Source organism: Syngnathus scovelli, chromosome 11, assembly GCF_024217435.2.
Source record: "Syngnathus scovelli strain Florida chromosome 11, RoL_Ssco_1.2, whole genome shotgun sequence".
Classification (NCBI taxonomy): domain Eukaryota; kingdom Metazoa; phylum Chordata; class Actinopteri; order Syngnathiformes; family Syngnathidae; genus Syngnathus; species Syngnathus scovelli.
Window position 1 is genome coordinate 3800787 of NC_090857.1, and position 211714 is coordinate 4012500.

Below are 211714 nucleotides of genomic sequence, written 5' to 3' on the forward strand. Positions count from 1 at the left end.
ATAGACTTCTAAACCACGTGCTAGATATTTGGCTCAACCTGTCTGATGCTCTATTTAACTGTACGTGGTAATTTTTAATAATTTTAATTTTTAAGTACATTACAAATGATAGGCACCCCAATTAGACAGCTGGGTCAATGTGACCCGTCTTTTGCGGTTTGTTCTGCCCAAAGCAACCAAACAAATACACATAAGTACTGCCACCAACTCGACAATGTGCACGTCTCTCAAAAGTACAAAGCAAACAAGTTCATTTGTACAATACACTTCTAAACCACACGCTAAAATAATTCATGTGATGCAGAAAGTCGTCTTCTGTAGCTTGCTATGATTTGCCAATTTGAGCGATGACGTATCCGGACCCGAGGCTGGGGGTTGCCCGTCCATGTGCCTAATCGCTCGGGCATTGATACATCAGGGGCGGGGGGTCTTCTTTCTAGGTCTCCTCATGTCCTCAGCACTGCAAACCTTTGTGCCGGTACACCATATGAAGTAAATGATGGAATATGTTTTTTTTTTTTTTTTTTTTACACCTCCTCTAATGTGTATCAAGCATATCAGATGGTGTTTTAGAACAGCCTAGAATAGTAAATTACAAAAAGTAAAAAAAAAAAAACTTGTAAAGTTCGAAAAAGTTATTAATTCACTTATTAATCACTGCAAGTGAGAAGTACAGGCAAATGTCTGCCTCATCATAGTCAATGCAATGGAGCGAACATCGCGGCGCGGCGTATGCAGTAGGTGGCGCAGGCGGCATAGAGAGCAGGTGGCGCAGGCGGCATGGAGCGCAGGCGGCATGAGGCGCAGGCGGCGCAGGCGGCGCAGGCAGCATGGGGCGCAAGCAGCAAGGGTGGGGAATCGAACCCTGGATCTCAGGTGTTCAAGCGCAGCGACGGAGCCACTCGCCAAGCGTGGCGAGCTCGGCAGTCACCCCGCTTTCACTTCGAGTCATTCTTATACGTTCAGTATTGCGCTCCGCGCGCGCTGGGTAAGTACAAAAGGGAACAGAGCGCCGCCGGCTGTCAGGTCACACTGGCCGACCGGTTAGTGACACGGCCTCTTGTCCCGTACAGTCCTGGTTCGATCCCAGGGGTGAGAACATTCACCGGGCCACTTTTGTAGATGTCTGGATACATGCATATAGACTGCATATCCAAGTATTTATTTATGTGTAAACACCCAGTGTGGCCCCGCCCGGAAGTGGGCGGGGCCATGCAGCTGGCCCCGCCCCCGTCGAAATGGCCCCGCCCCCTGCCCTACAAAATGACAGTAGGGTAGGGGGCGGGGCGAAGCCCCGCCCCCTGCCCTACTAAATGACAGTAGGGTAGGGGGCGGGGCGAAGCCCCGCCCCCTGCCCTACTAAATGATAGTAGGGTAGGGGGCGGGGCGAAGCCCCGCCCCCTGCCCTACTAAATGACAGTAGGGTAGGGGGCGGGGCGAAGCCCCGCCCCCTGGCCTACAAAATGACAGTAGGGTAGGGGGCGGGGCGAAGCCCCGCCCCCTGCCCTACAAAAGACAATTAAAAGTGTATTGAAAGACAGTAGGGTAGGGGGCGGGGCGAAGCCCCGCCCCCTACCCTACTGTCTTTCAATACACTATTAAAAGACAGTAGGGTAGGGGGCGGGGCGAAGCCCCGCCCCCTACCCTACTGTCTTTTAATAGTGTATTGAAATTGAATTAAAGACTATTAAAAGACAGTAGGGTAGGGGGCGGGGCGAAGCCCCGCCCCCTACCCTACTGTCTTTTAATAGTGTATTGAAAGACAGTAGGGTAGGGGGCGGGGCGAAGCCCCGCCCCCTACCCTACTGTCTTTCAATACACTTTTAATTGTCTTTTGTAGGGCAGGGGGCGGGGCTTCGCCCCGCCCCCTACCCTACTGTCATTTAGTAGGGCAGGGGGCGGGGCTTCGCCCCGCCCCCTACCCTACTATCATTTTGTAGGGCAGGGGGCGGGGCTTCGCCCCGCCCCCTACCCTACTGTCATTTAGTAGGGCAGGGGGCGGGGCTTCGCCCCGCCCCCTACCCTACTGTCATTTTGTAGGGCAGGGGGCGGGGCCATTTCGACGGGGGCGGGGCCAGCTGCATGGCCCCGCCCACTTCCGGGCGGGGCCACACTGGGTGTTTACACATAAATAAATACTTGGATATGCAGTCTATATGCATGTATCCAGACATCTACAAAAGTGGCCCGGTGAATGTTCTCACCCCTGGGATCGAACCAGGACTGTACGGGACAAGAGGCCGTGTCACTAACCGGTCGGCCAGTGTGACCTGACAGCCGGCGGCGCTCTGTTCCCTTTTGTACTTACCCAGCGCGCGCGGAGCGCAATACTGAACGTATAAGAATGACTCGAAGTGAAAGCGGGGTGACTGCCGAGCTCGCCACGCTTGGCGAGTGGCTCCGTCGCTGCGCTTGAACACCTGAGATCCAGGGTTCGATTCCCCACCCTTGCTGCTTGCGCCGCCTGCGCCGCCTGCGCCTCATGCCGCCTGCGCCTCATGCCGCCTGCGCCTCATGCCGCCTGCGCCTCATGCCGCCTGCGCTCCATGCCGCCTGCGCCACCTGCTCTCTATGCCGCCTGCGCCACCTACTGCATACGCCGCGCTGCGATGTTCGCTCCATTGCATTGACTATGATGAGGCAGACATTTGCCTGTACTTCTCACTTGCAGTGATTAATAAGTGAATTAATAACTTTTTCGAACTTTACAAGTTTTTTTTTTTTACTTTTTGTAATTTACTATTCTAGGCTGTTCTAAAACACCATCTGATATGCTTGATACACATTAGAGGAGGTGTAAAAAAAAAAAAAAAAAAAACATATTCCATCATTTACTTCATATGGTGTACCGGCACAAAGGTTTGCAGTGCTGAGGACATGAGGAGACCTAGAAAGAAGACCCCCCGCCCCTGATGTATCAATGCCCGAGCGATTAGGCACATGGACGGGCAACCCCCAGCCTCGGGTCCGGATACGTCATCGCTCAAATTGGCAAATCATAGCAAGCTACAGAAGACGACTTTCTGCATCACATGAATTATTTTAGCGTGTGGTTTAGAAGTGTATTGTACAAATGAACTTGTTTGCTTTGTACTTTTGAGAGACGTGCACATTGTCGAGTTGGTGGCAGTACTTATGTGTATTTGTTTGGTTGCTTTGGGCAGAACAAACCGCAAAAGACGGGTCACATTGACCCAGCTGTCTAATTGGGGTGCCTATCATTTGTAATGTACTTAAAAATTAAAATTATTAAAAATTACCACGTACAGTTAAATAGAGCATCAGACAGGTTGAGCCAAATATCTAGCACGTGGTTTAGAAGTCTATCATGCAAATGAATTTGTTTTGTACTTTTAACACACATGTACATTGGCGAGATAACGGCAGTACTTCTGTATTTCTTAGGTTGTTTTGGGCAAAACAACGAAAGGTGCATCGCATTGACCCGGCATCAGACAGGTTGAGTCAAATATGCTGCCACTCGGTGGCCGCACTTGCAATTCATCGAGCCTGTCTGATATGGTCAATTTCATAAGGATGCCGGTATGAATCAAAGTCAAAGTCCAAGTCAGCTTTATTGTCAATTTCCTCACATGCCAAAGACACACAAAGAAACCGAAATTTCGTTCCCCGCTATCCCACGGTGACAAGACATGGCACACAATAGACAATCAAGTAAACAGCGTGCTGAATAATGAATAAATAACACAACAAATACATAAGAGGAGCAAGTGAGCGTACAGCAGACAATCCAGAAAATAGCGCAAAAGTGCAGCACTCTACGCAGAAGGGGGTAGCGAGTTCAGGGTCCTTACAGCCTAGAGAATGAAGCTGTTGGCGAGTCTGGTGGTGCGGGAGCCTAGGCTCCCGTATCTCTTCCCAGAGGGCAGAAGGTCAAACAAGACCACTCTGGCCTTTACTTTGAACTGGGTGATACCACCCAGTACATGTAGAGGATGGCCGTGTAATTACGAAACTCTGCTTTGAATCGAAAGCTAAGGTCCTGGAAGTTACACGCTATGTTTATAAATTCAATTGACTTGCGCAGCAACCTGGACCGTACAGAACCAGCCTTCTTTGTAGACAGCCAATGAAGACATCAAGCCCTGTAACAAAACATGCAACAAGTTTCACATTCAAGAGCTGCACCATCGATTGAGGCACATCGCGAATGATGACTGACACCAAAGTTGACTTTATTTACAAGACCGCCAACAGGAAGAAAACACACCACTGTTGATTTTATTCACAAGAATGCCCACATGATGCATGACGATTCAAAACAAACCAAAAAAATGGCTCTGACTGGATTAAAACAACAGCTTTTACTCGTTCAGAAAAAGGTACCAACATTCTGCAAGATTCTGAGTTCGGTGGCCATTTTAAAGCAGGGTTGCCAAAGATGACTTATTGATCGCAACAGAGACCGTTTGTACGCTTGTCGTTTGCATGTATGGGTGTCTGGCTACTTGGCTTTTGTCAACCATTTAGAATAAATCCCGCTTTTCTTTGTGTAATTAAAAAAAAAAAAAAGCCTGACACTGCATATTCATCAAGTCAATTTTGTTTCAGCCTAACTTTACAATTGTCTTGTCATTGAGAATGTCTCAAATGATTTCTGTTTGTATTTACGATAGACTGCCAATGCTTAAAATGGACCACTTGAATTCAGTTCACAGTTTAATTGCAGTTCAGTGGTACACGTACACACACAAAATTACAGTACAAACAGTTCATTTCATGATTAAAAAAACAGTAAAAACAATATTGCAAAATGACGCTGCGCTGAGAAAGAAAGGCATCATGCAGACAACCAGTGTGCACACCCAGTGAAAAAGTGGAGGGAGGGAAAGAAAGCACAAAAGGAAAAACAGTCATACTCTCCTTAAACGCTGGCTGGGCGCTTTGCCCCTCGCCGCATCTGCACTCATTCGTCCTGCGTAGGCCGCTCGTCACGGGCGTCAAGGTCGGCCGACGGTTGGGTTATCCTCCCGGCCGGTATTCGACGTTTGGACTCATCCTCCGCCTCGTGCCACCGCAAAAAGAAAAACAGCACTCGGTTGCATGCGGTTTACTTCTGTGGACGTACTCATTAGCTGTCTATTAAAGCTTGCTCCTATTTTAAGCTCCTTTTATTAATTGCGTATGCATACATTAATATTTGTTTTCTTTTTATGTCTGTTCCTATATGAAGAATTCAATGCTTATAATTTCTCTCTTTGTTGTAAAGTGCTTTGAGTTGCATTTCTTGTATGAAAGGTGCTCTACAAATAAAGTTTACCATTACCCTCTGGTCTCGCGGTCCTGTCCAGTCCCTCTCTGTGCAGGCACTCGTCCGATCCACTGCCCCAGCAATCCTGAAAGGCAGACATATTGTGGTGGTTTTGGCAAGGGGAAAAATTCCACTAGCACCCGCCTCCCCCCCAACCTTGACTAAGGTAAGTTTGAGTCAGGTAACTAGCGGCACGCACGGGCTGGCGCATGTCTCATACGGCCCTCCCGCATTGGAGCGATCCGGGTTATGAAATGTTTAACCCCTTACAAAAAAGGGAGGGAGGGAGGGAGGGAGAGAGAGAGCGAGGGGAGATAAGAAGAGGCTTTGGTGCGCACTTAAGCGCAACCGGCCAGTTTCCCCTGAGTAGAGCTGGCTTGGCCCCGAGAGGAAAAAAAGAGGAAAACGTGACGTCACGGAGAACGTCACGGAGAATCTCCTCGTCCTCGACACCGTCGACGACACTGGGACCCAGGCAGGCAGACATTATACCCTGGTATTCCACAAAGGGCAAGGTATAGCCACGTTCCACCCTGAGTGCACCAGGCCATGCAGGTACTGCCGGGCGCATTGGAGAAAGAGAGCGAGAGAGAGAGGGAGGGAGGTAGGCAGGGACGGAGAGAGGCAGGGGGTGTCTACTTTGCCAATTCGTATCTTGAGGGTCACAGTAACACAAATGCCCGTGCGTGCTACTGGTTACCCTATTCAAACAGACAGGGGTAGGGAAAACAAAAGAAAAAACAAAGTCATACTCCCCCAAAACGCTGGCTGCATCTGCACCCATCAGTCTCGTGTGGGCCGCTCGTCACGGGCCATGGTCCGGGTCTACTCCGGCCGGTGTTGGACTCGTCTTCCGCCTCGCACGAGTGCAAAAAGACAAACGGTACTCAGCTGCATGCGGTTCACTTGTGTCAACGTACTCATTACCTGCCACCTCCCTGGTCTTGTGGGTGCAGCCCAGTCCCTCTCGGTGCAGGCTGGCGCTTGTCCCATCCGCCGCCCCGGCAACCCTGAACGGCAGACAAATAAGGAAATCTAATTAAAACCAACAAGTGTGTACACTACCCTTGCAGATTGGATTGCCATGTCACCGCCTCTGGCCAGCCTTGGCCAGTCATGCATCAGGCTCCTCTTCAACACTTGGCGACTGCTTTCTTTGGGTGATTCCTTCCTTTGCACCCCGCTCACCAATCGCGGGTCTGGTGGCCTCCGTCCACCGGCTCTTCGTTTCATACATCAGCTCTTCCACCTTGCAAGACAAGCACAAAAGTCTCGCTGCGCCGTCGCTTGCGCTTGCCGTTGCTTGCGCTTGCCGTCGCTTGCGCTTACCGTCGCTGCGCGGCCGCTTGCGCGGGCGCTTGCGCTTGCGCTTGCCGTCGCTTGCGCGGGCGCTTGCGCGGGCGCTTGCGCGGGCGCTTGCGCTTGCCGTCGCTGCGCGGTCGCTTGCGCTTGCAGTCGTTTGCGCTTGCCGTCGCTTGCGCGGTTGCATGCGCTTGCCGTCGCTGCGCGTTTGGCACTCAATGAGGGCTGCACAACATTTTGGAAAATCAATGATATGGCAGTATTGGGGCAGACCACTGCATTGAGGCAAGTTGTGCAAAATTCTTGGATGGAGGTTAACAATTTGATCGCAATGAGATCAGTTAGATTAGTTAACTTTAACTTACAATGACTAATCGTCTTAACTCATTACAAATAGGCAAGAAAACATGTTTCATTTGAGACATGAAAAAAAAATCTTTGCGGTCTTAAAGTGCATGTCAATAACCTAGACCACCATATGGCAGTTTTCCAATACACATGCAGCCCTACACACGTCACCATTGGTGTCCAAATGGCAGCCTCGGGGCAACTTGATCAACACACCACACGAATGAACACAACACTGCTTTGTAGCACTAAATATCAATGGCAACATTTCGTGATTGATTTAATGAATTTGCGTCAAAGAATTCTGAATTTGTTTCAGTATGCAGCCCTCAAGCAGACATTGGGACACCGCTGGTGTAATTTAAAAAAAAAAAAAAAAAAAATCCATTTCACACGTTGAAGCTGCGCAGGTCGACGTCTCCAGGGAAGCGGGTCTCCCTCAAAACTCGGCGACTTCAGAGCGATGCCACAGCGGTCCGTACACCTCTGGTCAGATCGTGTCACATCCCGGTCGCCATCTGCAGAAACAAACAAATCTCAGAAACTCAAAGAGCACCCCAAGTTGTCGGTCACTTGCTTACTTGATCACAGCGGCTAGCTACTATTGGTGACCGTCGCCGGGTCGGATCGGGCTGTGCGCCCCCCTCCCTTTTGCGTCCGGCCTGCAAATGGCAGAACATGCAATGAGTTGGGCGCTGCTCGCATCATTACGTTTTCCTCGTGGACCAGCTCGCCCAAACACCGCCCCCTACACCTAGAGAACAAAGGACACACAGCTTAGATCAATCACGACAGTGGTAGGTTAGAAAAAGACAAAATGTCTCGCTCCAATGCTGTCCTACGCCTAGGGGAGAACAAAGAACGCAAGTACCACAGTGGTGGTAGGTTAGGGTTAGATGAAGTGCAACAGCGGCAGGTTAGAAAAAGACAAAATGGTAGAAGTCAAATTGCAAAATTGGACATTCAGGATCGGCTCGCTCCAATGCTGCCCTACACCGATGGGGGAGAACAAAGAACGCAGCAAGCACGACAGTGGCAGGTTAGAAAAAAAAGACAAAATGGTGCAAGTCATATGGCAAGCTTGGACATCAAAGCTCAGTTTTGTCTCCATCCAAGTCACCACGTCCTCCCCCAAGTGAGCCGTCAATGGCAACCAAGCACAAGACACCGCTGGATCCAGATAAGCCACAACCTCTTAAGCAAGACCAACTGTCAGACCCCCAAACACTGTCCACACCTGCAACCTTTCCGTCGTGCACCCATAACCAAAGGCAACCACACTGCCCCCTCCTGGGCACATGATCCGCACATGTTGCAGCGTGCTTGATTCTTGACTTGATATAGGCCATGGCTCGTTTGGATAGGCCATTGCTCCTTTGGATTGGCCATTGCTCCTTTGGATTGGCCATTGCTCCTTTGGATTGGCCATTGCTCCTTTGGATTGGCCATTGCTCCCTTGGATAGGCCATTGCTCCCTTGGATAGGCCATTGCTCCTTTGGATTGGCCATTGCTCCTTTGGATTGGCCATTGCTCCTTTGGATTGGCCATTGCTCCTTTGGATTGGCCATTGTGCCTTTTCATATGGAATTATACTTTTCCCATTCAGCTCCTCTTGCAACCTACAATAACACACAGACAGTCATTAATTGTGTGCAGGGAAGCTAAAACTCGACAACCATTGTGTGTTGGGAAGCTGAAACTTGACAAAAACAGGTTTTCACCTGGTTTAGGACTACTCTTCCTCAGTGTCCTCAGCATCACTGAAATAGCTCCTCAAGAGCCTCCGGCTTGCTTTGTATGGAAGGATGCTGGCTGGGCAGCCTTTTCTCGTGCTACAAAAGACAAACAGAAGTTATTGCAACAAAAATAGATATTTTAATTTTATACATACTAAGAGTTTTGCAGTTGAAAAAATACATCATCATATTGTAGTAAATTATAATAATTCAGGATTATAATTCATATTTTAATTTCATCATTCATCAACTCACCTCACAGTGGACAGATGATCCAGGTTGGCGGCGTCCAAAACGGGAGAAAATAACCCGCGCAAATGTTTGTTGCGTAACGGAACGAGAGCGGGCGGGCGCCATCTTTGAATGGATTTGCTCTGATTTGGACGCGACGTAACAAATTCGGTACATTTATCAGTTTGCATAACACGGAAATGGCACACGCATAATATAAAATAATATAAAAATGGTTTAGTTTACTAGAGTCAAACTAACATTTCCTATAGTCAGACAAACACGCGCTTATCGGCGGCATCATTTACGAACCTTTTACAAACAAACGAATGAAAAAATGCTGGCCAGTATTAAAAAAAAAAAAAAAAAAAAAAAAAAAAACCACGGAAGACATTTAAAATGCCACCAAAACGCGCAACGACGCGACGCAAAGTCGATTGTGGCGTGCCGTGCCGTGCCCAAACCTCAAGCACTCCCTAGGCAGCGAAAATCCTGCAAGAAATAATAAATGGCATCATAAGAAACTGCAAACATTTGCTCACGGGCTAAATTGCCTGCGGTCTACAATTTACCTCCAGGCCCACCGTCGCGGTGGACGTGACGTTGCCGAGTCACGAGAGTACGACAATCCTGCAACAAACAAACAAAAAAAAGGCTTGTGAGAAAAGGCAACAAACCACACATTTTGGGGCCTATTAGAAAACTCTCCTTGCGGTCTCCAGTTAACTTCGACGCCTACAGTCGCCGCGTGAAAACATGGCGTCCGTCGTGAGAGACGGCAAGAAACGACAAACATTTGCTCCCTTACCTGAGAAAATAACACGCGCTCGGTGGCCCTTGCATTTGAGAACTCCTCTTGAGCGCGAAAATCGTGCAACAAACACGGCGTCCGTCGTGAAAAACGGCAGGAGACGACAAACATTTGCTAGCATGCTCGCTTACCTGAGAAACCGTCCGCCGCCACGCGCTCGGTGGTACTTGCATATGATAACTCCCCTTGAGTGAGCACACCTGTCTTCAATTTACCTAAAGCCCTGACGTCACAGCCGTCAATTCAAATCTTCTTCTCCTGATCGTCCAACGGCGCTCGGCACACTGTCGCCACCAGTTGGTCGCCTGTCATGGTGACTACTATGGAAAGGGTTGCTTCGGACGTTAAAACTTTGAACACCGAACATGTTTGGATGGATACCCGGCCTGCAGTAGTGATGTGCATTCCAGTTCTTTTAGGTGAACGAATCTTTAGAATGAGTTCACTCAAAAGAGTCGTTCAAACGAATCGTTCAACGAATCCCCCCACCCACACACACAATGATACGGCTTTTTTTTTTTTTTTTTTTAATAACATCCAGTGGAAATAACCCATACACATCAAACAATACAACTACCCCAAAATTATTATACACGATAATAATTGGCTCGGGTAATTAACACATTTCTTTCTATAATACAACACTTACACACTGATTCGTTGGCAACACTCTCACCCGGTCGTGAACGGGAAGTCGCGTCACTGACTCGTTCCCTCACTGAAAGAATCCGTTCTTTTTGAACGAATCGTTCACTCACCAGCCAACACTAACAGCAACACACACATAAACTGACTATGTGCCGATGCCACATCATGAAATCTCAAGATTCTCCGATTTGCCGCGCATGCACGATTAGCAAGTGGCTGACCACGCCTTGCGCTAACTGACCTGTGGTTTGGCGATTCTATTTACAATGCGCTCGGTACTTAATGTTGGGCAATTTCCCACGGCACACCAGTGTGACACTGGTTGGGAAACACTGGTCTATAGTATGTTCAATAATTCACTTGACAGGAGTTTGTTGTGCCATCCTCCCCCACGGCTTTTGCAATGTTCTAATTATTATGCAAATTGCCCCTGCAGGGTTTGAAGAGCATCAGGTTTTCATTAGATTTTAAGATGAGTGCTAATTTATTTAGTCGTGTGTGTGGATGCATCACCGCTGGCTGGCGTGGGAGGCAAATGCTGCCACGAAAAGAAACGAACGCTCGCATGCATGTTAGCTTAGATTTTAAAAACTCCATTTGCCTACTGAGCCCCGATACGAAGGCGATAAAAAATTACGGGAACAGGAATCGTGTTGAGATTAACTTGTTTACCTCGGTTTATCATATTTATATTCAGTTCCAGTCTCCATCCAGCACTGCATTTGTCTGCCATGTACTTGAATTTTTCATGATCGTGTAGAGTTGCCTATTTGTCCTCTCCAAGTCGGATTTGGTGGCAAACTTTCAAAAGAAGTCAGCTCTTGAGTAATGCCTTTGATACATGTGACAACGTGGAAAGAATAGTTTAGACTCTAAACTTTAGAGCATGCTGTATTTATCGTGCCAACTTCAGAGCATGTACACTTAGAGGTCAGTTTAACAAGTCCACAATATAGTATTGGTGATATTGGACGGTGATAAATTAATATTACCACCGGATCTGTAATCAAAATCAGAAATCAAAATGCCACCAAAGATTTCTCAAAATATAGGAACGAGGGGGCTTGTTGTGAACATCTTATGTAATTGTCACATCGCTCTGCCACTCCACAGATGGTCCAGCAGAGGTGGGCAGTAATAACAGCACATCTATTTCGACATAGCAGCAGTGAGAGCTCTTATCCCTCTCAGCATGCCTACACTCTGACAGGAGCCTGAGCTCGTACTTGATGAGCGGCACCAAGGCCACATACTCTAACATCATTAAAAATGGATGCCGATGGCTAGGAGAACGTCGCTACGAAGGTCCCGCAACACACACGTGGCCCGAAAGTCAGATAGTTGTCATTGAATAAAGCGCTCATCGATTTTGATGAGCAAGCAAGAGTGCTGGTCCCTGGAGATATTTAAGATTGATGCTTTCCTCATGACGTGCGTGCCGTCTCGCTTGAAAAAGGCCGTGATGAAGGGGAGCAAAAAAGCCACAGATTATTGGTATGGAGACGTACAGTAGCTGAGCAAATGCATGAGTAGAAAATATATCCTCATTAATTTCTTCCACGTGTCAGAGTAAAAAAATAGCTGTCGTTTGCATGTTTGAAATATAGTAAGTTGAAGCTGTTGGTATCTGCAGTCCGCCCACCAATGCATAACGAGCAAATCATTTGATGACTCAGCATTACATACTGTTTTGTATATTAGTAGACAGCTAGGAAACAACTCAAATATGAAAACGAGTTGTTTTGTAACTGGAAATGCTGCTGATGTTCTGCTCAAAAGGCCACCGTGCACTACCGGCACTAAACAACAATGAGCACATTTAACTCCTGGTGGCTCTGTAATGGTTTTACATCCACTAGGTGGCCAGATATTCCAAACAGATTTAATGACACCGGGCTTCATTACTTTTACTATGGGCCGTTCGGTCCCCGTACAATTAAAGCGAGTTCTTAGATCGAGTGGCCAGCAGTAAGTCGAATACTCAGCTCAGGCTCAACCGGTTCAACATGTTCAACATGGAATTGGAATTAGCAAAGCCAATTCAGGCCAGAATCGCGGCAGGACTGCTTCACCATGGCAACATGCTTGCGTACAATACTCTGAGCGTCTGACCTCATGTGCCATGGGATGCCATGTTTTTCCGTCACCACGGAAATCAGTTCATTACCTTCGTTCAGATTTGGAGGCTCCCCACAGTGCACCACTTTTAAGCACTCTGGTTCATGCTCCTTAATTCTTTCTAAACTCGATAGTCTGCTCACACTGGTTGATGACAGCAGAACGGTTCTCGAATGATGTTGACATTAAAAACACACACAGCAGAGAAGAGGAAACATTTATGTGGATAAGTAAGATATCAAAGGGCATACTGCATACGACCTCTCGGTGAACCCTGCTCAGGAGAAACGTTTTAAGATGCTCCGAGAGTTATAGCCTGGTTTATCTGCGGGCTCTGAAGGATTTTGACATCTACATTGGGTTCAGTTCTCGATATCAAAAAGCCCCACTATGCTTTGGCAAGATGAAAAAAAAAAGCATCATGTTTATTTCCCTCTGGTTTTCTTTGTTTGTGTCAGATGTGTGAGAGTAACGCGAGGAGTGTGTGCCGGTGCAGGGGGAGGATGTTTGTTTGGTTTATTTGCGAGGGTGATAGAGTGGTTGTCAACTCTGACTGTCTCATCTGATCTTTTAATTGAAAATGTATTAGCTTGCTTCTACTTAATCTTCAGGGCAAAATAAATAGATGACAAGAAAAAATGAAATGGTGCCTAATTGGGGTGTTTTCTTTCTAATAACTCAGGCTGCTGCTACATAGTTTGTATACTAATTTAAAAAGATGATGGGTAACAGATCGGGGTCAATTGTGTTGCTAGACTACTGAAAATAGAGAAGCGTCACTATGAAACATTTTTATCCATCTATATTTCCGAGCCGACAAAGTATGTAACGCAACGCTGCCCTCTAGCGGTCACTATAATATTACACGCTTGAAATGTTTACAAGGGGCACCCAAATCATTATGACACAATTATAAACAAATAAATATTTATAATTTATGACACTTTGTCAGACATGAGCTCAATACGAACATCAAATTTAGATTTTGATACATTTTGAACATAGATATTTGGAACAACCACATTGCTTCCCTTTATCCGAGTTTACAAAACAAACACTGGACTGCAGGGCAATTAAAAGCGTATATTTGAATGTCATACTAAGGCAAATCGAAAGCCGTTTGAGCATTTATTCAATATTTTTTGAGCGCCACTTTAACGTCCATGTAGGCAACTAGTACACTCTGTCCTCACTTTGAAGAGAAGTCAGTATATAAATAGTCCAATCTACATCAGCGATTGTCCTTTTTTTTTTTCCACTGCTATATACTTTCACACACTAGTCGTACAAGATAAAATTAGTGCTACTAGTGCGTGGCACTTGTGTGCAAACACACACACGGCAGACCAATGGACAGCTGCTTAAGGGTAAAACATACTTGAATGAGTTTTTGTCCTCTTGTGTTTCAAACTGATGCCAGGTCAGTTTGAAGGGGATACGATCAGGAGGAGACGGAACCCGAGTGACTATCAGCGTCCGTGGAGTCGTATTCGTCAGCAGACTCCGTGAGTGCTGGGTAGGGCCTCGGCTGGTCCAGGTTGACATACGTGACATTCAGACTGATGTAATGTTCTCCTTCGAGGCTTGAGAGGATGCTGGTGATAGCAGATACCAACGTGGCAAAGTTAGGCCTCAATTCTGGATCGGGGTCCCAGCACTCAAGCATAATGCTGTACCTGTAACAACAAAAACAATTTGAGTACATTTAACAAAAGATCATTATTTACGTACATACACTATTTGTGGCATTTTTGTTTTGGTGCCGATTGATTCTGATGAAAAAAGTAGGCACCTTGGCTCACTGAAGGTTGAGAAACACTTAACTGAAGTTAGATGTGAAGCAAGAATGAATGGCTTATCTATTCTAATCTACCACACGCAAAGGGATTTGTCATTATCGTATTTTCGAAAGAAAACATGTTTCGTGGTAACGGGATGTGTGTGTGCTGTTTCTGTTGGGCATATTAACTCCAAAACACAAACAAAGTATTGCTTAACACAGTGTTTCCCAACCTTTTTTCATCAACGACACACTTCGGAAAAAATCTCGAGGCACACCACCAACAAAAATTTGTTTGCAACAGCAGTGATTTAAAAAAAAAAAAAAAAAAAAACATCCCACATTTGCATTTACAAAACAATGCATTTAGAATCCTAAACTTTTTTAATCTTTTGGTTCTAAACCGTGGGGCAGTGAACCGGCGCCCCGATACAAGTGATTATAGTAAGACTTACAGAGGGCCAGGGCAGTACTGAGGCTGAGGAAGGCGCCTGCCTTTCAGTAAGTAGTGCGTGATGTCATAAGGGTCCACTTCAGGGTAAGGGCTTGCTCCTCTAGTCAGCATCTCCCACATCAGCACGCCAAAGGACCACTGCTCCCGCGACACCAAATATGAGAAAATAGCAAAACATCAAATATCATTTTCCCTTGATGGAGACTTGACATTTTGTTTTGCTTACCACATCGGACTTGGAAGTGAATTTCTGTGTCTGTAGACTCTCGATGGCCATCCATTTGACGGGCAGTTTGGCCTTTCTGTGGTCTTGAATACTGTAATACTCCTTGTCAAAAACATCTCTGGCCATGCCAAAGTCTGCCACCTTGACTGTGTAAGATTCATCCAGCCTAAGACGGAAAACCAAAATAAGATGTCGGTCGGTCGATGGAAGAACTGATTTTTCTGCGACCCACATGCAGTTGCGTGCTGCGAGATCTCTGTGAACAAACTTCTTCTGAGCCAAATACTCCATCCCCTTGGCAACCTGCAGTCCGAAGCCAATGAGATCTTTCACAGTGGGGTTCTGGAAAAAAAAAAAATGTTTTTTTTGATTTGAAAATGTTTGATTCTGCACACGAGTCGGACAAACAATACCCACCCTCTTCTCGCAGCGTATGAAGTGGCGCAGGTCTCCGTGTTTCATGTAAGGCAGAACAACCAGAGGAAGACCTTCCTGTGGCAGGAGGATGCCCAGCAGAGACAGCACGTTGATGTGATGGAAACTCTTCATTATGATACCTTCCTTCAAAAACTGCTCCACCTCTTCGACATCCGTTATCCCTAAAGACACGGCATGTTTGGAAAAGGTCCATAGGATCTCTTTTGGAGCAAACAATCATGACTCACTATTCAAAGACTTGACAGCGCAGTGTTTTTCTCGATTGCTATGATCCGTGAAATATCCATGATAGACTGTTCCAAAATGACCTGGACAAGGAAGAGAAAAAGGTCAGAGATTGATCGCCCCTAAACACACCACTTCAGTTATATCTTACCCTTGCCAATGATGCGATGGTGTTGCACGAGGAGCATTTCAGCTGGAATAAGAACATCCTTTACCTCCTCCAATAACTCTGGTCTAAAACTGGAAATGGAAATTTTCTCTGCAGCCATGAGAGGCGTGAGAGTAATGTCTATACTGCCTGCAGCGTAGGACAGGCTGGGGAAGGCCAAAGGCCCGGCGACGGGAGACGGAGGATTTAGGGGTGCTACTGAGAAAAGGATATGAAAAAAAAAGTCATCGGTCAGACAGACAGCTAGCTAGACTTGTGTTCTGAGTCGGAAGGTCACCTCTCCTGTAGTCGCCAACCGGTGACAACTCAACAGAATTTGTCCCGGAACGGCTTGCGCAGTGAGTCAAACGGCTCTCCACCATGGAAGCTGAAAAATATTTCACGTTGTTTTAATGATCAACCACTCATGAAGTGCGCAGACAATGAAACACTGAGGATGTTCTGCTTGAGAAACTTCCAACAAGTCAAGGTCCACGCAGCTACTCCTACCTTTCTTTTTCTTCCTCAGGTGCTTCATGACAGCAAAGGCCAGCGCTGCCCCGGCCACCAGAGCTGCGAGGATCCCGAGCACGATCCCCACCATGTAGTGGCTGCTGACCCTTATTACTCGACCCACATTGTGGACCTGTCCGTTTATGGAGATCTAGAAAGCCATTACGCAGTCCGTCATACATTGTGAAGGAATTCTGTTCTCATTGCACCATTTGTATACTATGTATATGTAAGTATAAGCATAAGCATATATGTATAGTACGTATATGTACTGTATAAGCATAAGCAAATGTATATGTATAAGTACAAATATGTATATGCAAGTATAAGTACGTATATGTATAAGTGTGAGCATAAGCATAAGTATATGTATGTATATACATAAGAATATGTATGAGCATAAATATAAGTATAATGCTAATCTGCACCTCGCTGATTGCCAGGTTGTGTGTGTGCTAATTTCATTTTGGTTTCTACAGAAAACTCGATGATATTATGTCCGTCCAAAGTAAATGAAAGCCCTGTCAACGAGAAACGGGGATACAGCTTCCCGTCTCTGTCCAAACAGTTCCTCAGTTAACGTGTTTTGTTTTAGTTGTTCATTCCACAAAATGGATAATCGTATTATTGCAGCTTGAGGCTGTTGTTGAATTTCAGAGACTATGTGAGTTTAATGTGACAACATTTTTTATTCTCTCTGAAAATATTGCCTAATGTCTTTATATTTGATTTGGAATTACTTCGACTTAATGGTGTTGGGAATTATAATCAATTTATTGTAAATGATTAGGATTAATGACGAAGGTCTTTTGTTGTTCATTTGGAAAGATTCCTGCGGGACTCACCTTCACAGGCAGTCCTTCACTTGGGATGGTTAAGTTTTTGGGAATCCTGCAGGTGATTTCATTATCCAGGACTTTAGCATCACAATCAACACCAGCCACCGTCATGATGATGGTCATGCAGGAGCTAACCAGATTTAGTTTCTGATGCTATAAACAGTGAGGAAAATCAATTAAAAAAAATATGGTCATGGAAAATGCCACAACTGACAATCCATGATCAGCTCTTACGTGGAGTGAAACTTCATCAAAGCCAGGATATAAATGCAACTCGTGTCCTTCTGTTTCAAAGGGTATTGGCTCGCCGTAGGGGTGGTAGGAAAACTCTTTGTTCCAAAGTCCCATTGCTCCATCCATGTCGAAGGAAAGCTCTCCTTCCTCTGTCTCGTCCCGTGGGAATACCGGAGTGACACATTGCATCCTTGTGGACAAGGCCTTGCCGATGCATTCCTGGAAACAAATGACACAATTATATTTGAAAAGGCCTGTATATTATGAAGACTTTTTTTTTTTTTCAAGGTACAGGAGTCATTTGGGGCTTGATACCCTTGTGACAGGCTTCAAGTGGCTCTCATTAGGTCTGAAGTGGATGATAGTACGATAAACAGAATCCAGGTTCTCTCCTTCAATCAAAATATTTGATCCCCTGAAGTTCAAGCACAGACAAGTTATTTCAAAAGAGAAAAAAAAAATCGATTAAACTTTATGAAGTCCTAGACTTTAATATTGACAGTTATTTTGCTGTTTTACTAGCCTACCTGTCAAAGCTACAATCAGGCAGGACGGCTGTAATCTTGGGGTTTTCTTTGTAGTAAAAAACCTTTGTTGTGATGACAGGAGACTTGTCGATGAAAACACTGAGAGGTACGTCCCTCACTTCTGAGATGGGCTGGGACAGACAGACGATGGAAGACATATTGCCTTTGGGCTTTGTGACTCTGCAAAGAGGCAAACAGATGACAGTTGAAATATATTGACACATTTTCAATCAATATTCATAAAGGGTGAGGCATTCTTAAAATTATAGTTAACAAACCTGATGGGGCACGTCTGTGGAAGAACTTACTTCAGGAAGTCTCTCAAGGTAGTGCGATTTAAAAAAAAAAAAAAACATTTCAGACCTTTTTATAGGACAGGGCACACCATCAAGCGTGACTCTCCTTGTCCTTCCGGCATCCAAGTGAGCTCCAGTCACTGTAATCAATGTTCCCCCGATGAGAGGCCCATAGTTGGGCTGGATCTCTGTGATGTTGGGTATCTGCATGATTCCATCAGTTAGGACACAAAAGATCTAAAAAAAAATGTTACTCCAGCTCAAATTCAAATTTACCAGAAATGTAAAACCGGGCATTTGTGCCTTGCCGTCAATGGCATATCGTCCCTCCACCTTCATGCCTCCCTCGCCCTCGTGCACTTCGACTGTAACGTTGACTGGTTTTGACAGATCAGTAGCCCCGGAGCGAATCTTACATACCAGGCTAAAAATAAAAGGACATAAAAGATTTGGATCAGCATGTCGTGGAGCTTTGTGAAATATTAGAGATGATTGAAATCGTTCAATAGAAGGCAAAAGTGCACCCAGCAGGAATTTGTGAATTCCGAGAGGTTTTTTTTTCCACATAATAAATGATACCGATATAAAGTAATTACTTCCAATAGAACAGATGCAAATTGAAGCTCACATAGTTCACTCACTGTGTGTTGTTACTCTTGACAGGAAGCACAATGCATGATGTCTGTCCCAGTCTAACCTGGTGGCTTCTGGAGGTAATAGCGGGTCTTAGGGGTGACTGGAACTCCCATCCGCACACTGTTAACTCTGTTTGACCGTCAGGGGGAGCAGTCCGCGGGAAGAACTGCATCGATGAAGCAGAACTTACAGCACGACTTGGAAATGCAACCGCTATTGGGTAAAAAAATGATTTACATCTTGTCCAGGAGTCAAGAAGAAGACTAACCCCGGTGATCCGTGGCGGGCAGGACTCATTCCGCCAATGACTCGAGCACTCGCTCTCCCATGAACACACCCCCGAGCACCAGCCACAGCTCATAAACTTCGGGGCTCTCAGACACATGGCACAAGTCAGAAAGTGTTGACATCCCGGTCCTCTCTGTGGGACTCGAATCATCTGGAAGTGACATGAACAAGTCGAGATGAATACGCATTAAATGTGTATTTGTTTTTTACCTTGTCTCCGACCACAAACAGGAGATACTCTGATGAGTAAACTGCAGCAATGGAGGAGATCCTTTGGTTCTCCGCCAAAGAGTAATTGGCAAAGATAATCGGGCTGGATCTTGTCAGCACCAGCTGCAAGCACAAACACGATTCAGGATGACAACACATGAATATCAATACAATCACCTCAGGGGCATATTCAAAAGAGAATGAAGCGGACCTGCAGCAGCCGACCGTTGGAGGTACCGATATGGGCAACAGTCTTGTTGTCAATGGTGGTCACCAACAGAGAGGTGAGGAGGACGTTTGTCATCTGCCGGTTGAAGAGGTCCACTCTGTAGTAGGGCTGGGAAACCATGGTTGGATGATCTCTGCATGTGGTATTGTTCTCCATGCTCTAGCCAAAAGGCCACAAGCAGCAAACGCAGATGATTTAGGATTGATTGAACGCGACGAAAACTCATAGGCGTTGTCTTCTTCTTATATCAATGCCTTGAAAAGTCATTGCGATTGGCTCACCTCATGAGGACAGCTTTCACAAGGCTGGAAGTGGCAAAGTCCCCTGGACAGTTGCTCGGGTCCAGATTCACAGCAGTCATCCACCCCGTCGGCGATGGCCTCGTTGACGTTGTCCACAGGGAAGGCACACAGGGCTGAATCATGCTCGGTGACTCCATTGTCATCCGTGACGGCGAAGACTCCATAGAGGATGTCATCCTCCTCCTCCGCGCCCAATTCTTCAGCCAGCTCCCTGCCGGCTTTGCCAAAATGTGCTGCCTGAACCACATTGTACACCACATCCCTGTAAGGTTCACCAACCACGTTCCTCCGCCGCCGTTTAGGTTCAAAACGACATTCGAGGATGACCTCGCGGTATCGTTTCATCTCCCATTCATTCCGCGGAAGACGGCCTAGTCGAGTTTGAAATGGAGATGAATCCTGGTCCGGACTCTCTCTTTGAACGGAGAGGAAATACACAAACTCTTGAGTGAAAAAACTGTAGACATATTCAATGTGGTAAGTCCTCCTCAGCCCGGGAAGGACAGTCAGGCCACGGACGTCGCGGTAGAAGCCGTCTTCGGTCGCCAGAGGTCGACGCACAGATATGGACTTCCTTCCGTAACGCTGAGTCACACTTTCATTGATGGTAGCGGCGACAAAGAAGTAGACCGTCTGACCTTCCTCCACCATGGTGACTTTGGTACCAAGAGGGCTGGCGACACAGTCGGGACAGTAAGCGGCAGAGTTTGAACCGGCTCGAAACAAGCACTTGGAAATAGATGGTGGCTCTCCGTCGTTGGTGAGTTGGTGGAAATAGCAAACGCCATACTGGGAACTTCCACATGAATACAAATACATGAAGAGGGTGTCCAGCAACAACACCTGATTGTTTGTGTCCTCCAAGAAGTTGGGGTCTCTGTCTATTTGACACAAATCACAAACCTGACATTCCGGACTCCCTACCGGCCCGGTCCGAAGTCCCCATGTCTTCTCCAAGCTTCTGTTGACGGCTTCGATGACATTTTGCGAGGCTACATACACCTCCTGATATAAGGAGTTGTTGACAATGTTCTGGATCGGGCCACGGGCTTGGAAAAAGGGCATGGTGTAAACCACCGAGAAATTCACTGTGTTTGGGGCCAGGGAGGGACAGCTGGCCAAGGCAAAGGCTAGCAGAGTCTGAAGATAGACACACGTCCCCCACTGGGGGGTCCGGCCGGCCATCCCCGCCTGGGATGCAGAGTCGGCCACCAGCACTCAGGGTCACCTCCAGGTATGACGTCCAGACAAAAGCATCTTTAACACGAGGCCGAGGTATCTGGATGAAAGGAATAGTCGAGATTGAGTAAATGAACAATTGTTTACAGTCTAAGTGTTGGAAATTACTGCTAGCAGATCTGCTTGGATGCAGCTCAGCTCACACTAAAAATAACTTCATTCACAGTGACGTTGGTCATTATCAAACATTTGTCTCCAACAACCGGTGGTTTCTATGCTTTTGGTCCATTTCTAGTTTTCCAGAATATAATCTATTTATTTCCAGACACTAGGTAGCACTTGAAAGGTCTCCATCCTGTGCAGACATTACTAGTCAATGATTAACTCAGTACATCACACTAAGACTGCGCTGGCAAACCCTGGCCTCTCTAGTTGACATTCATGTCACAACTGTTACGTGCTTCACGAGAGGAATGATGTCCATGCATGGATGCGCTGAGAAAAGTCACCATCAAATTGCCCGTCTTTTCATGGCTTAGCATTTCATGTCTACTTATAGCGACAAGCAAAGTCACCCAAATATTTCTGAACAAATATTTCATGTTGATATTTCAGGCCCAAAGTTATTATTTAATCTCGAATAGTGTTTTAAATTAATAATTCATGGAACGTCACGTGTTTTGTTACAATTCAACAAGTCAAGTGACTGAAAGGTGATGGTCTTATTGTGGTGCCACTGATTACGTTGGTAATCTAGTTGTGATTTATCAAGCAAATAGCTCCAACTGAATTTTCTTTTTTGTTATTTGTTATTTAATGTTATTTAGAGGTAAGCTTGAAGGTTTTACTTGGGGCTAAATCAGTGCTATCAGTAGTCAGGAAATTGTCTGAGCAACTTGGTCCTTTGCTTGACCGCAAATTAGACAAAAGAGGATAACCATTTTCCATCTATCAATAGCAAAGTATCCGCTGGGATTTGAAGAGGCGAGCTGCAAAAAGTCATTATGTTAAACGTATTGTGAGCCAAGACAAATATTGATTAAGCGGAAGGGCAGGCAGGCAAATGATGCACCTTGGGGGCTGCTATCTCTGAGAACTGACTTATTTATTTCCCCTGTATTATTCATGGTAAAACTACACAGAAAAGTGATAATTCAAAAGTTCTGTGACTGACAGTGGCCCTTGAATATACTTCCATTATATATCCTTAAATTAAATCTGACTTTCTCTCGTGTGTCACGTGAATCATTATACAGGAAAATTAGTTTCAAGTCGTGTTTATCATTCTAAAATGGGATTAAAAGATAACAATCAGTACATAACGTCAAAAAGTGCGCTCATTATTTAACATCTTAATTTATTTGAAGAGTTATTTTGCTCACGTTGATAAGGCGACATGACGTCATACCTGAACGGGACGTCAGCAGCATCGTAGCCTGGTTCTTGGCGTTCTGTCCCACTTGTCAGTTCTCTGGCTTACCTAATGTGAAGATAGCTTGTAGTCCAAGAATTGGCGTGGTTCATTATTTGGATTTCTCTACTCGCGACTCACGGCACGCTTTCGTGCTGCTTGCTCCTCCTCGTCCCCACGCCTCTCGCCTGACAGATGCCCGAGACGCCAGAGGCGGGTTCAAGTGGAACCCAATCAGCTGACTCGCTTATGTTTACACTTGCAAGATTCTGGTACAATGCAAAACTTTAAAATTGAACAGTAGAAATGTATTGTCAAACAATTACCTCCCTGTCAATGTGGGAGGTGAATGCAGTTGTGCAAAAAAAACTACAATATTGATTATGTTGGCTCTTAGATCAGCTCTTATGATTGTTCTCATCAGGTTGTGCTTGACTTAACCGTACTGCAAAATGTTCCTTCACAGTTAACTTGTTTAGGAAACAGTAGCGCATGTTTAATGCAGGTACACATAACTCAACAATGATGGTACTAAAGCACTAAAAAAAATTACAGAGATACCAGTGTTGGTAACCAAAGTTTCAGTATTATATTTTCTTGTGATATAAAACATAGACAGAGAGATGCACTGTTTAATACTTTTATTTATACACAGTATCTTTATTTTATTTTTTACGGTCCTAAATCATTTAATTGCCTTTGAACTTTGCCATCAGTTAAGGCATAAAAATGTGGACCAAAAGAGATGACGTTTACTCAAATGCAAACTGATTAAAGCATTTTCATCAATACGTAAGTGCAGTGGTATTCTAATTAAAACACAAGAAGCTGACGACCTTACAGTTCATACAACCCACAATTGTGATCCATGACATTTCTGTGAAGTGTCATTTCATGCCTGAACATACCATAATGTAAGTATGATCATGGTCGTCCCAATTAACGGTCATCATATGCAAAACAAAAACAGGAATGCAGTTATTCATCGTTGCAATAGAAGAATTCCAGTTATCACTGATGTGGAGTTCAAGTTAAAAAACTTTTGTAAGTCATGTGAGGTGTGTTGTGGATGCTACAAACAGTTCTCAACCATACTAAAAGTAATAAAAATAAGATATGGCTTTAAAAAAAAATCTCAGCCATATACCTGCTTTTACCGTTAATTTAATGGCAACTAGGCGTGCATAGCTTTGATACTGAATTTAGGCATAAACCCGAATCAACATGTTCAGGCTTTACACGGAGAAACGTCAGTACGTTAAATGACTCAGGATGAAGAGTCGATCCTCCTCCTTCCTAATCCATTTCAGTAGTTTGTTGACAGCAGAAACGGCCAACGCCTTTGTGCCCAGGGGACTGAAGCACAGGTAAAGCTCAAAGCCACTAGTCACCTGCGGGGGGGGGGGGAACAAACTGTATGAGTAAACTTCACCTTTGAAAACAAATTCTATTTAATCCAGTGATCGAAAACACCAACACTCACCCATGCCATCATGTTTTCAGTTTCACCACAGCGGTAGAAGGAGCGTACGGGTCGTGTCGGATGGTGCACGTAACTGTGAAGGTCCTGGTACGAAGCCATGAGCCTCTCCTGCTCTTCCTCTGACTGGTACAACAGAGGAAACTCTGGACTGGAGGCAGAAAATCAGATTAACTTTGATTGATTTGAAATCCAGAGTGAAATATGTAACTTCCCACCTGGTATACAGCCCAGAGCTCTTTGATTTGTACATGAAGTGCCTGAGTTCAGGAATGCCCACTTGATCCACCGAATAGCTGCGAGACTTGAGCGCCTCCTTCAGGGCTTGATAAGCACTGCGCTTATTCAGCCTGTCGAGAAACTTTTGCTTGCAGTCAGACATGTTGAAAAAGTCCTCTCGGTCAGTTGAGACCAGGATAAGGCACAGCTCGGAAGCAGGTTCCAAATAGGAAATGTGAGCATGGAAAAATCCCGCGGTGTTGAACTTTGGCAGACAGATAGGCGTCCAGCCTTCTCCCTCTCGAAACGATGAAGAGGAACCAACCAGGTTAAAGACCAAGTGCAAGTCTATGTGGTGTAGGAACTGGTCCTTTTTCCGAACCAGAGTAACCAGGCGGTCTCCGGCCAGAAGAATGGAGAAGACGAGATTTTTGGATTTGGCGGCCTGCAGACTGGACGAGATGACGTCCCGGGACGAGCTGGGCAGCGGCAGGCAGGTGACGGCGCTGAGCAGCAGGCCCGGGTCGCGGTCCAGCCGATACAGAAGGTTATCGGTGAGGTACTCGGAGCCGGCCAGCAGGCGACGCAAGTCATAGTTCTGCTTGTGTTGGAAGATGTGGTTGAGCTGGGTGAGGGTGAGCAGGCTGACAATCTGATAGTAGACATACTGCAGCTCTCTCAGCAGCTCTTTGTCTGACAGACACGTGCGGGACACGCCCACCAGGACCAGTGGACTCTTGGTGAGGAAAACCACTTTGCAACCATCTGTGAAAAGAGATGTTCATTTAACCCTGTCCTTTCTTTGGCATGCACTTTCTTTCCTACGATACGCCGACATCTTGTGTGAGGTCTCAAAAAATTCAAAATGACTTTTTCGAGGTGAAGTGTGTTCTAACCTGCATGGATGGAGCGGATGACGTTGTTCTCGGCCTCAACAAAAGATACGAGGGCCATCATGACTCCCATGGTGCTGGACAGGGCCTCTTCTGTGCCATAGCGGCTGTAAATTGGCTTTCCTGCCTCGCTCAGCACAAACATGTGCTTCTTGTGGCTCCTCCATGCCTCGCTGAACACATCTTCCTCTTTGGTCCTGCAGTCTGAAGGACTTTTGTGTTGCTCTTTCACAAGCGCTCTGATACCCTCACCACATTCTTGGGATTTGAGCATCTCGGCCTCCCTGCGAGCTTCTTCGGCCTCTGCGGTCAGATCCTCAAAGGACTGCGCGTGGACAAACATGGCACTTTTCTGACCAGCACCTGTGTGAACCGGTCATGTTTATTCACAATGTGTTAAGTGTATGATGCTGAATGAGCAAGACAGAAAGTTTAAAAGAAAACAACAAACTCTATAAAGATATCAAAGAGGATAAAAGACACAACAAGGGTAAAAGTTGGAGTAGTTGAAGAATTAGTGGCAAAATTCATGCAATCACTTTCACACCAAAGTGAGGTTAATAAGTGACAATGTTATTCTGTATGCATGTTTCGTCACACAGGAGAGCACACTGGCTACTTTTTCCCAGAAGACAAAGTCAGAAAAGTGCTGGTGGAAACTTGAATGCTAACATTAACCAATGATGACTTTGTTGTTCCATTAGTCGCTCCCATAAAGTCCGTTTGAAACTGAGCATGCATAATATTGGGAACCTGGACAAACAACTGAATATCACCAACGTTACAACAGGCATCTTCCGAACTCCTGAGATGATGAAATGCAGTGAATGGATTGTAGATTGATTTGTGGTTGAATTTGGAGAGTCCTCACCTGGTTCTGTTCCCTCCACCAAACCTGGTGTAGGACTGTCAGCTCTCTCAATACAAAGATGGTGCCCAGGTGTGAGGGTACCATTCTCCCATGGCACAGATGGTCTTTGGCGTTCTCCATCCATCACTATTACAGCGAGCACATACACACACCTAGGAGAAAGTACACACACGAAATACATTATGGCCAAATTCACATTTATTTGCATATCATTAGGCACTTGTGATTTTGTATTGGGATAATAAATACATTTACCTGTTGGGATAATTGTTGGCTACTTTACATTATAGGAAAAATATTACAGAACGACATAACACATGAAATGTGACATCAAATGAAATCTAGTTGTCATCGTGGATTTGTAATATTTTGTGAACTTTCAAATGTCGAGTTTCAAAGAGTAGAATTGAACGTACTATCAAAACCAGAGTACTTGGAAATTCCTTTAAAAAATATGTCATTTTTGTGTTTACGCTGTCTTGAACGGTTTACATAATTCACGTTGTACACGCGAAAGACGTCAGACATGCTCGAGCAGAAACTCGACCGACTTTCGATCAGATGGGCGAATTAAGCCTTGACTCATGTCTAACTCGTAGTTGTGTCGCGGTTTTATGCAAGAAACAAATAACCACCTTTCATTTCCAGAACTGTCAGCATTTATGGACACTGGTCTCCGAGGTATCGTCTCTTCTCCTTCTTCTTCCTGGTTGTCAACCGTAGATACATTTTTGGCCAGTACGAATGCGGAAGTGAAATTGTGGGATATGAAGTTCTTCCCACTTTGAGACCTAAGAAGAATTGCTTCCCAACCACTGATTAAAATAAAAACAGATTCATTAAAACAGAAATAGTTAAATCACGAAAAATAAAACTGTCGTGTGTTATAGGGATAATTCAGTAAGTAAAAACAAGAACAAGTAAAAAAGAGCTTTCCGAAAGCTAACAGCGTAAAAACCGAGCCTGAACTCGGACAGTTAACGCAACATATGGGCGGGGCTAGCTTCGTATTTGAACGTATGGCGGCGAGAGAACGTAAAGTAAAATAATCAAAAATCTTCATAGCTAACTGCAATTTAACTGAGTCCTGATTATAAATTCACACGACACATTTAAAATAAACCACGGTATGTATTTATTACAACAGACTATACAGTGATTTTGATGGTATGTCTACTCTGTTGAGGCTACTTGTTATTGTTAGCTAACCATTGTGGGTCACGTTTAACCATTTTATGCCATACCGGAAATATTTGTGTAATACACTTTTATCTTACTGCGTCCATAACAGGAATTAAGATGCCTATTCGTGCATTTTGCACAATTTGCTGCGAATTATTGGATAACTCCAAAAATGTTGCTGCTATCAACTGCGGACACACGTTCCACAGTACCTGGTAAAGTCATCCAATTGAATGAAAACTGCGTATTTTAATTTGTTTTGGTTGTATCATTTGTTTTATTTCCCTCACCTACTAGCCTCCTTCAATGGTTTCAATCAGCCCCGACGAAAACATGCCCAACGTGTCGGAAACAGGTCATTTATACATAACTGCACTACTACTTTTCTCACCAATGCTGATCTCAACTCAAAACATTTAATCTTCTGTGTCTAGGCCAGCACCCGGCAAATTATCTACAAGCTCTATTTTGACAGTGGTTCCGAGGAAGCACGTTCAGCAAATCCAGAGAGCTTGGCGGTACCTCAAAATTACATTTCAAGATTTGCACTAAAGCATTGAGTCGTATAGTCACTGTGCACTTCATCTTCTCAGGATGAGCTTCATAGGCTGAAGGCTGCTTTAAGCTTGAAAGGTAAACTTTTTTTTATTATTGATTCTGTTAAACAATGACTCCCAGTCGATAAAATAAATGTTTTTGATGTTTTTTTTAGAGAGAGACTGTCGGGACAAACAGAAAACACTGGTTGATTTGAAGAACACTGTGGAAATACAGAGGAGAGACTTGGACAGCGTGCGGAAAGAACTTTTAGAAAAGGGCACGTTGTGTTCTGCTCTCAAAGTACGCAATCTGTTCATTATTTGAATTGGTCTCAGTTTCAGAAGTCTATCCCACATTGTCCATATTTTGACTTTATTATTACTGCACAGAAACAAATGACTTACCTGGAGACTCAACATGTGGATGCTCAGGCTGCCAAGGACGAGACCCGTAGACTGAGGACCAAAATAAAAACCTATGAAAAGTAACTGCACTCAAATTCGGTTGCCTTGAGTAATTGTTCTGCGTTCTTCTTTGGACCACCAAAGTCTTTGCTTACACTGCTGCTGTGTGTCCAGCATGGCTGTTTTGTTACAGGGCCAAAGAAGTGAGGTGGAGTCCATGATTACAGACATGGGTGTGAGTCAGGCTGCTGTGGAGCAGCTCTCAATCTTCTGCATTTCTCTCAAAAAGTATGTATGACTCCAAGACTGTGATCTTTCTGAGGATGCAGGTCCAAGTGCTATAAATCGGAATTGTCACTTAAACCACACAGCGTACGAATTTGATTACCGTCGTGATCCGATGCATTCATTGCATTGCCTGCTTTCTTTTTAGAGAGTTTGACAGGTTAAAGGGAAACTTGAAGTCTTCTAATGACATGTGCGAGAAGCTGAGGAAAGACGTGGTCACCTCCAACAGCAAGGTGACATCCATTTAGCAAGTCGCTAATCATGCACATTTTCGTTTGTTGTTGTGCTGTTTCAGCAATATTTTTTGTGCCATTTAGTTCCAAAAGGCCTCTGTCGAAGTGACCCGAACAAAAGAGGACATGAAGTCTCTGCAAAACGATCTAGTCAATGCTGACAAAGAGATATCTGTAAGGCGCAGCAACACGGTAATTTGGGCACTCGGGGTCAGAGGAACCCACCCGCATATGTGTCTTTCCATAGAGTTTGAAGAAGAAGGTGGAGTTTCTTCAGAAATCTCTGAGCACCCCAACGAGGACAAATGAGATGCTCAGTCGGCTCGTCTTTGAGAGGTAAATTCCCATACAATACACCATACAGTTCAATTGGACCAATTCTGCTCACCAGGCTTTTCCTTTTTCCGCATTCCAGCCCCGCGCCGATAGATCTCAAACAGCCGCACCTCCATCAGCCTGTAGATGGCGACGATATTGATCTCAATTTAACTTACGATTTAATGACACCCGATTACGCAGCCAAGAGACCAGCAAAGACTCCAACCAAGAAACCAGCAAAGACTCCAACAAAGAAGATGCATTTAGAACATCAGCCGTAAGTATTTTCTGCAGAGTTGTGGACTCAAAGTGTGTTATTTTGTCTTCAACTCAAGATTAAATATGTATTAAGTACTAATTGTTTACATTTATCAGGCCGTTGGTTTCCAAACACAATGAGAGGATATCAAGCAAGGTATCTTGAAGAAACGCTTCGCAAGGTCTGCTTCCAAATCGCAAGTATTTTTCACTCAGGACTTTTGTCTCTTAGGCCCGAGAGGAGGATGGAGCCGTGGATCCTCTTTTTAGGAATTCTCTGCTTTTCCGAAGAAAGGCTTTTGGTAACATGCATGAACCTCAGAGGACGTTTGGAACGGTATGTGAACCTGCCTTTCATTTTGAATGTCTTTACATTCAATTGGATTTAGTTTAAGGTTGTTAAGTCAATGAAAGTGCTTCTCATTTCAGGTGAAAAGTGGTTATGATGGATTAGGAGGGCGAACTACATTCATCCAACCTGTATCCATTTGCTCTGTATCGTCCGACACGTTTAATCTCTAAAGTGAACGGCAACGTTCCTTAACTCGAACCTCTTCCACAGTCTCCGTTGGCAGTGATTCGCCCACTCATGAAAGCTCGAAGAAAAAAGGTGATTAGGCCGACAGGAAAGACAGCACCGTGCCTGACAATGGACAACTACCTTGAGTGACAAATCACAAATCGATGCAATGTGAAATGTTTGACAGGGTTTTTCCCATTCATCCCAAAATGGGATGAATGACAAAAAATGTAAAAGCAGTTAGGTGGCTGACTGTAATGTAATTTTTTTTTTTTTTTTGTGAAAGCAAATTTCCGTGTGTGTGTGTGTGTGTAAATACTTAAAAATTTTGTTGCCGTGACTATTCCATATTTCAAATATCAGTGAATGCATCGTGGTCATCAAAACTATTTCAGTTAATATTAAAATATGGTCTTTTTGCACTTATTTCATATCTTCTGTGTTGTAATGAATCATGGTTTTCCAAAATTAGATGTCAACAGGAACTGTAGACCAACTTCAATAATAAAGACTATTTTTATTAATGTGTTTACCCTTGGTCGTGCTTCAGTGGTGTTTTTTCCAGCAGAGGGCGCTATAAACAGTTTTTACCGTAGAGGACGCTGCAAGTGCTGCATTGCACAGCAAACTCGGATGTTTTACAAAACGCCATTTCACAACAATGTGAACGCTTACAGGCTGTGTTAAAAATATCGTTGCAATTATAACGGAACATTGAATGCGTTTCCAATTTTCAAAGATGACAACTTTCAGTGCAATCAATCCTCACCCCAGCCCTTTTTGAACAAACAGAGGCCTAAAGCTTAATAACACTGAGATCCATGCAGTGCAACTAGAAAATAATACGCCTCGTCAACCCCAAGAGACTTCCACTGTAGGCTTCATTTTTCTGTGGAAGAAAGGTCACCAGACAGCTTATTTCTTTTCCTAGACAGCGTTTTGCAGGGCAGCTTTACGAGCAACAATACCTTCTTGATGGCGGTAAATGACAATTCTTTCTTGTGCTGAAAATGAGTTGAGTGCATGCCTTTAGAAATCTCAAAATGAGCACCCCTTGTATATTAAATTGGAAATATTAGCCACAAAATATTGGGGATTTGGGGTGAATTTTCTAATTGAATGTAAACTGCCCGAGGCTTTTTTTAGTTTATCATTTCCATTATGGTGAGTTTGATGTCCATTTATGCGTTGGTCGAGAGTCAAATAGCGACAGAAGAAAGAAATCCAGGAACATTGCTGGTGATAACAAGAAGAGGGAAGTAACTTACCAGATAAATGCTTTTTTTGTTTCATTTTGCTGATAGTGTCAATAAGGGCGCTTGTGATGTCACGTGATGAATCAATTGTCTCACTTGAGTCTCCTTTACTGTGATCTGTCTGGCTCAATCTTGGACTCGCCGTTCTGTTTGTCGTTGGATTTCTGCGACAGGTGCGTCGACACGGTGGCCGCCTGCGCCACGGCTTTGAAACTACGCTTCCGCTTCTGTACGTTCTGCTCCGGGTGGAAGATGATCACGTAGACTTTGGGGATGTAGAGCATACCCAGCGACACGGTGGCACTCAGGCTCATGGACACTGTCAGAGTGGTGGTCTGGATGAACATCTTGGAAAGGAAACAGGAGCAGATAAAAAATCTGGCCATGCATAATTTAGGTACACCCAAGAACGTATAAGGGATTACTAATTTATGCAAATGCTGGGAGTAATAATTACAGTAATTTAGGCGGAAACAGCAATACGGAACCGACGAATTTATGACCAGTGTATGTACAATAAGGAGTCTTTATACAGCCCTTGACTGACATCAATTCTCAGTTGCCCTCGCCAAGCCAACACCAATAATGAAAGTTGACTTCCCCTGAGATTGACACAGATGAATTATAAACTCATTATTCAAGTGAACTGTACTGCTTATAAATAAAACAACACACATGTTCCATAAATAAGATATATTTGTGGCATGAATAAGTCATAAATGCTACACTACTGGGCACACATCTTCAGCAGTATCCCTTCGGAATGTTTTTTTTTTTTTTATCAGCTCATGCTTTTTATCAGTCACTCAATGACCCACCCCCACACCTGATTTCTGAAAGGAGCTGTAGTGATGTATGGATTGGATTTATGTGCTTATGGCCCAAGGCAAGCTTGATGCATTGCTTTAGAAATCGTCAACGGAATGGTGCCTCCAGATGTGAATAGACAGCAAGTAGAGGCCAGCCTCCACGTGATCCTGCACATGTAGAGAGGATAAATAATATTTTCATGGGATGCTCAAAAGTCTATATTTAGAACCCTTATTTGAGTGATGATTTATTGAATGGGTTGTGATTCAAAAGGGTTTGTGTCCATCCCTCACTTCATCTGACCTATTTCCTTTCTGTCCTCTCTTTCGTATGTCTCTTTATTCCCATTTCAAAGAGGTGAAAAGATTTTGAAAGCACCACAGGCTTGAATTGTTCAGGCCTCACTGGTTGATAATAATTTTCCCCAAATTGTGTTCTTTGTGACAATAGAAATAGCCCGTGAGGTAAATGCTGCCTCTCAGTAAAAGGATGCCAGGATGTCCAGTAAGTGGAATGGGAAGAAAATAGTACGAGGCGACCAACTTGGGTTTCATGCGGATCGTTTGAAGGATTTCATTACACAGTGTGTGCGTGTCATCATTTTCAATTGATGGCAGTTTTCTGCCATCAAGCGACATTACGTTTTTTTCTGTGGCGAAGGAAACACTTTGCGTCCATAAATGTGATCACGGTTTCTGGACATTAAGCCACATTAAGCTTTTTACTTTAAGCATTTTAGACTTGCCCTACCCCCATCGCCTTTGCTTCTGATCTGTTTTCACTCTATTTGTTGTATTATTTTCAATAAGGCGAGGCACACATGCTCTTAAAAAAAAAGAATTTAAAGAAAACAAAAATCAAACAAAGTATTGGGATTGATGATTAAATTAAACTCTTAATGCCCAAAATGAGAAACAAAGTAACTGGTAGTAGGAATTGTTTCCATAAACAAGACACCCAAGGAACACGTGACCAAAATGACCAAAACCAAGAATTGAAAACCCCAAAAATGACTTGAAAGTACCTTCTCAGTAGATTGCGCAGTGCCAAAGAAGATGGGCACAAAGGCCAGCCAGATGATGCAGGTGGTGTACATGGTGAAGCCGATGGGCTTGGCCTCATTGAACGTCTCGGGAACTCCTCTGCTCTTGATGGCGTACACCGTGCAGGTGATCATCAGAACGATACTGTAGCTCAGACACAGGATGAGAGACAGATCGGACATGTCGCACTTGAGAACCCCTCGGGCAAACTCAGGATTTGGAGGCTTCTGCTCTTCGTAGTCGATGATGGTGTGCGGGGGCACCACGCCGAACCAAACGAACACACCGAGTACCTGGGGAGAAAGCGCTGTCGTTAGTTTGAATCCAAGCTAAATGTGAGTCGAATCGGCTCGCGTCTACCTGCACTGAGATAAGAATGAAGGTGATAATGAGCTGAGAAGTAGGACTGATGAACTTTGGTGGTGTGACCGACTTCTTGCCCTGTTCAAAGATGCGGTAGATCCGGTTGGTTTTGGTCAGCATGGCGGCATAGCTGATGCACATGCCAAGCCCCAGAAGCAGCCTGCGGAAGGCGCAAACCGCGACGCTGGGCTCGGCGATCATCAGAAAGGTAATCAGGTAAATGAGGAAGATGCCCGTCAGCAGCACGTAGCTGAGCTCTCTGCCGGAGGCTCGGACGATAGGTGTGTCGTTGAAGCGGATGAACGTGCCGATAACCCCCGTGGTGGCCAGGATGCCCAGAATTGCCAGGAAGACGGGGATGATGGCCCAGGGGGAGCTCCACTCCAGCTTGATGATAGGCGTGGGCCGGCACCCCGTACGGTTTTTCAGGGGTCGCATGTCGAACGGGCACATGTCACAGCTGAACTCGTCCAGGAGATACTGGTAGCCGTCACAGAGCTCACAGTGCCAGCAGCAGGGAACGCCCTTCACCATCTTCATCCTCTCACCGGATTCGCACGGGAAGCTGCAGACGGAATCGGGGATCTTGCGGGCACCGCCTGACCATTGCATCTCCTCCAGCTAGGAGAGGAGCACACGTAGTATTGTCATTGTCATGCGCTCAAATTGAGCTCTTCGCAATTTGTTGTTGTTTAGACTGCTTTCATCGTTGTCAGCGAATGAGTTTGCGTCCCTCCCTAAAACACATCTTACGTTGAGTCGCAGGTGGTTTGTCCATTGTCCAATATCCTTATAGCCAGGGTTGGAGACATTGGAAAGCTGATACTGGAAGATGTCATATCGTCCAGGTGCGTCTCCATTCTCATTGAACATCACACCGGTTCCCGCACTTCCTGTTGGACGGAAAGCAGTTTTTGAATGGCTTTTAAAATACAAAGGTAAACAAACTCAGCACAGGCGATCTTTTGAATGCCGCTAATGCCATACTGCCAAAGCTAAGTGCATGATGTGCTTTAGTGAAGGCTCTCAATGGTCTTTCACTACACTTTCCTCCGGTGCCGTAACATGATTGGACGTTCCTTTCAGTTGCCCGTAGGCCAACAATCAGAAAAAAAAAACCGCCATACAAGCCAAGGTCATCTTGCAAGAAGCCAGCTGTGAATATGCTTTCACAGAACATTTTTTCCCTTTTTGCAAAAGGTGACTTTTTAATGAACGATGATGAAAAGTGTTGAACGTGGAGGCAGCCGCAGGGATGTTCTAGTTTTAGTCGAGTGCCATACATTAGCGGACACAACCCAAGCGCAGTTTAACCTCACAGAAACCCAAAGTCAAATCTTTTTTTCATGAGCACCACCACGCATTACGCAAGAGGGGTCAGAGAAAAGCCAACTTTCAGATCGTACCATTGAAATTGACAGAGCGAATGTATTGGAGGAGCATGCGTCCCTCCACGGGGTCCATCTTTTCACAAACGCCCATGGAACCGGGACACAAGTCCATGTGCATACTGTGTAAGGCGTGAGCCATGGCGTAAACGGCGTCGATCACAAACTGCACCTTCCCCTCCTGTTCATACACAGAGTCTCGACTTATTCTCTCTTCACCTAGGAGAACACAGACGTGTCACATCAGGTAAACAACATTTGGAATTCTTCACCTCGATGACTTCTGTAACGTGGAATTTACCTGTACATTTTCTTCTGTCGGCTTCGTATTTGATGCCAGGCCGCGTTAGTTTACACTTGAAGTCGTCCTCCCAAAATTCAGCAAACCAAATGTTCCTTCTGTTGTTTTCCAAAGATCTTGTCGTGAAGTATTGGTCAAATCCTGAATCGTTTTTGCAAAATTGATAACATTATATTTCCGTAATTGTGGTAGAGATTCAATTTCTCCGTTTGGCGTACCGTCAATAGAGGCTCTTTTTGGCAGGATAGTGACGGCGCCCTCCGCCACGTCCTCCTGGTCTTGGATGGGGGAGTTCTTGGCCCCCCAGCTGTCGGAGCCAACAAATAGAAAGTGGCCGGTCAAATTGGCCGCTTTAGCAGCTTGCAACACTCGCCTGCAAGGAAAAAGAAAGTCAGATTTAAGACAAAAGTCATTTCTTAGTTTGAGAGTGAGTAGACAGGATGCATGGAAACTATTGAAATATGTTGAATATTTTGCATTCACTTTATCTTCTCACCCCGATGATGCAATCTGGACTAATCAAACAGACATTGCTCCGGACAAAAAAAAAAAAAAGAAAGATTTAATTAAGATAAATTCCGAGTCATAGCTTCAAAGCTAATTAAAAGCATCACTTGATAATGGAGTTCAAAATGCAAATCTCTCCATCTCTCTTGCATTGTGCTTTGTTTTTGACATCGTTTTTCCTGACATAATTATTTTACCGAGCATATAAATTGTCTACAATCATTTGGCTCTTTTGAACCGAGTTGCATCTTTCACATAAGTTCTTGAGAATGCAACTCGTCACCATCAAGATGCCCGTTTCCTGCTGCACTCACTTGATGTCGTCCTCATTGGCAAAAATGATGACCCCTCGAGCGTTGGATGTCTCCATCAGCCTTTTGATGATCTTCTCAAACTCCCCAGGTCTGGGCTCTCGAGGAATTTTTATGGACTGTGCAATACACAGCCCCCCTGTGTTGCACATATACAATATGTTATTTTTGTTTGCGCCCATCTCTGCATCACATGACACCTATTTATCTACAAAAACACAAAAAATATATCATCAAGAAATATACGGGCTTCATATGACAAGTAATTGTTCTTCTGCTGATTAGATTTAATATATTTTTATCTTAGTATGAGCAGTGTGATTAATGGCTGCAAGGGACATGTTAAGGTTTCATATTAGCATAACATAATTCAGTGCACGTGTGTGTGCGTGAGTGAGTGATATCAGGTATCGTAAACCCTGGTAACATCTGAGGAGCCGGGGGCTTCACTCTGTGTGCTGGATATTAAATTAATATTAATGTGACTGCAGTGTAGACTCAGAAAAACAACCTGCTTCTCTGGATATCTGAAGGAAAGCGTCAACTCCACTCTCTCCGTAGTTGCCCTCGGATGCTAATGTTGAGACGTAGTTCCAACCCATAGCTTTCACGATGTCCACCATGGCTTGGGCCTGGTAAGAATCGGGAGGTACCACACGGGAGAAGAACTCGTATCGACTATTATCGCTCAGCTCCGGGGCGGTGGAGGCGTAACTGATTTGGGGAATCTGAAACACACAGATGGATCCATTTCTTGTATGTCTTGTTGTTCAAGTCCATCTTGTAAACCTTTTTGAGATCTCAAATAAAGAATGGATTCAAATTGTACAGTCCATAAATTGATGGATGTGTCTGAACGCTGACGCACTGCAGGGGATTAACATCCCAAAAGTGGACGTTCATCGAGAGAACTCATTGTTAATTCATTCTCAGAAAGGAGTGAAATAAAGACACAGCTGTAAAAGCATTTGTTTGAGAGGGAACACAAATGAGAAGATTAATTCAGAGGTGTACTCCGTCTTTACACCGTTTAAACTCTGACCCAGCTAATGCCGCTCGTTCCCTGCGCCTGGCTTAACGGCGGACGCTCCGAAGCCACGTAGAGGAAGGTAGACACAAGGGGTAGAGAAGGGAGAAGAAGAGAGGAGAGCGAGAACCATTTCACAGATTATCTGGAAGGATTAGAGGGTTTTTAGTCAAATTACGTTAAGCACAGAGGGAGAGACAGAGATCAGGGACTAGGAAAAAGGTTAGCATTTCTCAGTTGTAAGCCATACAATATATTTAATTCTGGAGTGCGCTTTGCTGCTTTGCGTTTAACCCCATCGAGCTTGCTCGTATGTCCTTCTGAAAGGGATGAGTAGACTTCTGAATGAAAATTCCTCAAGTACAGCGGCCGAGTGTCACTGGCTTCACAACAGTATGGATTCCAAATTCCTTGTTGTTGTATGAGTATTGTCAAGGTAACACAAACTTGTTATATTCCTATTGGTACAACTTGTAGTCGAGGAGAGGTGAGAAGTGTCAGACTCAAACAGAATAAATCCAACAAGAATTTCAAAAGGGGTTGAGTTTGCTGTAATGCTCGATCCTTGGAGTATTTTGCCTGGAACATTTTATCGAAGGATAATTCAACTTTCCCAACTTTAAACAGTTTTCATGAAAAAATTCTCATTTGTCTTGATTATTTTGAAAATTACTTTTGTCAAAAAATCCCAAGTAGCAAAAATTATAGCATATTTTTTTACTCCCAAGCTTCAAGAGTATTCAAAGCTAATTTCGCTAACACATTGAACAAATGCTAATGTGTAGTAATGCTGCAGACTCCGTCCGGCATTAGCTAATTTGCGTCAAGAGATGAAAAATTAATTATTTAAATTAGCCACACTGTAATGTCACAGTGAGGCAAATTGAAAACTTGCAGAGGCAGCTAACAAAAATGTACTTCTTTGATTAAACATTATTGAATGTGAGCCAATAAAATATCAATTGTACAATATATAACCCCTTTACAATTCCCAGAAGCGGTTTATAATTTGCAAAAGAACATAAAATCCTCATATGTCTCATTTCAAAGACGCATTGTAGGCTATTTAGAGTTCAGTCACTTTGCCGTACGACATTAATGATAATAGAAGTCTTTTTTTTTATTTCCCCAATGCGGTGTGTATTGGTTGAGACGCCTCCTCCTCTGTTTCAGAGCAGATGTTCAGTGCACATCACAGTGTGTGTGAGCGGAGAAGCATGTGCAGCAGAGAGTGCAGCACATATGGACAGTTGGCTGAAACACACCATTTAGCTAAATCTACTCCTCCGCAAGTTGCTGTTATCCTGGAACCAATGTCATCCTCTGGCCTGATGCTCTATTTTCAGCCCAGGGTCCTGAGCTGCTGAGAGGGGCTTAGTGGAGGTTGGGGATCTATAATTCTGTAGTTAACATCTGCCCTGTATGCAAGCTGCCGCTCCTTGGCTCCCAGGGAGCATCCTCATCATAAAGAATGCAAGTTGCCCCCGGGAAGGAGAAGAAATATACTTTACCCTTTGATGCCTCTAAAACTTTGCTCGTTTGAAACCGTCTGTTTTCATCTTGCAGCCATAGCGTGGCGGTAATTCGATGACAACATGACATCACGCATGTAGGATTTAGGCTCAGCTGTGACCGAACGTTACTATGAGCAGCGTAATCATCGCAGGTCGATTGTCTGGACAAAAGCTACAAAACAGATTAGCCGGTGGTGGTCAAGGTTAACTCAACATGCCAGCAAAGCTGGATTTGACTCCTTCTCCACAATAGGGTGCCCAAATAGCCTGATGTTAGGCTAATTGAAGACTATCATTGGGCCCCTGGGCTATATTCAGTCCCTTCATGTTATTCCATGCGGCTCATGATAGATTGAATAACAGCCATAAAAATGCTAATAAACAAATTCAGGAGCAATCATAATCCAAGAAGTGTAACCGTCTCACACTCGAGTCACACACACAGTCCATAAACAAACACAGCAAAGCTAGCAGACATCAAGTTTAATTTTTGACTGGTTAGAAAGGAATGGATTTCACATCAGCACACTTAAGGATAAGGAACCTTTCTCCAGAAGTGGAAGACATCTTACCGAAAAAAGCCTGAGCACGTTGGCCACCATGATGGATACGGAGCTGCCGGAGGCCCCGATGACTCCAACCACCCTCTCTGGTTTGGGAATGATCGGCGGCTCTCCGTTGGAGCAGCGCACGTCGGACGTGTCCTTTTGAATGAGGGCTTGGACAAAAGTCAGTGATTGCTCCAGCGCGTAGGTATCTCTGGAGCAGGTGTCCAGTATCCGGGCTCCCAGTGTGATGTTGGGCAGCAGATCTGGGTCACTGTTGATCTGGTCCAGGGCATACAGCATAGCTTCCAAGCGATGGATTCCCTTCTCTCGTTTAATGTCTCCGCAGGGCACTCCCACTGGCCCTCGGGAGTGCACTGGGAATAACCCCCCGAGGGTGATGTCACCCTCAATTTTGAGGGACTGGGGCTGGATGCCCTGCTGGGCCCGCAAACCGGGAAGCGTCCCCACTAACAGCATCCACAGCAGTGTGGGCAATTTTCCGAGCCAGCTGCAAGGATGGGATGAGAGGCCTTCTGATGTCATGATGCTGACCAGCCGAGGGACTTGGAGCACCACACCTCTCCTTCTACCTTTGACACCTGCAAGGTCATTCACAATGAAGGTCCTGTCATTGTCTGCTTTTTCCACTTTGACAATATCTGACATCATCACTTGATACGCTCTTTCTTACTTGCGCATGTTTATTTGTCCCATATGGCTTACAGACAGATTATTATTTCTTTACAGGGCTGTAAACGCCTGTGGATTTAAGATATAGTACTCTTTGTGTAAATACACTCACTGGACACTCCATTAGTTTCGCCGATGCAGTCTGCTGAGATCTAAAATTTGATATAGCTGCATCATAATTTTGTTTTTTATTTCCGTTGAGACTACCAGAAAGGTAATAATGTTGCAAGTTTATTTTTGTTGTATGCAATGGATTTCTTATATTGCAAACATCAGAGCTACTATATACAAACAACTATAATAAACATTTTGAATTATATCATATATTCATTGGGAATTAATGATTTTAAATTTGTGTACTATGATGCTTGATAGCTCAGCATGTTGGGGGCTAATTGTGCCGTAATTGAACGTATGCAGTGAATGCAGAACATGCTTTATGATGATCATAATGTTGGTTATTAAATCAAAATAAAAAAAAATTAAATGGCTGTAACATAGATAATGTGCATCTTGCATTTAGCAAGTAGATATCTTTTATCGTCAGCAAAGTACATAACAGTAAATGTGATAAATTTTGCAAAAACTGGAAACATGTACTGAAACATTTGTAAATTGCATTCACAGAAGTCCATAATACTCTGGGGAAAAATATCATTACGTCACATTTTGGAGAAAAAAAAAATCTGTGGCCCTAAAACTCTTAAAGGTTACATAAATGGTATCACATTGTGGAATTAAAAAAAAAAAAGACATCACTCACCTGCCCATTCTTCACCACCTTGTGGACCAGTCTTGATTTTACGGCTCACACGTATCCATATTTCTTTCAAAGCGCGATTCTATCTCAGAGGCAAGTCGTCTTCTGCACACCAAAGATAGATTCTTTATCATCTCACTCGCAAAAACAAAAACCCAAACTAAGAACGCACTAAAAACTTGGAATTGTGATGCACCAAACCCCCAAATGAATGCCTGATTTTTCCGCCTTTAGGAAATGATATCATGGCAGAGTCGAGGAAAAGTGCAGGGCAGGGTTAGGGAAAAAAAGTGCACTATCACAGCAGTGAGATTCTACAAATCACCGCCAAATCCCTTAAAAGCTCTTTCATACTCTCGCTCGTTCTTTTCCTTCTGTGCGCATCTCTGCGCTGGTGCTCCACCCTCCTCCTCCTCCTCTATTCATCTCACTCGCTCCGCTGAACCCACTCCTTCCTCACTCAGTCAGTCTCTGGGTGCACTAATGGCCACAGATTGGGATTATCATGCAGGCGTCTGTGAAGAAGCCACGGGGTGGACTAGCCCGCTACCCCCCCCCCCCCCCCCTATATGGCTGAACCAAATAGAGAACTCTCTCCACCCCCACTATGATGGACCTCAGTCACTTTGAGAGATTAGATGAGTGATTTGATTCATGCGCTCACACACACACAGAAACAAACATGGCACGCTCAAACACACACATACATTCACTCTCATTCTTTCACCCACCTGTCAATATTAACACCATGCAAGGAGAAGCAAGTAGTTGCATCTGGTTTAGTGGAATTTCTGAAGTTCATCACCCCCGAAATGGTAAATCGCAACAGGGAGTCAAGCAAACAGTTGAAGCAGTTGACCAGTCAGCACATTTATTAGCATCGTGCTTTATGACTCTTTTATTAGCCTGTGGTTAATTCATTAGTAACTCGCCAAGACGTCTGCTTTATGCCTCAAACACTTTTCATTTCTTTCAATTCAAATTACCGGATTTACATTCCATAACCTGTCAATCAAAATCTCAACTATATCAGCTACCAACTTTTTTGAACAGCTCCCAGCTTTTCTGTATACAAAAAACGACTCATATTTGTGTTCTATTTGAGTTGTATTTATTGTTAAGTGTCTACATTGGGAAATATATTGAATTTTAAAGTTAAATACAACTTGGGCGTACTTTTGTGTACCACTACCTCGAGAGGTACTTTGAGGGTCACTGGATTACAACATGAAGAATACACTTACTGATGTAATTCTTGTTTTCCATTTGATTGTTTCATCCATCCATCCATCCACTTTGCAAACTGTTTATCCTCATGAGGGGTCGCGGGTGTGCTGGAGCCGATCCCAGCTGACTTCTCGCAATAGGCGAGGGACTCCCTGAACTGCCAATCACAGGGCACACATAGACGAACAACCATTCGCACTCACACCTACGGGCAATTTGGAGTAGCCAATCTGCCTACCTTGCATGTGTTTTGGAATGTGAGAGGAAGCCAGGGTACCTGGAGGAACCCCATGTAGGCACGGGGAGAACATGCAAACTCCACACAGAAAGGCCGAAGTCGGAATCAAACCAACTGTGAGGCGTATGTGCTAACATTCGTCCAGCGTGCTGCCCATTTGATTCTTTCTTTTTTTTTTTTATGGCTTCCTATGACAGTGGTAGTTAACAGCATATACAAAATGGTGTTTTAAAAATTTGACAGAAACTACCCTAAGAAAATGGACTTCTCCAGGCCATCCTCTGCCTTTGTATACTCCAGATGAGATTTGAAGTACTGGCTTTTATACTGCGGGCTGTGCCGGACGTACTCCAGGTAGTCCGGCGTGCCAGGACAGATAACGTTATCGGCCAGCAGGATACTCCCTTTCCTCAAGAGGCCGCATTCCTGAGGGAACAGTGCCAAAGTTAGTGCTGTGCGGGGCGCTAATGTCAAAACGCCATCAGTAGAAAATAACCTGCCTCCATCAGTTTGGTGTCGAGAAGGTAACGATTCTTCCAGTGGTCCAAAAAAACCAAGTCAAATGTTTTGACTCCAAAATGCTCCTTCAGTTTAGGGATCCATTCACCAGAATCCCCTTCGACTAACTGCACCTGCAGAAACAAAAACAGGTGCATCTCAGTCTCAAACTGCTTGTTTATTGAAAACCAGCAGAAGCTTTTACCTTGTCACCAACACCCGCCCATGCAATAACTTGCCGAGCGATAGCGGCATAGTCGGGATTAAATTCAAGTGTAATGAACTTGGCGTGAGGTGGCAGCAAACTGGCGATACGAACTGTGGAGTAGCCGCAGTAGGTGCCCAGCTCAAGCACACAAGATGGATTGGCCTCGGACACCACAGAGTCAAGAATGCAACCTATGGCAAATGAAAATTACTACAATACAAGAGAGCATGTATAGTATTTTTTATTCCGCTATCAAAACGGGTCTAACAAAAGTAGTACATGGTCTGTACTTTTTTTTTCTCCCCCAAACAATATCTCAGTACCTTTCTCGTCGCCTACGTTCATGGCCCACTCATTGTGGTTGCAGAAGTCATCAATGGCTTTAACCACGCTTCGAGGGTCCCCTCTTGTGGCCGATTTTTGTACTGCAGCAAGCAGCCTCTGAGAGAAAATCAAAACAGTACAGACAGGCACAATGTAACTACGTCCATTTGTTTTGATATTGTTCAAATATAAATAAAGTCAAACCAAATTTTTGAATTGCTAATTTGCACTTTTCAAATGAGCATTTGAATGAAGCAGAAAAAAATGCAACAGTAAAGTATGGTTAGTTAAGGGCCTCCTACTTTTTATTTGCTATTCCAAAATATATGGGAAAAAAATATGAATTCTTTAATCACCCCCACTTTGATTAGGTTGTCTTATATTATAGCCCATAGGCTAAATTATTGTGACTTTTTCAGTAAGTCTACATTCACACCAGTTCCGAGTATGGCTGAGGTCCCACCTGAGGACGTGTGGACTGGGTCAGCTTGTCCAGTGCCCATTCCACAATGACATCATGCCAGAAGAGTGCCAGGCCTCCATGATACTGCACAGCGCTGGGGATCACCCATTTATACAGCGAAAACAGTAGAATTGCTCCGCCAATGCAGCTAGCAACGAGCCACCACATCCTGCAACCAACAAAAAAAATAAATAAATCAGTGCTGCTCAATCATACAATACTGTAATCACAAGCTGCATAGAGATGAATAAAAGCTCCCATGTCTCCTTTCACTCTAGGCTCTCCCTTTGTATTGGGCTAATGAGATGGGTGTTTACTATTCAGTGATGCTGTTATCTCTTTCAGTATCTTCCAGCCACACACAGTATGATGAATATCATTTAATATCAACTGGAATAAGAAGAGAGTGTCTACAGCATGTGCTGGTGTATTTTTACCACGCAGGGATAAAATATCAAATACATGAAATGGGGGACAGGAAAAACAAGCAACATCATACACCCATACCAAAGCTATTTTTTTAGTGTCGCTATGGCAGGCAACAGCTGTACCTTAGTTACGCAGAAAAAACGACTATGAAAGCCGAGCCAAGGTTGAGCTAATGCCTTTTGATTTGCGGTTTGAGTTGCATGGCAACTGGCTGCGGGTTAGGGGGCTGTGTCACAAAAGGCGGACTAACCGGACTTTAACCTTTCCTTGTACAATTCCCATGAGATGCAACTTGACGTAACCATTCAAGTGCATACATGCAGACAGAGAATAAGTCAAATATAGTCTGTGCATCAGAAAGGAGTCGAAAGTAAATGACAGAAATCTGCAAATTTACTGCTGTCATTTTTTTTTTCTTACATGCACATGAGTGGTCAGTTTAACGGGGTGTCACGAACCAGTTAATGTAGAGCCGCTGTTCAAGCAGGAGTTAAAACCTGCCACGATGAACACAACTCACACCTTTTAAGCCAACAGAAAATCACACTTACGTTTCAGAATGACGCCGTGTGTCGCCTCACTCCTGCACGCAAAACTTGCAAAAGTCAATAACAAGACATGTCGACGTGTATTTGGATTCACACTTAACTCCTCCCCTCCCCTCCCCTCCCCTCCCTTCTCCTCCAGCCTCCCGTCTCCCCTTCTCTGAGGGCAGCTCCAACGTGAGCATGCAAGGAATGCGCCATAGTTCAGCAACCCGCACACAAAATTACATTTAGCTCCTCCTCCTCAGCGCAAACTGATTTATTAGTGAGCGGCGTACTGTACAAAACGTCAGCCAGTTCAAATGTAATTTGTTCTTTAAAAAAACTGAAAGCTTTTGAATACATCATAGAAAACAAACTTAAGTTGGTCATTCTGTCTGAATCCAATGGAACTGCCGTGAATATGCAAATCGCCTGATGGGAAAAGGCACAAGGCTTTGCACATGATGCCAGCACCAGATTTGTACAATAAAGTCCTCCAAGTCCAATGAATGGGAGAGACAAAGTCCGCGGCCAAAACAAGGAGGTCAAGTTAGGTTGTTGTGATCCACGGGTGTTTAAGACATTGGGCCGCTGTGGCTCTTTTTTCCGGCTGAAGATGCAACATGGTCAAGAGGAACGAACTGAACCGGGCCGCTTCGTCCTGTGGCCACTCGTACTTGTCCAGCAGGATTTCCAACAAGCTCCACGGCTTCAGCTTTGAGATGCGCCTCAGTTGTCCTGGATGAAGTTGACAACCGAGTCATTAGTTCACGCAGAATCGCGATAAGATTCACCTGGAAAAATTCAAGGGGGGGGGGGGGTCTCGGTTTGCGTACATTCTGATGTTTTACCTTTTTGGTTGAAGAATCTTTTGGATTTTTTCCCCGAAAGGGCCAACTTGGATGGAAGAGGTCCCAGCAGCTCGATGATGTGTGCAATATGATCTAAAATAACATCCACAACATTATAATCTATTACTGCTTGATATATGGAATAATAAAATGTTGTGGTTTTATTATTCTAATAATTATTTCAAAGCCAACCTTCTTCACGGGAGAATGTGGTCCCTGACTGGGGGTCAAACAGATAGTCCCCCGTTGCGAGCTCGAAAGCCTAAACAAAACACACATCGGTGGGTGTCTATGATAATATTTATGCGCTGAAGTTGACTGTTGCCCTTCTCACCATGCAGGCAGTGCTCCAAATGTCAGCCGGGGTGCTGTAGTCAGCACCAATCAGGACCTCCACTGAGCGGTATTGACATGTCTGGATGTCTTCAGAAAAGTGTTTGTACTACGAGACCACATGGATTGCACCAGACCACAACATTTAGTCAGTCAAGAGTTCAGTCATCAATGCCTGGATTGTAATGGTGAGTGTTTTCTCTCCAGATGTTATCAATACCCTCTTACTCATGCTTTTATTTATGGCTTGTTACAATCGATTCTACCAAAAGACATACTATGGAAACCCTACTACTGCACTTGACCAAAAATGATGTATGATACCGCCAATATTAATAACTTCTCTGATTGTTCTGTCACTCACCACCCAGCAAGCATTGCCAAGGTCAGCAATTTTAACAAGCATCTTGTCCGCGTTATGTGGCAGTAGGAGGTCAAGAGGCCCCTCACAGTCATTGTTTCCTAAGAAGGAAAAAAAAGGTAAAGGATGTCACTGATTACACTCACTTGGAGTGTTCCGGTTTTGCTTATCTGGATTCCCATGATTGAACTTTGTCCTTGTGTGTTTGCATTTTCCCCAACTCTGATAAGGGTTGATAACAGACCAATGGTAAAAACAGATGCACCGTCTATGATACAGGTACAGTACACTGCAATGAAAATACGCCCCCTTGTGGTCTAAAACTGGTATAGCACTTGGTAAGGAACAATAGATTGTGCGTAATCATGCTCTAAATTTTTGTTCGCTCATTTTTTGTTTGTTTATTATTTTTTTATTTAAATTAAATCAAGTTTGTCAGTTATGTTGGTCATTCTTTATGATTATTCAAGAATTGCAAATACTGACCATGAGGAGAGAGTTGTTTGTCTGGCATCTGATGTAAAAATAAAGATCTGGACGCAGAAAAGGGGGCATCTTGGGTGATGTCTGGCAACGAAGAGGAGAAGTTTCTGTGACTGAGCTCAGGCGAGTCCAGCCTGTCGGACAAGAGCATGGTCTGTCTCCTTAATGTGATGTCAGAGTCCGGGAGCAATGTTTGACAGGTGCCAGACGGAGTTGTAACATCATATAGGCCATCGTGAGGTGGTTTTTGACTTTGGTCGGATGTATTCGCCTTGGCTCGCTGCTTCCTCTCTGTCCACCTCAGGCCTTTTAGATGTGACCTTGAAGCCTTGCTAGACTGCAAAGAGAAAAGTTGCACGCCAACCTTTTGCATGCAGCCCCCTCCACACACACAATTCAAACATAATACTTACCCAATTCCCAATGTTTTGGAAAACCCCCGTCAACCTTCCCATTAATTTGGACAAACTCTAACGGGGGTGAAAAAAAAAATTCAAATTGATGACTCATGCAATACATTTTCAGACATATGTAAATGTCAAATAAATGCTTCAATATACACACCTTTTTTTGTTTGGCAGTTGAGCTCTCTGGAGAGGAAAGAAAATAAAACTCATTATGTGAACAATTTTTAAGAAGGTCCACAGTTAACTGAAACATTTAAAACCTCATCACTAACTTGGTTCGCTGGTCAATACAGCGGAATCGGGCAGTTGCCACAGTTTGGTGTCGCCTGCCAGTTTCTGTATGTAAACATCGTCCACCCGCAAGAGGATGTTCTCCGGCTTGATGTCTGTGTGTATGATCTTGCACTTTGTGTGCAAGTATTCTAAACCTTGCAGAACCTACAGTAAGGATGATGAAAAGTTAGAGGAATAGAGTATTTTTTCAGAAAATCTCAAGAAAGTCACCTGTCTGATGATGCTTTTGACACAAGGAAGCGGAAGACCAGTGTAGTTGGATTTGACGATCCACCTCAGGAGCTGGTGGCCCAGCACCTCCAAGACCATGCAGACATCTTGCGAGCAATTAAGGACATCACTTGATATCATGGAGTAGTTTTGGGGTAGACACAGAGTAAGGATACGCTCTCCGTTCACTCCAGAGATCCTGAAATCATCGATGAGGTGCACAATTGTCTGACGTTTAGGATCTCTGGGGTCACTGTCCCTCACCTGATAGCCAAAAATATATTCAACTCGAGCAAATAGCAATTGAAGCATACTGGAACTGAGCTCACTGACACATTTGAGAAGTTTGATCTCATCCATGGCTGTCTCTGTAAACATCGGAGCACTTTTCACCACCTTGAGAGCGACAAAGTGCCTTCTCCTGCATAAAAATAAACAAAATGTTTGTGCCTTATTGTTAAACTACCTTTAATTCCCAGTTAATTTCCATAAATTCCCATAATCCCTATGGGAATGTCTACCTCCCATTCTAGAATTCTATATATTTACTAAAACATTTCCACAATCCATACTTACACCATATCCCAGCAGAGCCACACCGTGGAAAAGTGACCCCATCCCAACTTTTTGACCACCTGGTATCGGTCCTCAAAAATCTCTCCAACCTCTACAGGATAGTAACCACCTGCAACACAAAGTGTCTTGTAAATAAAAATTGAAGGTCTAACCAGGGTGGTCAAGGTTTGGTGCTGGCGTGTTGTCTACCGATCCCATAATCTGACGGGTTCTCCTGTTCGTCATACGATCCCGCAAGCTCCGGCGGGGCAGGATGAACTTCAACTGGATGACAACGTGGAGGAGCTGGACTGGCTGAGGGAATCGATTTCGGACTCCCGGGTGGGGTCGAGGGCTCAGGGGCAGGATGAGCGCTCTCGTTTAGTTGTATTTGTCGCTCAGGGGAGGTGGCGGTAACAAGGGCTGATAGAGTGGCAGCATAGGATGTGGACATTTTTAACAGGAGCCTGCTGAGTCCAGATGACAATGACACTTAGAGCGGTCCAATAAAATGAGGTGCATTCTGAAGATATTTATTCAACCCACTTTACAGTTACACTTTACTGCGTAACCTTATTCATAAATTCATTTACTTTGAAAAGGTGCTTTATGTCCTGTTTCTATCTGGTAGACAGAACTATGTCTTAAGGGATTCCACAGGGTTCAATTTTAAGGCCCCTGCTTTTCTCCTTATATTGTCTGCCCCTTGCGCTCCATATTGAGAAAGCAGTAGGTTCTTGAGATCTTTTTACAACAGTGCACATATGTGTTTATAAATCACGTGAGGTCGCTTGTTTGTGTCTTTGTAGTGACAATTCCAATGAGCCATGCAGTCAGTGAATGCTCAACGTGTATTTTTAGCCAGTCAAATAGCGTCCTAAGTGAAACCAAACTGTTCCAAATGTTGTTAGATTCAATTTTAGTGACTTGTTGTTGTAGGAAAAACAAGATTCAGAATAAATTTTTTCAACCATATAAAATGTATCCAATGGTGAGCTAAAAGTGTGAGCCATTTCCCATCCATATACAGACAGCACACCAATGAACAAGTAGCACCAAGGTCATTCATTCCTACTAAATAAACTCAGAAACGTACTTACTTGGTGTCTGATATATTCCGTTATAATCTTCCCGTAATAAGCACAGTGCACAAAGTTAGCCATACACAGTACCTCGGTCTCGTATGGTCTGGCCCTCTCTCTGGTGGGACTGCCAACACTCAGTCCAGGAATAGCCAAGCACTTGACGTGCATGCTGTGTTGCTGCATGGTTGCTGCTACAACAACAGACTGCCCTTGTAAATCTAGACTGGAAACAGTATTTTGCGAGGCAAGGCATGTACATGTGCAAATAGCATACACAGTAGTGCAATATGACAGCTGTGTGTGTGTGTGGGGGGGGGGGGGCATTTTAAAGTGCAGTCACAGACTTGTTAAGTTGAAGCAGATATATAATAGTCACAATAAAATATTTACATTTGTACATGAATAAAAGCCAAGAGTTGAACGAGGTAAATTCGCATTTGGATGTGCAAATATATTCAAAGGCACCCAATATTATTGAAATATTTACTTGAACAGTAAATATTGACTATTTTTTAATTTAATGATTGACAATAAATGTTATTCTATAATGTTTATCAGCCAAATACCTCCTGTCCACAAAGCCTATTGACAGCCGGTATGAAAGAAAAAGTATCATCCACAAGATGGCGCTCACGCTATCAAAACCACATTTTTGAGGCGTAAGCCTATCTACCAAAACCAAACTCGAGAGGCGCTAAAACGCTTTTGAAATTCATTGCCTTCATTGATTCTTGTTTTATTACAATTTCAGACTTGTTGAAGAGGAAATTATTGTAGATTCAAATATATTTACACATTACATTTAGCCCTGATGACTGTTAAGCTGCTATGCCACTTTAACAATAATACACAGACTTGAGAAAAGTCAGAATAGTTACTTTACCTTTGTAGAAAACTTGATATTTCGTGTTACGTGATTTATCCTGTGATGCAAAACTATTGATTGCAACATGAAACTTTATTGTAGTAGAATGAATGCACAATTTCATACATACGGGTACATACAGTATAGGGAAGGCCTATTGAGCCTGATTTCATAGACCTGCTAATAAAAGGGGGTGGAACAGTGGTATTTAAATATATATTTTTAAAAAGAGACTTGAACATTAGCAAGTCTGCGGAATATGATGCTTCTAACACATGAATTCCCACACTAACGGATGAGAACACGCTACAGTAGATTGCTACAAAGTGGTCAAGTTTATGAATATACTATCGGTCAATTTTGCTCTTGAGCTAAATTCATAGCATTTTTCTCAACTCTAAGAAAAATACATTTCAAGTCCCAGTGCACAGACATTTGGTCTTTTCAGAAAACTGTATAGCTGTGTACAGTAGAACATTAAATCAACATGGTGCTACATGTTTTTTTTTTTTTTTTTTAACCAGAGTAGGAAATATTATCAACATACAGTATCAAACAAAAAAAATTACATTCGAATGAGTCCATAGATCATAAATGGCAACTAAGTAATTACGCCCAAAAATATGCTTGGTTCTGTTTACATCAAATTAATTACAAGATTATCTGATACTCACATTTTCTGAGGTTTATGTGGCAGAATGATCAAAAGACTAAGAAATACATGTAATGGAATATAATCCTATTTTTTTTTTTGTTTTCAGACAACAACAAGAGGTGATGTAAAATAACAAGTCAAAATGCGAAATCATTGCATATACAAATCTGCAGAGATGAACTCTCAAAACATTTTCTGGACGTGAGACCTGCTCACTCAGTCACTCTGAACAGCAGCAGCCCTATTCTCTTCATGCCACCAGATTCATTTGTTTTTCTTCACAGAGAATCAAATTGATTAAACGTGGAAGCGGGGTTTGTTACATGTGGTTAGTTTAAAAAAAAAAAAATCTTATTGTTAGTAAGGGAGTAAAACATCTTGTAAGTTCTCACCGCAATCCATCCCACACTATTTACAGAGAGGCTGATGATGACAGCCAACACTACAGCCCGACATCTCTCATGGTAGCAAATCAAAGGGAATTTAAGGCTTAAGATGTTCATAAAGTGCGCTGTACGACAGCCAGATCCCCTTTAAACTGAAGAAAGCAACGCAAGTTCTTGTCATACAGTACAAGTGCTACTGTAGTACAGTAGATCTCCCAACAGCCCTCAGCTTTGTTTGAAAATAAATCTCTGACATTGTTCCAAATTCCCCCACATTTTAGTGACATCGTGAACGACTCGATTCGATTCAATTCATAGAGGCTAAATTACAAGCGGTACGGGTCAGTAGAAAGTTTTGCTCGATTAAAAACATGGAGGCACTCCCATCTGCTACGTTCTTCAACTTTTGGGTATCAACATTGACAAATTGGAATGGTTGTAGAATTAATTACAGATGAAGATTGAGTTTTTTTATATTATCCACAAACACATGTTCACTGGCATGTTCTAATACTTGTATATTGAGCAATATATTATCTCTTCAATATAATTTTTTTAGAACTCGGGAGGTATAAAATAGTGATTTCAACTTGTAAAAAAAAAATGAATATCTTGGGAGACTTCTCTGTGTTATTATTGAGGATATTGTGAAGGTACCATGAAGTAGTGCAGCTTGACCATATTAGTAAACGCTCACCTCCTTTGGGAGTTGTCGGTTCAGCGACATCAGGCTCGACAAAGCTTCTCACACCGTACTGCTGCTGTTGTTTGTTAGTCGTTTTTCTGCTGAGGTTGCCATGTTTTGTTTCCCTGTTGAACTCACATTGTAGCAAGTGGTCTGTACTTGGAGTCAATGCTTGGTATTTTGCGTGTGTGTGTGTGTGCGCGTGTGTTCTTCTGCCTTAGACAAGGGTGCCCGGGTCTGCGTTGGGTTCCTTCGGGGCCCCTTCTTGTGTCTGTGAGTGAGGAGTCTCCTGATAGAGGGACAGCTCCATTGACCTGTTGGGGAGGCAACACATATAAAAACTCCACACAAAGTAGGCGGGAATGTTCTGGATATGGATGCTGTTTTGTTTTGTGAAAAGATGTCTCCTCCGGCGAAGCGTAGGAGACATCAATCACTGCAGATGGATAATTTTTCGACCACGCGAGAATATGCAAGCCGCAAACTGATAGTGCAAAGACAGCAATACTGACCTGCCATGCAGCGGGTGCCCATGAAAGCTGGCTGACTGGGACATTTGAGGCCTGTGGGGGTTACTCGCTTCACCTTGAGCGGACTGGGTTGCTAGAGGGTGGGGGTGTGACAGTCGTGAAACGCCTGCTTCGTGGCTCTTAGGAGGATATCCAAGGGCGTTACGAAGGTACCAGTCTCTGAGGCCTTCCAGAGCCAAGGCTTTGTGGAGGCTTCTTGTTGAGTCCTCAGGGGTGGGGAGGGAGAATTGCGGGGCTCTTCGACTGAAAGCAGGCCCGGAGAGTTCCGTCTGGTAGGGGAGGAGGTTGGGGATGGAGGACGTGGTGGTACCGGCGGCGGGAAGGTGTGACAACAGGATGGCATCTTGAGTGTGTTGCTGCAAGGGGATAAAGGGTCCACAAGATTTGGTTCTGGTGACCTTGACCCTGCGCATGTCAGCTTGAGACCCTCGACCAACCATGGGGCTGTAAGGAGGCGCGGCGCTCGGGAGGTGCACCTGAGAATGGGAGAAACCATTTGCGTGGGGAGTAACTCCTCCAGTGGAGGAGCAGTGAGAGGGTAAGTCCTGCCAGATCCTGCCTGTGGACTGGAAGAGGTTGTGTTGCACTTGCATCCTTTGCTGCTTTCCCCAGATGTAGTCCATCAGCAGCTCATTGTAGCCCACCCCCCTGGCCCCCATGGACAGGCGCATTTTGGCCTGCTCCCCAGATCCGTCCACGTGTTTTTCGGGGCTGCTCAAGTGAATGTGCCGTAGTTTCCCATCCGTCAGCGTTTCCGAACTCTTGTAGGGCCCTCCTTTAGGGTGCATCCCATTTCTGGGCGCCGGGTCGTCCGGAAGGCTGGACCGATCCAGAAGGGCCTCCGAGCTGTTACTGCGTCTGGCTCTGGAGTTGTAAAGGCCGCTTCTACGGTCCGAGGAGGAGCCCTCCTGGGCGAGTGGGATCATATAGGGCACATCTGGACTGCCGGACCACTGCTTCGACCCGTTGCTCCCCGACACATCGGACCTAAAATAATGAAGTAAAGCTGAGAGCTTTTTAAAGCTTTTTTTTCACTCCAAATGACTTTAAGTCTTTGTATTTACGCATTCAATAGAAGTACGATTATCTTATTTACATTTCTACATCTACATCTACATGTGAATATGACTTGTAAATGTTGCCCCATTGTTTAACCCTGAGTTGTTAAATTTCTATAGACTTGGCGGCAGCCTTCCTAAAAGACAAAAAAAAAGGCTTTAACCCCCCGCTGGTGACGAAATGCTCGCTCCTCCTGAACCTGGAGGAAGAACATTACCTGACATGAACACTGATTGGTGCTGTTCGGGCCAAAAGCGGCGTCGCTGGAACACTTCTGCCTTCAACATTAGATGCACTTCTTGGTAAAGAGTGAGTTGGACTGCGGAAGACACAATCAAAAAGAAGCCATGAATGGTGGAGATAAGAAATAAACCGAAGTTAGGAGTTTACAAACACACATGAAGGTACCTGACAGAGCTTGTGACAGAATTGCGCCGTGTTCTCATTTCATAGTAAATCTCTACTGGAGAAAGTTTCCTGCTGATCCTGTGGTCGGGGCTGCCGACAGTTAGCCGAGGCTGGGACAAAGAGCGCTGGTCGGCAACCACGCCGGGAGACGACTCTTGGGAGAGAAAATACAAAGAAGGGCGGTTACGAGCGGATCAAATCAAGGTGGTGAATTTCAACCTGTGAATTCGATTTGAAAATGAGACCGTACCATTGTCATGTGACGTTGAATCTGACATGGAGCTTGCGCTCTCTGACATGACACCGTCCTCTGGAAGTCAAAGCATACCGCCGACCTTAGCGAAAACCTCATCTGAACGGAATTTGAATATAAATAAAGCTTTCAACGCATTACCTACCTGTGTGACATCCCCGATGGACCGTCCTCTTGCTATTTGGGATGTTTCTGTCCGACTCTGTGTGTCTGTACAGAGCACCGGTGAAGATGGCTTTCACCTGCCTTCTTTGGGCCGCTTCATCTTGCAGCTGGAGCATAATCACTTACGTTAGGAATCGAGTACAAACGAATACAATAACGGGAAAGCTGTTGACTTACATCTGTCCTGGGAGGCAGGCCAGTTCTGCGTTGCACCGTTGGGGGTTTCTCCCCTGTCTCCAGGGGGAACGCCTGTGGCAACTTCCCAGTCAGCTCCTGCGGAGGAAATCAATTAGCTGAAATCCCTCTCACTGGCCTACAAGGTCCGAAGATTTTCTAAAAGGACACCACTTAAGAGATTACTTGAAGTTGCTATAAAAAGGTCCTTTTAATGCTTCAGCGCTGCGAGCAGTTATGGCTTAACTGACGTTTTTGGCTATAAATTACACCTACGACGATAACAGTGAGCGATGTAGAAACTTCTAATTAGCGTGACACGAAAGGAAGAAAAAATGGAAGGCGGTGAGTCACTCTAAACACACGGATGTTTTAAAAGCCTGTGAAAAAACAGCTGAGCGCATTGTGTGGAGACAGCTTTCGATGACGGGATATGATATCTACGCTTAATAATTTGGAGGGAGATGTGCACAATGTGCAAATATTAACGACACACTGTTCCTCACAAAGGTCTCCAAAATGTTATATGCATGAATTTATTTCAGCGAGCATTGTTTGAGAAGAAATGGTTGCAACTTTATGAGTTGCTGTGTATAATAGTTCTCATGAAATCTCAAAGGCGTTGTGTGTTTTCAAGCTGGACTTTGCACTCACCGCTTCCTGGAAACAAACAAGTTTGAGCTCCTCCACGCGAGTGCTCAGCAGAGCCTCCAGGGCCTGCTTCCTCTCTTGCAGAACCGCAACCCGCTCAGCCTGCAGCTTGCCATCGTTGCACACTTGAACATCTACGCAACACATTGCGCATCATCCAGCTTGAGAAAGTCCCGATCATGAGTGCACACTTTAAAGTCATCATGTCAGGGTTAATTTACACTTTTACAATAGGTGGATGTATGTTGGGGTTGTCTGCTGCCGTCACACACAAAGAGTGTGAACGTGTTCTGATAAGCTTGACAGCTGCGTGAACAAAAGGCCTTCACACTTGCAGATGTTGTTCCAGTTGGTGGTTCCACTGAGACAAGCACTTTTGTTTTCACTCAGTTGGACTGTTAGAAAAAACACTGGCTGAAAAATTCCTCCAGGCCTTTGTGGACTTGCCTAGACATGAAGGTGTGCGCATTTTACGCCAAAGTCTGCGGGACTCTTTACTCACCCGGAGCGCCCACCAAACCCATGGATGTAATCAGATGGCCTTTGACCTCCATGTGATTTAATTGTGGGGTCTTGACAATTCACGCCACAGCCTCACCTGATGATGAGAAAAGCAGGTTGCAATTCGACAGTCCAGATGTGAGCCCATTTTGCCCACTGACCTTGTTGGGTCAGCCATGCGCTGCCCTGAGGTGTCGAGTCACTGGTCAGCGGGGGATGGTTCCCTCGTTCAAACGTAGCATCGGGAGACAGCGATTCTGATTCGGAGCTTACGACAGAACCCTTCAAAAGAAGAAAATTGGATTTGAAATCAAGCTAATGTGACCGTCTTGCTATGCTGCGATATTTGTCCCACTTAAACAAGCACACAGAATCTGAATCAGCAAATCAACTCATCTGACTCTTAACATAATGCCCCATTGCCTAAAAATGAATCACCAGCCTCGGTTTGAAGCTTAAGAATTTTTTAAAAAAGGCGTTTGCAAAGTTCTCGTGGCTCGAGGCACAGTATGAAAGTAGGAGTCTAAAATTACCAGTGAATTCATTAACAGGCCATTAATTTGCAAAGAGGATGTGAAATGGGAGAAGTATTGTTAATAATGTATTCAGACAAATCCCGTTGTGTGTGATGTGCAAAAATAGTCAATGCCACAAGTGTTCAGTGACAGATAAACAAAAACTCGCTTTAGTTCACTCGCAGTCGACTCCACCGAAATCACTTTTCATTCCAAATGTGCTTGATTTGGCACAAACTGATTACTAACATGTCCTCCCATAGCAGAGGTTTATTACCATCAAAGGCTAAAAGACCTCCAAAAATAGTCAGTTCTTTTTTTGCCAAAATCCACTCCCTCGACAGTCTTCACAAATCACAACCAGAAAGAAAGAGGCATCCCGCTGTCAGACGAATAAATCATGAAATGCTTTCGTCAGTTAGCGAATCGGGATGGCAAGCCTTGAGGGCTGAATCAAAATCAACCCCCCACCCCCACCCCCCTTTAACGTTGCTTCCATCAGCAAGGCATCTTTTAAGGAGAAACGTCTATCTGCTGAAAGAAGCGAGCTCGACCCGCTTTTTGGGTCAAGCAAGTTGTCGTGTTTTGTTTCCCTGCTTCAAACAACAGTGAGTGAAGTGCGCTTTGTGTGCGCACATAGTTGAAATACTTTGCACCGGCTCCTGTCCGGGGACCTGAGCTCGTAACTGTTGTGTGCTTTTGTCTCGTACATGTAAAAACCAACAAACTCCCTGAGAAGACAGAATTGACCATTTGGTAGAGATCATCTTCTTGGATGGTTGCCAAATGGTGTTGACAAGACTTTTTTATGTCTGCTTAGTCTGGAAATCAAAACACTGCACTCCATTTTTAGAAAAGTTCAGCTCAGCAGTATTAAACTTCAAGCTTTCACATGAATTAAACTGAAATTATTGAGCTGCTCGGCTTGTCTAAATGATTGTAAAACACCAAATGGATTGTAATGACCGTCCCGTAACACACCTGTTACAATAAATCTACTGAAGCACCAAAACGTCGAAGGCAAGAATCATTCCAAATCAAATATGCATTCTAAATTGCTGTCCCACAAAAAAAAAACAAAAAAAAAACAAGAACTGCCACGGGATCAGACAATCGCACCTGAGGATGTACAGCGCAAAATCTTGAAACATCTGGTGTGCAGATGCACGCGAAGATACAGGTAGAAAAAAAAAAAAAAAAAAGAAAAACACAGGACTGCATCGCATTCCTCGGAGCAGCCTGCGGGAGTGCCGGCAGGAGGGATCAGATAAACTGGGAGCTGCATCAAAGGGAAGATGGAGAGCCATATGAACAGCGTAGATATGAATGCGAGGCGATTATGGAACACGTGTTTTGTTTTGCATGGACTGGGCTGGGTGGGGAGGGGAGGGGGGGGGGGGGTTGGGCAGGGGCTACGTTGGTTAAAACATGAGCTGTGCGACGCCAGCGAGCTTCCTCTGTGCAGCTCGCATCACACGAATGCAAATCAACAAGGAGTTTAACATTCAAGTCTGCCGGGCCAAACGCCGAGGCCCACGACGTAGCTTCAAATCCGACAACGTTCAGATGTTCTCCTTTTTTCTCTGCTTCTCACTGCTGAGACCGCAACACTCTGTGGAAAGCTAAGTTACAACTGAGGAAAAAAAATCTCCCTAGCCATGATCACAATGCTTTTGAAAAATAAAATGTGTTTTTAATCTTTTGGTCAAAAATCAAGTGGTCAAGATGCATTTGAGGAAGCTACGCCACCTGGACAAAAGGCGGAGCCGCTTTCAAGCGACGCTCGGAGTGAAACATAATCAGGAAGAGGCGCTCTCCTTGTCATTATGGCCGGCAAGTTTCAAAATGGTTTACTGGAATTAGTGTGATGTGAAAGGGCCTTGACCTCAACTGCATCAAACCACAAAAGAGACGGTGAGTCAGTGACCTCGCCAGTGTTTTTCTGGATGACTGGACAAAATATAACAAACACACTTGTGCTTTGGTCAAAATAATCTTTATCATCTGTGCATCTGCTGTTGGGACTCACAACGTGCTTGTTAGCTGATTGTTAGCGCTGAGCGACAATAGCCACAGGTGAGGTCGGCCATGTTGACACAGCTGCTGCTGTTGTGAACGTACACACGGTAAGCAGACAAGGTTACAAACATACGTTCCCACTCAGACGAGGGAACTTCTCCTTCTTGTCCAACTGTCTCAGGCTACAGATGTGACCAGTCATGATAACGTGTCCCGACCGTGGCCCCGTCTCCTCTCCAACGGGCCTCATTTATTTGATAAGTAGAAGACATGTGACTTCTGTCTGCACGCACATACGACTCAGTTGCAAGTCCAACAAGCTGGAGCAAAAATTGTGTTCCGTCAAAGGTTTGAAAACCATCCATCAATGTATTTTTCTGTCCTGCTTCTCATGTTCAGGGTTGCTGGAGTCTCCCAGATGATGCCCAGTAGAAGGCAGAACACACTAAGAACTATTCACACTCGGATTCACACCATCACCGAGTGAGAATTGAACCTCCGCTGCCTGCACAGAAGTGGTGAAGCACTTCACCATCAGTGACAGAAACAAGACTAGCTTCAGCGTTCCATTTCCTTGAAATACTGATTCATTACATATTTATCAGCATAAAGCAGGGCAGCTTAGCTTCGACTGACCGACTCCAATAAAGGTGATTTCTCATCTCTGGCCTTGACACTCACCTTTGCACATTTGACACAATTGCTACGAGTGAAATGAATCGAGATGGCTATCCACCTGGATTCTGCTAAGCCAAGGTGGGGGGAGTAATAAGGAAAGGAATGTGGCTCAAACGTCGGAGGGGATTATTTCAATACATTTTCCCTTTGCTCTCAAACACCTCGACCCAAACCGGTGTGTAGTCCACATTTTTATGTTCTACTGTGCCTACTTTGTTGATGTAAGACTTCAAAACTGCACGCTGTAGTCTCAGCCATCTGCGTGCGCTAATCATATTAGCAAGAATTTTGATCTAATTCAGGAAGAAATGTGTCACCCACATTCACAAATATAGATGCGCCCTGAGACCTGATTCCTTGTACTCACAAGGCTTATCTTCTTAAATCCGAGCTTGGGGGGAAAAAAAAGGCCTAGAAGCTTCCACCCAAACCAGATTTTGGAATGTTTTCACTCAGTGTCTTAAGGGTAAAATAAAGACTAATGTCCTGAACTCAACTGCAAAATGTAGAGTGATCTGGGTCAGCATCCACTCCCCTGTGATGTTTGATAGAAACACACAAAGTGGTGTCAGAGGGAGTGGCTCATCGCGAAGCAGATGGGTGGACATGAGACCAGAGAAGAAAAACAAACAGCAGCATGTGTTAAGGAGATCAGGATGAAAGGCTGCAATAAATCAAATAAAGCAAGTCTCTTTGGGAAAGGTGTAACATCCCATTAGGTAAATACAACAACAGCCGACACAACAGTCATTACTTTCCAGAAGGGTTGTTTTCTGCAAGAGGGACACTCGCAGAGAATCCCCCTGCAGGCATCGACTGACCCTCACCGTCTTGTTTTTTTTTTCCAGACATCCTTGTTGAGGAATCTCTTAATGATAGGCCTTCACACTCATGCATGTGAGAAAGCAGCAATAGCATCCATAAAAACGCAGAAACATGCCCGTCTGTCTGTATTTCCCTCCATAACAACTCAGCAACAGGGGGGAAGCATGACACGCATTTCTCCTCCTGTGAGCCTGCACGCGTTAATTCATTTCGATGTGCTTGCAATCCACGACATGTGTTGCCGAAATTGACCCACTCACTCATGCAAACATTCACAGCGGCCATGTGTTCACAGCAAAGCTGAAAATAACATTTGGGTTCTTTTTTTTTTTTTTTTTTTTATCATTCACATTGCATTTAAAGTGGCGTCTCGGACGTGTGAGGCAGAATCCACGGACGTGCATCTGCATAGCCGCAGACGGCAGTATCACACACACACGATTAATAAAAAAAATAAAAAACACCTTCATATACTTCGACTCTCAATGATGGAGACCATATTTTTGCATTATTGATCTTATCTTAATGTGAAATCACTGTTACACTTTGAAGAAGAAACCCGTCTTACCGGAGAGCATGACCGATGCCTTGGGAGGACTCCGTGGTTCTCAAGCCGGGAACGAGAATCATTGCTGGCTGACACGACATCCTCTTCTTTCTCCCACAAGCGAAGAATCTTTAAAGGCACGCACCACGCGTCCGAACCGGCTCGTTCATGGTAGCTCCGCGTCCAAATTGGGATTCCCGCGAGCAGTCTAACGACCGACACCTCTCGGACCCGAACGTCAGTACAGAGCGGTCCGCATCCCAGCTGAGCTGAACCGACTGACTGGAGCAACCTCCGGAAATAAGAGCGCTAAACCCCGCCCACATGCAGCACGCCCCCGATGGAATCCAAACGAGTAGCCCTGGCTGCTTCTTTCTTCAAAATTAACCAAATCAAAAAAAATAATAATAATAAATAAACGATTAAATGAATACAAAATGTGTCAAAACTCCACGCCGGTGCTTGTTGCTGTCATTTCGCGATACACTCACAAGCCACAAGTAAATCAGGGAAAGCCAGTGGCAATTCCTATCGTGTCGACTAGATGGCGCTCTTTTTCTTCTTTCTTTACAAATCCAGTGTTTCCCAGCCAAGAACCAAGAAAATTCTAAATTTCAACATTCGTTCAACATTCAAAAAACATACAATGCAAGTGATGGTCGTTGTCAGCAAAAGGTGTTTCAATTTTTCAAAATCAAATGTAATTAATTTCCATTGGAGCGCATTGAGCCGTTCAACATCTTTCAGATATTAAATAGTTTCCTTGTCCAAAATTTAATACATTGTAGAATCTGGTACAAAACACAAAGACATCCAAGTGTAACTAATTTTATCCAAATTATATGAGTCAATCAATAATTATCATGCGTGACAGTTTGCCAAAAATGGTCTCAATAAAGCTAGAGTACAATTTCATGTGAAGAATATATTGCAGGCTATTGTTGGCATATTTAAAGGGCTGAGATTGGAAATTACAAAAACAGAGGGAAAAAAACATCCCATAGGAAATTGAAACAGAAATTGTTGAGCATTTATGATTGAGCTCCATAAAATCTGCCTAGCAACAACTGTGTGGCGTGACCTAAAAAAACGAACAATGCTTCCATCACTGGTGTTCAATGGATTATAGATACTGTCTTGTTTGCCATCACTATTGGAAGTAATCATGAAAACAAATTCGACACTACATTGTATTTTTGTAATAAAGCATTTTAATCTACTCAAATTTTCATTTGCATGTCTTGCCATTGGATCCTATGACTGTGAGACACCAGTAATGTTTTCATGGTCCTTGGGGTTGCAAGAGGAAAAAAATGGAGCCCGGTTTTATTCTAATTTAGCCACAGGAGGATTTTGCCATTCTGGATTTTGGATCACGGATCAAAAGGATTAACTGATATATCTGTCAGACAATTGTACAATACATCTACTCGAAGGGCCACACCATTAGGTACACCTGAAATAACACCCATAATGAAAATTGGTCTTAAAATATTTCCACAATATGGCTTTAAAGCAAACACTGCATAAAACTGAAAATATAATCATTTTATTGCGCGAATAGATTTTCACATTTTGCATAGCAACACTGATGACCCAGCTAACTTCTACAACGGATGTGGAGTAAACCCTTGGTGTCAGCTTTCATTTTTGGAATCATACAAACGACAATACCTAGGAGGTAAGGACCACTGCACGAAAGAAATCAATGAGTAGCTTAACAAAATTCATGTTCCATTAAGGTTTCTCATTAATTCTGAATAAAATCAATTTAAGTGATGATTGTGAAAAACATGACAAACATTTCCCTGTGCCATTACTCCCTAGATGACACTTTTGTTGAAATGAGAAATTTGTCACATTTGGTGGGGGTAACCTCTAGATTTCTTTATCATGCGATTACAATCTGTGACCCATCATCCTAAAAACCTAAGCGTGGATATGATCATGCAATTTTAATGGAAATACTATTGGAACAAAATCTACAAATTGATGTAACCAAAACTTATCGTGTTTAACTAATGCACAAAACCCACATAACCTTGTCAGAGGTGATTAGTCGGGAAAAAAAAAAAAATTACCAGGGGTACTTCATCAAATCCAGGTTATCTGAGATGACTGAACCAATCGATTATTAAACCAATATGCAGGCCGTTGGTTAAATAGAGCAGTTGCACGATAAACATGGATTAAAAGTGGGCGTGGCCATGGGACACAGCTTTCTTACTGAGGCTTCAACTTGGCCAAGGACAGCCAGTGTGAGGTAAAAGATGTGAAGAACAGAATGTCCTGCATGATTCCTCAAGTACATGTTGAACAACCACAAGACGAACTACACTATAAGCCTGAGCGCATTTGGCAAGATTTGTTATCCTTTAATGGGGCCAAAAAAAATTAATTGCGGGATTTTGGAATGCCTTTGGTGATCCTTACTAGTCACAGTTCAATCTGCAGAGTGTACTGAGAAGAAATACCTGGCGCAGCGGTGTCCTCTGCCTTGGACCCACTTTCATTCTCAGAGTCAAGTTCAACATCGTCAATCACAAAGCAACTTACAGTAAAAGCAGATGTTCATGTTTTTCTTCACCAAGAACTCGCACGTGGAGGCCCGTTCTAATGTGACGGGGGTGTGGCTGGATAAGGGCTCTTTGAGTGGCAAGCCTTGGCATAGGGTGTATTTCTCCAGGCCCAAAAGCAAACTGACCACTTTGGTCGAAGAGGTCAACTTCTGTGGGAATTTGCGGTACAGCGAGTGGGTAGGTAAAAGCGGCTGCTTTTGCACGGTGACCTGATAGAGGAAGCCCGGGTCGATCAGCACGATGGTGTCCGACATGTTGGACTGTTTGGAACACTGGACGATCTGAATCTGCGGGCCCTTGGCCATGATTGCATACCAGAGGATCGGCAGTGAGGTGGAGCGCAAAGAATTGAGCAGATTCAAAAGCTGGTTATCACTGTCCTCCGCTATTTCAGCAGGATTGTCGGCCAAACTGAAGATTTGTGTGATCTGTGAGATGAGAAAGGAACTCAGTATAAACCACAAACAGAATATTATATTTTCATTAAACACTTACCATAGGCAACTCATTATCCTCCTCTTCAGCGGGCCTCGGACAATCTGTCTCAAGGTGAGACTTGCCTTCATTCCTTGTGTTTTGCTGGTCCTGCAAAAAGACGAGAATAGAAAATAGATTTGATCAGGGTTCAACACTGAGTCATGCATCACAAGAACTCATCTCAGTAGATTTCACAATAGTGTTTAAAACTCTAGAATGTGGTTGCATGGCAATCAGGAGTATGGGAAATTTACTTAAACACAATTATTTTTTTAATTGTGTTTAAAGAAATGTATTCCCCCCCAAAAAAAATTAATTCATGGTGACACAATCTGTCCAATGACATAATAGCAGCCAACTTACTTGAGCGGCTTTATTGTTGCTTTGGGGCCCGTCTCTTTTAGCCAATTCTTGATCCTCCAAAATGGAACGATTTAACTAGGGAAGCAAAGGATTATGTCATTTGTCATGATGTTCCCTTGTGGTGTCATAAGCATATGAAATCTGCCAATTATCAAACCTGCTTAGTTTTGTCCATTAAGTTAATGTCGTGTGTGTGACTGCTTGAGGGTTCGGAGCTCCAGTTAATCTACAAAGAGAACACTTTTGAGCATTTCTGTCTCAAGTATTTAAAAAAAATCAATATTTAAATAACATGAAAAAAAATAACCACACAAAAATAAAAGAGTTAACTAACATCTTGGAAGTCGTCGTCCTCGTCACTGAAGTCCCAGCAGCCTGGTGGCAACTTACTCCTCTTTAGTTCCTGTAAATTTGTCTTTCGACTGTACGTGTAGTGAGGCCTTGGCCTGCCTGGTAGTGATGGATCATCCGACCTATAATCACCTTGAGACATCTGGTAGGGGAGCAGGTGCCTCTGCAGAAAGAAACCAATGCAACCTTGTCAAGTCAGTAGAGTGGAGCAAGTAGGCAGCATGAGGACTGGCAGCCTTGTACCATTGCCTGTCTCTGACACTGTCGGAGGCGACACTTCTGACGCTTTTTGTTGCTGCCGCCAAACTTGGGTTTGTCAACGCAAAAATCGCATGTGCCGCAGTCCTTCCTGCAGAGGCACGCGTTGCATTCTCCGCAGGCACGCCGTTTCCGCTTCCTATGCCACTGAGAATATGGACACGTACACGTATTTCAAATGGAGTGCACTACTTGGCTCCAACCAGAAAAGCTCCTCCAGGCTGCATTTTTCTGCTCAACATTGAGTTGAGGGTTCTGAACAAGCAGAGATTTTCCCAGAGGTTCTTTTTCAACTTTTTTTTAGATAACTATTTTCCTCATGATTGATCACAGAAATGCAGTCTACAATGCCCATCCCCGCCTGAAACTTTTCAGTAGCGTGAAATATTCGCCCAGAAAATTCGTCATTATTGTTTTTACTGGCAAAAGAAAGGAAACCAACACACACCACTCACATCATCATCATCATCTGTCGAGTAGTCGTCGTCGTCCTCATAGTCCATGTTGGACGAAAGGTTCTCGGTTTCACTGCTTTTTATCTCTGGCTGCTGCAGGAACAACAAAACGAATTAATAAATAGAACATGGATCACGCCTTCCCTCCAATGTAATTTATTTTACATAACTGTAATTAGTACCTGAGAGTCTGTAGGTTCCTCCTGCAAAACACATCAAATGTATCTCATTATTTGCTTCATTCAAAAACCCTCGGAACATCGTCCATTGCAGAGGTCTTACTCATCAAACATTGTCCAAATGCTTCTGCAAGCATTTTGTAAAAACAAAACAATCACCTGCAAACTCATGTTGTCATCCAGTAATTCGGAAATGTGGTTTTCTGGCATCTTCGGGCTGACACTTTCTGTTTCTGAAGTCTAAACGGAAGGGAAGATCATTTGGGAAATTGTGACATCTGCTACGAATTGCTGTGCTACCATTTACTTACTTTGCGAATTGGACAGAGACATTTGCGCATTCTGCAAATGCGCTTTCGGCTCTCTGGGCTCTTGCAGTTGGCACACTGGCCGCAGTCTACAGTCATGTAACATCCCACACACTGCCCACAAGGAATCCACTGCAGGAGGTGGAAACACGAGATTAGAATTGCAGTTATGACACTCTGTATCATCTCACCAATGTCACATTTTGCTGTGAGAAGATGCAACCATTACCTTCCGCAAACGAATCAACGGATGTTCTATTGTCTTTGAAGCTGAGGATTTGAAAAAGAAACGTCCAGAGTGAGTCAGTACTTAAGAAGGATTTTACTTCCCAGAGCAATTACTTCAAGATACACTCTTTTTCTCATTCTGAATGATACAAATTGACGGACATACCCCAACATGAAGGACAGGAGGGTCTCTTTCGTTGTCTGTCGTACCACGTGCCAATGAAGGACATCCCGCATTTGGAACACGATCTGTTGAAAAATAGAACATCCATAGTTCTGCTGTTCTTTCTTGAGTTTATTAGGGCAGTCATAGAAGTAGCAGTGGCGGTAAAAGTGCAAAAAGGTTCTTCGCTAGTGTTGCGTGGAAATAGTTGAGATTTGATTTCAAATAGTGAACTCACAATGTTTTATCGTCTGGCCCAGGTTGTCCTTTTATGGAGAGGTGCGATTTGGATGTGGACGGCAGACGGAATTTAATTTTAATACTGGGTACAATGGGTTCATTGCTCTGGGTTTCGTAGGTCTTCTCATTAGAGATGTAAGATTTGGCCCAAATTTTAGACGGGCGCTTGGGTTGGGAGTCCGGAGTATCCGCCCCGTCTCCTCTCTCCATCCAGCTGGACTCTGAGGAGGACCGCTCCCGTATTTTCTTCTGGTGGTTCAAAAAGCGAAATTTTAAACACGGCATTTTAAAGGGATATTGATATTTAATAAAAGAAAATGACAATACCTTCCGTCTGCCTCGGGTTTGCTTTACTATGCCGTTACAGAACTTCCCTGCCTTGTAATCAAAGTTTGACACGTCTTGGACTCCATCAAGCAAAGTCATCAGCTCAACTCTGCTTCTCACCCGATAACCTTGAGGACTGTGAATTGCAAAAAGTGATGACAGTTAACCCGATTTTGCCAATCACAGCATTATTTTCGAAGTGTCAAGAATTATTACCTGAGGTAATAGACATCCATTTGGCCAACACTAGAACCAGATTGTCGAATAACCTCTTTGCGTTTCCAACCATCTCCAAGTTCAGGGAAGTCAAACCACCCCTCATCGGGATGTGTACGCTTGCGTCGAGATTGAAAAATCCTAAAGTACAGAAAACAAGTTTTTACAGTTTGTAACATAAGGTTAAAGTTATTATTCAAAGAAATCACTTGTAATCACATCATAAAAAGTATATCTAGAGACTAACATGTACACATTCAGAACCTTTATTAAACAAAACTATATTTGCTATTGATGAAAATATAACTGAACTTACCTATTGAGAGTCTTTTTAACATTCTCACTGTCTTTTACACTCTTTTCACTTTCTCCTGCGAGGCTTTCGTCATCATTATCACCTTGTTCATCGTCTTCCAGCGGCTCTAACCAGTCAGTGGGAGGACAGTCAATCGTGGGCTTTTCTTCCTCCATCTGAATCTCCTCTCTTTGTTCTTCCCCTACATGATCTAGCATGGTGCTTTCTGATGTATGGTGCTCATGTGCATCCTCTACTTCACTTGTCTTCTTTGTGTTTTGTCCCACATCTTCTTTATTCCAGGAAAGCTGCAGGGGTTCCTCGTCCATTGGTGCAGCAGTTGAAAAGAGCAAGCCCAAAACAGACAAGGCTGTTTTGAGGGGATGCCTGAGTTTGTCCAAACTATTTATATACTTTCATTTTCTTTTATATGAACTTCTTTCATCACACCATCTTGCATCCTTCAAGGTCGTCTGTGGTCTCTAGAACTGGACGAGAGGTATCAAGACATGTAATTAAGCACAATAACGTTGTCTATTACGGATCAAATGTAATTTTAGATCATAACATCGGGTAGCGCGTGGATGAGGTGCTAGATGTAAGCATTTAAAGCATTACAAAAATATTTGTGAATATTTTAAGTAGGCTCTAATGACTTGCTGTTTACTTATATTGAGGCATGAGAAACGATGGGCGGCAAATTTGCCACAAATTTATTTAAATAACAGAAGACGATCCTTTAATCGAAGAGGTCTAAATTCTGTAGCATAATTGCTATTAATGGCTTCATTCGTAGATTCCCCAGGACACACCAAATAATACATTTTGTATGCCAGATGGCGCTGGGTAAACCGGATATAAGAAGCGCATTGTATGCTAACACGGAAGCTAAGGCTAACGTTATGGTCGCATTGAAGAAATACCACGATTCTCAACCACACTAGATTTTGAGTGCTACCGATCAATGCGCGTTAGTCGGTTTAATGGGTCAGTAAAATCACATACCTCTACGGTTATATTCTCTATCAAACTGACAAAACATCACCACGATGCCGTTGTACTCTTGCCAGGTGCTAACCTAGCTAGTGGCATGTAGCTGGCACCGACGGAAGCTACGATAGGACCAAATAGGCAACCAAAGATGATAATGGTCAGCAGAAAAGTTCATGAAACACACTCAGATTTTATAACTGGTGACAATGTTTGTGTTAATTATTATTATTTGTATTGCGTCAATAATTTGCTGGGGGATATAGGTGGTAAAAATGAGTTATAATGAAGCCAATAGGTTTGTGTCGTGAAACGAGGTCGTTAAACAAAGGGGAGTGGGGTGAATCTTCAATTCGCTGAAGTACTCTTTGTCAATGGACTCGGTCAGCAGCCTCTGATTGGTCAAACGTGAGTCGGTCAGCAGCCTCTGATTGGTCAAACGTGAGTTTCACTTGGCTGCCTGTTGTGCTAGTAGCATGCACCAAACATGCATCATCTTTCCATCCGATTTTCTTTTATACAACTGATATTTTTATTCAACCTCTATTCGTCCAAGTGACGTTTGATAAGTTTCTATTTTGCAATGGCGACCTGACATTAAAAACAATGAAAGGTAAAAGCAAATACAATTAATACATAATTGGACAATGTGATGTACATAAAGCAAAATATATGATGTGATCATAAATAACCAGAAAAAATGTTAAATCAAAATACAGCTCCACGACCACCATCCTCTTATCTTTTGGTGGCCATGCGCTAAAATTGTCAACGGGGTTCGAGAGATTTGTGCATCGCACTCATATTCATCTCTATTACGATATCTACAATTTGTCCAACACTAGGATGGGTACTGCAACAGAATTGATCCAAAACACTGAAGCAAATCAATAAGAGCTTTATTTAAGGTGTCAATTGCAAAAACAGCATTATCTTATTTAGTTGGGAAAATATATCTTTACCATTTTAACTTAACCATTATACAACAAAGTAAACATAATTATTCCGATAGTAGAAATTGCTTTGATTTAAAGCGAGACATTTTTCAGCAAACGTCATCAGAAGGAGATTGTTTCCACTATCTATCCTTGTTACTACGAAGATCTGTGGTCAGAGCATCGTGCTGGATGGTTTGGTGCAACATCAATGCGAGCAGACCAGCCCTGTTGGTCATAGCAGTCCTAACATTGCGCTCTTGTTCAAAGAGCTCGTCCAACTTGTACCACTGTGGGTGCAGAAATTTAAGTTACAAACTTGCGTTATCTGAAAAATGGAGGGTCCACTCCTTTAGACCACACAAAGTAATAAATACCCACCACTCTGACTCGCTCCAGGTCCACTTCAGCTCTTCTGAGCTTCTCCCAGTTGTAATGTTTGTTACATTTCCGTTTGGAGACCCTGCAATATTCGCCAGTCAACTCAAAGACATTTTTCACCAAAGGGCATCCGCACACCTCATCCACAGAAACCTGGACACATCGGGAATGAAATGGAGAGGGGGAAAGAAGAAAATACCAAGAAAAGCCGGAAATTTTGGGCCAACCTTAGGATCCCTTGAATGTTCTGGACACAAAACCTGAAGCCTCTTGCAGTATGTTTTGCTTTGAGGATTGTACACATCACAAAAGAGTCTGGTCGCTCTACGGAGAGAAAAACGACGACAGCAAAAATTGTGAATCAACTGAACGGACAATGTTGTTGTTTTTTTCATGTGCATTTGTTTTACCTACCCTTCAATTCTTGTCGGGTACATGGAACCAAAGGAGGTCTGACTCTCATACTGTCAAAAGAGCAAAATGAATTCTTAATCATGCATCTATTTTCTCTACCGCTTCTTTGGGAGTCTCATTTTTTAGCATGGCAGGCAAAAAACGAAGAATTGGGCCATTGTTGCAAAAACGATTCACGAGCAGCAACCGTCCACCTTTGTTTACCTTTTATCATTCAATTCTGAAACGGTGGCTGAAATGTTCAAAGTACGCACCTTTGCATAGCACCTCTCCATATGCCTCAGTGCGACTTTGGGATTGATGGGATGACTGCAGGACACGCAAAAAATCTGAAGGTCGGTGTCATCTCCCTCCCCTTCATTCACCTGGAAAAACAGGCGATGGAAAACGGAGGTGAAAAACAATCTCGGTGACAGCACATTTTGGGGGGAAGCAAGCTCACCTCCTCATCCTGCTGCACCGCCTGCTGCTTGGCCTTGGCAATGATGCCTTCCAGTTCGTGGAAGCGACGCTCCATTTCGGTGAGGCGCAAGCGAGCGTTCTGCTGCTCCTTGCGAATGCGCTCCAGCTGCTTTTTACCGTGCTCTTCAGCAATGCACGGGCTCTGCTGCCACTGCTGGATACGCTGAGGGAGTATCTCGTAGATTCGACTGCGGACAGACGTAAAAACGCATTCGACAAATGACCAGAATGGGAAATGAAAACGGAAGAAATAAGCAGCAACATTCAGCATAAGCGCTTACTTGGCGGCTAACTTCATGCCGCAATCCTCCGAGCAGTATTTGGAGTTTGCTCTTGAAGCCTCAACGCAGTTGGGCCCGAGACACTGATGACGCCCGGCGTGATCCCGCATGTCACCCCTGTCACTATGTCTGCTTCTGTCCTTGTGCTTTTGCTTCTGTTTGTGGCGCCGCGACTCTTTCTAAACAGATGAAGAACATGTTAACACGTTGCCGCCATGTCACAAGACAACTGCTGATTGCTTACTTTCTTGTCAAACTTCTTTTCTCGTCTCTTGACATGCTTCACTTTCACAGCTTTCTTTCGCAAGACGGGACTGAAAAGCAGTTCGTCGTCATCGTCATCAGTCGCCCACCCCTAGTAAAAAAACAAAAACAAAAAAACAGCGGAAGATGAGTTCAGCATGAAATTACAGCCAAAACATCTTTTAAAAGCTCACAGTTGGTGTGCCTACCATGCTGCCGTGAAGCCCTGCCGCTTTGTACTGCCGATAGAGATCGACCTCGCTGTCATAGTCGTCAGAGTACCGCCTTCGTCTGCGATGGTAGTTCTCTCTTCTTTCACGCAGATATTGTTCCTGTTCTTTTACACGAAGCATTTTCTGTATAAAACAAGAAGCAATTGCTTTATGCTTCATGCAAGAGAAGACCGGGTGCAATTAAAATGACAATTCGACAACTTAAACTTTGTTGAAAGAATAACATTATTTTTGCTTTGATTTTCACAATTCAACAGCACAGTTGTTTTTTTTGAGGAACATACCCTTGCTCGGACTTCACACTGTCGAAATCTGCACTTCTGCCTGATTTTATTGGGCCCACCGAACTTTTTCATGTCTTTGCAGAAGTCACACTGTGCACAGTCTTCAGTCCTTCTGCAGGGCTCACATTCGCCACACATTCGCACCGAACGCTTCACCTGAAACACGTAACAGAAGACAATTTGCGCTTGGTAAGCTTAATTTAGGAAGCTTTACAATGCCATTTCATTAATGCTTCTCTTGACGACCAATCTTAATATAACAATGTTATATTCAACACAATCAGTCTGACGGATGTTAATTATGATGGCACTGTAATCAAATATATATATTTTTTTAAATCTGGACAATTGGAAAACTCACTTTTGAGCCACGCCTCCTTTCACTCCTGTAGTCCGGCGTACTTGGGGTGCTGTACTGTCTTTCAGTTTGATCCGAGTCTGGTTCCCTCTCTCTGCTTTTCTTTTCTTTTCTGTATTTTATCTCCAGCAAGGGGTTTTCATCTTGTACAAAGAAGGAAAGAACAACAATGATTTCTACTTTACTTAGTCGCGTGATGAATGTGACTAAGAAAGGCTAACTATTTAGAGGGATCACCTCTGCATCTCATGCAATACCACTCTCTAATAGCCTTGGCCATCTTCTCTGTTATATTAATGCAGTTTCCATGGAACCACTCATTGCAGTTATCGCAGCCACTAAGGGGAGCAAACACAGCATTTAATTTAAGAGCATCACTCAGCAGAATCTAGGTGATGGGATGAAACAGCAGTGGTGTGCTTACATCATAAAACAGTTGATGTGTGGTTTCCTGCAAATACAATACAGTGGGGCATTTTCCACATCCATACTACCGCTTTCTGGTCCTGGTGCGGGATCAATATCAGACGTTTCACTTTCCTAGAAAAATGCAAACAATTTTACAATGCAATACGTTGAAGGGACAACGTTGCTGTTGACATTATTGTACACGAGACTTGCTTGACAGCCACTTAAAATGATTGTATAATCGTTTAAAAGTATATATTAGTTCAATCGTGGTTAACGCTCATGCCGGTCAATTATCATTTTCAACTAAAGAGACACCACAAGTTAACATTTTAGTCGGTTTCCAGATTTTCATCATCACGTCTGTCGCGAATGTACTCTTGGCGGCGTATTCTTAGGCCGTGTTTATATCTGTCTACGACACAATTAAACTGCTTGAGCCTATCCTATCTTTATACAAATAAATACATAAACGCCTGTAAGTCCTTACCATCGTATTTAAATTGCCTGGGGGTCGTCCAAGAAATACAGAAGACATGAACAGCAAATTACAGCGGAGCTCTTACCGAGCTAACCAACATTACCCTAGCTTCGAATTGAAGCTACGCTGATTACGTCACATCCGTGGCGTTTGGCAACCAGCAAATGTAATACCGCCACCTACAGGATTGACGTTGTGAGTGATTGAGTGAGTGAGTGAGTGAGTGAGTGAGTGAGTGAGTGAGTGAGTGAGTGAGTGAGTGAGTGAGTGAGTGAGTGAGTGAGTGAGTGAGTGAGTGAGTGAGTGAGTTATTTATTTATTTATTTATTTATTTATTTATTTATTTATTTATTTATTTAAAATGACCTATCCTTAGGAAGTTTCATTATACTGCACTAACAGTTGGAGTATTAATTTTTTTTTTTTTTTTTGAGAAAGCGAGGTGGACACAAATGGCGCGTGTGCACACGCACATATCGTGCACGCCAACCTAAAGGAGGGAGGAGATCATTCAGGGACAGAAGGAGATAGCTTCATCTTTACTGCTGAACTCTTTAATGGCATTGTGAAGGCAATATTACAAGAGATGGAAAACTATTGAAGCTGTGCCTGAGGCTCCACAATAATGACATAACAAGTAAGTACAATTGTTGTTTTTGGAGGGAATGTGAAATTGAGAGCTTAATTGTATATGTGGGCTTAAATAAATGTATGTATGTGGGCTTAAATAAATGTGTATGAATAAAATGCAGTCCCTTCAGTGATTAATTGCATTGAATATTTGAAGTTATTTTGGAAAGATTACATGCAAATATGTATTTTATCCCATCAGATGACCATATGCCTTTTGAGTACTTTGACAGTTTCATGAAATATTTCAGATGGCTGACGTGAGTGTATAGTTTTATCTAAAAATTAAAATATCAAGCTTTCAACGGCACCTGAGAAAATGTATAATGAATAGCGAAATGAAGTTCACTTACATGCTCATATAGTCGTCAGCATATTGAAGCACAGCCTTTCATAAAAATGTTTCCAAAATGGATTTTAATAATAGATTAACCTTGCTGCCTTTTACCATGATGTTCACTCAATAGTAACATTGATGACACCAATGCAGCGTATGCAGGGAATGTGCTTATGTTGATTTTTTTTTTTTTTAATGGTAATATGGTATGTCTGTGTAATACATTTTGTCCTGTACATCCGCTTCAGTCAATTTTCACCCCAAGAAAGTGAAGCGCAATACACATGACCATGGATGCAAAACCTAGTCCTGCAGACGATCTTGAGAAGTTGGATAATGGATGTGAAGACTCAAGTGCGGAAACAACTGATTCGGAGAGACCCGGTGTATTGAACAACTGCTATATTGCTGGTGAAACAGGTATTTTTACCGTGAGTGACAACTCAGAATTTGGGCTTGAGTCACAAAAGCTGGAGCAGGGACTCACTCCGAATGCATAAGTGTCAAACTCAAGGCCCGGGGGCCAGATACGGCCCGTCACATCTGTTTAGGTGGCCCGTGAAGACAAATTTTACATCAATTTTGTGTCATTACTAAAATAACAAATTGTCTTGACTTTTTAAAAAATAGAGATATTGCTAGCAATTTTAAAATGAGTTTCACACCCCTGTCCTTACGTGTTCCATTCAGAGACCCAAGAAGAGAACACGCAGAACTCTAATAACAAATCACTTCAAGCAGGATCTGCAACTGATTTGAGTTCTGTGGAGAAACAATCACAGCTACTGCCCGCGTTGCTGCTCTCCAGCACCGACGAGTTACTCACATCAGCCAGGAAGAGTCAAGAACTAAAAACCGTCATGCCACCCGATGACGATGGTAAGGCCAGTCTGCTTCTAAAACACTTTGAGCTTTCCTTCAAATGATTTTTTTCATCTCATTTCATGCACCTCCTGAGACCTGTGCGCTCCAATCCTGTTGGCCTGCCTGTTCTGCCATCCACTGGATTGTTTACTGGCCACATTCAGAGGGTGTTGCCGGTGCCTGTGCTCTTCAATTTTCTGCTGCGAGCCCACCCCTGCACAGAGTCTCCTGAATATCACTCAAAACTGTAATGTATGCCCGTGTCCAGAACCGTGCTGCTGCCAATGTGACTGCAGTCACTGTGACCTTTGCCTCCAGGCAACAGAGTGCCTGGATCTAGCCATGGAAATCTCTCAAATGCTCTACCACTAACCTTGGCAGCACGCAGATAATCACACTTCAACACCTGAAAGAATAGTTTATTTGTTAAAAGTTGCTGAAAGACACTCCATTGAGCATGACCCCCAAAAAAAAAAAAAAAAAAAAAAAAGCACATTTGACAAGTGACACACAATGTTGTTCGTATATTTGTGACAGGTTGGATGCGCTTCAAGTTTTGGAAAACAGGGTCTATTATTTGGTGCTTGATTTTAGAATTGCACAATCAGGAGCACTAAACTAGCTAATTTGAGCTAAAAGAAAAAACAAATGTGCCTTGGAGTGCTTGCGGATAGTAGGAGAGGACAACCAATCACATTAGTCAATGTGCCTGCAAAACTAATTGAGCTGCTAGTCCAAGCATACAACTTTTAAAAATATACTCTGAAACAAATTGTCAAATACAGTACATGGGTGTTAGAAAAACATGCATAGGCAAGTACACATTCATTAAAGTTGCATGATGCATCAGATGAAATAAATGCCTTTTTGAAGTTTATCGGTATTTCATAGTATAACTGCAAAATAGTGGTTTAAAAGAAAAATTTACTTGGAACACAACAAATTTATAAATCATTTGACATCTCCAAAAGAAATAACTGAAAAAAAAAAAATCAAACTATCTGGTAAAATCAGCCAGTGATCACCAAAGTTAATGGAGATGAACAATCACAAACACAAATTAGTCACAAAAAAAAAACCTACACCTCACTCAATTGTTCAGGTATCAAAAATATTGATGCACTACAGTACTACTGTAAAATAGATCTGATGGGGTTTTTTTTTTGTGATGCTGAAAATATTGAAAAATAGAACAGTGATTTGTATTTTCCACTGCAGCTACACTTTAAGAAGTCCTGCTTTGGCTAACTAGCAGCAGCAGCAGCAGCTCTTAAGCACTCTTAAAAATAACACGCACCAACGTGTGTTACAGTAGTAAAACTGATCACTGAGAGTGTACAGACTGCAAAAACATAAGGTGCAAAAATAGGTGGAGAATAAAATATTCTTATATACACCATGAGGAGGAAAAAGTATTTCATCATGTGCCAATTCACTTTACGCATATCCCTTTTGTTCGCCCCTCTCGACAGCCCAACAAGGACACGTGTGCAAACCCTGATTCCTGTCCAAAAAATAAAACCTATATTTCTGCATCTATTTGCTTTCGTCAATACTGTCACATTAATAAGGCCAATATATCTTCCCTGTGTATGTAAATTCAAGCAAAATTTATATTACTCTTAAACTTAAAAAAAAAAACGTTAACATACATGTAAGCATCCCTATAGCGTACAATATTCAGTTTTAATACTATATTATTGTACTTACTACTTACACCCAGATATAAGCACTCAACCAGCTCCAAATAGGATCAATAACATTTGTGTACCAGGACAAGGGAGGGGGGGGTGGAGTTTTAGTTAGTCTCACTAACATTTCGATTCATTTTTCAATCTGAGTATTTACATGAAAACGTTTCTGCTCAACAGTCCTACTGGCAAACTCACCAAACGTAATAGACATTGAATCTTTGCGGTCATCACAAGTCTTCGTCCATCTCAAGGCTGCTCCTGCGGCTGCTGCTTTTCGAGGCGCCCGGTGACAAAGGTGAGAAGAGGGGCTCGGCCGCCGCCTCCGGAGACAGGGTGCACCCGTCGTCCATAAGAATGTCCCCTAAGCCCACGTCTGGGTAAAGCGCCGAGGCGGAGGTGTCCTCCAACTCGGCAAAGCTCAAAGTGCCCAAGTCTAAAGGGCTGCTGATGGTCACGCCGGCCGGACTGTCTGAGGAAGGCGGGGAGAGGAAGGCGGTGGGCAGGGGCTGTCCGACGCCTGCCGCGCCCAGATTGAGAAGGGTGAGCCCGGACGTTGCGTCTGCGCCGGGATGGAGGGACTGGCCGTTGGCAAGCGTTTGCTGGTGCTGCTGCAGCAGGCCGGGACCGGAGCCCAGGCCAGGCGAGATGCTGGCGGTGTTGGAAGAGAGGCCGTGGACACGTGCTTGTAGTTCCAGCTCCTGAGAACATCACCAAAATAGATTCATTTAATCTACGCCTGTCATGTATGTTGAAATAAAAAAAATAAAACCAACATTCACCTGGGTTACCAATTCAACTTTTACTGACCAAGAAATACCTACCTGGATGCGCAACATTAAACTTTGGTTGGCTTGTTCCAATTTCTTCTGCCGTAGCTCGACATCCTTGGCACGCTGTTGCTCCTTCTGTAATTTACGGATGTAATCCACAGAGGCCTTCAGAATGGTGCCTTTGTTCCAGCGCATCTCACTGTGAACAGTGCAGGCAAGTTACACAGAAGCAGAAAATAACATTTGTTAACTCGATGGCTCCCAAAAGCAACAACACGACATTCATTCAAAGGTTGCAAAATCAAAGTAGCACTCACGGGTCACTCGATTTTGGTACGAGAGTACCAAGCTCCTTGATACGGTCGTTGATATTAAATCTCCGCCTCCTCTCAACTGTTAGAAGTGAAAGATGCATCATTCGTGTTATGTGTCACGCAGTAATAAAAGATATAACAAAGTGACTAGACAAGAAAACTCAACGTACTAAGGTTGTGGTTGTCTTTCTTTTGCCTCTCCTTCATAAAAGCTTTGGTATCAGCTTCTGAAAGACAAAAATTGTGTTCCAAGAAATTCCTCTGCAGATTTTATCACACAGTTTTAAGTTTCGTGACATATTGCACACGTTTGACCGTACCGGCAATTTCCCTTTTGATATTTGGAAGATCCGCAGGACAGGAGTTGCTGACAGTAAGGGTGGGCGCTGCCATTCCAGGGCTGTGGTACACATCCAGAAGATTTCCTGGGAGCTAAATAAAACAAACTTAGTATCAAGCGGCTGCAAAATGAGCTGACTGCCGAAGCGGCCTTTTTGAGAAGTCGCAATATGCAAAAAGCACAACTTCCCCGTTTTGCTTAAACTCTTAAAGCAACCGCCTCCCTGGGATCCCAATTCAATCTAGTGTGCTATCAAAGAAATAAAAATTGCCATCCTTAAATCCAACAAATGTTTTGCCTACCATCATTCAAGCACGCAAAAAGATGCACATACGTGTAAAAGCAATAAAAGATTACAAACTGGCTTTACCTCGCTGTGCTGCTTTTTTCTTTCTTCCAACATCACCATAATCCTCATTTTCTGTTAAGTGGCAAACGTTCCGCAATTCCTTTGTGCCGGTAAACCTTGTAGCTTTGCAAGGCACGTTTCGATGAGTACTAAAGCCTTTGTCTGACTTCTTGCTGTGTGTATTCTCACTCGTAACCCCGCCCAGGCAGCACGTTTGTGACAAATGCTAAGTGCGTGCTAAAAGCACTCCAACGGCTATTCCTGCTTCTCAATTCCATAGAATACAAGACGACCCATTCAAAGAAAAACAAAGCATGTATACTTAACAAAGACTGGTTTTATAATATCCTATCATTTCTAAGTGAAAGTGCAGGAACATTTGAAAGGTCAAAGCACACATTCCAGTAAAGGAAGCAAAGGAATTTTTCTTACCGTACTTGGTAACTGAAGACTCGAGTCAATCAACGTAATGATGTCGTCATTAAAACTGGATTCAAGACTAATTATATCGTCGATAACGTCTTCGATCTATAAAAAGAAGGGGGGTAGGAAACAAGTGGCACAATCTTAAGATGATCACTCTAAGCTCATATACAGGGCAGGTTTTACACTAAGGACTAAATATAAAGCACTAAAAAAAAATAATTAAAAAATCATCAAGCTGTAAAGCAGATTCATGCCACAGACGTGCAAGTGGAGAACCAGCATGGTCCATCTACTGGTGCAGTATTTAACATGGTACTGTGACATCAGGACGACGAGTATATGATAACAAAAGGTATGCAACGTTAAAGTGGGACCTGGGGCCACATCGCTGTCGAACAAACGAAAAGTAATTAAATACAAAGTGAGATAAAGGATTGACTTCAAACTTCTCCAAAAACATACTGGAAGTTAACAGAGACGCAACTCTCGGCAAGAATGTGTCATCTGCCGCGTCAGCAAAAAGCGCTGTTATAAAAATAAGTAATCGGGCATACTTCCTCCTTGTTGGAACTGATGTTAAGGAGCGCCATCGGGCTGTTGGGGGCGCTGCTGGCGGTGTGAGACACCTCAGGGGCCGAACTGCACTGTGGCACAGGCGATACACCGAGCGTCTGAGTAATGGCGTTGTTACTCAGAGTAGTGGAGAGGTACTGCTTCACCTGTTGCCTCTGAGCCTGCTGGATGTGATACTTGGTGGGGTTCTCGAGGTGGCTCTGCACCTGGATCAGTCGAGCGGTGAGGAGTTCAGAGCTTGCGTTTTCGACAATGTAACCGTACAGACGGGTAAATCTTACTTTCAGCACCGCCACGGGAACCTGTGCGGGAGGCGGGCGGGCAGCATTTGGAGGCAGTGAGACGGAGATGGCAGGAGTGGAGTCAGTGGGCCGAAGCTGAGAGGCAGAGACTTGTTGCTGGGCCTCTCGTCTCTCCTGCTCCTGAGCTTGCTCTCGCATCAGCTGCTGCCGCATCAACACACGTGACGACATGGCTGAAGATGACGATCACGATCTAAGGATAAAGCTGTAAACAGAACCAAAGAGTATTTTAGAACAGCAGGGCAAGAGGTGAGTCTCACACTGACCATGAGGAATCCGTCTGAACTGTCTACTGAAGTGGGTCGTGATTGAGCTACAACAGAAAAAGGCGGGTCCACGTGTGATAACAGTTGAGAACCAGTGTTGAGATAATACTTCATCAAACAGTCTGTTGACAGAAACTACTAAGATTGATCTAATCAGGGTTGCAGGGCCGTTAGGTGGGGGGATGTGATGACTATGAAAGACCATTGATTAAAAGGGGGGAAATATACCATAAAACTGCAGTTGTCAAAAAGGCGACTGATGGGAGATTTTTTTGTTCCTTGCATGTTTTAAAATCCCTGACCACAATAGTAGCTTTTCATGCAAATTGACTGGGTTCTACTGAGCTCTGTATGAGAAACTATCTTGTTAGTAAATAATATGATCGGGGCTTGAAATCATCAACGCAGTATCGAGTGAATCGCACATAAAATGTTCTGAATGGCAATAATTACTTAAATTTCCACTTTAAGGAAACTGGCGCAACTGCGTGACATAAGAATGAAACAGCCTTCAAATCCCCTGTGAACAATGATTTAATGTATTATATTAAATTGAAGTCGCATAGTCACAAATTAGGAGTGCAGGTAAGTATCGGAGGCCCCAATTAACTTTATAATAAAAGGTGTAGATTGTAAACAACAGGATAACACACTTGATCATTTGTTTAGTTGTGCGTGTTATCAATTAGTTGCCAATATGATACGAATTTAAATTCTGAGCTTTCGTGTTTAGGTATATTATAAAATGACTTTTTTTAAAGCGAAAGTTGTTGTTACTTTGCTAGCCAACTAGCTATGATCGTAGAAGTGGCTAGCGTTAGCAGGTTAACACGTTCAAAGTAGAAATATAACTTCAAAACATACTGCAAGAACACAAATGTTCGACAGGATCACTGCCATGAATCCAGTAGGTCTTGTGTTTTTCTGTCCATTCTATGTCGTTGATATAAAGTAGCAGCTGCTGCTAGCTATGGCCGTCCCATCCGGCGTTGTTTACCTCGAGCCGACGTGCTGAGGTCATCGCCCGACTTTTTACCCGGAAGTAGTTGACAGGGAAAGCGATCGCGTTATTTACTAAAATTGATAATCAAATTAATTTTGGTTGTGGGTCGCACTAAAGATAAAGGTTCCTTATGAGATGTGTTATATCTGTGAAAACAACATAATAAAAAAATTGCCTCATCATGTTATGACAAGCATGTTAATAGGACAATTTGCCATTATTTATTTATTACTTAATGCATTTAAACATGACACCGAAACTGGGAAAACAATAAAATAAAATAAAATTGAAAGAATAAAAAAAAAAAGACCAACACTATTTTATTATTCTTTTTTTAATCAACTGTCACAAAAGGAGAAATCCATTGCAGCTGTCAAGGTGTCGGACAGCTTGGTACCAAGTTTGTCTGTAGAGGAAAAATATAATAGATCACGTTTGATAGAAATACACGTTATAGGAATATGATTCTTGAAGTTACGACACAAACCAGCTCTTTTTTGTTGCTTCTTCCTCTTTTTGCGAGCAGCCAGAAGTGCCTGACCTTGTTGTAAAGGATCTACATTAACAATATCCTTCAAATCTGGAGCTTTGGATGCAGGATCATTTTTAGGCAATACGCTCTTGGACTTTTGAGATTTTATCTCCACTGTCATTGCTCCAAACTATTGGATGAGATAAAATAACCTTGATTTGGCAGGGTTTATTATGACAAGACAGACCATTAAAGACAAAGCCACATTCCACACACATTGTACTTGGCAAGTTTTTCCATACCTCTGGATCCTGATCATCCTCCATTGATTCAGTTTCATTTATAGAATTTGACTCTTGCACTAACTCTCCTTCCATTTCTTGGTGAACGTAAGCTTGAGCCTGGTTGCCATTCGTCATCCCCATGCTTTCGATGCAGAATCCCATTTGAACATCCGAACAAGATGAATCTGAAACACGACACATTAAATTCAGGTTTGTACTCCCACCTCGGTTCAGTTCATTCATAAAAACATCAACAAAAACATTTGTGAACGTGCCACTGCTTAGTCTACCAATTTACCAGAGCAAATTGTACAGTTCGATTCAGGTGAAAAGAGCATCTTACCAGCAAGAACTTCCTGATTTCCTTTTTCAAGTTCATCCCAGTCAAAGGCTTTACCCATTTCTGTCACGATTTCAGCGCTGACATGCGTAGGAAGCATGTGTGTCTCAGGGGGATGCGTGAAATAGCTGATCCTTCCCCTAAAGATGACTTGAATTAACACTTACGTACCCCAACATTTGTAGGGCTTTGAAAAAAAAAAAATCAAACATTTGACCCACCCTGTCCAGTCCATTAATACGCTTTTTGCAGCTTTGTCGGTGTCAGGTAGCCCGCCTTTTCTCAGTTTCCCCTTCCGCCGCGCTAGCAATGCCAAGAACTCCAAAGCTGTGTGAAAGTCAGGGACTCCATAGTGCTGGAGAATCTGCACAGCCATGAAAATGTATTACAGCGCTGCATCACGTTGTGCAATACATATAACTTTTCTTTTTTTTGTCAGCATACAAAGGATAAAGCAAACGACATACTTGTGCCTTGTTGCAACGTCGCAGGATGGCTTCAACAGGAGGAACTGGATCAACCAACTGTTCAATTTTTACACAATTCCGAAGAATCATTGCAGCGTCACTTGTTGACGTTGCCATGACGATGCCAGGACAATCAAGAAGCTTGATGTGTTTGTCCAAGTGCACTTCTTGAAGGCACCTACATAATCAAGCAAATTCAGCTTTAAAAAAACTTGTGAACACAATTACAATGATATTTTGGAAAAAACTTAATGTTAACTTTTTAACCGGATATAGCAGGTTAATTATTTTTCCTATTTGAGATTTTTTTTCCAGTTACCACTGCTTAGTAGAGGATGGATATGCAAAACATCTAATGAAAAGTGGTGACTATGATAATAAAGGTGTCACCAATCAAATATCCTTCACTGAATTACTTACTTGGTGACACCAGGAGTTGCTCCAACACTGCATGCTCTTGCACGTTTTAAACTGTTGATCAAACTGCTCTTTCCCACATTAGGAAAACCTGAAAAACAGAAGCCAAAGTTACAAAGATCATCATCGTCATGAACAAGAGCTTCCCTCTTTTTTAAGAAGGTTTATCATTGCTCATTGTTTTTGCGGGCAGCACAGACGCCTAGTGGGAAGCATTTGTGCCTCGCAGCAAGAGATTGAGCCATCGTGTTGTTTTTGTTCTCTCTTTTGTTTTGGTGTTTCCCCATATTCTCAAAAACATTGCATGTTAATTGACGACTCTCGTAGGTGTGAGTAAGTGTCGTCTTTGCTATGCTAATGTCACCGTACAAAATGTGAAGCTATCATGCTACTGTCGTGGGTGCTTACCTACGACACCAACGGTGATAGCCGTCTTTATATCGAGGTTGCGGCAGTAGTTGCCGAGTAGCTTCATCAAGCAATCTGCACCAACACAAGCGCTGCTGCTGAGGAGCTCTGTGGTGGCTTGAGTCACCTTTACGTTACTCCGTTTCTGATGAATACAGGCAAAACTGAACCTTTTGGTTGATTGTATACAGTAAAGAAAAAAAAAAAAAAAAAAGAGAGGAAAAACAAAATGTGTAGCCAGATGTGTGACATGTACCAAGTTTTTCGACTGCTGTTGAGTAGATGCCTTGAAAGCCACTGTTGGAAACTCATTTCGCAGATATTTAATCCACTTCTCCACAATTTCCTTTGACACTAAATCTAGAATCATAATAAAGCGTCAGACAGGATTATTTTTCCTTAGCATTTTAAACATCTTGAAAAAAAATCACATTTAAAAGAAAATTCTCTAAATGTGTTGAGTGGAGCCTACCAATTTTATTTAGCACTAACACGATCTTTTTGTTTGTTCCACTTTGAATGACTGCCTGCTCAACCTGAGGGCATCTGCACCCAAGTGGGTCACGTGCGTCCAAAACTTCTAAGATCACATCTGAAGCCTCCACTACCTTTAAGACAGAAATTAAAATATATTTAAAACATTACAAAGCTCGGCATTCAGCATAACAGCTGTGTACACAGCAAGGTGGAAGGGACATTGGAAAATGACCTTTTTAAATTCTCTATAATATGCTTTTCTTGAATTCTCATTTTCAAAGTGCACATGTTTTTCCAAACTCTGCATCTCTGTTTCCTGTGAAAACACAAAGAGGGAAATATAGATGATTTATAGACATCATCTGTGATGCCAAATTGTGGCCCTTGTCCTCCAAATGGCACTTTATTTACCCTCTGCTCAAACTCTCTCTGTCTCTGAAGGATGTCATTCTGAAAGCTTTGCAAATTCCTCTTCTTCATCAGTTGCTGTTCTCTGGAGATCTTCTGCTTTTCTTGGAGCTCTTGAAGCTTATGGGTTACAACAGAATTTTATTTAGGCGACAACAGTGTTCTGCATCTAACTGATAAATTACTTAAGACGTATCGGAGTGAAGGTGAAAGTTTACCCTTTGCTTTCTTATTTCTTCTGGATTTCTGTCCTTGCCATGTTGCAGATGTGACGCCTTAGAATTTGTGGCACCTGAAGCATCAGCATTCTTCCCATCGTTATTCTGTTTTTATAGCATTTGTTTGTTATAAACACACATACATTTTGGGCCAGAAAATATGGTAGCGCATAATTACATAAACACACTTAAATGTAATCTACCATCGACTTTAAACATACATTTTGGTCCATCAAATATGATTACAAAAACACACTTAAACCTAATCAGCCATCTACTTTATTTTTGACTGAGTAAGCGTCAACACTAAAAGTTAAAGGTATTAGTGTAAGGAATACACGTACCTTGCGCTTCCCCAAAAAACCAAGGCGTTTAGCTCGTCTTTGTTCTGTAAAATACAAATCAAATATATAACAATATGCAAATTAATTCGTTTAGAGTTGATTTTAGGGACAAAAGTCCATGACAAAATTCTACGCACTTGATTTAGACATAGCTCGAACCACACCGTTTTCACGTGTGCCACAATAATGTGAGCATGCGCAACATTCCTAGCGTCATTTCCGGAATTTCAAAATAAAACTCTTGTAACACCCACTTATCGTTGTTTGGAGACGCTGTTTAAAAGATAATACAAAATACTCGTGCATTTTTATTGGTACGAAATCACAAACGTCAACCTTATTTAGATTTATATTCAATTTAGATTCTCTCTCTCTCTCTCTCTCTCTCTCTCTCTCTCTCTCTCTCTCTCTCTCTCTCTCTCTCTCTCTCAAACAGATTATTTATTAATCTCGTCAATCACTATTGTAAATAGCTCAGCATCTATACGAGTGCAACACCCTGTGAATGATAACAGACAAAAAATAAGAGATTGAATGCCTGCTTTTTTTGTTTTATTTTTCATTTGCAAGAAATCTTATACTAGACAAACATTTGTAAGCAAAAATAAACAATAAATATGACGGTTCCCAAATCTTCGGTAGCTAAGTACTTTAAGCAGGAGCCACAGAGGAGACTTCTGTCTTTGACGTGGATACTTCAGAGCCATCATCAACTTCTTTGCCAAAGAGCTGCATGATGCACGTGCGAAACTGAAGAAAGAAAACCCCCAAAAATTATTTGTCGAATAAAGTATTGATTGTGACTACAATCATTAAGGTTGCCCATTACCTGTCGATTCATGAAAACGTAGATGATTGGGTTGTAGATCGTTGCGCTCTTGGCAAAGTATGCAGGCATCGCTGCGGCAAGAGGATGGAAAGCATAGCCAGGATTTGCCGCAGCAAAGCAGGCAAAAAAGGTGTAAGGTCCCCAGCAGACAATATAAGCCACGATCATGACGACCACCATCCTAGATACTTCTCTCTCTGCTTTCTGAGTGGACTCCGATTCCTTCTGTTGCAAGGCAACCTGCGAGAAACAAATGGAAACCGTTAGACCCAGGCTGGGAACTATCACGTGTAGTTGATTTGACAAACTTACAGTTCTGATAGCCCACCACACTGCAAGGTAGCAGAGAATAATGATAGCCAGTGGGATAAGGCAACAAGTAATCATCAGGACAATCATGTAGGACTGAACGCCGGGGTCTTCATTTCCGCTGAATACATCAGGTCCGCAGGACGTCTTTAATCCATGAGGCCAATACCTGATATGACACAATTCTTGGTTTCTGTGTCAACTGTCAGCACAGTGATGTGAATATCATACCTGCTCCATCCAAAGATTGGGGGAGCACACCATATGGCTGACCAGATCCAAGAGAACAGAATTCCACCTGTAGCCCACTTGGCATCAAACTTAACGTTTCCAAATGGTTTGCATACAACTACCCATCTCTCCCAAGAGATGATAGTCAGGGACCAGAGAGCGGCGATACCTACGGAAGAAGCAATCTTCTCAAATAAGGGAGACAGAGCAAGGAGTTTAACTTCTAAATCTTTTTTTTTTGTGGGGGGGGGACTCACCACAAACTGAGACAGTGTAGCCCTCAAATATGCACATTGGGTGTCCTAAGATAAAATAACCAAAAAACTGGTTACAAACACTGATAGTGCTGGCAAAAACCGTTTCTCCCAGATCAGCAATAGCAAGATTGACCAGAATCCAGTTGAGAGGGTGACGGAGTTTCTTGAATTTTGCTGTAGCCACCAAGACAAGTCCATTGGTGAATACTGACGCGATAACCACAAAAATCATCCAGCATGTTGAAACATTGTAAACCCATCGAGGTGCAATGTGGTAGTTTGGACCTTCGAAAGGATCTGAGGAGTAAAACAGATAAAAAATTGTAATTTGATACATTTGATTTGATCAGAAAGACAATTTGAGTAATTTGTGCAAAATCTATTCAAAAAACTCTGTTGCATTGTCAATATTCTAGCTTTATACACATTCACAAAAAAAATCATTTCAACTCATTTCAAAGAGTCTCTAAAACAGTCCTCTCCTCAAATGTTTTTTTTTTCTCTAAGGGACCCCAAAAAAATTCCCCACTCAAGACTTGCTGTCTCCATTCTTAAAAAACAATGGCATACGGATTTCATAAGAACTAAAACAAATTTGGCACCGTACCTCTGGTATTATTGCTGTTTGTATAAGAAAATGCAGATTCCCTTGTCGTCTCTTGGTATCGCCTGGCAGCAAAAACCGGTTTATCCCAAGCCGCTGCCATTTTGACAGCACAAGGAGCGCCACTGCAATTTTTCACCACCTGCACTTCTTTTTCGCTTTTATACGTTTGCTTCAGAGAACTGATAGGATTAACGCAAAATCAAATCATAGTCGTTGGGTGGTGCGTTGCAGCAATCCGCAAGCCAATGAGCTGCAACTGTAATTAAAACCCACTAGTAATTGGTTTAAGACACCAAAAGCCATAATAATCCCATTGCAAAGCAGATTTCCGTCCTCTTACCAAACAGGCGGATCATTTACTGAGCATAACACAAATGTGGGGCGGATGTAGCACGTTTGTACGGATTTGGGATTTGGAACTCAAAGTCCCACTCCGGACAAAAATGAATTGAAACCGGATATTACTACTCATCTGCATCAAGACTACTGTTTAGGTCACTCACTTTGGTGACTCCCTCCTTACATGCCGACATGTGTGTTACCTACTTTGCTGTACTATGCAAAAAAATGTGTCTTAACTGAATTTATATTTATGCTAATCAACTAAACTATTGAATGGTACTTCATAGAGGTGAAAAGTAAAAATTTGAACCAACTTTCAAAATCACTAAGCACATGCACCAAAATCATTGCAACAAGTTTTATTTTTTAAAAAAATCTCTGCAAAGGTATAAGAAAATGCCGATTCCCACTTTGGTATGCATTTGCGAAAAAAAAGTTACATTGCATTTTTACATTTTTAAATATGATATTGATAATCATATGAATTGATATGCAGGCAATGATTATGTTAATGTTTCTCACAATGATTAGAAAAGAGATAAATATAAATCGGCAAAACTTTATTGATACAAATCTTGGCAACTGTGGAAAAGATCACATACATATTCCAAGGAAATCCCAATATCCCATCACTGATGAGCTATCATTTGCCTAACAAGCCCCTGGACTACTCATGTGGGAGCTTTCTGGTGCTCATGGGTATCAACTTGACAACCACTGCTATCGGGGTTAACCAAGTAGTTGTTGACTCGTGATGGAAGCTTGACACATTTTAAATAATTTCTTAAAGAGAGGTTAACTCAAAGCAGGCTTGTTCAATGCCCTTTTGATCCACAACGTTGACGTCATTGTCCTCATGGAAAGGGCAAAGGTGATTAACGCAATGCATCTATTTACCGAACGGCTTAACCTCACGGGGGTCGCCGTTGTCCACGAGCTTATTCCACTTGGCTTCGGGCAGTAGGCGGCGGACACCTTGAGGTGGTTGCCATCCAATCGCAGGGCGTACATAAACAAACAATCACACTTACAATCACATGCAAACAATTTGTAGTGCTCATTCGGCATATTTTTGGAATGTGGGTGAAAACCAGAGTAGCCGGAGGAAAACCACGCAGGCACGCGGAGAACATGTAAACTACACACTGGATCCGCTTCCAACAGCATGACAAAATACCAAACTCACTATAAGTGAGTGACAGTTGCAGTTACTGACTTTTGAATAATCCCTCTGGAAAGCAGGATCATTCAACGCCCTTCTGACCCGTGATACTCACGTCATTGACCTTACGGAAAGGGCTAAGTATAAAGGTGATTAACACCATCCGCTGATTCTCACGAGGGTCTCTGTCGTGCTGGAGCCGATACCTATTGACTTTGGGGTTCACTCTGAGCTGGTTGTCAGCCAAATGAGCGTTCACACTCACAATCACACTCAAGGACAATTTGGAGTGGTCAATTGGTCTATGCGGGCTCTAGAGCTTCGGAATGCCCTACCAATGGATATTAGAACTGCTACCTCAGTAGAAACATTTCACATTTTTATGATATGGCCTTTAATTAACCTGTAGTGGCCGATTCGGCTGGAGTTTGTGTTTTAGATGGATGGATGGATGGATGGATGGATGGATGGATGGATGGATGGATGGATGGATGGATGGATGGATGGATGGATGGATGGATGGATGGATGGATGGATGGATGGATGGATGGATGGATGGATGGATGGATGGATGGATGGATGGATGGACGGATGGACGGATGGACGGATGGACGGATGGATTAACTTTCTTACCTTCTAAAAAATCTGGGTGACCAGGTGAACTCTAATGCCCAAACCGACTAAGGCAGATTATATGGTCAAGAAGTTCCGTCCACAGAACTGATTGGTAAAGTGTAATTAAGTCTGACAATTTAATCTCTCCGGAATGAGGATGACCAGACCGCCTGGCAAAGTTCATTGATCCGTTAATTATGTGCTTTTCAGATGTTCACTTCTTGAACAGGTTGCGTATTTGATGGTGCTAATGGACTGGTGAGGACTTCATGTGCAATGAGGATGATTTTAAGAGGGGTGGAAGATTTGAGTTCATTTATTTATTTATTTATTTATTTATTTATTTATTTATTTATTCCGGAGTTTATAGTTTGACTGTTTTGGTCCAGTCACGGAAATTAGAGCTGTAAGTATGTTTTAAATGAGACATGATAGATTAGTGTTAGAATGTAGAGAATTTGTTGAAAAGCACAACTATTTATAATTGTTTACATTGACGACTGCGCCGCCATTTATTTTTGTTAATTATTTTTTATTCTGTATTTGTTAGTTTTACACCTACCGTATTAAGAGAAGGTCCAAAGCCACCCTGGCGTTAGTGACTTGTTGTGTAGAGGTATTTAATTACCTGGTTAGCAGAAATGTTCTGAGGCAATTTTATCTGCATAGTTTTGTTTTCTTGCAAATTATTATTTGTTGACTGCCCAAACTGGAGTTGACGCTTGAACTCTGACGTTTCGAGGGTAAGTCTGGAATTCCGCTAGTTCTGAACTATTCCAGTTCAGTAAGAGTTCACTACCAGCAGAACTCAGATTTGCTCCCGATTACCACCAAGAGTTTTGAGACGCTTCAGAATCAGCAATTAACAAATAGATTTGAAACGAATGACACTTTTGTTATGTTTTTTTTGTTTTTACACTGATGTGAACTGAACTGTAAAAGAATTGACCTTTTCCAGAGGTCACATTTCATTTGATATCAGGTTATAATCTCTTGGAAAGATTTGGCTGTAAAGTGAAAAAATATACTCGTTTTAGAAGATACCGTGATAACCGTATTGTTTCTTTTCATCCTTTTGTTTTTGAAGGAGCCAAACTGGTAAGTAAACAAGCATGGACTGCCTTATTTTAGAACTCGTGGATTAAAATAATGACCATGATTCGGGGTTGCTTGTAACAGGTCAGAATTTATTCAAATTCAACTTAATTCTGCAAATTATTAAAGGCTTACTTGTTGTTGTCAGTTGTCTTTCTATCATATTCTAGGTTTTATGTACATGTACTTTGGATGGGAATTCCTTATGCATGTAATATGGCGCCACCAAGTGGTACACGTCTGCAAATACTTCAGTAAAAATTGAGATTTAAATGAATAAATAACAAAAAAAGACAGACAACTTTGAATGCCAACATTTTTATTTGGTTGCTGAAGGTCTTTTAGCTATTTCTAGCATTTATACACATCATTTTGAAACGTTTTTTTGTTCTTTGACAAAGCACCATACTATATTACAATTCATATTGTTTAGATTGTACAAGTCATTCCCGTTTATCATCGAACAATTTATTCAGGTCCAACTTTAGAGACTTGAGTGGTTGACTGACTTGTTGAAGATTCATCATCATCTCCGCTACTCATCCCCAACATCCCCTTCATGCAAGATCGAAACTGAAAGAAAGAAAGAAAGAAGCAACATTAGAACATTTCTAGGTGGATGTGCTTCATTTCTTTGCAACACTCATATACAATACAATACAATACAACTTTATTCATAAAGTGCTTTCACAACAGCCGTAGCTGCAATGCATCACAGTGTAAACTAAATTGTTTTTCAATCCCTAAATAGACTACAATTACACATTTTTTACTTTTGTACTGCGTGTGTTTGTAGATACTAAAAAGACATTGATGTTTGTGTGGTAAGCCAGGGGTTTGAATTAGAATAACCTGTTTGTTGAGAAAGATGTAGATAAAAGGGTTGTAGACGGTTGAAGCTTTGGAAAGGCAGGAGGGTATGGTGGCCAGCCTCAGGTCGAAAGGTTGCCCACGGTTGTTGATGACCCAAAGGGCAAATGAGGCATACGGCATCCAGCACACTAAGAAGCCCAGTACCATGATGACAACCATCCTGGTCACCTCCTTCTCTGCCTTCTGAGTGGAAGCCGACTCACTCTGGAGTTTTGCGGCCTGCTCAATAATAGACACTGATGGATCTTTTTTTTCTACAATGGTTGGCAGGAAATGAAGTCACATGTAACTTACAGATTTCAGCACAAAAAGTAGCTGTGAGTAGCAGAAAACAATTGTGACGAACGGGACTGCAAAGCAGAAGCAGAAGAGGAACATCACGTAGGACTCATTGTTAAACTTGTTGTTCGTGGTGTACCAATCCGGACCGCAAGAGCACTGCATTCCTTCTGGGATATACCTGAACACAGACAACCATTACTATGCATGATAACACAATCTTTTTATAAAGCCAGGTTTATTTTCAAGTACTTACCGGCTCCACCCGAACAGCGGAGGAAGTGCGGCAAGCAAAGCAAAAACCCAAGTTGCTGCACAGCAAGCAATAGCGTGAGTAGGTCTGAAGGCAATGTTTCCCATAGGTTTGCACACAACCATCCACCTTTCGAAAGCTACCACTGCCAGAGACCAAAGGCTTACCATACCTGTAAGAGGACAAAAGGGGGGGAAACGCAAAACTGTCCATGTCAATTTGAATGTACTCAAGATGTACTTGGCACAGCTGGCCCAGCCACTTTATTATTATTTTTTTAATTTCTTTATTTTTGTTATTATATTTTTTTATTTCTTTATTTATTTTGTTATTTTGTTATTTTTTTATTTACCATCAATGATACTGTACTTCCCAATTCCTTTCACCGTTGACCCTCCCAGTGTGGGGTTTGCATGTTCTCCCCGGGCCCGCGTGGGTTTTCTCCGGGTCCTCCGGTTTCCTCCCACGTCCCAAAAACATGCTTGGTAGGCTGATTGAGCACCCAAATTGCCCGTAGGTGTGTGTACGGATGGTTGTTTGTCTCTGTGTACCCTGCGATTGGCTGGCAACCGGTTCAGGGTGTCCCCCACCTTCTCCCCGATGATAGCTGGGATAGGCTCCCGCACGCCCGCAACCCCCGTGGGGACAAAGCGGTATAGAAAATAGATGGATGTGTTACTTACCCCCAAGAGTTGCAGTAAATCCTTCAATCTTGCAGGCAAGTGGTCCCAAAATCATATATCGGAAGGCAAAGCAGTAAAAGCAAGTGAAGGAGCCCACACAGGCGACAAGGAGGTTCGCCACAGCCAAATTTACCAGGATGTAGTTCAGGTGAGATCGTAGCGTCTTATATTTAGCGGTGCATGCAATAGTGGCGATATTGACGGCTGTGCCAATGACAAATATCAAGAACATAAATGCTGACATGAGATAAAAAATTGCTTTGCCCCCTAGGTGATCTTGAGGAACCAGGAATGGGCTGAACAAAGTAATGTTGTTGGTGTCCAAAGGAACAGGGATCCAGAAGTCCTCTGGGAGCTCCATTGGAGAATTCCTTCTCATTTCTCTGCCCGAGTAGGTTTATGTTATGGGCAAAATGAAATTAAAAGAAAAAGAATAACGATTTTTTCGAGTGAAGAGTCTCTCACGACTGGATAGCTCTGTAATTGTGACCAAAAGCTCTATTTGTAGGAACTTTTAATGTTACTTAGGCTTCACTTAATTGGATTAAAGGAGGGATTTAAAGCTTTGTTTTAAGACCAAAAAGGGAACGTACAGGCGTACATATGTGTGGCACTAGTCACGCCCACTAAGTGACTGATCGTCATCACTACCAAATCTCATTTCAGAAAAACATCACGAAGATAGTAAAAATTCTGTAGAGTTCAGAAAAGTTGCAAAAGCACATTACTTTAATTTTTTTTGTAGTTTTTTTTGACCTTGCGAAAACATGCATTTATAGTTATTTACAATTGAATGACTCTTTAGCGCCATAAATATCAACACCGTCTAGGCAGGTGCAACTTTGGAGACTTCGGTTACTGAAGATGTTGTCGATGATGATGAGTCGTCATCCCCACTACTCATTCCCATCATCTGCATCATGCATGACCGGAACTGTTATGGATAAAAAAAAAACCAAGATGAGTACAATAAGACCTGGCTCAAGCTTTTCGACTAACAATTAATATTATTGTTGTTACGTGACTAGAAGAGGTTGGATATTTAAAATCAAACAGACCTGCTTGTTAAAGACAACATAGATGATCGGGTTGTAGACTGCGGAGCTTTTTGAAAAGCAAGAAGGTATGGTGGCCATTCGCAGGTCAAAGGTTTGCCCGCGGTTAAAGACAACCCACAGAGAAAAGCTCGCATATGGTAGCCAGCACACCAGGAAGCCAAAAACCATGATGACCACCATCCTGGTCACTTCCTTCTCTGCTTTCTGAGTGGAGGCAGACTCAGCCTGGGCTTTAGCCGCCTGTGCGGAAAGAGACAAAACATTTGGTTAGCGCTACAAGCCAAATCCATCACGACTCAGGAACTAATGAGTGATTTTTCTTACCATTTTCATTGTAATGAGCAGCTGACCATAGCAGAAGATAATGGTAGTAAGGGGGACAGCAAAGCAGAAGCCAAAGAGGAACATCACATAGGATTCGTTGTTGTACTTATTATTTGCGGTGTACCAATCGGGCCCACAGGAGCATTGCAGGCCTTCTGGAATATATCTACGAAAATCAGACAATCTCAATCTGCTTTTGTTTGCACACTGACGACAAAGTGTGAAACTCCGTCGCTACTGACCTACTCCATCCGAAAAGCGGTGGGGCCGAGGCAATTATTGCAAACACCCAGGTGAACACACAGCAAGCTATGGCATGGTCCGGTTTAAAAACAAAGTTTCCCAGAGGCTTGCAAATGACCAGCCATCGTTCGAAGGCAATCACAGCAAGAGACCACAGGCTAACCATACCTAGTAGGACAAAAGAAGGCTCTTAAAGATTTGAAATTCATGCATATTTCAAAAGTAGGTTTCAGCTCACCCCCAAGTGTCACCATGAAACCTTCAATCTTGCACATCAATGGTCCAAGGATGAAATATCTTGCTGAAAAACTGCAGAACGCCGTGGAAGAGCCCACACATGACACAATAAGATTCGCTACTGCCAAGTTTACCAGAATGTAATTCAGATGGGACCTGAGCTTCTTGTACTGGATGGTGCAAGCAATGGTGAGGACATTGATGAACGTTCCCGTCACAAAAAGAAAGAACATGAAAGCAGCCATGCCGTAAAAAGTGAGGGAACTCCCCAGATGGTCCTGAGGAACCAGGAACGGACTAAGCGATGTGATGTTGTTGGTGTCCAGAGGGATAGGTATGTAGAAGTCTTCTGGCAGCTCGTTGTTCCGAAGTCCCCTCATTTTGCTCTTTTTGTTGTCAGAGGAGCCCAAAACACCGCTCCACTTCCTCGCTTATGATGTGCTTCAACCAATCAAGTGTGGTTAAGAAACTAAATAACAGATGTATGGATTTCTAAATAAAATGAAATAAATGAATGCTGCAACACCAGCAGCCTCCCTAATGTCTTACTCGGTCCCTCATGGAGGACCATTTATACAAAGTGCAAAGGAAATCACTTAGCCCCATTAAAGGATAAATTACTTCTATAATTGGCTAAAACATTTAAGTTTGCATTAACTGACGTAATTCATTTAGCGGTTCCTGTCGTGCGTGTTGACAAATAGGTTAAACTGCATTTTGGGAGTGGCTGAAGTCAAAGGCCATGTCACTGGATCACACCGCTGATAATTTGTAGGTCACATTGCGTCATATTACCTCAATATTAATTGATATTTGTTGTTTGTGTCAAGTATCCCAATCTTTTTCATCATTAAATTGTAGTACACTCCAATCAAGGAGCACGTACCCATGCATTTCTCTAAGAGTCAAAATGTTTGGAACCCGGTTCGACAAATAAATGCTGAACTCTAGTTCTCAAGTGCAAATTACTTTAACCAGGTTAATCCCACTTTCTTAGGGGAGCACAGAGCAGGTCTTTGCCCGCTAATCTGGTTTGCAACTGCATCAAATCTTCTAATCTGACTCGCTCCAGCCCGGTCTAATCCACTCTTCTGGTTTAACGTGAGATTTGTGTTGCCTCTTTGGCGCTTTGCCTCATTCGAGGGTTTAATGAGCGCTCAAGACAGTGAGAAGGCCAATTTGAAGAATTGTAATAACTTCACAAAACGTCATGTTGCTCCTATAAGAAGTGAAAGTCCCCACTGTGGGATTATAAAGATTTACTGGTATCTGATTTGGTCTCCTCTTTTTACAACTGATCATTCTGTGATCCCTTTCAACATTTGTGAAATGATTGCTCTTTGTTCTGCTAAGAAACATGAAAGCTTTTGTTTCCATTCTTCTCCACGTCATCTCACAGCAATCAAGATGCCCCCCTGTTGTCGTACCTGTCTGGGTGGAAGGATTTGACCAGTCTTCTTACACTCCCTGGCTTATAAGCTCTTTAGGGTTTCAAAGTTGCTTTCATGGTTGCTCCCTAATGCTCTTACTCCACATAAACCGTTACAGGAAGCTCAACGCAGTGCATAAGATCAAGGTTTTCCTCTGAGACCACTGACCTGTTTAACCTGCTGATCTCATGCTAGTATGAACACCTGAAACTACAGGAAGGAGCAAAAACTGCTGAGTTAACCCATGACTTTCCTAATAGTAATTTGTGCATGCTTGTCTGTTAGCTCAGTCACAAAGATACACTTTAGTTCAATAGCTGTGCTCTTATCTTTTATCAGAGGTAATGTACTATGTCCAGTATATTAAATATGTAGCAAATATTACATAAAAATGTATTTGTCAAATACTTACTTTCAAAAGAATAACTTAAAATTGCTATTATAAAATTTATAGTAGTATTTATTTTGTGTAAGTATAGTATATATTAGTATTTATTTTACCATTTCAAATCACACTGGAAGATTGATTGATGAAGATGGATAACATACTTTTTTTTTCTCTTAAAAGATTAGAGCAAATATTGAAATAAGGCCAAACTATGAACAATATGTTGCATAAAATAGATTTATTTAAAAAAAAAAACTCAATTTAATGTCCCGAATATGCCAGTTATATGGTACGGTAGTGCAAGAGGTAAGGGGAGCAAGCCTGACATTTAGCGGACAAACATCATATTGCAAGTATTGACTGAAAATCACTTGAGCTGCGCTATTTATACATACTTCTTTTAGTAGTAGATCGTAATTTTTCAAGTTGATCAGTCCTAGTGACGCTCTAAATTAAGTGCCCATAAATCATAGATTTATCAACTTTGAATAGGCAATTGAAGAATTTCATCTAAAATATGTAAATTTAAAATGATCAATATAAGATCATAGGGGTAAAGTCCAATGGAGTCTAATACAATAGAATGTTTCTGTCTTTATTTTGTTCCTTTTTTGTTCTTGTTTTGTTTTTAAAAGCTGTTAATGTAAGGATGCAGTTTTACTAATACTAATATGAACGGACAATAATATACACTGACGGAAGGCGTAACCATAACTACACTATATGTGGGCGTGGTATTTATTTATTTTGAAATAAACGAGTGATTGTTTTTATATTTAAGATGGAATAAGAGTATTGTGAATTGCTGCGCATGTGTGAATGAGTTTCGAGTGGTGTGAAAACAGAATCCACTGCAAGACCAGGAAAAAAAAACGGATGTCGCCATCTTTAGTAAGGGACAATAAACCTCGAACTATTATAGAAATACGCTGTAGTTATTTGTACGTAGTTAAGCGTTGGCATACTATTTATTTCGACTTCTTATAAAAAATACTCTTCGCACACGTCGTTGTACGCCGATTGAGTGTGTTAAATACAAAGTGTATTTTAATTTGTAGTCAACATAGTCAGCAAGTTGTTCTCCGTCGCCATGTTTGCTTTGGGTGACGCCAACTCTCTCCATTTTCCTCCGCCTCTGGTTGTCAAGAAGATGGCAGCTTCCAGGCAGGCATGAGAGGAAATATTTCTTCGCAAATCGAATGAATTTGGATTATTACCACAAGATAAGACCACCCATCAGTACTTTTGCAAATACTGCATCGGATTAGGTAGGTGAATATTGGAAGGATATCCCCGTTTTGAGTTTGTACTGTTTTGTTGTGACAAACCGCCCGGCCATTTTTCTTGTGGGAGCTGCACAAGTAGGCCGATTGTGAAAAGATGGCTGCTTCCACTGACGGCATGAAGCACAATAACACTCTATTTATGCAGTTCGATTAGCCTTGGCTACATTCCACGAGTTTTGTTGCAACTTTGTTTATGTCAGGTAAATTGTGCATATTAGAACATTGTGAAAATACTTTGCATTTAATTGTAAAAAATTGCGACGCTTTGACAGATGCTAGCCGCTCAAGCTAACACTTTTGGGTTTGAGCCGCAAGCCGCTATCGCAAGCGAGATTTTAACAGCAAATGTCTCAAGTTTGTGTTTTGATACACAGCACACAATGAATTATCAGACAAGGCATTTGGTTGTTGCAATCCTCTGTGTTGTTCCAACTTTAATCGTGTGTTCCTCTGTTAGCGAATGCGTCGGAAGCGCCCTAGATAATGCTAAGTTTGCTAGCTACAACATGGCGACTCCCAGAGAGGCATGAAAAAAAAGCCGACTGCTGGTCATAAGTTTCATATGTGATTTACATCTGAGTTGTAGCGGTACATGTCATTGTGCGTGGTTGTCTGCTATTTGTTGTGATTCACTGTAATTTGTAATGTCGCTCTGTTAATGCAGTTGGTGGTCGTGTATTTTCCCCTTTCATTCGCTTCCGCCATTTTTCAGACTGGCACTATCGTTAGCGGGGGCTTGTTTGGTTACAAGATGGCGGCTTCCATGGGTCGAATTCAATGGTTGGAAACAACTAAGGCCAACCGTGGATAATCGGGTGTTTATTTATTCATAATTGTACAGTATTTTTGTTTGACCTGGTCCACGAAGTATTCATCTGTAGAGGTGACCCGATACTGTCGTTTGGCTTGAGTTTTTGGGAAGCGTTTTCATCTAACAAAGCTAACAGTCAAGCTAGACTCGGGCGCACCGAATGAAGTTTGGCGCTGTGGAAAAGTTGGTATTCTTATCACGTTAACTCGCTCTAATTTTTCTGTATCCAGTCATCGCATCAGCGTACGAAATTCCCTGTTTCCTTGTTTTTCGACAGAAGTCATGTCTGTCCCTGGTTCCGTGGTGACTGGGACCTCGGTGTCGGTTCTGCAACCGCGGTGGAAACGGGTCCTCGGATGGTCGGGTCCTGTACCCCGGCCCAGACATGGACACAGAGCCGTGGCGATCAAGGAGCTGATGGTTGTTTTTGGCGGAGGAAACGAGGGGATAGTGGATGAATTACATGTCTACAATACCGGTAAGCTTAAATTTACACGTATAACTTTGCTCATTGAACGTGTGTGTTCGGAATATGAGCCTCGCTTTTGAACATTGTATCATTGATGAAACGTACGCGTAGGCACGACAAAAACTTTCGCAAAAGATTAACTTTAGCGGGCATAGGCCGCAGCAGGCCTAAACAAGATATTCAAATTTCTGTACATATTGCCCCCTGCTGGCCAAAGAGCCGTATGGCTTATTAAAAAAGGCGGGCTAAAGTAAAATGGAAGATTGTCGTTTCGCGTTTGTCCAAAAATGAGTTACAGTTGCTGAACCTGTATTTTCTGCATCCTCCTTTATTATGGCGATTGGTTTGTGAAAAATAAAACGTACCCAGTGAAAATGTTGATCAAAGAAAATAATTTAATTTGGATAATCATAATTTTACTGAGTGAGATGTAGTTAGTACAGTAGTGTAAACATTCTACTGTGTTTTGAATTCCTAGCTACCAACCAGTGGTTTATCCCTGCTGTCCGTGGTGACATTCCACCTGGCTGTGCCGCGTATGGTTTTGTCTGTGATGGCACAAGATTACTGGTGTTTGGTGGTATGGTGGAATATGGAAAGTACAGCAATGATCTCTACGAACTACAGGTAAGTTTTTGCTTTAATAAATAAAAGGAGAAAAAAAACAGTTTGCATTTTTTTTATTACATGCATATGATTGTTTTCCTCAGTTTTCACAAGTTCAAATGCACAGTGCTAACTGCCTGGTTACATTTTAACTCCTACTTTGCCCCAGTTACTTCACTGATGTTAGGATTTGATTATTCTCAACAAACAGGTTTCTTATGCCTACAGAAAGCGGAGCTTTATTTGATGAAAAGTTGCTCAATGTCAGGTGTTCTGATTGTGACTGAAGTCATGTCCTAATCACATACTATCGCCAAAATGTGTTTTTGGAAATGGAAATAAAAACCTTGCTGTGACTGTCTGATTTAGGCCAGCCGATGGGAGTGGAAAAAACTGAAAGCAAAAAACCCCAAAAATGGCCCTCCTCCCTGTCCACGTCTGGGTCACAGTTTTTCCCTGGTGGGAAACAAATGTTACTTATTTGGTGGACTTGCCAATGACAGTGAGGACCCCAAAAACAACATTCCCAGGTAGTGTCCTCAAAGTGTTTGGCATTGTATGTTAGTGTGCAAAATACCCATGACTGATGCAGGGGTCTCTTTTTTTCTTTCTTTCTAGATACCTGAATGATTTGTACATACTCGAGCTTCGTGCTGGGTCCAGCGTCGTTGCGTGGGATATTCCAATCACATATGGAGTCCTGCCTCCTCCTCGCGAGAGCCACACTGCAGTGGTTTACACAGAAAAGACAAGTAGAAAATCTCGACTGATCATCTACGGGGGAATGAGTGGATGTCGCCTTGGAGATCTGTGGACTCTTGATATTGGTAGGTTTAGAACTTTTTTTATTAAATTTAAAAATACTCAAAGAATGATATATTGCATTTTTTTTTGCCTGTGTTACACTTAACTACTTTGTTGTTAACGTTAGATACCCTAACATGGAACAAACCATCAGTGAGCGGCACAGCACCTCTTCCTAGGAGTCTGCACTCTGCCACAACCATCACAAATAAGTGAGACAATTGATGCTCCTTCCTACCACACACTCTTTGGTTTCCGTTAAGTTATTTTAACGTTGCCAGCCTTCCGTGACATGTTGCCAAACTGTGGTCGTGTTTACTCTACAGGATGTACGTTTTTGGCGGCTGGGTTCCTTTGGTAATGGATGATGTCAAAGTGGCCACACATGAGAAAGAGTGGAAATGCACAAACACCCTCGCCTGTTTGAATCTCGGTAGGTCTGACTGCAAGTATATTTTCTTGAAAAAAATCTTGATTGAATTAACTTGTTGATTGGATTACATTTTTTCTTTAGACTCTATGTGCTGGGAGACAGTATTGATGGACACCCTTGAAGACAACATTCCCAGGGCCCGTGCTGGCCACTGTGCTGTGGCTATCAATTCCAGACTCTATGTTTGGAGCGGCCGTGATGGATACCGTAAAGCATGGAACAACCAAGTTTGTTGTAAAGACCTCTGGTATCTAGAAACCGGTATGTGTGCGCTTTTGTTTAAAAAAAAATCATTGTCTTGCCTTATTCAAAACGTTTGTTGTTGTTGTTTCCCACCTCCTCTCATTTATTTATTTATAAATCCTCCATGCAACCAGAGCGGCCACATGCCCCTGCTCGGGTGCAGCTGGTTCGTGCCAATACCAACTCCCTCGAAGTGAGCTGGGGTGCAGTTTCCACTGCAGACACATACTTGTTGCAGCTGCAGAAATACGACATCCCCGCAACACCAGCTGCGGCCTCGCCAGTCATGAGCTCAATCCCCTCGCAACCCATCACCTCTCCTAAAGGTCCCTCTCCGGCTGCTGCCGCACCCTCTCCACAGACTCTGTCGCAAGCCGGTACTACTCATGCTTCCTCCTTTTTTGCTCCCAAGGGAAGCGCTATAAATGTGTAGTACATAAAGGCTCACTGCATCTTATCTTTTTTGTTTTACAGCTGTATTGAAGGTTGCTGCCCAGCAATCTGCGACAGGCGCATCTCTCGTTACAGTCCGCCCAAGCCAGCCTGGGAAATCTCCCGTCACTGTGACCTCCCTTCCTCCTGGTGTCAGAATGGTTGTGCCTGCCCAGGCCACCCAAGGCTCGGTATGACCAGATACGCACATCAGAAGAGTTTCCGACAACCAAATGATCAATTATTGCCAACATCTTCTGATTTCAGCCAATTGGAAGTAGCCCTCAGATGAGCGGCATGGCAGCATTAGCTGCTGCAGCCGCAGCAACACAGAAGATTCCGCCGGCATCTGGTGGAACAGTACTCAATGTTCCTGCAGGTGCCACAATTCTCAAAACAGTCGCTGTTTCCCCTGGCACCACCACAGTAAAAGTTGCTTCCCCAGTCATGGTACGTATTGAGAGACAAACAAAGAACCGTTTTTAAAAGTACGTCAAGCAGTCTTGACCAAAGGTTGTTCAAATAAATGTGTGCGTACAGGTCAGCAACCCTGCCACACGCATGCTGAAGACTGCTGCAGCTCAAGTGGGCACAGCCGGTACATCCTCCCCCACCACTACCACCAGGCCCATCATCACTGTGCACAAGTCTGGTGCAGTCACTCTGGCTCAGCAGGCCCAGGTGGTGACCACTGTGATGGGAGGAGTTACCAAGACCATCGCCTTGGTCAAGAGTCCTCTCACCATGGGCAGTGGTGGCACTCTGGTGAGAAAATGGGATTTTTCACAACCCGGAATGGCTAGAAGTCATAAAAGAGGCTAAGCGTTGCCTCATCACGTGAAAATCGTGTCCCATGAGCACTGCCGGATGGAGAAATGTTGGCCTACAGTGATGTTATTTATCGTCATGACAATCGCTCTCAGCAAAGAATTTAATTGTCTCGCTCCTATTTCGGCAGATCTCCAACCTTGGAAAGATGATGTCTGTGGTTCAAACCAAACCAGTGCAGACATCAGCAGTCACAGGCCAGGCTTCCACCAACCCTCTCACTCAAATAATTCAGGTAGACTCTATGTAGTGCTGAGAAACTCTTCATGTGGGCACAAAATGGCTCTCCTGATGTTTTGCAAATGTTCCCTGTCGCTGCCCAGACAAAGGGTGCTCTGCCAGCCGGCACCATTCTGAAGTTGGTGACCGCTGCGGATGGGAAGCCTGCCACGATCATCACCACCTCCCAGGCCGGAGGCGCTGGAAACAAGCCCACGATTCTTAACATCAGTGGCGTCTCTTCAAATGCCTCTAAACAGGGCCCTACTATTATTAAAAGCATCCCCATGTCAGCCATTATGACCCAACCAGGATCAACAGGTCTGAACTCCCAAAATTTGGACAGCAGAGAAATTACTGTATTGAAATGTTCAACAAATGCAAGCGACACAAGTCTTAGAGCTTGATGTAATGCATTGTTTTCGGTCCTGTAGGTGTAACAAGCAGTACTGGAATGAAGACGCCCTTTACAATCCTTACAACTAAGGTGATGACCACTGGAACACCTGGCAAAATTATCACTGCAGTACCCAAGCTCGGAACGGCAGCTGGCCAACAAGGATTGACACAGGTACACGCATCAACAACTTGATAGAAACATTAGTTAGTATGTATTTAGTTTGGCTGTGTAGCATGTGCTGCGTATGTGCAAAACGATTCACCCTGACTCTTCTGTTCGTAGGTGGTTTTGAAGGGCGCGCCAGGACAGCCAGGGACAATTTTGCGCACTGTACCCATGAGCACAGTTGGCGGCGTTCGACTTGTTACGCCAGTGACCGTGTCTGCTGTTAAACCCACTGTCACAACCCTGGTTGTCAAGGGAACAACTGGTATGACAATAACTAGTTGCTTCTACTTTTTTATTTTTTATTTGTTATAGCCTCTTCATCATACTTTTGTTGTCCTTTTATATTTTTAGGTGTGACCTCACTTGGCACAGTGACTGGTACAGTCTCCACAAGCTTGGCCGGCAACACTGTGGACACGACCAACGCATCTCTGGTTACGCCCATCACCACATTGGGCACCATTGCTACCCTGTCCAATCAGGTCATCAGTTCACCTGCGATAACCGTGTCTGCTGCCCAGACCACCTTGACGTCGGCAACCACACTGCCCGCGTCCACCATAACAGTGCAGGTGAAATATGGCTCCATGTTTTCAGTTATGCTAATGGAAGTTCAGTACAGTCTGACAATGTTGAATCAATTCTGAAAGTACAAATAAGCTGCTCTTACTAAGGTACCAAGAAGAGTGTTTTATTGAATTTTGTTTTGTTTTTGTAATACTTTACTTTGCTTTCCCCCATCCCAGAACCAGCCCACTCAGGTCACTCTGATCACAACTCCCAGTGGCGTTGAAGCCCAGCCAGTGCAGGATCTGCCAGTGTCGATCCTGGCTTCACCCACTTCTGAGCAGCCTAGCTCTTCTGAGGCTGGAGCTGCTGGCGATGGGTCTGGGACCGTAACATTGGTCTGCTCTAACCCACCATGTGAGACGCATGACACAGGCACGACTAACACGGCCACAACTTCGTCCGCTACCATGGGCGTAGAGCAAGTTTGCTCTAATCCCCCATGTGAAACGCATGAAACGGGAACCACCGCCACAGCCACCACCTCCTCCGCTCCAATGGGAACAGGGCAGGTCTGCTCAAACCCTCCTTGCGAGACCCACGAAACGGGAACCACCAACACGGCTACGACGGCCTCATCAAATATGCCTGCTCTCCTCATGTGCTCCAACCCGCCATGCGAGACCCATGAAACGGGCACAACCAACACAGCAACCACAGCATCAGCCAGCATGGGTGGCGGAATTCCGCAGGTGTGCTCCAATCCGCCCTGCGAGACTCACGTGACCGGCACCACCAACACATCCACCCAGGCGTCCTCCAACATGAGCGAAAGCCAGACCACCGGCACAACGCAGAGTGTTTGCTCTAATCCGCCTTGTGAAACCCACGAGACCGGGACAACCAACACGCCATCGACGGCCACTTCCAACATGGGAGGAGACCAAACCAGCTCAGCAACCAGTGCCGTTCAAAGAGTTTGCTCTAACCCACCTTGCGAAACACATGAGACTGGTACCACCAACACCGCCACCACTGCCACCAGCAATCTTGAGACAGGAGAAGGCACAGGTATACTAAAACCGGCAAACCATAGCAACAGCTTTCCCACTACACGAGATTCAATGTGGATGAATGTATTGGATTATTTTTCACCCGTCGGTTGGAGACGTGAAATTGCGTCATGTGATTTGCTTTTGGTTTGACTGCAAATAGGACAAGTGTCTTTGTGCATCTCTCAGCAGCCCAGCAGACAGATGAGGTAACTGAAGGCACCAGCAGCACTGAAGAAGCCTCTTCCACTGCAGCACCGGTTAGCACCACCCAGGGCAGGGCCATCACTACTGTCACTCAGTCCACGCCAGCACCTGGGCCATCCGTACCTGTAAGAATAACACGAAGATCTAGCAAACCATTGTAACCTGACTCTTGTTAGCGGGTTCAAAACGTTTGGGTTTTGTCGTTGATGATTTCTGCTCCTCCATTTTTGTCCAGTCGATCGCATCAATCACAGAGGGGGTGAGCGCCGAAGCCAGCTCCACAGAAGAACCCATGCAGACTGAAGCGACTCCATCAGCAGAAGATGCACCAGCAGAGGAGGGAGCCACTCCGATGGAAACTCAGGCAGAAGTAAGTCTACTGTCTCGCTACACTCGTGCTGTTCAAAGACGACATTTTTGTTAAAGAGCACAGCCAACTTATGTACTGTATGGTTACTCCATTTATCACGACATATGTTTCAGACCCAACCATGGTGGCTGAAAATATGGAGACCAGATAAAATGTTTTTGTTTATGAATGGAACTGTTTGTTCCTTTGATGGAAATCCACCCCACCCCCCTTGTGTTTGGGGTTACATGAATCCTATTAACCATAAAAGCAAACTAGAATTTGGCTGTCCTATTGACACTTTGATTGCTGTGATGTTTTTTTCAGGGAGACGCAGCAGCCGTAGCCACAGCCACAACCTTGAACCTGCCATCTGAGCTCATGTCTGAGGGCCAGGGGGCCACGCTGATGGTCACAGGGCTATCGGACGAGGAGTTAGCTGTCACAGCTGCGGCAGAGGCCGCTGCTCAGGCAGCGGCAACTGAAGAAGCTCAGGCCCTGGCCATACAAGCCGTCCTCCAGGCCGCACAGCAAGCTGTGATGAGTGAGTTTTGTTTACTGGGCCCAGCCGCGCCTTTGAATTTTTATCGTACATTTTTCAAAAGCCATAGATAAAGATACAGACACCAATTGGTTTTGTGCAGACGAAGGCGATGGCGCCGGAGAAGGCCAGCAAACCACCACCATTCCCATCATGCTGACACAGCAGGAGCTTGCGGCGCTGGTTCAGCAGCAGCAGCAACTTCAGGAGGCCCAGGCTGCCGCCCAGCAGGGTGCCGTAGACACAAGCATGCCCACCGAGGGTCTCGCTCCTGCTGACAGCCTCAACGACCCCTCGGTGGAGAGCAACGGACACAGCGAGATGGCTGCGGCAGTAACAAGTGCTGTGGCCGCCCTACTGCCACGCACCACCGCCGAGAGTAAGGCCCCGCCGATTACGAGTCGGGCATAAAACCTGGCTCGTACGCCTGCCAACTTGCTGAATCTGAAAAATGCCGCCCCCTAGTGTTCTTATCAAGAAGCATAAGTTGAAGTTGAAGCATAAGTCAATCTTTCTTTCTTTCTTTCTTTCTTTCTTTCTTTCTTTCTTTCTTTCTTTCTTTCTCTCTTTCTCTCTTTCTCTCTTTCTCTCTTTCTCTCTTTCTTTCTCTCTCTCTCTTTCTCTCTCTCTTTCTTTCCTTTAATCCTGCTTGATGTTTTATTAAAAAACTGTATTCACGGTTCCTCTCTTGCTACTACTTATCCACAGCACTTGCTCCTTCGAGTACATTTGCACCGGTTGTGTCGGTGAGCAGTCCAGCCAAGTTGCAAGCCGCGGCTGCGCTAGCTGAAGTAGCCAATGGCATTGAGGGAGAGGTGAGTGAAGTGTCTTGCTGACCTTTCTTGGCGAGAATGCAATCTGGAATCTGCATTGACTGAATGGTTATGGTTTTGTTTGTACATAGAAGCAAGCCCCTCAGCCCACTCCTGTGAAGCCTGCTGTGAAGAAAGAGAACCAATGGTTTGATGTTGGAATTGTCAAAGTGACAAATATGGTTGTCACTCACTTCTACGTGCCAGCAGATGATTCTCAAGGAGATGTAAGTCTCTTCTGAAGCCACCTTTTTATGCCTCAATGTCTTACAAAGTACTTTTCACATCTGTCTTGTGCCCATAAGGACGATTCTGGAGTCATTCCAGACTACGGTCAGATGAAGAAAATGGAGCTTCAGCCCGGGACAGCATACAAGTTCCGCGTTGCTGGCATCAATGCTTGTGGCCGCGGAGCCTTCTCGGAGATATCCGCTTTTAAGACTTGTTTGCCGGGATTCCCAGGCGCACCGTGTGCCATCAAAATCAGCAAGGTAAAGTCACAATCTATTTTACTTTAGTCGTTTGTTTATTTTAAATGCAATTCAACTTTGCTTTGTTCAGAGTCTTCCTAGAGTTGTTTGTTTCCAATTTTTTGGGCTGAGACGCAAATGGTCCTGAGCAAATCAAAGTGTTCCTGATGACAAAATATGTAGAATGCTCCACCGAGGTAGTATCTTTCTGGCATATCTGGGGAATAAGAGTGCAACTGTTGTGTGTCACACAGAGCCCTGATGGCGCTCACCTGACCTGGGAGCCGCCCTCTGTGACGTCAGGCAAGATCATTGAGTATTCGGTGTACTTGGCAATCCAGAGCAACCAGACAGCCGAGGCCAAGGCCTCCACCCCGGCCCAGTTGGCCTTTATGCGCGTGTACTGTGGACCCAACCCCTCTTGCCTGGTGCAGTCTTCCAGCCTGTCCAACGCCCACATCGACTACACCACCAAGCCGGCCATCATCTTCCGCATCGCCGCCCGAAACGAGAAGGGCTACGGTCCAGCCACTCAAGTTCGATGGCTGCAGGGTGAGGACCGCAATTTTCAAACCTATGCCTCCGTTGTAGAAGATAAGACACGATGCTTTAACCGGCATTCTGCTTTGTAGAATCTGGCAAAGACGGTGCCTCTGCAAAACCAGCGGCCAAAAGACCGGGCACCTCTCCTGATACGTAAGTACTTGCACCATGGAAGGTAAAAAAATCAAGACTTGACATCAAGACTTGCTCTGCTTTTGTGTGCTCTTCCAGTAAGACTACTGGTCCAAAGAAAGCAAGGACGGACCAGTGAGGTCGGCCAGAGACCTTTTCCCTTTTTTTTGTTTTTGTTTTTGTTTTTGTTCTTTGCCTACTTGCTGTCCTTTTTATCAGGAAGACCTCTTCACCCTCAATGTCATCCTAATCGCACCCCCCCCCCCCCCCCCTATCCTCAAGTCTCAGACCAGACCGCAATGGAGGCTGAACACCCGAACGAAGCCGAGATTAAAGTCAATCTGAGATGTTTCTGTAGATAAAACCCTCTTTTGTCCATGTTCTGTTGGCCGTGATATTTGTAGCGCGACATAACGTTAGAAGCACATTATCTTTTTCAGTCAAATCCCCGTTCCGCCATTTTAACTTTGCTTTTTTTGGGGGGGCTCGTTTCAGTAGTATAGCAGTATAGAGAAGCATTTACATCTTTCACAAACTGGGAGCCAAACTGAGCGCTATGTTCCTTTTTTTTTTTCTTCTTGTGAATCCTGGGGGGATGTAGAGAGAGACTACATAAAAAAATGTACAGTGATGGATCAAGGTTGTGGAGGCATTAGAGTAGATGAGAGGAAAAATCGGTATGGAGTCAAATAAAGCACTTGTCCTTAACGAGAGGACATTTTTTTTTTTCTCTAAATTGCTTCATCGGGACCCAAGTCCGTTGAGTTGTGATGCTACAGGACTCCTGGTAACATCGTCACTGTGCTTTTCACCCCAAGAGGCATCCGGATGTGGTCAGAAAAAAAAGAATGACAATTTGTCGACAGAATCAACCTTGAACTTTGCTTCGACTGAGACTTGCAGCACGCATTCACTCACACACACAAATAATTGCAAAGTCTTTCCCAAAAATAAGCAAGCTGTGGTGCAGATCTTTTTGTGTAGTTTATTTTTGTATTTTTAAGCTCCCCCCCCCCCCCCCCCCCAACTGTGTATGTTGTGTGCATTTTTTTTTAATCACTTCTTTCTTTTTTTTGTATCTATTGTTCATCCCTCCCCCCCAATAGATTGTGTTTGTGGGCAGATGGGTGGCCATGTTGAAGTTGCCACTATATTTTTAAAAGTTGTCATTCAGTTGGTTGCTTGTTGTTAACAGGTGGGAAGGAAAGAGCAAGACTTTTGTACGTATTTGTTCCAAGTAGAACTGCAGAAGTTATAGGACTGAAGGGAACTTTAAAGTGGACCCAGGGAGAGATTTTACTTTGTTTACTCCACCTTTCTCGATGCTTGTGTGTTGCTTTGTTTGCCAAACAGGAGTTTGACGGGATTCATAACCACCCCCTTAACATCCCACTCAGTTGTCCTATGCTTTTTTTTTTTTTTTTTAAGCTCATAAATGTGGTGTCTCACCTCTTCATTATTATTTTTATTTGGTAGAATGTCAAATTATGTTAGTAGGCATATTCCCCCCATCCTATCGATGTATGTGAATCCATGTAATAAATTTTAATTTTGTTTTTCCCCTTTCACGACTCTGTATTTCAAAATGCAGATGGCGTGCCCGTCATCTTTCAGGTGTGAACCGTGCTTGACTTTGAATGAGGTTGTCTTGAGCAGGCGAGCTTACATAGCCAGAGTGCACACTCACTTGTAAATTAGTTCATTCCTAGAGCAAGAATAAAACAAAACCATCAAACAATCACGTTGGCCTTTTATAGAATTACCTGTGACAAACCTTTTACATATTGGTCATCTCTTCATTGCCTTTTTGTGTATTTACTATGAAAGAAAAAGTTCTATATACAAAGATCTCTATAGTCTCGCTGATTCTTTTCCGATTTGCCCGTGTCCAGACGATTCTCCGACAGTACAGCGCCAACTTGTACTGAGACGTGTAGTCTCACTGCACGTGTTTGTTGTTTTAGCAAGGTCATCCATCTCTGTTGTGATGATACTGACCACATGTCACCTTTTGGCTCCGCTCGCATCGAAAATACCGTTTGTGCGTTCGCTCGGTTTCTTTCTCTGGCTGAACTTTGTCTTCATATGCATCCTTTTTTTTTTTTTTGTGCGTGTCAGTGTGTCCGTTGAACAAAACTAGACATGCATGCAAAAGCAGTGTATTTTGGTAGTGATGCCTTAAGTTAGATTCATAACGCTGAAGGTTCTACAAGGAAAAACAAAACAAAAACAAAAAAAACATTGAATAAGTTTGTTGCTCTCTTCACATGGTATTCAAGTGTGTCCTTTGGTTCCTCAGTACCTTTGCAGGGTCACTCTTTTTGCACCCTTGTTAGATAGGTCACCATCAGCAATGCCGAGACGTGTTTGAACTCTTCCCTCCACGAGTGGTGCTCTCAGCACCGGCAGTCGTTTTTTCTCGGCCGATCGCAAGTTACCTGGAAATGTCCTGTATTTTCAAATGTGTGTTTTTTTTGTACTGTAGGGAGTAATGTATCTTTTATCATCAAAAAATAAACATGGTAAACAGATGAGCTTGCGTTCTCATTTTTACCATTCCGGCCCATCGGTATATGGCGAGCTCATATTGAAAACTACAGCAAATAACTTAAAAATGGCATCAATACATTAGAAGGCTGCAAGTGTTCATTTACATAGTTGGCTCAAGATTTTGAAAAAGTAGGTTTACTTGCTTTTTGGATGTAAATAAAGCACAGGTGTCAAACTCAAGGCCCGGGGGCCAGATACGGCCCGCCACGTCATTTAATGTGGCCCGCGAAGACAAATTGTGCATCGAATTCGTGTGTCGTTACTAGAATTGCAAATTGTCTTCACCTTTAATAATGTCTTTTTCTTTTAAAAATGACCAGTTTATACTTGTCTGATTTGAAAACAAGTTGTCAGTTTGTTTTGTAGCTTTGACTGTATATAATATGAGGTGCTCATACATTTATTTGGGTTGACAGTCAGAATGGCCCTCCGAAAGAAGCTATGACTACAATGCGGCCCGGGAAAAAAATGAGTTTGACACCCCTGAAGTAAAGTCAAGACCTCAAGAGTAATGTGTCATAGTTGTGTGTGTGTGTGTGTGTAGGCCCTGTGTGGCAGAGATAAGAGCACTGCCTACACACAAGTTGATTTCCTAGGAATTGTCCTCTGCATTTTACCAGTGACCCATCACAGCAAACGCAAGTGCCATCCCCAACAAATGTATAGCGTCCAAATTATACGATACCGTGTTTACCCCAAACTTTAGTTTTTTTGTGTGGCAGTAAATGTATGTATTTGCACATGCTTTATGTAAAAGTTCGGGCGTTACTTACTGCCCTGTGTGTGTGACAGGGTTGGATTCCTGGCCTCCTCCTATGATCTTGATAAGGACTTATCTAAGCGAAGCAGCCCACTCGCACAGCGGCACAAGCCACATCCCTGCCCAGTTTGGTTCATCTCACTCATGCTCACCACTCCACTCTGGTACTCAAGCATATGGACACCATCGGCCCTAAAAAGCTAAAATGTAAAACATTCATTACATTTCGGCATAACACACTTTCAACCAGTCTTGTTTCCGTTCAATAATGTTTTAGGAATTAGGTCGGTGCCAGTCAAAACAGTGATACAGCTCTAACCTGTTTTTAAGGTACCATGATAATAATCAAGTCAAGTCAAGTCAAGTTTATTTGTATAGCCCTAAATCACAAACAGTCTCAAAGGGCTTCACATAGACAAAAATTGACAATTATTCTCAAAGCATCCCCTGATCTTAAGCTCTTAATCATCTAACAAAAATAAACTACCACTTCAGTGTCAATTCAATTAAAGGAAAATTATCTGATAACATCCTAGGAGAATTATTTTAAAGTCTGACCTCAACAAAATGGTTCAATCCCGAAGAACTGTTGCAAAAAATGCTAACACTTGGTATGCTAAGCAATATCGCCCTCTGAATACAAAAAACAAACTGCTGTTTTATTTTATTTTGTTTTCAATTGTTTCGATAAATATCCAAAAGTTGAAGGTCGTACACATTGATTAGTAGTTTCTCTCTTCTCCCGTGGACATAACTTCATGCTTAAACTTAACACTGTGGTTGAATTGCCGTACTTTGCACAAATGCGTCAACTTTTTTGGTCCCTAATTTCCCTGAAAACTTTAAATGAACAAAGAGAAGAGAGTGTCGCGGGCACTGCTTTGACTATCAAATGGCCGCCATAGTGCCGACTTGTGCATCTCCATGACGGGTCCTATCACACCACATCTCACTGCAGTGCTTTGCATTGCCATGAGAGAAAAATCATTCTTTGTCGCCTACTTAGAATATTTGTTTTCTTCACTTGTCAGTCAAACTCACTGTGAACCTTTAGAGAGAGGCATCCCAGTGATATTTAAAATGTACATGGCAAAATTCTCATAATAATCTGCATGCTTGTTTCCATCATTGAATAGGTTGATTTAAAACATTTGGATTTTTGTGTTCTTCTGGATACATATTTTATTGGATTATTTGATAATATTGCACTTTACAGTTGAAACTACAAAAAAAATCTGCATTAATATATTTGGAGATTATAGACTTCTATTTTAATGTCTTAATTACAAACATTAAGTATTTTTTTCTATTTTTTTTCTGCATCTTTTTTTGGAGGTGTGTCTCTCTGAAAGTTGACCCCAATCCCTCCCACACCATGTGGGCCCTAAACGTTACTACTGGTGGGAGAAACTTTTTTTTTCAGGCAAGGTCCGTCAAGTTGTGGCACCCTCGACCTAACAGGACACAGTTTGTAGCAAACATTTGCGCCCAGCTCAACTTTCAACTCCTTTAACAGTTACATCGCTTAAGGTAGGTCAAGTCACATCTGTCACCAATGTCTGCCGACTAAAATTTGTGCACTTGTTGAACTTTTGATACAAATTGTAGATGCTGGATGCATGTGTACTTTCATGTATATTGTAATTTTTGTTATTGAACATAATCTCTTTTGATCGGCTCTGATTGACATATTTATATTATCAATACATCAGATGTAGCTGTCTTATGCGCTCATGAGTTATCAGCTGAACATTCTGTGCCAACATGTGTTATAATAAAAAAAAAATTAAACTCCGAACAGACACTGCAATTATTAGTAATTCCATATTTAAATTGTTGACATTTATTGGCATACAGTAATGTACATTAATGTATTTTTGTTGTGACATTTTGCCTAATTTCCATTATTTAATGTAATCATGCATCAGGGTGATTTTATTTTATTTTATTTTATTTTATTTTATTTTATTTTATACCCTCATTCATACCTTCTGTAATGTACATGCAGGCAGCATGGAGGAGTCTTCAGAGCCATCTCACTGGGTGTCTTCATCGCTGCTGGGCTCCGATACTCTGGCGGCCTTCTCTTCTGAATCCGGTCTTCTGCCTCCAGGAGAGGACGGAGATGCCTTCTTCTCCAGCCAGGACGCAGACTACACCAACCTGTCCTCCTTCTTCTCCAGCCCGAGTCAGAATCGAACACCGTCCACCTATAGGAACGGCTCTGGTCAGTGGTCACCTTTGAATTATTTTTCTCCTCTTCTTCTATAGATGGCTAAAAAGTTTAAACGTATTGTCTCCAGACAGACAAGTAGATGTTTCTGTATTTTGTAGATGAATCATTTCAGATTTAATTTTCATGACGTCTGTTCTGTCCAAAAGCGCGCCAAGCGTTCACCTCACCGAGTCTCCTCAGCAACCTCCAGCTCCTGGACGGGCCGACCGCTCACTCCCTGGGCTCGGCCTACAATCTTCCTGACAGTACCTGGAGCGGCAGTCATCTGAGCAAAAGCACATTCCCCACCTCTTTGTACATGGGGCTCTCCTCCTCTCTCACCCCTTCCAGGGATGGCTACTCGTCCCCACTTCGAGAAAGTCCTCAACCTCAGGAGGCCCTCAAGGCCGAGCGTATGAGTCCACTTGAGGGGTCGACGTCCTGCAACGGGTTTCTAAATCTGACCCCTGCGGTCGGGGGCATGTATACGCCGACATCCCACTCGCATACGCACGTGCTAAGCTCTTACGGTCCATACATGACGGGCCCTCAGGACTTCGCCGCGGCCAACTACTACAGCAGCCCCGGTTCCTGGATAAACCCCGCCTACTCCCCAAAACTTCGCAACAAATTGAGAATATCCACACCAGGTGAGAACAAACGTATTGAAGCTGTTGATGTACATGGACTGTAAAAAAAAATATTTTGGGGGGGATCCTAAAAAGTCATTTAGGTTGGGAAAACTTTAAATGACTGACATTTATGGTCACGATGAAAAAAAAAATCAAAAGTGGATTTCACAGTTGGACTTTGTTTGAGCAGAGGCCAGAGAGTGTGTTAACTGCGGAGCCACGGCAACCCCACTTTGGCGCCGGGATGGAACAGGCCACTACCTGTGCAATGCCTGCGGACTCTACCATAAGATGAATGGCCAGAACAGACCTCTGATCCGACCCAAGAAGAGATTGGTATCTATATATTATACGCTAACAGGGGCATTTTGTAGTGGGCAAAAAAGTGATTAAAAATGGTCTTTGGTTTTCAGATCGTCAGCAAGCGTGCAGGCACACAATGTGCCAACTGTCAGACAAGCACGACAACACTGTGGAGACGCAACGCAAACGGGGAGCCCGTGTGTAACGCTTGTGGCCTCTATTTTAAACTCCATAATGTGAGTTCTTCCGCTTTGTATCCACAGTTGTGTACTTTCACCTACTCCCACATGAAATTCTCCTCACAGGTCAACAGGCCCCTCACGATGAAGAAAGACGGCATTCAGACTCGCAACAGGAAAGTGTCCAACAAGAACAAAAAAGGTAAAAAGGCAGCCATGTTGGAGACGTTCGCTGAGGCCGCTCCGTCGCTTTCCGCCGAGGACAACAGCGGGCCCTTTACCCTCGGCCATGCGACTCTCCTGACTTACAGCCCCGCACCTCACCTCATTCCCGGCCCATCGCCTCTGCACGCTTCGGCTCCCTTAGCATACCCGCACCACCGCAACCTGGGCATGATGCCCACGTTAGTTTGAATGAGGGCGAGTGCGGGCTAGCTGGTGATGTAAATAGAAGCAAACTTGATGTAACTGTCTTTTTGATTATTCACGGTGTGAAGATATTCATAAGTGATGTCACGGTCTGCACTGTAAAAAAAAAAAAATTCGGGGGAAGTTTAAGTTGGACAACATAAATTATTAACATCTATGGCAACACTATTAGTGGTTCTAAACAATTTGCAGAGTTGTTTTTACTTACATCTTTAATTTGGGTGACAATACATGGGATGATTAGTTGTCAATCATATATATATATATATATATATATATATAAAACATTGACAACTAAAAAAAGATTCACTACTTTACATACATTCAAAGAAAACTATACTATATATATATATATATATATATATATATATATATATATATATATATATATATATATATATATATATATATATGTTGTTGCACTGCCCAACTTAAAATTGTATCAAGGATGACTGCCTAATAATTTTGAATTCATCCATTTTTTTATTTTTTTTCATTTATGGTGTGTTTGCTGAATTTATCATCACATGTAAACAATGGCCAAATGAATAAAATGTGTGACAAGTATTTTCTGTCCCTCGCGCGTGCATTTTAAAACAAATCTTATTCAAATTTAGGATTTTGACTAACCGCAGCAAGCACATTATAGCAATGTTTGGTAGTACGCATGCGTATATTTTAGGGGGAGAAGCAGAGTTGGTGACACAGGCATGAATGGAGGATGGCTGATTAGTTATCAGTGGGACTGCAGACCTCTAACCAGTCTCACCTGCAACTGGCAACGAACATTCACTGCAGATGGCAATTTGAAGACACGGTAAAGTGGAATAAATGCTTTTATTAATGTCAGTTGCAATATTTTTCTAATGCAAAATATGTTCCTTGTGTCTGTTTAAGTTTGGGAAATACCCCTTCAAATCTGCACTTACATAGTATCGTCCTGAAAATACACAGAATACGTATAATGTATCAAATAGTGCGACACGAGCGCCACCAAAAGGACATCAATGGAAACTGCAATCTCGTCACCACCCTCCACGTACACGCGCGTACACTCACCCCAACTGACATATGCAGGATGTATGGCTTCTCTGCAGCTGAAAGATAAAAATGTTGTGGTGTTTGCAATTCACGGTTATGCATTTAACATTTAATTCACTGAAAGCAACAAATACTACTGCTAGATCGAGATCCGCAAGCGAGGGTGACTAGATTTGGGTTTCTGAAAAAGAGGACACCATTCTTTAGGGAGGTCATAGTGGTGGTGGTGGTGGGGGGGCTCTCTAGTGGTTAGTGCATTATTTTTTTTTTCCTAATGAGATATTATATATAACTAGTGTCAGGGAAGTCAAATTAAAATGACAAAATATTGGTTGCAATAATAATTGGCTTTTATATTTTATTTTAGTCATATAATGGCATTTCTTGCTTGCATTTCAAGTAAAAAAAGTCTGACACAACTCAAGGAACACTTTCAATATTTTTTTTTTAGTGTTAAGGAGTGCCATCCAAATATTGTGTCCAACGTAATGATGTTTTCGATTGTAAGGCATGATGAGTTTAATTCTTTTCTTGCTAAAATGAAAACCTCAGACTCTACTTTTATTCATAAATGTTTTATTGAAAATGTGAACAGAACTACTATACATCATATTGGCAATTGAATACAGGTTTAAGAGCATTGATCAAAAATATATATATCTCTGAGAAATGAAAGTACGTCTAGTCGATAAGTGAACAGGCTACGGGAGGCAAATAAACAACATGGAAGTATATACAGTACAATGAAACCCTGGAACGATGTGAATTTTTGGGCCGCTTCTTTTAATTGTTGTCTTATTAAAAGCATGCAGCAAATAATTGCATTATTCTTAAATATAATAGCAACTAGCAAATTTGGTGGGAAATGCATTTCATCAGACAACAATGGAAAGAAAGATCTTTCGAACAACAAGATCAAGGCACACTTCCCGACAGCAACAGAACGTTTCATGCGTTTGCATTTTCTTCTTGCAAAGATATTTCACTGGTGCATGAAGACTCTTCCGCGGTTACCGCTTCCTCCTCTCCTGTGTCTTTCGAGTCGACCGGCTGCTTCTCTTCTGTATCTGTCGAGGTAGCTACTGACTCCTCTCCCGTCGAGTCGGCTTGCGAGTTCTCGAACGTTTGTGTGGAGTCACCTGCGTGGTTCTCTTCTGAGTGTGTGGATTTATCTGCCTCATCTTCCGCGCGTGTGGAGTCTCCTGTCTGCTTCTCTTCGTGGACCATCGAGTCACCTGCCTCCGCCTGTGCCGAGTCGCCTGGTTCAGTGTCGTGCGGGTTCGAGTCACCGTTTCTCTTAGCGACAGGAGTCGGCTCGATTTCTGGCTCACTATCTGAGTCGATTAGAATGGGCTCTGTGCAAATGTTCTTTGCAGAGGAGGCGACGGTCTTGTTTCGGGCCATATTCGGAACGCCAGACTTGAGTCGACCGGGCCTGTCCCCCGAAGCGCTTTCAATCTGGGCGCTGGGGAAATCAATGTCGTGTTTGACTTTCTCGAGGGCCTGCGTGTCAAATCCGAGAAGTACAGCTAGGTTTGATTTCTCACATTGGCTTTTGCATTCTCTCTGCATGGTCGCAAAGTGCTTGCATATGTGAGATTTCCATATCCAGAGGCTCGCGGACAATTTTTTCTCTTCGGCGGCGGTAGGATAAGGACGCTGATTGAAGTAGGACTGTAGGAACTTTTGGCGAGCCTCAAATGTCTTGTGCTCATTGTTTCGCTGATCCGCAGCGAGGTCCCCGATACGTGTCTTCGTGATAGCGGTGGAAGGAAATGTTGAGTCTGTGCTTAGTTTGATCTTCTTGGAATAAGTGGCCACGCGTGTCGGCAGCACCCTCTTGAGCACGGGCACCCCGGCCGAGTTGAGCGTCAAGGCCGACTTGGCACCGAGACTGGCCTGCTTCCTTCCAACCGCTCTGCACTGGACGAGATGCAGCGTAATAGTGGAAGCCACCATGTTGCTCGTGTACACTCCCAAACAATGGATGCACTTGTAGGTCATCTTCTTTTCAACGGGATGCATCGTTTGGAGTACCTGATGTCGCTGCCTGAGGTGAAAGGCCAACGGATTTGCCACCGATTCTTTCACAGGGGTGCAACACAGCGGGCACACCGTCTTGCTCGTGTAAATCGCTTCCCTGTTTGCGCAGAACGAACCTTCAAGCACTTGCGTCTGGGCGAGGGAAGGGGCCACTTTCCGGACAGACTTTTCTTTAGCCTCGGATTCATTCATGTTAAAGGTGAGAACGTGAAGCTGGACATTTTGTTTGATGGTGAGATCGAACATGAGCGCCGCCGACCCGGGCGGTCCTACAAAAACGTTAAAGTGGGCCTGCTGCTCGTGCTCAAGGAGTTTCTCAACACTGTGGAAAGAAGAGTGGCACTGTGGGCACGTGATGCCGTGTATTAGCAGATGGTTGAGGAGCGTATCACTGGGCAAGTAGCGGTTGCAAAGCAAACACTTGCTGGTGAAGTTGTGGATCTTCATGATGTATTTGGCCATGGCCCAGACGATCCTCGCCTTGTGCGCACTTTCAAAATGAGCGCTGTAGAGGGTCTCGGGGAAGAGCTCGTTGCACACCGTGCATATCTTCCATTTTTGTGTCTGGGATGTGTTGGCGGCAGGCACATTGCCGCCGTCTGCGGTGGCGGTGCCGCAGGGGGCTTTTGCGTTGACCTGTTTGGCCGCCCCCAAAGACGGACTTTTACACACAGGTCCCGTGGGCTTCAAGTAGCCAATCACCGGTTGTGCTTTGGCATTACCTGCGAGGGAGGACCCCCCGTTGAGAATCATCGAAGACTTCTGGGACATGCTCGGCAGATTGGAAACGACGACATTAGCGTGGCCGATCATGGCGGTGACCTGAGCGCCTATGCGCTCGTGGTACTCGATGACATGCTGCACCAGCGACTCGTAGGTTTTGGCTGTGAACTTGCAGCGTTTGCAGAGAATGTTGTCTCCGTTAAAAGAAGCGCCGTTAGGGAGTGACGACTTGGGGATGATGCGTAGATACGGCGCGACGACGTGTTTGAAATGTTCCCGGTAGATGTGCCTTCTCACGGCATTGTAGAGACTGTCACGGTAGGTGCATTTTTTGCAGAAGTACAAAGATCTCGTACCACCGAGGCCAGACTTGTTTGTGGCTACTTGTCTCTGTTTGGCTGCATTAATCCTGGATATCTGTTGGTCCAATTTGTCCTTGTGGAATACTCTAACATGAATCTCCAATGTTCTCTTGTTTGCAACAAACGTGCAGTAAGAGCAGTTAAGAAGAACTTTATCCTGAATCAATCTCTTGTGGGCATGGCGGTAGTGATTCTTGTAACCCGCGTAGGTTGCGGAAGAAAAGCGACATTCTCTGCAGCAGTAAGGCCTTGATCGGTAGTTCTACATGGAAAAAGAAGATGCTGATTTCAATGCAAGCACTTGAAATGAGAAAAAGCTTTACCTGGATTTTGGAGAACGAAGGATGCCAGCCACATATATCAGTGTGCAGGGTCTCATGGAAAACTTCCTCACCAGGACTAAAATCTTTGAATTCCTGCAGGAAAAATAACAAAGCAAGAAAAGACACATTTAAAAAAGTCCATAATATGGAAGAACTAGCAGAAGAAATAAAACGTATACTCACATTTACTGCCTCCTTGCAGAACTCCAGTCCAATATCTTCGAGTGCAATTTTTACCTGTTTTCTGGCTTTCCTCAGTTTGGTCAAGTCGTTCACAGGGATTTGATACATCGCTCCTGATAGACACATTTACAAGGTCCACTCAGACTTAGACACAAAGTTCTGTGTAAAAACATATTTAATCAAAACTTGACCATGAGGCCCGACTCTGCTTGGGCGGGCAAGCTTCGATCAAGGCGTTTCGCACGACTGCGAATCAGTGCTATCGCGTTCGGGAACATTCCTTGCCTTTCACTAATCCCATCGGTGTTATTGAACAAAAGCAAGACTTGTTTTGTTAACTTTGTACGCCAGCGATGATGTGATGGCTAATATTAGCTGTTGTGTTAGCTTCCCTCGGTACGATTAGCCCTCTTAGCGTCACAGCATCCTTTTTGATAGGACCGCTATTAATTTCTTCGATATGTGTGCATTTTTCTCACCGGGTGATAAGCCAGGATTGGCTGATGAGCTCCGTGGATAGGTGGCAATAAATAAATTTAGTGGCCCTGCTGAGACTTCCTCAGTTCGAAAAGCCGGTGCGGGTGCTCTGTTTTGCGCCTAGCTCACAAGCTAGCTAGCTTGCAGCTATTGCAAGCGCTTGGAATTCCGCAGCGAGCCGACGGAAGGAGGCTTGACACGATAAGAGAAAGGATGCAAGTGTTGCGGAGACCAATGTCGTCCACAATGATTCTGTCAGCACCACCCAGTGCCCAGCCTGCAAACTGAAAGCCGCTACCCTGCCTCAGGTAAGGTAAAAACACCAAAGTAAGCCAACTCCGAATCCAAAATGGCGAGTAGGGAGGGAAAAAAACGGAAGTCCTAAGAGGCACTTGTCTCCACAGCCAGTGTTGAATTTCACTTTTGAATTGAAAATTATTTTATTTTTAGATTTAAATTGCTCTGGATTATGATGCTGCTCACCCCCAGCAAAATTAGCTGTGCCTGGCCACATGTGCAAACAAAATGATCTGATCTGCTGTCGTTTTCACCAGGGTAGGTCACTTCAAAATAGTTTTATTTATCAAAACGAAATTTATTTATTCAACTTATTGTGTATTTACTTAATGCAGTTAAATCTTGTACATTTTAGGTGTCAAATTTAAGGCCTGGGGGCCAAATTTGACCCCACTGCTTTATTTCATGTGGCTTTCTGAACCAAATCCTGCACTTTCTCTTCATGTTTCTTCTTCTTTATGAAAATTACAAATTGTAATCTGACCTGTCCTTTATACAAGTGTTTTACTGTACATGGTTTTACAATCAGAAATGAGTCATTAGCATTTTCTTTTAACATCGTTTCATTTCACTTATCTAACAATCTAACTATGTCTGTCATTCTTAATTTGCCCATGAAAAATCACATGAAAAATCCTGTTCAATTTTTTTTTTTTATTCCAGTGTTTCCATCACTTCCAAGACAACAATGCGAGGACCTGTCATTATCAATGTGCTCACTTTCCTGTAGTCCAGGTAGAGTACACTCTGACCGTTCACCTGACACAGTAACTGCCGCACCTAGATTTAAAAAGGCAGCTTTTGAATGAGACACTTGTGTTTTTTTTATTGAGCAATATGTTTTTATTTGCAGTGTCGCACGCCGCAGGCATGACAATTCTCACCTTGACTCCGGCAGCTGCTGCGGGGCCTCCGGGGTCAACGGCTTGCACATAACAAGGAGCCGCGCCTCTAATGACAAAGCCCCAGCCGAGTGCATCACCCGTCACCTGCGATCACGGTAAGGGAATTTGTTTTTCAATTTTTAGAATTGCGATAAAAAACACCTTGAACATTTGAGTGTGTGGCAGATTATGCTAGACGCATAATAGTAATACAGCATAAACTAATATATACTTAAAAAATAAAATCCATATCAACTCACCGTCAACACTCTCTTGGTAAATTGCGCTCCAGGTGCCAGCAACTCTTCACAAGTAAAATGTCTTTTAAGAACTGCAAGACCAATCGTTTTAATGTTAGCCAAACAATTGGACAACAGTACATACCGCATTTGACTTGTACACTTGCCCGAATCTGGGTTACATCTTGCGACTGAGGTCAAAGACGGCTGAGCAATCGGGGGGAATCCTGCAGAGTGAAGCTGGAGGGAACTCGAGCTGCCTCGCCGGCCACTGGTCACAATTTTAAGCTCTTGCCTGGCTCCCACTATTGTTAAATTGCGTGAATCACTTGAAGAGGAATATGCGATAACCGGTGAAGAAAATGCACATTTTTTTCAACCTGACTGAAAACCAGCAGCAGGCTCCAGGGGTGGATTTTTGTGGAGAACAAACGGACTGTCCGGTTGGTTGTCTTCTTGCGATGACGCCACTTTGCCTTGACAATTGTCCTGCTCGTTTTCACTCAGCAGTTCGGACAAACGGCGTCTGCGCCGGAAGTTGATGCGGAATTGATAGAGAAGTCCACTGTCAAAGAAATCGTGTTTTTGGGCCACTATTGAAGAAAAAAGAATATTAAGCTGTATTTGTCGTTTCCGGTCGCTAAGCGTCATGTGCTTGCCGTTCTCCCACCGTGCTGAATGATGCCTTGCTCTTGTAAAGCACGGCACAGCTCCAGACCCTGGCACCGGCTCACTGCCTCTCCATTTTGGAGGAGCCAATCAATTAGCTGGCAGCCAAGAAAGGAGCGCTGGTACGAAACACCATGCTCCTCTCTCAGCTGCAGAATGGAGTGCTTGTCCCCAATGAGACTAAACCCAAAGAAGAATGCAGATCTTATTCGGGGTTAGAAATAAGAGCGTAGCGTTAATTTAGAAAAGACTGCAACCATAATCCGACCCGTTGTATTTCTTAGCCCATTGTTAATGTTTGAGCTGTGCTGCTCGTTGAAGCTCTTACTGTTCATATAGTCGTTGTCCTCTCATGAAGATTTTTACTTCTTTATTGAAGGGAAATGTACCATCATCTTTGCGGAAACGATATAGCAGTTTGGCATCCTTGAATCCAGACCTATCACAAACTACAAAAAAAAATTGTCTTAAAAAAAAAACATGGTTTTACATTCTTCTTGCCACTTACCATGGTGCACAATGTCCTGATCCATGAGGTGCTGCATCAGATGTACGGCTGTCGTCCGATCCGGCGCCTCCTTATGGTTCACGAGCCAGGTCACGAGCTCCTCGGCTACAAAGCAGTTCGGGTATGTTCGTAGGTGGTAGCGTCTGTCCTTGATCAGTTTTCCATCGTGAAGCCTCAACCTTGAAGGACGTTTATTGACAACACACAATGGAGCTCTGAAATGCGTCTGTTTGTTTCATCCTACCTGAGTTGTTCTCCGGCAATCATGACTTCAGCCTTGTGCTGACGAGCAAGGGCCTTTCTCCTGATGCTACTTGTTCGCTCCATTTTGGATCATCTAATGAGTGGAGCGTCCGAGTAAAGCTAACACTGGCTTGTGGTCCTTATGTGTTTACATAATAGACATGGGCCAAATATCATGTGGGAAAGAGGTTGTGTATACATGGATGAAAAGAAGCAGACAGAGATGACATTCACTCAAACAGTCATCACTTTTTGCTGATATATTTTTATTTTACCTTGACTATAGTCAGACGAGCACCACTGCAACATCTAGTTGCCTTTTTCTTACTCAAACAATGTCCTCAAACCCTTCCTTTAGTGAACATCACTGCGTCAGCAAATTTATTGGGGCGCCTGTAGTTAAACAAATGTCCACGGTGTGGCAGTATTGACTCGTGGAGTCTCAGAAGGTGGTGTCAGGTGACTCGTTTTTTGTTTTTTGTCCACGAAGTGAAACGGACAGTCTTGGTTTATTGATTGTTTTGACAGTAACCAAAAAATGTATTTGCCCTTTTTGTATCTTGTGCATACTTGCATATTATGCAATGCATGTATGGTACGAATGTAATTGGTAAAATAGCGACGAAAGTGGGTGCAAGTCAGACACGTTGCAAACTCTATGCAGGCTGTAATGTGCGTGACGTGTGGTGGTCAAGTGATGGTCACGAGCAGCTCTTGGCTCTTGCCTTTATGCAAATGTACTCCTGCGCGCTGTGATTGGTGAGCCGCGTGGAGGTGTCGTCTGGAGGGCGGGGACACGGAGCCTGTGCAGCTTTATGAACTAACTGTTCCCCTCCTTTGCACAGTCAGATGTGCGCGTCTAGTCCTCAGGCACAAGTGGAGCTCTGCTTGGTTCTGTCCGTTGGATGCTGCTGGAGTTGCGTTTTCTTTTCTGGAGCAAAATCGAATTTTTATGAAGGTTTTCCTTTGGGTTGAATGAGTGTAATTTCAACGACTGCATGAACCTAGTTGTGGACATTTCGGAGCTCTTGCAAGGTGAAGATGAGCAGTGAAACGCACTCGCATTTGGGACTGCAGAAGCCCTCGATGACTTTCGTCAGCGACTTTGACTTAATGAAGTTCGGCGTGAAAAAGGAGGCCGTGCAGGCCATGGAACGATCCCTCATCGGGCCCTGCAACCAGCTCCACAGACCGGACTCGGTGTCATCTACCCCTGGGAGCACACCTGGCAACTCCATGCCCTCGTCGCCAAACCTCCCTCCGAACGAGCTGCGAAACAACCCCGAGGACTCCTTTTGGATAGCTACCAACGGGGCTTACCCTCACCCTCAGATGTACCCTCAAGCTTTTGGGCTGACCCCAGAGGATGCAGTCGAGGCGCTCATCGGGGCCACCACGCAGCAGGGACACCCGCCCGCGCCTCACGGCCACCAGCAACCACCATTCCCGATCGAGTACGAAGGCTACAACCAGCTCGGCGAGACCGCGCATCACTACTCGGAGCTTTCGGGTCCCCCAGAAATGCTCCCGAGTAGCCACTGCCAAGACCCCTTTCTCAAGAACGACATGGGCAGCACCTCCCCACAGTTGCCCGACGAGGTCAGCGGAGCGCACCACAACCATGGCCACCTTCAGGGGCAGCACCGGCGAGCCAACACCGAGTGTCACTTTTCAGACGACCAGCTGGTGTCCATGTCGGTCAGGGAGCTCAATCGGCTCCTCCGAGGCCTCAGCAAGGACGAAGTCATGCGCCTCAAGCAGAAGCGGCGGACCCTGAAAAACCGAGGCTACGCGCAATCGTGCCGCTACAAGCGCGTCCAGCAGAAACACATCTTGGAGCACGAGAAGACCAGCCTGGTGTCCCAGGTGGAGCAGCTCAAACACGAACTCAACAGGCTGGTGCGAGAGAGGGATGCGTACAAAATGAAGTGCGAGAAACTGTCCGGTGCAAACTGTTACCACGAAACCGGGTCAACCAGCGACAACCCTTCCTCGCCCGAGTATATCATGTGAAGTGTGTTGATTCTCTGCAAGGAGTGTGACGTATGTGCTACATCTCCTCTCCAAAAACCAGCAGCCAACTTCGCTTTTCAACAATCACTCGCTCATTGTTTAATTCATGCAAGATTCGAATATCAAATAATTGTAGAGCGGTTCGACAAATGATGAATGAAGGCGCTCAACGAAGCATGCATGCAGGACATGTGAGCTGTTTATATCTGCATTTTGTGTCAAATCACATACTTGAAATCATCCCCAGCAGTTTCTTTTTATTTACATTTTAACCTCACTTGATTTTGCTTTTGCTTAGATTATTTTTTTTTTGGATTATCGCTATCTTGTGAATTCAAATATACATTGAAGACAATGATGCTAGTTTTCTCTGCAGCATTATTTTTACTGAGCTGATTCTGCTGGACAGATGTCTGAATTCTTTACACTTGCTTATCTTTTTGTAAAGAAAACACAATTATGCAAATTGCTTTTTGTGTTTTTCATATACTAAGGATCAATAAAATGATTGTGACTTTTTATACCAAATATCATGTCTTTGTGTCATTTTTGGGCCATTGAAGTCTACTATTTTTCTAAGAGTGCAATCATTAGAAATGTCACAGCAAATGAGTTTGGCGGCAAACCAAGGGCCAAGTGCTTTCGCCGCTTCCATGACCTTTAGTCTTCAAGGAACGCCGCTTCCTGTGGGATCCTGACATGCAAAAGCGCTGGCAGGGGCTGTGGGGCACAGATAAAGCACAGTGGAAATCAAGCTTCCCCTCTTCTCCCTTCCTCAGACAAACACATCACATCTGTATTCTGTGACAGGGGAAGAGAGAGTCGGCAATCCTCAGCAGCCCGGCGCGTGCACACTCCTCTGGACACCTCGAAAGGAATGTTTGCACTTGATACCTTCTTTTTTTCCCTCTCTCTCTCTTTTCTGCACTGTTCGCCACTTTGTAATCCATAAGCACGCTTCCTCAACACATTTCCTTCTCAGTTCAAGAGTGCAATAATATTTGGATGACCAAGCTCCTTCCCAGGCTAACATGATAAGAGTTCTCACAAGTGACTTTCTAGCCTACTTCAGTGACCCTTCTGCAAGACCTAAGCAGGTGGCTTTACTTAAAGGGCAGCATCTTTTTTGACGGGGCACCGCTTTCTCTCATGTTCGACCCCTGACTGTTTTTTTTGCTCGCCACAGGTGCAAAAGCGCTTTCCCTTTGAAAACAGGCTTTGGTCTTGGACTTCTGGGACTCCATTAATCACGTAGCAGATGAGATGGTAGATGCTAACTGATGGCAATATAGATTAGCACCCAATACATGAGCTGTGTCTGTCATGTCCCTTTTATAATGATATATTGATTTGTATTTCATCACGTACACGTCACAATACTTCCGGTTCTTAATGATTAACTTGTTTTACATTTTATGGTGTCACATGTCACGGTACATTACGTAACTCATTCGGTTTAGCTTGTAATATTTGTTTCTATTTACTTGGCATGTTTTAAAGCTTTTTACGCCCTTTTCAAGAAACGTTTCGTTGGAATCTTTGACCACTATCAACCATCGCGTTTGGCTTTAGAGGCATCAGCAGCTTAATAACAGTGCTTGTGTTGGCAGGGAGAGAGTCTTTGTGGTGCCTGTATGACAATGTGCTGGCTGCCATTGTAGAAACGATTAGCCAGCTCTTTTCCCTCGAATGTAATAGGCTGGAGCCCGCCGCTCATCCCCCCCCTCCCCACTCCACTGCAAAGACCCCAACCCCACAGTGCCCGAGGCAGGCTACTGAGTCAGCAGGAGGGAAAGGTGTCTGCACGTCTGTGGCATCAGAATGGAGAAAGGGAATGATTGCACACGGAGAAAAAAAAAAAAAAAAGCCGATGATGAAGCGGGTTAAAGAGGAAGCATCATCATGTCTTGAATTCTTTCAAAATCCCTACCGCAGAGTTCTTTTGAAAATCGTGACCAATTGACACAAACGCTTTAAGATGTTTACGGGAAAATGTGAGCTTTGCCAGTGTTTGGCTGCGTCTCAGACAGAAGAATGCTGCAGAGAGTCGCCATTGTGTGGGCACAGGCAGAGGAATGCAGGCACACACGCGGACACCAATGAACACAACCGGAGGCCTCCGACCTCAAGAGATGGCCTGGGCCAAAAGATACGAGAGTTCAGCAGAGAACTTCCTATTTGGACCCCGGGGGCTGACTTCAGAAGTGCCTGTCAAAGATTAGACACAAATGTCAGTTAATCAGCCGGGTCAACATTTGTTGGTTACAAACAAATACCGCTGATCAAGGAGCAAACTGACGATGGTTGCGAAGCTTTGACGTCAATTGGTCAGTTTTGACCGCTAAAATCAGGCGGGCTCCAGTTGCAGGTTGGTTTTTCTTGGTAGTTGTTTTGCAACAGAAAAGCGATGGCCGTCTGCAAGCACGCTGTCACGTGAGGCGCAGAGCAGTGATTTGGACGCTGGACAGGATGGACGAGGGGCTTCCTCTTTCACTTCCTATATGAGGAGCCAGTCAAGTGACTCTTTGTGAGAGCGTTAAGCTTGTATGTCGCAGGAAAACGCAGCTTGGATAGCTGCGGTTTCCGTTCAGGATGTCCAGTCGTTTCTGGGCAGTTGTGACATTGTGAATCACGCCGTGATCACACACGTCGCACGCACGCAAAATGAGCAGTCGTTTGATTACATCAGAAAAATTTCGATTCTTTGATTTTGCTTCAAATTTGCACTTGTGTTCATTCATGTCCTTCAGGGACATTTTCTACATCCCGACCAATTCTTCAGTCATTATAAATGTAATATTGGTAATGACTAATGTTATCACATGCCACGTTCCGTGAGATTCCAGCGAACGGTTTAATATGTAGCTCCTCAACGACAATAAAACTTCTGGAGTTATCTTTAAGGCTTCCCAGTGTTCTGCCTGTTTATGCGTGAACTTCTGGGGATCTGATAGGAGGCACTGCTGATAAGGAACTTGTCACGTTTCACTGGACGCCACCGAGGCAGCTTGGACAAAAGTCCCGTCACATTACCGAGCGTGTACTTTGGTCACGGGACAAAGGGTGAACCTCCGTAATGTAATAATTATACAGATTCCTGCCGTCTTGATAGAACGAGATTGGAAAGCAACTGATGTTCCTGTTTGTGATGGACACGTCTTTCTGCTTTTTTAGCGTGACGCTGCAACTTTGAAAGGGGGGGGGGGTTATCCAAGAAAGCCGAGCTCTTTCCCTTTCTTTCCCTCTTAGGATTTCCTGTCCTGTTTTATGGGGGTCATGCAGCTGGCAGGCGCCCTCCGTAATAATGACAGGCAACCATTAGTGGACAGTAGAAAGACAAGCCACGGAGGTTAACTGGGCTTCCTATCTTTAGGCCTGATTATTGTGTCTCTTAGTTTGGGAAAAGCAAAGGTTTGCTGATTAAGGGTCAGCTTCTTCTCAGAAGCAAGCGTGCGGCAAACTGACGAGTTCAACTTAGCCTGGACGGAGCCAACACACGCATGCTATCTCTTATCTCCTGAATACAACATGACACGTTGACATCTAGAAAATAACCGGTGTTGTTTTTATTGTCTTTTTTTCTTTTTTTTCCCCCTTGACAAAAAAGTCTTTTAGAGGATTTTAATCTGTAGGAACTTTTTTATTTTATTAATCTCTGTAGATCCTAACATGGTGGACAAGACAATATGGCTGTGGTCATGTGTTCTTGAGAACTCTAACAGGACTGCTTGAAACTGGGTGTGTCACTCTCCCACTAATGTGTCATGTTAACATCTCTGTCGTGTTATAACTTGTATCTCATGGCTCTCTAATGGTGCCTGTGAAACTTGAAGTCATGTTACCACTTTACAGCGCTACAAATCTTGTCCACACCCAACATTGGGTGGGATCACTTTTTTGACAGTCAGGGAGGAGAAACCAATTCACAAACTGCCAGGGATCTATTTCGAGCCTTTACACAACAGTGAACCTAATCTTGTTCTTGGTTCCCATACAGGAAGTATGCTACTCTGAGTTTGGTTTGACTTACTTTAAATTCTTTCTTGGATCTACTCTTAGATATTGCAAAGTTATTTGTTGAAAATACCGGTCGTGATATTTGAAGCGACACTATTTGCACATTCTACAAACTTACACGTGCTGTTGTGCATTTGATGCCCACTGATGAAAAATAACTCAATCGAACAATGAATTTAATTTGTAGCAATTAGCAAAAAAAAGAAAGTGAGCCCATCTCTGCCTATTTCAGTTTTCCCCATGAATGTCAGGACTCAAGATAATTAAGTCTGACGTTTGAAGAGCTTTCTTGTCACCATTCAACAGCTTGGTACCCTCAAGTGATATTCACTTTGTTAGAGCAAGTATGCTCTTCATTCTGAAGGACATCCCACTTAAGAGGAGAAGGGTCAGATTGCTCCACGTCAGCACTCTTCTGATTAAGCTAGAAACTTTCATGTTCGTTCGGTGCTTAGTTACGGGCAACGTACGTGTAGATTTTAAGGGGCTGTCAACATGTTTGAGAGCAGCCACCCCTGAGTGCTAGCTAACATGTCCAGGCTGCATGACAACATATGTTGGTGACCTTTGACTCCAAGCGCTGACCTGAGCCCACATACTGTCAGGTGTTGCGCAATATTCAACTGTCTTAATAGTTGGCGAGACTCACTTATCAGTCTGTTTCCCGTATTTGTTCTGGACAACACACACACACTTCTGAGAAGATCGTGAAAATGATACTGTGAAAATGTAGATTGGAGGAGCAGAGGAGATCCCAATTTGGATCAGGACCAAAATGTGTAGTAGCTACATATGCTAATTTTGTTTTTAAGATTTATGCATGAGAATTTAAGGATGTCCTGGGGAAAAATATACAAGTGAAATATTTACACTGTTTACATAGTCAAGATTTTTTTAATATTTACGAATTATATGTTGTCTAATCGGCTAACAAAAAAAAGTTCTCCTTGGCTCTTGCATGGTTTAATAATATCAAAGGCCAAAAAGTGCATGCTTGGCACAAAACATTTGCTCTCGGATTGTCAGCTTCAAGTCTCTTTTGTGAATGTGAGGTCAAAAGGGCAGCGCATGTGGGAGTGACAGTAGAAAGGCAGGCCGATGGGGCTAAATTTAAATCCGAGGAGGAACAGCCTTGACTCGTGCGTGGACCCTCTTTCCATACCACGTTGTCAGCATCCACATGACTTTGTGCCAGTTTATTATTTGAATCCACCGTTTGAATGGCTTGAGGTGGAGTTGGTGGAAAGCTCGAGAATCGGCCTTTCCCACACAGCAAACTCGGAGCATTTTCACTGAAGCTTTATCAAGCTCCGATCACCCGATAGATCGTTTGGAACTTTAGATTCTGCGTAAGAACCTTTCAGTATTACCATAAGAAGTTCAATCCTCTCAAGGCGCATTTCTTGGATGAATTGAGACTGGAGAGACGTGTGCTTTCCAGTCAACAGTGAACCTGTCAAATAATAGCCGAATGACAAAAGTGTGTCGGTTATGAGTCTTTTTTGTTTTCAGTGCGGCTCGCCTCGAGGGCTACTTGAGCATGCACACCTATCTGCGCCGCAATCTCGACAGTATATCTGTGTCAGCAGCGGACTGAGACAGGATCATGAGAAATGGAGGCGATCCTGGTCCTCAGGCCCACAGATAGGGGTGTGCTCTTAGACGTAAACAGGTTTTATGTGCGTCTATGTGTATTTATCGCCTTTGGAAAGGTGGCATGACGAGACTTCCCACAGGAGAGAGGCTTGTCATCCCACACTTTCCTCTCCTCGCTCATCTTACTCCGTCACATGCTTCTTATCTCGGCATCTGGGTTGCTGCGAGCCGCAGTGCCATCAGTTTATTTTCCATTCGGCTTGTCCTCATCAGGGTGAGCTGACTTTGGGCACCCTGGATTGCCCGTCGGGGATATCGCGGGGTACTTAAAGACAATCATTTACGCTCACACCTATTGACTTTTAGAGTCTTCAATTAGCCTAGCATGTATCCTTTGGGGATGCGGGAGAAAAGCGAAAACCCTCGTGAGCACGGGGTGAGCATGCCAACTCCACACAGCGAGGCCCAGAGCTGAACCCTGAACTACAAAAGTGTGAGGCAGCCACGAACCTCCACCATGCTGCCCCACTGTATTGTCATTTTCCATTTTTATATTTAACGAAGATGCAAATTCCAGCAGCGACGACATCATAAAGGTGACGCCTTGGCTCCATTGTGAGCCAGCATCACAACGAGAGCTTGACCTTGCCTTTTGCCTCTTGGCTGTCTGACAAAGCAATCGCCCGTGCTCTGGTGCAGCACGGCCGTCCTCTAAATGAAAGTAGCACGGAGACGAAGGGCAAAGAGGCCTATGGAATATCAATGTGCAATGCTCTCATTTAAGATTAAAGCTTTGAATAGAACCCTATGGAGTCGCTCGCCTAAGAAATGCTTGACATTTTACCCTTGCTGACTCTGGATAAAAAGATGTCCTGCCCCTCCGGTAGCATCACCTCCGCTAACTAGTGGCCCCTCCTCAACTTCCACCACCCACCCCCCAACCCCTCCCTCCTCCAAATTCATTGTGAAGTTATTGACTTAGGCTCCAGCCACACTTGGAACAAATAAGTAAAATGGATCCTCTTACTGGCGGCGAATGATAAGAATACTGAAATACCCAAAAGTGTGCGGCTCAGCAAAATGACAAAGTGTAGAAGGGGAAATATGAAGCCACTGTGATAAACCCTGGAAAAAAAAAAAAAGTACCACTAGATGGATACGTGCAAGAAAATATGCACTGATGACGTATTTAATTGTGAATCTTATATGCCAGTTTATGCTAATACTGACTTTAAGCTAAAAATGCTACTTTTGGAAATAGAACGTATGACCCAAGTAGCAGCCTTGCTTCAATTTAAATCTAAAATATTGCCTTACTGCTGCACATTTCTTAATGACTATTCCCACGTAATGTTAATTGTGCTTTTGTTTAAAAACAAAAAGAAATAACGATTTATATTTAAACGATCTCATTCAAAGTACTGCATCTATACTGAAAGTGCAGATGGGAGTATATATATCTAACTGGTGTCATCTCTTTGAGCACACTATAGAGAATGATTTAAAAATGCAGTCTATATGGTGCTAGCCGCACTCGTGATAAACAGAATTCCACATCACGCTCCGACTCTGCAGTTAACTGAATCAATGCAATTCCACTTGTGCTGATCTTGCAAACTGAGACCCTTCCCCCATCCTCTCTCTCTCTCTCGCTCGCTCTCTCTCGCTCACACACACACACACCCTCGTGGGGCAGGTCTACCCGTCGTAGCGTATTAGCAGTGGAAGTCGTCACACAATCAAGACAAGGCAGAGTATGAGACGTCAGGCCAATTTGTTTCCTTCTTGGCGCTCCATCACATTAGCAGGAGAGCCATACCCTTGAGCTAAATCTAAGTTCACACAGAGGGAGCGGGCTGCTGGACAGCATTGTCAGCACCTTTTCGACGGCTGCTGACATGCAGGCACAGACTGACGTGGAGGAAAAAAACACAACAACAAAAAAAACTGGATGGTTTGAAATACGGTCCTGCGGGTGTTCCCTTTTTTTATGAGCTTGTCGTTCTTATCCTGAGGCGAGAAGCGAGAACATTTAACAAAAATGCGCCGCAGTCAGAGGTTCGGCTCATCAGAGTATTTAGTCAAGTAGAGGGATTTCCGCTCTGATTCGGGTCACAGCCTAAATGTGCTACGACTCCCCGAGTCAGAAGACAAATACAATTCAACAAAGCCAGTCAATAGTTCAATTATCTACATGTCTGCTTTAATTAAACATATAATTGATCAGTCAAGGACAAATTATAGTCATCCCATTACCCATTAATCTAAAAGATTTGGCATGACCACCACTTGACCTCATTATGGAGTGAGTGGCCCTAATGTAGCTACTATTGGCTGTATTTCCCGTCATAATATGTCCAAAAGCGGCTCGGGTTTAGCTAAAATAGTTAGAGGGGAAAAACAGCATCATACTGCTTACGTTTGACTTTTCTAACTGAATTCATGAATATATATAAATGAATCCATCTTGCATCTCAATCTGAAGCTCCCTCCAGCTGCTGCCGTTGTCTTTGTTCTCTCAGAGTGTTTTTTTTGCAAGATGCTTCAAGTGTTAGCATGCAAATCCTGACCAGGCTGTTTTTTTTTTTTTTAAATATATGTGAACCTGTATCTCGCATTTTCATGGCAAGCTTGCAAAAAAAAAAGGAATTATAAACCATACTAATTTGTTCACCAGTGTAATTTCTGTGATTTTTGATCTTATGCACAAAATTTAAGCACATTCCTATTTCTTTTATTCCTGAAAAATTTGAAAAAAGCAACTTGTATAGCACGCCCTTGTCGTACGCTCCCAAGTATGACAATCCAAGAACGGCACACGCGCTTTCCGTGAATGTATGGCCAACCTTTGGACTTCACCACTACTCGCTTTAATAGCTCAATCTTATGGATCATTTGAAAGCCTGCTGAGACAGACAGATGGCTAATGGATTGCAAGGCGAATCAATGACCAGATCAATAGAAGACTCATCAATAAATGGATAGAGCGCCACTGTAATAGACACCAGAGTTAACGCTGAACGTTGTAGAACAACATTGTGTGCCACACTCGGCTTGTGCGGGCCGTCCTGGCTGATAAGGTGTCCCGTTGAATAATGCAGACGACAAACTCATTGACACAAGAACGCTACATACCTGACATTTAGAGGGCCAAACCCCCAAAACAATGGATTAAATAAATAAAACATCTCCAGCAGTCTCACGTGATTTTGCCTTAAAGGCAAGCAGTTGATGTTATATATAGTTTTTCATTCTAACGTATATTTCATAATATTTGATGCCGAGGATAGAGCACACTGGACTGCTTGTTTTTGGAATGTGCAAAGAGTACCTCAGGGCCTTACCAAAATTCAAAGTTTTTTTTTTTCTCAGAGTAAAGATTAGGAGACGAATGCAACAACTTGTTTCAGCTAAAAGACGAGCGTACTGTACTGTGCCGGGACACAACGTGCCGTGCGCAAGCGGCTCGCCACAAATGTCGATTGTGTGGGACTCAGGTGCTTCTGTGACCGGAGGCTTAGTCATCGCTTGCGGTTTCATCATCCAGCAACATCCCGATAACCGCATTCCACGCCGGGTCAGCTGTTGGGAATAGGCAACGTCGTAAAGGCATTCTATGCCATGGGCCCGCTTACGTCAGCTCGTGCCACTTGGACACGCAAGTGTTAAGACGACGCTACAGCTGCTTCTAATGGGCCCGTGCCATAAATCTCTGGAGAAGGCCTGCTTTGAGAGGTGGGCGCTCGCTCACGAGCAGCTGTACCTGTCTAAAAATAGTGTCAAGGCTGCTCCCGGCACACATTGAAGTAAGCATGCAGTTCTGCACACAAAGCTAATCAACAATAACTCCCACCTGCATTGGGCCTAGCATCATCGCTTTTACGCAGGAGGCCGGGGCCTCGTGCGGCGGGAGCGTCAGCGTATGTCACCGTGACTCACCCTACCAAACGAGAGAATCGTGACCACAAAAATCAAACACTTTGCAAAACATTCCCACTCAGCACCACATACAACAAACGCTGGTCAAAGTGACAACCACTAGTTAGCCTGTTAAATCAACCCCCCCCAAAATACCACAAAAGTCACACACTAAGCTGTTTTTTTTTTTATCAGTGTCTCTTTTTAGTCATGTTCTGTAAGTGCTGTAAGTACAAACAGAAATTCGTCCGTAACATCCAGCACTGAAATGTTCAGACGAATGATAAAAATCTAAAAGAATCATTTCCAAGCACGTCACTTGGATTTGGGTACTCCCACCTAAGGAAATGTGATTGCTCAACATATTTGCTGGCAGTCTGTGGAAGTGCCAAATTAGGCCTCTGGGAGTCACTGTCGCTCACAAACTGACAAATGATGTGCAAGTACTCAAGCTTCAAACTCATCAAGCATGTTGGTGATCATGGAAATGAAGAGGTCAGGATCAGGCAGGCTGTTTGTGTTACATTCTGACATGGAGCATTTGACAAAAGAGCTTCCATTGAGGAGGTGAGAGGACAAGCAACCGCATGTAGGCAGAATCCACCCTGTGCAGACATTGAGGCAGCCTATAAATAAACATGAAGACGTACGTAAATCCAATAATCAATCGTGTGACGAGAGCAGACTGTCTGCTTCATTTTGATCTATTTGCTCCTGTGGGACTTGGGTGGGGGGGGGATACTGCCGCAATAGAAAACCATAAACACCGACAGGCCCTCATGGCTGCATTGTGCTCATAAATGTTTTATCATAGAAGCTTGCAAAAACTCACATGTTGTCGAGATGCGCTGTCCAACACAGAAGTCCCTGCAGGCTCTTAACTTGTACAGAATGAATTTTATGAAACTGTAACATTCATTTATTTATCTATTGCCAATACTCTCGATTAAGCACAAAATTTCAATACTCTTAATAACTTTTCGTAAGCACTCCTGAAAGTATTCCACCAGCTAATATCAGTCTCACAGTGGTGTGGGAAATCTCTTCTATTTCCTGTTTTTAGTTCCGTTTGTCTTTGCAATACTTATTTCCATTGATTTTTATGGTTATCTCGATGCTTGGTGAATTTATTTAATCTGAGAAAACTTCAAGAGATAATAAAGATGAGTGATTTTTTTTGTATTCACTTAAAATGTGCATGAATAGAATCCAGAAGGATCATTTGAAATTTGCATAGCAGTGGTTTGTGATTCTTAAAACAATCTGGATAACTGGATTAGAGCCCAACAAAACGTTATTATATGACACTTTTTGTCAGAAATGTTGACAGCTTTTACTTGGTTACCATTTGGAGGGGGGAAAAAAAACTTTTGTATACTTACCTGCATAATACTTGACTTACATCTTCAACAATTGGTTAATGTACTTTTGTGCTCATCTTTCCGACAGATTGGCAAGAAAAAAAATCCCAAATTTTATATTATGAGAACGAGTGAAAATTGTCTTAATTTAATTCTTTCCCAAATTTCAACACTGACACAAAATCTGATGACGGTTTTTGATATGCAAGAAAAGCGCACACTCTAGCGGCCGAAAAGTGTAAGTGATGCTTTGTACAAGTAGGCCTTTTTTTAATGGCAGCCTCCCCCCACCCAAGAAAAAAAATATATAATCACGATATTGTGTTTTAATTGACACGTGAAGTGAAATATACAAAGGCTCTGTGTTTACCTGTGAGCCTCAGCTAATAGGTGCACACTGTTGTGTTGTGGCTCCCCCGCTGCTCCCCTAATTACAGCCGGTGGTTGCTTTGCAGCAACCTAATAAAATCAAATACGGCGCTCTTCCATATTAGTCCCATTGTATGTACTTGCAGATCAGTCCCCTCTCAGCTCTGCCATTTTACATAATGAATGCCATGGCTTTTGATGTGTTTGCCCGGTAGGAGATGCACGCTCCGCAGGAGGAGCCAGCCGCCCGAGGCCCCGCTGTTCTTACCTTCTTCATTTAAAAAATGGTTAAACGCAGTCTGCTGAATTAAATCGGAACGGGCGTAATGTGGCATTGTGCGAAACACTCTCTTGTTTTCTAATTCGCTCCTTCTGGTTCATTGCAGTTAGTTGCCGTGATGCTTAATTATTTTGCACGTTCCAAAATCAAGGCTGAGTACCGGATAACATTTTTGTCGTTAAGCAGTCAACTGGCAATTAGTATCCGTGTCATAAACATGCACAGATTGAAAGACGTGTCAGATGGTTTGAGTCGGGGAGATGCTAAAATGAATGAGCCTGGCTTGCTATTTTGGCCAAGCTATTCACATATGCGGGCGGGCCTTTGTTAAGGAAAACACTCAAGTGCACGAGTGGATCCAATAAATGATCTCAGGAGTGTACATCCAGCAACCGTGCACGTTAGCAAAGCTCACTCTTGAATGTCATTCCACTCACGAGCTGCAGACTGAAAACGTTTGAATAGTTTATATATAGTATGAATTTCTGTTTTGGTTTTTTGACCATTGCCTCTTTAGAGACTATGGAGCAGATCCAGGTCTGGAGTTGATATCAGGCACTGGCACATGTTTGAACCGGAGCTACTAATATGTGGTCCAATAAATTCTCAATGGAAAAAACTACCAGTTGGTGGTATTTTTTTTTCAACAATTATTTTTGGACCCAACCGCAGATAGATGTTATCAGACTTTAAAAATGAAATGTGACTTTTTTTGCCTTAAGGGAAATTATCAAATGAAGTGCAAATGTTCTTGTGCTAATTAAGACTTTGTTTTGGATCTGACTCTTGTGTTGCCAAAACTCCAACAGGCTTCCTCCTTTGCGGATTCATAAATGTGTATACATTGATACGGAATAGTCGCACCTCAGGCGCCGAAGCATTCGACACATCAAGCTCAGCGGGATGAAAACTGAGCACACTTCCCACTACAAGAGCCAAAACTCTGATGTGTTTTGATCCATCCCAGCGGGGCTTTGGGTGCACGATAGGAAGTTGAAAACACTCTTCGTGCCAGGCTCAGCAGCATTTACGTCCGTGCAAAGCCACTTTTTTTTTTTCTTCTCGTTTTTGCTTTGCGATTCAGAAGGACGCTCAGTAGAGCATTGCTAATATGGCGCTCTAAACAAATTCCTACCCCCTGCTTCTCTTCTGTCGGGAAATATGCTGCTGGGAAAGCTGGTTCTTTGAAGAATCATTACAAGAATGATTTTTTTGAAAGGGAAAGAAATGCAGTGTTTCAGTCCGATTAGGGTGTGTGAATAGTGCTTCTTGTCTATGCTCGTAATCAATGACAGAGCTTCTCCAAAGTGTCTCAGATGCCATCTTGACTAATTTGGTCGAGACACTAAAGTTAAAAAAACAAATAAATATAATCACTAGTGCTTTTCTCTCTCGTGCTGGCACTTTGCTCCCTGGTGTGTTTTGAAGCTGCTGAGGCACTGTTCATGACAACTTGTTTAGAATTGGACTTACAGTGAACACAATCAAGAAGCAAAGCATTTATTATTAGCAAGGCATAAGGAGCAAGTTTATTTCAAATCATATACCACAGCCATGTTTGATTTAAACAGCCACCTCAGTACAAAGGCACTTCATTCATAAAATAACAAATGTGCTCAAATTATTTAGGGTTGAGTCAAATACAGATTTAAAAAATAATGTTTAAATGTAGCCTAGTCAACTGGCGCCATTTAATTGATTTCATTTTAAAACAATTGGTCAAACTTTTTTGCCATTGTGTTAAATATAATTTTCTATATCAAAAGTACTCAGGATCGGCGATTACTCAAAGCATGAGACTCGTACTGGTATCACTCTGAAAAAAGTGCCATAGAACATCCCTAATTGTCTACATCTGGAAATTATTAATCCCAGTAACAGTAGTATTGCACAATTGCTACATCATTAGAGCAACTATTATTCCACGACCGTTACAGCCCAAGTTATAAAGACAGGATAAAAAAAAAAATACAAGAGAAAGGCAACCATTTGGCATGTAAGGAGTAAAGTGTATAGAACCCACATCTGTCATCATGTGACGGTGGCTGCATTTTCAGCAAGTTGTCGAGGGTCTGGTCCCGGCATGGCTTTGTCTAGCCGCCATCTACCCTGAGTCATCACGGCAATGTCTGCTAGCTCTTGCCGTTGGGCCAGCGTGGCCATCATGTGTTCCAGTTTGGAGCGGATGGCCGAGTAGTGGTGCTGGCGCTCTTTCGTCAGACTGCTGAGGCAGTCCTTCAGCGTGCCAGCTGGAGCTGCCTGGGTGGGGGTGCTCATACTACTCTTGTTCTGGCTGAGTGCGGGCCGGGTGGGATCGGGCTGCCAGGTGAGCTGGAGGTCCGTCTGCGCTTCACCGTCCGCCACTGAAAAACTGGTCTGGGTGGCCACGTGGCAGGACAGCACGGTCGGGCGGACAGGCTTGCTCGCTGCCGACTCCTCTGCCGGGGGATTCGGACCAGCGGCAAGGATTTCTTGATCCAAAAATTTGTCACCTATAGTTGACGTGTTTGAGGCGCCGCTGCCGTTTTGACCCACTTCCGGGATGGGACCCTCGTAGGGAAGCTGTAGGGATAGAGGGCTGATTTTCTGGCCCGGTGTGCTGGTCAGACACACTTGCTCTGAGGGCCTCTCCCTGCTTGGGAATGGAGAGGAGGTGAGCAGATGCTTGTTGGGAATGTGCTCGAGGATGGCACTGTTTCGTACACTGGCGAGTCCTCGGGCATTCACGGGAAGAGACTGCGCATAAAGAATCCGGAACTCTTCATCAAACTTTTCTGTTATCTGACCAGAAAGCTCGATCAAGTTGCTGGAGTTCAGTTTGCCATCGGTCCAGTTGAACCTGCACACAAAAAGACTGATCAACATTCTCGACTAGGGCATTATTTAATTATTTTCATTCTTCTTTCATACGTCTGCTCGGAGTAGGTTTGATTGGCTCTCGGGTTTTATGCAACATCCTTATTTATTTTGTTTCATCTTGACTAATGTAATAATTATCGGGTTATCGTTTCCTATGTAACAACTCAATAATGGCTGGCCCAAAAAGATCATTTCAAAATTATAAATAAACACATTTCTCATTTCTATGGAGTGAAAAGATAGATACCTGTATGAACCCGTAGCTGCACGGTTGCCATCAATTAGCATAAAGCGCTCATGAACTCTCCCGGTGATCCTTGTTCCTGATCTTGTATAATAAGTTGTGCCGGTTATGCTTCGCACTCTCATTTGCTTCAAGAATAAATACAAAAAAAAAGAGTTGGCAACAGTGAGCCGACCTAAAATCTTTAAGGATTAATTTAAAGATTGTGTGCCAGCAGATATTGACACTGCAGCGGTGATACCTGAAGGTCATCCAAGCTGACGCCAATGTTTGTGCACATCTTGAGGAAAGCGGGACAGCTTGACTGGTCCAGCAGAATGTAAACGGGGACTTTGCGGATGGAACACGCCTCTTGAAGATCTTTGAAGATATCCAGGTCTGTCAGGGAATCTGTAACTATGGCAATCACCTGCAGTGGAAAATTACAGGGAACATAATTTACTTTCAGGGCTGCGGCTGTGTTTTTTTGGATGCGGCACATGATTGTGTTTTCATTTGTATCAAATGCAAGGTCTTATTGGAAAAAAATCTCGGGATGTGTGTCAGACGCATCCCCCCCCCCCCATGCAATATGTGTGCTGATGTGCCGTCTTTCGACGGTCGTCTGTTACCATGGCAATCGGCAGCAACACTTGGTCAGCAAACAAATTATTCACCCCCCCTCTCTAGCAGGACAAGCACCATTTTTATAAGAGATTTGTTTTGCGCAGATCTTCCATATTCACCAAGAGGGGTGGAATTTCACAAGCCGTTGTTGTGTGTCGAGGATTAGACACGGATGTTAACGTAATCGCAGATTTAAGTCTTCAATCTGCTCATAGACACGTACAATCTGAATCTGCCTTATTTGAATGAAAATGCTTGGATTATTTTAAGGAGGGTGTGCCAAAATGTCTGCCCAATGACAATTATGCACGGTTACAGTCTTTTGTTACAGCAAAAAGACACTGGGCTCGGAGGGTCTCGCGACAATAAAAGGCCTTGATAATTTCCCATTACCAGATTGATCTGGTTACTGCATTTTCCACAAATAAAATATAAATTTGGCTCCACAGAGGGAAGTACTGCTCTCTAATAGAAGAGCAACCAAACTCAGCCAAAGCGAGTTGAGACACATTTGCTGCCGTGTTTGCAAAGGCCCGAGGTCCCGCTGAAACCACACAACAATTTCTTCTTTGAACAGCAGACAGGCCTGACAGCTCAAATAAGGCACATGACACCACAATGAATATTCATTCGGCTTTTACCTTTGATTGTCCCTGCTTTTGGTCATTTCATCTCATTAAAAAGGCAGAAGACAGAAATCAGGATCCAACTAAATTCCATGGGGACTATCCAACATGATTTTAGGATGACATTTTGTTTTAGTTCTACTATTCCTGTAAAAGCAAAAGGGTTTGAAGTGGCAGTGGTCTACCTACAAGACAGCCAAAATCAAAGTATGTGTACTTAGTTACTTCTTCAAAGTACTTTAAGACAGTGGCGTATATACTATACTGTTTTGTACTTGTAAATGTTTCCAGTAAGAAGTCTTAGGTATGGTTCATGTAAGAGATGTTGCAGGCCTACAGGATTGGAGCGTACCTCTCTGGCACTGCTGATCATTTTCCTTGCAGCTTCTTTGCAAGCATAGATGCTGTCGCCATAACTCGGCTGAAAGTGAGCCACAGCCCTGGTGACACCCCGATACGAGCCCGCGGTGAAGGCGGGCCAGCCGATCTCCAGCGGCGGCGGCTCCACGTCCGACATCTCGGGGAAATAAGTGACCGATAAACAGTCGACCGAGCTGCTGAGAGTCTGCCCCTGCAGCGCCTGGTCCTCGCCGAGGACCGACACGCGCTGCGGGGCGACAGCGGCGTCCCCGACCCACTGGATCTCCTCATCCGACAGGAAGTTGGCGATGGACTCTTTTTTGAGAAAGCTCAGAAAGTTTTCGACCCCCCCAGTCAGGAGTTCCTCCAAGGCGAGCCGGTGTCTCTCAATGTAGACCTCCTGCAGGCTACACTGCGCGGCCCCTGTGAAAGTTGACTTGACCCTTAAGAGCGAGTCGTCCAGGCACTGTGACAGAGCCATTGCTTCTTTCCCTACCTGAGCGCTAACCGTTCCTCGGGTGGAGGAGGTTTGACCTACAGGTACACACTTTCGTATTTTGTGTTTTCCCCGAGTTCCTGTTTGTCCCGGCTCCCCATTGGTTGCCGGTGAACACTCGCAGGAGAATGGTGACTTTTGATTGGTCCCGCTGGACTGTCAATTTAATGTAAACACAATGTGATTGGTTGGTTTGGATGCAAACATGACTTGCTGTCGTTCACCCCCGCACGCAGCAGCGAGACCTCTCACTCTGGTGTTTTTTTACTTTTATTTTTTAATCGCTTATTAAATCTTGCTTGATTCCGTCGTTGACAGCAAAAACTTCTTGTGAAGGATTTTAGTTGGTACAAATACAAATACAAATTTTGTTGAATTAACGTTGTCTAACACTGGCCTTGGTTTTTCTTATCCTGAAATCTTGCCCATCGGTGTTACATCAGCGTTATGCTTATCACCATAGTTCAGAAGGGATTGCATTCGGGATATTTTTTTAAATTGTACACTAAACTGTACATTATATGTTTAATAATTTTGCTGCTTTTCCCACCTATACCTTTTATTTTGCATTATGCAAGCTTGTCTATCTATGGAGCCACGTTATACTTCTTGCTGACTTTGACTGAAAAACTATTATACAGTACTATACAGTACCAGCGCGACTTGTACGCGCACTACCCAGTTCGCGTCAGGCCTTGCGCGACTCGCGTGACGTCACCTTTGTGTTACGCGTTGTAACTTGTAACGAGTAGTTGTATGGCTTGCAGCAGCGTGTCGTAGTAGAGTAGACTCGTAGCTGCAAAGATGTCGCGGCATTTTAAATCAGGAAATAAGAGGTATTGACTTCTTAACATATTAATAATTTATATGGGGAAAAAAAACGTTTTAGACCAGGTTACTAAAAGGCAAGCTACTATTAGGGGGCATTCTATTAACTGAGGAAATACGGTAAATATAAGTGCAGCCAATTTGTTACCTCTATTTACCTATCTACTAAACCTGATGCTGTTACCGAGTAGGAGGTGGAGCAGCTGTTTATATAAAACTGAGTAATTGTAAATGTTTTTCATATTAAATTAAATTTGAGTCAGTCAAATGTTGTCTCTCTGGTCTCTCTTGGAGGGTGTTGACATATCTTTGCCTAGGGCCCCCTGGAGGGCTGAAGGCTCTGAGTATACAGCACAGTTAACTTTTATTGCAAAACAGATATGTACAATGCTACATCATAATCGCAAAGAACCTTTTGAAACAAAGTTACAATTCAGAAATGTGAATGTTTATTGCAAACAACATCATGGCCTTCTTTGGTGTTTATTTTGCATATGGTTATGTGTGAATATTTGGGTTGTCAAAATTAAAGCGTTGACTTTAGGGATTATTTAGAATTACTGGGGGAAAAAAACAACTGCTGACCTATAACCTCTGCTCATTTGTTTAGAACAAAATGGTATGCGATGAGTTTTGAGAATTGTTTGTATGTGCAGGATATAAAAAAGATGCCTATAGAGCTGAGTCGACTTTGATTGTTTTGTGCAACTCTTGTATCTTACAGAGAATTGTATTCAAAGATCAAGTAAAGCTATTCGAGCAGTCTTTGAATCCAAATATACTTACTATTTGGTGGTGAAAAATATGATTTATTATATTATAGCATCTTTCCAGTGAGAAGTTAATTTCTGGAACAAAAATGTGAGAATCCTGCCAATGAAAGCAGCTGCTATATAATGAAACTTGCAGCAACTTTCTGTTCACACCACACCCTTTTTTGTTTTGTTTATGGAGCAATTGATAATCTTGTTGTTCCTGAATGTTATTTTAAGGCAACGTCTTGAACTCATTCCTGGACAAACTGGTAAGACAAAACTATTATGGCAAAATAAATTTCTAGTAGGTTTAAAAAAAATGGTCTCACATTACACTATGCATCCTGCACAGTTCAGTGGATTCTTCCTGATCTCAATTTAATGTTTACAATATTTATATTATTTCATTAACAATTTTATTACCTGCTGGGAAAAAAAAACTCGCAAGAATGGGGAATACATGCTGACAAGAACGACCAAGTCGAGATTCTACCACACTGTCCGTTTCTAAATTATTAATCGTACAGTATAATTTATAATGTAACAATTTTTCACTGTTGAGAGCTGCTCCAGTTGAACTGACATGTCAAGAACTGCAGAAAAGACACTCAGGCTCCAGTGCTAGTGAATACATCACAGCAGCTCCGAGCAATCCCATCATGCCATACATATGGGATGACAGTATTTGCCTTCCAGTTTCAGTCGTGCTTGCCCTCCTTATGGTCGTAGTTGACCTGGTGACAATCATCCAAATGTCGTAGAAGAGGGCATGAGCTGAGATTCAAACCCGGGACCCCTTGATTGTGAGGCAGAGGATTAGCCCACCGAGCTTCCCGTGTGCTTTTTGCCTTCCTGTTATTCTAACATTGTTGCAGAAAAACGGCAGTATTTTGTCAACATGGAGTGTTTGGACTTTCAAAAGTAATAAATCATCCACCCGCACAAGACGTTTATTGAGCTTGAATCCGTTGAGAAACAGCAATGCTGTCACATGCACTTAGATGTTTTAGTAACTGACATTTTGACCTGGAATTACATTACTGTCCAATCCACACAAATATAAATAGAAGAAACCGAGAAAGTACGAACCCAACAGGATTCCAATCCATGTACGGATTTTTGATGACGTATCCAGGCAACAGATATTTGTTTTGGATTACAGTATAAAATATGTTTAAGCCTCAGTCCATATGATTCTGGATTTCGAGGCTGGGTGCTGGAGTGTGACTCCACGGGGAGTCACGCAACTAACCCAGGGTCTATATAATATCCTATTGCTGATAAAACCACTTCCGGAGATATTAAGTCTGTTTTCATTCATCTCAGTTGTATTTGGCTGCGTTCTCGCCGCACTGGTGCCTCGATTCTCGTGTGCCATCCTGTGTCTCAGGGGTGGTGACGTTGCACAGAACCAGTCTATACATCCCCCCCCCGCCCCCTCCTTTTTTTTATTACACACGCTCATCTATCCCCGCCCCTCTCCAAAATTTGAGATGAAAGGGCTTCTGGATTTTGGATGACGCTCCCAATCACGTGCTCCTAGGAAATACACTGGCTATATTTTTTGGAGCTGCCTCGTCCTGCATCGCCGACCATAGTTGTTTTGCAGCGGGCCGGGCAGCTCCTGTCATGTAATGTACCTTGCCGTGGTCACTGACGGGTTCACGCTAGTTCGCCGGGTTCACTTGAGGAGAGCCCCCACCCCCTGCTCGCCTCTTCTCCTCCTCAAAGCGCGGCGATCGGAGCTAATCCAATATTATTCATTTATATATTCATGTCGGATTCCATTTTGCCGTGCCGACTGTTGAGGTAAGGACACATCTACTCTTTCTGGGACGGAGCAGTGCGAGCTGCGAACTTGTTTACCGAAATGACGTCTCGTTCTTGAATTGTGGATGTTGATCCGCTGCTGTAGTTTATATGAAGTCGCCTATGTATAAAATGGCGACACTAGGTGGAGGGGGTGGAGGATTTTTGGGGGGGAGAGGGGTTGACTGTTCCTTAGCTTTATGTAGAGTGCCAGCTGACCGTTGGCAAGTGTCTCGGGAGGTCGTGTGAGGCTATCTGAGCCTTGTGAATGGACTTGAAATGGCTTTACGCGTCACTTTGTCACACTTGGAGCCCGCCGAGCTCCTCTGCGTGTGCGCTCCAGCTCGCTAGCTATAGCCTCCAATGTGGCGGATCTGATTATTGGTTGTTTTTTTTTAATATTGCACAACGCGCCGCGTTTCCTCTCTTGAGCGTTATGAGTTGGGAGAGACTTCCAACCCAGCAACACTCGCTACATAGCACTCACGCAAAACTGTGTGGGCTCACACATAACATAAGACGGCCGAATCGCACACGCACGCACGCACGCACGCACAAGTGTCACAAATCTACACTCTTCATGCACGTCCTGCTATAGTAGGCCCGAATGCACAGGACTCTTTCTTTCATTTCCTCCTCTTCCTCCCACCAACATGTGCTTCTGCCCTCCTCACACACCCACTCAGTCACTCGCGCGCGCGCACGCACACACACATCGACACAAGTCCTCAAGGCTCGCTCATTGCTACATATTTTTCCGGAGTTTGGATTGCTAGTGTTGGATGTATCATTTCCTGCGAGGAACATATTTTATACGTGTACGTAAGTACTGAGATAGCTTTAGGAGGCATGTGGCTGTGTTGGGACTCCAGTATCCACTATGTTGTGGCCCGCAATCCATCCCAGAATGCATCTTGAAAAGTAGTAAGCAACTATAATCACTAGATAATCAAATGTACTGTACTGTATTCAACGATGAGATGCACCAAAACAGAAAAATGACTTTCCGTTTTGGGGTGTTTGTTGTTTGGCACGTTGTAGATTTAATATAGGTATGGCAATCCAACACAAATAGGCATAAAGGGCTCTGGCAGAGCAACACTGTTCTCTTACGCAATCCTGGCACATTTTGGTGACAAAAAGTAGACTAGACTGGTCTAAGTTGTGGCGCAGGTGTTGTCATGTGATTTCGCTGAGTTTGATTCAGGTTCAAGAAGGCGGATTTTGTGTGGTGGATGTGATCGTATTTCATTCATAAATATGACATCAGCGTGCATCGAACCCTCCGAGTTATTGTCGAAATCAATTCGTTGAATGCATAATTAAAAGCAACCTTGTACTGCGGCACAACTGACGCATGTGTGTGTCGGTGGGGGGGCGTGATCAAGGTTTGGGAGGAATGACTGAATCATTTACTTATAATCACAATATAAGAATTTTTAGGGGGGATTTGTCAGTAAACTATGTAGTGAATCCTCATGTAGAGTAGGGATAGAGTAAACATGTCTCCCCAGAGTGCCTTTAGGGGAGAGACCTCTCCTTACCGACTGTTTGTTGCCACTATGGACAGCATTGTGGCTTCCACGAGGCCAGATGAATCGTGGCAGCCTGGCCGGCTCGACAGGCGTGATTCATTGGCAACTTTTGGCAATGAGCTTTAATGATTTCACCATGTGACGGCGTTGCATGTAATGTAGGTCAAGGAAAGGACTGAGGTTTTTCCGCAGGGCCGTTCCAGAACAAGTGTGGAAGTCTGCTCCCCTGCGGACATGCTTCATACTTGATTCGTGGGCGTGTGTGCGCTTGACCAGTAAGACGCGGTTGGCCCGGCCAGTTCTGTGTGCGTGGAGGTTTTTCACTCCAGCCGGATGTAGACTGGGAACGGGCTGCCTTGTTTCGGAACTCTACTCTAATGAGGCCAGCCAGTCTCCCTTTCATCCAGTCAGAAATAGGACTGCGCTGTGGTCCGCTTTTGTCCCTCAATCGACAACCGACTGTGAGTAGCTGTGATTTAAGTAACAGTCTTAGCTGCAGAGAGGGAGAGATTTCATAAAAATAAAGTCAAATGAGAAAATAGCATTTGAGACAAATGATAGGTGAAGTGGCTAACGCCGAGGCAGCGTTTACTGAACGCAGCTCACTTTCAGGTATACGTTTGGTCTATTATGGTTGATGACGCACTGTTGACTTTTAGCTGTGGGCTAAAATAAGAAAAGAAAAAAAATGCCACTTTGTGTGGAGTGAATAAATATAAATATGAGCCTCACATTTTGAATTTAATATAGAAAAAAAATATATATAAATAAATACAACAAAAAAGTACATTTAAAAATTAAAGGTAACATATACTTTGGGAATAGGAGAATATTTACTGGAATTCTGAGCTTTTGAACCCTTTGAAATATAAATCAGTCTGAAAATGATAATCACAAAAATGTTTATTGATCAATTTGTCAATCGATTGTTGTATCTATCATCTCCATAATGCCCCTTTTTCATTTCGGTTTGTTGTTTGGTTCTTCGCTAGTCTCCTGTTGAGTAAAAATGGTGTCCTTCAGAAAGACCCCCATTCTCCTCATTGTTACTGTCGCATCTTGTGCCGACCGAAGCGTGCTTTTGGCACTTTGCCGCAACTACTGTGGCGCTATTCCGAAGTGTAAGAGCAACCACTAAAATGGAGGGAGAGTGTGAAGGGGCCATCGTAACTATCTGCCATCACTTTTACTTGTTCTGTGATGGCTTCACAACTCTCTCCATCGAAAGACTTTTTCTTAGAGTGCTCACATACCGTGGAATGGCGGAGACGCAGCGAAGGCACATCACGCCTCTGTCTACCTGCAAAATTGCACTTTTTGTGGTGCTCTGCCAACTTGTTTGGTATTGTGCTGGGGTGTGTGTGAGACTCCCACAGCTCAAAATTAAACCTCTGCCAAGGGAGGTCAAATGGCAAATCTAGCGTACTTGGAATGTTCAATATTCCTCAAGTTCTAAGAAGAGAATCAACTGTCTTAATACCAAACCAATCAAAGGTCCTGCTGTTTTTCATGGAAACCCCAACGGAGGGTTCGGTTATTTCGTAACTACCCAGGTGCAATTTAGTCAAGGCTTTCAGCTTTTATTTAGTGCCGCTTTTGTCGTCAGTCTCTGCTATATCGAATCTCGGGTCTCACTAAAACAGCGTGTTTGCACAGTTCCAAGCAAAAGAAACACTTGTGCTCTTGGGGTGGGGGGGGGGAAGAACCCCTGCCACTTTCTCTGTCCCATGCATGAGCTGGCAGTCGCCAGGCTTGGAGGTGGTTGCGATATCCGCCATTTTAGAATGGACTGTACAATGTGTGGTACGCCGCCATCTTTCTTCTTTTTCTTCTTCACTTGCAAAATGAATGCCTGTAGTCTTGGCTATAGAACTGAAGAAGTTATTCATGAAAAGTGATGTAAAAGGATGCATGACTCAGACTTTTTTTTTTTCCCTCGGCGCGCCATGGTTTATTTGTCCGTCGTTCATCTGGGCTGCAGATAGAAGGCTCTGTAAAACAATGTACTCTGTGCCCTCACACGTAACAGCAAACATATGCGTGGAGACACTAAGGATGTCACCGCTACGTCTGATTGAGAAATATGGTGACGGGCGTCATTTGAAGCACGCTCACTTGTGCTATTTCCTTAACTAAGCCCGCCGCCGATAACCATTGGAGGAGCGGAGAGGCGGCTTTGGGTTGCCAAGGAAGAAAATGGCTCAGACCTCACCCGAAGTTGTCTGAAAAGGGGCGCGGACGCTGAATGGACTTTTCAACCAAGTGGCTCACAGGCTCGTGTGGATTAAAGTTTGTCCTGCGCCAGATGCAGTCCGAGGAATTTGGTGTGTATGAGTCTTGAGGTTGGTGGGCGTGTGCGAGTGTCTCGGCACTGAGTGTGTGTGTGAGTGTGTGTGTGTGTGTGTGTGGCATAGTGGGCAAGGGGAGGAGAAGGGTTGCCATGGCAATGTTAACACATGAGTGGCACGACCGACCGGTCTCCCAGTGGACGGGGCTACAGTCATGGAGGTAAAGGGGGGGGGGGGCTCTGTGTGTGTGTATGTGTGTGTGTGTGAAAGAGAGAGAAAAGGGAGGAAGAAGAAAGCGAGATGGCTGACAACACCTGCGTCGCAGACGTTCAGACACAAACACTCCAATACGTCGGACACAGACATAAAAAAAGGAGGGCGCGGCCGAGAAGAAGACACTTGGAGGTCACGTTTTGTCTTGAGCTGGACAGCCAGTGCGGCGGCCGCTCTATTAACGCTGTGCTAATCACCCTGACATCTCCCACTTGTGCTTCAGCACACGTATCACTCCAGCCACACACTTATTCATGCTGCAGCGGCGTACAGTGGCACACATGATGGCAAAGCTGTCCACACTGCTTCCTATGTTATTCCCAGAATGCATCACGGTGGACAAACGCCAACCGTCCGCAGTGAGACAGCTTAAAAGCCCAAAGTGCCGGATCACAAGTGAGCCGACATTGTTCCCAATCTTTACAAGACAGTGATATTCTGTCTCTGCTTTATCTCGGTCTTATATTTAGGTGTCCAGCTGATCCCCCTCACATGATATCCAAGTCTGTATTGGACACCAGGCAGAATATGTTCCCTCTGGACACATTTTCTGATCTTTCAAGTTGATCTGTCAGGGCTCTTCCCATTTTGCCCCATTTAGACACCGTTTAAAAAAATAAAAAATACAATGCAGGCGTGGATCACTGTCAAGGCAAATGAACCGGAAAGCAAATGTTTTGAGAGCGAGCGATTGTTTTCTCTCCTTTTTTCCTTTTGTGGCAAACTCCGTCGCGTCAAGAGACTCCTTGCCAGTGATTTGGTTCAAAGAGAAAGATTTGAGAGCGTCGCAGGCGCTAAATGTTGCGGAGGTGAGGAGGGAGTGTGTGAGAGTGTGTAGACGTCCAACTAGGAGGTGTCAGCAGGGAGGAATATTGAAAGAGCGCCGGCTGTCATCATCATCACTCATCCTCTCGCTTTACTCCCAGATGTCTGAGTTTTGTCTTCCTTTGTCCTGCTTCGTCTTCCTCCCGCCGCCGCCGCTCGCCTGTCACATGAAGGCACAAACACAAATCTCTGTTTGCTCGTGTCAACTGTAGCTGACCCAACAATCTGGGAGTGTCTGCATCAGTGGGCTGTTTTGAATTAAATTTTAATGTCTAGCAACCACTTTGCAGCCTCGCCTCCCTTTCCGGTGGCAGCGCGCCGTCGATTTTTCATGTTGTAATATTCTAATTGCTGCAGCAGTTTATGAAGTGATGAAAGGGCACCCGTGCTGCTTGCGGAGGTAGAAGCACTCGGCCGTATAAAAGCGCGGATTCTAATCAGGCATTAATGACATGTAAATATAATAGTGGATAGTGGAAAGGACGATATAAAAGCAGGCCCTCCTTCAAATCATAATGCCGCCATTAAATCACATTAAAGGTTAAAAAAAAAAACGCACCAGAATAGAACCTAATCCCATTTGGTTGGTAACGCTTGTTTTGCATGTGGGTAACAGTTAAGCAACAACTCTTTGTGAGCGTGGGTGCCCAGGAGAAAAAGTTTGCACCAGCGTGGTCATGTGACACCATGCGGGGGACAACGCCACTCCAAGCTTTGTCCACCTTGCCACCGAAACACAAATCCTGCCTTTTCACGGGCACCATTGAATGGCCCGCTGTTTTGGGAAGCCCTTGTTTTGTGTCTCAAGTCACGCTTTCCCAGATAAAGTAGGCCCTTCTTTTGGATAGGTGACTCGATTCTTTATGCAAACCGTCGGCTCGTCTCGGGTTCTCCCGGTGAGGGGCTGGGCGGTTTTAATACAGAGCGTACTCGACCCCCTCGATGACTGTTGCCTCGTTTTAACGCAGCTGCTCTTTCATTGTTACAAAATGACCTTCTTTATCCATTCATCCATCCGTGCATTTGCTCTAGCAGCGTTTCACGGCTTCTTTCTTTTTTTTGTACTACAGTCACAGTCACTGATTCGTATTTATCAAACTTCTGGCCATTCGAAAAAAAGAGTGACAGAACTCCAGACATCTTTGGAATCAAATAATGCTGTCACAGTGAATATATAAAAGTTGCACGAAAGACACTAAAATAAACATAGTGACGCACTTTTAATGTGAATCTGTTTTCGATCAAAAAGATGGCCGTGGCGTGTTTTCTGTTGACGACCAAATCGGACCTCAGTGACGCAGAGACCGACAACCGGAGACAAATTGAAACTCCACATAAATGAGAGATTCTAACCCAGAGCTTATTGATTAGAATCTGAAAGGATCTGCTAGCCACAGTAAATGTGCTCAATGTTACTTTGTGTCAACACTCCAAAGGCATGGCCGCATCTTTCATACAGATGTTTGCAATGTGCATGCCTCCATTCTACTGCTGCGTGAACACACTTGTAAATCTTTTGTTGAGTGAACAAACACTGTGTCCTTAGCGGGGGTTAATTGAGTGTTCCATCAGAGGGTATCATGACCTGTCTGGCACCAAAACATACAGCACATGCCTGCGTCTGGATGCAGTGAACCGGGATTACTGCATAAGATGCCGGTGACCTACTTTTTTATACTGTTTGTTTTGTTTTGTTTCAATCTTTTTTTTTTTTAATTCCCCGTCCAAAAGCAGCAGCTGTCAGTCGTAAAAATAAAAAAAAAATGTAAAAATAAAAAAAAAAGAATAGTCACAAGGAGCCATTTGGCGTCATTGAGTGCTGTCGGGCAGTCATTTGAGGGTTTTAATTCCGGATCATTTTTAATTTACCAGCCACTGTAAAAGAAAAGTCTGCGGAACGCTTTTTCAAATTGCGAAATATGTAACCATATAACCGACATAATAAGTGCTAAGCGCTAACTAAATCGGATCTTAGCAATTTGCTGTATGAAAGTTGAATCTGTTTCTTTCAGTCACGATCAACTCGCGCGATGAGTTTAAACCGACAGGAGCGAGTGAGGGAGCGAGCGAGCGAGCGAGCGCAAGTCGCTCTCCCCAACTCGCCACACGTCAACAATTCTCCAGTCCCAGAAAAGGAGACAAGAGAAATATGATCGGAGGTTCTGTGTGTGTCACAAGTTCATTCAGGGGCCAGAGCGTTTTCTCTTGTTTTGCTTTTTTTTTTTTTCACGCCTTTTACTTTCCGTTCCTACATGGCGATTAAAGCCAGCTGTATCTCCGATGTGACACTAACCAGGAGAGAAGCCCTAGGTTTTTCTTCTTTTTCTTCTACAAATTGGAAAATTATGACTTGATGAGAGGTATCTTTTTTGTCTTATAATACAGTGACAAAAGGAGAGAGGAATTCATAGTGTTATAAGAAGGGGTTTGCAAATAGATTTGCGCAAAGTGTGTGTGCGCTTTGGTTGTACGCACGCTTTTTTAGCAAAAGCGCAACACGATCATTTGATCCAGCGGAAGTATTCAGAAATGTATTTATATAACACGCACACACAAAAACACAGCATTAAGTACACTTGCGCAATCACAAAACCTGGTACACGAGCTGTATTTCTAAACTTTTTTTTGCCATTTCAAAATGACTAAATGCATGTTCGCTCTCATATTTTCCAATTTGTCAAGCCAAATGTAAATTCAAACAATAAAAGGTTATTATGGGCAGTTGTACACCACTGCAAACTAAAATCACAGCCATAAACTAGAATTAAATGTTAATAAAAACAAAGCATGAATAGAAAGAATATCATATAATATCCAGATGGTGCTGATGTAAATGTAACGAAGTGTCGAGTGTATATTGCGTGTCACAAAAATAAATACTCTTTTCTTTTAGGATGACACCCATTCGATATACATATTATTTTACATATTATATTGTGTGTGCGTGTGTGTGTATATATATATATGTGTGTGTATGTATGTGTATATAATATATTTGTTTATTTTATTTATTTATTTATTTTTATTTTATTTTTTTTAATTTATTTTATTTTTTTCCCGTCTCACAAGAATGTGGAAGCAGTTAACTAAATAGACTTTCAGATGACACCCAGCCGAATGCTGGAACTTTTAAATTGTAGTTTAATTATTCTCTGTGTGTGTGTGTATACAGGTTTCGAAATATCCGGTATATCTTTTTCAGTGCCAACTTCCCTCTTAAAAATGAAATGAAAAGTCACGGCTTCCAGAGACAAAGCCAGCGCGCATATTTTTGTATATTTCTGCCTGCAGACAATGTAAAACAGCTGGAAAGGTGGGATACACATCCCACGATCAATCAAGAGACTGGGGAAAATACACCCCACTCAATAGGTTGAAAATCCCTGAGGAAGTGTGCGGCTAATATTTATTCACTGATAATAACTCCTTGCTTGTGGGAACCAGGTGGCGTCTGGCAACAAATATCCTCCCGCAAATCACATTGCTCGCTATGCACCTTGGCTATAGTCGGCGTGCGAGCCTACAGTTTAATTACTCTTTTCTTTGTTTCTATTATGAAGCGCTGCTAAAAATAATTCCGTGGACGCATGCCATTAATGATTAGCTAGAGTTAAACCTTAGGCAGCAGTCAAGGAAAACAACAAATATGGCAAGCATGAGACATTGTCACGATGTTGATTTGCATGGTCTTTTTTTTTTTTTAATTGATGAAAAGTGACAGCAAGACAGTATTTTGAAAATCGAAAAAAATCAACAGAACACTGACAGGTGGTAATGATCCTCGTTGTGTGTGTGTCTTGCTCTCACACCTCCTTGTTTAATTGTTGTTGTCTTTGTATAGTCACATGCATTTCAAAAACACTTTTTTAAAGACAAGTCTGACACGAGGCTATTTCGAATCATCAATAAGTGCTTTGATGCTATCAATAGCTTTTCAAACCGGGAACTATAAAATATATCTACTTTACCACGGCGACCTGTGGTTGCAAATTGTGCTCACATAAGCCGGTTTTATTTGGAGCAAAAATAAAAAAGCTCTGCAAGTGTGTTACTCGAGTGGTGCAATTGTGGAGCAACACCACCTACATTCACACTGTATTTCCACCTACACTTATTACGCTTCATGTTAGCTTCCACACATCCATTGTTTGCACACCACGTCCTGAGACTCGGTCACCCACTTTGTCTTTTTGGACAATTAGCACAAGTCTGACTGGTGGGCTCATGCGATATGTCTTTTTTGCCCCTCACAGGTTCCCTGGGAGCTTTTAAAGTTGGACAAGGGTCCCGCGGCAGCTGAAAGCATGAAGCAACACTGTGGCTGATCCATGACACGAAACTCCGCCCGCCCTCTGCATCCGACCGGACAATCAATCACTCACTTTCCCATCTCCACAAAGCTACGCCATGGCCAGCAAGAGGAAATCCACCGTACCCTGCATGATACCATCCAAATCCAAACATGTGCGCGAGGAAATTTTCCTGGGCTCGCTGCCAGAACTCCTACCCACGATCCCGGAAGACGGCATCCTCAGCATCTCCGGAGAAGAGTCTGGCCACGTCTCTCACAACTCATCCAAATCCGGGTGCAGCAGCGAGGTGCAGAAAGGAGGCACGTACGCCTGTCCCCCGTGCTCTTTCGAGTCCAGAGATTTGAACTACTTTTTGGATCACATGCACAACTACCACCTGGACTTTAGGGCCCAGCCCACTTTCTACTGCCTGAACTGCGCCGTCTCGGTCGTTCGCTTCGAGGCTCTGGCTCTGCATAACGCCAACACTCATCCGAAGATCATGGAGGGCTCGACGACCGCCTCGCTGAGCGTCAACAAGAGGGACGGCCTCACCACAGTGGAGCAAAGCCTCTTCACCGACAACGGCGACCACTACCGGGAATCCGGGATCTCCCTCAGCAAAACCCCCATTGCCAAGATGATGAGAGCCAAGGGAGAGCACAAAAAGATTGTAGTATCTCACACCGTGGAAGTATTGAAGAAAGTCAGTGGGAACGATGCAGAGCCCAGCATGCTGACAAATGTGCCTGAACTCCAAAACGGGGCTCTCAGTCTTTCTGGCGCCCAAGCTATGCCGAGGACAGCCGTCGGTCACGTGACCGCGACGACGATGTCCAACCAAGTCTTTCACCAGCACATTCCCTCCCTGTACTCCCCGCCTTGCTCGGATTCCAATAAAGACCTTCCAAAGGTGATGATCCCCCTCAGCAGCATCCCCACCTACGATGCCGCCATGGACACCAGCAGCTTTCTAAAGACATCCTTTGGCAAGTTCCCTTACCCGACCAAAGCTGAGCTCTGCTACCTGACGGTGGTGTCGGAGTTCCCCGAAGAGCAAATCAAACTGTGGTTCACTGCCCAAAGACTCAAACAGGGCATAAGCTGGTCTCCGGAGGAAATAGAAGAGGCCAGGAGGAAGATGTTCAACACGGTGTTCCAGGGCAGAGCACCCCAAAAGCAAGCTGCCACACAGCGTCATGTCAATCACATTGTTACTCACCACACCGTAACGGCCCCTTCGGGTTCCAGAGGACCAAACTTCACCATGGCTGAAGTCCCCTATGGCGGAGTGAGAGCCAGGCCCATTGGAGCCATCGCCAAGCAGGCCAGCATGTCAAGCAACCCCCAGGTGACGAGGCTCTCCTACTCCACTCCGCTCCTCGCTCAGAAGGTTCCGTCCCTGGTCAGGACGATGCCCAGGACTATTCAGCAAGCCGGCGAGCCGGAGAAGAGCGGCCACGGGGCGGAGGCGGCGTGTCGCAGCAGCAGTAGCAGCAGCACTTGCAGCAGTAGCAGCAGCAGCATGGCCGGCTATTCCAGCGGCGCTCCTAGTGCTGAGAATGCTTCCTGGAAAAACGGGAACAACAGCAGCCCCGCCGACGGCATCCCCAGCTTCGCTGCCTGCTCCTCCAAAGTTAGCAATAACGATTTGCACTATGTTGCCACTACCCCCAACGACAAGACACGCAACAGTTTAGTGACGGCACCGGAAGGCTTCAATAGTCACGGCGTCGTGGAAAACACCAGCAACACCAATCACAACAATCATAACAGCGCCGCCGCCATGGGTCCTCAAGAGCAGGCTGACACCTCGAGGAAGGACGAGCAGCGGCGCATCAATCAGAGCAGCGACAGCAGTATTAGCAATGAGCAGCCCGCCGCCAAAGATGGCGCTCCCCACCTGAATCACGCCAGCACTTCCCCGACTCAAAGCACCACCAGCACCGCCGTCATCACGCAAAGCAGCTCGGCCGCCGCGGACGACGGCAAACGCAGCAGGGAGTTAAGCATCAAAGGCATGTCAATCTTGCAGCAACTCATCAAGGACGACGACCATTTTACCGGAAACAGAAGTCGCTCGGAGCAAAAAATTGAACCCATCAAAATCAACTTCAAGAGGCTGAAAATGAACGAAAGCGAGAGCGCCTCCGAGACTGCGCATCAAGAACACAGGTCGGAGATCGCCGAAGGGTCCTTCTCACCCCCCTGGGCCAACAAGAACGCCCAGCAGCTGCGCATCCTCCGCCAGGCTTTCTCCAGCGCACGCTGGCCCAACAGTCAGCAGTACGAGGAGCTGAGCGTACGGACGGGCCTGCCCAAGTCCGAGGTGGTGCGCTGGTTCAGCGACAGCCGCTACAGTCACAAGAACGGGCAGCTCAAGTGGCTGGAGAGCTATCTGCAGCCGGCTGTAGATGCAGAGGAGGCCGGCGGCAGGGGAGACCTCCAAGCCACGCTGCAGATGAAGCAGCAGACGGCTGCCAAACAGAAACATCTTGACGTGAACAAAGCCCTCCAAGGAGAAGGCGAAATAAACACTGACCAGCGGCTTCGATGGCAGGATTTCAACTCGCCGCTGCACGCGCTGATGGCGGCCGAGGGAAGCGGCGAGCTCATCAGAGCTGAGACATCCGCACAGCCAGGAGTCTTGAAGGACGCCTGGCCGGAAAGAGACCGTCAGCAGCAGCAGCAGCAACAGCAGCAGCAGCAGCTAACTGCCACTCAGCCAATTATTGAACAACCCAATGATGCCAATCAGACCAGGTCAGTCCAACGAAATGCTAGAACTTTATCAAAATTACTCATTGACAACATTCAAGAATCCATCAATCAATCAATTAAGCAAGCAAGCAATCCACCATCCATCCATCCATCCATCCATCCATCCATCCATCCATCCATCCATCCATCCATCCATCCATCCATCCATCCATCCATCCATCCATCCATCCATCCATCCATCCATCCATCCATCCATCCATCCATCCATCCATCCATCCATCCATCCATCCATCCATCCATCCATCCATCCATCCATCCATCCATCCATCCATCCATCCATCCATCCATCCATCCATCCATCCTATAGATAGAGCAATAACACACCTTGTTTGAGGCGTATGGAGGCCTCTAGTCATTCAGTCATGCTACATCGGGCCAATCAAGGGTCTGAGCTAAAAAAAAAAAAAAAGGAGCTATTTTTAGGTTACGCAGAAGTCTAGCCCATTGAATTATAGATTTGAGAGTGCGTGCTAATACGTGTGAATAAATCATAACAATTGTGTGCAGTGGGGTGACACGCTCCTAACCTCGGGATCAGAGCCTCACCTGTTTGTTTGCTCCTGTTTAGGGATCGCCTGAGGATGGAGCTGCTGGAGGTGTGATGAAGTCGCCGGCGTACAAGGCTGGTTCGCTCCCGAAATGAGTGTTTGTAATGACAGCAAATGTGATTGTAGCTGGACTGTAAGACTCTGACTGTAACTGTGAATACCCCCCACCCCCCTTCTCCTTCTCCTTCTCCCATCCTCTTCCTCCTCCATCTGCCATCACTTCCTCCCATGTCAGAAGAAAGAACTTCTCACCTTCTTCAGTCCTGTGATGTTTCAGCCTTTCATGCTTCTTTGTGGTCGTGTGGGGAGGGTGCACAATGAGGTCAGTGTGAGGGATCAAAGAAAAGAAAGAGAAGACGCACACTGACTGGAAAACTGACTTGAATGAACAAAAATAGGACGGGATAAGGCCGAGAGATAATGTTTTGGGGTCAGCGCCGGAAATCTATATACAGTATATGATCGAAACTGCACTATAAAAACGGGGTTGTACTGACTGAATGGACAAAAGATGTGTCAAAGAAATGTTATTGTTGGCTTTGTGATATTTTTTACTTTTTTAGCAACCAGTACTTCAGCACTGCCTTGACTTTTACGTTTTTTTTTGCTTTTTTTGTTCCGATTCTCTTTACTTTTCTAGTCACTGTAAGTCCAGATGCAATCAAACATGTTTTATTTAGACCTGTATCAATGTTGGTGATCACTTTGTGGTTCGGCTACACGCAAGAGACTATAACAATGCACTAATGAAGACAGCAATGCTCAAAATCCCACTGCCCCACTGCAAAGGTATTGACAGCTTTGCCCCGATCAATAACCTACAAAGCCCTTGCAAGCTGAACAGAGACAAGCCTGTCACGCTAACGTTGCCTTACTCAGCTCTGTCTATGTGTTTATGGCCTGTTTGTCGCATCAGCTCGCTTTCCAGCTACTGCGCTTTCTGTAAAAATTCAAGAAAAAAAAAAAGCAGAGAGGGGGAAAAAAAAAAAAAAAAAAAAGCCAGTGCATCAAGGATCGCTGTTGGTCTCTATCTGTGAAAAATCGTGTGCTGCTTTCTGTACACTTTGGAGATGTTTTAATATGAGCTGTAACTGTAATATTGTATCAAATCTTGTGACTGGCCAATTGTCTTTTGAAAGCTAAATTACCAATTGGATCTTTTGACACTGACAGAGTGAGATCTGGAGCTAGCTAGAGAGCCAAATGGGGAGAAATTCTCTTCGGAATTTTCTTGTTTATATAAACATACAGTCACTACATGGATATCCTATTAAGCTGCATCCTTGTCAAGCTGCTAATAGCTAAGAACGGTGCTATACCATCCAAAGTGAAATTGGAGGTTCATCTCCTACCAGCAGTGTATGCACTTGTGTCGAATGTTACAAATTTATTTTGGTTTGAGATAAATAAAATCTGGACTTACGGTGTAATGATCGCTTACAAAAAAAAAAAAAGAACTTTTATGAAATAGCCTGATCATAAAGCACTGTTGTATCATCCTTTCTACACTTTCTCTGAATCTTTACAGAATAAACTGAATACTCACCAATCAGCAGTGTTAAGTTATTTGTTCCACAGCCCACCTTGCGGCGAGAGTGAAGCGATGCCAAAAAAAGCTGCGGGATACGTTTGAACTGACTATGCATTGCTTGGCGCGCCACCTGCTGGCGAAATATTGACACTGGCTTAAAACTGGCGGAAAACGGAAACTCGGCCCGGTTCCATTTTTTTCTTCTTCTTTTTTACTTCAAGCCAAAATGGGATTGGCTTGGGATTGTTTTGTTTGGTAGACAACGACGCGGTGCAGTGTTGGGAAAGTGCATTTTCTACGTGAACGAGTTCAAAGTTCAGTTCACAAATTTTAATATCACTGCAGCACGGAATGCAGAGCAAATACAAAGAACCACAAAGAAAAAAAAGATCTCAACAGACAGCTGGTAAGTTCACTTACATCCTCCTTGCTGCGTGGAAGAAATGTGTGTTTGATCGGTGGATACTATTGTGTTTAATTATGAAGTGAAGACTGATTAAAAACGTGCATGTTTCTTCCTGCAGATGTCACATAAGTGAAACGTATTGAAAGTATTCAACTGCTTAAACGCTTCACAGCCATCACCCTATAATTATTAAATTGTATAGTAAGGCTCTTTTAGTTAAAAGATTAATGTAAACTAAGGCTTTTGAGGGGGGAAATGACCATGTTAAACACAGGTGTCAAACTCAAGGCCACATCATTTTATGCTAAGACAAATTGTGCATCAAATTCGAGTGTCATTACTACAATTGATAATTCTCTTCACTTTTAATAATCTATTTTTTTTATCTATTTTTAAAAAAAATATTTGACCAGTTTTTACTCGTCTGATTTGAAAACGAGTTATGTCAGTTTATTTTGTAGCTTTTACTGTATGAGGCAGGGGTGTCACATTCCAATATGTTTTCCAAGATTGCCTCGTTAAGTGCACCTGTGTGAAAAGTTAGGCTCCTGCAGAGCGTGAAAATGAACTGATCTTTTCACTCAGGTGTGTTTAACGAAGGTAACTTGGAAAACATATTGGAACGCGGCCCCCAAAAGTCCCTCGTTAAGTGCACCTGCGTGAAAAGTTGGGCTCCTGCAGAAGAAAATGAACTGATCTTTTCACTCAGGTGTGTTTAACGAAGGTAACTTGGAAAACATATTGGAACGCGGCCCCCAAGAGTCCCTCGTTAAGTGCACCTGCGTGAAAAGTTGGGCTCCTGCAGAACGTGAAAATGAACTGATCTTTTCACTCAGGTGTGTTTAACGAGGGTAACTTGGAAACCATATTGGAACGCGGCCCTCGAGGACTGGCGGTTGACACCCCTGGAAGCTAGAGTTAAGGGTTCAAACAACTCATTTGATTTGAAAATGAGTTATTTGTCAGTTTGTTTTGTAGCTTTGACTGTATATAATGAGGTGCTCATACATTTATTTGGGTTGACAGTCGTAATGGCCCTCCGAAAGAAGCTATGACTACAATGCGGCACGCGAAAAAAATGAGTTTGACCCCCCTGATGTATAATAAGGCTTTTTTTAAGTTAAAAAAAAACAACCAAAACATGTATGGTAAGGCTTTAAAAAAAGGCCACATATAGTGAGCCTTATTTGTCAAAAAATTACCAAGTATAGTTTATTTAAAAAAAATAAAATAAAAAAAAGCCCATGTATGGTAAGACTTTTTTTCAAATGACCATGTATTGATTTTTATGTACAAATTGAATTTGGAGTGTTGAGCAGCATTATTCGATAATTTTAAGTCGCCAAAGGTCAGACGAGACCTGCTGAAATGCACACAGAATACACAAGGAAGGAAAGAGATGGTTTGATGTGTGGGGTTTTATTTATTTTCTTAACCTACGATGAGCATACAACTTAACATGATCAAATGCTAGGACAAAAGGTCAAACAGGAATAGGATGTTGACTTAACAACTACTTACATCAACTTTCCTATCATGAGTGGAATAAAATGAATTCACATTAAAATGTTACATTGCTTTCACCTCAATTATACAGTCAACTAGCTAAAATCGTAACAGATTGATTATTTTTTGGCAAAGTTGATATCCCTCACACGCTTTTCTCCAATGAGAAATACTTTTCCTTTTACAGACTTAAATACATTGAGTTCAAGTAACAGGGCAGGGGGTTTCTTTTTCTTAAAAACAAATTAAGTTCAACCCAAATGTAGACTTTAGGGGGCAGAGTAGCAGCTTCAGGGGAGGTGGACTTGCAAGTGACAGGATCAATATGACTGATTCACATTTACACTGAAAATAAAAGTCCCTGATTGAGAGGCTGTAAAACATATTCACATTCTGCTTGCTTAAGTAAAAGTTAACATGGTTGCAGTGTTCCTCCAACCCCCAAAAGCTAGCCCACTTCCCACATATCCACATGCTAAACACCATTTTAAATAGTCCAGTTTAAAATAATCACCCTAAAACAGACAGCTTTTAAGGTCGGGGGCCTCTAAAACATACGCACGCTCGCTCGCTCACTCACACGCCAAACTCACATTTGTCCTTGTCCTCAAAAGGCTTGTGGGTGGTATTAAGGAATTCATTTGATTTGACTTTATCAAAATATAGATGCATTCATAATACACAAAGGGGCTAAAATAAAAACAGTGAATGAAGATACAATGATAAAAAGCATTTTTTCTCTCTTTTTTTGCTTCATACACAAGCAATAGGACCACAGAGTTCAAAGTTCAGGCATCGTCACAGGGAGAAAAATGTGAAGGGGTGGGGTGGGGGGTCATCCAACTACTGGCACTATGCCTTGATGCTCAGTTCAGCTTGATGCCTGATCGCAGATCAGATGTTTAGACTACCACTCAAATGTGGCCTCATCTTTTTTTTTTCCTGCCAAAACCTTATCGGGTCAGTCCATCGAGAAAAAAATCATTATAGTAAAAACAAGTATCCGATTAAAAAGTAGCGTTAAAACCACAACCTGGAATTTAAAATTCAAAGTCTTCGTCTGCCATGTCGATGGCCCAGGCGAACTTCTCGCGCTGGGTTTTGTTGTAGATCTTCTCAACGGGAATACCCCACTTCTTACACCTGACGAGGGAAAACAACATTAGCGGGCTGGACATGAACAATTTAAGAATTTGGCGAGGAAACCAAATAAAGTCACTCACCAAGCCACAGAGATCCGAGGGTCAAGATAGTTGAGCTTGGAAGTGCCGAGCGCAATTTGCTTGTTCTCTTCGCGATCGGTGGCCTGCACTTCCAGCTTCATCAGCTGCTCTTCTATCCTCTGGACGGCCTTCTTCTTGGTCTCCACGGCCCTGCGCGGTCGACGCCCGTCATTACATGAGCCGGACTGACGCAAGCAAACGTGTGCAGCGCATCTAAAGTCCACTCACTTCTTGGATTTTTCATCCCTCCGTACTTTGGCATCGGCCTTGGCGCTCTTCAGCTCTCGTTTGGCGTCCGACAGCTGGTCCCTTTTAGCTTCGATCTGAGCTCAATAAAAGGAGACAATTCGGTAAGAGAATGGTCTCATGCTTCCACGTTCTTGTCACAGATACAGGATCATGTGATCGATCATTTCGAGGCAAAAAAAGCAAAACCACCTTAGTCTGCAGGTTCTGCATGGACTTCTCAAACGTCTTAGGTGGCGCCCTCTGGTGGTTACATAGGATGGCCACAGCTCTGTTGGCCCTGTTGTAGGACAGGATTTTGGCTGGAACATTCTCATCCACTAGAGACAAAACAGCAACAGCGTTGATTTGTCAGTGGCAAAGACAGATGCTTTCCCGTCATGGATGTGGTTTGAATTTTTCAGGTGAGACTCTCCAACGACGGCGTACCATTTGTGAGCTCTTTGAGCTGTTGTTGCAAGGTGATTGATGCATTGTATGTACGGAAAACTTTGGCCGTCAGACCGTCCATCAGCTCCTGAAGGTGCTTGTTGAGAATCGAAGTCTGCCAAAACGAAATTGGAACAGCGTGAACAAGATGCCAACATTCCAAATACATTCCTCTATGTTGAACGAGCGGTACAGTGGCAGTTGAAATATCTAATGTAGCCAGTTTAATTCAGGTCGTGTTGTGAGGTTGAACTTCAAGGAACTTACATTCAGGCGATCAAACAAGTCGTCATCTGGCTCTTTGTTTTCCATGAACAACTGAAGATTTTTAAAAACCTGCAAGAGAAACAACAACAGCCATGATCCTAAGTTTTTGCTGAGGCAGTTTCTTCCTTGGGCGTGCCAACTCTCACCCTTTTTTCCACAGGGACTTTGTTGTAATATCGGATGGAATCTTTACCCAGGAAGTCAAATTCCACTACGTACTCTTGACCGTCGTTCTCGGGATAGAGTTTGAGGTGTTCCACTCTGAGGGAGCAGCAGCCTACTGTGTCGGCAGTCTCTCCTTCCTCTTTCTCGTTTCCAGCTCTCAGAGCCAGCTGCGGCACACGAGAGAGAGCAAGTCGGCCGGCGTTCACGTCGCATTCCCGCCGAGCGCTTCATACGAGGCCGCGCTGGAGCTCACCTTGTCAATGAAGTAAAGAGCCACGGCCCTCTGTCGAATTCTCATCTCCTTGGACTTCCAATCGTCGCGATATTGCGTCCTGATGCGGTCCACGCATTTCTTGAGCCTGCGGGCCGTTTCATACTTTTGCCAGTCCTTCTCTCCCTGCCCACAAAGAAATGAACAAGACTTATGACATATGAAACGATTCAAATGTTTGAACCATTCCGTTGTTCAGCTCCCTTGGTCTTCTCAGATTTCTACTTTTCTCAACAACTTATCACAGTTCCAACCATTTGAGGTGATATGATCAATCGAGGTAATGCAACTCAGGTTGTAGCCTACCTTAATCCTTGAGCTGGGGTTCAACATGATGTACTTGATGGAGCCTTGGATGTTCTCAGTCCACGACACCAACCAAGTCACCTTGTTATCATGACGGACCTCTTTCCACTTTGTGCCTGGAGGAGGCTGCGGGTGCTTGGAGTCCCTGCGCGAATTATTAGATTCATACAGGAAATTGAGAACGTTACCGTGCAATCCTTAGACATGTTTTAATCGAGAATACATATATTCCTTGAAACATGTACAGGGTGACTGCACTTGAGCGTGTTGCTGCCCAAAAAAAGGCTCGACAGCATAGAGGAGAAGCACTAACTTGCTGCAGTTGATGATGATGTCTTTGGGTCGGATCCGGCGTTTTAGCATGCCCATCTTGGGATGGTCCCCGCGACCACGGAACAGGCCGGGCGGCTCAATGCGGAAGTTAGCAATGCGTTCCCTGTGGTTGTCCATGATGCAGAAGCCGTATTCCTGCAAGAGGCGCTCGTTCTCCGCCTTTATTTTCTATTAAGGGGAAAACAAGTTCATTCATCAATGCCGTGAGTACAATAAATTTAAAAAAATTGTGTTAGGAAAGGTTAACATTTTGGTTTTGCAAACAGTTAGTGTTTACCAATTTCTCTTCCTTGGACATGGCCTTTCTGGCTTCAGTCTGAGCCTTGAAGTAGTCCGACATCTCAGCGAAGTTGCACTTTTTCAAGTCTGAGATCTTAGCCTTTTCATCTGTGGTCATTTCCTGAATTAGGGAAGAAAAAAAAATCATCCTATTAAGAAAAATTGGAGAAACAAGGTGCTAAATGACTTGGTTTCTTTTTCCACCTACTTTGCGCCAATCTTTAAAAAAGTTTTTTCGAAAGATGTCCTTTGTGGTGTACTCATGGTCCAGCATTTTGGCAAAGAATGTGGCTACCTCTTCTGCCTCTGGGCTGAGCTTCATCGGCTTACCTTAAAGATGAAATGATGTGGTGACCGGCCAGGTGGATGCACAGTTATAAAAACGTGCCGTCCGTTTCTTACCATCGTAGTAGAAGTTGACTTTGCTGGGGAGTGGCTCGTACGGTGGCGCAAACACCGGTCCTTTGTGTTCCAGAAATTTCCACTTGACACCGTCCGTGTATCTCTCCTCTTCCCACCTGGGAACAGTAGCAAAATATAATCAACATATAAAAGTATGCAACTAAATCTACTTATATTCACCATTTCCACTTCTCTTCTGGTTCCTTTTTTGCTTTCTTTTTTCCATCAACAGTTTCTCCTTTTTTATTCGTCTTTTTAGGCTTGATGTCCTAAAACAGGAAGAGAAAAGGAAGCAAGTTGGCCCAACCCAAGCTGCGATTCACATGTAGTTGAGATAGCTTGACACAGTCAAAGTCTTTCACTGATTTAAAAAAGCCCCATATCATGTACTTCACTTGCCTCAATCGCTTTCCTTTTCTTGTCCTTCCTATCGTTTTCTGTCTTTACTTTCTTGGGTTTAAAATCGTAACTGAAACATGAACACGAAAAAAGTTACATGACCGAACATGACGTGTTTGAAATATGTTTCTTGGCCACTCACTCTTCGTCATCATCCCGCTCTCTCTTTAGAGACTTGTCGTGTCTCGGCGATTGGTAAAAATCATCGTCAGGCTCACACTTCACATGTGGCGGGCTGAAAAAGCGGCAAGACCGTCATTCTGTGATTTCTCCGCACGGTTTGTCGACGTATGGGCCGCCCCGCGTATCACAGGGAATCCCTTAAAACGGAACCCAAGCAGACATACCTGGCGAATCCATTCTCCTTTTTGATTTTACCATCAACAATTTTCATCTGTAAAGACAAACAAGTTTGTGACTTAAAAGTCATTTGGTTCAAAACTTGTATTATTACTACTTGGTGTGTAAGAAAATATTTAGGTAGTATGCCAGCTACCGAGCATGCGTTATTTGGAGCTCACCTTTTTCTCCTTGTGCTTGTCTTTAAATTTGTCTGTGCTTCCATCCTTGTGCTTCATCTTCTCCTTATCTCGATGTTTTTTTTCAGACGAGTGCTCACTGATGCACCAAGAAATGAAAAACACATATGTAGAGGTCAGCTTGAGCGGAACAAAATGATTTGGGCAACAGCCGAGTCAGGGAGGTGTGCACTTTGCAAATTGGAAGAAGCACGTTATACCCATTGCCATGCTTTAGTTTCTCCCGTTCTTTATCCTTCTTGTGGTCCTTGTGTTTGTGTTCTTTATACTTATGCTTGTGGGAGTCTACAAGACAAAAAAAAGGACAGTGTGAGGACAGAGGCAACCAAAATAAGGTTTCAGTTTTTGTATATCCCCTTAAGATGTGCAGGTTCAATGTTGTATCAGTTGTGTATGACCACAAAACCTGCTTCATTCTGGCAAGTATTTTCTCAAGGGAACAAAAGTTGGTTGGCTTTTCCCCGAAGGCGGCGCCACAGCGAAATACCCATTGTTTTTGTTTTTTCTAGATGGTTCGCATGAGAAGTTTTTGGCTCAGTTTTTACGCCGGATGCCTTTCCTGACGCAACCCTCTGCATTTACGCGGGCTTGGAACCGGCAGAAGGGAGACACTGACACGTGCCGCTATGGCTGCATATGGTTCCCTGATCGGGAATCGAACCCAGGCCGCGGAGGCGAAAGGCCCGCATCCTAACCACTGGGCCATCAGGGATCAGAGGAACAAAAGTAATCACTTCAAATCAATAAGACAACAAGCTCACAGTAACCCCGCCCCTTCGTGGCATATTTAAGATAATGTGAAATGATGACATGTCACGACGTGCAAAAGAGCACTTTTCTCCTTTGGCTCTACTTTTCAGTTAAGAAAGATAAACCGAGGCAGACATGCTTTTACTATCGTGGATTAATAAAAGCAGACAGCGAGGAGTGGGTCACACTCGCTATAGCGGATGGTTTTGTCTAAACTGATTCTCAAAGTTGCGTGGAAATGGCAGCAACTATTTTCACAAATTGATGAATCTGTTGTATTATTACATGTTTTCATTCCCATCCTTTTATTCAACAAATGGCATTATTTTAAACTGACATTGCCAAAGACTCAAATTATAATTCTGGCGTGGTTAGTATTGTCAGAAAATAGGTTTTGTGTGATTCTACAGTCTGCTTTCGAGGAGAACTACAGAAATGAATTATCCAAAATAATTGGGAGCAATGTAATAACTGAATGGTTATCATATAAACTAAAGAGAAGGCTACAGACTTATTTTCCTTCATGTATCCTTTTACTACATTGTATTGTTTGGTACACACTTCAACCTTAAAACAAAGCACTTGGACTCAACGTGTTTTTATATCTTGATTAATAAGGTTTTAATTGATTACATTATTGGCAACACGAGTCATTGCCCCGTCCCCAAAAAATATTGTGTGCCAAGTGTCAGTTTTGCAAAACATACAATCACCTAGTCATTACTCATATTGGTTGTACTTAGGGCCTTACAATACAATGAAAACCAAACGGTTTGAAATTGTATAGGTTAAAACCCCTAGTTGCTACTTTATGTCAAGTTAAATGCTGCCCGAAGCATGGCGCTGTCAAAAGTTACTTTCTCTTGGGCGATGAAAATGTTACCCCCCCAGTGGTGGAAACACTAATTACGGTGTCGGGTGTCGTAAATAAGAACGTTGCTATCGCCTATCACATCATTTTCCCGAGTGAAGCGTTGTGGAGGCGAGATGAGGCGTCCTCTCGGCCATGTAGAGGCGGTGAGCTTGGGTTCAGCTCGCACTCGCAGTAGTCAGGCCGCTGCGCCGAAAAAGAAAATGGCGCAGAGACTAAGTCCTCAACCCCCAAACCCTCACTTTCAGGTGGGAAATTCGCCCGGTTAACGTGAGCGACGGCTTCAGAGAACACGGGAAATCGATAAAACTCCTCTAGATCTGTCCAAATAGGCATTCCAAGTGGCTATATTGTTTTTCAAAGAGCTGTAGCGAGACCTCCCTTTTGAACAATAGACGCTTGTGAGTGAAAGAGAGGACTTAGTCTCTGGACGCCATTTCTGTCCTCTGCTCTAAACTAATCTCATGTTGTAATGTATCACCGAAGATATGTACAAATGAAAGAAAGGGCATTTTGATCGTGATCTATATTAGAATCGAAACACGCTTACCGTTTATCCGAGAGCCACAGTCATTCTGAAATATATTAGAAAACAGACATGGGTTACATTTCGTAGAAGCTAACCAGCCGGCGGCTAACTAACTTTGAACTTGCTGGATGGCCAATCGACACTATCTTAGCTTCTTAGCTAGGTGAGCTAATGTGCTACGCTGGCTGGTAATATGGCTTAGCGGCTCGAGCGAGATGCTAACGTCACACATTACCAGCAGCCTTTCGGCACTCCATTTAAGTATGCATCCAAACACATGAAGACTAAGCGATAACTGCCGTGTCATCAGTAACAAATGAAGGATACAAGTTGTCAACACGTTATTATCATTAATAAAACGAGAAGACTTAAAGAAGACACTCGGCCAAGGCGCATTAGCATCCACTATTCACAGTTAGCCAAGTTATCCTGTCAAACCAAACAAATGCAAAGCCAGCAGGCATGTACGTGCTGAATATTGACGGGGGCGTCATAAAATGTACTCCGCGTTACCTGGTCCTCGTTGTGGGAATGGTCCCCACTCATTTCCTAAGCGGTAATTGACAAAAAATAAAAATGACAAACGTGAGGGGGCAACCACACACCGGCGAGCAGCGGCAAGCAGAATGAAGAAAGGGCTGGCTTGTGCAAGACCTAAGTCCCAAATGAACCACAGAGCGCATGCGCCTGATTTAAATGGTTCGCAACTGTAGCTCCTCCTTTGGAGGAACGTGTTGCTTTTTACTCAACATTCCCAGGCTGAGTTTGGTTGAAACCGCAAAACCAGCTGGATGCATGGCGACATATAGAAAATAGTTGAACAGATTGTTCACAAAAATATTCACTATGTCCAAACATTAGTTTATTGTATTATAATGACCCCCATTTAAATGATATCCTCTAGTCCTTGGAATGGTGTTGTGCTATGACTTCAAACATGGAGGTGACCAGAATGTAGGCCAGAGAATGCAAGGCAGGCCAACCTGCCCTCGGTAACCTTGGGAGCCTTCAGCGCTAGATCTCAAATAACAACTCAGGAGTTTCAGACTACAGTTGATGTGCAACGTAGAGAACGTAAAGGTCACTGGCCATGTGTTGCACTATGTTAACTGACAGAAATTTTCTTAACCAAAAGCTCTTTCAACAACAGCAGCAACGTCCAAGCTGCTCTATGGGTCATGTTAACATATTAACCCCCCCATATTTGCCGCTATGTTATTCTAAACATATTTGATAGACGCATGTGTTATTTGTAAAACTGCAATACGTTTGTATTCTCACGCATTAAAGCAACTTTCTTACATTCTCTAAGTTCAATGATGATTAAAATTGTGCCTAAAGCGTGTTTTGGTTAACCTGTGAGCAGCCAGAATAAGATGACGCGTCTTAGTTTACTGAAGTAATGCTGAGTTGGCAAACCCATTTCCATCCAAAAGAGGGCGCTAAAATTCACAAAGTTACACTAAACATTTACACTCGCTTCCCATGTGATTTTGGACATTGATAAACGGGTACTTTACATAAAAACGCAACTATTACTTAATATATTGCTAAACGAGTGACAATGTGCATTATGCACCCTAGTAACTAACTAATTACAATAACAACAAAAACTTATGTGGGGGAGGGTGGGTGTATCAAAATGTGCACTGACATTTTATCGAATTAAATGATTTGATAAATCAAAACCAGTCCAAATAGAATTCGAAAGTTTGAAACCGCAATGTTTCCACACATCAAAATAACACACTGTGCAGCTGTTTACAGTGCACACAATCTGACCATATTTGTACTTTTTCCATTCCACTTGAGACAAAATATGAAGGAGGTCAAGGTGGCTCCAGCTACCTTTTAGGTCTACCCCAAGTGCTTGAATAGATTTATTGCATGAAATAGAAAGAAAAGGCATAAAAGCATTTACATGTGACATTCTAAATCTTACCACAAATACCCAGTATTCATGACAAAAGGAAAACAATAAAATAAAGCAATAGAAATGTCTAATTAAAAAAAACTTCATTTTACTCCTCTCATGTTTGAAAGGAAAATTGTAGTGAGCTACCATAGCATTTCCTTCCGAATATTACTGCATTATAAGGTATGTAAAAAAAAAAAATAATTCACTAACTACTGTATGCAATAATGAAAAATCTGGTTGATAAAGTGCAAATGTATTATTAAGCCATTCTTGCAAGAACACTGTTCTTGTCATCATACATTTAAGGCCCCTGATGATTTGTACTAGAAAGAGTCATTGCTGGCTTCTGGTATAAAAACATGTAGGAGTCACACAGCAGCCTGCGTACAAGCTCGGGAGCACACGAAGGGTTGGCCCGTGCTTGCTCCTCCTCAGACATGGACAAAAAGTCGCCCAACTCTGGACAAGCTCGGATCTCTGGGATGTTGTAGCCTCTTTGATCATCACCTGACAGGAAGAGCAGCGTTGAGATTAGACTTCAGATTGAGACGTGATAGAAGAGACAAAGTCAGAGTGCATCCTTATCTGCATTTGTTTATCAGAACATAAGTCACGAGCGACGGTTTCATTTGAAAACACGTCAGCGTTTGCACAAACATTTTGCGAGGTATTATGTCATTGCCTAGCTAGAAAAAAAAGAAAAAAAAAATGATGAATCATCCTTACCGCATCTGTCTGCCATGCTGTCAAAGAAGAGCCAGGAGTGTGGGTCAGAACCGTATTTAACAAAGGCCACATAGTGACTGGTGTGAATGCAAAGCACGGCAAAGAGCTGCAAGGTGTGCCGAGCTGCAGGGGAAGCTGTGGCTACCTCAGCTGGAACCGCCAAAGGTTTTGGGCTATGCCCCAGGCGTGAGGGATGCCTGTGCACCTTCAAAACAAAGAAGCACCAAAATAAATTAAAATGTTGTGTTTAATACTTGGGCGTTACGTTTTTAAATTTGTCTTGCCTGTGTGTTGCAGGTTGTGCAGTATTGTTTAATTCTTCCTGGATGCAGTTTTTGATCTGGTAGACACTGGAGACACTCGTGCTCTGCCAGTTCCCCACAGATAAAACATTGCCTGGGCGCTGTGGGAACATGCAGAGATCATTTAAGAAGACGAATTTTTTATTTTTTTAAAATTTTTTTATTTACGATAGTGTAGGTTCCTTACAGTTGTAAAGTAGGTCGGCGATGTCCAGCTCCATGGATGGAATGATGTGAGAGAACATTTTAAATTTGTTTCCAAACCTTGGCATCTGAACTATCAGACAGGATGGCATCTAGAGAACAGGTCAAGTAGGATATTAGAATTAAAAGGATGAAACAGTGACATATTTTTTTGTTTGTCATACCTCTTCAAACTTGACATCGGATGACAGGCAGGAAGTGTCCATCAGCTGTTGCACGGTGGGTATCTGTGCCATTTGCTCCTTTTCCAGAAAGATCTGGAATGTGTAAGCCCCTTGATAACTTTCACTTCTCGACCTGGTAGAAATGTGTACTTTGTGATTTATCAGCCATACAAAGGAGATATTGAAAACTAGACCATCCAAGGTCCTACCTGAGTTTAAGCAGCGGCTCAATCCCAAGAACCTTCTGGAAGAGAATTGTGATGAATTCCTCTGGGTCTGCAATGAGAACACAAATGAAATCGATAAATAAGAGGCTTGACATCATTCATGCTTTTGAGCAACAACGCCTTATAGGAAAAGGACTTGGACCTTTTTCATCTGTTCGAAATGTGTCGCAGCCAAGCTGATTGCGGAAATTCATCACACTCGCAGCAGGCACGAAGCCTTGTCTGCAAGAAAAGTGTTTGAGAGCAAGGAAAATGCCATGTTAGTGAGAAAACGGAGGAATATGAGGAAAAAAAACAATGTCGTCTGGATTTTAGGAAAGCAATACCTGCGTAAACGGTTGACTATTTTTCTCAGTGTAGAAACAATCGGCTGCACAGTGTCTGCAGGCCAACGGCAGATATTATCCAGGGTCACGGAGGAACTGAACAAACTGCAGAAAGAAAACAACAGCTTTTATCTGGATGCACTTAACTCGTTAGTCGCATGACAATTTTCAAGACGAAAAGTCACGTTACATGACAGCACCACTTCAGTCAGCTGTTGTGGTGGGTGGTGATTCTGAACTGGTTCTACCTGAAAAGTGTGGCGTCCAGATAACAGGAGTTGATGTGGCCTTGGATCCCTTTCATTCTTCCCACTAACAAAGACATGACCTCCGATTCAGCAATGGGTGCCACATACTCCTCAGAGTCCACATATGGAGGAACTAGAGCACACAAAAAACACTTTTTTTTTCTTTTCCAGTGATGCAATAAATGTTAATAGCGACACGTTTAGTACTTTGAAAACAACCTTTATTTAGCAATCCAGGTCGATTGTTAAAGGTGGTGCAGAATGTTAATTACTAAAAGGTTAAGGTTCCATTGCATTCAGCAATTACCTGGAGGTATTTCCGCTTGGCTGTTGGTGTCACTTGCTATGGAGGAGCAGACAAACCTGCTATCGGGGTTGCATTTAGCAACAGGGACAAATAAAGCCCTGCTAATTTTGCAAGTGAAAAATCGCTGGCCTTTGTAAGTCCCATCAGAACAACCGTTCACATCGTAGTCCTGATGCACAAAACAGACCAAATCATTTGCAAATATTCACAAAGCTAGTTAAAAACCTTTCATGCGAATCTTCAGACTCACCAATTCGAGTCCAGCCCATTCGGAGGTTTTTCCTTCAAGGACACCCAGCCACCTCACAACCCCATAAACCGTGACCCCTGTGTTGGACACAACCTCCACCATGGACCCCACCTCCAAAGGTGCACATGATGTGTTGCTGCTGCTTCTCTGCTCTGTACGTTTTTCTTTCATTTGTCCATGAGATTTAAGAATTGGCATGGAGTTGATGCGCAGCACCTTTTTGTTCGTGCCTGTAAGAAGGTAGGGAGGGTCCGGGTTAAAAAGTCACACGACATATAGTATCTTTAATCTTGTGACATGTTGTTGACAGTATGTTCGGAATACTATGCAGACAACTTTGAAAGCACGCCAAGCCATGTGATGACTCCACTTTTCTGCATTCCAAAGCAACTGGACTCGTTTTGCGACTACAGCACATTTTCTATTAGCACAACATGGACCACATACATACCACCATGTTGGCCAGGATTAGAGTTGAGTCCCATGGGGATGGAGTAAGATGGGAACACCTGGATAATGTCTGCAGCACTGAACAGGGGCATTTGAGCAGGCTTTTTGGATAGTAAAGCAGGAGCATTGTCCTAGAGGACAGGCAGACAAAAGCAGATTGTGAAAAACAGACAAAAGCGAAGTGCATAGTTGCTCCAAATGCTCTATTAAGCCCTAATGATAGTTTAAAGTTTCCGAAGTTAATTGTTTGACTATCAACTTTTCCCGTGACGGGTTTATAGAGTGCATGCTGTACGACAAGTCAACACCTACGCAAATATTAGCTTGAGGCGCCTTAATGCTCACTTAAGGTTTATTATCACAAGCGTCATCTGAGGTTAAGTCAACAATTATCCTGGAGTGAAATGCTCCTACCACAAATTCCACTTCAAATCCCAGCATCTGCAGATCGTCTTTGTTTTCCTTTTTCCCAATCTGCATCAGGTTCTTCACCACTCCCGGTTGATGGCCCTTCTTGTGCTTCACCACCACCAGGTCATCCACAGTCAGCTCACAGATGGCCGAGAACAGCTGCGGGTTGCACAGCAGTTCCAGGCGTTTGTTCACGGAGGGGATGAAGAACAGGAGCTGAGCTTGGTGGCGGCTCAGGGGGTAGGTGTCCTCCTTCTGCACGACGCCTCCCTTCTTGGGTCCGTTTGACCCCCCGGAGTAGAGAAGCCCCATCAGCTCCCCGCGTTGCGTCTCCGATTCCACCCGACCAATGCATCCTCGGTAGAAGCCTTTCCACGACTTCCCGCGTGTGACGATGAAGAACTTTTCTTTTAACAACGGGATGGTCTCCATTGAAGTAAGTCTAGCAGGCGTTTTACACAGTAAATCTGTTGACACGGGAAAACATCTTTACGCTCTCATTTGTTTCGCAGCAATGTTGTCATAACAAACACTCACCTAGATTTTCCTTCGGGAGAGAGACGCGCCGCCACCCGCCAAGAACTCAACGACAAGTCAGAGACTATTTGTCTATTTCAAATTCGAAATCATCGCAGATGTTCAATTGCACTTTTTGACGAGGTATTTAAGTGAGTGAGAGTCTCTTTTGCGCGGTCACGCCCACTTGCCTCGGCATTTCATCTCCGCCCTTAACACAAAGTGCGTGCACTCACGGGGACGCATTTCAATGACAGTGCGTGACTGCAGCAACGATTAGATAAGGAGAATGAATTTTTGCCTGAGTCTGGTGGCGTAATAAGTTCGGCCATGCCATATTTAATTGCAGAAGTTTTCTTAGACCAGTAGGGATTTACTAGACTCCCCACCATTATGTTACAATTTCAGAAATTATCAATATTGTAACGGTTACAGTATTGATAATTTCTGAAATTGTAATGCCCAATACAATACGTGATCACGAAGGAAGTGTGGATAGATTGCATGACTTTATAAAGTAGGAGATGAATAGCAGGCTGTTATCCATCTGCATTATATGTTTGTCTTTTGATTGACATACAGGGCAGCCAATCTGATGTCTGAACGTTTGGCACCCTACGCATGCGCGTTAAACTCCGCTAACCTGGTCACCTTACTGCGTCGCTGGCCTCCAATTTTTTTTTTTTTTTCACTATGTGATATTCTAAGTGTGTTTGCTTCATCTGTCAGTGTGCTTAGGTGATGCTTAGGTGGATTACAAGTGCATCAAAAATTGAAACGCCTAAATTCATCTGTTGTGGCGAATGAAATTTTAACGCTACAAGATGACATTGAGCTGAAGTCCAGGGCTCATGGACAGTTATCCTGAAAAGGAAATAAAGAATACACAATATTAAATAGTAATAATAATAGTAACTTAAATAATGATAATATAAAGGAAATACATTTATGTTTTGCATTTTTATTGTAGGCTGATCATTTTGACTTGGTCATCTGCTCAACTAAAAGTGATATTTTGAATTATGCAACATTTAGCGATCGGAATTTGACAATGAAGACATTACGCAACTTCTGGAAACTTAGCATGAACAGACACAACTATTTTTTGCCACTAATTGATATTTGGAGTGACATGTTTGTCCTCACTCTGCTCATGTGACACGTCCCTCCCTGACACAGCTGGTATGCAAGTATGACATTATCTTGACTGAACATCAACTTTACATAATAGGTTTGGCGCTCCTCAGCGCACATGCACAAAAGAAAAGGGACCAAAAAAAACCTGCTTTTAGGTGTACTTTCCTTCAACTTTCAAATGCATAGACGTTTTTCTAACATGTAACAAGTCGTCTTCAAAATGCACGGCATATATATCACAAGTTTAGCGTATGGACATTTTTATTTGAAGTTGATGGTCAAGAGAACCTGAGATTTGTTTCTAAAGGAATTGTCCATTTCTTAATCACATTGTTGTTCCTCACCTTTCCAAAGACAATCATTTTCTGCCTTTCGTCTCTGTGGCCAGTTGCAAGTTCCATCCTCTCATCTGGAAACGGGGCTGCAGATCGGTTCAATTGGACAAGAATTAAATGCATGAGGCAAATCTCAACAGTTAGCATTTGTTAAATCGGCTGTGGGTATCACAGGTCTTTTAAAAGGTAGGATTCGGTTTCACTATTGAGATAAGAAAAACGGACGTCAGTAGTCACCCCGATGGCGCAGGTGACAGAAGCAATGTACCAATGTACAAGTGTTTTGTCACTGAATCTTATCTTTGCTTTGTTATAGTTGATATCATCGTCACAGACCTGAGGCCAACCAGAGGCCACTTGCTCCAATGGTATGTTCTTGGAGGCTTGGCAAATCGCAAGATCAGCGCAATACCTCCTGATCTACATGCTCTTCATTTGAATCACAGTGAAACTCACCTGGCTTGGAATTGTCAGTCAATTGAGACGCATCAAATCTCTGGTAATTAATTTTAGATTCACTGTTAACTTCGGCATCAGGTGAGACTTCCATGGTCACCAACATCTATCTGTCAAAAGTTTATTGTAGGTGCAGCTATGCAGGTGTTGCCTTGCTCCTGCCTATATTTGAGCTACACTTTGTAGAAAAACACGGCTGCTATCGTTGCCTTCCAACCAATGAGGGAATAATTAAAGAAACATAGACGGGTAATGCACTGTGTTGTATTTTATTGCTGTGCTTAGTCAAATACATGCAAGTAAAAAAATAGTAGAACATATCAAACCTTTTACAGCTACAATTTGGATGGATATTTGCATCCATGAAAATAGTGCATGCTGAATGCGTTACTAGTTGCCCTTGCAGCATTTTAGTGACTGTGGTTGCGATGTGACGGTTGTTGAAGTGGGAAGGAATGATGCTGGAATCCATGCCGAACACGATTGTGTCGCTGCATAGTGTTTCGGGACATGGGGTGGTGGGATGTGCTGGATTTTTGCATACAGGTTGACTTTATGTCCTTGTGCAGGACTTTAGGAGGAGAAAGTAATGCTGAGATGGCCATTTTTTTGCTTTCAATTGTGGACTGGTCACTGGCTGGAGCTGTTAAACTGAAAAGAAAAAAAAAAAAACACAAACTATAATTCAACAGGCTTCAAAATAAGGTTTAACATGAAGATGGACTAGTTCTATAATTACTCTTAAGTTTAAATTTTTAATTTGACAAAATTTGATTCTTGATATTCAAAGACAACATGCAGCCTGTATTATTATTAATTATTTACAGTAGTTTACCTTGTTTCTAGTTTGGGAATAGTTGTTACAATGGGAGCAGAGTCTGATAATATGGCGGAGGCCTCCATATTGGGGATATCAGCAGAACTGCCTTCTGTGGAGACAATTGAGGGTTTATGTCGCTGAACAATATCTTCATAAAGTAGAATCAGCAAGTGATTTTTTTAATGAAATATATATTCAATGTTATTGCTTAGTCAACAAGACATTTTATTTATTTATTTCCTAAAATGTACTGCAAATATGTCATTCTTTTGGCTTAAACACACAATGCACAATAGTGGGGAATTCCCTTGGTCATTACATTATTTTATTGTTGCTGTTGTTTTTTTCTATTTGTATAAATTGCACAGTTCCTTGCGGGTTCAACCAAACTGCACAGTGGATGCACAACCAACCTTGACGACTAACTACAAGCCATTCCTCTTCCAGCACTTCTTTGGACTTGACTTCCTCAGGGGCGTCCTTCTCTGAGTTCTCTCCCCCAAAAAGCAGACGAGCGAGTTTTCTCAGCATTACTGCTTCTCTCTGATGTATTTGTCTTTAACCAAAGAGAATAATACAAATGATTAACATATGCGTTCATGGTCGCATACCGATTAATTGATCCTCCTTTAGAGTTTGAAAGTTTGTCATATGACCCAAAAAATGTTTGGTCAGCTGACTAGGAAGGCCCATTCAAGATCGAGCGGTAAGTGTTTTGAATAATGATGCCCAGCCCATCCATTGTTAATGTCAATTGTGCAAAATGGAGCTTTGAATACCGTACATGTTTGAAACATATGAATTCTATCGTGACGTCAATCATTACATAAATGAATATTTTGTCGGGTCGGATAAACTTCGATCAGGAATAACGAACAATAGGCATATTACTCGCTGTACATATCATAGCTACAAATCTCTGTACGAATATAGTTTAAATTAGACAATATATCTACAGATAAGATTCTTACCTGGGTTAAAGTTTCTCGGTTCGACTCACTGTCATACAGTAAATAACGGCGTTTGGTTTCTGTTTTTATTGTTTTGTTTTGGGTTTTTTAAAATAACGTTCACGATTTATGTGACGTTTTCGATTCTTTTTCAAATGCTCGACCAATGAGAAACCAGTATGTAAACCTATGACTCCGCCTATGACGAGAAACCACCAATCAGAGTTCGCAAATCCGCCCCGCACAGTTGGATAGAGCCACTCAAAATAAGCACCCGCCTGTCCATATGCCTCCACTCTAGCTTCGAACCCACACAGTGATTGAAGAAAAAAAATGTAAACAATTTATTTAAACGTACGTGACTCAGTCATTGGCCTTTTTTCAGACACTCCTTGGGAGGCAGTCGTGTAAACTAAACTTCCACTCTGCAAGCACACTAACAAAAACACCTCTTTATAAAACCATTACTGCAACATATGTGCATTGAAGAGATATGCATGATTCAGTTGTTTTTCACTGACTATGATTTAAACTTTATTCCTAAAATCTTTATGAAAACAATAGTTTCACGCAGCAGAATAAACTCATCAGAGGAGTTGATTGATTAATTCATTCATCACCCGAACCGCCTATCCTGCAAAGGTCGCGGGCGTGCTGGAACCTATCTCAGAAGTAACGTCATATAATTATGGGGAATTCCGCGTCTTACAGTTGACATAAGCAACAAAATCACTTTTGTCCGTTAGGGGGCGCTTCTGCTCTACGAAAAAGAATTCTATTTGGGTCACCCCCCCACCCCCCACCCCCCCCCACTTAGACATGTGCTTCACATGAGGGTCAAGTGGTTTCTTTGTTTACAGTTATAAAGTGAGACAAATTTGATCATATCGAGTAAACTACCGCTCTACTTCATTAGTACTCGTGGCAAGAAGTTCACAAAAACAGTTTAATGCCCGAAGCATGCTTCAAATGACGCTGATAGGAGTATGCATGAATAGGAAATGAAGACCCGCATGAAAGAATCAATAGTGGAATCAACTTCATTGTTCTTTAACACTCTTACCACCCGAATTTTTACATGGTATTTTAACTACGTCCAATAAAAATTCTGTATTTTAACTATGCCCAATAAAAAATCTACTTTTTAAATAATGGGCAATTTTGACTCACTAGCAGCATGAAATTAGTTTAACAATCTGTATATCATTTTGGTTGTAGCTTGAATTGGTGAAGTACTGCACTGCATCATCCTATGGGACTTTTTCTGTTCTGTCCCATATATAGTTAAGTAAACATTGGAAACAATTTTGAGGTGATGCAGTGGTGTGTTTCTGCAAACTACAGTCGTAATAATTTTTAAATTGAGCATTATTATGTAAAGCAGGTTTTGTGATGCAGCTGTTTTATTGGATCTCTCAAAACTGCGCAAGTGTTTTTTGTTTGTTTTGTCCGTCTTCATGGCTTTTTAAGTAGTTCAGCTAATGTGATCTGGTGACTGTGTGCGAAAGCATATTATTTGCACCGTTTTCATTCTAATTAAACCCTTGAATGAGTCTTCTGTTCCTTGTTAAAGTCAGCATTACTGCTCCCTTATGCAGCGTTTCCATATGATTTGAAGCTGTTGCCATTGTTCATTCAGTGAACCACTTCCTTAAACACCATCAGAAATATTTACCCTCATTAACAAAAAATAAATTGCAATATTTACGCCATCAAATTGAATTATGTGAAGCAGGAATTGAAATGCTCCTTCATCTGCCAACCTTGTGAGCTCCGTGTTTGGTTTGCAGAAAGGGGTCATGAAGCCCCTTTCCTGCACAGAACAGCAGGAGGAGCCGAGGAGGAGGATCGAGGGAGCTGGTGGTGCTGGCGGTGGTGGGGAGGGCCCTCCGGGCGAGCACACCCCTACCGCCTGTGTCAGTATTTCAGAACACAGGCCAGCATTTAGTCATTCCACATGAAAGCTGCAGGCACGCTGGTCTGCCCAAACCTTTGGACTACTGGAACATACATATTTTCTTTCTTTTTTTTTTGTATATTCCCACTTGGCAGAGGACAATTTAGTTAACACTGCTGGTTCCAGACTGTGCGTCCCACCCGTCGCTGGATACTTTTACGCACACTTGTTGAACACGCCAAAGGACAATGCCTCGCTCTTTCTTGGTTAAAAAGTACTTCGCCAAACAAAAGCCAAACTACAGTGAACTGGAATGTCAAAATGGTGAGTGATGAAACTTTCTATTTTAGTAGTTGCGTTCCGAAAACCACCCTTACGTAATTGCGCACGTTAGTGAGAAAGTTCCCTTCTTCCAGTGTAGATGCTAGAACTGTATGTGCATAGTGGTGGTATGTGTGGGGTATCCCACCCCCCCCATTCCATTTTGCTGTGGCTTGACTCCACATCCTGTAACGTCTCGATAAAGTTCCAGCCCGTGCACCCCCCCCCCCCTAGTGGCCGCAGACAGAGCGCCATTCATGTTACAAGCGCTTGTGAATACGTGGGAGGAAACGGCGCATGAAACCCTGCAACGCGTGCAACTTATCGCCCCCCCCCCAACCTAAAATGGGCATCAAACGAAAAGATAATGTGGTGTTTGATCTGTTCTTATGTTAAATCTCAATTTATTTGTAGCCTGTTGGTGTCACTGTAGTCTGAATTCTGCCTCCATCTCTGTCTCAGATACGTCACTGGACAAATATCCTCTCGCTGAGCTCTCATCCACTGCCACCTGCTTGACAGCAGGTTTGGTGTGGGACCTCAGCGTCCTGCCTGCTCTCTACCTGCCCACCTCCCAAACAGATCCCTCGACCATCCCGGGTCCTTTGGACCTCAGCTCCCCGTGCAGCCTCAGCAGCAGTGCCAGCAGTAGCGGCGAGGAGGATGAAGGGCGTACATCAGACCCCCCCAGCCCAGAACCCGTGCACACGTACGCTCCCCGTCAGCGGATGAAATGTACCGGCGTGATAGCCCATGTCAGCCCTCCGGAGGAAGAGGACAGGGAGCCTCCTGTAAGCGCAAGCAGGCCTGCCTTCCTCTGCAAACACTGCCCGAAAGAGTACACCAGCCTTGGGGCTCTGAAGATGCACATCCGCTCACACACCCTGCCCTGCGTGTGTACCACATGTGGAAAGGCTTTCTCCAGGCCGTGGCTGCTGCGCGGCCACATCCGCACGCACACAGGTGAGATCCATGTCTCCATGCATTGATAGAAAAGATCAAAGTCTAAATTTGAAGGCGGCGAGTCAGTCCCGTGTTGTTTGTGCTGATCAACAGATTCAATCACACGGGGGAAGCTTTCGGCTCATTGATCACACATTGTGTTTAATGTGCCGACAACAATGGCCGCCTTGCTAATTGTCTTATCGTTATTCATGGGGAAGACAACACCGTGAAGACAAAAGGGTTTTATCAAGTGGCCTTATCACTGAGCACTTGCTGCAACTTGTTAGCGTGCTAATCTCGTTTGGCTGTGATTTAATCATGCTAATTCACTCAGGCTTGGACCGCATCAGTGCTTTGTTATCTACACAATGCGTGTGTTTGTGAATTTGCGAATTCAAAGAACTTCTGCATCACCTGACAAAGGCCGTGCGAATGACTTAAAATGTTAACACGTCTCGGCGTTCTTCCTTACGCAGGCGAGCGTCCGTTCTCCTGCCCCCACTGCAACCGAGCGTTCGCCGACCGCTCCAATTTGCGAGCTCATCTGCAGACCCACGCCGAGGTGAAGAAGTACCAGTGCAGCGTCTGCTCTCGCACCTTCAGCCGCATGTCATTGCTGCAGAAACACAGCTCCTCCGGGTGTTGCTCCGCTGCCGTGTGACGAAGCTCAGGACGGCGGAGGACCGAGGACTGGTGACAACCTCTCGGTCCGCGATGCCAATGAAATTCCAGCCTTAAGAAAAACGGAGGGAATCAGACCTCATTGCGGATCTGAATTTTACAAGCCTCTTAGCCCTGCAGATTTTTTTCCATTCTATTTTGAAGTCAAGGCTGTCGGACCAAATCTGAAGCGAGCTGATCTTCCCTCGATATCAGCCCCCTTTGCTGCCATTGCGTGCCTTTCCCAAGACCAAATATGTACTGAACTCAAGAGGTGTTCGCTCTTGTCTCCGTCCCGGTGCCGGACAGCTCAGGATTGACTACCCAGACGCAGCTGCTGAGAGGTAGGATCTGCGTGGGTGCTATAAACCTCTCAGTGTGCCTCCAACACACGCAGACACAGAAAAGCCATCGTGCACACACAGCTGTCCCCGGTACTGCGGCGTAGATAGACAAAGTGCTAACAGGTGCTTCGGGAGTGACCTTCGCCGGCGGATAGCGAGTCGCTTTCAAAAAGATGTCGCATGTTGCCACAAAGGACAAACGCTCATCTTAAGCTTTTATTTTGACCACAGCCCACCTTTCCCTTTAACTGATGAGTTCCCAAGATAGGAACTTGCACTCAATGTTACCACAGTGTTAATAATACCAGTCAAAGCCATACGTGAAATGAATTTGTGCCGAGAAATTTCTTTTCTTTATCTTTGTCTTATTTACCTCATTAGCGTTTGTGGCTTTAATTGATGTTTTGCAGTATTCAAATTGTTGATAACCAAATAGTTTCAAAGCGAAAAGGCTGGGACCAAAAAAAAAAAAAAGTTTACACCATGGTTGCCTAATATGTGATGAGAACCTTGTAAATGGAGATGAATTGTAAACTTGTATGGCAATGTTTTATAGTGCAATGTCCAGATGATGTGTTATTTCAATTTTGTACCCTGCTTGTGTGTTCCGTATTTTGTGTATGCCCAAAAATTATTCTGATTTTCATTCAATAAAGTAATTTATGTTTATTAAAAAAAAAGCTGTTTCTGGGTTGAGAAGGTCAGCAAAGGCAAGGTGTGCGTGCTACACCTGCCGTGATGCGGGGAAAAGAAAACGTTATGGTTCAACAAGGTCTTTGTAATCATTAACTGGCACTTCAGCATCTCGATATTGGACGTGTGGAGTGAAGTGACCATTGTGCAAAAGCAATTTTGCAGATGTGCAGGTGAACACGCGGCATGACGGACCAACGGACAGGGGGGGGGGAATGCACCTGTTGTCAGTTTCCACCTGCCGTCAACTTCCCGCTGTTGTCGCTGTGCAAACACAGCGACGTGCACACCCTGACCCAACGACTGAACAAAAAAACGTTTTTTTATGGTGTAGTTTGTATTTAGTCTTCTGTGTCGATAAATGAGAGGATTATAATCTGGAGTTACCAAGTATAATGCAATTCTACAAGACTGTATAACCGGTATTATCACTCCTCTGATAGTGTCAATCAAATTATCTTCGTAAAGGCATTTTTGGGTGCAACTCTTGCATTGTAGATTGTGCAGATGCATCAAATGTGTCAAGTAACTTTGGAAGAAGACCTTAGAAGAAACTGCCATATGTTTTTAATCACTCCCAGAAGCGAGCATGAATTTGAATGTGCACAACTTAATTTGAATTCAACAAAGTGTGTCATGGTTGCAGCATGTGTGATGCGTTTTCCTCTTTTGTCATCAGGGATTGTCGAACGCATCGTCCTTCTGACCTAGACAGTGAGTCATTGGGTTCTCACCTTCCCATGGCTCCGCTTGCTCTCCGTCAGATTAGTCAGGCAGTCGGGCTGCGTGGGCTCCGGCCCGGCCGAGCCGAGCCAGCCCAGAGTGAGGTAAACTGTTCCACGGCAGTTTCTTATTTCCTCCTGACTCAGGGAAATATGTGTGCAGCCCCCAGGCAGTATGAGTTCCATTGTATAACTTCAAACTGGTTCTTTTTAAAGTGAATGATAGCAATTGTCAAACATCTGTAGCGGGTCCGACCGCTGGATTTGAAGTCAATGATAGCGGTCCCCTTTGGCAATGATGATCTTGTGTCTCATCCGGGATGAGCCTATTAAACTCTCAGCTGTTGCAAGTTAGTTCAGGACTATTTTCAAAATGTCAGCTGGCAACATATCCCGAGGTTGGGATTTTGGCTTGTTGTTTGACTCTTTTTTTTTCTGCTGATGCCCATCTTTGCTTTTGGAAACACTTAGCGGCCATTTTTGAAACACTAAAAACCTCGCACACAAATAACTCATGATGCAATCTCTTTTGTTAATTTTAAACCCTGGCACGTCTCTCTGTCTTCTATTCCCACTCCTGCCACAAAGGCTGTTCATCTCGACTTAGCCAAAGTAAAGCCTTAAACATTTGCTGCTTCATGTTGCGCTGCTTATTTCAGCCTTTTTATAGAGAAAAGAAAACACAACACGCTCCCCGTCTTGTTCCTTGAGGAGAGCAGAGGCCCTAAATGTGAAATCTGAGAGCGTTTTCCTGCTGTGTGCTCGACAGTGCCAGAACACTCACTGTAATTTACCAAAAGTGGCTGCTATTTATGCCATAAACCATGTGTTTAACATTCCTCAACCCCGTCATGTTTGTATATTCATCGCTCGCTCGCTCGCTCACTCTACAGCACTATTTCTATTTATGTGTGTGTGTGTGTCCCTCTTCGCAGAAGGATCATCTCGCCCCCTCTGAGACAAGGCCGACAGGAAGTGCGAGTTTACGTTGGCCCACTCTCCCCCCCAAAAAAAAAGCAGCTCAGCCGATGTGCTGCAGGGATCAAGTGCTGTTTCTCCTGCAACGCGGCCGTCCCCCCCCCCCCCCCCCCCCACCCCCCCATCAGCTGTCCCACACGCCGCCACGGCTGCTCAAATGGGCAGCCAAGATTTTAGGGTGGAGTTTGGTGGTTCCAAACTAAAGTGTGTCCTTCATTGTTGGGACACGGAAGGAAAGGACGGTGCTGTCAGCATTTCATAAACAAGAGCACTCATGACACGCAAGACTTTGAGAGAGTTCTTCTTGGAGAAAAAAAAAAAAAAAGCCTCTGGTCACTGTGGCCTGCTCACATGGAGCGGATTGTAATATCCGTGCTATCTCTTCACACTTGTGATTATCACCTGAGCAACATTGGTCATTTTATTGCCACGCTCTACTCGGAGACAGGAGGCTGATTGTGTTCTGTGGTCAGCGCCACCAAAAGTTGGACTGCTTTGCCGCGTCAGTAGAAAATTGGGACACGGGAATAAAAAAACCTCAACAGTGTCGATAGGTTGGGAAACTACGGAAGCCTACGGAAGATTAGCACCTTCCTTAAAAATACCTCATTCGTTATTATTCAGTATTCTCTTCCAGGAAATTCTCCCAAGGGGCTTCAATCTTAATGGTTTTAAAGTTCCAAGTATTCATTTAAATGTCAAGCAGAACTAATTTCGCTCCTCTGAGCTGCAAATGGGGCCATGAAAAAAAATGGCTGCTTCTAGTAAAAAAAAAAAAAAAAAAAAAGAGGAGGCCCAAAAGCGATGGCAAGTGTGTTTAATGATGGACTTGATCAGGCTGTGAGGTTGCTGCGGGGCTGCATTGGAGAATCGGTTTGGTGGGTTTAAGGATGGAAGGGGGGGGGCACGTATTAAAGAGTAATGAATCACACACTCAGTCACAGGGTCGTCGGCTATGAATGTGCTCTCTGTTGGTTTTCCTGGAGCCTGGAGTTTACTAACTGATGACGCAGGCCGTACTTGATCAGAGACATGTGTTGCTGCAGAGTCGTTGCCAGCGAAAAGCGGAGCGTTGGAAAAGGAAAGGGGGTGGGGGGGGGGACTGCAGGGATGCATGGCGTCTGGGCTCTTTGCTTTTCCTGTGTCCTTCGGGACATTGCCTCACATCGCCGTTGACGAGGAAGAGGAGAAGCGAGGAAGGGAAGAAAATAAATACGTTTTTCATCGGGACAGGAAAGGAGACGAGTGTCAGAATGTCTTGACCGAACTTTCTTGACTGTCAAAACTCCCCAATTCTTGTGCAGTATGTCAGCAAAGGAGTTGGCTAAGCAAACACAAAAAGTCTGACAAAGTGATTTCTTCATCACCACAGAGGATATGGGACTATCGGTTCAACAAGTCGTGAACCGATAAATACTCATCTACGTAGTAGATGTAAGTTTGTTTACGCTCCTTGTGGCATTTTAGGAAATATCATCTGGTTAGAATGCACTTGAGAATATTTTCCCAGACAAGGTGCAAAAGGACGTTGAGCCGTCGCCGCAGGCCTTAACATGAGGATCATGAAGGAGGTGCTGCTCATTTCTGTGCACCTGCCACGACATGTCGGTGCATAACAGTATGTAAACATCATCAGCGAGTACGCCGAGGAGCACATTGTCTCACCTCTTGTCTCCTAAAAGTGCTGATTTGATGCAAGCCTGGTCCTGCCAGAGCGTACACAAATGTCGCACACTTGCTACTTGGACAGGAAGAGGGTTGTGAATCACTTGTCAGTCATTTCAAATTGGCAAAAAGCAGTGTTTTGGCGCCGCACACTCAAGTGTGGAGGGACTGAAATCCATCTCTCGAAGGCAGGGATTAAAAGTTGAAATGACAGTATAATTTTGAGTTTACGGCGGCCTTCTGGGGTTCGCACACAGATGTAGGTTATCTCACGTCAGCGTACGACGTCGGTCTGCGTGGGAGGCCGTCGCTACAGCTGGTTCTGATGGAAAACACCCGTTTCTCCCGCCGAACACCCTGGGGCTGTCCCTGCCATTGTGACACACTGCTGCCATCACCGCCCCTCCCCTACTGCTTCAACAAAGCCTTCAAGGCTCAACTGAAGTCCAGAGCCATGTGTTCATTGGTGTCCCAACTTTCAAACATCTTCTTCTAAACAATAGACGCACACATACACATGCGAGTAAGCAAGAGCTGGCACCGGCCTGAATTCTCCCAGCGCAGCACATGTTGAAGCCATTATCCTGTTGCTTGTTAAGTCATTACGCTATCGCTTGTTATTTTCTCAAGCAAGAGAAAGCACTCTCTCTGCGAAGGAGTGCTGAGAGATTTGCCACCCGACGCGGATACGGGAAGTTACCCTGAAATGGGAAGAATGCGTTGTGGTCAGAAAAGAAAAAACGTACGGCGAAATCGTCTCTCCTTCTGCGTGTTGACGGTACTGCCAAGACGTCCAGCGTTGACTCTCCACGTTGGTTAGTGATGACGCTGCAGAAAACTTTCTGTATTCCAGAGGGACTTAGGGGATTTGACATAGTCCAGGAGCTTTGACATATTCATGGTGGATCTCAGACATCTGGTTTCCATTTCCCCCCTTTCCCAAGACAGTGATTGCTGGCAGCAATGCCTTTCAATGAAATGGTCTATCTCACTTCCTGTGTGATCAGTTTAGCATAAGCGTGTTCGCCGCAAAGCATAATGAAAGCCCGACACAGGTATTCTTGTGAACGCTTTCCTCTTTCATTGTTATTTTTATGTTTGGGATGGGGGGAGGGGGGGCACCCATCCTCCAACCTTGACACAGACTTGAGAGTTTATTAGCAGCCACTTTCACAACATCCTTCCCAATGCGCTCCACACGAAGAGAACCTGTGAGCAGCCACACTCTCACCACACTGCTAATGGGTGACACATGCCCCAAAGCTGCAGCGCTAGCACCTAAGATCAAAGGCCTGAAAGAGATGGGGACTGATTCCGAGCCCCTCGGCCCCCCCCCTCGCCCATCCGCCTCCTCTTTGACACCCACGCGACATGTCTGAGTGCAGCCAAATGGCCAGGCACCTGTCCCGATTGCATTCAGCCCCAATGGGAATGTGGCCGTCCTCTGCCTCGCCGTTCACCATATCATGGCAGGCAATGTGTATTCCAGCTGCGGACGATGCGAGATCGGATAACGCCGTCCGAATATGTTGCATGTCACTGTGAAAGCCAAGAGTGTGAAAACTATACTGAGTCAGTTCCTTTTCCTTCAACCTGTGGGTGGACACCACAAAAAAGGAAATGGAATTTATGGAAAACTGACTGCTTTAACCGTCATACATCGGGGTGACCCCCCCCCCCATTATCGAACGAGTTGATTCACCCACCTTGATGTTGATAAAGGCTCCCGAGCCCTTTGAGCATCGGGAAAGGAGGCGACAGACAACAGAAAGGGGGAAGGCTAGCCAGGGCAAGGCAGGAAATCCCAGTGCAGCATGAACTATTTTTCTCCAGCGTTCCACCAGAACAGCTCTTTGTACCATTCACCCGCCCCCTCTGTCGGGCCTCTGTCTCTGATAACCATCCAGTGCTGTTCTTGAAGGCAACCGCACCACTACCGCCTTGTGAAAAACAATCCAAACCTCTGTCACACACACATATGTAGTCAGTTCACTTGTGGGCCATTACTCAGCAGAGCTGGGGGTTGTGGATTGGGGATCAAAAGCTCGGGGTTCCCCTAGATCTCAATGTGGTCAGACCATAGACAGAGAGGCACCTTATTTCACATTGAGCCCCCAAAATAGCAAAATGGAAGAAAAGAAACACGCATACGATATACTCAAAAGTATTTCTTTTTCCTCTTGTGGTTTAAATGTCAGTGCAAAACATCTTATTCTCTGCGTCCCACTTGGCAAACATTCTTCATCAGTTCTCCTAAATCTCCTCTGTATCACTTGATCCCTGAGGATGCACATGCTCTTCATGTGATTCCAATGAAGGCCTGAATTCTGTACGCCTCTCTCTTTTCACTGTGACACACATTCCTCCTCATTAAGACGAGACGGTTCGAGGAATCACAAAAACATTCAGGTCAGTCAAACCCGTGAGGAACCGGGACAAGCAAATATCAACAACAAACGTTGGCCTGAACCAAATCGATGCATGCGAGACCCCGAGTCATCCCAAATAGCCCGAGACTATCTTATTTGCCCAAGAAGCTAGCTAATCCATTTAGTCACAACTTTAAAAAAGTAACGAGGAAGGACGCTTTAAATCGACCCTTCAAATTGAATTGAATCAAAGTCTTTCATTTTAATTTACATTTACATACGTATTGACATACTATCAAAATCTGCAATTGAAAGCGATTCCACAATGTCTTGATTCTTCAAAGTAATACTTTACTGCTACCTTTCACTGTTCTAGAGAACAATTTGTGATGCGTGTTGACATTACTGTTGCGGTACTTTTGCTTTGGCAAAGGGTCCTTCCATCACTGGAAGCAGGCACCTTGCAACAGCTGGTTTGAATTATCCGTCGGGTTGGGGGGGGAGTCGGCGTAAGGGAGGTGTGGAGACTCTTGGCGCCAGGATCGGGCCAGCAGGTCAGGGAGGATGACGATTACCAAAATACTAGCAGGCAGCCATGGGCCGGCGGAGAGGGGGTGTTCCTGGCTCACATGGCTCTCAGCTACAGGATGGGCAGGCAGGCAGGCAAGTGGCCGACCGAGCTTGGGGGCTTTTGTGACTGTGAGAGGGACGCTCCTACTTCCACTTCCTATGCGATAGCCCCTTCCTGTCATTGACAAACACAACTATTTCAATCGCTCTTTGTTCAAATCAGCAATATTCCTGTGGTTGGCACATATAGCGATTCGACAAATCTCATCTCTTTATGTATTGAGATCAATACATCTGCATCAAAGCAGCTCTTTGCTGCGGTTCACTCACTCATAAAAAAAAGTCTGGATCGGACCACATGTGAGCGAGACCTTGTGAGGCTTCAGTATATTTGGAGCTGACAGTAGAAGGTGCTGTTTGCCGACATGGAACATTGGTGGTGTGATGAGCGGTCTACAAGATGGCATACAGAAGTTGGAGTCATTGGGGAAGTTGACAAACAACGTCCTGAAAGCATCATGATTTCAAGAGGCCACAAAAATACAGAGCTTCATCCCAAAAGGAGTCAAAACCCGCAATCCAAATGTAAAGAGGAAACCACATGAAACCACATTCAAAATTGTATAACAATGCAACAGTTGCTGTTATAGGATTTTATGACACAGTTAAGCATTTAAGACCACACCTAAAAAAAAAAAAAAAAGAGAGCTTTGTCCGGTATTCCTCAATGTGCAACAAAACCAGAGATGACATTGTGACTATGTTAAATGATAGTTATCATAGGTTGTGTTGTGAAGCCAAAACAATCCAAAAGTTGTTTACCTAATTCTCACGACTCTTTCCGAGCCCCCAGCTGGCTAAAGTCATTGATGAGTAACTATGACTAAACTTCCTGCCATTCACGCTTACCTTCTCAGACTTCAGAGTTCAGGATTATTGACCAGAAAAAAATGACACTTGTGACCAAACCAACTATGGTAACAAAGTGGATGGATCCCAATGACTAATCAATTTAAATGCTAAATTACACTTTTCAATAGTGGCAGTATTTTTAATTATCATATGTATTCTTCAGAGTGTATATCTTCAACACATAGAACATTGGAGTTCCAACTTCTCATTTCTTTGCTGCAGGCTCTTTAAGAATGTCTTCTCTGCTCAACTCCACCCCTTCAGAATGCAAACTGACCACAAAATATGAGTGTGGGACATTTTTCCCCCTCTGATTTATGTTCCAAAGGAAGGGAAGACTAACGCGCCCCCTGCTACTCCATCGATGTACTACCACAGTAGTCTTTTGGAGTTTACTGAACTCAATGGAGACCGCAAAGAAACCGACTATGTCGCCCTCTGCTGGCTATAGTGTGACAATGACAAACAAATAAAGTCCGGAAGCACGTAGAAGCAAAATGTTTGGTTTCATCGAAGCTTCAAATGGTGAGCTCAGGCAAGGTTGTCTTCTGTTTTATCATGAGTATTCCTGCGTAAATTCATGGGCCAAGTTGGATGCATTTGGTGCGCATGTCTTGCAAACTTCAGAACCATTTAAGAAGGTGTAGAGCTTGAACCCCTGTGGTTCCGTGTGCATGACAAGATCGAGATTTTGATTCACAAATATTCTTCTGGATGAAAATAGTTTCCACTTGTAAAGCGTTTTCCCACAAGAGTTATTGCGATAAAAATGGAGCTCAATAGCCTAAATTTCCATTTCACTTATTTTATACGACTTGCGTGTTCAGGTTTCGGTGGTAAAACTAACAACGGGCAAACTTTTCTAACTTCTTGCACAACTACTGGACGCAGCGAAACAAAACGTATAAAGTAAGTAAAAGTAAAAAAATATCTCTATTATGAGCATCAGGATATTTCTAGTTGTGTAGTGACAAAATTTCACTTGCAGGCAGCACTTATACAGTAGGTGGCGCTATTGTTTAACAATACGTATGTTTTAAAAAATCACATTTGATATGGAAATCACCATATGTTGCATTGTTAGATGAAAAGCAACAATTGTCACGTTCAAATGTTTCATCTTTGTTTTGGCTCTTCCCATATGAACTTTTTCAGTGACCTGACTGCTTCTGTTCACACTCCCTCAACCTGCCAAGCAGCAGTCGACAACAGGCCGCTGACAAATTGGTGTGGTGGGAGGTGACAGGAGCAGTCCAGTTGGGATAAAGCAGCTGTCCAAGTGTTTGGCCCGTTGCCATGAAGCAGCAGGGGTGAATTCCAATCTGAGTCTTCTGGGACGTCTCCGAAAGGAAAGCATCCCCCAGGACCGTCTTCACCTGCCAGCCTTCTCGCCTCAAGTCCCGCTCAGCATCCCGGGGCCAGACATAGCTTCAGCTTGTTGTCAGGCTGCCTCGGGGGCCCCGGGAGAGAGCCAAGTGGGTATTAGGAATCTCGACCCAACACCCAATTTTAATGTAGAAAAAGACTCATTCATAGTACCTATCAAGAAAAAGATGGCACAGAGGTTGTTGGTTTGACTCTGCCTTTGTTGGGTGGCGTTAATATTTTTTTCTGCATGCTTGCAGCTTTGTCCCACATTCCAGAAACACTCTTGTTAAGTTAATTGAAGACTATAAATGGCCCATAGGCGCGAACCAATGTTGGTCTATTTGTACCCAGTGCGCCATATGCTCAAGGTTAAGTGCCAGCAAATGTATGAATGGATATGCAGGGTTGTTCTGTGCTAATAACCTTTTGTCATTGCACAGCACAATTCAATGACAATGCTGTTAAAAGTACTTATTTGTATTTAATTAATGTTATGTCCAAATTTTAATTTTTACTTGTGGGTCCCGCCCCCAAGGTGACTATCGTCTGGCCCTCTGACAATTATAGTTGGTGACCACTGCAGTTGGTATTTAAAATGTGGCTATCCAATTCTTGTTTTTAGAATTTGGCCAATTTTGTCTTAATATTCACTTTCAAATATTTGATTTAAATCCCAAATGACAAAAATGCAAAAACAATGAAGCATAATAATTATTTTGGCAGAGGTATTTTTTTCTTGCATCTGTTATAGTAATACTCACAAGACGTCTTCATTAAGTGTTATTGAAGGAACGCCTTCAACTTTAATTTCCACACTTGTTGCATTTGTTCACACTACCGACTGAAGCGCCGCTATTATTTAACTCCAAGTCCCAACACATGCGCCGCTTGTCATTTCTTTCACTTTGTGTTTGAGCAGTTGCCAAGCAGAGCAGGTGGCGCTATGCATGTGCACATGTGTATGAAGGACACATACAAGACCTTGACGCTGCTTGTCCAACCCGAGTAACATGTATGATTGCAGTTTTTTTTTTTTTTAAAGTCGAGCACGGCCATCTTTGGGCGGCTACTTGGACTCACAGCACGTTAGTTTAATTATGACAGTGAAATTTTGAAATTGGCTGAAAGTTATAGATTCATTTGTGGGACCTCCCATTTGGTTAAAACAATCAAATTCAGAATGTGCACCAGGAAATTAATAATAGCGATGACAGGTGCTTGAAGTCATGAACTCAAATTGTCCACTTCTGTTTTAGGAGCTCCATCGTCTTTTGCTGGACGCAAGATGGATACAATTCCCTCTCTTAGAGTGCCCAAAGTCGAATGTGACTGTAAAAGTCTTGGTGATGTATTGACATACTGACATCGACAGTATCTTCTTTTCAACATGAGGGAATCACACAGAGCGGCGCTTAGCCATCAATCCTAAAGCATAACATACGTGTCGTCTTGTTAACCCTTTCAGTTTGTTTTATTGGGCCGATGAGGCTGCGGGGCTTTCACCGGGATCCTGGAGTGCGTCAGATTGTCTGCGGGCCTATGTTTGGATAAGGCAGCATGTCCATTGTCTCTGATGACCCAGCTGGGCCGAGGTATGCCCGCATAGTCCTGAAATAGAAAGACAGCTGAGAGCTGCCACGCATAGTGAGGGCAGGACCGGCCGCGCTCGCCGGGCCTACGGACTCAGACGACAACGAGAGATGTGGCTATTGTCTGGAGCCACTGGCTAATAGCTACAAGACTGATTAGCTTTTCTGCAGGGGTGGGGCTGGGCTATGCGACTGGATGTCATGAGGCCACAGTCAGCGGGGAAGAATAATTGGGGCTTTAGGGTGCGTTTGTGCCACGCGCCAGCCCGTCTCCAATGTGATGACCCGATGGCTGAGGGCTGAGCCCACAGCGCTGCTGCAAAGCATTCTGGTCGGGCGCAAGGCGTTTACAAAAATATCCACCGCCGACGAATGCTTTGATCCAAACGCCACCTCGCCGACCTTTTTATTGTATGAGCTGTTGTGATAGTTGCTTTATTTAGACGCAATGTTTAAAACAGGTTCGCAGCACAAGGTGAAATATGATAAATGGTGAAAGCGTGGCTCGCCGATGAAAAGCACGGTGGACCAAATTTTGGGACCGGTTGGAAATTCGGAGGATATTGACAATTTAAAAAGAAAAGAAAAATGGTATTCAAACAATAATCAATTTAAAAAACGATTAGTTGTCGATTAATCAATTAACCAAAACGAGTATTCGAATCAATCCGTGGAAAAAGCAGTTGAGAACAAATGGACTCGTGGCCTGGCTACGCCATATTTTGATCACCATCAAATATATACAAGATCTTTTGAAAGGCAGCAGCAGTTGCTTTCAATTTTACATTTTGGTATTTCACTCAGTGATTAACGACGGCACCTGTGCAGAGGTCCAACACGAAGATCGGGTTGGGCTGCGTCAAGTACGATTAAGCGCTGATGAAAACGACGGCGGCCGTAATTCCCAATCTCTCTCCATCTCGCCCCCTAATCCCGCAGGCATTCAGCTCATGATGATCTAAAACAACTGTCAGCGACGCGCAGAGCAAGTCTCCGCGCCCAAAATGTTGGCTCCTCGCTTGGTCATCAGCGACAGGACAGCCGGGCTGATCCCACAATGAAGCTCCAAGCTAACATTTTGGAGGAGAGGCCTTGACTTGAGGTTGTTTTATACAAGAAGGTAATTTAAACCTGCGCAAATGTCCAATCGTGAAAACAGGAGCATTGACGGCCCCGGCCACATGAGTGTAAATGATTTTGAGGAACACTGGGGATGTAAGAAGAGCTCTGACCCGAACAAGTCAGCTGTCGTGGAAGGTTGCGGTCTAGTGGTGCAGAGAGATGGGCTGGGTGAGGGCTGGCACGAGCACTGTAAACACTCCACAACGTGTTTTTTGTGTGTGTTGTGTGTGTGTATATATGTATGTATGTATGTATGTGTGTGTATATATATATATATATGTATATATATATACACATATGTGTGTGTATATTTGTATATTTATGTGTATGTGTTTACAGACTTATTTAAAGCCAGCAGCTCGGGGGACTTTGGGATTCATCTCCTCCTTGTGTGTTATCAGCATGGCAGCATTTCAAACGCAGAAGCGAGTGACATAGTACAAAAAGCAGCCCGGGCCACTCTGAAGAGGCTCGCCTCCCAGAATAGCTCGAGCCAGGCCAGCTCTATCTCACTGATGCCCGACAAGGTTTGAGCCATCGCGCCGACACCTTGTAGTCTGCCGCCGCAACAGATAACGCCATCCGCAAAGATGGCCGCCACCGGCTTCCGAGGCCCACTTCACTTGGATAATGGCTCGTCAATGTTTGTTTTTGCCGCATATGATTTTTTTGCAAGTATTAGGCCGCAGCGGCCAGTCGATGTCCCGCCGAGGAATTCCGGACTCTGGCTTTGTCTATTCTGAGAACCCGTGCTCCTGTGAACCGCCCCCACCATATTATGCTCTAACCCTTCAACTTGCTTTCAAGGTCAAATTAGGCAGAGCTAGGGTGCGCTTGTGACAAAATGACCCCATAAAACAGAAGACGTCAAGCGAGGGCCAAACATTAAAGTTTGAGGAAAGTCACATTGTCAATTTGCTGCACCACACCTTCATTCTCTCTATTAATAAAAAGCTGCGTATTTATAGTAACTTGTTTAATGCCCCACGGCTCCCAAAATAATCCTATAAAGTTGCATCCTCGCAAGGGTCAAAATACAATAGCAAACATCCCAAGCAACTTAAACAATCCAAGAGCGTTTTGAATGCTGATTGCTTTGAAATGATGAAAATACAAGCCCTCATTTGTTCTTGCTTTTTTGCCACAGGCCTTCATTTCTTCATTTCTCGCTCAGCCTGGCAACGACGCAGCCTCAAACGCTAAACTTGCGTCAAACGTTAAAAATGAAGTATTCTCGTCTGTGGCCACGGCGTGTGGAGTGCACGAAATAAGTCAGTGACCAAAATAGCCCGCTTGGGTTTAGCGCAATGACAAAAACGTTGCTTTCCTTTTGTGTCAATTGAGACTGGCGCTCAGCACCAATGGGCGCTGGAGGAGGCGGCATAAACTAATGAGGGACAAATGTCCACTGCCCGTGACCTTGACGACACGCTATAAAGTGGGCCGCTCACTTCTCACCCTGCTGTTATTTCCTCGTGTGCGTCTCTGCAAGTCACCGGACAGCTCTTTGCCTAGGTGGGTTGCATCTTTTTTTTTTTTTTTTTACACACGCCTCTTAAATGCACCCGTCAACTTTTTTGCACCTTAATTCCCCGCATTAAACAGTTTAGGACGCAGTTGTGTTTTCGTGTCTTTAGTTTTACGCAGCTGTGTTTTTTTTCTTGCTAATCCTCTAAAAAGATTGATAGCATGATTTGTTTTATTTTGCTCCAAGGAAACACACGTCGTCTGCCTGACTGGGCCTGGCTGTTGGGAAGGTGGAACCATGTCCCGTTTTGACATGAGAGAGTTCGGGGAAGCGGCGCCCTTTTTGCGCAAGTCGGAGTTGGAGCAACTCACGGCGCAAACGATCGCTTTTGACGGTAGGCCTCCTCCCGCAATATGAAACCGCAAACAAATGCGACTGTGCGCCACTTTTAGCTCTCTCTCTCTATATATATATATATATGAGTGTATATATACGTATATATATTTGTGTATATATATATTTGTGTATATTTGTGTGTGTACATATATATATATATATTTTGGGGGGTGTTTATATGTATATATTTATTTTTATTACATGTGTATATATGTGTATACACACACACAACTACGATAGTGTCAGAAAAAAGATAAACGTGAACAATACACAATATATCTACAAAAAAAAAATGTTTTTTTAATTACTAGTGGACCAAAGACAAATTAAATGTTACAATTGTATCTTCATTTTTACACATGAGAAAATAAAAATGCTTAGATGTCACATCGTAGTAACAAAGCGATATGTAGAAAATATAATCTAATGATATGATACAATTTAAAATCTAAATTCAAGAGAGCTATCTAAGATTAAGGAGGAGTTAGAATTGAATTATCACATATATATCCGGTATTAGAATACCTTTACCCTTCAGTTGTCAGTGTATTAAGGCTCTATGTTTTAGTACCTTGTGAAAATACAACTTGTGTTTTTTTTTAACCTAAATCGGTCATTTTAATTACAAAAACATTAAAATGTAAATCAATGACATTTATGGGAAAAAACAAATGTCAAAACATATAAAACATATAAAACAAATTGTTTTGATTTATATTTTTAATATGGGGTTGAAAAGGTAACTCTTTCTTTGTTGTGAAATGTAACAAAGCCAAAACTTCAAACATTTAGTTGAATTGCTCATCTTAAAAGTTGTCCTTTTTTAAATTAAATAAATGAATGTGGTCTTGGCGCTCCCCAGGTAAGAAGCGAGCATGGGTCCCCGATGAGAAAGAGGCGTATGTTGAGATTGAGATCAAGGAGCTCAGTGGGGACAAAGTCATTTGTCAGACCAAAAATGGAAAGGTGAGCTGCAAACATGCAAAATGTCATCTTTGTTACCAAGAGGCATCTCTCCATCCGCCTCGAAATGTCCCCTTGTCTCCTGCACAGACTCTGACTGTGAAGGACAGCGACATCCAGCAGATGAACCCTCCCAAGTACGACATGATAGAAGACATGGCCATGTTGACGCATCTCAACGAAGCCTCGGTCCTCTACAACATGCGCAGACGCTACTCGGCTTGGATGATCTACGTGAGTGTAGCTGACCTCCGCTGGGACCTTGGCTGACCTTTTGTTAGCTTGGTTAGCCGTTAATCATGCGTGTGTCACCTTTAGACCTACTCGGGCCTCTTCTGCGTCACGGTGAACCCGTACAAATGGTTGCCGGTCTACACGCCGCCCGTGGTCGCCGCCTACAAGGGCAAACGGCGCTCGGAGGCGCCCCCGCACATCTACTCCATCGCGGACAATGCCTACAATGACATGCTGCGCAGTAAGAGTCTCACACGCTCGCAAAACCCGACATACAAGATGGTACGCAAAAGTTAACGTGGCAAGTATTCTCGTTCTTTCAGATCGGGAGAACCAGTCCATGTTGATCACGTAAGTCCTTTCTTCCTTGATTCACTCGGACAAACAAATCACATAAGTGTCACAGATTTGGCAAGCATTTTTGAAAGAGATAAGTGTCCACAAAGGTTTTTCCTTTAAGGTTTTTTCAGTTTTTCTTGTAACAATGGGTGTTTTTATTTTGCTTCACTTTTCTTCACCTGTTATTTTTCACACTCCTAGCGGAGAATCCGGTGCTGGCAAAACTGTCAACACGAAACGTGTCATTCAGTATTTTGCCATTGTGGCAGCTCTTGGGGATACCTCTGCTAAGAAAGCAGTAAGGCAAACGTGGAAACCCGACTTTTTTCCTCTCCTCCCTTTTTCAATCCTTTTTGTTTTGGTTTTTGGGCTGACTTTTATTTTCCTCTTCCTTTTTGTATTTTTTTTTCCCCATAGCAGGAATCCTTTATTGTATTGCCATACATTTTCATTCCCCAGAAGTGCATCATCATGTTTTCACCCTCATGTGCTTTGCAGCCCCTTTGCGATCCTTTCTTATTATATTTTGAATCATTTTTCTTTCCCTCTCATTTTTGTTTTGATCCAAATATTTTCTTGGATTTTGATTTTTCTGCTGACTGATTTTCCCCCCCACACTTCATCATATAAAACGTGGAGGTGCTGTTTTTTTTTTTTTTTTTTTTGACATTTGCTTTTAACCACCAGCTTCATGTTGTTCCCTGTTGTGAAAGTCTCATGAAGTCATCATCGACACGATGACACTCTCACACTTTTTCTTGTTGACTTTTTCCACTTGCAGCAAGGTCCTGCCATTAAGACGGGGGTGAGTGACAGCAGCACCGAGTCTCATTATAAACAAATCAGTGCGCGCTGCATCACGGTGTCTGATTTACTGCAATTGGACCTCTCCCTCTCAGGGCACTCTGGAGGATCAGATCATCGAAGCCAACCCTGCCATGGAGGCGTTTGGGAATGCCAAAACATTGAGGAATGACAACTCATCCCGTTTTGTGAGTATTTGAGAAATGCCCTGGCTCCAAGCCGAGCCATTTGAAAGACGCAGCTCCTTTTTCCCCCCACAGGGAAAGTTCATCAGGATCCACTTTGGGCCCACTGGCAAACTGGCTTCTTCTGACATTGATATATGTGAGTTGGCCGGCTCACCTTAAGCAGGTTGTGCTATGTTTATCATTTCCATTTGTTTGTTTGCATACCGCGAGGCATGGCCGATGACTGCTTTGATGGAGACAAGAATAAACAAGCCGCTCCCTTTAATTGATTGCCTCCAATTACCGCTAACACCCTCCTCAGTGAGCAGAGAGGGGAGGGGTGTGCAGTTACCTCGAAAGAGGGGCAAGACGAAAGCGACACTGTGCAAACTCGGATGCCTTTTTGTTCTGACGTGTTCATTGTCCTAAAAAAGTTCCTTCTGGTCCAGGAGTCCAAAATGTCAAATTTATTGTCCCCATTTTAGTTGGCAGTGTGATTTGAACCTTCAACAGTCTGGTCCCCAAACATTTACACAGCAACTCAATAGCAGGGATCTGTTATTCTACTATCTCATTTCATCTCTCTCTCTTTGCTCCTCAGATCTTCTGGAAAAATCCAGAGTGATTTTCCAGCAGCCGGGTGAAAGGAGCTACCACATTTACTACCAGATCATGTCGCAGAAGAAACCAGAACTATTAGGTGGGGGCTTCATTGTTATCTTTACATGTTTCATTTCTTTGTCAAGACGTGATTTGTGATTCTCAACTCTTTTGTCGCAGACATGCTGCTGGTGTCCTCCAACCCGTACGACTATCACTTCTGCTCGCAGGGGGTGACCACTGTGGAGAACTTGGATGACGGGCTGGAGCTGATGGGCACCGATGTAAGCGATTATATCATCTTGTTGGGCTTCGCCAAATAACCGAATGACCTCCGCAGCACGCCATGGACATCCTGGGCTTCTTGCCGGAAGAGAAGTATGGCTGCTATAAAATAGTGGGCGCTATCATGCACTTCGGCAACATGAAGTTCAAGCAAAAACAGCGAGAGGAGCAGGCAGAGGCGGACGGCACTGAAAGTAAAATCTCACAAATGTGACCAAAAAATATAATTGTTTGTTAAAATGTAATTGTTTTTTTGGCAAGGTGCCGACAAGGCCTCGTACCTGATGGGGGTCAGTTCAGCTGACCTCATTAAAGGCCTCCTCCACCCAAGGGTGAAAGTGGGCAATGAATATGTGGTCAAGGGACAAAATGTTGAGCAGGTAAAGCTACCCACCACAGCAGATGTGCTTTGGACTCAAAACCGGATTTAGAATTATAGTTTGGGATTTTTCCACTCCAATTTTGCCAGGACTTTTCATTTTTAATTTGAATTTTTTTTTAGGGTCGATGTTTGTTTTTCAAGAATACTCCATGGTAGTTTTTATTAGTTTTAGTATCAGTTTAACGGGCAACTTTGCAGCCACTCCATTCAGATATGTAAGAAACTTGAGCTGTAAATGACAGCTGCGTGTCCGATATTTGTCCATGTGTTGTGTAGGTTAACTATGCCGTAGGCGCTCTGGCCAAAGCGACATACGACCGCATGTTCAAATGGCTGGTGGGCCGGATAAACCGGACCCTCTACACCTCACTGCCCCGCCAGTTCTTCATTGGGGTGCTGGACATCGCTGGTTTTGAGATCTTTGACGTAAGTTGACTTTAGGAAAATCCTTTTTTCTCTGATGTGTGATCAGTCCACCGAATAAACGTTAATGTTCATCGCAGCTCAACAGCTTCGAGCAGCTATGCATCAACTTCACCAATGAGAAACTGCAACAGTTTTTCAACCACCACATGTTCATCCTTGAGCAAGAGGAGTACAAGCGGGAGGGCATCGAATGGACCTTCATCGACTTCGGCCTGGACCTTCAAGCGTGTATCGATCTCATCGAGAAGGTAGAAAAAGACATCTTCGTGTCAAACGAGTCAGCTTTTTTGAACTGTTGTTGTCCCGCAGCCTCTCGGCATCATGTCCATCCTTGAAGAGGAGTGCATGTTCCCCAAAGCCACAGACATCAGCTTTAAAGCCAAGTTGTTTGATAACCACATTGGCAAGTCTCCAAATTTCCAAAAGCCACGTCCGGACAAGAAGCGCAAGTATGAAGCCCACTTCGAGCTCGTGCACTACGCAGGGGTCGTAAGTGCCTCCTCATCACTCACCGTTTTTATTCTTCTCATTAAATCACTGTGTGTACTTAAACATTTGCAAATGTGATGCGTTTCACAGGTGCCGTATAACATCTTCGGCTGGCTGGACAAAAACAAAGACCCACTGAATGAGACAGTGGTGGGCGTTTTCCAGAAGTCCGCAAACAAGCTGCTAGCTTCTCTGTACGAGAACTACGTCAGCTCAGACTCAGGTAGGACATCAGATGACTTCAAATAATGGCGAGCAAAGTCATCAGTGGACTAACGTTCGCTGGATTGCAGAGCCAGTGAGAACTGGGACCAAAGAGAGGAGGAAGAAGGGAGCCTCATTCCAGACGGTGTCTCAGCTGCACAAGGTGAGCTGTCCCATCGTTACAAAATATTTCCGGTATGGGTATCAGAGGAATTCCGGGATGGAGGCAGTTAAGACTTGCAGTGATGTTTAGGGCAATGATCACATGAACATCACTTTAAGTCTGTGCTGGCTCCTCCTTCATTTCATCGCTGACCAAGTGCTGCAGGTGCTAGGTGGGATAACATTGGCTTTTTGTTTTTCTGCTTTTGAAAATATAATGTGTGTATAAACTGCCAGATAATTTCATGAAGGCAATTTGCAATGCTGTTTTTTTCTTTTTCTTTCCAGGAAAATCTGAACAAGCTGATGACAAATCTACGCAGCACGCAGCCTCACTTTGTGCGCTGCATCATCCCCAATGAGACCAAGACTCCCGGTAAATAACAGCTCAAATATTCAATCCACGTGGGCCGGGCTCACATTTTTGGATCCTGTGCAGGCGTCATGGACCCGTTCCTGGTGCTGCACCAGCTTCGCTGCAACGGGGTGCTGGAGGGCATTAGGATTTGCAGAAAGGGCTTTCCCAATCGCATTCTCTATGGAGAGTTCAAACAGCGGTATGTCCGAGCAGGCACATATGGACAAACAAGCATATGCACATCATGAATCAACAATTTCATTTTCCAGTTATAAAAGTAACTGAAGTTATCCTGCTTAATATAATATTTGAACTCATTTTGTTTCGGTTTTGCCATGTCCGTACAGAAGAAGGAAGGTCAAACAATCGTTTGAGAATTGTTTACTTTATTATGTAAGAATTTTTTTTTTTTTTAAATCTCTCACGCAACAAATATTCGGTCTGTTAAAAGAAAACTACAACTAATAAAAAACACGTTTTTCAAAAACTAACAACCTTGAACATACACAGGGGGATTTCTGGATCATATGATGTCATTCTTTTTTGTTGTATTCCTACAGCTACCGTATCCTAAACCCACAAGCCATCCCAGATGACAAGTTTGTAGACAGCAAGAAAGGTTCCGAGAATTTGCTAGCCTCCTTGGACATCGACCATAACCAATATCGATTTGGCCACACAAAGGTAGATTGCACCTCCTTGAATGGTGTGACGTCCTCAAGTTGTTTACTTTTTCCATTTATAATTATTCTCTGGTCTCCAGGTCTTCTTCAAGGCCGGCCTGCTCGGCCATCTGGAGGAAATGAGGGATGAACGTTTGGCCAAGATTCTGACGCTGCTGCAGGCGGTTGCTCGAGGCACGATCATGAGGATGCATTTGAGGCTTATGAATCAAAGGAGGTAAAAAAAAAACAAAAAAACGACTGAGCCTTTTATGGTTGCCAGGCACACGCGTGTGCGGCCCTTCTGTTCATCGCGGCCTACACGGGCACCCTCAGGGCTGCGGCCATTCTCTCCATTAGCTGTGAGTGAAGCAAACAATGCTGACGGTGCCCTCTGAGCCACATGGCGACATGTGTCAAGCGGCAGCTGGTCAGGGCCTCCCTAAAAATACAACCCTTCTTGGATGCCCGATGGCCCCTGGCCCCTTTTGTCCACGGCGCCTGAGCTTCCACGCGAAGGCATTGATGGGATGCGTGGCGGGTGACAGAGGATTAAAGCCTGCCGCCGGGCGGAAGGTTTCGGTTGCTAAAAAAACACAGACGCTCACCTTTGAGGGGCACCCGATGTGGAGTTATGGCAAAAATGCAATCAGCCCCCCCACCCTCACCCGGGAGCACGCGCACACCCACTAAAATTCACCCTCTAAACACTGACGGCCAGTCCTTGAGCTGTGGGTTGTGGCTCCATATTTAGGTCTGTGAGAAGCCATCCTGCAGAGACTAAATCAATCCACTAACCCACTTGGGTCGCTCATGAAACATCAAAAGCGGTGTCCCAGCGTATCGGTTCGCACCGTCGCATCCCGCCGTGTGTGATTAGAGCGCCTAAGCATCAAGGGCAAGTCACTAAATAAAGAAATGAGTACACAACTCTAGAATTACACTTTTGAATCTTCTTCCATAAGATCGACATCACTGGTGACAGTTCAGTGCTATATGGATAGTCGCAAAGAACAATTTTTTCTTTTATTGACTATCGATTTTAAATCTCCAACATGTTCCCAATACAGCTTTTAATTGTGTGGAATGTATATTTTTAGTTATTGATCAATTTCACTATTAATAATAAACATCCACCTTGTACTAACCACCAATTCTATTTTGTCTTTTTTCTGTCGGTAGGGAGGCCCTGATGATTATCCAGTGGAACATTCGGGCTTTCAACACAGTGAAGCACTGGCCTTGGATGAAGCTCTTCTTCAAGATCAAGCCCCTCCTGAAGAGTGCCGCCACAGAGAAGGAGCTGGCCAATCTGAAGGTGGAGATGGTGCAGCTCAAGGAGGCCTTGGACAAATCCGACATCAAACGCAAAGATCTGGAGGAGCGGCAGGTCAGCCTGATCCAAGAGAAGAACGACCTCTCCCTACAGCTGCAGGCAGTACGTGTTGATTCCTAACCTATTCACACATTCTGCTTTTAGAGCGGTAATGTCATGGAGCGCATGCTTCTTTTTCTCCTCGGTCTGACCAACAGGAGCAAGACAATCTCTCAGATGCCGAGGACCGCTGCGACCTGCTCATCAAAACAAAGATCCAGCTGGAAGCCAAAGTCAAAGAACTCCTGGAGAGGCTGGAGGATGAGGAGGAGACCAACTCTAATCTGCTGGCCAAGAAGCGAAAGCTGGAGGACGAGTGTGGCGAGCTGAAGAAAGACATCGATGACCTGGAGCTGACCCTGGCCAAAGTGGAGAAGGAGAAACACGCCCTTGAGAACAAGGTGAACTGGCTGCTAACAGGGCACAGGAAAGATCCGTCTATATTGTTCCTCTGCCAATAGTCGCCGTTAGAAACAGGGGGCGGAAAATAATATGGTGGCTTTAGTTTCACCCCAAAACTATGCCCTTCTGGTCTTTCTATTCCAGGTGAAGAACCTTGTTGAGGAAATGTCCGCTTTAGATGAAACCATATTGAAGCTGACCAAGGAGAAGAAGGCTCTCCAAGAGGCCCACCAGCAGACTCTGGATGACCTACAGGCGGAAGAGGACAAGGTCAACACTCTGACCAAAGCTAAATCCAAGCTGGAGCAACAAGTCGATGATGTAAGTCACATGTGCAACACTGGCTAATTGAAGCTATCATGTATTGCAAGAGTCTCGAGTCTGGATAAGTTTAGCAATCCTTGTGTAAACTAGCTGGAGGGCTCCCTGGAACAAGAGAAGAAGCTGCGTCTGGATATGGAACGGAACAAACGCAAACTGGAAGGAGATCTGAAACTTTCTTTGGAATCTGTTATGGATCTTGAGAATGACAAGCAGCAGATGGAAGAGCGGCTCAAAAAGTAAGTCTGATTGAAATAGTCACAAAAACACCTCGACGTATTGCGTTTTACAGTGATGGTCATTGTCTACCAGGAAAGATTTTGAAATGAACGAGATGAGCTCAAAATTATCAGATGAGCAGTTGTTGGTCATCCAGCTCCAGAAGAAAATCAAGGAGTTGCTGGTAAGCAATGATGTCTCACGGAGCAATGCAGAACTTTGTTGTCAGGTAAAAAAAAAAAGCCAAAAAACAACCCCATGTGGTCCAGGCTCGCATGGAGGAGCTGGAGGAGGAGTTGGAGGCTGACCGAGCTTGCAGGGCCAAAGTGGAGAAGCAGCGTGGCGACGTGGCTCGCGAGCTGGAGGAGCTGAGCGAGCGCCTGGAGGAGGCCGGCGGGGCCACGTCGGTCCAGATCGAGATCAACAAAAAGAGAGAAGCTGACTTCCTCAAGTTGCGGCGGGACCTGGAGGAAGCCCTGCTGCACCACGAGACCACCACAGCCTCCTTGAGGAAGAAGCAAGCCGACACGGTGGCTGAGCTGAGCGAGCAGATCGACAGCTTGCAGCGAGTCAAGCAGAAGTTGGAGAAAGAAAGGAGCGAGGCCAAGATGGAGGCCGACGACTTGGCGTCCACTGTGGAGCAGCTCTCCAAAGGCAAAGTGGGTAGAAACCGAGCGAACGGAGTACCGCACTCAGATAGGAATGCTAATGGCGGCCTTTGACCTGCAGGCTACCGCAGAGAAGACGTGTCGTCTGTTTGAAGATCAACTGAGCGAGGCCAAAGCCAAATTGGAGGAGCTTCAGAGGCAGCTCAATGACAGCACCTCTCTCAAGGCCCGTGCTCAGGCTGAGAGCGGTAAGGAACATTACCGCTGCAGCTCAACAACTTCAAGTCCGTCCATTTCAAAGACCCTTTCGTAACTCTTGTACCTGGACCTACACAGCCGAGCTGGGCAGGAAGGTGGAGGAGCGTGATTCCACAGTCTCCCAACTTCAACGTGCAAAGGCCACCTTTGGTCAAAACGTTGAGGATCTCAAGAAGCAGCTGGAGGAGGAGTCTAAGGTCCGTTATTATTCACTACGGTGTTTATTTACTGCTTCCACCGTGACATCGGGATCTCTCTCTGCAGGCTAAGAACGCCTTGGCGCATGCCCTTCAGTCATCTCGCCACGACTGCGATCTCCTAAGAGAGCAATACGACGAGGACCAGGAGGCCAAGGCTGAGATGCAGAGAGCATTGTCCAAGGCCAATGCTGAGGTGGCACAGTGGAGGACAAAGTATGAAACTGACGCCATTCAGAGGACGGAAGAACTGGAGGAAGCCAAGTCAGTGTCAAACTTTTGAGAAGATGTACGTACGCATGACTTTGCCAGCGAAATCATTGACTTGTCTGCTATCAGGAAGAAGCTAGTAACACGTCTGCAGGAGGCTGAGGAGTCGATGGAGACCGCCAATGCCAAGTGCTCCTCTCTGGAAAAGACCAAGCATCGACTCCAGACAGAGATTGAAGACCTGATGATCGACTTGGAGCGTTCCAACGCTGCAGCTGCCGCCCTGGACAAGAAGCAAAGACATTTTGACAAGGTAAGTGACTCGACAGATTGAGGATTCACGCAGCTCCACATGGATTAAAATGTCACCTCGTTTCTTGACCAGGTGCTGGCTGAGTGGAAACAGAAGTATGAGGAGTGCCAGACTGAGCTGGAAGGTTCTCAGAAGGAGTCCCGTAGCCTCAGCACAGAGCTCTTCAAACTTAAGAACTCCTACGAGGAGACCTTGGACCATCTGGAGACCATCAAGCGAGAGAACAAGAACCTGCAGGGTTAGCGGGCCTTGCGGCAGTACCGCTCGTCTTTTTCGTACGCATCTGGAAGGTCACACTTTCTTTTCTGCCAACTAGAGGAGATTTCTGACCTGACCGATCAAATCAGCCAGGGAACGAAGACCATCCAAGAGCTGGAGAAGATCAAGAAGGGTCTGGACATGGAGAAAAGCGAGATTCAAGCTGCACTGGAAGAAGCGGAGGTACATTTGTGGCTGGGTTCATGATACTGATGATGTAGAATTGGACACAAAATTCACGTAGACAGACGCTGGTGCCTAATTGGATGTGTGCTCATGTGTGTTTGTGTCTCAGGGCGCGCTTGAGCACGAAGAAAGCAAAACCTTGAGGATCCAGCTGGAGCTGAACCAGATGAAGGCTGACATTGACAGGAAGTTGGCCGAAAAGGATGAAGAACTCGACAATCTCCGGTAAGTTCTACTTATGGTGGTCAGTTTGAAAATTAGTTTTGCCGTGATGTCACCCGTACTTCCTTGTTCCTTCTCAGCCGTAACCACCAGAGAGCACTGGAGTCCATTCAGGCCACCTTGGATGCTGAGGCCAGGGCTCGCAGCGAGGCGGTGCGCCTGAGGAAAAAGATGGAAGGAGACCTGAATGAGATGGAGGTGCAGCTGAACCACGCCAACAGGCAGGCCGCTGAGTCCCAGAAACTCTTGAGAACCGTGCAGGTTCAGTTTAAGGTAACAACTGACACCAAAGTCAAGAGACAAACAACTGTGACTGACATGCATTTAATTGAGAAGATAATCAAGTTGTAGACCAATGATCTTCAACTTCTGTCAGGACGTCCAAATAGAGCTGGATGACACCGTTCACAAGAACGAGGAGTTGAAGGAGCAGGTGGCCATGACGGAGCGGCGCAACAACTTGCTGGCCGCCGAGTTGGAAGAGTTCAGGGTTCTACTGGAGCAGAACGACCGGGCCCGCAAGCTGGCCGAGAATGAGCTGCTCGAAGCCAGTGAGAGAGTCAGCCTGCTGCACTCACAGGTGCCAAACTGTTAGGCATGACCATCGTATTACAGAAACACTTTTCCGTTTTGACACGATGGCTTCTTGTTTTGCTCCAGAACACAGGGCTGATCAACCAAAAGAAGAAGCTGGAGAGTGATCTCTCAATGCTCTCAGGCGAGGTGGATGATGCTGTGCAGGAATGTCGCAATGCAGAGGAAAAGGCCAAGAAGGCCATCACCGATGTAATCCACGCCACACCCTGTACAAAGATGGACGTCGAGCTCCTTTAACTGTGTGTGTATTTGTAGGCAGCCATGATGGCGGAGGAGTTGAAGAAGGAGCAAGACACCAGCGCTCATCTGGAGAGGATGAAGAAAAACATGGATCAGACCATCAAGGACCTCCAGATGCGTCTGGATGAGGCTGAGCAGATCGCCCTCAAGGGCGGCAAGAAGCAGGTCCAGAAGCTGGAGGCTCGGGTGAGAGCTCTCATTGTTTTTCCAATGAAGGCCATCTCCCAAAGTAAGCGAGGCTGAGTGTCCTTCTTTGTTAATCAGGTGAGAGAACTTGAAAGTGAACTAGAGATAGAGCAAAAGAAGAACCAAGAGCAACAGAAGACAGTGCGCAAATACGAGAGAAGAGTCAAAGAGCTTTGCTATCAGGTAAACGTCAGTGCTGGCAGCATGTGACTTTGCAGTCCAAATACAGTACATAATCTCAAGTCTCCAAATGTCTTTGGGGGAAGGCTGAGGAGGACAAGAAGAGTCTCATCCGCCTGCAAGACCTCATTGACAAACTGCAGATGAAAGTGAAGAGTTACAAGAGAGTGGCAGAGGAAGCGGTGAGTTGATGAGGAAGCACAATGAAAAACATTTAAAAGTAAGTAATTGAAAGTTTAAACCACTAGGTAGGCTCCCTTTTCTCGATACAGACAATTCGAATGTTCCAAACGTGTTCTCAAATGTTCCTCCTGTGTTTTCCCGTGTTCAGGAGGAGCAGGCCAACAACAACATGTCCAAGTTCAGGAAGCTGCAGCACGAGCTGGACGATGCGGAGGAGAGGGCCGACATCGCTGAAACTCAAGTCAACAAGCTGCGCGTTCGCACACGCGACCAAGGTGGAAAGGTTGGTAGAGCTTGTCAGTTCGGTTTCCAACATGCTGCTGAAGGACAAATCAAATCAAATCAACAAAGCTTGTCATAATTTTTTAGTAAAAAAAATGTAATGATGCATAACATACGTAGGTACAATAAAACCAACTTTTGTGTTTTAGCTTCCCGAGTGACGATGAGGCCACGTGAACATCTCACGGACAAGCAGCTACAACAGCTCAAATGAACCGTGTACAGTACTGGCAGACAAATAAACATGTTCAAAACTTGTGTCAATATTGATATGTACACAAACCAATAAATGGACAATGAAGATCAAAACAATATATCATTAGGTACACCGCCATTTTCAAGTGTACCTAATAACAGGCCACTTTATTAGGGAACTATCATGGTCAAAGGTCACAGGTGTCAAGCTCTAGTCCTTGGGGGCCGCGTTCCAACATGTTTTCCAACATGCCCTCGTTAAGCGCACCTGCGTGAAAAGTTTTAGCCACTTTCACGTTCAAAAGGAGCTAAAACTTTTCACGCACCTGCACTTAACGAGGGAATCACTCGGACAATCCATTAGGTACAATGCCATTTTCAAGTGTACCTCATAACAGGCCACTTTATTAGGGAAATATCAGCGTCAAAGGTCACAGGTGTCAAGGACTAGAGCTTGAGTGAGTGAGTAGTTGAGTGTGAGTGAGTGAGTTAGGGTTAGGGTTTGAGGTTAGGGTGAGTGAGTGAGTGAGTGAGTGAGTGGGAGTGAGTTAGATTTAGGGTTAGAGTGAGTGATGTGTGAGAGTGAGTGAGTGATGTGTGAGTGAGTTGGTGAGTGAGTGAGTGAGTTGGTGAGTGAGTTGGTGAGCGAGTGAGTGAGCGAGTGAGTGAGCGAGTGAGTGAGCGAGTGAGTGATGGTGTGAGTGAGTGAGTGAGTGAGGTGGTGAGTGAGTTGGTGATGATGTGAGAGTGAGTGAGTGAATGAGTGAATGAGTGATGGTGTGAGAGTGAGTGAGTGAGTGAGTGACTTGTGAGAGTGAGTTGGTGAGTTGGTGAGTGAGTGAGTGAGTGAGTGAGTGAGTGTGAGTTGGTGAGAGAGTGAGTGAGCGATTGAGTGAGTGAGTGAGTGATGGTGAGTGAGTGATGGTGAGTGAGTGAGTAGTAGAGAGTGAGTGAGTGAGTGAGTTAGTTGTGAGTGAGTGAGTGATGGTGTGAGAGTGAGTGAGTGAGTGAGTGAGTGATGGTGTGAGTTGGTGAGTGAGTTGGTGAGTGAGTGAGTTAGTGAGTGAGTGATGGTGAGTGAGTGAGTGAGTGAGTGATGGTGTGAGAGTGAGTGAGTGAGTGAGTGAGTTGGTGAGCGAGTGGGTGAGCGAATGGGTGAGCGAGTGAGTGAGTGAGTGAGTGATGTGTGAGAGTGAGTGAGTGAGTAGTAGAGAGTGAGTGAGTGATGGTGTGAGAGTGTGAGTGAGTGAGTGAGTGATGTGAGAGTGAGTGAGTGAGTGAGTGAGTGAGTGTTGGTGAGTGAGTTGGTGAGCGAGTGAGTGAGCGAGTGAGTGAGTGATGTGTGAGAGTGAGTGATGGTGAGTGAGTGAGTGATGGTGTGAGAGTGAGTGAGTGAGTGATGGTGTGAGTTGGTGAGTGAGTTGGTGAGTGAGTTGGTGAGCGAGTGAGTGAGTGAGTGAGTGAGTGAGTGAGTGACGTGTGAGAGTGAGTGAGTGAGTGAGTGATGTTGAGCGAGTGAGTGAGTGAGTGAGTGAGCGAGTGAGTGATGTGTGAGAGTGAGTGAGTGAGTGAGTGAGTGAGTGATGGTGTGAGAGTGAGTGAGTGAGTGAGTGAGTAGTTGTGAGTGAGTGAGTTGGTGAGTGAGTGAGTGAGTGATGGTGTGAGAGTGAGTGAGTGATGGTGTGAGAGTGAGTGAGTTAGTAAGTGAGTGAGTGATGATGTGAGAGTGAGTGAGTGAGTAGTAGAGAGTGAGTGAGTGAGTGAGTGAGTGAGTGAGTGAGTGAGTGAGTGAGTGATGGTGAGAGTGTGAGAGTGTGAGAGTGTGAGTGAGTGATGGTGTGAGTTGGTGAGTGAGTTGGTGAGTGAGTGAGTGGGTGAGTTGGTGAGCGAGCGAGCGAGTGAGCGAGTGAGAGTGATGGTGTGTGAGTGAGTGAGTGGTAATGAGTGAGTGAGTGATGGTGTGAGAGTGAGTGAGTGAGTGAGTGAGTGATGGTGTGAGTGAGTGAGTGAGTGAGCTAGTGATGGTGTGAGAGTGAGTGAGTGAGTGAGTGAGTGATGTGTGAGAGTGAGTTGGTGAGTTGGTGAGTTGGTGAGTGAGTGAGTGAGTGAGTGAGTGATGGTGTGAGAGTGAGTGAGTGATGGTGTGAGAGTGAGTGAGTTAGTGAGTGAGTGAGTGATGATGTGAGAGTGAGTGAGTGAGTGAGTAGTAGAGAGTGAGTGAGTGAGTGAGTGAGTGAGTGAGTGATGGTGTGAGAGTGTGAGTGAGTGATGGTGTGAGTTGGTGAGTGAGTTGGTGAGTGAGTGAGTTAGTGAGTGAGTGATGGTGTGAGAGTGAGTGAGTAAGTGTGTGAGTGAGTGATGGTGAGTGAGTGAGTGAGTTGGTGAGTGGGTGAGTGGGTGAGTTGGTGAGTGAGCGAGCGAGTGAGCGAGTGAGAGTGATGGTGTGAGAGTGATGGTGTGAGAGTGAGTGAGTGAGTGAGTGATGGTGTGAGAGTGAGTGAGTGAGTGAGTGATGGTGTGAGTGACGGTGATGTGAGTGAGTGAGTGATGGTGTGAGAGTGAGTGAGTGAGTGAGTGACGTGTGAGTTGGTGAGTGAGTTGGTGAGCGAGTGAGTGAGTGATGGTGAGTGAGTGAGTGATGGTGTGAGAGTGAGTGAGTGAGTGATGTGTGAGAGTGAGTGAGTGAGTGAGTGAGTGAGTGAGAGTGATGGTGAGTGAGTGAGTGCGTGAGTGAGTAGTAGAGAGTGAGTGAGTGAGTGAGTGAGTTAGTGAGTGATAATGTGAGAGTGAGTGAGTGAGTGAGTGAGTGAGTGATGATGTGTGAGTGAGTGAGTGAGTGATGGTGTGAGAGTGAGTGAGTGATGGTGAGTGAGTGAGTGATGTGTGAGTGAGTGAGTGAGTGAGTGATGGTGTGAGAGTGAGTGAGTGATGGTGTGAGAGTGAGTGAGTGAGTGAGTGAGTAGTAGAGAGTGAGTGAGTGATGGTGTGAGTGAGTGAGTGAGTGAGTGAGTGAGTGAGAGTTGGTGAGTGAGTTGGTGAGCGAGTGAGTGAGTGAGTGATGTGTGAGAGTGAGTGAGTGAGTGATGGTGAGTGAGTGAGTGAGTAACTGAGTGAGTGAGTGATGGTGTGAGTTGGTGAGTGAGTTGGTGAGCGAGTGAGTGATGGTGAGTGAGTGAGTGAGTGAGTTGGTGAGTGAGTGAGTGATGGTGTGAGAGTGAGTGAGTGATGGTGTGAGAGTGAGTGAGTGATGGTGAGTGAGTGAGTGAGTTGGTGAGTGAGTGAGTGAGTGATGGTGTGAGAGTGAGTGAGTGATGGTGTGAGAGTGAGTGAGTTAGTAAGTAAGTGAGTGAGTGATGATGTGAGAGTGAGTGAGTGAGTAAGTGAGTGAGTGATGATGATGTGTGAGTGAGTGATGTGTGAGAGTGAGTTGGTGAGTGAGTGAGTGAGCGAGTGAGTGAGTGAGTGAGTGAGTGGGTGGGTGGGTGAGTGAGTGAGTGATGGTGTGAGAGTAAGTGAGTGAGTGAGTGAGTGAGTGATGGTGAGTGAGTGAGTGATGGTGAGTGAGTGAGTGAGTAGTAGAGAGTGAGTGAGTGAGTGAGTAGTTGTGAGTGAGTGAGTGAGTGAGTGAGTGAGTGAGTGAGTGAGTGAGTGAGTGTGGGTGAGTGTGGGTGAGTGAGTGAGTGAGTGATGGTGTGAGAGTAAGTGAGTGAGTGAGTGAGTGAGTGAGTGATGGTGAGTGAGTGAGTGAGTGAGTGAGTGATGGTGAGTGAGTGAGTGAGTAGTAGAGAGTGAGTGAGTGAGTGAGTGAGTGAGTGATGGTGTGAGAGTGAGTGAGTGAGTGATGGTGTGAGTTGGTGAGTGAGTTGGTGAGTGAGTTGGTGAGCGAGTGAGTGAGTGAGTGAGTGAGTGACGTGTGAGAGTGAGTGAGTGAGTGAGTGATGTTGAGCGAGTGAGTGAGTGAGTGAGTGAGCGAGTGATGTGTGAGAGTGAGTGAGTGAGTGAGTGAGTGAGTGATGGTGTGAGAGTGAGTGAGTGAGTGAGTAGTTGTGAGTGAGTGAGTTGGTGAGTGAGTGAGTGAGTGATGGTGTGAGAGTGAGTGAGTGATGGTGTGAGAGTGAGTGAGTTAGTAAGTGAGTGAGTGATGATGTGAGAGTGAGTGAGTGAGTAGTAGAGAGTGAGTGAGTGAGTGAGTGAGTGAGTGAGTGATGGTGAGAGTGTGAGAGTGTGAGAGTGTGAGTGAGTGATGGTGTGAGTTGGTGAGTGAGTTGGTGAGTGAGTGAGTGGGTGAGTTGGTGAGCGAGCGAGCGAGTGAGCGAGTGAGAGTGATGGTGTGTGAGTGAGTGAGTGGTAATGAGTGAGTGAGTGATGGTGTGAGAGTGAGTGAGTGAGTGAGTGATGGTGTGAGTGAGTGAGTGAGTGAGCTAGTGATGGTGTGAGAGTGAGTGAGTGAGTGAGTGAGTGATGTGTGAGAGTGAGTTGGTGAGTTGGTGAGTTGGTGAGTGAGTGAGTGAGTGAGTGATGGTGTGAGAGTGAGTGAGTGATGGTGTGAGAGTGAGTGAGTTAGTGAGTGAGTGAGTGATGATGTGAGAGTGAGTGAGTGAGTGAGTAGTAGAGAGTGAGTGAGTGAGTGAGTGAGTGAGTGAGTGAGTGAGTGATGGTGTGAGAGTGTGAGTGAGTGATGGTGTGAGTTGGTGAGTGAGTTGGTGAGTGAGTGAGTTAGTGAGTGAGTGATGGTGTGAGAGTGAGTGAGTAAGTGTGTGAGTGAGTGATGGTGAGTGAGTGAGTGAGTTGGTGAGTGGGTGAGTGGGTGAGTTGGTGAGTGAGCGAGCGAGTGAGCGAGTGAGAGTGATGGTGTGAGAGTGATGGTGTGAGAGTGAGTGAGTGAGTGAGTGATGGTGTGAGAGTGAGTGAGTGAGTGATGGTGTGAGTGACGGTGATGTGAGTGAGTGAGTGATGGTGTGAGAGTGAGTGAGTGAGTGAGTGACGTGTGAGTTGGTGAGTGAGTTGGTGAGCGAGTGAGTGAGTGATGGTGAGTGAGTGAGTGAGTGATGGTGTGAGAGTGAGTGAGTGAGTGATGTGTGAGAGTGAGTGAGTGAGTGAGTGAGTGAGTGAGAGTGATGGTGAGTGAGTGAGTGCGTGAGTGAGTAGTAGAGAGTGAGTGAGTGAGTGAGTGAGTTAGTGAGTGATAATGTGAGAGTGAGTGAGTGAGTGAGTGAGTGATGATGTGTGAGTGAGTGAGTGAGTGATGGTGTGAGAGTGAGTGAGTGATGGTGAGTGAGTGAGTGATGTGTGAGTGAGTGAGTGAGTGATGGTGTGAGAGTGAGTGAGTGATGGTGTGAGAGTGAGTGAGTGAGTGAGTGAGTAGTAGAGAGTGAGTGAGTGATGGTGTGAGTGAGTGAGTGAGTGAGTGAGAGTTGGTGAGTGAGTTGGTGAGCGAGTGAGTGAGTGATGTGTGAGAGTGAGTGAGTGAGTGATGGTGAGTGAGTGAGTGAGTGAGTGAGTAACTGAGTGAGTGAGTGATGGTGTGAGTTGGTGAGTGAGTTGGTGAGCGAGTGAGTGATGGTGAGTGAGTGAGT

General features: G+C 44.0%; 25 protein-coding genes and 5 long non-coding RNA genes across 56 annotated transcripts; 7 read left to right on the forward strand and 23 right to left on the reverse strand.

Moving 5' to 3' along the window:
* Positions 1-3556: 3556 nt before the first annotated feature.
* Positions 3557-6639, reverse strand: LOC137840748 (uncharacterized). Of its 2 annotated transcripts, XR_011087737.1 has the most exons (4): positions 6364-6639; positions 6200-6282; positions 5288-6129; positions 3557-5026 (listed from the first exon to the last, which is right to left on the reverse strand). It is a non-coding gene; the product is annotated as an uncharacterized lncRNA (long non-coding RNA). The 2 variants fall into 2 exon arrangements; XR_011087736.1 differs by having other exon boundaries at positions 6200-6638.
* Positions 6640-7177: 538 nt separating this feature from the next.
* On the reverse strand, positions 7178-9208 carry LOC125977191 (uncharacterized). The gene is made up of 3 exons (XR_007484565.2): positions 8645-9208; positions 7504-8542; positions 7178-7440 (listed from the first exon to the last, which is right to left on the reverse strand). It is a non-coding gene; the product is annotated as an uncharacterized lncRNA (long non-coding RNA).
* Positions 9209-13377: 4169 nt separating this feature from the next.
* mst1rb (macrophage stimulating 1 receptor b) lies at positions 13378-22596 on the reverse strand. Of its 2 annotated transcripts, none has more exons than XM_049733488.2 (21): positions 22400-22596; positions 19792-21091; positions 19493-19669; positions 19282-19404; positions 19052-19222; positions 18789-18949; positions 18424-18571; positions 18215-18351; positions 17852-18031; positions 17640-17739; positions 17325-17543; positions 17097-17243; positions 16249-16402; positions 16037-16126; positions 15742-15954; positions 15593-15673; positions 15345-15526; positions 15160-15269; positions 14928-15093; positions 14703-14839; positions 13378-14143 (listed from the first exon to the last, which is right to left on the reverse strand). In XM_049733488.2, exons 2-21 carry the CDS (start codon positions 20995-20997, stop codon positions 13909-13911), a joined length of 4137 nt encoding a protein of 1378 aa, XP_049589445.1. In that variant the 5' UTR covers positions 20998-21091; positions 22400-22596; the 3' UTR covers positions 13378-13908. The 2 variants fall into 2 exon arrangements, with proteins under 2 accessions (XP_049589445.1, XP_049589444.1); XM_049733487.2 differs by having other exon boundaries at positions 15742-15957.
* A 432-nt stretch (positions 22597-23028) lies between these two features.
* mon1a (MON1 secretory trafficking family member A) lies at positions 23029-26730 on the reverse strand. The gene is made up of 6 exons (XM_049733485.1): positions 26501-26730; positions 25866-26017; positions 24998-25357; positions 24101-24866; positions 23886-24033; positions 23029-23793 (listed from the first exon to the last, which is right to left on the reverse strand). The coding sequence occupies exons 2-6, from the start codon at positions 25987-25989 to the stop codon at positions 23653-23655; spliced, it is 1539 nt and encodes a 512-aa protein (XP_049589442.1). The 5' UTR covers positions 25990-26017; positions 26501-26730; the 3' UTR covers positions 23029-23652.
* Positions 26731-26957: 227 nt separating this feature from the next.
* Positions 26958-30140, forward strand: traip (TRAF-interacting protein). The gene is made up of 16 exons (XM_049733486.2): positions 26958-26992; positions 27157-27262; positions 27345-27402; positions 27482-27565; positions 27641-27680; positions 27760-27887; positions 27977-28071; positions 28166-28279; positions 28425-28512; positions 28597-28686; positions 28760-28848; positions 28928-29107; positions 29206-29245; positions 29321-29425; positions 29518-29568; positions 29651-30140. The coding sequence occupies exons 2-16, from the start codon at positions 27165-27167 to the stop codon at positions 29756-29758; spliced, it is 1368 nt and encodes a 455-aa protein (XP_049589443.1). The 5' UTR covers positions 26958-26992; positions 27157-27164; the 3' UTR covers positions 29759-30140.
* Positions 30106-40661, reverse strand: grm6b (glutamate receptor, metabotropic 6b). Its single transcript, XM_049733484.1, has 11 exons — positions 40130-40661; positions 38701-39275; positions 36099-36315; positions 35591-35726; positions 34988-35142; positions 34770-34910; positions 34487-34687; positions 33834-33973; positions 33078-33701; positions 32699-33010; positions 30106-31211 (listed from the first exon to the last, which is right to left on the reverse strand). Exons 2-11 carry the CDS (start codon positions 39217-39219, stop codon positions 30972-30974), a joined length of 2685 nt encoding a protein of 894 aa, XP_049589441.1. The 5' UTR covers positions 39220-39275; positions 40130-40661; the 3' UTR covers positions 30106-30971.
* A 319-nt stretch (positions 40662-40980) lies between these two features.
* On the reverse strand, positions 40981-44192 carry comtb (catechol-O-methyltransferase b). Its single transcript, XM_049733517.1, has 6 exons — positions 44065-44192; positions 43085-43253; positions 42621-42738; positions 42295-42488; positions 42092-42223; positions 40981-42017 (listed from the first exon to the last, which is right to left on the reverse strand). Exons 2-6 carry the CDS (start codon positions 43250-43252, stop codon positions 41838-41840), a joined length of 792 nt encoding a protein of 263 aa, XP_049589474.1. The 5' UTR covers position 43253; positions 44065-44192; the 3' UTR covers positions 40981-41837.
* Positions 44193-44282: 90 nt separating this feature from the next.
* LOC125977205 (SRSF protein kinase 3-like) lies at positions 44283-48843 on the reverse strand. 3 transcript variants are annotated; one of them, XM_049733515.2, is made up of 15 exons: positions 48635-48843; positions 47745-48001; positions 47556-47664; positions 47313-47400; positions 47156-47243; positions 46980-47086; positions 46748-46913; positions 46633-46658; positions 46482-46538; positions 46072-46405; positions 45589-45686; positions 45226-45333; positions 45084-45153; positions 44892-44984; positions 44283-44778 (listed from the first exon to the last, which is right to left on the reverse strand). In XM_049733515.2, exons 2-15 carry the CDS (start codon positions 47986-47988, stop codon positions 44591-44593), a joined length of 1776 nt encoding a protein of 591 aa, XP_049589472.1. In that variant the 5' UTR covers positions 47989-48001; positions 48635-48843; the 3' UTR covers positions 44283-44590. The 3 variants fall into 3 exon arrangements, with proteins under 3 accessions (XP_049589472.1, XP_049589471.1, XP_049589473.1); XM_049733514.2 differs by having other exon boundaries at positions 47745-48004; positions 48635-48842; XM_049733516.2 differs by having other exon boundaries at positions 48707-48838.
* Positions 48844-49558: 715 nt separating this feature from the next.
* On the reverse strand, positions 49559-59819 carry ccdc120b (coiled-coil domain containing 120b). Its single transcript, XM_049733513.1, has 11 exons — positions 59557-59819; positions 55113-55233; positions 54953-55048; positions 54454-54584; positions 53803-53898; positions 53606-53732; positions 53458-53517; positions 53208-53361; positions 53017-53118; positions 51723-52727; positions 49559-51524 (listed from the first exon to the last, which is right to left on the reverse strand). Exons 3-11 carry the CDS (start codon positions 55002-55004, stop codon positions 51428-51430), a joined length of 1824 nt encoding a protein of 607 aa, XP_049589470.1. The 5' UTR covers positions 55005-55048; positions 55113-55233; positions 59557-59819; the 3' UTR covers positions 49559-51427.
* A 1249-nt stretch (positions 59820-61068) lies between these two features.
* mbd1b (methyl-CpG binding domain protein 1b) lies at positions 61069-67137 on the reverse strand. 4 transcript variants are annotated; one of them, XM_049733509.1, is made up of 17 exons: positions 66980-67137; positions 65996-66462; positions 65680-65820; positions 65464-65599; positions 65135-65385; positions 64900-64982; positions 64735-64775; positions 64509-64637; positions 64357-64437; positions 64201-64221; positions 64019-64108; positions 63549-63710; positions 63289-63468; positions 63112-63180; positions 62955-63029; positions 62610-62699; positions 61069-62542 (listed from the first exon to the last, which is right to left on the reverse strand). In XM_049733509.1, the coding sequence occupies exons 2-17, from the start codon at positions 66301-66303 to the stop codon at positions 62072-62074; spliced, it is 2328 nt and encodes a 775-aa protein (XP_049589466.1). In that variant the 5' UTR covers positions 66304-66462; positions 66980-67137; the 3' UTR covers positions 61069-62071. The 4 variants fall into 4 exon arrangements, with proteins under 4 accessions (XP_049589466.1, XP_049589465.1, XP_049589469.1 ...); XM_049733508.1 differs by having other exon boundaries at positions 64019-64111; XM_049733512.1 differs by lacking the exon at positions 63549-63710.
* Positions 67138-67846: 709 nt separating this feature from the next.
* On the reverse strand, positions 67847-71591 carry cxxc1b (CXXC finger protein 1b). The gene is made up of 14 exons (XM_049733528.2): positions 71454-71591; positions 70980-71095; positions 70793-70893; positions 70559-70698; positions 70198-70353; positions 69890-70036; positions 69682-69792; positions 69438-69616; positions 69137-69344; positions 68949-69059; positions 68695-68744; positions 68508-68604; positions 68281-68433; positions 67847-68189 (listed from the first exon to the last, which is right to left on the reverse strand). The coding sequence occupies exons 1-14, from the start codon at positions 71499-71501 to the stop codon at positions 68043-68045; spliced, it is 1764 nt and encodes a 587-aa protein (XP_049589485.1). The 5' UTR covers positions 71502-71591; the 3' UTR covers positions 67847-68042.
* Positions 71592-73678: 2087 nt separating this feature from the next.
* tfe3b (transcription factor binding to IGHM enhancer 3b) lies at positions 73679-79339 on the reverse strand. 2 transcript variants are annotated; one of them, XM_049733532.1, is made up of 9 exons: positions 79174-79339; positions 78023-78248; positions 77723-77947; positions 77175-77270; positions 76374-76485; positions 76224-76277; positions 76057-76132; positions 75791-75938; positions 73679-75667 (listed from the first exon to the last, which is right to left on the reverse strand). In XM_049733532.1, the coding sequence occupies exons 2-9, from the start codon at positions 78212-78214 to the stop codon at positions 75197-75199; spliced, it is 1374 nt and encodes a 457-aa protein (XP_049589489.1). In that variant the 5' UTR covers positions 78215-78248; positions 79174-79339; the 3' UTR covers positions 73679-75196. The 2 variants fall into 2 exon arrangements, with proteins under 2 accessions (XP_049589489.1, XP_049589488.1); XM_049733531.1 differs by having other exon boundaries at positions 76224-76280.
* Positions 79340-79627: 288 nt separating this feature from the next.
* On the reverse strand, positions 79628-83397 carry gnl3l (G protein nucleolar 3 like). The gene is made up of 15 exons (XM_049733529.1): positions 83285-83397; positions 83148-83191; positions 82804-82908; positions 82589-82705; positions 82410-82493; positions 82173-82308; positions 81957-82060; positions 81701-81845; positions 81296-81383; positions 80876-81053; positions 80630-80772; positions 80412-80548; positions 80087-80253; positions 79800-79974; positions 79628-79718 (listed from the first exon to the last, which is right to left on the reverse strand). Exons 1-15 carry the CDS (start codon positions 83295-83297, stop codon positions 79651-79653), a joined length of 1704 nt encoding a protein of 567 aa, XP_049589486.1. The 5' UTR covers positions 83298-83397; the 3' UTR covers positions 79628-79650.
* A 285-nt stretch (positions 83398-83682) lies between these two features.
* Positions 83683-85547, reverse strand: LOC125977219 (red-sensitive opsin). The gene is made up of 6 exons (XM_049733538.2): positions 85381-85547; positions 84774-85070; positions 84517-84685; positions 84289-84454; positions 83977-84216; positions 83683-83897 (listed from the first exon to the last, which is right to left on the reverse strand). The coding sequence occupies exons 1-6, from the start codon at positions 85478-85480 to the stop codon at positions 83799-83801; spliced, it is 1071 nt and encodes a 356-aa protein (XP_049589495.1). The 5' UTR covers positions 85481-85547; the 3' UTR covers positions 83683-83798.
* Positions 85548-88896: 3349 nt separating this feature from the next.
* LOC125977218 (blue-sensitive opsin-like) lies at positions 88897-91061 on the reverse strand. Of its 2 annotated transcripts, XM_049733537.2 has the most exons (5): positions 90683-91061; positions 90003-90171; positions 89762-89927; positions 89447-89686; positions 88897-89167 (listed from the first exon to the last, which is right to left on the reverse strand). In XM_049733537.2, the coding sequence occupies exons 1-5, from the start codon at positions 91059-91061 to the stop codon at positions 89063-89065; spliced, it is 1059 nt and encodes a 352-aa protein (XP_049589494.1). In that variant the 3' UTR covers positions 88897-89062. The 2 variants fall into 2 exon arrangements, with proteins under 2 accessions (XP_049589494.1, XP_049589493.1); XM_049733536.2 differs by having other exon boundaries at positions 88897-89686.
* Positions 91062-91389: 328 nt separating this feature from the next.
* Positions 91390-93111, reverse strand: opn1sw2 (opsin 1 (cone pigments), short-wave-sensitive 2). Its single transcript, XM_049733539.2, has 5 exons — positions 92546-93111; positions 92307-92475; positions 92065-92230; positions 91741-91980; positions 91390-91616 (listed from the first exon to the last, which is right to left on the reverse strand). Exons 1-5 carry the CDS (start codon positions 92922-92924, stop codon positions 91509-91511), a joined length of 1062 nt encoding a protein of 353 aa, XP_049589496.1. The 5' UTR covers positions 92925-93111; the 3' UTR covers positions 91390-91508.
* A 2592-nt stretch (positions 93112-95703) lies between these two features.
* On the forward strand, positions 95704-108205 carry hcfc1a (host cell factor C1a). The gene is made up of 28 exons (XM_049733518.2): positions 95704-95848; positions 96737-96937; positions 97407-97555; positions 97904-98064; positions 98153-98361; positions 98466-98550; positions 98665-98771; positions 98853-99032; positions 99149-99391; positions 99489-99637; positions 99714-99896; positions 99987-100211; positions 100405-100509; positions 100598-100814; positions 100928-101064; positions 101176-101323; positions 101413-101633; positions 101808-102639; positions 102810-102952; positions 103063-103197; positions 103504-103720; positions 103821-104096; positions 104426-104532; positions 104622-104756; positions 104835-105020; positions 105254-105551; positions 105632-105695; positions 105774-108205. The coding sequence occupies exons 1-28, from the start codon at positions 95842-95844 to the stop codon at positions 105811-105813; spliced, it is 5160 nt and encodes a 1719-aa protein (XP_049589475.1). The 5' UTR covers positions 95704-95841; the 3' UTR covers positions 105814-108205.
* Positions 106682-111533, reverse strand: LOC125977223 (uncharacterized). Its single transcript, XR_007484569.2, has 2 exons — positions 111388-111533; positions 106682-111194 (listed from the first exon to the last, which is right to left on the reverse strand). It is a non-coding gene; the product is annotated as an uncharacterized lncRNA (long non-coding RNA).
* Positions 110998-113000, forward strand: gata1a (GATA binding protein 1a). The gene is made up of 5 exons (XM_049733533.2): positions 110998-111211; positions 111367-111849; positions 112022-112167; positions 112245-112370; positions 112440-113000. The coding sequence occupies exons 1-5, from the start codon at positions 110998-111000 to the stop codon at positions 112725-112727; spliced, it is 1257 nt and encodes a 418-aa protein (XP_049589490.1). The 3' UTR covers positions 112728-113000.
* Positions 113001-114342: 1342 nt separating this feature from the next.
* On the reverse strand, positions 114343-118042 carry adnpa (activity-dependent neuroprotector homeobox a). Of its 2 annotated transcripts, XM_049733525.1 has the most exons (4): positions 117897-118042; positions 117418-117530; positions 117235-117327; positions 114343-117173 (listed from the first exon to the last, which is right to left on the reverse strand). In XM_049733525.1, the coding sequence occupies exons 2-4, from the start codon at positions 117523-117525 to the stop codon at positions 114732-114734; spliced, it is 2643 nt and encodes an 880-aa protein (XP_049589482.1). In that variant the 5' UTR covers positions 117526-117530; positions 117897-118042; the 3' UTR covers positions 114343-114731. The 2 variants fall into 2 exon arrangements, with proteins under 2 accessions (XP_049589482.1, XP_049589481.1); XM_049733524.1 differs by lacking the exon at positions 117897-118042 and having other exon boundaries at positions 117418-117543.
* A 764-nt stretch (positions 118043-118806) lies between these two features.
* Positions 118807-120917, reverse strand: si:dkeyp-97e7.9 (DEP domain-containing mTOR-interacting protein). Of its 2 annotated transcripts, none has more exons than XM_049733534.1 (9): positions 120736-120917; positions 120492-120670; positions 120312-120432; positions 119985-120187; positions 119695-119907; positions 119482-119619; positions 119336-119406; positions 119076-119180; positions 118807-118971 (listed from the first exon to the last, which is right to left on the reverse strand). In XM_049733534.1, exons 1-9 carry the CDS (start codon positions 120816-120818, stop codon positions 118846-118848), a joined length of 1239 nt encoding a protein of 412 aa, XP_049589491.1. In that variant the 5' UTR covers positions 120819-120917; the 3' UTR covers positions 118807-118845. The 2 variants fall into 2 exon arrangements, with proteins under 2 accessions (XP_049589491.1, XP_049589492.1); XM_049733535.2 differs by having other exon boundaries at positions 118808-118971; positions 119985-120163.
* zhx3a (zinc fingers and homeoboxes 3a) lies at positions 119046-156962 on the forward strand. Of its 5 annotated transcripts, none has more exons than XM_049733520.1 (3): positions 119046-119191; positions 152046-154847; positions 155434-156962. In XM_049733520.1, the coding sequence occupies exons 2-3, from the start codon at positions 152200-152202 to the stop codon at positions 155465-155467; spliced, it is 2682 nt and encodes an 893-aa protein (XP_049589477.1). In that variant the 5' UTR covers positions 119046-119191; positions 152046-152199; the 3' UTR covers positions 155468-156962. The 5 variants fall into 5 exon arrangements, with proteins under 5 accessions (XP_049589477.1, XP_049589476.1, XP_049589479.1 ...); XM_049733519.2 differs by lacking the exon at positions 119046-119191 and adding an exon at positions 142551-142871; XM_049733522.2 differs by lacking the exon at positions 119046-119191 and adding an exon at positions 143061-143693.
* Positions 121577-123275, forward strand: mafbb (v-maf avian musculoaponeurotic fibrosarcoma oncogene homolog Bb). Its single transcript, XM_049733540.1, has one exon. It carries the CDS (start codon positions 121776-121778, stop codon positions 122745-122747), a length of 972 nt encoding a protein of 323 aa, XP_049589497.1. The 5' UTR covers positions 121577-121775; the 3' UTR covers positions 122748-123275.
* On the reverse strand, positions 135788-139704 carry fam83d (family with sequence similarity 83 member D). Its single transcript, XM_049733530.2, has 4 exons — positions 138976-139704; positions 137633-137800; positions 137395-137519; positions 135788-137127 (listed from the first exon to the last, which is right to left on the reverse strand). Exons 1-4 carry the CDS (start codon positions 139462-139464, stop codon positions 136320-136322), a joined length of 1590 nt encoding a protein of 529 aa, XP_049589487.1. The 5' UTR covers positions 139465-139704; the 3' UTR covers positions 135788-136319.
* Positions 156963-158750: 1788 nt separating the features above from the next.
* top1a (DNA topoisomerase Ia) lies at positions 158751-166524 on the reverse strand. Its single transcript, XM_049733526.1, has 21 exons — positions 166379-166524; positions 165887-165911; positions 163916-164000; positions 163698-163794; positions 163524-163570; positions 163319-163411; positions 163177-163246; positions 162958-163046; positions 162778-162893; positions 162584-162705; positions 162374-162496; positions 162077-162264; positions 161764-161908; positions 161440-161583; positions 161168-161353; positions 161022-161090; positions 160755-160869; positions 160518-160645; positions 160308-160402; positions 160080-160229; positions 158751-159999 (listed from the first exon to the last, which is right to left on the reverse strand). Exons 1-21 carry the CDS (start codon positions 166409-166411, stop codon positions 159897-159899), a joined length of 2223 nt encoding a protein of 740 aa, XP_049589483.1. The 5' UTR covers positions 166412-166524; the 3' UTR covers positions 158751-159896.
* Positions 166525-167710: 1186 nt separating this feature from the next.
* Positions 167711-172213, reverse strand: cyld2 (cylindromatosis (turban tumor syndrome) 2). Its single transcript, XM_049733527.2, has 14 exons — positions 171936-172213; positions 171402-171865; positions 170989-171118; positions 170538-170767; positions 170288-170456; positions 169981-170113; positions 169733-169837; positions 169549-169628; positions 169389-169455; positions 169180-169312; positions 168999-169107; positions 168794-168912; positions 168510-168714; positions 167711-168290 (listed from the first exon to the last, which is right to left on the reverse strand). Exons 2-14 carry the CDS (start codon positions 171828-171830, stop codon positions 168085-168087), a joined length of 2115 nt encoding a protein of 704 aa, XP_049589484.1. The 5' UTR covers positions 171831-171865; positions 171936-172213; the 3' UTR covers positions 167711-168084.
* A 1882-nt stretch (positions 172214-174095) lies between these two features.
* LOC137840728 (uncharacterized) lies at positions 174096-175792 on the reverse strand. Its single transcript, XR_011087670.1, has 4 exons — positions 175634-175792; positions 175076-175218; positions 174678-174771; positions 174096-174493 (listed from the first exon to the last, which is right to left on the reverse strand). It is a non-coding gene; the product is annotated as an uncharacterized lncRNA (long non-coding RNA).
* A 1691-nt stretch (positions 175793-177483) lies between these two features.
* On the forward strand, positions 177484-180459 carry snai1a (snail family zinc finger 1a). Its single transcript, XM_049733541.2, has 3 exons — positions 177484-177833; positions 178293-178793; positions 179252-180459. Exons 1-3 carry the CDS (start codon positions 177758-177760, stop codon positions 179434-179436), a joined length of 762 nt encoding a protein of 253 aa, XP_049589498.1. The 5' UTR covers positions 177484-177757; the 3' UTR covers positions 179437-180459.
* Positions 180460-182974: 2515 nt separating this feature from the next.
* Positions 182975-185799, reverse strand: LOC125977224 (uncharacterized). The gene is made up of 2 exons (XR_007484570.1): positions 185544-185799; positions 182975-185430 (listed from the first exon to the last, which is right to left on the reverse strand). It is a non-coding gene; the product is annotated as an uncharacterized lncRNA (long non-coding RNA).
* A 2265-nt stretch (positions 185800-188064) lies between these two features.
* On the forward strand, positions 188065-206201 carry myh7ba (myosin, heavy chain 7B, cardiac muscle, beta a). Of its 12 annotated transcripts, XM_068652348.1 has the most exons (49): positions 188065-188213; positions 188844-189163; positions 189976-190068; positions 190313-191935; positions 192107-193038; positions 193112-193282; positions 193482-193629; positions 194494-194597; positions 194685-194828; positions 194913-195069; positions 195152-195179; positions 195369-195465; positions 195949-195972; positions 196067-196159; positions 196232-196295; positions 196740-196838; positions 196919-197022; positions 197079-197217; positions 197285-197403; positions 197682-197831; positions 197909-198079; positions 198141-198320; positions 198411-198543; positions 198614-198687; positions 198975-199062; positions 199126-199243; positions 199605-199728; positions 199808-199944; positions 200889-201144; positions 201240-201482; positions 201628-201804; positions 201898-202043; positions 202117-202207; positions 202293-202682; positions 202753-202879; positions 202968-203086; positions 203154-203350; positions 203426-203609; positions 203682-203847; positions 203926-204050; positions 204163-204278; positions 204356-204548; positions 204652-204855; positions 204936-205061; positions 205128-205298; positions 205377-205481; positions 205565-205660; positions 205810-205944; positions 206093-206201. In XM_068652348.1, exons 7-49 carry the CDS (start codon positions 193533-193535, stop codon positions 206102-206104), a joined length of 5823 nt encoding a protein of 1940 aa, XP_068508449.1. In that variant the 5' UTR covers positions 188065-188213; positions 188844-189163; positions 189976-190068; positions 190313-191935; positions 192107-193038; positions 193112-193282; positions 193482-193532; the 3' UTR covers positions 206105-206201. The 12 variants fall into 12 exon arrangements, with proteins under 12 accessions (XP_068508449.1, XP_068508443.1, XP_068508445.1 ...); XM_068652342.1 differs by having other exon boundaries at positions 188844-191935; positions 192107-192294; positions 192915-193038; XM_068652344.1 differs by having other exon boundaries at positions 188844-191935; positions 192169-192294; positions 192915-193038.
* Positions 206202-211714: the final 5513 nt, after the last annotated feature.

What these genes read in the sequence shown, in the direction of transcription:
- LOC125977205 (XM_049733515.2), bottom strand. Translation starts at nt 47,988, where the DNA reads ATGTCCACATCCTATGCTGCCACTCTATCAGCCCTTGTTACCGCCACC. An exon ending in CCCGTCAGATTATGGGATCG is followed by an intron (nt 47,665 to 47,744) that starts GTAGACAACACG and finishes TTTGTGTTGCAG; the next exon opens with GTGGTTACTATCCTGTAGAG. An exon ending in CTCTGGAGTGAACGGAGAGC is followed by an intron (nt 47,087 to 47,155) that starts GTATCCTTACTC and finishes ATTGCTCGCAAG; the next exon opens with ATGTCTGCATGGTCTTGGAG.
- tfe3b (XM_049733531.1), bottom strand. Translation starts at nt 78,214, where the DNA reads ATGTCGTCACGTGTGTTGATGCGGCAGCAGCTGATGCGAGAGCAAGCT. An exon ending in GTCTTCAGTTACCAAGTACG is followed by an intron (nt 76,486 to 77,174) that starts GTAAGAAAAATT and finishes TGTTTTATTTAG; the next exon opens with CTCCCAGGAAATCTTCTGGA. An exon ending in GTTTAATGTTGCGCATCCAG is followed by an intron (nt 75,668 to 75,790) that starts GTAGGTATTTCT and finishes TGATGTTCTCAG; the next exon opens with GAGCTGGAACTACAAGCACG.
- opn1sw2 (XM_049733539.2), bottom strand. Translation starts at nt 92,924, where the DNA reads ATGAGGGGACTTCGGAACAACGAGCTGCCAGAAGACTTCTACATACCT. An exon ending in CCGCTTTTCGGATGGAGTAG is followed by an intron (nt 92,231 to 92,306) that starts GTCAGTAGCGAC and finishes TGATTTTCGTAG; the next exon opens with ATATATTCCAGAAGGCCTGC. An exon ending in TGCTCATTACAATGAAAATG is followed by an intron (nt 91,981 to 92,064) that starts GTAAGAAAAATC and finishes CTTTCCGCACAG; the next exon opens with GCGGCTAAAGCCCAGGCTGA.
- hcfc1a (XM_049733518.2), top strand. An exon ending in CCCAAAAACAACATTCCCAG is followed by an intron (nt 98,065 to 98,152) that starts GTAGTGTCCTCA and finishes CTTTCTTTCTAG; the next exon opens with ATACCTGAATGATTTGTACA. An exon ending in CCTCGCCTGTTTGAATCTCG is followed by an intron (nt 98,772 to 98,852) that starts GTAGGTCTGACT and finishes TTTTTTCTTTAG; the next exon opens with ACTCTATGTGCTGGGAGACA.
- zhx3a (XM_049733520.1), top strand. Translation starts at nt 152,200, where the DNA reads ATGGCCAGCAAGAGGAAATCCACCGTACCCTGCATGATACCATCCAAA. An exon ending in AATGATGCCAATCAGACCAG is followed by an intron (nt 154,848 to 155,433) that starts GTCAGTCCAACG and finishes GCTCCTGTTTAG; the next exon opens with GGATCGCCTGAGGATGGAGC.
- LOC125977218 (XM_049733536.2), bottom strand. Translation starts at nt 91,061, where the DNA reads ATGAGAAGGAATTCTCCAATGGAGCTCCCAGAGGACTTCTGGATCCCT. An exon ending in CCGCTGTTCGGGTGGAGCCG is followed by an intron (nt 89,928 to 90,002) that starts GTAAGTACTTGA and finishes GTCTGTGTTCAG; the next exon opens with GTATATCCCAGAAGGAATGC. An exon ending in TACTTTTTGTGCTGAAATCT is followed by an intron (nt 89,687 to 89,761) that starts GTAAGTTACATG and finishes ATTATTGAGCAG; the next exon opens with GCCGCAAAACTCCAGAGTGA.
- cxxc1b (XM_049733528.2), bottom strand. Translation starts at nt 71,501, where the DNA reads ATGTCTTCTGTATTTCTTGGACGACCCCCAGGCAATTTAAATACGATG. An exon ending in CACATCAACTGTTTTATGAT is followed by an intron (nt 70,894 to 70,979) that starts GTAAGCACACCA and finishes TGCTCCCCTTAG; the next exon opens with TGGCTGCGATAACTGCAATG. An exon ending in TACCCGACAAGAATTGAAGG is followed by an intron (nt 68,605 to 68,694) that starts GTAGGTAAAACA and finishes TTCTCTCCGTAG; the next exon opens with AGCGACCAGACTCTTTTGTG.
- adnpa (XM_049733524.1), bottom strand. Translation starts at nt 117,543, where the DNA reads ATGTGTCTATCAGGAGCGATGTATCAAATCCCTGTGAACGACTTGACC. An exon ending in TCTGCAAGGAGGCAGTAAAT is followed by an intron (nt 117,328 to 117,417) that starts GTGAGTATACGT and finishes TTTTTCCTGCAG; the next exon opens with GAATTCAAAGATTTTAGTCC. An exon ending in CTTCGTTCTCCAAAATCCAG is followed by an intron (nt 117,174 to 117,234) that starts GTAAAGCTTTTT and finishes TTTTCCATGTAG; the next exon opens with AACTACCGATCAAGGCCTTA.
- mst1rb (XM_049733487.2), bottom strand. Translation starts at nt 20,997, where the DNA reads ATGGCCGGCCGGACCCCCCAGTGGGGGACGTGTGTCTATCTTCAGACT. An exon ending in GTGAAAGCTGTCCTCATGAG is followed by an intron (nt 19,670 to 19,791) that starts GTGAGCCAATCG and finishes CCTTTTGGCTAG; the next exon opens with AGCATGGAGAACAATACCAC. An exon ending in TGCCCGGTTTTACATTTCTG is followed by an intron (nt 18,352 to 18,423) that starts GTAAATTTGAAT and finishes GGAATCATGCAG; the next exon opens with ATACCCAACATCACAGAGAT.
- gnl3l (XM_049733529.1), bottom strand. An exon ending in GTTTTTTGGGGAAGCGCAAG is followed by an intron (nt 82,909 to 83,147) that starts GTACGTGTATTC and finishes CTATAAAAACAG; the next exon opens with AATAACGATGGGAAGAATGC. An exon ending in GAAGCAACAAAAAAGAGCTG is followed by an intron (nt 79,719 to 79,799) that starts GTTTGTGTCGTA and finishes TTTCCTCTACAG; the next exon opens with ACAAACTTGGTACCAAGCTG.
- mon1a (XM_049733485.1), bottom strand. Translation starts at nt 25,989, where the DNA reads ATGGATGGAGAACGCCAAAGACCATCTGTGCCATGGGAGAATGGTACC. An exon ending in CATCCGCTCCATCCATGCAG is followed by an intron (nt 24,867 to 24,997) that starts GTTAGAACACAC and finishes CTCTTTTCACAG; the next exon opens with ATGGTTGCAAAGTGGTTTTC. An exon ending in CTGAAAACATGATGGCATGG is followed by an intron (nt 23,794 to 23,885) that starts GTGAGTGTTGGT and finishes CCCCCCCCGCAG; the next exon opens with GTGACTAGTGGCTTTGAGCT.
- LOC125977219 (XM_049733538.2), bottom strand. Translation starts at nt 85,480, where the DNA reads ATGGCAGCGGCTTGGGATAAACCGGTTTTTGCTGCCAGGCGATACCAA. An exon ending in AAACAGCAATAATACCAGAG is followed by an intron (nt 85,071 to 85,380) that starts GTACGGTGCCAA and finishes TTTACTCCTCAG; the next exon opens with ATCCTTTCGAAGGTCCAAAC. An exon ending in CCAATCTTTGGATGGAGCAG is followed by an intron (nt 84,455 to 84,516) that starts GTATGATATTCA and finishes GTGTCATATCAG; the next exon opens with GTATTGGCCTCATGGATTAA.
- gata1a (XM_049733533.2), top strand. Translation starts at nt 110,998, where the DNA reads ATGGAGGAGTCTTCAGAGCCATCTCACTGGGTGTCTTCATCGCTGCTG. An exon ending in ATTGAGAATATCCACACCAG is followed by an intron (nt 111,850 to 112,021) that starts GTGAGAACAAAC and finishes TTGTTTGAGCAG; the next exon opens with AGGCCAGAGAGTGTGTTAAC. An exon ending in TCCGACCCAAGAAGAGATTG is followed by an intron (nt 112,168 to 112,244) that starts GTATCTATATAT and finishes TTTGGTTTTCAG; the next exon opens with ATCGTCAGCAAGCGTGCAGG.
- si:dkeyp-97e7.9 (XM_049733534.1), bottom strand. Translation starts at nt 120,818, where the DNA reads ATGGAGCGAACAAGTAGCATCAGGAGAAAGGCCCTTGCTCGTCAGCAC. An exon ending in GGACAACGACTATATGAACA is followed by an intron (nt 120,188 to 120,311) that starts GTAAGAGCTTCA and finishes ACCCCGAATAAG; the next exon opens with ATCTGCATTCTTCTTTGGGT. An exon ending in AAGATGTAACCCAGATTCGG is followed by an intron (nt 119,407 to 119,481) that starts GCAAGTGTACAA and finishes TTGGTCTTGCAG; the next exon opens with TTCTTAAAAGACATTTTACT.
- ccdc120b (XM_049733513.1), bottom strand. Translation starts at nt 55,004, where the DNA reads ATGGAGGTCAAAGGCCATCTGATTACATCCATGGGTTTGGTGGGCGCT. An exon ending in GCCTGCCTCCCAGGACAGAT is followed by an intron (nt 53,733 to 53,802) that starts GTAAGTCAACAG and finishes ATTATGCTCCAG; the next exon opens with CTGCAAGATGAAGCGGCCCA. An exon ending in TTCAACGTCACATGACAATG is followed by an intron (nt 53,362 to 53,457) that starts GTACGGTCTCAT and finishes TTCTCTCCCAAG; the next exon opens with AGTCGTCTCCCGGCGTGGTT.
- mafbb (XM_049733540.1), top strand. Translation starts at nt 121,776, where the DNA reads ATGAGCAGTGAAACGCACTCGCATTTGGGACTGCAGAAGCCCTCGATG.
- cyld2 (XM_049733527.2), bottom strand. Translation starts at nt 171,830, where the DNA reads ATGGAGACCATCCCGTTGTTAAAAGAAAAGTTCTTCATCGTCACACGC. An exon ending in GAGCCGCTGCTTAAACTCAG is followed by an intron (nt 169,313 to 169,388) that starts GTAGGACCTTGG and finishes CATTTCTACCAG; the next exon opens with GTCGAGAAGTGAAAGTTATC. An exon ending in CCGATGTCAAGTTTGAAGAG is followed by an intron (nt 169,108 to 169,179) that starts GTATGACAAACA and finishes CCTGTTCTCTAG; the next exon opens with ATGCCATCCTGTCTGATAGT.
- comtb (XM_049733517.1), bottom strand. Translation starts at nt 43,252, where the DNA reads ATGTGGTGGCTCGTTGCTAGCTGCATTGGCGGAGCAATTCTACTGTTT. An exon ending in GAACGTAGGCGACGAGAAAG is followed by an intron (nt 42,489 to 42,620) that starts GTACTGAGATAT and finishes CATTTGCCATAG; the next exon opens with GTTGCATTCTTGACTCTGTG. An exon ending in GGGCGGGTGTTGGTGACAAG is followed by an intron (nt 42,224 to 42,294) that starts GTAAAAGCTTCT and finishes TTGTTTCTGCAG; the next exon opens with GTGCAGTTAGTCGAAGGGGA.
- top1a (XM_049733526.1), bottom strand. Translation starts at nt 166,411, where the DNA reads ATGAGTGGGGACCATTCCCACAACGAGGACCAG. An exon ending in AGAAAAGGAAAGCGATTGAG is followed by an intron (nt 163,047 to 163,176) that starts GCAAGTGAAGTA and finishes TTCCTGTTTTAG; the next exon opens with GACATCAAGCCTAAAAAGAC. An exon ending in AGTCAACTTCTACTACGATG is followed by an intron (nt 162,706 to 162,777) that starts GTAAGAAACGGA and finishes TTCATCTTTAAG; the next exon opens with GTAAGCCGATGAAGCTCAGC.
- grm6b (XM_049733484.1), bottom strand. Translation starts at nt 39,219, where the DNA reads ATGACATCAGAAGGCCTCTCATCCCATCCTTGCAGCTGGCTCGGAAAA. An exon ending in CAAACCACCTGCGACTCAAC is followed by an intron (nt 33,702 to 33,833) that starts GTAAGATGTGTT and finishes CTCCTCTCCTAG; the next exon opens with CTGGAGGAGATGCAATGGTC. An exon ending in CTGCGCAATCTACTGAGAAG is followed by an intron (nt 31,212 to 32,698) that starts GTACTTTCAAGT and finishes TTCCTTTCCAAG; the next exon opens with ATGTTCATCCAGACCACCAC.
- traip (XM_049733486.2), top strand. Translation starts at nt 27,165, where the DNA reads ATGCCTATTCGTGCATTTTGCACAATTTGCTGCGAATTATTGGATAAC. An exon ending in CACACGTTCCACAGTACCTG is followed by an intron (nt 27,263 to 27,344) that starts GTAAAGTCATCC and finishes CTCACCTACTAG; the next exon opens with CCTCCTTCAATGGTTTCAAT. An exon ending in ATGCATTTAGAACATCAGCC is followed by an intron (nt 29,108 to 29,205) that starts GTAAGTATTTTC and finishes TACATTTATCAG; the next exon opens with GCCGTTGGTTTCCAAACACA.
- mbd1b (XM_049733508.1), bottom strand. Translation starts at nt 66,303, where the DNA reads ATGGACGAGGAACCCCTGCAGCTTTCCTGGAATAAAGAAGATGTGGGA. An exon ending in AGGAACCTACAGACTCTCAG is followed by an intron (nt 64,112 to 64,200) that starts GTACTAATTACA and finishes TTGTTCCTGCAG; the next exon opens with CAGCCAGAGATAAAAAGCAG. An exon ending in GCAACAATAAAGCCGCTCAA is followed by an intron (nt 62,700 to 62,954) that starts GTAAGTTGGCTG and finishes GTCTTTTTGCAG; the next exon opens with GACCAGCAAAACACAAGGAA.
- myh7ba (XM_068652342.1), top strand. Translation starts at nt 193,533, where the DNA reads ATGTCCCGTTTTGACATGAGAGAGTTCGGGGAAGCGGCGCCCTTTTTG. An exon ending in AGAGAACAAGAACCTGCAGG is followed by an intron (nt 203,848 to 203,925) that starts GTTAGCGGGCCT and finishes TCTGCCAACTAG; the next exon opens with AGGAGATTTCTGACCTGACC. An exon ending in TCCAGAAGCTGGAGGCTCGG is followed by an intron (nt 205,299 to 205,376) that starts GTGAGAGCTCTC and finishes TTTGTTAATCAG; the next exon opens with GTGAGAGAACTTGAAAGTGA.
- fam83d (XM_049733530.2), bottom strand. Translation starts at nt 139,464, where the DNA reads ATGGCTCTGTCACAGTGCCTGGACGACTCGCTCTTAAGGGTCAAGTCA. An exon ending in TGATCAGCAGTGCCAGAGAG is followed by an intron (nt 137,801 to 138,975) that starts GTACGCTCCAAT and finishes TTTCCACTGCAG; the next exon opens with GTGATTGCCATAGTTACAGA. An exon ending in TCAGCTTGGATGACCTTCAG is followed by an intron (nt 137,520 to 137,632) that starts GTATCACCGCTG and finishes TTATTCTTGAAG; the next exon opens with CAAATGAGAGTGCGAAGCAT.
- snai1a (XM_049733541.2), top strand. Translation starts at nt 177,758, where the DNA reads ATGCCTCGCTCTTTCTTGGTTAAAAAGTACTTCGCCAAACAAAAGCCA. An exon ending in TGAACTGGAATGTCAAAATG is followed by an intron (nt 177,834 to 178,292) that starts GTGAGTGATGAA and finishes TCTCTGTCTCAG; the next exon opens with ATACGTCACTGGACAAATAT. An exon ending in CCACATCCGCACGCACACAG is followed by an intron (nt 178,794 to 179,251) that starts GTGAGATCCATG and finishes TTCCTTACGCAG; the next exon opens with GCGAGCGTCCGTTCTCCTGC.